Below are 227,521 nucleotides of genomic sequence, written 5' to 3'. Positions count from 1 at the left end.
CCCCATCTAACTTTCAAGCCCAAGGGAGAAGCCAAGGAAAGCAAGGCTGGAAGAGGCTGGGTCCCACAAGGACACACAGCCAGTAAGCAACAGAACCCAGATTCAAACCTGGATCTATCTCAGGTGTTACTGTGGCTTCGGCGAGAGAGCTGGGGTCACAGTGCTTCTTATTTAGGAGGAGGCAGAGTGGAAAAAAAAAATCCAGAAGGCCAGCTCTTTCACTGTTTAGCTATGTGACCTTATACAGCTCCCTCAAGCTCTCTGAACCTCAGTTTCCTCTTCCATATAATGGGAATCGTAACAGTACCTGCTGCTCACATAGCAGTTCTAAGAATGAAATACTGTAGGGATTTTATTTTATTTTTAAATTTTTATTGTTTTGGCTGCACTGCGCAGCACGCAGGATCTTAGTTCCCAACCAGGGATCTAACCCGCACCCCCTGCAGTGGAAGCGCAGAGTCTTAACCACTGGACCGCCAGGGAAGTCCTGTAGTGATTTTAAGTTGTAACTCCCTGGGAATTCCCTGGCAGTCCAGCGGTTAGGACTCTGTGCTTTCACTGCCGACGGCCCGGGTTCAATCCCTGGTCGGGGAACTAAGATCCCACAAGCCTCGCAGCACGACCAAAAAAAAATTGTAACTCACTCAGGCTCCCTTTCTCCCTTCCCTGCTTTATTTTTCTCTGTAGGACTTACTACCACCTGATTGGCTTCATAGTTTACTCGTGTTGCCTGCCTCTCATTGCTAGCGTGCAAGCTCCACCAGGGCAAGGGGGTTTGTCTGTTTTGTTCACCATCGTATTCCCAGAGGTGGGAACTGTGCCTGGCACATCATCGGGAGCCCAGTGACTATCTGCTGAACAAATGTAAAGTGTCTGGCATCGTACCAGACGTATGTTAAGACCTCAGAAAGAGCAAGCGCTGATAAATCAACATCTGTTGAATGAATGCAATGAAGAATTTGAGTGGCCGTGACTTCCCGCTCTGGGGCTGCACCAGTTTGGGACAGCAGAGGCGTCCAACCCTTTCTGTCTCCAGCTCCTCTGCCCTCCGTCAGCCCCTCCCTCCCTAGGGCTGGCTGAAATCACTTAGGGGCTGGTGATGCCACACCTTTCGTAGCTGTAGACTCATCCCTTGGGAGCCAGTTCTACAGCCCAGCCTTGGAGGAAGTGGGCCCACATCCAGATACATCTGGTTCACTGTTTCTCTTCCCCCAAACAGCCCTGACTCCTCATTCTGGTATTTAAGAGTCTGGAGGGCAAGAAAGACACAGGCTCTGCCATCCTGGAGCTTCCAAGGGCAGGAAAGATACTCAGCAAGTCATTACACCTGTCATGGTAAGTGTGAAGAAGAAAGCATACGTGCTGCCATGAGAGTGACCGGCAGGGGCCTAGTTTAGATTGGGGGTAGTGGGTTACTTCCTAAAAGAAGTGACACTTAAGCTGAGAGCTGAACAATGAGGATTCACTCTCCTGACCAAGGGGAAGAAAGAGTGTTCCAGACAGAGGGAACAGAGCCTGAGGCAGCTCTGGGGCGGACAGGAGCTGAGCGTTGGAGGAATGGAAAGAAGTCCCTATGGCCAAAGCTTCATAAGCAAGCGAGTGGTGAGGTCGGCCAGGCTGGCAGAGCCTGGCAGCCATGTGCAGGAGCCTCGTGTTCATCCCACGAGCAATGGGCATCCATTGCCATTGGGCATCACCTCCCAAAGCCGGGAGGGACAGGAACAGCCTTATGCTGAGTGACCAGCTTTGTGGAGAGCAGGCTGAAAAGGGCCCCTTGCTCCTCTGAGGCCCCGCCCCCTGCTTTCTGGACTGGTCACAAGGGGTAGAGCACACTCTGCTTGAGGGGCAGCTGCCCTCCTGTATCCCCCACACCTCTCCCCCAGACTGGAAATGCCCCTGAAAATGCTCCTTCTTACCCATCTCTCTCACCCACAAAGCCAAGTAACAGCACAGTTGCTAAGTGAATGCCGAATGAAATTCTCCCTCACGGTCCAAATCATCCAGCAATTTCTGGTTGTATCTTGCAAACCCCACCCCAATCCCTGACTCCTGTTCATGGCTACCTTGGAGCGGGGGCGGGGTGGGGGGGCGCAATTAGGAGATAAGCAAATGCCAGAAGAAGTGTTCTGTAAACCATAAAGAGCATTCTGAGATCAGAGAGATTAAGAAACTTGCCAGAAGTCACACAGTAAGTGAACAGCAGTGCTGAGATTCAAGTAATAACAGCGATAGCTTCCCTTTATGACGAGTTACTTGTCCCAGACACATGATAAGGGCTTTGTCTAGATTAAGCCTCACGGACACTATGAAGTGTGTTGTAACTTCCCATTTACAAGTGGGGAACTGAGACTCAGAGAGGTGATGCGGCCAAGGTCACACAGCAAGTGAGCTAAGGAGCTGGGGTTCAAGGTCAAGTCTGTCTGCACCAGGGCCTGCTAAGTCACTGATGGCAGACTCATTACATTTCAAAACACCCCAGCGATGAAAACAATCCCTCTAGTGCCCAAGAAAACCAAGGGAGGCCAACAGGTACTGATCTCAGGAACCAAGTGCCCAAGTACCCAGGTCAGGGCCCGGCTCTGGCTTGTTACCATTTCAACTTGAGACATTTGAGACACAAGGAAAGCTGCACACTGCAGTCAGGGAGCCTGGCCTTTCAATTCACTGTGGTTTTTGGAGATCAGAATCCAGGTATTCCTGATACCTGAAACCTCAGGATTTCCAAGGGCCTGGCTGGTAGCCAGAGAGACCAGGTCAGGGAGAGAACAATACACACAGCCCCCCCACTGCTTCTGGAGCCTCCTTGGAGTTGTTTATACATTCGGATTCCACTCCACCTCTGAGGATCACACCTACCACAACCTCTTCCTATAGAAATACCACCCCACGGGAGTAAAGGCAGACATGTGCGCACACATGTACACAGGGGAGTCCACTGTGACACTGTTCACACGAGGAAAATAATAGGGGAAAGCTGAAAATAACTAAATATCCATCATTACATCGTGGTACATCGTGGTACATCGTGATCCCTAAGAGGGATCTCTCGGCTGAATGGAGCAGATGTGTTGGTAAATGGGTATATACAACTAAATATAGTTAAATATAAATTATACCCCAATGAAGTTGATTTTCATTATCAAAAAATAAAAATTCTAAATTAAGAAAAAAACTAAAACAGACACGAAGCTTTAGGTTGTATGAGCTTATTAGACTATCAGGAAACTGCAGATGACCTCATTACTCAACATCAGGGGACAGTGGTGGCCCACTGACTCCATGGAATGTTATAAGGCAGGAAAGATGAAAGCCACTAGACTGATAGCAACACAGGCTATGCTTATGATGCAACGTGAAAGGCCAAGGCAGACTACAAACTGTTCCCACACTCAGATTACAACACCCCCTCCACAGATGCACTCAGGGGAGAGGCAGCAATGGAAAAGCACCAGAAATAAGAGTGGTGGAATCTTAGCACCAGCCAGGTTCTCAGAATGGAGAACTCAGAACTCAGGAGCCCTGGGTCTGAGAGTCTTTACGCTGCGAGGTTCCGTGGCACCCCATAACTGGCTGAGCCACCCTAGCACTAGGCCAAACACAGGAGAGAAGAGGTCAGCCCAAGACTACTCAAAGCATACTTCCCTCCCCCACGCAGTGTGAAGAGGAGAGGGCCCTGTCTTGTCTCTGCCACCAGCTGGCAGTATGACCTTAGACAAGTGGGACTCAGTTTCCTCAGCCATAAAATGGGCCTCTGGGCAGGGCAGTGAGGTGGCTTGGAGCCCATCAGACAGCCCTGAGTTCCACCAGGTTCCCCATTCCTCGAATGCGGTCTCCAGCACCTTACCACTGAGTTTACAGAGCAGCTGCTGCACGCCAGCTTCAAGCTAACTAAGTCCCACTGAACCCTCCTGACACGCTGAGAGGCAGGTGCCGGTGTTCTCTCCACTTTACAGACAAGGAGAGAGGTCCTCAGTCACGCCGCTGAGAAGAGGCCAAGCCAGGACCAAGACCAGTCGGTCTGAGCCAGAGGCCTCTCACGCTCCCTCGACTGTAGAAGGTCCTCCTTAAATATCTGCTGACCGTCCAACTCACCATGTGCTGGCTTGGCTGGTGACTCCCATCCCTAGTGGGCCCATCTCATCTCCTCCCAGCCAGGACTCACCTTCAGCCCAGTCCAAATGCTGACCAAGGGAGCGACTTTTGTCCCCTTCCTGCCTTGACAGATTTGCACCTGACCAAGAGGCAGATGCAAATGCGTCACGGCAGGAGGGACAAAAGTCTTCCCCACCGACCCATGTATGCCAAAATGTTCCCTCTAAAGATGCCTGGCAACCCCCCCTTAGAACTTCACTCCTGTGGGGCAATGTCCATTGAAACAGGTTGTTATTGGTATCCAGTAGTGCCCAACTGTACCACTTAATACTGTGTGACTGTGGGGAAATCATCTTCCCTCTCTGATCCAGCTTCCTCAGCTGTGAAATGGGGATAATATTCACTGCTTCATTGGGGTCGTTGTGAGGATTAAATGAAAGGGTATATACAAAGTGCTCACTACACTGCTGGGCCTGGGCTACCACTGGACAGCTCTGGGCTGGGAGCTCTGGGCCTACAGTAAGCACTCAGTAAATGGCAGCTCTTGTCTGTATCATGATCTGTAAAATAGGATAACTATGTCATGGGGTTGGCAGGTGGGGTGCGTAATGAGATGGCAGGGGTGAAGGGCTCAGCACAGCACCTGGTGTGCAGTAAGTACTCAGTAAATGTCAGAGGTCAGAACGGCAAGGGGAGGCCACTGACCCGAGGGGCAGGTCCCTTGTGGATATTATATACTTCCTAAGCGAACCTCCCGATTCCACTCTGTGCCAACCCTATCCCTCAGCATCCAGGATGTGAAGGGAGGGAAGGTGTGGGCAGAAGCCTAGACCAGGAATCAGATTTTAATCCTGACTGTGCAGTTCCTCCTCCTTTCACTGTGCAACCTTAGGCAAGTCAGCTAACCTCTCTGGGCTGCAGCTTCCTCATCTGTAAACTGGGGGTTGGAGCAGGACTGTCAGGTGCCTTCTGACTCAACATTGTAGGAGTCTGACTCAGAGAACAGCAACTGGCTCCAGACGGAATTCTCCACCCACCTTTTTAAGATGATAATAACAATAGCTCCTATTTGGAGCACTTACTCTAACAGGGCGGGGCACTTTTAAATCTTCCCAACTCGGCATTATGAGGGAGGTAGACAGGGAGACAGAGGCACAGAGAAATGGCAGGTCTCCCTTCAACACTCCCCCCACCCCCACGATAGCCCAGCTTGATGGAATTCTGGTCAACTCCAAGGAAACTCTCCCTCCCCCAACAGGAAGCAAACCCTTTCTGGCCAGAGCCCTAGCCCAAACCTTGGTTTCACTGGGCAGGGAGGGATCTCAGGAACCAGCTCTTGATTCCCCCTCCTGCGGGTGTGCACACAAACACACATACACACACACACACACACACCCTTCACAGATGGGGAAGTAGAGGCCCAGGGAGGACAAGAGTCCAGGAACCCACTATGTAGCCTCTCTGTGCAGATATCATTCTCCAAAAATGGCTGTAAAGTAAATCTCTAGATCCCCCAGCTGTCCGCCCCTACACCCCCATCCTAACACACTCACACAAATCAGGGACAAAGGAAACTGGGATTTCAGCAGCCACCAGACTCCCCCTCCTGCCTCTCCACTCATCTTTTGTGTGGGGCAGAGGGGGAGGGGGCTGCCTGAATGAACCTCAGATTTAGTGAAGGGAAGAGGGAAGGGAGAGGGGGCTGGGAAAGGAGAAAAGAGAAGGGGCCTCTCAGCCGGGGTCTGGCGGACGCTCCTCCCTTCTGCTGGCTGCTCCCCAGGTCCCCCAGCAGACGACCAGGTAATCCCTCCCCCACACACACCCCAACCTCCCTCAGTTCCTGGGTTTTCCCACCCAGAGCTGGGCCGATGGCGGTGGTAACCCGCACCCCTCACTCAAGACCGACTTAGAAAAGCAAAGGAGGCCTCCTCCCCTCCCCCAACTTCGGCTCTGGGGCCCAGAGGGCAAGCGTCTGGGGTTCACTGGGGAGGTGCCCAGGAATTAGCCTGAGCCAGACTGAACGAAGCAGAGACAAGACACAGAGAGACTGATAGACTGAACGGGCAGACAGACCCCGGCGGACAGACACGGAACCGTCTAGACAATGACAGATGGAGAGGCTTCGGACGGACAAAGACAGTCGGACAAACGAACGGACAGATATCAGACACATACAAATGGACAAACTGAGGCAGACGGGTAGGGACAGAAAGACCAACTGACAGATTGCCAGAGAAACAGAGAAGGACACACGGCAGAGAGGGACAGGGACCGGCAGGCCACACAAAGAGAGCGTCCGGGAGGGAGACCAGACGCGCACTGCCAGGACGACTCCAACAGCCGGGGCCGCAGCGCCCACCCCCGCCCCGGGCTCTGGGCCTCAGTCTCCCCAGTTCCCTGGAGAGGCGCCCGCCCAGGACACCCCCTCCCCCGCCCGAGCGCGCCCCACCCCCTCCCCCGCGGTAACCCGATCCCCGGACACCAGCTGTCCCCGGCGCCCGCGGGCCCGGGATGGGGGCGGGGGAAGTAGGTGAGAGGGGGGACCTGAGGGGCGAGGAGGCGGGGTGCGGGCCCAGAAAGCCAAGTTTGGAGGAAGGAAAAAGAAGAAACTATTTGGAGGAAGAAGACAGGACAAAAGTGCGAGGCCGAAGAAGGGGCAGGCGGCGGGGGCGGGCGCCGGGGGCGGGACTCACGCAGCTGAGCAGGGAGCAGGCGCCCAGACAGGCCCCCATGTCGGCGGCGGCGCGGGGCGCAGGGCGCGGGCAGAGGGGCGCGGGATCCGGTCGGGCTCCTGGCGCCGCGGGCTGGCCCCGCCCTCAGCCCCGCCCCGCCCCGGCCCCGCCCCGCCCTACCTGCCGGAACCGCTCGCCGTCTTCCGGCGGCGCTCCGGGCCTCCCGGAACTCACCTGGGCCAGGTGCGGCAGGTGGGACTCTAGGGAAAGTGGAGGTACCGGGGGTTCCAGCGGCCGCGCGAGCCGCGCAACCGGGCTTGTGTCCGGATCCAAAGTGATGGTTTGGAAATAGTGAAACCTGGGTTCGAGTGCCGACGAGGCCGCAATGCGACCTCACAACACTTACCCCGGACTCCCACCGCAGGGGACAGAAGCCAAGAGGTGGTCACCCCTGACTCCTCGGCGCTTGGCACGGAGCCTCTGCCCACTACATAAGCGTTGAATGATGAATGACTGGACAAAGAAATGGGCAAGTCACTTCACCGCTCTGAGCCTCAGTTTCCCCATCTGTAAAGTGAGGATACCTACCTCAGAGGGCTGTTACAACACATAGGAGATGCTTGCCAAGTGTGAGCTCCCTCTGCCTGTTACTCCTAAGACCCCGTCTCGCACTCTTTCGTCTGTCCTCCCCTCCATCCACCTGTTCTTTAAGCTCTACTGACTCCTGTCTTGGGCCACATGCTCCCCAGAGCCACCCAGCTCATCGCTCCCCAGGGATGCCCGAGCCTGGCCCCCAACTAAGGAGGTCAGAAGGGGTGGGTGGGTCACATTCCTGCCAGACCGTCCCCCAGAGGTAGGTGGAAGAGACCCAGAATCAGGGCTCTGTAATCACTCTTAGTTCACCCTCCAGCCCGCCCCTCACTCAGCCGTAGATGGGATAATGTTAGGGAAGGAAATCTGCGTGCCTCAAAGCTGGCCCCAGGGCCAAAGATCCTACCTGACTGAATCCTTGGTGATTCATGGAGCGCCAGGCGTAGCCATTCATTGTGCTAGGACTGTTCCGCAAACATACCCTACACTTTCCCTCCTCCACACTTTAGCACACAGGATACCCTCCCCCTGGAAAGTCCTTCTCTTTATCCCCCTCTCTACCCTTCAAAGCCTTGCTCACAATCTCATATCTTTTTGGTGAAGAGAACCACCCTTCCCCCAAAACAACTACCTGGCCCCATTAGGAATAAATATTCCTAATATAAATATATCCTGCTTCCCTGTGTTTCTACAACACGGGACCCCTTTACAGCCCCACAAATAACTAAAGTTACCACACAGCTCAAGCTTGTACCAAACTCTTTCACCTACATGGTCCCATTCAAGCCCTTTAGTAACCCTGAGAAGTAGATTAACTCCTACTCCATTCCATTTTACAGATGAGGAAACAGGTTCAAAGAAGTAAAGTGATGTGCTAGACATAAACTGAGCACTGAATAAACATCAGCTATGACTACTGTGGTTAGTTATTATTGCTGCTCAAAGCCACACAGCTCAGAAGGGCAGAGCTAGAAGACCACCCAATCTGGCCCTGATCTCAGAACCCAAGGCCTGTCCCCGACATCTCACTGCCTCTGTTTGAAAGTAGAGGTGACTATACCCAGTCAGCCTCTTTTTCTGTCCAATAATGTCTTCAGTCCTAGTCAGAGACCCTCAGGAGACTTTGAGCCGCCCAAGGACTGTCTGACTCACCTCTGGCCGGTCCCTCCCCTGCCCTGGGCACAGCACAGGGCCTGGCACACTAAGACAGTGGATGCTTCCTGAATGAATGAATGCCTGAACATTTACCACAAGGCCAGTGTCCTCATTCTGCCGCCTAGGAGTCTGAAGTGAGCCCTTCTCACGGCCACCCACCCCAGGGTCAGTTCCTCTTGACACTGCTGCCCCAAGAGCCGAATTGTCCACCCTCAACCCGTCCCTTTCCATGAACTGGTCCAGTAGAAAACACCCACGACTTCGCTGAGACTCTTGTTCTGTCACTGCCTCTCCCACCCTCTGCCGCCCTGGAGATCGCTTCTCCTCTCTTACTTCCACCCCTTACCCTGAAATGGGAGTGGTCGTCTTACTTAACCTCACAGAGCAGTTACAAGCATCCAGAAAGCATTCTAAGAAACAGGCAATTATCTGAAAGGAGGGAGGGATTAATATACCTGCAAGTGTAGAGAAGCAGCCCCCTCTGATTTTTTAGATTGAAATTTTCCAGAGCAGGCTGATGTGCTGCCTTGTCCTGGCCTCACCCCGCCCAAGATGGAGGCGAGCTGGGCTCTCACATCCCCACATCGCGCTGCCCAGAGGGGCAGACCCCCTACAGACAACTCACTCTGTAGCCTTCTCCTGGTGCTTCCTCTTTCAGCCTCATGCTTCTCATCTGTAAAATGGAGATAATCGTTTTTGATCCAGCTGTCTCACGGGACTAGTGAGGAGATGAAATGAGGAGGTGGATAAAGAAGCTTCATTCCTTGGTATCCTGACAAGCCCACCCACTTTTCTCCCAGTCTTGAATCTCTTGCAAGGGACTAGAATCATTCTGTCTCTCACACCTCCAAAGGCAAGATAACTGTCAGCAGCTGTGTGATCCTGGCAAGTCACCCATCCTCTTGGAGCCTCAGTGGAGGGTTGGGATTCAGGATCACCACAGCTCTTCCAACCATGTAATGCCGTGTAAACTACACCCATTGAGAGAAACCTACAGGGGTCAATTGGTCCATCCCCCTGTGCCCGTCACCCAACCCAGACAGATGCTCAACTCTCTAGATCCCAAAGGAAGCAGGACCTGGCTTCTTGGGCCACTCAGCCCAAGTGTTCTCTAATCTGATCTCATTGGGCCTCAGTTTTCAAATCTGCAATATGGGGACAATCCCCTGCTCAAACTCCCCCATGGCCCCCAGTATCCCCCATCCATTCTTGCCCATCCCTCTTACTATCCTCCTGTCCATGAGGACTCAGATGCACTCTGGCTTTGAGCCTCCTGTCCCCTGGGCCTCGCTCTCTGCCCTGGCCTCCACTTCCTGCTTCTGATGCATTTACAGAGCAGGGCTGAAGCTACCCCTTATGAATATTCATGTGGGATAATAAGGGCTTGGGGTTGGGGGAGCTTCTGGGGAGAGGCATTCACGAGACACCATCCATCCACTCTCCCCATACACAGCCCCCCACCAAGGCTGCCCTCCCTCCCAAAGGGTGCATGGGAGTTTGAGGCAAAGGCCTGAAGTAACAACAATAGTAATATCCACAGCAACCATTTTTAAGTGCTTACAACACGCCAGGCACCCTGCTAAGAGCATTTCCTGTAAGATGCTTTTAAGTTGGGAACTATGTTCCCATTTAACAGATAAGGAAATCCATGCTCCAAGAAGGAGCACTCACGTAAGTCATATGCGAAACATGTAAAGTGATTACAAGCAGAGCAAGGATGGAACCCAGGTCTTGTCGGACTCCAGAGCTGGTACTCTTTTTTTGGGGGGGCCGTGCCATGCAGTTTGTGGGATCTTAGTTTTCCGACCAGGGATTGAACCAGGGCCCCGGCAGTGGAAGTGTGGAGTCCTAACCACTGGACCACCAGGGAATTCTCAGAGCTGATACTCTTAACCTCTGCCATGCAGGTGCACAGGGCCAAGCTCAGGAGCACATGGTCAGGGGGCCACATCTGGACCTCACACTCCAGCAGATGTGCTCACAGTGGTCTTAGGCAACCAAGGCTTTAGGAATGGACTCAGGTCCTGGAATTGACTCCATCTGGAGAATATGGAGACAGGCAGACAGGTGTGTGCATGAACGCAGATACACACACGATGTACATGTGAGCACAGATGCATGCAGAATGTGTTGTGTGTGCATGGCGGTGAGCATGTGTGGCGTGTATGCCACTGAGGCTGCCCAGGGGATGCAATGCTCTGCTGCTTTGTTCCTTTTTCAACCAACCACAGGACCTGCTGTGTGCCATGTGCTGGGGATGTGGTGTGAACAGGCCAACACCGTCCCTGCCCTCCCGGAGTGGCAGTCTGGTGGGCTTTGTACCCAGATATGGTAACACTCCAGCAGGAACTTTTGTGGGAGGTTTTCTCTGGGGGATGTGGCTGGGAGGTGAGGGGGAAGACTGTGGGAAAAGCGGAAAAGGTGAGACATGTGGGGCGGGGAGCTGCAGGGGAGCCCCTGCCACTTGCCAGAAGCGAGGGCTGGAGGAGTAAACCAGGGCCTGGCATGGACTACCCAAGGGTCATAGGTCTGAGGATTCTAGGTCTCTGGATGCTCCCTTTACAGATATCAAAAGTCTGCCACAGGGCTTCCCTGGTGGCGCAGTGGTTGAGAGTCCGCCTGCCGATGCAGGGGACGTATCTTCATGCCCCGGTCCGGGAAGATCCCACATGCCGCGGAGCGGCTGGGCCCATGAGCCATGGCCGCTGAGCCTGCGCGTCCAGAGCCTGTGCTCCGCAATGGGAGAGGCCACAACAGTGAGAGGCCAGCGTACCGCAAAAAAAAAAAAAAAAAAAAAGTCTGCCACAATTGCACATGTGGGCACTGCGTGTGTGTGTGTATGTCTTTACGTGTGTGTGTGCACAGGTGATTATGTGTGATGTTTGCATATGTGAATTCATGTCAATATGTGTAAGGAGAGGACATGCATGAATTGGAGAACGTGGGTGAATCATGTGAGGTGTGTGCTGATGAGGGTTTTACATGTAGGGGTGTGTGTGTGAGTGAGAGTGTGAGTGCACCAGGCCTGTTACTGTCAGGGAGAAGGAGGAGGGAAAAGAGTGTCATTTGACCAAGTCCTCACATTCATGAGCCTCAAAAATGCATCAAAAAACGGACGGGTGGAGGGATAGTGAGATGAAAGGATGGATTTGGATGGATTTGGATGGATGAATGGAAAAAGGGATGGATATGAGATAAAGCAAATATTGCAAGATGTTCCTTGTAGATTCCAGATGATAAGGATATGGGTGTTCAGTGTACAATTGTTTCAACCTTTCTGGATGCTGGACATTTTTCATAATAAAATGTTAGAAAACAATGTACACTCAAAGGAGGCTGGATGTCTCGTCCCAGGGAATCACGCACAAGATGGAAAGAACAGGACGCTCATCAAACAGTTTTAAACTATATCCCATCACCAGACCACGCGGCACTGTGAACTCATATCATTTATAATTCCTGCAATGATCTTATGAATCTCTCAATTGCATTGGATTTGTGAGTGTCTGTGTGTGCATGTTAAAGATGTTAATTTATTAAATAAAAGTATGTAAAACACACCACTGTTGTGGCCAGACTGTTTCGGCATGTCTTCATTGTTTTGTTATTTTTTTTTTGCGGTACGCGGGCCTCTCACTGTTGTGGCCTCTCCCGTTGCGGAGCACAGGCTCCGGATGCGCAGGCTCAGCGGCCATGGCTCACGGGCCTAGCCGCTCCGCGGCTTGTGAGATCTTCCCGGACCGGGGCACGAACCCGTGTCCCCTGCATCGGCAGGCGGACTCCCAACCACTGCGCCACCAGGGAAGCCCCCATGTCTTCATTTTTAACTTACTGGGAGCCTCAAAAATAAGAACTGGTTTGGGCCTCTCTTGGCCTGTGAGAGTCCCTGCTGTGTGAGGCGTGTATGTGGGTTTGCACATACACGCACTGTAGGGATGCAGGCACATGTGGCTGGGTGAGGCTGATGCCCATGGGAGTGCCCACCCAGGAACTCAGCCTCCTCTAGGTCCCCATGAGGCCAGCACCGTTCTCAGGGCGAGGGAATGTCTTGGGGCTGAAGAAGGGAAGCCACCGGCCCCATGGCAGTCTTGGGGACCAAGAACTCTCTCATCCAAGGCTTGGACACTCTCAGGCCAAGCGGCGTCCCCTAGCCAGCAGTGGAGTGTGGGCGGCGGAACCTGTGGTGTTTCCCCAGGACAGCAGGGCAAGGCAGGGTGTCCTGCGGCCCCATGGCTCCTCTCTTCCTCTTCATACACTCCCTTCCTCTCCTCCCTTCCTCTCCTCCCTTCCTCTCCTCCTGTCTAACCACTCTTCCTCCCCTGCCCAGTGCCTGTTGGTCCAAACTGTCAGCAACCCCCATTGTACAGAAAGGGAAACTGAGGCCTGGAGAGAGCAGAGCTACCCAGGCCACACAGCAAGGTAGCAGCAGGGTCAGAACTGAGCTCCAGCCTGCATGCTATTCTCTGCACCACTGCCGGCCACCTCTGCATCTCCCTCCTTCTGTAAGGAAGGGTGGGGGTCGAGGCCCAGCAGACCCAGCAGGTGAGGCCCCAGAGTGCCCTCCTGCCTGTGTGGGTCACATACAAGATCCAGCAGCCCACGTGGGCACCAAAAACAGAGCATGGCTGGGAGGCTGGACTTGGGTTCTAATCCCAGCTCTGCCATAGACCCTGCTGGAGTGAACCTGGACAGTTCCCTGTCCCTCCCAGGGCCTCAGTTTCTCCACCTGTTAAACAAATGGGGTGAACTACAGCAGTGGCTTTCACATGTTTGGGAGCAGAACCCCGAGCAGCTACAAGAGTTGCTGCCCTTGTCGGTGCAGGGAAGGCAAATAGATCTCCATCCACTCAGCCCCCTCATCTGCCCTCCACCAAGGAACTCGCCAAAGAAATTTCCACCCAATTGCAGAACCAGGGGATAAGAGATCAGGCTTCATCACCGAACAAGGCTGGGCTGCTTACCAGCTGTGTAAGGCTCCCCAGGCCTCAGTTTGCTTCTCTGTAAAATGGGATTAACATTACCAACCTCCTAGGGCTGTGTGAGATTAAATGAAATAATTCATGTCCAGTGCTTGGTACATGATGAACCTATTAAAACTTCAGGCAACAGTGGCTGTTATTACTAGTCACCCCAGATGAGAACCACTGCATAAGCCTGCTGGCTTCACCATGCGTTATATATGTTGTTCTGGCCCCAAAGCCAGTGCATTTTGGCAGCTGCTACCCCAAATTCCTCAGCTGACCTATCTCTGCAGCTGCTCCAGAGCAGCTGGGCCTGCAGAGGCTGCTTCGAGGCCAGGCCTGGCCCCGAGGAGGGGAAGAATAGGGCTCCCTGTAATCAGGCCGGCCTGGGAGCAGGGGCCCAGGAGCAGGGTCAGTTTCATCTGGATGACAAAGCCTCTGGCAGGCCATCATTAGCTCCCCTCCCCTGCCCTGCGCCATGCCCTGACCTGGCTCCTGAAGCTCCAGAAAGAAGGCGGCAGGTATTTAGCCAAAGCCTTTCATTCCCAGGGGCCCTCCCCTGGCTGCCTGATGACGCAAGCAGGAGGGAAAGTCAGCTTGAAGCCAGGGTCCCCAACCCACTAGGCAGCAATCAGCCCCAGGGTGGACAGCCACTTGGAATTGAGAATCCTGCAGTGTTGGAGCTGAAGGAAACTCACAACTACCTAATGTATATATACACAGTGGAATATTATTCAGTCTTAAAAGGGAAGGAGGGACTTCCCTGGTGGTGCAGTGGTTAAGAGTCTGCCTTTCAATGCAGGGGACAGGGGTTTGAGCCCTGGTCCAGGAAGATCCCACATGCCACGGAGCAACTAAGCCGGTGCGCCACAACTACTGAGCCCATGCTCTAGAGCCCACGAGCTACAACTACTGAGCCCGCGTGCCACAACTACTGAGCCCGTGTGCCACAACTACTGAGCCCGCGTGCCACAACTACTGAGCCCGCTTGCCGCAACTACAGAAGCCCACACGCCTAGAGCTCCGCAACAAGAAAAGCCACAGCAATGAGAAGCCTGCGCACCCCAACGAAGTGTAGCCCCTGCTCATCGCAACTAAATAGAAAGCCCGCGTGCAGCAATGAAGACCCAACACAGCCAAAAATAAATAAATAAATTTTTAAAAAACAAGAAACACCTCTAGTGTCTCCTCTTATTTAACAGATGGGGAAACTGAGGCTGAGACAGGGGAAAGGACTTACACCCATGCACACAATGGGTGAGTGTTGAGAGGTGCTCCCTGACTTTCTATTCCTTCCCCAGCAAGCTCCGCTCTCACCCCGGGCTGCACAGCTGCTGCATCCAACTCATAACCCGGACTCCAGATTCCAGCTGGCTCTCTGGCACACCTACCAGTGCAATTTCTTCAATCTTTTAAAAAAATAACGTTACTCCTTTACTCTGGGTTTTGTTTCTCCCAGTTATAAAATATACCTGTTCCATGAGAGCAGGGACCTCATTTGTCTGGTTCACCCCAGGATCCAATCCCCCAGATTTTTGCGTCAGGCAGGGCTTTGGGGAAATACAAGAATGCTTTAAAAAAGTAAAAAGAAATCACCTGTGACTTCCCACCCTCAATGTGCTTTAATATATCTTATTCTTTTTTAAAATTTATTTTATTGAATTATAGTTGATTTACAATGTGTTAATTTCTGCTGTACAGCAGTGATTCAGTTATACATATATATATACATTCTTTTTCATATTCTTTTCCATTATAGTTTATCAAAGGATATTGAATATAGTTCCCTGTGCTATACAGTAGAACCTTGTTGTGTATCTATTCTATATATAATAGTTTGCATCTGCTAATCCCAAACTCCCAGTCCATCCCTCCTCCACCCCCCTCCCCCTTGGCAACCACAAGTCTGTTCTCTACATCTGTGAGTCTGTTTCTGTTTCATAGATAGGTTAATTTGTGTCATATTTTAGATTCCACATATAAGTGATAACATATGGTATTTGTCTTTCTCTTTCTGACCTCCTTTGCTTAGTATGATAATCTCTAGTTGAATCCATGTTGCTGCAAATGGCATTATTTCATACTTCTGTTGGCTGAGTAGTATTCCATTGTATAGATGTACCACATCTTCTTTATTCATTCATCTGTTGATGGACATTTAGGTTGTTTCCATGTCCTGGCTACTGTGAACAGTGCTGCTATGAACATAAGGGTACCATTTCACCATGAACATTTTCCTGGCCATTAAGATGTTTTCCTGAGGAGGGACCACATGGGGGCTGGCGGAGCTGAATCTCTAGCAGGCGTCCAGTTTGGGGCCAGGTTGGAGTTGGAACCATGGAGATTTTGAAGGAAACCCCACCCCCAACTTGTGCCCCTGGCAGCGGGGAGTGGAGCCATCCTCCTAATGTGCCCACCTGTATGGAGCATCAGTTGGAGACGGCGTGGTATCGGGGCATTCCTGCTAACAGTTTCCAGCTTGAGTGGCCTCTGCTGGGCTGGCTCCCTCTGGCTTTTTAGGGACCATTGTGCTGTCCGCAAGGAAGATTTCTGCTCCGCTGGAGTCCAGACAGAGGCTGGAGTGGCTGACCTCACTTGGGTAGGGGACAGAGGTATCCTAATGGCTTCCAATTCAGGTGCTGTTGAATTGTGGGAGCTGGATGAGAATGAGGCACCCATTGACAGCAAGTTCTGCAAGTATGAGCACGATGACATCGTGTCTGCAGTGTCCCAAGCTCTGGCACACAAGCGGTTGGTGGTAGCAAAGACTTCTGCATCAAGGTTTGGGACCTTGCTCAGTAGATGATTCTGAATTCATACCAAGCTCACTCTGGGCAGGTCACCTGTGTTGCTGCCTCTCTACACAAGGACTCCGTGTTTCTTTCATGCAGTGAGGACAGTAGAATTTCACTGTGGGATATCCACTGCCCCAAGCCAGCATCACAGATGGGCTGCAGTGCATCTGGCTACCTTCCTACCTCCCAGCCTTGGCATCCTCAGTGGAGTAAAGTCTCTGTCTTCGGTGTTGAGAATGGACTGTCTCCCTGTGGGCACAAAGAGTGCAAGCTGTGCCCTCAGCTCAGCTGTGCACTCCCAGTGTTTCACTGGGCTGGTGTTCTCCCCACACAGCACTCCCTTCCTGGCCTCTGTCAGTGAAGACGGCTCACTTGCTCTGCTGGACTCAGGCATTGCCGAGGGGTGTAGAAACCGAGCCCACAGAGACTGTGAGAGAAACTACTCTGTCCCTGCTAAATCACTCCCTTCTTACCCTAGTGGACTGGGACCATCAGGTCACCCACCATATCATGCCCACAGAACCTCTCCCAGAGCCTGGACCTCAGAGTGTTGCCAAGTAGGTTGGATTTCAGACAAAAAGCAAATCCCCCATGAGTATCCACTCCCTTTGCCCCTGCCCTCTCAGTTTGTGAGACAACACAGGAGCCTTATACAGTATGTTGATACGTCAGATCTGTGCAGTTAATAGGCACTGTCTCTCAGCCTGGGGCAGGCTGGATTCTGGGGTCCTGTAGTCAGGGAAGAAAAACTTCCTTGAACATGGATATGTATGTGTGTCTGAGTGTGTGTGTAGATGCATAGCTGTTGCTGGCAGGGGGAATAAAAAAGCCATCCCACATCTTTCCCTAGACCCAATCCCCACCCCCCAAAGTTAATAAAAGATTTTTTCTTTAAAGAGAAAGTGTTTTTTCCTTTTTTTTTTTGAATTTTATTTTTTTTAATACAGCAGGTTCTTACTAGTTCTCTTATTTTATGCATATTTGTGCATATACGTCAGTCCCAGTCTCCCAGTTCATCCCACCACCATTACCACCACCACTCCACCCCACCCCACCCCGTTTCCCCCCCTTGGTGTCCATACATTTGTTCTCTACATCTGTGTCTCTATTTCTGCCTTGCAAACTGGTTCATCTGTACGGAAGATTTTTTTTAAAGCAAGATGTTATTTGAGAGATTTTGTTTTGTTTTGTTTTTGGGGGGTTTTGGCCACGCCCTGCAGCATGTGGGATCTTAGCTCCCCATCCAAGGATCAAACCCATGACCCCTGTATTGGAAGTGAGGAGTCTCAACCACTGGACCACCAGGGAAGTCCAACAAAAGGTTTTTATGCTTCCCATGCAGCTGTGCGTGAGGAATTGGCCTTGTCTGGATGAGGTATGGGATGTGGGCATTCCTGGATTCTTGGAAGCAGCTCATAGACTGCTCATAGAGATAGGAGCAACTTAATTTTCTTATAGAGCTTAGTTCACCTTTATCAAGTGCTTCCGTTCACATCCAGCCCAGCTCACCTTGAGGAGGAGCCAGCACACTCACCACAGTTTTGCTCATCTCGTTGCTATTAAACTGAGCCAGAAGTCCAGTTTCTGGCTGAATAAGAAGTTTGGCTGGCACCTGTGTAATGCCCACCCCACACCCCCATGGAGTTATATATATGAGAGATGAGTGTATTTCTGCCATAGACGCCACAGAAAAAAGTTTCAGGATGGAGATCTTAATGGCATTGCAGTTAAAAAGTGGCACAGGCTTGCACAGGAATGTCTGCCATTGTCCCACCTGAAAACAGCCTGGGGCCTGAGCTTTTTTGCCTCTGGGCCCCTGTCTCTGGATATAAGAAGACTGAATGCCTTTTTGGGGGACTCTGAAGATTTGAAATGCAGCATCAGATAGAGAATCAGAAGTACTGGTCAGTGAAATAAGAAGTTGATTCATTGTTTTAAAAAAAGATGTTTTCTTAACACCATTGAGAGTGGCTCTGTCAGTGGGTGTCCCCCTCCTCAGAAGTCACCTTCTTAGCAAGGCTCCTGGGACCACTCAGCCTAAAGTGATCCACTCGATCACTTTATTTTCTTCATGACATATATCACTATCTGAAATTATCTTATTCCCTCATCTGTTCACTAGTGTCTTGTTTGTCTGCTTATTAAACTAGCCACGAGGCAGTTTAAACCCTAGGACAGGAGGAACTAATGCACCACTGGCACCTAGCATACAGCTCTCCTCACCAAACATTCATGGACTGTGTGCCAGGCAGAGTCCTAGGCCCTCAGAGTACAGCAGTGAATAAAACAGACAAAAAACCTTGCCCCTGTGGAGCTTACATTCTAGTGGGGAATGAATGAATGAATGAATGAAAGAATTTAACTACCTCCTGTTGTTGGACATTTAGGTCATTGCTCCTTAAGCTTTCCCCCTGCTTTACCTCTCATATAACCAGGAAATTTCTTTAAATTCTCACATTTGATCATTCAAATAAATGTAAAGTTTGCATTCTATGCAGAGTGACCAACTTGCCCTGTTTTGCCTGGGACTTTTCTGATTTTAGCACTGAAAAGTCTCATGTCCCCGGAAAACCTTTAGTCTTGGGCAAACTGGGGCAGCTGGTCACCCTAATTCTTTGCTTGACTGTATTCATGATTTCTTCTCAAAAAAAAAAAAACAGCTTTATTGAAATATATTCCATATTCCATAAAATCCACTTGTTTTAAAGTGTACATTTCAGTGGGTTTTAGAACAATCACAAGGTTGTGTGATCACCACCACTATCTAATTCCAGAACATTTTCAGCACCCCAAAAAGAAATATTGTACCCGTTAAGCAGTCACTTCCCATTCCTCTCTCCCCACAGCCTCTGACAACTACTTTCTGTCTCTATAAATTTATTTGTTCTGGACATTTCAAATAATGGAATTATGTGGCCTTTTGTAACAGTCTTCTTTCACTTAACATAATGTTTTTAAGGTTCATCCATATCATAGCATGTATCAACACTTCATTCTTTTTTATTGCCAAATAACATTACATTATACGAATAAAGCATTTTAAAAAATTCTATTTGTTCATCAGATGACAGACATTTGTATTGCTTCCACTTCGGGGCTATTACGAATAATGCTGCTATGAACATTGATAAACAAGTTTTTGTGTGGACATATGTTTTTATTTCTCTTCAGTACATACCTAGGAGTTGAATTGCTGGGTCATATGGTAACTCTGTTTAACATTTTGAAAACTGCCAAACTGCCTTCCAAAGTTGCTGCACCCTTTTACATTCCTATCAGCAATGGGTGAGGGTTCCAATTGCTTCACATCCTTGTCAACACTTGTCATTGTCTATATTTTTTATTGTGGCCATGTGGTGTGATTTTCATGTTTGTTTGAACACAAAAATTAGGTTTGAAATTACTTATCATCAAATAAAGTCAACCCCCTTGGAATGTCTCCCATGTCAATCATGTGCCCCGGAGAACCCCAACAGACCTCTCAGGAGCTGTGAGGACAAGGGCACCAGCCTGATCTGGGTGGGTCAAAGTCATTTCCAAAGTTTTGATATTGTAAACACCACTTTTTGATAATAAAAAAAAATTTACTTTTGGGACTTCCCTGGTGGTCCAGTGGTTAAGACTCTGCACTCCCACTGCAGGGGGCACGGGTTTGATCCCTGGTCGGGGAACTAAGATCCCGCATGCTACACAGCGTGGCAAAAAAAAAAAAAAAAGTTAAAAACATTACTTTTGATTTGTTTGATTACTAGTGAAGTGGAAATTTTTTCACATTTATTTTTTTATCATTTATATGTATTATTATTTATATTTTTCATATATTTTTATTTGTATTTCTTATTTGGTCCCAGAATAATCTTTTCAGAAGAAGAATCTGATCACACCCTTGTTTAGAACTTTAGGTGGCTCTGCATGGCCCACGGAATAAAGACCCACTCCCTTACATCGGACCCTGCCTGCTCCTCTGGCCCCTTTTCGCGTTCGGACAATGTGCAGTTTCCAAAAAGAGTCCTTCCATCTCTCTCCTCCTGCTTTTGGCAATTTGTGGACATCCTCTCCCCCTGGGTGACTCCCAGGCTCACCACCACATGTCTGATGGAATCGTTTGTTCACGGCACCAGCTTCCTGGGGACATGAACTCTGCAGAAGGGCTCCCTTGTTAGGAAGCACCCTTCGATTGGTTTAATGCTCTGCTGTCACCGCTTTCAAATTCTTAATGATTTTTTAACAAGGGGTCTCACATTTTTATTCTGCACTGGGACCCGTCCATTATGTATGTAGCCTGTCCTGCTTGTTTACCTTCTGCCTCTCACACAGGTTAATACATTCCTTGACCTCAGAATCTGTCCTACCCCCTCTGTGCCCCCAGTGCCTGGTGGAAGCTGAATAAATGAATGCCCAAAATGTATGAATAAAATGAATGAATGTGGGCTTCCCTGGTGTTGCAGTGGTTGAGAATCTGCCTGCTAATGCAGGGGACACGGGTTCGATCCCTCGTCCTGGAAGATCCCACATGCCGCAGAGCAACTAAGCCCACGAGCCACAACTACTGAGCCTGTGTGCTGCAACTACTGAAGCCCGTGCGCCTAGAGCCCATGCTCCGCAACAAGAGAAACCGCCGCAGTGAGAAGCCCGCGCACCACAATGAAGAGGAGTCCCCACTCGCTGCAACTAGAGAAAGTCCGTGTGCAGCAACAAAGACCCAACGCAGCCAAAAATAAATAAATAAAGTAAAATAAATTTATTTTAAAAAATTAAAAATAAAATGAATGAATGATGGGAAGGAAGGGAGGGAGGGAGGGAGGAAAGGAACACAGGAAGGAAGGAAGGAAGAAATTCACCTGTTATAACTTGAGGAATAAGGTAGGAGGAATTTTCAGTGTAAACAGAAGTTGAAAGAACATTCCCAGTAGAGGGGACATGGGTGAAAATTCCGCGTGGGCAGGAAGGACCAGGAGGCCCTGGGAAATGTGGTTGCACTGGCCTCAGCTGAACCCCCAGGATGTGGGGGAAGGTGCGTGTTGGGGGCAGAGGCAATGGCTGGTCTCTGAAAGGAGCTCTTTCCCTGACTGGGGGCAGGGAGAAAGCCCTGGAATCCAGAAGAGGGGATGCTAATCAGTGCCCCCAGAGGGGCCTCTCCTGTCATTGGGTGGTGGAAGGGGTCAGGCCAGGAAGTCAAGGGGAGCCAATGAGGACAGCTTGGCTCAAGTCCAGGCCATCAAGGCTGAGTGATCTTAATGACTCCAATCAAAATGCCTTTGCCACCATTGGGACAGACCTCAGGTCTCTGACCCAGGGGTCAGCATCTCCTGCCTGGTGGCCCATCAGAAATAAGGCTTCTCTGGACCCCAGGCCCTCCACCCCAGCCCACCCTTGGCCCCCTTCCCCTTGGCAGCTGGATAGTCCTCAGGGTCCCAGGACCAAAGAGAGGTTAGAATAGGCCCCAGCCATGGGTGCCCCTTCTGCCTCCAGGGGCAGGAGATAATGACCTCGGGGTTTATGGGTATAGAGCTTGGCCCTGCCCAGCGCAAGGGAAGCAGCCCAGATGTCTGCAACCTCCCTGTCCCACGGAGTTTAATGTTGCCAATCTGGGTCCGTCTACTCGCCCCTCACCTCCTGCTACTTCCTCTCCTTCACTCCTGACCTCCCAGCCACAGTGGCTTTCCTTCCAGCCCTTGATAAGTCAAGTTCATTCTCATCTCAGAGCCTTTGCACTTGCTCTTCTCTCTGCCTGAAATGTTCATTCCCCAGATCCAGGCACGTCTGCCTCTTATCATCAGGCAGCCCTCAGCTCAAACAGCATCTCCTCACTCAGGAAGGTTAGAAGTGTCCTCCCCAGCTGGATGCACGGCCAGCCCTTCTCTACCCCATGACCTTCTTCAATTTTCAGACTGCCTGGCTCAGAATCCTACACCTATTATCTACTAGCTGGTGCAAGTTACTGAACCTCTCTGTGCCTCTATTTCCTCACCTATAAAATGGGGATAATAGTAATACATGTCATTATGTTGTTGGAAGGAGTAAATGAGATGACACAGGCACATAGTAAGGCTCCATAAAGGGTAGCCATTGTGACCATCACTGTCTGCCCGCCCCAGCTCCCCTTAAGAGAAGAAACTGTCTGCTTGCTCATAGGTGCAACCCCAGGGCCTAGAACAGTGCTTGGTACATAAAAGCCACTCCAGAAATATGTATCGATCTGTTTGTTTTTCTCCTAATATTTTGCCCATTTCCTACTCTCCTGCTTCCCATGCAAGAGAAACTGTTAAGCAGACTAAAGGCCTCCCCAGGTTGCAACAGGAGGAAGGATGGAGGCAGTGGTGAGAGCAGAGACATCACGGGCCCTGAGAGGACCCTGCACGTTGCAGCCAGACCCCAAAGGGGGACCTACCAGAATGACCCCCAAACCACAGTGTGACCTCCCAGCACAGCAGAACGATTCTTATGCCCTCCAGTATGACCCAGAAGAAGTGGAGAGAGATGTTGGCCCCGGAAGGGCCATTCAGAGCAAAAAGGACACACACACACAAAAAACCAAACCCTGAGATTTGAAGGATGAACATAGTTGACCAGTTGGCAGAGCTGATGGAGGGAAGGTGCAATTCTAATCACTGACCCAGAACCAGGGCATAGATGGTATCTTGCTTGAGTCTTAAGACTAAAAAAGAAATGCTTTCTTGTTGGAACCTGAGACAAGACGCTCCTAATGAGACGGGGAGGATGCCCATCTTGCTCACCTGGCACAGAAGAGAAATGAATAAGTGAATGAATGAACATTAAAAAAAAAAAAAGGACAATGGTGTCACCAAGGTGACCCATGCAGTTACATGGCTGGGAAACACATGGACCTACCCAAGCCTTAGCTCTACATACATTCCTCTCCCACCCCAACATAGACACAACCCTGGGCTAAAGAAAAGAAAGTGCTACTTCTCACACCCTTGAGTCATGGCCTGGCAATCATACCTGGCCCTCGACTAGGAAGTTGCATTATTGCTCACTGACCTCTCTGAGCCTCAGTCTGTCATGAACCAAGGCTGGAGGCTCAGTGAGCTGACCGCTATCCTAGCTGGACTCTCTAGTGCCCCCTAGTGGACAAACTGGTGCATGCCTCCATCCGCTCCCAGATGAGGACTCACGGAATCGCCCCTCCTCAGTCTTGATCCCGGACCCTGAGTACGTGGAGGCGGCACCCACAAGTCTCATTGCCAGGCCTCAAAGGAAGGGAAAGGTCCCGAGGAGATCTGGGTGGGCCAGGAGAGTTGCCGGGCCCTGGTTCTGCCCCTCAATTGCTGTGTGAGCTTGTGCCCACCTTCCCCTCTCTAGGCCTGCTCCCCTGTCTCTAAGAAGGGAGTTATAGGATGAAGCCTGATCCGGGAGGCATAGGCTTGGTTTCCACCCTATTAATGAGCTATGTGAGCTCAGGCAAGTCCCTGCCCTTTCCTGGGCCTCAGTTTCCCCATCTGCACAACAAGTTGATGGGACCAAACAGACCCCTCTGGCTCTGAATTTAGGGGTCCAAGTGGGAAATATGTGTTTAGGGAAATTAAGAGGAGGTGCAAGGGGCCTCAAGGAGAGCTTCCTTAAAGGAAGGACTAGCTCAAAATCATCTCCCAGGGCTTATAGGAGGCCCCATGGCATTGAATATATACTCAGGTGTTTTAATTTGACATATTTAGTGAGAAAATTCTCAGTGCCAAATCCTGTACTGGCCACTGGCCACACAACAGCATACAAGACAGACACAGCCCTTGCCCTTGAGGAAAAATTCACAGCCTAGTCAAGGGCACTGATTAGGAAACAAACATTCACACTCTCGTCTGAACAAGTACAATTGGATTATGGACAAGTCATAGCCATAGCAATGCTGGAAAATGAAATATCAGAAGGGAGGTGACATGTGAGTAGGGTTTTGAAAGGTGAGGATGAGTAAAACAGGTACTGAATTCTTCTAAAATTAAACAATTTTTCCTGTCACATTGGCTGCTCCAAGATAGCGATCTTAGTGAAAGTTCTGCTTTTCCCTGGGAAAGAGGGACAAGCAAGTTGTGATGGAGACTGAAAAATCTAACAAACAAAAAGGGCTTCTCCTCTGGGTGCCTGGGCTGAAAACAGGCATCTACAGACTGTGATAAGCGGGGTGAGTCTCAGACACAGAGTCGGAGGCACAGAGGGGCTGAGGTCAAGGGTCAAGGATGTCTGTTGAGCACTTAATAATAAAAAAAGAAATCTCATGTTTTGATATGAAGGAATCAAAATGGCCCTGCCAAACTGGCTGTGTCGATGTGTCCTTGAATTTGACAGAGTCATCGCTTCAAGTTTCTTCCTCTGCTCCAAGGCACAAACCAGGTCAAACTTTCCCACGGCAAACTGCTTCACCACAGACTCTCCAGTCATGGGGCCTCTTCTGTTGACAATGTCCCATAGGGTGCATTTGGATGGAGACAAATCCAGCAGTGCGCCAGAGCTGGCTCACACCAGCTTTCAGGAGCCAGTTGCTAAAGTCTGGGGAATTTTGTGATTTCAGGTTGTTGAACAGTCATTATTAAAAATTAAATTGTATAAATTTACAATTAAGAGATATTAAATCATGGATAAACAACAAGGTCTTACTGTATAGCATAGGGGACTATATTCAATATCCTGGTATAAATCATAATGGAAAAGTATATGAAAAAGAATGTATATATATATGTATAACTGAATCACTTTGCTGTACAGCAGAAATTAACACAACTTTGTAAATCAACTATACTTCAATTAAAAAAGGAAATATTAAAATAAAGATAATACTCAAAACTCACGACTTCCTACTGATTTTACTACATTTTTTTTGCGGTACGCAGGCCTCTCACTGTTGTGGCCTCTCCCGTTGCGGAGCACAGGCTCCAGACACGCAGGCCCAGCGGCCATGGCTCACGGGCCCAGCTGCTCCGCGGCATGTGGGATCTTCCCAGACCGGGGCACGAACCTGTGTCCCTTGCATTGGCAGGCGGACTCTCAACCACTGCGCCACCAGGGAAGCCCCTTTACTACGTTTTATTATTCTCTATTCTCTTGAGGTTATCTGCATCTATTGTAACTGAATAGGAGAACGTTGGCATAATGAATGAGGTGCTTCCACACACCTCTTCCCAACTCTGCTTTGTCATATCACTTTGGTAACTTGAAGTCGGCCAAGGTGGGAATTGGCAAAAGTCACAAATCGGGCCTTGATTTGCTGTTTTGTTGACTTTCTAGGTCAAAGAAAGTGATGGATGAAATATTAACAGTGCAAACTAAAGTGCTGAAGCTGAAAGAGGTTTCAGTTTAAGGAATATATTTATAGGAGAGTGAGTAGTGTAACAGTAGATCACATATCAGATTTAATGACAATAAAGTTATGGGGAAAAGAGTTAGTACAGCAGACTGGAATGCAGCTCCATTTCAAATTTGGATTGAATTGCAACCATAGGTTGACTAGACATACAAGAGTTCAGCAAAAATTAACAAAAGCCTTCTGGAGAATCAATTGACTATATGGAATCTACAAACAAGAGTTCCTACATTGTGCAGTTATTTGTAAATTGTGTTCTACACATCCACTTTATCAGTAAAATTTATAATAAACATATGTGTACATATGTATATAATGTATACATTTGGATTTCTGAGGAACCAGTTGTCAAATATTTGCTGGCACACCATTGGACAGCCCAAGTTTGATAAAGTCCTTTGCAAAGCACATTTCTGAAACCAGGCAAAGGGCTCTTGTGTCAGCAGTGCAGAAAGATAAACTCTGATAGCAGGAGTTGGCAGCAAAGTAAGGGTTTATTGCAGGATGTCAAGCAAGGGAGTGGGAGATAAGCCTCAGATCCACCCCAGCTTGGTCTCTGAGTTACGGGGTTTTTTTTAAAGGCGAAGAACAAAGAGGCTGGGATTAATCATCGCCTAGTGACGGTGCTGTGACATCTCTTAATTAATTATAGTTTCAGAAGTCAGGATGTCTCTGGTTTACGATTATCTGGCCAGGTAGTCCATGGCTGGGGTGGGCGTGGGGTGGGGGTCTGTTAGCTCATCTGGCTAACAACCAGATGTTTCTGGAGAAACCAGGTGTTTCTGGAGAAACAACCTGAATTTGTACATTGATGATGATATCTTACAATAGCAATTTTAGTACATTAATGATGTTATTGACAACAGCAATTTTAGTCATCTGACTCTGGTTGATGCGTGTTCAGTTAGCACAGGATTGAGGTTAGAAGGGACAAGAAAGGGAATAAAGTTTCGGATAGAGAGATTAATCATAAACTTGGTAAGAGAACTCAGTTTCATTTCGTCTTGGGGAAGCCCTCTCCACTGTGGGAAGCATTTTCCAAACAAAGAGACAGATGACCTCGTGCTTCCATTGGGGACACTCCCAGGACACAGATAGCTCTGTGGCTTTGGGATCTGTCATTTTCAACAACGACAATAAAACCAACACGTTCAGGGGCTTTGTGGTACTTTTCTCTGCCATTTTCCAGTTTAAACTTAAATAAGGTTATTGGACTGCAAGGAACAGCAATTTCTCAGGCTAACTGACATGACAGCAGGAGTTGTCCTAGGGATGCATGCCGGGGAGGAAGAGAAATTGTGGCCATCAGCGGGAGGGCCAGCTCCCCTCTTCCCCCACATATCCCTTCGTCACTACTTCATTCTTCCCTTCCCCTGTACACAGCTTCCTTCTTCTTTTCTTTTGTGCAAACAGCAGTGAAGGTGAAGGCAGCTGGTTTACAGTCAATGAGTTTACCTGCTCTTAGGTCAGAGACCAGCCGGAGTGGGTTGACAGGCAGATCCACCATTCCCAGACAAAAGATCTGATTGGCCGGCTTGGAGCAGGTAGTCATTCCTGGACCAATCAGTCATGGCCAGGGGTGTGGAGGAGCGGGACCAAGGATTCAGACCGGGCCTCAAGGATCACATCGAGTGGGGAGGGGCAACTCTGAGAGAAGGAGGGTGGGCATGGGCTGGGCAGACTCTCCCGAAGGTCTAAGTTTTTTTTTTTTTTTTTTAACATTTTAAAAATTTTAGGGCTTCCCTGGTGGCGCAGTGGTTGAGAGTCCGCCTGCCGATGTAGGGGATACGGGTTCGTGCCCCGGTCCGGGAAGATCCCACATGCCGTGGAGCAGCTGGGCCCGTGAGCCATGGCGGCTGAGCCTGCGCTTCCGGAGCCTGTGCTCTGCAATGGGAGAGGCCACAACAGTGAGAGGCCCGCGTACCGCAAAAAAAAAAAAAATATTTATTTATTTATTTATGGCTGCATTGGGTCTTCATTGCGGTGTATGGGCTTCTCGTTGCAGAGTCTTCTCTTGTTGTGGAGCACAGGCTCTAGGTGCGCGGGCTTCAGTAGTTGTGGCACACAGGCTCTGTAGTTGTGGCATGCGGGCTTCAGTAGTTGTGGCATGCGGGCTTCAGTAGTTGTGGCTTGTGGGCTCTAGAGAGCAGGCTCAGTAGTTGTGGCTCGCAGGCTTAGTTGCTCCGTGGCATGTGGGATCTTCCCGGACCAGGGATCGAACCCATGTCCCCTGCATTGTCAGGCAGATTCTTAACCACTGCGCCACCAGGGAAGTCTGGTCTATGATATTAAAGGAGGCAAGTTGGATGAACAGGACTTGCTGGCAGGGCAGGTTTCCCTTCATTCCAGTTCGTGAGAAAGTCTTCTAGGTAACTGGCCACCATGTGGACTGTCCATGATCCAACCATGTACACAGTTGTCAGTGGAAATGCCTTCATTACATATATGACATTTTTGTTTCTGAAAAGATAAAAAACGAATATGTCTCTAGCTCATACATCTTCTAAATATTGAGACTGTAATAAAGACAATCTTCTGTGTTTCTGCAGTCTGGTGACCATCCTGGGGCTCCCGGGGTTGTCCATGGATCCCAGTCAAGGTGATGCTGCATCATAATCATCTTTTTTCTTCATTTCACAAGAGGCCTTGCGAGATCTGGGTCCACAGTGCCTGATACATTCCTGGTCCAGCACCATGGCAACAACCGACAGAGAAGGCTCTCTGGAGCAGACAGCCTGGGTTCAAATCCCAGTTCCCTTACTAGCTGTGTGATCTGACAGGTGACTCAACTTTTCTGTGCCTCAGGTTCCTTATCTGTAAAGTGGCGATAACTTACAATACCTCTCATAAAGTTGTGAGGATTAAATGAGTTAATATTTATAAAGTGTTAGAAGTGCCTAGCACATGGTAAACGTTCAACAAGTGTTAGGTATATTATTATCGGCATTTCACTGTCAGCTGCGTCCCTGCAGGCTGGCACACATAATGGGTGGAGGAGTTGGCATCTCCCTCTCCTCTATCATTCACCCCCAAGCCAGCAGGCAGGGTGGTGTGTGTAAGGGGGCAGTTGTGTTAAGTAAGAGGGAGAGATCTCGCAGCCCAGATGAGGGGCAGCTGGACCTGCCCAGCTGAGAGGGGCTCTGGCTCAGTGTGAGGCTCCAGCAACCCAGGGGCTGGTGTAGTTGTGTGTTTCTGGAGGGAAGGGAGCATGTGCCTCAGTGGTGGTGGGTCTAGGGGTGCGGTCAGCTTCATGGGTGTCAGACCTATGCAGTCGAACAGAGCCCTGCACTCACAAGGGCCTCACTCTTCGTTTAATGCTTGCTGTCATCACCTTGAAATTCTTAATAATTTTTAAACAAGGGGCCCCCTTTGCACTGGGCCCCACCAATTATGTCACCAGTCAAGGGGCGGGGATATGTGAGTAGGTGTCTGGGTGTGTATGTGAGGTCACATGCGGTTGTGTTACTGACCCAGGTTCCTGGACTGTTTCATCAATAGAAATTGATTGATAAGAGGCCAGAGATAAGAGAAATTCAGGCAAGGCTTTACTGGGACTCAGGCTGCAGCAAGAGGGAGCAAAGGGACATCCCTGGTGGCGTAGTGGTTAAGGATCCAACTGCCAACGCAGGGGACACGGGTTTGAGCCCTGGTCCGGGAAGATCCCACATGCCGTGGAGCAACTAAGCCCGTGAGCCACAAGTACTGAAGCCCACGTGCTTAGAGCCCATGCTCCGCAACAAGAGAAGCCACCGCAGTGAGAAGCCCGCGCACTGCAACAAACACCCAATGCAGCCAAAAATTAATTAATTAATTAAAAAAAAAAAAGACGGAGAGAAAACAAGTAACAGGTTCCCTTGTGTGCTCCCTGGGGGCAGGGACTGTGGGGTTGGGGGGGAAGGAGCTGGTCCTTTAAGCGGGGTGAAGGTAGGGGGGAGGTTCATGGGTCAGACCAGAGTGGGGCTTGGGTGGTCTCCCCACCCCCTTGGTGGTGCTGTGCACAGGGATCACGCACAGTGCCCTGCTTTTGCTCCTGACACCTCAGAAGTAGCCATTGAGTTTTTGGTCTTTTTGTATCTTGCTGTTCATAATTTGCCCCCACTGCAAGCATGTACACTGTTATTTGTTTCTTTGTATTTTGTTGCTCCAGGAGACGTTTGTACAAGTGCAAGCACTGCAGCAAAAGGTTCCAGGTCCCAGGTCCCAGCCTGTGCATGCCTGGGATGTCTCTTCCTCTGGACTTGGGGACTAGAATGCTGGTCTTTGCGGGAATTCCAGAAAGTACAAGGCAGTACTCCACCCCACCCCAGACACGGGGAATAGCCTCTGTCTTCAGTTCCTCCCTGCACCCCCCAGCCCAGCCTCACCTCCCTCCCCCCAATCAGGACCCCTCTGTCTCTGCAAAATCCCAATGCCCCACTGCAACCCTCGCCCTGCAGGAAAATAGGAAGGGCAATGGAAACCTCCCAGATCACCAGCCCCAGGGAGAGAGGAGAGGAAGCCATGCTAGCTGGGCTTAACACTGGGCACCACAATGTCCACACGTGTCACCGCTGTCCTCCCTGCCCCCCAGGGATCAGGGAGGAGTCAGTCTCCCCCCCTTCCCGGATTGCTCCTGAACCTCACAATCAGGGCTTCTTGTGAGGAGAAGAGGGGCCGGGCAGTCAGGAGGCCTGGTTCCAGGCCTGGCTCTGCCCCCAACCCATTCTGGGACCTTGGGCAACTGGCTGCCCTTCTGTTGGATGTTATGACCCCTAAGTTCCTTTCGGCACTTGCATCCTACCTGACTCTCAGTTTCCCATGGCTGATGACAGCCCCTCCCAGCTCTGCAAAATGGAACCCTGGCCCTGGCCCTGGGCCTGCTCCAGACCCCTGTCCCAGTCTGACTCCAGAAAGTCACTGAATCCTGGATCTGGGAGCACCTGGTCCCCTCAGACAGATGGGGAAAGCGTGGCCCTGAGAGGGGACAACACACACCAACTTAGTGGCAGAGTCCAGGCTCAAAGTCAGTCTTCCTGCCAGCCCACCTCACCCCCTCCATGCCTCTGATGCCACGCCCACCATCACTGCCTCTGAATTCCAAGCAGGATTCCATCTCTCTTGGGAAACTCAGCGTGACAGCACAATCTCCAACCCCATCCCCATCTTTCCTCCAGTCACAAGTGACAAAGGGTTTGAAGATATCACTGCATTCATCCCTCATTGTACAGACAGGGAAACCGGGACCCAGAGAGGGGCAGTGGCTGCTCCAGACCACTTAACCTGCTGGCACCAAGAGCCTCCTGACACCAAATCTTGCGGTTCCCCTTCATTTCCCCTCTCCTCATCCTCCTACTCAGGACTCCAAACCCTGTTAAGCACCCAGAGGCCCTGGAATCTGAGGGCTCTCTCTGGGGTCCCTCCCTCCAGCCCAGGGACCCCAGAGGGGACTACTGTGGGTGGGCAGGGCCAGTTCCCAGTGACAGAAGGGCAACCCGGGGAGGGGCTCTGCCTGCTCTTCGCCAAAGCTGCTTAGATACCCATCTGCCCACCACCATCCCCGCCCCCACCCCCAAGCTGCAGAAAGAACAGGCAGGCCTGCCAGGCCCAGAGATCCAAGTGTCCATCCTGGCACTCTTTACACTGGCCTTGCTGGCCCCCTGGAGCACACCAGTAGATTCCAGGCCCCTTCCTGGCTTCAGCAGTGCAGCTCCCTTTTGCTTGTTTCATCTCCTGGACTTCCACCTAAGAATTCGTGTGAAGACGGGATTCTCTGGTGTACAATGGCTCTCAAACCACAGTGCCCCCTCGTGCTATTCAGATGGGGAGACTGGTCCAGAGGGCATGTGGTTTGTCCCAGGTCACGGAGCAAGGCAACAAGGGCTCCTTGCCTGGGACCCAGTCTCCTGGCTCCCAGGGCATCTCTTTCCTCCCAGGGCTGCCTTTCAGATCTTCCCCGAAGCAGAGTCTGGTTGGGGGGAAGGGGGCTTCACTAAGGCTTGGGGTGGGGCGTGAGTCAACCAACGAACTCTGATAGCTGACCTGTTTTTGGTGGGGGCCTATGCGGTGTCCTGGAAGGGGACAGAAGGATGAATGAGGCGCAGTGCCTGCCCTCAGCAAGCTCCAAATCTGGGCCTGAATATGGGGAGAAGGGGACCCTCCAAAGCTAACTCTAAACACCTCTCCACTCACGCTAAGCTTCTCATCCCTGCCCACGAGCCCTCCATCTTACCACTCTGCCTTTTTCCTGCAGTTGCTATATCTTCTCCCCACTCCTCCCTCCCACCGCAATCCTTCTAGGCTCTTCTCCTCTCCCTCCCACATCAGCACTTATCTCACCCTGTTTCACAGCCAGTAGCCTGGGAAAGGGAGCACAGGCCAAACGAGGGAGAAGGTCGGTGGCACAGCAGGACGGAGCTGCAATGCTCCGTCTTCCCAGGAGGGGGCGCACTGTCATCCGTAGCAACCCACCCCTCCTGGTGCTCAGCCTTGCAGGTGCAACCAATTCCAGAGCCAGGACTGACTTCTAATCTTCACAGTCACATGGCAGGAAGGCAGGAACAAGTGATCCCCAGCTTCCAAATGGGAAGACCCAGGTCAGGAGAGGGGCAATGATGACTGGAGGCCTGGGGTCACACAGCAGCTATGAGCCTGAGCCCTTGAGCCCTGCTTCAAGGGCCCCTGACTCAAAACTAACCACCTCCTGGTCCTGGGAGATCTGCTCTCCTGAGAGTGGAAGGGGCTCCGGGCTGGGCTGCCTTCGAAGCTCCTGAGTCCAGGGGTATTTTTCCTTGGGCCATGTATTCTCGAATTCCCTCCAAAATTGACCTTTCTTTTCCCATGTCCCCCATGCCCTGCTCCCAGCATTCTCTGCCTCAGTTAAACCATGGGGTTTAAGGGAAGGGGCTAAATAATCCTGGGTGCCCTAGCCATACATCAGCCCCCATGGGTGCCTCCGCTCTGCCAGGGGACTCAGGCAGCACGTGTCCCCAAAACAACCCCTACTCTCAGAAGCCAAAGACAGCTCTGGGCCTCGCTATGTACCAGGCTCCACCCTAAGACGTGGTGTGTTAGCTCACTGTACCCTCAGGTGAGGTGAATGAGGCACAGAGAGGGCAAGTAACCTGCCCACATGGCTGGTAAGTGGTAAGGCAGGACTTGAACTCAGGAAGTCTGATTTCAGAGAGAGACTTTTAACCTCTGTGTCAGAGACCTCTGGTCCCCTGATATCCATTCTCTACTTTTTCTAGACCAACAGGCAGTCCAGAATAATGACCATGTTTCCCAGACTCGCTTGCATGTGGATGTGTGGCCAATTTCTGGCCGAGAGAGGAGACGTGTGCACCTGCCAGGTCATGCCTTTCAGTAGGAGAGGTGTGTCCCCTTCCCTCTCCCCCTTCCTGCTGGCTGCAGGCGTGGGTGAGCAGACTGGGACAGCTGCCATAGCCTCCTAACCAGTCTCCGGTCCAGCCTCCACGAGAGCCAGAAAACTCTTCCCTTAATACAAGTTACATCTGGTGCTGCCCTGCCCCAAACCTTCCGTGGCTCCCCATTCCTTCAGAAGAAAGACCACCTCCTCCATGATGGACAAGACCTTTTCGTGTCTGGCCCTAAACTGTCCTCCCAGTGTCATCACTTGCCACTTCTATCCTCAGCCTTCCTCCCAGATCAATCAGCAGGAAAATCTCATCTTTGCTTAACTATCCCCTCTTCCTCTGCCTTCCCAATTCCTCTCCCCACACGCAGCAGACTCTGATGTATTCTTCAAGGCTCTGCCCAAAGGGTATCTTCTGTGTGAAGCCTTCCCTGACCCTCCTGGCAGAATGAGAAGGTCCCTCCTCTGGTCTCCCACGGTCTGTGTACAGCCCCCTGGGATAGTGATAGCTGTTGTGTATTGTCATCATCTGTAGATGCATCCACTTCTCCCATCTCTCAAACGAGTGAGAGTCAAGTGTGAGATATCTGTTGGTTGTCAGTACCCTGCATAGGGCCAGGCACCAAGTCAGTGGCGGTGAGTGAGAGAGAGAAAAGGACACTGTGTGTATGTGTGTGTGTGAGTGTGTGTGTGTGCGCATGCGCATGTGTGTGTGGGGGGTCTATGTGGGTGACCTGAGCTGGCTGAAGGCCCAGGCAAAGGAGACAAGGAGGACATCTAGAAATAGCCCTATCCCAGGCCCCAGAGCAGGACTGGTGCCCAGATAGATAAAGTGACCCTGAGTGAGGAGATGGGAGCCCAGGGTGGGTGGGTAGGAACGAAGAGGTGTGGCTCCAGCAGGCTGTGGCCCTGCTGCCCTCTGGGCCCTGACTGCCTGTTGTCGGGTGTCCTGGCACTCAGATTTCAGTGACCCCCAGTGACCAGTGAGTATTTCAGGCTGGGGCTAAGCATCACCTGCTCCCTTGGCCCCATAATTGTAGGGCAAAGGGGAGCCTGCCAATCTACCCGCTAAGGAGGGCAGGGTTGGGGCAGAGATGCTGGAAAAATCTGTCCTCTCCTTGCTCTTGCCCCACCTCACCCTCTTCCCCACTTGGAAGTTCCCTTCCAGAACCACCGACTGCCAAAGCTTGAAGGATTAAAGAGTTCATCTGGCCCAACCCCCAACATGGAGTTGGGGACATTGAAGGGAAGAGACTGGCCCAAGGTCGCAGAACAAGACAGTGTGAAGATGGTCACGGGGAAAGGCAATGTAGAATAGTGGTTAAGCCATACAAACCCTAGAGCCAGTCTGCCTGGGTCTGAGTCTTCACTCTCACGTGTAAACGGGTGATGGGGACAGTAGTACCTACATCACTGGGTTATTGTTAGGATTATAAGAGTTGAAAGACAGAAAACTGTTAAGTCCAGCACTTGGCACTTGGTAAGGGCTGCATCGATCTTAGCAATCATTTTCTGCACCACACTTTATAGCATACAAAGCTTCTCAACACCCACAATCTTGTTTGTCCCTTCCAACAACCCCGGAACAGAGATTGACTGGCCAAGTTCACACAGCTGGTATCACCTCTCTCAACTGCCTGCCAGGGGTCTTTCCATATCAAGCTCCCTGCCCCCGACAGCTCATACACTGGTTCATCAAATGGAGAAGGTGACATGGAGAACCAGCCCTTGGTTCCTGATGCCATCCTGGGCTCGTCTTACCCCTGCACTGGACGACCCCATTGCGGGGAAGACAACCTTGCTCCTCCGACGTCGCTGCTGATTCTGTCTGATCCCAGCCTTCTAATTCTTGGTCTTGCCACCACTGACCCTAGAAGGGGAAATCTCTCACCATGGACTCCAGTCCTGGTTGTCCCCCAGCCAACCCAGTCCTTCCTGCAAATGACTCTTTCCTTTTCCTATCCAGTGTTTCTGTTTACTACAGAGCCTGGGGATGCTACCCCCCACTGACACCCAGCCAACCCCAAGATCCCAGGCCCCTAAAAAAGCCCAAGCCAGGCTGACAGCCTTGGCTCTGTGTCTGCTTCCTGGAACACGCCTGGACCCAGACGCTTCAGGCCAACACCAGCTCCGTGCCAGGCCCCTTGCCATGGTTTGCCAGCTCTCCTCACCTAAGGATTCACAAGCAGTCACGTATCCACACCAACAAGGTCCATCGAGCCTCCTGGAGCTACCTGAAACTTTCCAGAATCGTGGGCAAGCTAGTCCTGAATGAAGTGTACTCAAGGGAGTGACCATTAAACCATCTGTTTGGTGCCAGGTCACATGGCACATGAACATGACCCAGAATTCAGGGTGGTATGAGGTGCTGTTTTGTAAGCACAGGTTTACCTTTCTAATTATACCTTACTTAATCCAAAATCATCTGTAATTTTTCAGAGGCAAATTTTTCATTTGATAGAGGAGTAGTTTGGGGAAGGAGCCAGGGGCAGCCCCAAGTCTGGGATCTGGTCTGATTATTTCCTGGGAACTGCCCTGTCCCCAAAGAGACTCAGGCTACACCTACGTGCCCAGAGGGCGATTCTCCCCTAAGAGTACTTGGGTCCCCACTCTACACCGGAAATGGCCCTCAGGGATGGAATGAGAAAGAGGACAGGAGATGGGATACTTTGGCCGGAAGAAAGTTGAGAGCAGTAGACAAGGGCAGGGGTGGGGGAGGGTACTTTTCAAACAGAGAGAACACTGATGAGGACAAGTGGCTTTCTTTGCTCGAGAGAGACTATTTGTCCCCTCTACAAATCCATGCCCAGCCCTGCACCAGGCCCTGTGGGCACAGCGGGGAGCCCTCACAGGGTTTCTGGTGTAATAGGAAGACAGACTCTGAAACTAATAGACCCCACGAAAGCAGGACAAGTGCTATGACAGGGAGAGTCAGGGCTTCCTGTTGGAAGGGAGAGTTAAGCTTGAAAGCTGAAAAGTGAACAGAAGTTAAGTAAAAGAGTAGGGCCAGAGAAGGAAGAATATTCTAGGCAGACAGCAAGCGAGAAACACGGCACCCCTTCAAGGCACAAAAAGGGCAGAGTGGCTGCAGCGTAGAGAGCTTGGAGAGGCAGGTGGGAACCACAGCACGGGGGTCATGAGGCTGTGGTGAAAAGGGTGTGGGTCTTGCACGGAGGGTCAGGGGCAGCCAGGGAAGTAGGCTGAGAAGAGAGACAATTAGCCTTTGTGCTGCATTCCCAAACTCACCCTGCTTCTTTATCTTCCCAGAGTCCTTGGGAGGTTGGCTGGGTGGGGACTGTTTTGTGTTTTTCGCAGATGGAGAAATGGAGACCCAGAGAGATCATGATTTGCCTGAGGTCACACAGCTAGGAGGTAAGTAACGGGGGCAGGACTGGAACCCAAGTGAGTCTCACTCCAGAGCCCCTAAAGCTGGGGAGGTAGATAGATCTACTCACTCACTCACTCATTCACTTGTACATTCAATATGCTCATTCACTCCTTCAATATTCAGTAGTCATTCATTCAAGCCTACTATCTGCCAGGCACTCTTCCCGGAGCAGGATTTCAGTAATAAGTTGGTCTAACGAAACAGATGAGACAAGGCTAAAGAGTTTGGGCTTGATTCCGTCAGCAACAGGGCGCACGGCCAGTTTCTGGGAAGGAGGGTGACTGCCCTTCCCTAGGAGCTGCCCTCACCCACCCCACCCCACACGCCTCCCCGCAAGGAGAGCCACTGTTCTCCTTCCAGGGAGCACTCTGCCACAGGCAGCCGTTTCGCAGAAGCAAACCGGTGTTGAGTAAGCCTCTATCTTTTGCCATCATTTGTTCTCTCAGACCCACAGTATCTAGAACTCTGGGGGAACGAGGAAGCGATTTCCTAGTGACAGAGAGAACACTCCATTCCACCCACTGTGGCTGCAATCCCCGCACACTGTGAGCTCAGGGGGCGCAGGGCTGTCTCTCCTGTTCTCTCAGTGGGTCCCCACTGAGCCCAGCACAGTGCTGGGCATAGGAATGCTCAATTTATTGGAAGAGAAAGGGAGAGATGAGGAAACTTCTCTGCAGCATCCGAAGGCACTCAGTGACGTCAGTGAGGAGGAGATATATTTGGATCCTCTTCTATTGGTTCAGGGTCTCAAAGGGCCTTGGCTCATTCTTGGGCACTGCTGGGTCAACTGCCCTGGGGAGGGGACCCAGAAGGGAGAAGGCAGTCACCATTCATTGAGTGTTAGCGTGTGTTAGGCTTTCCATATGTTATCTCTTTCAATCCTCATGACAATTCGGAGAAGTAGATGGCCTACCTCCATTTGGGAGGAAAGGAGACTCAGAAGGGGGAAGGCACTTGCTCTGGGTCTCTAGCTAGTAAGTGGCAGGCTTGGGATTGATTGATTGATTGATTTTTGGCTGTGTCGGGTCTCAGTTGCGGCATGCGGGATCTTCGTTGAGGCACGCGGGCTCTTCACCGTGGCGCGCGGGCTTCTCTATAGTTGTGGCGCATGAGCTCCAGAGCGTGCGGGCTCTGTAGTTGCAGCACGCAGGCCCTCTAGTTGCTGGGCATGGGCTTAGTTGCCCCACCGCATGTGGGATCCTAGTTCCCCAACCAGGGATGGAACCTGCGTCCCCTGCATTGGAAGGTGGATGGATTCTTAACCACTGGCCACCAGGGAAGTCCGGTTTGGGATTTAGAACCAGGCCTCTTTCCAAAGATACTGCTTCTGAATAGAACATGCACCAAGGGAGGGGGGAGGGTGTGGAGAGAAGGGCTGTCTAAGACTTGATTCCATGGCAGACAGAGACAGAGAGCCCCACCACCATAACTAACCAAAGAGAAAAACTCCCAGTTGCAGGTATTGGGGGTGGGGTGAGGGGGGTCAGCATCCATAGACTTCGGCCCTGAAGGGGTAAAGGGAGGTTTCCAAGTCCCTGGGTCAGCGGACCTCCAAGCTCAGTTTCTTTGGCCGCTACCTCTCCTACCTCCCCTACCTCCCCTGCTCCAGCAGCACAGCCCCTAGTGGAGGCATCCAGATGGCAGGGAGGTCCAGGGAACAGCTGAAGATGCTGAGTAGGCCTCCCTCTCCCTGCCTCCCCATGGCCCCACAGATCATCCGGTGCTGCCAGCCCATCTCATTGGCTCTCTCCTGGTTACTCGTCTCTCCTCTTCTCTATCTTTCCAGCCTGTGGTTGCCGTGGAAACACAGTACAGTGACATCACTATAGGGTGAGGGCTGGGGCGATACTGCTCTTGGCAGGGACTGGTCTTGCTGCTTGCTAGATGTTAAATCCACATCTGGATCTACCAAAGGCAAAAAAGGGGGGCAGGAAAAGGGACAGGGCTCACATTCCTTCCCCTTGCCCCTCTTTCCCCAAATGCAGTGAGCATAAAAGGGCAGGGAGGGTGCAGGTAATCAGAGGGATGAGGAAAAGGCTGCAAATATCTAGAAGGGAGAAGGATAAAAGTCAGGTGGAAAGGAGATAGGGTGTGGCTAGGCGTCAACTTTGGTGAGCCAGGTCTGAGCGCGGTGGGGAGATGGGGTTAGGGCAGCGAGAATAGTGGGTCTGGGGTTTGTCTAGAGTTCCTCAAAGCACCATGCTGCTCAACTTAGGCAGGGCCCAAGAGAGGAAGCAAAAGGACTTTCTGGCAGTGTCCCCCTCAGCCCACCCTGAAGATCTCTATAGCCCCTTCCTCACAGCCACAGCAGTTTCTAATCCTGTCTTAGAAATAAGAAAGCTGATGAGAGAAGCAAAGCAATCTGCCTTGGGTGGCCCAGCAGGTGAGGGGCAGAGGTGATACCAGGTCTTAGGAGTCCTGCACTGTCCATGGAGATAATAACAGCAGCAGCAGCAGCAAACATTTATTCAATCTACCTTGCTCAGCATTAAAAAAATTTTTTTTTAAATTTATTTATTGTATTTATTTTTGGCTGCATTGGGTCTTCATTGCTGCGCGCGGGCTTTCTCTAGTTGCGGCGAGCAGGGGCTACTCTCTTTGTCGCGGTATGCGGCTTCTCACTGCGGTGGCTTCTCTTGTTGCGGAGCACGGGCTCTAGGTGCAGGGGCTTCAGTAGTTGTAGCATGCGGACTCAGTAGTTGTGGCTTGCAGGCTCTAGAGCGCAGGCTCAGCAGTTGTGGCACACGGGCTTAGTTGCCCCGTGGCATGTGGGATCTTCCTGGACCAGGGCTCGAACACTGTGTCCCCTGCATTGGCAGGCGGATTCTTAACCACTGTACAGCATTTTAAATGCATTATCTCATTTGATCTCCCAACACCTCTATACGGTAAATACTGTCATTTCCTCCATTTTCGAGATGAAACTGAGACTCAGAGTGGCTTAAGTGAACTGCCCACAGCCACGGCTAGTAGTACCCACTGGAATCAGAACTGAAACCCACATCTATCTGCCAGCAGCTGTTAGCCCAGCCCCAGCTCTCCAGCACTGCTTTATAAAGACCATGTAGGGAGAGAGCTCTGGTCCCTGACTCTCCAGCCACTCAGTGTTTGAGAGAGGAGGAGGCCCTGTGTCTAAAGGTTGTGCCCTTGAGTTAGAAACTATCCCATCCCCCTCCTCCCCCTGTACCTGCTCCGGCAGTGAGGTCACTAGGGCTCCGTGCCCAGCCCTGAGGCCTGTCCTGCAGCTTTGGCAGAAATAAGCCCCCTTGGTCTTCTGACAAGTGGACCTGTCCAAAAGAACCTTGGGGGAGAGAGGGCTCTTCCTCCCTGGCCTTCTTCCCAGAAAGTTAGGGGAAGGGAGCAGATGTTCTCTACTCCCACATGGAGAAACAGAGGTACAGGGAGGCAGCCCACCACTCTGTATTGATACATGTGTGGCAGAGCTGGCAGGCCCCTCCTGGGCCCCTCTGTGAGGACCTGTGCAGGCCCGAGTTCAGCTGGGCACCACTCCCTTATGTTTTGTGTCTTCCTTCATGAGCGTGTGTCTTATTCGTGGTTGTTTCTCCAGAGCCTAGCCCAGGGCCTGGCACAAAGTAGGTGCTTTAATAACTGCTGGATTAAGAAATGAATGGGTTCCTCTAAGCTTCAAGTATGCTCATCTGTAAAAAGGATAATAATAACACCTGCTCCAGGGACTTTGTTTAAAAAGTTCAATAAGACGATGCACTGAAAGCCCTCAGCATGCAATAAACAGCAATACAAGGTGGATCTGATTGTTATTAAAAGTGCTTTGGAAACTGTAGTGTCAAACAAGGTAGGTGACTACCGGTCTCTGAAAGTGCCGGTTGCCTGCCAGTGTGCAGAGGTCAGAGAAGGGCGGCAGGTGGGGGCCGCAGCAGTCAGGCAGAACGGGGAGCTGTCCTTGAGCCTTGAAGAGCTGGCTGGAAGGGCAGAATTTCTGAAGGCGGGTGAGGAGGGAACGGCCGACCGGAGCAAACGCTCGGAGCTGTGCGTAGAGGTCAGAAAAGCCTGGCGCACTGGCACGGTGGAGGGGTAGCTGGACCGCAGGGCAGAAAGGCTCGCGCGGGAGACATTCCGTAGGCAGGGGCGAGCACGTGAGGAGCAGGCGCGGCGCGACGGGAAGGGTCACGCTTTTGCCCGGAGCAGGCGGAGGGCACTCGCTGCCCCCGGTGACTCTCCCCTCCACCGGGCAGTGGGGAGTGGCGGCAGAGCGCAGGGTCCGGGGCCGGCTAGACCTGGCTCGCCATCTGGACTCCAACTCACTCCTTATTTCCTGCGACCTTGTCACTCCCCCTCTGAGCCCTGGACCCGTCACCTGTAAACTGAAGACCGAGATGCTTGCGCCGCGAAGAGTCGGCCAGTGCTTTCCCGGCGTGGGCATCAGCCCAAAAGTTTCCTTTCTCCTCTAGACTCTCATCTCTGTCCTGACCTCGGGGAGGGACCGGGGGAGGGAAGATGTCCCTGGCGTGCGCCCCAGCTCACGGGCACCGTGTCCCCAACTGTTTTCTTTTTAGATTCTGAAGAGCGCCTTGAGGCCAGGGAAGGGAGTAGGTCCTACCAGCCCGTGGCAGGGACTCGGACCCCCGGGACCCGCGCTGACGTAGGCGAGCCGGGCGCCACCGGGTGCCCCTTCCCCCTCTCCCGGCGGGTTGGGGGATGGGCGGCCAGCCCCAGGCTAGCTAGCGCCTGCCTGGGGCTTCCTATTTCGGGAGCGGGGTGTGGGCCACGCCCCGTCACGTGATGCAAGGGCCTTTTAAAGCCGCAGCGCGGGCTGGGAGCTGCAAGTCGCGGAATCGTTGCACGCGTGCTCTGTCGTCTCTTTCTCAGCCTAGCCCAGCCTCACCATGGTGGACGCCTTCGTGGGCACCTGGAAGTTAGCGGACAGCAAGAATTTCGATGACTACATGAGGTCAATCGGTGAGGGCGGCTCGGGATGCTGGGCTGGGGATGGGCTGGCCGCGTGCCGGGTGGGAGCAGGGCTCCAGCTGTGGCTACCTACCCTGCACGCCTGCTGCGTCCCTCCTGGTAAAAGCTGGGGAACCCGGGGATGCAGAGAAGGTGGCAGCCTGCGCTAGGGCATGCGAGGCCTGTTGGGAGGGGTCTCTCCCAGTTCCGCGCCCGCCACGCGGCACGCGGCGCGCGGCATGCGGAATCTTGGTTCCCCGACCAGGGATGGAACCCCTGCCGCCTGCAGTGGAAGCGCAGAGTCCTAACCACTGGACCGGCAGGGAATTCCGGGGAGGGGGCTTTCATGTTCTGAACTTGGCAAGAGGGATTCCCAGGCAAGGAGGCAGCTGTGTCGGTCGATGTGGGGGCAGGGAGGCGCTTTCGGGGAAGAAAGGCTTCTGATCTGGAGGTAGGGGGCGGGTTTGGATAAAACGGGAGGGGAGGGAGGAAAAGAAGAGGAGCATGGGTGGTCTAGGAACTGGAGACTGAACAGTGAAAGGGAGCAGATTGATGGGAAGTGTCCTATGGCCTTAAATAGGGAATCCCCAGGAGGAAGAAGATGGAAGGGGGAACAGCCCTGAACAGGATATGAGGAGCTGAGACAGGGGCCTGCACAGTTAGCAACAACCCCTCACCCTCTACGTTGGGTTAGTTAGGGTAAAGGATTGTCGCTGGAGGGTGCCCTCTTTCTCACCAACCCAGCCTAGTGGTAGGGTAGGGCAAGAGGCCCCATCACCAGCTGCAACCCAAGGATAACTGCTCATTGGGGAGGTGTCTGGTGGAGGGGTACAGCAAAGGGGTCTGGAGCAAAGCCAAGACCTGGTAAAGGCAGGGAGGGTCTTTGGTCTAGGAGGCTGTGGTGCTGGGATGGGGGAGAATGAAGATTCAAAGAATCTTGCAGAGGAGGACTTTGGAGGTGCCTGTGCCTTGGTTCAACAGATGAAGAAGCCAAGACCCAGAGAGAGTAGAAACTTGTCAAATCAATTCCACAGCAGAGCTGATATGAAAACCTAGATTTCTAGATCGGCAACCCAGAGCAGTTCCCATTATGGACCCAGGGGTGGGAGTGGTAAGAACTGCTTAACTAAGCATTGACCTCAGCCCTTCCCCTTCTAATATGGGCTAGACAAAGAGGGTGATATCCTTTCTCTGGAATCCCCAGCTATGAGATTATCCTAGTCCCCCAGGCTAGGATAGGGAAAACTGGAATGTTGTTCATGATTGAGCTAGGTTCCATGCCTTCCTCCCAGGGAAGGTGGGCTGGATTACCCAAAGAAGGGGTGGGGGGTCCACTCCAGGCACCTCCCACCTGTTCCTGACCCCTGAAATAAGGACCACAACTGTTGGCTTTTAAGGCCAAAGTGCTCAACTGCCCCTACTCTATGCTGAGCATTATGCCCAATGATTCCAGGAAGGTAGTAATTCTTGGAGAAGTAGGGGACCCTGGGCAGCTGTTGGGGAAGGTGGAATTCCCATAGCTAGTTTCTCTCCCAAGTGTCTCCCAGCAGACATTAGAACTGAAGACCTGGGTCCCTGAAGTGAGTCATACCATCCTTACCACCCTTGCTCCCTTATTTTGCCCCAACCTGGGTTAGGGGGCTGAGAATCCAACTAGCCTATTGTACGGATGGAAAAAATGAAATACCCATGGGGGAGAAAAGACCTTCCTTAGCTCTCAGTAAATAGCTTCAGCTTCGTTTCTAAGTAGAACCCATCTCTTCGCTAGACTCCTAATTCTGTAACTTTCTCTTAGCTGAGTCTTCCTTCCTCAAACGCTCCACATCTCTGGGTGGGTCCTAAGTAAACAGAGCTCCTTGTGCAGTGACAAGGCCCTACTCTGTGCTGGGGAGTGGGATTGGCCTGACTCACTCTGATAACAGGGGGCAAGGCCAAGTCCCTCAGTAGCCAGGCAGGGTGGGCCAGCAGCAGCACAGCTGCCTGTGCCCCTCTTGTTTTAAACCAAAAGTTCTCAGAGGACAAAGAGGCCCAGCCTAGTTAGTACCAGTGATCTCAGGCACACTTGGTGGCTGTAGGGCACAGATGAAGTACATGCTGGGAGGCAGAATGGCCCGGAGGAAAAGTGAACAGTTTGAGAGCCTAAATTCAAATCTAGGTCAACCACTTAACCCTTTGACTTGGGGCAAAAGTCACTTCACTCTCCAAGCCTTATTTGTAAATTGGGGATAATAAAACCCACCATTCAGGGCTGTAATAAACATTAAGTAAAACAACCCATGTAGCCAGGCACATCTGGAGACTTTCCACCCACCACCTCACCACAGCCTCTGCCCTTGGAGGACAGCTCAGCAGAGGCTGCTGAGAGCAGAGGGGGAGGTTGGAGGCAAAAGGACAGATCTCAGGAAAGCCACAACCTGCAGGGCTCTTTGTTCCACACTATCTTGCAGCACTCAGGGAAGCCATGCTTGGGTCAGGAGGGGAGTTCCCACAGAGCCTTAGACCAGGAGACCTGGATTGGAGTCCTGACTGCCTACCACTTTAGGCCTCTCCTAAATCTGCACATTGAGACAAACACTCCCTTTTGCCTACCTCCTAGATCATGGTTAAGAGGCTTTGAAAATGTCTTTGTTACTATACATGGGGCACAAGAGCACCATTGCATCTCAGGGTAAAAACTTTCAAAGGTGGAAAATGCTTGTCCATAGGCTCTGGAAGGCAAAGTCCACATTTACTTCTTTCTCCCTCAGCCTGTGCCTTGAAAGCTGCTCAGGTGCCCTGGAAGGGAGCCTTGCGCTCCAGCCTTTATAGATGAGCAGTACAGTGAGCTCTGCAGTTGAACATTCTGGATTTGAATTCCAGATTTGTGACCCTGGGCTTCAACTCATTCTCAGTTTTTGCATCTGTAAAATAGAGATAATAGCATCAATCCTTCGGGGAGACTGGAAGGACTGAATGAGATTACATGTGTAGTTTTTACCACACAGAAAGCACTTAATAGTAGCTTATTCTAATCTCAGCTCTGCCACTGACTTGCTGTGAGACATGCCTGTCCATTAAGTTTCTCATCTGTCTAATGGGATCAGTAATGTCTCTTCACCACACAGAGCGAACAGGAAGACTGAATTAACAGCCATGCAGCCTTTGGAAGTTCTCACCCTTCTTTTCCCCCTTCCCCACATCCAGGCCTAAGAGTTGGTCACTGAGCTCCTTGTACCCTGCCTCTCGCTCCAGCTCATACTCATACCCTTCCCTCTGCCCTCAGGTGTGGGTTTTGCTAACAGGCAGGTGGCCAACATGACCAAGCCTACCACAGTCATCGAAGTGAATGGGGACACAATCACCATAAAAACACAAAGCACCTTTAAGAACACAGAGATCAGCTTCAAGCTGGGAGTGGAGTTCGATGAGACAACAGCAGATGACAGGAAGGTCAAGGTGAGCCGAGGAAGGGTCCATGGGGAATGGAAGGCCCTGAAGGGGAATAGGGTGGCGCCCTATTATTGCACCTTGAGGGGTAGGCTGTCATGGGGGATTGAAGTGGCAAATGAGGTCCATAACGCCTGTGCAGTGCTGGGATGTCCCAAGTGCTAAATGCATGTTAGTCCTATCTTGTTCTCCTCCCTCCCATCTTGGGAAGCATCTACCTGTTGCCTCTGGGTGTGGGCAGCACAGAGCCTGGATAGTCTGACCTCACTGTCTACGCCAGCTCCAGCTGGGTGACCTTGTGCATAGCATGCAACAGCTCTGGCTTTCTTTCCCCTTCCATAGATGGGGGGTTATGTGGACGTGGCTGTGACCTCAGGTGCTTTAGGAACAACGCCCAGAAGTCAAGGTCCTCCAATGAAAGGTCATCCTGGCCTTCAGGAGCCAAGAAGACAGCTGGGGACAAGAGGTTGAGACCTACCCAGATGCTTCCTCTTCTCCAGCCTCCACCTCCAGGGCTTGGCCAGTGACCCTGAGAAACCATTTCCAATGCTGCCAGCCTACAGGCAGGAAAAGCTATATTCTGGATGGAGCATTGTCTTTGGTGTGTTTATAGTGTCTTCTCACCAAGCCTTAGCCCCTCTCCTTCTGGGGAGGGAGAGTACATCTGCCCCCAGTCTTAGGACTTGTCACCCGGTAGTGGCTGTCTTGGCAGCTTGCCTCAGGCCTCCCAGCCACTGAGCCAGGCATGGAAGAGAGAGAACTAAGGGGTTTTGCCCTCAACAGGGTGTACCTACAGCAGTACCTTTCCACCAGACCTTTCCATTCAGCTCCTCAGCTGCTGCTTCTTCCTCACAGCTGCTCCCAAGGATAGGAGAGGGTCTAATCTCCTCCCTGTGGAGGAAGCTGGAGCCCAGCCCAGGATCATACAGGAAGCTGGCTGCAGAGATGGGATGGTACCCAAAGATGGCAGCCTACCTTGGAGAGAGGTGCCTGCCCTACCACATGCCTTTACCTCCTTGAACTAGCCTACCTTCTTGAAGGGCAAGAACCCCAGTTAAACACAACAGTAGTTCTCTGGGATGCCTAGGCTAAGCATAACCTGCTCTGAATGGACAAAAAGCTAGGGGAATGAGAATGAGGAGGAAGGTGGTGGTAAGGTGCGCACACCCACCGACCCACTGGCCCCAAAGCACACACACACAGCCTTTGCAGACTCTTCTACTGAACCCTCGTCAGTCAGGGTACCCTAGCCTGGCTTAGAGCCCCCAAATTTCTAGAGAAGAGAGACCTGGGAGAGTTGCCAAATGAAAGCCAGCTGATGCAGGCTGGCAGCACCCAGAAGATTAAGTGGACATTTGACCAGGGCTGTGGAACACTCCAAGGGCCCGCAGTCCCAGGACCTGGCAGTTGCTGACCACTCGTCAGCTGAAGGGGGTCACTTGATAATGGATCAAGAGGAGTAGGAATACAGGGCAGGGTCCCATTTTCCAATACCTCCCATCCCCAAGGGTCTTTTAGACATTATGTGTGATCACCACTTGGCCGGGGAGTCTCAGGATTACTCCTCACCAGTCTTTCCCAGGGATTAGGCTGGTCCCCCCACTCTGTATCTTAGTGAGACTGGGCTGTGGGCATCACCTAGAGTATGGGATAAGTGCCCATCCTGAAGGCTGGTGGCACTTCTCAGAGCCAGGCTGTTCCTCTCCACTGTACTGTCTGCCTCTCCCTACTCACCCAACAGCTGAAGGCCCCTCCCTCAGCCAAGCAGCAGTGGTGAACTAGACATCCTATGGGGCTAGGCTGGAGGTGGGCTGCCTGATCTCTGATCCTAGCACTGTCAATAGTTTGGGTTAGAGGCTGGGTCCTTTGTGGCCCCAGTGACCAGACCCCTTCCTGCCCCTCAATCCCAGCTCAGATCTCAGCTCAGGCCTCTACCCTCTTTCCACAGTCCGTTGTGACGCTGGATGGAGGCAAACTCGTCCACATGCAGAAGTGGAACGGACAAGAGACAACACTTGTGCGGGAAATAGTTGCTGGGAAACTCATCCTGGTAAGATGGATAACTCTGGAGCCTCACCCAATTGGTTTCTACTGCCCCTTCAGCCAAGCCTATTGTGAAAAGCCAAGGTCATCAGTGGGACCAATGGAAGCTGGAACAATGGAGGGTGGAGGCAGGCCTGGGTGGCATTAGGTAGGAATTTTCTATGTAGTGGCTTTGGACTTGCACAAGCCTCGGTTTAAATCTCAGCTTATAGGGTGCATGACTTTGGACAAGTCACCTTCTCCAAGTCCAACTGTAAAGTGGGTGTTAATAACACCAACCTTGTAGGGCTGCTGGGAAGTCTGAAGGAGACAGTGGATGCAGAGCACAAAGCATCACTGGTGTGCGACCACTGCAGTAGGCGCACTCCATGGCCTTAGTTTCATCCTCTGCATTGCCGCATTGCCTTGCCCCAGGGAGAGGTAGAAAGCATGGCCAACTCTGATTCCAGGCCCATAGGAGAGGCTCCCATCTCCCAAACCTTTGGGCAGGGACAGGCTGGTGATCGGTGGGGCCCCAACTGACAGCACAGTCATTTCTACTTCATTCCAGGCTCACCTTCTCTCAGAGCTTTCCATGCCTGGCCTACTACAAGTACCTAAGGCCTGGGTTGGAAATGACAAACAAGCTGGCAGATCTGTCTGTTTAGGGGCAAACCTGGGGACTTCACTTGAAGAATGTAGCCTTGACTGAATACCCCCAGGGGTGGAGACAGCAGCCGCCCGTGATCTCTGCCTCCTTATTCTGTAGGGCCTCAGGTTTTCGCCTCAGCATCTTCACTGCAGACCTTCTTGGGTCAGTGTAACCTGGTCACTGATTCTTGCACTTACACGGGGCAGGGGGCCCTGCAGAGTTAATAATGAGTTACCTAGCTCTGGTGGGAATGTGATATACAGTACCAAATACTCACTGGGCAATTAAGCTATGGTGAAACCATGGGCCTGGCTCTGTGAAGCCAGGCAGGATGTTGGGGGTTCAGGCCTCTGGCCCTGGCACTACCCTAAGTTCGGGAAAGAATGGACAGTTGGTGGCCTAGTAAAGTCCTTTACCAAGAGGCTCTGGACATTTTTATTCACCTGTTTGTCTACTATGTGCCAGGCACCATCTTAGGCACTAAAGATGAAGGGAGAGGAGTGGTACAAGGGAAAGAGAAACACTCTGGGATCTTGACCAAGTTACTGCCTCCCTGAGAGCTCATTTCCCCAAATCTCTACAAGAGGAATTACAATGCCTAACTTAAAGACTTGGGGGAACTCCCTGGTGGTCCAGTGGTTAGGACTTGGTGCTTTCACTGCTGTGGCCCGGGTTCAATCCCTGGTTGGGGAACTAAGATCCCGCAAACCGCGTGACATGGCCAAAAAAAAAAAAAAAAAGAAGACTTGGTGTAAGCATTAGGAAAAAATACATGTAAAGTACCTGGCACGTAGTAGGTAGGCAGTAAATGAAAATTTTTAGCATGAAGGTAGAGGGCTCTCCCCATCAGAGTGGAGAGTATTCCCAATACCTTCTGTGTCCACACCCCTGCCCTAACCTGACTCTGTCTTTTCTTCCAGACACTCACCCACTGCAGTGCAGTTTGCACTCGCACTTATGAGAAAGGGGCATGACCTGCCCACTCCCTCAACAACTGCTCCTCTGCCAGTTGGCTACTCCTGGACTCAGCACCAGATTGACTCATTTTTTTCCTCTGGCATTTTGTATAAATCCACCTTGACTGGGGAAATTCTCCTGGGGTCAGGTGGCACCAGCCTGGATCCAGTTCTGTTCTCATTGTGTATGTTTGTTTTTTTAACTGCACCCAAAGGGTGCTCTGAGGTCAATAAAGCAGCACCTAGGCCACCCAGTTGCCTTTTTGCTTTTGGTGACATGATTCTGGGAGTCTCAGTGTGTGTCAGAGAGTAGGCAGAAATGACTGCCACTCAGGAAGAAGCACTGGATGAGAGACTGAAATGGACAGTCTCAGGGACAGTGATAGCTGATCACCTTACATGTACAAAAAATACAACAGCTGTACCTACAACTTCCCTTTACACTGCCCCCTCCCTATGGCCAAATGAGCTAGTCCAACCTGGAATAATCACTCATTGGTGGGGCTTCTGAACTGTCACCTCAGGTCCATCCTGCACTGAATGCTTTTGGGTGTGGACAGTTGCTCTTCTCTGTGGAATGCTGTGGTCTCTCTCTTTCCAGAACACAGGCTTAGGACACAGGATCCAAGCTTGTGCCAGTGGTAGTGGGAGAAAATGCCCATGGGCGCAGATGACTGCTGAGCGTCTGCCTATGTGCTAGGCCATTACTCATGGTTCAAATTCTTACTGGTTCTCTAATCAGCCCTGGGGGAGAGGTCATCTGATCATTACAGAAGTGAGGGCTTATAAGTGATCTAAGAAGGCTGTGACTTGCTAGTGCCTCTGGCGCTGTACCTTAGCTGGGCCGCTCTCCAAGTTCTAAGGTAACATGTTAAATGTTTTTCTGTCACCTAATGCAGCCTCAGTGACTTTTAAGTCTGTAAGTTACAGGAAGAGGGATTATACCAATAAGGACTCTCAGTAAGTTTAAAACCAAACACACTTCCATTTAGGGCCAGGAATTTAAGCAGAGACCTGAAATGGAACCAACTGATTCACATTGTGGTAAATACAAAGTAAAGCAATGAACTTGGCTTGAGCTGTCTGGTTCAGTGATCAGGCGGAACGTCACACACAAGCTCAGTCACTGCAAACTGGTTTTCTGGCTGTGACCACTGGCTGTCACTTCTAACATAGTAGAATCATGTTAGGGGGAATGGAAAAAGTGAGCACCACTTCTTACCATGTTCTCCCTAGTACTGCCAGTCTCCCTCTGCCCCTGTGTTGGGTGCAGCAGAGATCACCCACCAGTCAGCCCAAGGCAGGCCAACAGGGAGGGGCCAATCACTCTGTTCTCCAACTACAGCCAGACTCACCTCCACAGCAGTACCTGTGGCTCTAGCCTGGACTCCTGTACAGGAGTCTGGCTCTGGCAGTGGCAGCTGGAAGAGAGTAATAGGACCTTCTGCTGAATGAAGGAAGTTGGGTGAATGAATGGGTCAGCTGCAGGGGTCACTTGCAAAGGGACTGGAGTGATAAGAAAGCAACTCATTCAGGCAGATACTTTTGATATCTCCCAAACCTGCCTGTGGCAGGAGGGGAAGCCATCTCCCATGGGAGAGAAGTCAATGGGGTGGAAGGCCATATTCTCACTACTGAGTCTTTCCAGGAGCCAGCGCTTCAAGGCACAAGGCTCCTGGTTCCTTCTCTCCACCACCCCCTCCACTCTTTCCATTCTCACTCCTTGTGCTTCTTCTTGTGCTTCTTCTTCTTTTTCTTCTTCTTTGCTGCCTTGCTGTCTTTTGACGTGTGCCTTGCCCTCTTGCCTGTATCACTCTCAGAGTCTGAGCTGTCAGAGTCAGATGACTTCCTGTCTCTATGTTTCTTTTTCTTCTTTTCCTAAAAAAAATAAATGAATAAAATAAAAACTCAACATTGTATGTGTATATTTGCTTTAAAAAATCACGGCCTGTAATCATTAGGGGATAACTTAATAGATTAAAAAACATTAATTAAAAAAACAAATTACATCTTTAAGTACTAACAAGAAAAAGTGCTCAAAATAAGCTAAAAAGGATCAAGTCATAACACAGTATGTATTCTAGGTTCCAGGGTATGTAACATAATACATGTGTGTATGTTTATACACACACACATATACATGCATACCATATGTACTATATATATTTACATATATAAATTATAATATTTAGTACATTAAATCAAAATATAATATGTATATTTAACATACCTGTATATATTTAAAGTACACAGAAAACAATGGAAAGGACACAAACAGTCACAAGTGTTACCTCAGGAATGAACTGCATACAGGGAAGCTGAGGTCTTCCGCTGTCCTTTTTCATTTTTTTTAAACAAGCATTTATTACTTTCTTTCTTTCTCTTTTTTCAGCCGTGCCACGCGGATTGCGGGATCTTAGTTCCCCGACCAGGGATTGAACCCGGGCCGTGGCAGTGAAAGCGTTGAGTCCTAACCACTGGACCGCCAGAGAATTCCCTATTACTTTCATTTTTAAAAAGCACAGGATATTAAAGCTGAAAGGAGTCCTTAGAGATCACCTAGTCTGACTAGAGACAGTACTTCACATGCCCAAGAATATGAGAGTAATGGATTTAGGACTCCTGACTCCCAGTCTGGTTTCTATTAGACCCTGCTGCCAGGGAAAATAACTGCCATCAATTAATAAGGCCCCACCTGCTGCCCTTGAATATTTACCATCTCTAACTTTCGCAACCAACCTTACAAGAGTATACTGATAAAGAAAAAAGCTCAGAACTTTCTCAACACTTCCCACCACACTACGCCACCAAATTAACAGCACAAACGCACACAAAGGCTGAGACCCTGATCCCCAGGCTTCTGCAGGGTACTTGGAGCAGTTTGTAAGCACTGAATAAACCTTTTCATTGATTGCAAATGTGTATATTGTCTTGGTAAGGTTTCTAAGAAGGAGAGACTATGGGAGGCGAAAGTGAGAGTAGAAGAGGGCAAGGCTCCTGCTCCTCCTATTAGGCTTCCATCCAGCATTCTGAGAGCTGTAAGTCTGCCTGATAGACTAGGTCTTGGGAGCTGGCTGTGAGAAATGGTGGACAAAACACAGAACCAGGTGTTAGACCCAGACTTGAGTTCTGGCTCTGTCACTTACTATTACTCTTCTGTAACCCTGGGCAAGTCATTTCACCTCACTGAGGCCTAGTCTCCTCAAATGTAAAACAGATAAGAATAGCACCTATGTCACATGGTGGTGAAGAGATAGTATCTGTGGCTGGAGAAGTTGAAAACAACTTGACCCAGATCACACAGGCAGGGTTGGGATCTGCGTGTAGATCATAGGACTGGAAATCTCCTGAGTTTTCCTTGATTGCACATGGCCCCTCTTCCTGTATAGTGATGGGAGGCCTCATGGTATATGGTGGTCAGAACAACAGTTTTGGATTAACATAGAATTAAGTTCAGGGACTTCCCTGGTGGCACAGTGGTTAAGAATCCACCTGCCAATGCAGGGGACATGGGTTCGATCCCTGGTCCAGGAAGATCCCACATGCCGCGGAGCAGCTAAGCCCGTGCGCCGCAACTATTGAGCCTGTGCTCTAGAGCCCGCGAGCCACAACTACTGAGCCCATGCGCCACAACTACTGAAGCCCGTGTGCCTAGAGCCTGTGCTCTGCAACAAGAGAAGCCACCCCAATGAGTAGCCCATGCACCGCAGTGAAGAGTAGCCCCCGCTCGCCGCAACTAGAGAAAGCCCACACGCAGCAACAAAGACCCAATGCAGCCAAAAATAAATTTTAAAAATTAAAAAAAAAAAAAGAATTAAGTTCAATTCCAATTCTGCCACTTACTATGTGATTTAGAACAAAAGACCTAACTTTTTTTTTTTTCTTTTTTGGCCCGCGCCGGGTGGCATGTGGGATCTTACTTGTCCAACCAGGGATCAAACCGGCGTCCCCTGCATTGGAAGCACAGAGTCTTAACCACTGGACCGCCAGGGAAGTCCCAAGACTTAACCTTTTTGAACCTCAGTTTTCTTTTCAGTAAATTACAAATAACAAATACCTACTTCAAAGGATGCTATGAGGACTAAACATGGTAAGTACTAACTGTAGTGCCTGATACATGGTAGGAACTCAGTGGTAGCTAGAAGTATTGTATTATTCTCTTATTTCAGAGAACTCCCAGAATGTTCTGACAATCTGGCCAAGTATCTACAGCAGATGAGTCAAAGTTCTGAGAGAAGATTAATCCAAAATTCTTTCTTGGAGTCTCCAGTGGAGTAGAGAGAGGGGAAGCTTCCCAGGCCCAAGTTATCAAGCTGTAGGAACCATGGCTGGGAGAAGTTGAGAGTCGGCAAATCCATGGTTTGGCTTATGGTGTTGCAATTTCCTAAACGGCAAGATAATGGAAGTCAATCACAGGCTACATGGGCTTGGCAGCCTCACCAGTCTCTGTCCCTTAGGTAGGACAGAGTCCTGGGAAAGTAAACAAACAGATGCAGAGTCTGGCACCAATTCCCCCAAAGACTGGCCAAGCCTGGATACATAAATGAGAAAGGAAAGTAATAATACTTCCTTAAAAACAAATAGCACTTTAGTTTATCAAACTTTCTGCATTTCCTATCTTGTAATAATAATCTGGTAAGGTCAGAAGTCAGGAATTATTATTGCTATTTTACAGAGGTGAAAACTGCAACTCAAAGAAGTGACCAAAGACGAGACAAGAATGTTACACTTTCTAACTCAGAGTTTGGCGTTATTTCCACTTTCTCAATGATACAGGCTCAGAAGGAGGAAAGAGAAAAGCAAATCACTAGAGAACCCTGGCAAGCTAGAACGTTGACTCCAGGTAGCAAGGAGGACTCGGGGAGATGGCTTTCTAGACCTCAATCTTGATGTAAAAGCTCTTTTGCAACCCGAATAAAGAAAATCTAGTTCTCCAGCAGGTGGCATCATTTTCATTTTGTCTCTAACCTTGAGCTAGAGAACAAAAATTACTTCATATGTTGTAGTTCAAGAGGAAAGTTGGGAGTTGGAGTAGAGGTGAAGTTGGAAAGTCAGAGGTGAAGCTAGCTTCTGGTCCCTTGATCAGATCAGGTCCCAGATCACACAGGGGAAGAGGAGCATAAGGTAAAGGGTAATGACCCAGAAGTGTGAGCTCATGGTAGACAGGCCGGAGGGGCAGGGGAAAGAAGCCATTGCTCAAAACCTCTCTCTGAGAAGCACATATCCTGTGCTACAGCAGCTAGCCCATCCACTTTCTCTATAGTTCTAAAAAAAGGTTAGCAGCAGCCCAGCGTGAAAAAAAAACAAAAACTGAGAAAGGGGAGTAACGGCAGTTAACACTTATTGAGTACCTAATTTTCTAGATGCTGGGCTGGGCACTTTGAACTCATACCCCATGACCTTCAAAACAAATCTATTAAGTGGGCATAATAATCTCTGTATTTTCAGGAAAGAAAATTATAACTTCAGAGAGGTTTACTGAGATAAAGTAACTTGCCCAAATGGTAGAACCTGGATTTGACTCAGGCTGGGCCCCAAATTAGATGTTCTTTTTAGCTCTGTGTGTTAAAGCCAGCACCTAACTTAGCATTTTCTAGCCCAAAGGCACTGATCTAGCCAGAAATCAAGCAAGCAAGCAAGCATTTATTCTGTTTTATTTATTCTTAAGAATTATTCTTGAGAACGCACTGGTTATTTATCCTCTTATTCTTGAGAAATGATTGATTCTCAAGAGATAATTTGATTCTCAAACTGATTCTCTAGGGTTAGTTTTTATAAAGTAGGATAGAGGGTGATTCCTGGTTAGAATTTGTACCAGTTTATCATAGCTTGGAAGGGGTAAGACCAGAGGGAGAAGGTTATTAATCAACTCACAAATATTTACTGAACTTTACTACCTATAAAGCATTTTAGAGAGCCATAGTTACATACAGTGTTGCTTAGGAGATAAGAATAGATTTTTAATAGAATTCAGACAAATACAGAGTACCTACCAGTGCAAAGCCATAGTTGCATGCAAAGTAAACACATTCAGTAGCTCAGGAGTGGTGACTGGCACCATTCCTCCAAACCTGAGCCAACCTCATCAAACAAGGGAAAGAATAACTCCCAATAACCATACAGTACATTCATTCAACAAATATTTGTTGAGTACCTTCTAAGAGCCAGTAATATCTATTAACTAATTTGTCTCTTATAGTACTTGAATGACGTTAGAAATCAGGGAACAGAAGCCTTCAAGGGATACACTAATCAAGGAGAAAGTTTAATTAAGATACTAGGCAGTCCATGGAAGTGATGTAAGAAAAGTACAAACAACATGCCATGGACACACAAGGGAAAGAAATCAACTATGTCTGAGGAATTTGAGGATGGCCTCATGAAGGATATGTAATGTGTTGTGCTTTTGAAGGATGAATATGGCTTTGGCAGGTGGAGTAGTGGTAGTAGTGCTGACGGAAGAAGGGAACTGAGGGCCTTCCAGCCAGATGGAAGACAGAATGAAGCAAATGCCTGAAAGATCCTGTGTGGCATACTTACCTTGTACTGGATCCCATCCCTTCTTTCCTACTCAAAGACATTGGTCCAGGAATTGTCCCCTCTCTCCTGCATCAATTTTTCCTTCTTTAATGGCTCATTCCCCAAAATAAACAAATGTGCTATAATAGTTCCCACTCTGAAAAAAAAACAACGCTCCTAAACAATTTTAACCAGGTTGTCAACCCACCACTCTACTGAAACAGCTCTTGTCAAAGTTACCAGTGATCTCCACATGGCCAAATTTATGGTCAGTTCTTAGGCTTCATTTACTTGATCATGTGGATTACTAATACTATCTATTAACTAGCTTGCTACTTCCACTTTTGCCTTCTAACCATCTAATTTCCATACCGTAGCCAGAATAATTCTCTTAAAAGATAAGTCAGATCATGTCATCCCTCTAGTAAAATGCCTGATGACATCCATTTCACTCTAAGTGAAAGATGAAGTCCTCAGATTCTCCTGTAAGGCCCTGGTTTCCTCTAACTCATTCACTTCCTCCAGCTACACTGGCCTCCTTACTGTTCCTTAAACATGCCAAGCTCATTCCCAATATCTAACTATTGTACTTGTTGAAATGTTCTCTCACCACTTACCTGAGTAGTAGCTTGCTTTCTCACTTCCTTCAAAGATCCACTCTAATGATGCTTTATGAGAAAGGTCTGCCCTTACCATCCTGTCTAGAATGGCAAGTCAGCTATCCCCTTACCCCTATTCTAGTACTCCCTAGCTCTCATTACCAAACTGATTTTTCTCCATAGCACTTTTCAGTACTTGAAATATTAGTATTATTTTATATGTATTTACTAGTTCATTGTCTGTGACTCCCATTAGAAAGTAAGTGCCATGAAGACTGGGATTTTCCTGTTTTGTTCACTATTGTTGCTGCAATGACTAGAACAGAACTTGGCACACAATAGAAATTCTTTTAATGAATGAGGTTGGAGTACAGTGTGTGAGGGAAGGCACTGGTGAGAGATGATGCTGGGATGTTGGACAGATTGTGAAGAGTCTTAAAGGAACTCAGACTTTATTCCATAGAAGAAGGAGAATCCTGAAGGCTTCCGAGCAGACTACACTGGACGACTCTCTGTGCTCCAGCAGAGCAGGCCCAGGACTGGCAACATCTCTCTCAGATAGGCACCAGAAGTTCTCTGGAGAACAGAACAGAGCCAGCACTGCAGCCAAGGGGATGACATTCCTATTTCTGTTCTTCTAAATATAGTACAGCAGAGAGTAATTATAGTAGCCATATGAAAGGAAGAAAATTATATTCTGGATCAAATATAGCTAAACTTCATTAAAATAAGTCAGCAGCCTGATCCCCAAAGCAGATGCTTCCTCATAATACAGCCTGATTCAGAAAGACACATGATGGCATATGATAAGTGAAAGAGGCTAGCAAAGCACATACCACAGGTTCATGAAAGATTATCCAGGGCTTCACTACAAAAACCTTTATTCCTATCTTATCAACCTCTTCATAGCCCATTTCCATTTGCAACACACAGCTTCCTCCTGTTCTAATTATGCCCAACAAAAATGACTTATAATTTTCAGACACTGGGATGAAAACCATCATGGTACTGAATAGGTATTGCATAGAACTAAACCAATACATACTAGATTTTTGGACAAGGACATGCGTTCAATTCATGTATGAGGTGGGGGGCTCAGGGCTAGAAAGGTCTCTTACTCCTGCCCCTACTCACCAGCAGCAGCAGGAGTCAGTCCCTATTACTCTCCAAACTGAGGGTAGGCCTCACTGAGTGAAGGAACCTGGGGAGTTACACACGGCACATATGATGGAGTCTATCAATTCAAAGGTGCATGCCTATATGTGCCAGGCACTATTTGAAACAGGTGACACCCTTTCTTTATCCTGGCCATTTCCTGATTTCCCAACATGCCTAGCACCTTCTCCTGTCTTAGAGACTTTACATTAGACATTCTCTTCTACCAGACTGCAGAAAGAAGTGGGACAATGAAGCAGTCTTGTAAAGAAGCAGAGATGAGAACCCAGTAGACTGTTTTTGACTTTCTGGTTCTAATTCTGGATGGCCCAGAGCCAACTAGTGCTGGAACAGGTGTCCAAATCTGCCACTCTTGCACACTCCAAAGTATCCATCTCAGGTAGAAGTTTTTACTGATAAGGAAAGCCAACCTCCTGTTGGAATCAAAGATTTAGATGGGGGAAAGAAACAGGAGGCCTGGAAACTTGGTTTATGGTTGTGAACAAAAACAGATCAATAGAGAGCATATTCCTAGAGCACTTCACTTTATCAGCTTGGTGAAATACATTTAAGGAATATAAATTCACGTAAAGCAAATAAATGAAACACATTCGAAAATTTAAAAAAAAAATCAATAGATAACATCAGATGATTACTAAGGGTAGCTGGTAACAGAGCAAAAACTGGCCCAAAAGTGACCTTATAAGACCTGATAAGTCAATCACCTAACACAATGCACAATAGAAAAGTGTGAGGCACTCAATACATAGTTGTTGAGTAAATAAATAATTGAAGAGCTAAATGAATTAATGGTAGAAGTGTGGTATAGAAAAGAATATTGGGTTAGTAATCTGAAGAACTGGGTTCTTATTTCAGCACTATCTCTTATAGTTGTGTGACTTCAGGTGAGACAATTTCTCTTAATCTCCATTTTCCTAAGGTGTAAAATGGTGGGATAATAATGCCTACTCTGGCTACCACACAGGATTGTGTAAGGATAAAACAAAATAAAAAATGAAGATATTTTGAGGCTTCCCTGGCAGTCCAGTGGTTAAGACTCCACGCTTCCACTGCAGGGGGCATGGGTTCAATCCCTGGTCGGGGAACTAAGATCCTGCATGCTGTGCAGCGTGGCCAAAAAAAAAAAGAAAAAGAAAAAAGATATTTTATGAATTGTAAGTACTAAACAAATATAAGGCATAAAAGATAATAAAGAGATTAACGACAAGGTGAAAAGACAATGACGCTAGAAGATATCTTGGTAGAAACAATGGGCATCAAGGGGGAAGTTTTTACAGTTTCAGCTCCCTGGAGCACTTTTTTTTTTTTTTTTTTTGCTGTATGCGGGCCTCTCACTGTTGTGGCCTCTCCCGTTGTGGAGCACAGGCTCCAGACGCGCAGGCTCAGCGGCCATGACTCACGGGTCTAGCCACTCCGCGGCATGTGGGATCTTTCCGGACCGGGGCACGAACCTGTGTCCCCTGCATCGGCAGGCGGACTCTCAACCACTGCACCACCAGGGAAGCCCCCTGGAGCACTTTTTAATCAAAGAGGACTCATGAGTTAGAAGTTCATATACACAAAGGTACTTTAAAAATAATAAGGTATGATGATTATTACTGCCATTGTTCATCAGACCATTTCTCTACTAAGTGAAGAGGAACAGAGGGTAGGATAATGAGTTGACTAAGCAGGTCATAAAGCGCCTCATACCTAGCAGATCCTTCATAATTATTTTGGTGAACTGAAATACACATCTCAAAGCAGCTTTAGAAGCAAAGCAATAACTAATTGCACCAGGTGTATTAAGCAATACAAAAACAACCAAAGACCCACAGAAGTGAGATATCTGCAGAACCACTTCAGGAACCTGACAAATACCATTTAACCCCTAAAAGGTTAAAAGAGAATGAAAAACTCCTGGAACATACAAATAGAATCACAGTTAAAAATCTAGCTCTACTATACAAGTAAAATTGCCTGTTTGTAGACATGATCTTACATGTAGAAAATCTTAAAGATTCCACAAAAAAACTGTTAGAACTAATCAGTGAATTCAGAAAAATTGCAGGATACAAAATCAACACACAAGAATCAGTTGTATTTCTCTATACTGACAATTAGCAATCCGAAAAGAAAATTAAGAAAACAATTCCATAGCATCAAAACAATTCCATAGCATCAAAGAGAATAAAATATTTAGGAATAAACTTAACCAAGGAGGCAAAAATACTTGTACACTGAAAACTACAAAACAATGTTGAAAGAAATTAAAGACAACACAAATATATGGAAAAACATTAATGTTCATGGATTGGGAGACTTAATATGGTTAAGACGTCAATACTACACAAAGTAATCTACAGATTTGATGCAACCCTTCCAAAATCCCAATGACATTTTTTGCAAAATTAGAAAATTTCATCCTAAAATTCATATGGAATCTCAAGGGACCCCCAAAGAGCCAAAATAACTTGAAAAAGAACAATGTTGGAGGACTCACATTTCTTGATTTCAAAACTTACTATGAAGTTAGAGCATTCAAAACAGTGTGGCTCTAGCAAAAAGACAAACATATGGACCAATGGAATGGAATGAAGAGTCAGAAATAAACCCTCATGTGTACAGTCAAATGACTTTTGAAAAGGATGCCAAGACCATTCAATGGGGAAAGGACAGTCTTTTCAACAAATGGTGCTGGGGATGACAGTCTTTTCAACAAATGGTGCCGGGGATACTGGATATCTGCATGCAAAAATATGAGGTTGGAACCTTACTTTACACCATGTTAAAACAAACAAACAAACAGCAACAACAAAAAACCCTCAAAAAGTGGATCAAAGATCTAAATGTAAGAGTTAAAGCTATAAAACTTTTAGAAGAAAACAGAAGGAAAAAGCTTCATGACGTTAGATTTGGCAATGATTTCTTGAACATAACACCAAAAGTACAGGAAACAAAAGAAAAAAATATATAAGCTGGACTTCATCATGATGGAAAATGTTTGTACATTAAAAGACACTATCATATACTTAGTATGTGAACATACTTAACACTCCTGAACTGTACTTAAAGATGGTTAAGACGATATAAGTTTTACGGGTTTGTTCACCACAATTTTTTTAATGTAAATCTGAAAAATAAAAATAGAACACTACCAAGAGTGAAAAGGCAATCCAAAAAATGGGAGAAAATATTTGCAAGTCATATATCTGATAAGAGACTGACATCTAGAATATATAAAGAACTTTTTGAACCCAGTGTCTGTACTTAAACCCAGTCTCTGACCACAAAGCCTCTTTTTTCTTTTTTTTAATATCTTTATTGCAGTATAATTGCTTTACAATGGTGTGTTAGTTTCTGCTTTACAACAAAGTGAATCAGCTATACATATACATATATCCCCATATCTCCTCCCTCTTGTGTCTCCCTCCCATCCTCCCGATCCCACCCCTCTAGGTGGGCACAAAGCACGGAGCTGATCTCCCTGTGCTATGCGGCTGCTTCCCACTAGCTATCTATTTTACATTTGGTAGTGTATATATGTCTGTGCCACTCTCTCACTTCGTCCCAATTTACCCTTCCCCCTCCCCGTGTCCTCAAGTCCATTCTCTATGTCTGTGTCTTTATTCCTGTCCTGCCCCTAAGGTTCTTCAGAAGCTATTTTTTTTTTTTTTTTTTTTTAGATTCCATATATATGTGTTAGCATATGGTATTTGTTTTTCTCTTTCTGACTTACTTCACTCTGTATGACAGTCTCTAGGTCCATCCACCTCGCTACAAAGAACTCAATTTCATTTCTTTTTATGGCTGAGTAATATTCCATTGTATATACGTACCACATATCTTCTTTATCCATTAATCTGTCGATGGACACTTAGTTGCTTCCATGTCCTGGCTATTGTAAATAGAGCTGCAATGAACATTGTGGTACATGACTCTTTTTGACTTTTGGTTTTCTCAGGGTATATGCCCAGCAGTGGGATTGCTGGGTCGTATGGTAGTTCTATTTTTAGTATTTTAAGGAACCTCCAAACTGTTCTCCATAGTGACTGTATCAATTTACATTCCCACCAACAGTGCAAGAGGTGCACTCTGCACCTCTTGCATAGTGATGATAAAGCCTCTGTTTTTAAGCAACAGCTACTAGTAGCTGACACGCACTGGGCTTTGCTGTATGCAGGCACTGTGCTCAGAGTTTTACGTGCATCTCTGCATCCTAACAACCTTATGAAGTAGATGCTTATTGTTCCCATTTTATAAAGGCAACAGATTCAGAGAAGTTTAGTAATTAGCCTAAGTTCCACAGTGAGGAGGTGACCCAACTGAGATTAGAAGCCAGGCAGTCTGTCTCCACAGCCCAGGTTCTTAAGTACATCCTCTACTGCCTTCAGAAAAGCAATTCCTCAGCATCCACCTAATGTAATATTGCATAGCCACTGCAAATGAGCATTTTAAGACTATGTGGTGGGCTTCCCTGGTGGCACAGTGGTTAAGAATCCTCCTGCTAATGCAGGGGACATGGGTTCGAGCCCTGGTCCAGGAAGATCTCACATGCTGCAGAGCAACTAAGCCCGTGCGCCACAACTACCGAGCCTGCACTCTACAGCCTGTGCGCCACAACTACTGAAGCCTGCATGCCTAGAGCCCGTGCTCTACAACAAGAGAAGCCACCGCAATGAGAAGCCCGCGCGCCACAACGAAGAGTAGCCCTCACTTGCCGCAACTAGAGAAAGCCTGTGTGCAGCAGTGAAGACCCAACACAGCCAAAAATAATAAATTTATTTTTAAAAAAAACTGTGGCAAAAATGGAAAGATGATATGACAAAGTAAAAAACAGGAAACAAAATTATACATACATTTTAATTACATCTAGGTAAAACATGCATTTGAAAACAGCTAGAAGAAAATATGTGCCACAATAATATAGATTCTGGTAAAGTAGTAAGATTATGGGTTGCCCTTCTTTTGTTTTATATTTAAATAATGAGGAAATATGGTGGAAGCTTCCCATTTCCCTCTTTAAATCAAGTCCTCAGACCTCTATGAGGAAGGCTAGCATCAAGAATAAAGATATGTAAAGCCAAACCCTGTGTTCAAAAATAAGCAATACTCAAACTATTATGCATAAAATAAGCTACAATGATACACCGTACCACAGCGGTCCCCCAACCTTTTTGGCACCAGGGACTGGTTTTGTGGAAGACAATTTTTCCATGGGGGATGGGAGGGATGGTTCAGTTTGTAATGCGAGTGATGGGGAGCGGCAGATGAAGCTTCCCTCCCTCACTTCCTGCTGTGCGGCTCCGAGGGGCAGACGGGGAGGACGGTTGGGGACCCCTGCTGTACAACACGAGGAAGAGAGCCAATATTTTATAATAACTATAAATGGAATACAACCTTAAAAATTGTAAATTGCTATATTGCACATCTGTAATTTATATAATATTGTATATCAACCATGCTTCAATTAAAAAAAATTTTTTTTTAAAAGCAATACTGGGCTTCCCTGGTTGCGCAGTGGTTGAGAGTCTGCCTGCCGAGGCAGGGGACGCGGGTTCGTGCCCCGGTCTGGGAAGATCCCACATGCCGCGGAGCGGCTGGGCCCGTGAGCCATGGCCGCTGAACCTGCGCGTCCGGAGCCTGTGCTCAGCAACGGGAGGGGCCACAACAGTGAGAGGCCCGCATACCACACACACAAAAAAAGCAATACTGCTTGCAGGGTTGGGGACAGTTGCCTCTGTGAGGGAGTTAGGCTAAACATGGAAATGCTGAAGGTTTGCAGAAGGCTTCTGGAGGGCAGCGCTTGAAGTAGGGGCCTTTGTTAATTTCTATTTCTTTGGTTCACAGGAGAATAGTACCAAATTAAAATAATATCCCCACTGCTCTAAATCAGTGTCTTCCATGTGCCATTCATTCATATAATAGTGCCACAATTTTCATTCCGTGTGTTTATAAACTGCTATTTTTTTACTTAAATTTTTTCTTAATATCTGAATTTTTGCTTTAAAAAGTCCTACTTAAAAGGGAAACTTTATAACAGCACTGTAAACAGAAAACTTGCAGCCCTTGTCTTAAGCAGAAGATAACTGTAAAAATAAATACATAAAAAAGACACAACAGGGACTTCCCTGGTGGTGCAGCAGTTAACACTCCACGCTCCCAATGCAGGGGGCCTGGGTTTGATCCCTGGTTGGGGAACTAGATCCCACATGCATGCCGCAACTAAGAGTTCGCATGCCACAACTAAGGAGCCCACGTGCTGCAAATAAGACCCGGTGCAACCAAATAAATAAATTAATTAAAAAAAAAAGACACATCAATGTTTTAGCTAGATATAATTTACTGCCTGCTAAAGGCAGTACTTGAAGAGGACTAGGGTTAGACAGTTTGTTTTCACAGGAAGCAGTCTGGATTTTTTTTAAAGTACAACGGGAAATCACTGAAGGATTTTAAACAGGAAGAGACATGTTCTGATTGGATATGTTAACAACCCTTTCCTGGGAATTAAAAAGAAATTTAAAAAAAAAAGAAAAAATGAGAAAAGACAGAAGAATTGAACAACTGAACAACAACATCATCCATTTTTACCTAATTGACAATAATAAAACACTATGCTCTGAAGAACCCAGGGGTAAAACGGGAATAAAGACACAGACCTACTTGAGAATGGACTTGAGGATATGGGGAAGGGGAAGGGTAAGCTGTGACAAAGGGAAAGAGAGGCATGGACATATATACACTACCAAACGTAAGGTAGATAGATAGTGGGAAGCAGCCGCAGAGCACAGGGAGATCAGCTCGGTGCTTTGTGACCGCCTGGAGGGGTGGGATGGGGAGGGTGGGAGGGAGGGAGATGCATGAGGGAGGGGATGTGGGAACAGATGTATATGTATGACTGATTCACTTTGTTATAAAGCAGAAACTAATAAAAAAAAAACAAAAAAAAACACTATGCTCTGTTGGAACCCTTGGGCACTGCTGGTAGGAATGTGAAATGGTGCAGCTGCTGTGAAAAACAGTATGGTGGTTCCACAAAAAAAATAAAAATAGAATTACCATATGGGACTTCCCTGTGGCGCAGTGGTTAAAGAATCCGCCTGCCAATGCAGGGGACACGGGTTTGAGCCCTGGTCTGGGAAGATCCCACATGCCACGGAGCAACTAAGTCCATGCGCCACAACTACTGAGCCTGCACTCTACAGCCCACGAGCCACAACTACTGAGCCCACGCGCCTAGAGCCCGCGCTCTGCAACAAGAGAAGCCACTGCCATGAGAAGCCCGCACACTACAACGAAGAGTAGCCCCCACTTGCCACAACTAGAGAAAGCCCATGCACAGCAATGGAGACCCAACACAGCCAAAAAATAAATAAATAAACTAAATGAATAAATTTAAAAAAAAAGAAAAGAATTACCATATGATCCAGCAACTCCACTTCTGGGTATATACCCCCCAAAATTGAAAGCAAGATCTCAAAGAAATATTTGTACAACTATGTTCACAGCAGCATTATTCACAAAAGCCAAAAGGTGGAAACAATCCTAGTATCAACAACGAATGAATGAATAAGCAAAATATGGTATATGCATACAATGGAATATTTTCAGTCTTAAAAAGGAAGGAAATTCTGACACATGTTATAACATGGATGAACCTTGAGGACATTATGCTAACTCAAGTAAGTCAGTCACAGAAAAACAAATACTATATAATTCCACTTTATAAGATACCTAGAGTAGTCTAAATCATACAGACAGAAAGTAGAATGGTGGTTATCAGGTGCTGGGAGGAAAGGAGAATGAGGAGTTATTGTTTAATAGGTATAGAGTTTCAGTTTTACAAAATGAAAAGGGTACTAGAGGGACTTCCCTGGTGACACAGTAGTTAAGAATCCACCTGCCAATGCAGGAGATACGGGTTCGATCCCTGGTCTGGGAAGATCCCACATGCTGCGGAGCAACTAAGCCCGTGAGCCACAACTACTGAAGCCCGCGTGCCCAGAGCTCGTGCTCCCCAACAAGAGAAGCCACCGCAATGAGAAGCCCGCGCACCACAACGAAGACCCAATGCAGCAAAAAAAAAAAAAAAGGAAAAGAGTATTAGAGATGGATGGTGGTGATGATTGCACAATAATATGAATTTACTTAATGCCAAAGAACTGTACACTTAAAAACAGTTAAGACGGGGTAATTCCCTGGTGGTCCAGTGGTTAGGACTCCGCACTCTCACTGCCGAGGGGGCGAGTTCAATCCCTGGTTGGTGAACTAAAATCCACAAGCTGTGCAGCACGGCCTCCCGCCAAAAAAAAAAAAAAAAAAAAAAAAAAAAAAAAAGATTAAGACAGTAAAATTTACGTTACGTATCTTTTACTACAATTAGAACAACAACAACACTATACCCAAAGGCTGCAGATTTTGGTTTCAGCAACTGGTGACCCATTCATTGAGATAAGGAGGAATATGAAGGGAGCAGCCTTGGGTAGGAGAAACATTGAAGAGTTTTGGAGTGTGCTAAGCTTGATGTCAACTCGACAATCAGATGGAGATGTCAAATAGGCAGTTGAATATCTAAATTTGAAGTTCCAGAGAAAAAGTTAGAGATAGAATTACAGACTTGGAGAATTACAGACTTGGATTTAAAAAAGGATACATATACTTAATTGGGGGATTATTAGCACATAAATGGTATTCAAAACCACTGGACAGGATGAGATCACTTAGGGAGAAGGTAGTTACAGAAGAGAAGGGAGTAATAAAAACAGCCACAGCCTCGAGCAGTCCACATTCAGAATTAAAGCAGAGGGCAAAAAATCATATTAATGAACAGAATTGAGCAGTGAGATAAAGAAGGTGCTTTTTCAAAACAATCAGATGCCCAGACCCAGGCCCTGTAAACTTGGTACTCAAGAGGTAGAAGGCAAATATGTAGTTTTAAAATCTCCCTAGGCTAGTTCAATAGTCTGAATATAAGTGAGAGAGGGAAGCAGGTGAAATGCACAGTAGTAGTGGGAGTGGGAGGAAGGAACAGAATTGGGATATTATAAGGTACCATGGACAGGACTTGGTGACTGACTAGGCATGGGATAGTAAGGAGAAGAAAATGAATTACATATTGTTTCTTTCTCGGGAGACTGGGAGGTTACTGCTGTCATTAAAACTAGTAATACAAGGTAGAAGGATAGAAACAAGGGTTTTGGTTGTTCAAGGAGCACAACGATCCTATTTTGCCAGTTAAGGAACTGAAGTTAAAGAGCCCAAAGTTATATAGCTGGTAAGTAGCACAGAAGGGCCTCAGCCTACATCTGATTGACTCCAAGCCAATGTCTGAAGTACCAGTGGGATATTACTTAGTGATGTGAAAGTGGTCAGGGCAGCTGAAGTCTTAGGAGGGATGTGATCACCCAGGGAAAGAATATACAGATCGATATATTATTATCCATATACTTGGGGTAATTCTTTTTTTTTTTTTTGCCGTACGCGGGCCTCTCACTGTTGTGGCCTCTCCCATTGCAGAGCACAGGCTCCGGACACGCAGGCTCAGCAGCCACGGCTCACAGGCCCAGCTGCTCCGCGGCATGTGGGATCTTCCTGGACTGGGGCACGAACCCGTGTCCCCTGCATTGGCAGGCGGACTCTCAACCACTGCGCCACCAGGGAAGCCCTTGGGGTAATTCTTTTTTTTTTTTTTTTTTGCGGTACGCGGGCCTCTCACTGTTGTGGCCTCTCCCGTTGTGGAGCACAGGCTCCGGACGCACAGGCTCAGCAGCTATGGCTCATGGGCCTAGCTGCTCCGTGGCATGTGGGATCTTCCCAGACCGGGGCACGAACCCGTGTCCCCTGCATCGGCAGGTGGATTCTCAACCACTGCGCCACCAGGGAAGCCCGGGGTAATTCTTAATAATGGTACAATGGACCTTCCTCCTCATCTAAAAAATGAAGATAATACTGAATTTGTAGATAATGCCCACTGAGGGCAAGGACCTTATCGTAGTTTTTATATTCCTAGGTTTGCAATGCCTGGAATAAAATGACCACTCAATAAAAGTTTGCCAAAGCTTTGAAAAAACAAAACAAAACCAAAAAAAAACCCCAAAAGTTAATAACCAGCCACAATTAGAAAACCGCTACACTAGGGACTTCCCCAGCAGTCCAGTGGTTAAGACTCTGCCTTCCAATGCAGGGTGAGCAGGTTCGATCCCTGGTCGGGGAACTAAGGTCCCACATGCTGTGGTGTGTGGCCAAAAAAAAAAAAGAAAAAAAAAGAAAAACACTATACTACATGAGAACAACTATTTCTGACCAAACTATAGCATAGCTTTTTTTCATTTCCTCTCTATGCTGTATGCTACAAATGCACTGTTTTTTTCCTGCACCACAATAATGTCTGTTTTATGAATTGTTTTGCTAGAAGTAGTAGATGGAAGATACAACTCAGTAAGACAGGCACTCTTATCCTCTGCTGGGTGTAAAATAAGTACTTTCTGGAAAGACAATTTGATAAGATGTATCAAGAGTCTTAAAGCCCTAACTCAGTAATCTTACTTAGGAATTTATCCAAAGAAAGAAATAAGAGATATGGCCAAAGATTTAGGTTGGAAGTAATCAGAAATATCCCACAATAGAAAAATTATTAAATAAACCATCATATAGCCATAGGGTAGAATATCATATGGTGCTCTTAAAGCAAGTTTTTGAAGAACACTTAAGGATACTAGAAAATGCTTTTGATAAATATAAATGTATATATTTTATTTTATTCTTTTGGCTGCGTTGGGTCTTCGTTGCTGCACGCAGGTTTTCTCCAGTTGCGGCGAGTGGGGGCTACTCTTCGTTGCAGTGCACGGGCTTCTCATTGCAGTGGTTTCTCTTGTTGTGGAGCACAGGCTCTAGGTGCACGGGCTTCAGTAGTTGCGGCATGCGGGCTCAGTAGTTGTGGCACACGGGCTTAGTTGCTCCGCAGCATGTGGGATCTTCCCAGGCCAGGGCTCGAACCCGTGTCCCCTGCATTGGCAGGTGGATTCTTAACCACTGCGCTACCAGGGAAGCCCCGCTTTTGATAAATATAATGAAAAAAGTAGAATATAAACTATACCTAGTATGACCATGATTGTGTGTTTATATGTAAACACATACATATATGAAAATTATATATACTTTCCTAGAAAATTATATATATATTTATATGTATGTATATATTTACCTAGAAAAAATATTAGAATATACCAAAACTACTATAAGAGTCTCACTGGGTGGAAAGATTACAAGAGATCCTAATGTTCTTTATGTTTTTCAGTATTTCTAAAATTTCTGCAGAAAGTATACTTTTATTTTAAAACTCAATACGATGGGCTTCCCTGGTGGCGCAGTGGTTGAGAGTCCGCCTGCCGATGCAGGGGACACGGGTTCGTGCCCCGGTCTGGGAAGATCCCACATGCCGCGGAGCGGCTAGGCCCGTGAGCCATGGCTGCTGGGCCTGCGCGTCCAGAGCCTGTGCTCCGCAACGGGAGAGGCCACAGCAGTGAGAAGCCCACGTAATGCAAAAAAAAAAAAAAAAAAAAAAAAAACTCAATACGATAAATAAAATAAAGACAGCACTCACCTTCTTTCTTTTTCTAGAAGAATTTCTCGTGGGGTCAGGCTTTTCAAACTCTGCTGACTTTGCCTCTTCCTTCTCCTCTTCCTCATCAGGTATCAGAGAGTACTTGGTCCCACCTGGTTGCATGAAACAATCCTTTGCAAAGTGGCCTGCAGAAGAGAAGTAGAAAAGGTAGGGGGAGAAGAGGCAGTCTCTCACCACCTTAGCAGGTGGATCTTCCCTAGAAGTTCCTGAAGGGCTGGCTCGTTCAGGAGGTGCTAATGAGTTCATTCAGAGCAGCTGTTGGCTTCAGAGCAGATTTTCTGTCACCTCAAGATGGCATTGCTCACTTAACCAGAGCCAGACAAGCATCTGGTCCTAGAGCTGTGGGAAACACTGGCACCGCTTTGGAAATGGCATAGGACGTGAGGATACAGGCTTGTGCTGCCCTCCATTAGCAACTGGGCTCAGGAATTTTTAAAGGTCTATTTGGAACTTATTCCTGACAATGAAAGGCTGCTCCAGAGAGCGGAATACTTAGCAGAGGGAGCCGAGTGGCAGGCCAAGCCCTAAAGGAAGACAGTTCTTAGGCAGCAAGCAGGAAGGCAGCACTCAGATTCAAGCTAACACACAGAAAGACAGCAGTCACCTAGGGGCACTCAACATTCACAGACTGTCAGGTCTGGCAAGGGCCTGAGAGATCATCAAATCCAACACTACATTTGCAGAGGACATGAAGGCCCAGAGTAGAGAAGTACCTCAAGGTCACACAGACAGCAGCAGAGCTAAAACTTACCCCAGGTCTCATACCTCCCTGCCCTGTGCTCTTTCTGCTGCACCAAAACCAACCACCTTTGGCCTGCCTGGGCCAAATTCCATCTCTCATTATTCTTCTCTGCCTCATGTAACACCTGGTGGACACAAGTTGAAGGTAAGAGAACCCCACCCTCCCTGAGCCTACACTGCTATTAAGGGGCCCTTTAACAGATGCTACACAGCTGGTTTTGTCTGAGTTTTTTGTAGACCCTCTCTCAGGGGCACAAAGAATTTGATGAAGTCATCAAAAAGCTATGTGTAAACTACTTTGCAACTCGGAGTCCAGAAGTGGGATGGTGCCTGGAAGGAGAATACAGCATAGAGTTTTCCAAATATCTATGCTGGAAATAGTCCCACAATACTCATGAGGAAGTATTCTTTCTATTTTATTTTTCCCTTCCTCCCTCTACATTAATGATAAATTGGGGCTTAAACCCCACGACTTCAACCAGGGCACAAATCTGCTACCACTCATTGTAGAAAAATCAAGAGAGCTGGGTAGGTGAAAGGCTAGGGAGAAGGGGTGACAAATTGAGGTCACTCTGAAAACGAGAAGCTGGCAATACCTCTCACTATAGCTCCAACAAGGGAAGTCAGGCTGAAAGAGCTCTTTAATATTTGAGTAGGACTGGAGGAAACTTGAAGAAACAAAGCTAAAAGGAAGTGACTAGCCTGTATTCTTTATTACTAAAAAGGTACTGTATTCAGAACTCTGAAGTTATAGAGATAAAGGTAATAAGCAAGAAAGAGCTTGACTTGGATCCTTAAGGAATATATTTCCAAGTCACTTAATTCTGCAGCAGAACAATAATCATCCTTAGAGATAAAAATTTGGAGTGTTAATCATAATCCAACACTCTATTCCTCCTGGCATAGTACATGGGGACCTTGCCCAGGCAGGGCATCACCCGTAGAGAGAGGGGAGTAGTGGTGGTGGTGTAGTACCTGGCAGGGCCAGCATTCAGAAAAGGAAACAGAAAAAGCAACAAGCCATGAACTCTAATGTGAGTCTAGTAGGAACAGCAGATGAGCAGGTGAGGCCAGCATTTGGCTAAAAAACACAGTGAGCTAACTCACACCAGGGGGCCTCCCTCATCCCATAAAGGGTCCATTCACAAGGAGAGAAAAACTGAAATGGTAAAGACTTCGCCTTACCTTTACAGCCACACTTCTTGCAGGTAGTGTTCAGGACAGCCTCGAGGGTGATCTTCTGCCCAGTGTAATCCTGGAAGGACCGCCTCCGCCTCTCTTCTTGCCTGTAATGAAATGATACTGACTGTTGGCCCTTTTAAGAGATGTGGGCAGAGATACTACAAGTTAATACTCTATGTTGTTTTTCTGTTTTGTTTTGTCAGGTAGAAGGGAGAAAGGAAAAGCACTGGGCACAAGGAAACAGGCAGTGAAAGAAATGACATGAAATGACAATTTTTTTCATTCAGGACAAGGCTCTGAATTAATAATTATGAATGAGACTAGATTCCATCTCACTGATGCACAGGGGATGAAGATATAATTACTCACCTTGCTAAGCCCCCTGCAATCCTTACAAGGTCACTCCTGGGTTTAAAAGACCTTCAAAAACTTCTCAGAAAATCAAGTCCAAGCTCCTTGGTAGTCCAGGCCTTTCACAGTCTGTCTCTAACTTACTTTCCCAGCCTCGTCTTGTACAATATGCTCAAGGCAAACCAGACTATTTTACCTTCCCCAGATGGTTCACTGCTTTTGCTCAGGCAGCTCCCTCTTTCTGAAATGCTCTGCTTCCCCTCTTTACTCCCACTTCACCACCTAACTACACCCAAACATTTCAGGGCTCAGCTCAGTTCCTGCCCCTCCTTCTAACCAGTTATCTTCCCTGAGCCCCTCAGCCAGAATTCATCTCTGTTCACATTCCCATAACACTTTTTAAAAATTCTAAACATTTGACCAAAGTATAAAATACATACAGAAAAGTGTTCACAAGTATACAGCTTCACTGATTTTTACAATTTGAAATATCCCAGTAACCAGTACTCAGATAAAGATGCAGAATATCACCAGCACCTCCGAAACCCCTCTAGTCACCGTGCTTCCCCCAAGGGTAGCTACTATTCTAGTTTCTAACAGCATAGATTAGTTTTACCTATTTTTGTAAATTATATCAACAGAATCAGAGAATGGGCCCTTCTGTGTCTGGCTACTTTCGCTACTTTGTGAGATCCAACCAACTGCTGTGTGTAGTTGTGGATCAACTATTCTCATTGCTGCAAAGTACTTTGCTGTTGATGGGTATTTGAGTAATTTCCATTATGAAAGTGTTTCTGTGAACTTTCTAGCACACATCTTTTTTTTTTTTTTTTTGGCGGTACGCGGGCCTCTCACTGCTGTGGCCTCAGCGGCCATGGCTCACGGGCCCAGCCGCTCTGCGGCATGTGGGATCTTCCCGGACCGGGGCACGAACCCGTGTCCCCTGCATCGGCAGGCGGACTCTCAACCACTGCGCCACCAGGGAAGCCCTAGCACACGTCTTTGGTGAACATATATATGTATGTGCATTCCTTTGGGAAATGCCTAGTTCCACGTAGGAGGGGAACTACTGGGTTGTAGGGCATCTGCCTTAGTAGACACTGCCAGACAGTGTGTTTACCAATTACACTCCTACCAGAAGAGCCAAAGTACCCTAGTTGTCATAGCTCTTATTTTTTACCTTTACTATAACACACAGTACCTGCACAGAGTACTCTTAGAAAATGTTTAACTGAAGAGTATCACTCCTGATCATTCTTTCTTTCAAACTCTAACTGTATCCTATACATATGTCAATCCTAGCACATATCACACCACAGAGTTATGTTTCTTCTCTAGATCGTGGGCCCGTTTAAAAAATATCTTACTTGTGTTTGTTTCCCTGGCACCTCGGCCCAAGGCTTGGCAAGCAACAGCATCAATAAATGCTTGTTGGGGCTTCCCTGGTGGTATAGTGGTTAAGAATCTGCCTGCCAATGCTGGGGACATGAGTTCGATCCCTGATCTGGGAAGATCCCACATGCTGCAGAGCAGCTAAGCCCGAGCACCACAACTACTGAGCCTGTGCTCTAGAGCCCGTGAGCCACAACTACTGAAGCCCACATGCCTAGATCCCGTGCTCTGCAACAAGAGAAGCCATGACAATGAGAAGCCCACACACCGCAATGAAGAGTAGCCCCCGCTCGCCGCAACTAGAGAAAGCCCACGCGCAGCAACCAAGACCCAACGCAGCCAAAAATAAATAAATAAATAAAATATATTTTAAAAAATTAAAAAAAAAAGATTGTTGAAATTTCTTTGTTCTTCATCCAAAATATTTTTCTTTACCTGAACGTCTTTAATTTGACCTCTGACTTCACCTAAGATTTTCCAACCAGGTCTCTGTAGAGTCCAGCAAAAACAGATAAATATTCTGCCAAAAGAGCCACATTACCCAGAGAAATGCAGAATAACAATATCAAAGTAAAACAGAGCTACTCACTTCACAAATTTCAGCCAACAGTTTCATGGGATATGTGGGCTCAAGAGAAAAAACAGAGAGGATAAAGATATTCCATATTCTGTCCCATTCATTCTTTAAAGTTCAGCTCAAATATCGTATCTTCTATAAACTCTACCACAAGCAGAGTTAAATACTCACTGTATTTTACTGATTTGTTTACATTTTGCCTCACCCTCTGTACCACAACCAGGACTTGAATAGTAAAGTCTATGTCATGTTCTTCTCTATATCTGAGCAGAGAGCGCACCATCTAGCATACTGTTGTCCAAAAGAATGCAAAGATGGACAGTGCTATAAATTTATGTCTGTACTGCTGACTATTTATGTCTGACTTTATGTCTATGGCTAATGAGCACTTCAAATGTGGTTAGTGATTGAGGAATTCGATACCAAATTTTATTTACTTTTAAAAAAAATAAATTTATTTATTTTATTTATTTTGTCTGCCACTGTCATTGTCATTGGCAGGCGGATTCTTTTTTTTTTTTTTTTTTTGCATTACACGGGACTCTCACTGCTGTGGCCTCTCCTGTTGCGGAGCACAGGCTCCAGACGAACAGGCTCAGCAGCCATGGCTCACGGGCCCAGCTGCTCCGCGGTATGTGGGATCCTCCCGGACCGGGACACGAACCCGTGTCCCCTGCATCGGCAGGCGGACTCTCAACCACTGCGCCACCAGGGAAGCCCGGCAGGCGGATTCTTAACCACTGCGTCACCAGGGAAGCCCCTAAATTTTATTTACTTTTAATTACTTTACATTTAAATAGCCTATATGACTAGTGGCTTCCCAGTTGGGACAGACCAGAAAAGCATATGGTTTAAGTTCTGAAAATGTCTGTTCAAATCCCTAGCTTTTGCCGTAGAAGAATCTTAGTCAAATGATAGGAGGTCTACTGACTGGTATGGGTCATGTGAGAGGGTCAGTTCAAAGGGTGAAGCTTGAATAACAAAAACCAAGGCGAGGAGAGTGGAGAAGTAAATGTGAGTGAGTTACTTAACAACAGGCATAAAGTTTTAGTTAAGAAAGATGAGTGAGTTCTGGAGATCTAATGTACAACATTGTATGTATAGTCAACAATACTATTATACACTTAAATATTTCTTAAGAGGGTGGATCTCATGTTAAATGTTCTCACCACAATAAAATAAAATTAAACAAACAAACAAACAGAAAACCCCACCAAGGCAGGATCTTGGGGACATAACTTGAACAGTCATGAAAACTCCATTGTTTTCGGATGTCCTTATTTGTAGAGCTGAGTTTCAAGTGACTATGAGTTGCAGCTTAATCAAACCCTCATTATAATGAATTCCAATACACCGCAGATTCAAACATACTATAAGCCGAATCATACCTCCCACCTAACGCCCAATTCAACAAATGTGTCACTCACCACCTGTCTCCCTTTCTGTCCTTATTGCCATCATGCTAGTTTAGGCTTCATTACATTTCACCTAAACAGTAATAATTCATTTACTGGTCTCCCTGCCTCTAATCCATCCAGCACACATAGTTGGATTAATCTTTCTTTTTTTTAAAGTTTAATAAGTGGCAAGCACCAGTGCTAGTACAATGATATGAGTAAGTACATTAAAATGATAGGACATGGGGCTTCCCTGGTGGCACAGTGGTTGAGAGTCCGCCTGCCAGTGCAGGGGACACGGGTTCATGCCCCGGTCCGGGAGGATCCCACATGCCGTGGAGCGGCTGGGCCCATGAGCCATGGCCACTGAGCCTGCGCGTCCAGAGCCTGTGCTCCACAACGGGAGAGGCCACAGCAGTGAGAGGCCCGCGTACCGCAAAAAAAAAAAAAAAAAAAAAAAAAAAAAAGATAGGACATGGTAGATAGTTAGATAGTCTACCAGTGGAAAGAGATATATAAATGGATAATTACAGTGTGGCGATACACAAATGCTCTTTCTAAAGACTATACAATGCCGTCTAAACCTAACTGGACACTACATTTAACCCCTTTCCATTTGCAGATTCACTTATTAGATGACCTCGTTAATACTTTGGGGCCTGAGGGGATGAAATATAAGACAGCTAGATTTTAATGAAAAATGAAAGGTAGTTGACAAACTGTGTGTAGCTGGAGACAGCATGAAGATACTGAGCCTAACAGGGTGAGGTCAGAGAATGGGGTACCTGGAGAGAATAATCTGCTCAGGAGTCTCTCCCACTCAAAGACTTTAAAAAACATTCATATTCTTTGACTGCTATTCAAAGCTGTTCACAATCTGACCCCAACGTATCTTTCAAGCCCTACATTCTAGTACCTGACCATACCCTCTTCTTTCCTTAAACAAGACGCCTGAATTGCCATGTGCTTTCCTGCCTCATGCCTTTCCTCCAACTATTTCTTCTGCCTGGAATACTATTCTTTCCCCTGCTGCCTGACAAAATCTTATCCATTCTTCAAGACCTAGCTCAATTGCCACCTCTTCTCTGACCATCAGGGCCTAATATCAACTCTTCCTCTTCAAGCTAGTTCCTAGAATCCCTCCTTTTAAACACTCTTTTAACATTTATTACATGTTGCCTTAAAATTAAAGTTATTTGCATAATTATCTCATTACACTAGGCAGTAAGGTCCTTAGGCAGAAACCTTGGTATTGCCATTATACCTCAAATAGAATATGAGTCCAGTAAATATTTGTTGAATAATGAGTAAATGGATGCACTAACTTAACGACTACTGTACATTAGGCACTATGGGAGATAAGATGTGGCCTCTGCCTCATGGGTTTTCTATATTCTTTCAAAAGAAAGGGTATGATAATCTCAGATATTAGAGGAAAAACAAAGAAACATTTTAAAACAATAACTACAAGTAGCCGCTATATGTTAAGTTTCTACTATAGATTAGACAATTAGGCTCTTTATAAACAAGATTTTATCTAAATCATATCATCATTTCTAAGATGTAGGTGTCACTACCTCCATTTTGAAGAAGCTGAGGTTCAAAGAGGCTAGCTAATCTGCTCAGGGTGGTATACTAGCTTGTGGCAGAACTAGGACTCTTTCTGATTCAAGTCTAACTCTAAAACCTGTCATCATTCCACTATGCCTTGCTTCTTTCCTAGATGCAGTCTAGAAATAGTTTACAACAAAAGTTACTGTTCGGTCACTTAGTCATTACTAGAAGTAGTCCATACATAAAGACACATTCATCATAAAACCAGGGGGTCCTTTCCCTTCCCCTCCCTTGTTGTGAGAAAGAGAAGTAGCTCTTTTATCTTACTTGTTTTATATTTTATCCTTATAAGGGTGGCTTTGGGAAATTTCACTGCTTTTAATGAGTCTGTATAGACAGGATTCTTTGGAGCAGAAGTAATTTACTACAATGCAATCAGTAAATGCCAGACTTAAATAACATTTCTGAGCTCAGAGTTATAAAAGATTTCTAATGTAAATGGAAAGTGTTATATAACCACAGGCAAGTTATCACCAAGCGTCAAGCTAAAACTAAGAAAATAAAGTAAAATGGAGATAACACCCACTTTGCAGGTTGTTATGAGAATTAGATGCATTGATGTATACAAACCACCTGGCATAATGCCTGGCACATAGTGTGTATTCAATAAATATAATTTCCCTTCCTTTTAGGTAAATTTCCTTCATATCCAAAATGTTTTTGCTCAGAACTATAAACCTAAGGGTTTCCAAACATTGTGCCGCCAAGATCCCACTCAAACAACATTTATTATTTTCTTATTTTTAAAAAAATAATCAATAACATGATGGCCATTAAGAGCACCCAATTAGCATGAGACAAAGAATGTGATATTTTATCATCAGAAGCAGTGAAATAATGTCATGGTTAACCTGAGGATAAATGTATGATTTTTTAGTTGGCTTTCTGAAATACTTGAAACAGTTCATAAAGCCCCAAGACTACTTCAAGGGATATTAGCGACCTAGGAACCCCTGGTTAGAAACCACTGGCATATACAGGTATACCCTCGTTTTATTGAGCTTCACAGATATTGCATTTTCTACAATTTGAAGGTCTGTGGCAACCCTGAGTTGAGCAAGTCTACTGGCACTATTTTCCCAACAGTATTTGCTCACTTTATGTCTCTGTATCAAATTTGGTAATTTTGCAATATTTCACACTTTTTCATTATTATTATTATTATATTTGTTATGGTGATCTCTGATCAGAGATCTTTGATGTTACTGCTGTCATTGTTTGAGCATTTTTTAAGCAATAAAGTATTTTTTAATTAAGGTACATACATTGTTTTTTAGACATTATGCTATTGCACACTTATAGACTACAATATAGTGTAAACATTACTTTTATATGCACTGGGAAACCAAAATATTCATGTGATTCACTTTATTAAGATATTTGCTTTATTGTGATGGTCCAGAACCGAATCCACAATATCTCCAAAGTATGCCTGTATTCAAGAAAGATTTTTTTTTTTTTTTTTTTGCGGTACGCGGGCCTCTCACTGCTGTGGCCTCTCCTGTTGCGGAGCACAGGCTCCGGACGCGCAGGCTCAGCAGCCATGGCTCACGGGCGCAGCCGCTCCGCGGCATGTGGCATCTTCCCGGACCGGGGCACGAACCCGCGTCCCCTGCATCGGCAGGCGGACTCTTAACCACTGCGCCACCAGGGAAGCCCCAAGAAAGATTTTGAGACAGCAAATTCCCTGTATCACCAGACAGTATCCTACAGAGAAAATTTTCCATTCATAAATGAAAGGTCAGAAGAGCCAGTGAAAGTAAGGTGCTGTGTTCAGAACACAGCATATCTCAAGATGCAGGAGTCTAAAACCCCATTGGAGTTATTCCTCCTACATGGTCTGTGCCTTTTTTCAGTCCCAGAGCTAGGAGAAAGACAAATAACAAATATCTCATGATGAATGCTTGTTGGCTAACTGGTTAAAGGGCAGAAGCAGAAAAAGAATAAGGGGAAGGAAATGAAACCATTGACAGTGCACTTCTATGCTAGGAGGTGCATGTTAGCATTTCATCTTAGAACTCTATGCAGTAATGTGTTATCTATAACACTTTATACCTCTAAAAACCAAAGCTCACAAAGGTCACATAACTCATCAATATCATAGTCTACAAATAGTAGAGTTCCCAGATGGGCCTGATTCACTACAGCATTCTGTGGTTTGAGAAGTAGGAGGATCTCAGCCTTTCCAAACATTTTACCTACTCAATGATAACGTTGTTGGGGTCAAGGTCCTTCCCAGTCCCTTGGTTGACAACCTTCATGGAGAGGGATACTTTTATCCTATCATTTTTCATCTGAAAAAAACAAAAGCAAAGTCAGCAAAAGCTCAAAGTACATCATTTAGACTGCTGATCTAAAAATCTAAGAATTGAAGTTTTTATCATGTAACAAACACTGAGTTCCTCTTATGGCCAAGGTCCTGTGCTAGGAACACTGCGGGTACTAATAAGCATAACAGGCAGATCCTATGGCAAAAGCATTTTAGGAAATGGTTTTCTTATCATTCTTGACCCTCCTGGGGGGAAAGACAAAAACGGTTGCTCAGAAATCTGGGGCCTGTGGAAATAACCAGGCAGAAGATAAAAGCTGTTTCTTTTAGATAGTTCAGCATAATAATCTGTCCAGAGATCCACGAGCACAGAATAGGTTTCAGAACATTCCAGTGGACTAGATCTCCTTTTGGACTTATGTCTAAAAGCTTCTTAAACATGTAAACAATTAAGAGCATCTTTAAATGTGAAGACAGTTGTTAGCCACATTGGTCTTCTTTTGCTTCCTCCAGCATTTGAAGGCCCTCTTCACTTTGGGGTCTTTGTATCAGCTATTCTCTTTGCCTGGAATATTCTTTTCCTAACATTTCACATGACTAGTTCCTTTTCCTTTGGGTCTCAGCTCATATACCACCCCCGCAGAAAGCCCGTTCCTGACCACTTTATCTAAATCTACCTCCACATTGTTTGAACCTATTAGAGCACTTACTATAACTTGTAATTATTTTAAATTATTTTAGCTTGCTTACTTTTTATTTGTCTCCTCCAGTTATAATCTATATAAGTTCCATAACCACTGGAGTCATTTACATCTGATTCTTGTATCCCTCAGACCTAGTACATAATAAGGACTCAAATACTGTTGAATAATATCTCTTTCAGGCCTGTATCCCCTGCCATTCTCTGGTAGAAGAGCAGGTCTCAGTGTATGTGCACATCTCTCCTGTGGTTTGTCCACACCCACAGACCCTCAAGTGAGTTGCTGTTAACAGGATCCTCCAGTGCTTTCTCATTTCCCTCACATTGCATGGTGCCAGGTATGAGGAAAAAATGACTGTAAACTCTATGCCCCTTTTTGCTTTGGTCCAAATTGAAGTGCATCTGGAAGATTTCTACTAAAAGATAGTCTCATAGATTAAGTTTTCTTCTCTCTTTTTGGTTCTTTACTTTTTTGGTATTTTCTCCACACCCACCATGTGGGTGAACTTCAGGGAAGGAAGTTTATAAACATGTACTTATTGCACCACACTTATTACATACAGTTCACACCATTCCTTCTGAGTTTGCATGACAGACAGCCCAAAGGTTTAAATTCAAGTCAGATTATAGTGGCAGGATTCAAAAATAAGATTATCAGCCACGGTTAACAAGGCATACACACTCATGAAATATCATCATGAAATACTAAGAAAATCCCAGCTTTTCCTAATCCTTTCTAACGAGTTAAAGTTGCACAGAACTTTACCTCTCGTCCAATAAGCTTCACCCACACTTTGTCTCCGACATCTACTATCTCAGAGGGCTTATCCACACGACAGGATGACATGTGAGTTCGATGGACCAGACCTGAGCACAAGAAGAAGAAATAAAATAAGGCACAGGGCATGTCTGGTATTCATACTCTAAATAACACAGTAAGGAGAAGAGTTGGAGATTCACTGAAAAAGGTTTCGTTAATTTAAAACCGCAAATTAAAACAATTTGAGGACTTCCCTGGTGGCGCAGTGGTTAAGAATCCGCCTGCCACTGCAGGGATCGAACACAGTTTCGATCCCCGGTCTGGGAAGATCCCACATGCCACGGAGCAAATAAGCCCTCGTGTCACAACTACTGAAGCCCACGCGTCTAGAGCCCAGGCTCCACAACAAGAGTAGCCCCTGCTCACTGCAACTAGAGAAAGCCCACGTGCAGCAACAAAGACCCAACATAGCCAAAAATAAATATATTTTAAAAAACAAAAAAACAATTTGAGATCACTTTTTATACCTAATCAACTAACAAATATTCTTTAAAATAGTGTTTAATGTTAGTAGAGATGTAATACAACAACTACATTTATACAATACTGGTAAAAATACAAGTTGGTAAAATTCTTTGAAAAGAAAGGGCATAGAGATGTTTATACCTTTGATGCAAGAATATCACCATTGGAATTTTTCCAGAAGAAAAACTCAGTAGAGGCAAAAATCTATGGCATATAAAAATACTTGCAGTATTATCACCTACCAAGGTTAAAAATAAAAATTACGAAACAATCTAAACGACGAATAATTGGAAAACAGCTTGGTAAATTATGATAAATCTTTCAAAAAAGAGTCAACAGGGACTTCCCTGGTGGCGCAGTGGTTAAGAATCTGCCTGCCAATGCAGGGGACATGGGTTCGAGCCCTGGTCCAGGAAGCTCCCACATGCCGCAGAGCAACTAAGCCCGTGCGCCACAACTACTGAGCCTGTGCTCAAGAGCCCGTGAACAACAACTACTGAAGCCCGCGCGCCTACAGCCCGTGCTCTGCAACAAGAGAAGCCACCGCAATGAGAAGCCCACGCACTGCAATGAAGAGTAGCCCCTGCTCACCCCAACTAGAGAAAGCCTGCGTGCAGCAACGAAGACTCAACGCAGCCAAAGAAAAAAAGAAAGGAGTAAGCAGCCATTTAAATTAGTTACAGAAAATAATTATGATAAGTGAAAAAAGTAAATATAAACAAGGTGACATTTTTAATCTATTAAATTAGCAAAATATTTAGAAGATAATATCCAATGTTGATATGAGTATAGTAAAATAAGAAATATTTCTGAGGCTAATATAAATCTTTAGAAACCATTTAGCAATGGCTATCAAGAGTGATAAAAATATTTAATAAAATTAAATCCTTTTCCTTGTCTGTCCAAGGTCCTTTTCTGGGAGAACCACCTTCCCTACATTCTAAAATAATCTGGTCAGTCCTTGTAATTTGGTTGGAGCTGATCTGACCCCCAGCTCTGGGCACATGACACAGGCATAGTCAATCAAGTTACTTCATTCCCCGGGCCACAATAATTGATTGGTTCAGGGACAGACACAAGATGCTAGCTAAATCAAATCAACTTTCTCAAGCCTTTTGTCAGGATTATAAACTACAAAAAGTTACCAATGCTCATCTTTACCGCCAGGCGGCAAGAGTAAGCCAGAGGGAAGCAAAAGAAGAGCCTGCATAAACAAGTGACCAAAGCCCTGAAGGCATAAACTGAGCACCTGATCCAGCCCTGGTGGAAGCTAAATTTACTCCCCAGCTAAATTAGCCGAAACGTTTCTCCTGTATTTTTGTCCCTTGTGACCAAGAGTTCTAATAATTAACTTGACCCATAATCACTTCTGAGACTAAAAAAATAATCTTATACACAGAAAAATCTATATGCACCTAGAAAAGTGATCTATATAAAAATATTCAATGTATTTTTAAGAGAAAAAAATTAGAAACAACCTAATATCTAGCAATAGGGTAATGGTTAAGTCAGCTATGGTACAGCTACTTGGCCCATTAAAAACAATGTTCAAAAGATTATGTAAAAATACATCAATAATTCATTCTTTTGCAAATATTTATTGAGTGCCTACTACGTGCCAAGCATTGTAGGCAACTAACATTTTCTCATTTAAATAATAAAAATGCTTAACACAGGTTCTAAAAATTAGAAAGAAATAATCTAAACTGCTACGGATCACAGGTTAATGTTTTATTTTCAGATGTTTTAATAATAGAGAAAACTATATTGAGGGAAATGAATATAATAAATAATTATTTTGAATGAAAATAAACAGGAATCTAAAGAAAAAACTTGACAAGTCAAAGATTTATGTCCAAAAAACCTGCCCTACCTGAAGTTTCCTGAGAGAATTACTAACCTTTATTCTCAGTCTCTCTCTCACACACATGCATACGCAAAGTTGTCAGCACATGCCTGTAACTCAAAATATCTACCCTCTGTGTTTGGAGCTCCTGTGGGAAGCCACTGCTTTCTCTGATGATGGTTATTGGGTCTCTTAGAACTACTTCAGCTGATTCTGGAGGTTGATAGCCTATCGTTCAATACCCCAGGAACCAAAATATTCTATATACATTATATAACCCATGTTTAAAATTTTAGACCATCACATAATCTCTAAATTGGATAAAATTCATGGAGCTGGGCTTTTCTCTTTTTCATGATCATGTAATGAGCAGAGTAACCTAAATGGAAAATCCGGAGAGGAAATTCAGATGCGCTAAAGGAATGGGAAATGTTTCATTTTGACATTTTTCTGCTACAACTGTCCTCTAATTCTAAAATTCACTTCTTTCCTGAACTGCTAATGGAAGTTGGGGAAGAAATTACTGTTGAACCTAATATAGTTGAGAGAACTTTTTTTTTTTTTTCTCGAACAGGTCTATTTATTGGAGTACCACAAAGAAAGAATGAGTTAACCATTTGTCCTTCTCCCATGTGACCCCAAAGCAGGATATTTTCTGGCCCAGTCATCTCTCTTAGTTAAATATGGCACTTTTGTAAAGCATTAATAATGAAAAACTACAAACAACCTAAAATGATTATGTGGTACATCTGAATGATAGAATAATGCTTTTAAATGTTTACAGAAAGTATTTTAGGGCTTCCCTGGTGGTGCAGTGGTTGAGAGTCCGCCTGCCGATGCAGGGGACATGGGTTCGTGCCCCGGTCCGGGAGGGTCCCGCATGCCGCGGAGCGGCTGGGCCCGGGAGCCATGGCCGCTGAGCCTGCTCATCCGGAGCCTGTGCTCCGCAACAGGAGAGGCCACAACAGTGAGAGGCCCGCGTACCGCAAAAACAAAAACAAAAAAAACAACAAAAAAAGTATTTTAAAAGACAAAGAAATGTTTTTCATTAAGTGTAAAAGCTGCAAAATGTATATATAGAATATAATCTTAATCTCAATTTTAATTTTTATGCACATATGTGACTATAAAGAAATACACTGGGCTTCCCTGGTGGCGCAGTGGTTGAGAATCTACCTGCCGATGCAGGGGACATGGGTTAGGGCCCTGGTCTGGGAAGATCCCACATGCCACGGAGCAACTAGGCCCGTGAGCCACAACTACTGAGCCTGCACGTCTGGAGCCTGTGCTCCACAAGAGAGGCTGCGACAGTGAGAGGCCCGCGCACCGCGATGAAGAGTGGGCCCAGCTCACCACAACTAGAGAAAAGCCCTCGCACAGAAACGAAGACCAAACACAGCCAAAAATAAATAAATAAATAAAAATTAAAAAAAAAAAAGAAATACACTGAAATGTTAACAGTGCCTATCTCTGTGTGGTAGTAATATCACACAACGATCATTTGCTTTGGTAGTTTTTTCCCTTATTTTTCTATAAGCATGCAATAGTTTTAACCATAAAAATTTTAACCATAAAAACATATATATATGCAAAATGTAAAAATGATATGTACACTATGATTGAAATTATGTAAAATTATGTCTCATATACACACAGATGAAAAGGGAACATAAAAATTGTTATGCTGGGGTGTAGGATTTTTATAGTTGAAACATTAATGGCTTATCTCCTTAGTTTATTGGGTGAATTAAACAAGAGAAATGGTCTAGCCCACAGTCTTGAATGCAAATGTCAGGTAGGCGGTTGGATATGTAAGTCTGTAGCTCAGAGAAGGGGTGTAAACTGAAGATACAAATGTAGGAGTCTTCAGCATGCAGATGCTTACATGCCAAAATACATTAATCAGACTGTCAATTTAGTGATTGGTTCGGTGATAGACACAATTCACCAATTTATTAATTTACAACAGAGGATATACTTTTCTTATACTTGGAAGGTTCTAAGTCCTTATCTAGGTAAACTACTCACTGACCCCCGTATCAAATACCTAAAAATTAGATTAGTGATCAAAAATTGCTTCAACACGGAATCAGAACAAAAGGGAGACAAACGTTTTGAGAGATGTTTCCAGTCCATGAAGGTTTAACGGACCCCCTCATAAAAGAATCCATCTCTAGTTCCTACCATCAGATTCATTTTTTCCTTATTAAGGCAAAATAAACACTGCCAACTTCAGGCTCTCAGGCTTTCTTTTACTATGTTCCAGAGATTGATATCTGCTCATATAATCTCTCCCTAGTAGAATGATACAATCAATTAGACTTCAGCCTACTAAACTGCAATTTCATTCCAATCCCTTTTTCCCTAGAATTAAACCCATATTATCTTGTTGAAGTCTTGAATGCTCCCAACTCCTCAGTCACAGATTTATAGGCAATTACCTGGTATATTTCTGTCTATGGTTAATCCTATACTGTGTAGGATTCATTAGTTTCATTCTCAGAAGACAGCCTGAATTCTTGGGAGGTACTTCATTGTTACCCACATACACCACCAACAGTTGGATTAAATGCATATGATAGAAGGCACCAAATAAAACATGAGGCTCCCTCCTTGGTACTGGGTATCTCACTAGATACAGAACATCCACGCATTCATTTAAACCTTACATCGGCCCTGTGACATAGGTTCACATGAGGAAATAGTCTAGAAGTTAAGTAAATTGTCCAAGGTCACAAAGCTGATAAAGAAAGAAGTGCAATTCAAATATGAGTCTGTCAGGTCTTCTACAACACAGTAGATATTTCTCCATTTTTTTCTATATTATCGATCTGTTATCTTTTCAATTAAAAAGAGAAAGATCTCATCTACAACAATAGAAACACATCTAATTCTGTTCTAGCAAATGCTCCAGAACAGAAACCAACAAAAATGCTTTGCTCATCATGTCACATGGAAGGGGGGAGTGTGTGTCTGGATCTCTGAGATTAAGTCATAAATGCCCAAAGGGCATATCAAATCCATCATCATTCAGTAAACCTAACATAACACTTAAACAGAATGAGTCCCATCTGAGTGTATGCTGGTAAAAGAAAGAAAAAAAAAATTCTGACAACTTGGAAAGAGTTAACATCTAAATCGCCATATGAGAAAAACAGACTTAGCCTATTATAGTTCCCTTAAAAATATTCTCCCAACTGTGTTAGGTTCACCATTAATGTCACAAATTCCATTGACAATAAAGGAAAGAGGTTAAAACTTACAAACTGTTAGGGGACAGCTGCAGCCCAAAAATGTCAAAATAAAAGGTCTCCTTTATCTTTGGGGCATCTGAATTCCCTCTCTAGACTTGTCAAATAAGTTATCTCCAATCAGCAGTATATGACAATAATGTAAGTACATAAATTAAAGTGCTTGCACATCCTTTACCTTGTTGAGATTATGGATTCATTCAAACATTTACTAAATATCCACTATATTATAAGCAAAAATGGATCCAAGGATGAGTAAGACATGACCCTGCTGGTCAAAAAACTAAAGTATACACATCATCCCATTTCACAGATAAGGAAACTAAGGCTCAAGGACTAAGCAACCTGCTGTAGTCAAGAAGCTAGTAAATGGGGGAGCTGGGACTAGGATTCATGTATTCATTTAATAAAATTCAATGAACACCCACTATATCTCAGGCACTGTAGTAGGCCCTGACTCATCCCAACAGCCTAACTATTCCACAGTTCAGTGGATTAACGGCAACTTCACTTATTTTATTACACTACATTGTAATTTGTTTACATCTCTAGACTGTGAACAATCTGAGAGCAGCAGGGACTATGTTTTCTTATCTCTGTGTTCCCACATAACATACTGACCAGAAAATAGAACTCAATACTTATTTGTTAAACCTGAATTCTTTGCTAAAAATATTTGTGCTACTACCACAAGCAAGGCATTTTAAAATTGTTTAACACTGAACAATCTCTACTCTCAAAATTTCATAGTTTAGTGCTGGTGGGCAGAGGACAGTAGAGAAAAAAAGAACTTCATAAACATATAGGGCTGCATTGTCCACTATGATAGTCATGAGCTACAGATGTTTTACACTGAAGTTTAAATTAATCAAAATAAACAAAATTTAAAAGTTGGTGGGCTACTGTATTAGACAGCACAGATGTGGTATAATTCAAAAATATATTCAGTCTTTGTCCCTGGTCCCTGCGCAGAACGCTTAAAACTCTTGGAATCTCCCCAGTGATAGGGGTGTCTTTGTAATTCATAGTAAGCCCCTTTTGATCATACTAGAGTTTATGCTAATGAGGTGACTTAGTTGTGGGGCCCCTTGATAGTTTCTGGATGGAGCTGTCACCAGAAAGACCAAGTGATTAAAGGATTGGAACTTTCAGCTCCACTGACGTCCGGGGGGAGGGGCTGGAGATGGAGCTCTATAAAAACTCCTGAACAATGAGAGTCAGAGAGCTTCTGGGTTGGTGAACACCTCAGCTTGCTGGAGGGTGGTATGCCAGAGGACATGGAAGCTCTGTGTACCCCTCCTCCCGTATCTTAACCTATACATCTCTTCCATTAGGCTGTTCCTGTTTGTATCCCTTATAATAAACCAGCAAACAAAAAGAAAGTGTTTTCCTGAGTTCTGTGAGCCATTTTAGCAAATTATCAAATTTGTGGAGGGGGTCAATGGAACTCCTGATTCATAGTGGGTCAGCTAGAAATAAGGGTGGCTCAGGACTTGCGACTAGCATCTCAAGTGGGGGCATTCTTGTGGGAATGAGCCCCGTTAACTTATGGGACCTGACACTAACTCCCAGGAGTGTCAAAATTGAATTGAATTGTTAGACACCCCGTTGGTACGCGGAGAACTGGAGAACTGGTGGGTGTTAGAAAACACATCAGAACAAATATAGAACATTTCCATCACTGTAGAAAGTTCTATTGGACAACACCATGAGAGAGGAAGGAAAATCTAGTTTAGACCTCAATACTAGGAAGGGGTCTTTAACTCAGTAGTGATTGAAAAATTCTGAAAATAGAAATCTGAGAAAAATGACTCAAATTAGAGTCTACCTTCCTGAATGACAGATGTTAAAATCTAGAGACCAGTTATTTCATAACTCAGTCCTTTCAGGGTGGGACTTAATAATCTTCCTCCATTCAAGGGTGGAGAAGCTAAAATACACTGTAACTGCTCCAGTTACCCGATGAACCTACAGAAGTGCCCTGGATTAGAACCCACAGAGTTTCCACCTAATTATTTGGCTCCCTGAGCTCCCCTTCCAAGGCTTGTCTTAGCACAGCTGTCAGACTGACAGATTGACTTGTAAACTGGCAGTCACAATCAGAGGCATCACCTGATGCCAGGCTATGGACACAAGTGAGTTGAAGACTAACTGCTGGAAGATGGCAGGCCTTTTATTGCCACACAGTCCCCAAAGTGTCACATAAATATTCAAGTAAGGATGGGACTTTCAGGTACTGACAGCTATGGCAAGTACACTGACAAGAAAAGCTGTCCTCGGATCAAAAGAGGCGCATACCCTATAGGGATGAGGATGAGTTACACCTCATTACATCCCAGTGAACGTAAAACGAGAAACTTTATTACAGATTGCTTATTGTGAGCTTGGAAACTACTGGTGAGCCATTTCTGATTCACCAAGATGCAATTTGCAGCAGAGTACATAGTCTCCAAGGCTAGAGGTATGGCTTTATTAGCAAAATCAGCTGTTGGACTTCTGTAAAAGAAAAATTTTGTTTTAAAGAATTGCAAATAGTGAAAGTCCCTTTTCCATGTACATCTCTCCCTTAGCAAACCAAGCTCCCCAGAGGTGACCACTGTTAATAATTTGTTGCCTATTCTTCCAGACTTTCTTCTAAATATACACAATAATGTTTAAAATACTAGGCATATGTAAACATGCTTTAAAAGGGGGAAGGGTCATGCTATACAAATTCTTGTGCAACATGCTTTTTCATTTTTTTAGCTTAGACACCTTTCCATTTCAGTAAATTGAGACTTACCCTGTTTTACTGATGCACTTTCCCCCCCTCACTTTAACATCTCTGAAATTGGAATGCTTCTTATAACCAATGGTGTCTTACAACTGCTATCAGTCAGGTATCAGTGTGGTGGAATTGTATAAAAACTTTCCATTGACCCTTATGGTAAAAGGAAGACAGTACCAGCACCAAAGTATCTTAGAAATACGGTTATCATTCTTTTTATCATCTGCATAGTTCACTGCATAGATGTACATAATTTATCTAATTCTATACTGCAAAATATATTCCCTAAAGAACTGCTGGATCAAAAGAGTAAGCACATTAAAAACATTAACAGGTATTACCAAAGTATGTAACAATTTACGTTCTCAGTAGTAAATGGAACTATTGTTGGACATAGCCAACACTTTAAAAAATATTTTAAAAATAATTTTAGATTCACATGTAATTGAAAGAAACACAGAAAGATCTTACGAACCCTTTACCCAGTTTCCTCCAATGATAACATTTGGCAAAACTAGGATATCACGAAACTATCACAACTAGGATATCGGCACTGATACTGTGGTATAATAAGAAATATGTATTTGGTCTTTGTCCCTGGTTCCTGGCACAGAGCTCCTAAACTCTCGGAATTTCCTGAGTGATAGGAGCATCTAGTGATTTATAACAAGATCCTTTCAATCTTACCCAAGTTTATGCTAATGAGGTGACTATTGGTCAGCCCCTAGAGAGCTTCAAGATGGGAGATGGTAACGACCAGAGGAATCATTGTGTGATTAGAAGGTTGGAAGTTTCAGCCCCATTCCAACTTTCAGGGAGGGAAGAGGGGCTGGAGATGGAGTTAAATCATCAATGGCCAATGAATTAATCAATTATGGCCACGTAATGGGGTCTCCACAAAAACCCTTAAATGATAAGGTTTGGAGAGCTTCTGAGTTGGCAAGTATATCCACGCACCATGAAGGTGATGAACTTCAACTCTACAGAGACAGAAGTTCTTGCGCTCAGGGTCCTTTTGGACCCTACCCTATGTACCTCCTCACCTGGCTGTTCATTTTTATCTTTTATAATGAACTGTAACTGTTAAGTATGGCATTTTCCTGAGTTCTGTGAGTTGTTCTAACAAGTTATCCAATCTTGGGAAGGTGGTGTGGGAACCTTCAAATTCATAGCCAGGTCAGACAGAAGTGTGTGTAACACAGGGACAGGATACTTGCAAGTGGTGTCTGAAGTGAGGGCAGTCTTGTGAGACTGAGACCTTAAACCTGTAGAGTCTGACAGTACCTCTGGGTAGTTAGTGTCAGAATTAACTGAATTGTCGGACGCCCACTTGATATCAAAGAATCAGAGAACTGGAGAACTGGCTGTTGATTCCACACATTTTGGAATGGCAATAAAAGGAATGAAGTACTGATACATGCTACAAAACAGGTAAACCTTGAAAACATGCTAAGTGAATGAAAGACGCCCATCACAAAAGACCACATGTTATATGATTCCATTTATAAGAAATGTCCAGAATAAGCAAATACATAAAGACAAAAAGTAGATAGCTGGTTGTCTAAGGCTGGGGGCAGAGGAGAGAGGGAGACAGGGAATTTGGAGTGACTGCTAATAGGTACAGTCTCTTTTTTCTGACGAAAATGTTCTCAAACTGTGGTGATAGTTGCAAAATTCTGTGAATATGTTAGAATATATTAGAGACTACTGAATTGTACACTTTGGATGAAATGTAGGTATGTGAATTATGTCTCAAAAAAGCTGTTAAAAAATGTTACATAAATGGAATCATAACATATGTAAACTTTTGGGATTAGCTTTTTTCACTCAGCAAAATTTTCTGGAAATGGATCCAGGTTGTCACATGTATCAATACTTCATTCTCATTCCTTTGTACTGACGAGCAGTATTCCATTGTATGGATATATCACAGTTTATATTTATATTATATTTTTAATCAATATTGAGAATGAGCATCTTTTAAGATATTTACTGCTCAACTGCTATTTTTTTCTCCTATGAATTATCCTTTCATATCCTTGGCCCCTTTTCCTACTTTCCTCTTTTTTATTAGTCCTGTGTGATATGGACTGAAAATTCTTTTTCCTAACTTAACTTTGCTTATGATGATTTTTGCAATTATGTTTTTGACTTTTACGTAGTCAAATATACTTCTATATTGACTTTTTAAAAAAATTTATTTATTTTTGGCTGCGTTGGGTCTTCATTGCTGTGCGTGGGCTTCTCATTGCAGTGGCTTCTCTTGTCGCAAAGCATGGGCTCTAAGTGCGCGGGCTTCAGTAGCTGTGGCTCGAAGGCTCTAGAGCACAGGCTCAGTAGTTGTGGCGCACAGGCTTAGTTGCTCCACGGCATGTAGAATCTTCCCGGACCAGGGCTCGAACCCGTGTCTCCTGCATTGGCAGGTGGATTCTTAACCACTGAGCCACCAGGGAAGCCCTATACTGACTTATATAGTCAAATATTCTTCTTTATTTTCTTCTAATAAAACACTTATGGTTACATCTTTTACATTAAAATCTTTAATAAATCTTTCATTTATTTTAGCACAAGGAATTAGCAAGTTGAGTCTTTTAGCAGTGTAACAGAGCAGAAAGCCCACTGGGCTAGACATCAGGAGGCCTGGGTTCTAGTCCTGGCCATGCCACAACCTAGCTCAATCATTCCGAGCAGGCCACCAGTCTGTGGAACCTACTTTTTCTACTTAACACAATTGTTTTGAGAAACAAGTAAGATTACAGATGTGAAAAGGATACTCCAAAAATGTTCAATAGATACCTATCGATTGTGAAGAAAAGTAAAGCATTATATATATTTGTATTGGTTACAATACTATTTCCTTTCCACATGCCATACACGAGAAAACTCACAATGTTGGCCTCAGAGAATAAGTAGCTTGCCCTCCCCAAAACCCTAAGCCAAAAGAGGTCAAGTGACTCGCCCTAGGATCACAGGTGAAATTTAGGGAAGAGTCAGTTCTAGAAGTGAACACAAGTGGTTATGCCCCAGCCCTCCCCCCAAGTCAGAGAGCACCATTCTTCTGAGTTAAGACTTGCTAAAAACGAACTGTCATCAACTGTCCGTATTCGTATCTTTACACTAAAAACACAAACTACTCTCTGAAAAAAGTAGAGCCTATAATTAAACTGTGGTGGGGGTGACAGTAGAGAGAGTGAAATGAGAGCACTGAATTTCAAGTTATAGTTTCCCACCTTGCTTCCGACAGCCTGGGATTTTGATAAAGGCTCCATAGTCTGTCACCATAGCAACCTATAAAGACAAAAAAACAAGAATCTTTGTCACACAAATAAGGATCTCTCTCCCATAGCATTTAACCTTGTCTCCCTGAATTTCTACTTGGTACTGACTGCCTCTGTCTGCTGCAAAACTGCCTAAAAGTGATGTTCTGTCAAACATTATGTTCTTTTTGAAGTTTTTTTTTTTGGTCGTACCGCACAGCTTGTGGGATCTTAGTTTCCTGACCAGGGATTGAATCTGGGCCCTCAGCAGTAAGAGTGCAGAGTCCTAACCACTGGACTGTCAGGGAATTCCCCAATTTTTTAATTTTTTTTTTTTTTTTTTTTTTGGCGGTACGCGGGCCTCTCACTGTTGTGGCCTCTCCCGTTGCGGAGCACAGGCTCCAGATGCACAGGCTCAGTGGCCATGGCTCATGGGCCTAGCCGCTCCGCGGCATGTGGGATCTTCCCAGACCGGGGCACGAACCCGTGTCCCCTGCATCGGCAGGCGGACTCTCAACCACTGCGCCACCAGGGAAGCCCTAAATTTTTTTAATTTTTATTCTGGTATAGTTGATTTACAATGTTGTGTCAGTTTCAGGTGTACAGCAAAGTGAATCTGTTATACATATACATATATCCACTCTTGTTTAGATTCTTTTCCCATATAGGCCATTACAGAGTATTGAGTAGAGTTCCCTGTGCTACACAGTAAGTCTTTATTATCTACTTTATATATAGTAGTGTGTATGCATCAGTCCCAATCTTCCAATTTAGCCCCCACCCCGGTAACCATAAGTTTATTTTCTATATCTGTAACTCTATTTCTGTTTTATAGATAAGTTCATTTGTAGCTTTTTTTTTAGATTCCACATGTAAGTGATATCATATGGTATTTGTCTTTCTTTGACTTACTTCACTCAGTATGACAATCTCTAGGTCCATCCATATTGCTGCAAATGGCATTATTTCATTCTTTTTTATGGCTGAGTAATATTCCATTGTATATATGTAACACATCTTCTTCATCCATTCCTCTGTTTACGGACATTTAGGTTGCTTCCATGACCTGGCTATTGTAAATAGTACTGCAATGCTTTTTTTTTTGGTTTTTTGAAGTTTAGACTGACAGGTATGTGTGATCATATTAAAAACATTGGTGAGACTGGTGTGTTTGTCAGATGGTATGACAGTACTTAGGAATGCCCAAATCCCACATGTACTGAAATCCCTCAAAAAGATATAGGAACAAACAGCAGAAAATTAGGTAATAAAGTTACACTTTATATTATCTGGAACTGAGGCCTCCAATCCAAATGGAGAAGTTTAATAATTTGAAATGGATCATGTAGGACACCTCTTTTTCCTAAACTTCAAACCAACCAGACCACACAGCTTGCTCCACTTCACTCCAAACCAGAGTCTTGGGCTTTATCAAGACAATTAGAGAAAAAGCCAATATACAGACATCTGACAGAACCTGAAAAGGTGTAATCAGAGAGAAAAAGAGTTGTCTTTTGCAGAGTTGACCTAAAATGGAGAAGTTAGAGGCTTGATGGATCTATGTAATATGCAATATGTAATAGAAACAAAAGGCCCAAAAGCCTTGCCAGATAAATCATTATCCCAGCCTCTACCTCAATTGCTCTCCTCCTGTCTATCCTCCAGCCCACCCCACTCCCCAATTGTGGATTGGGATTAAAGTTGTCACTATATACTATATTTATCACTAAATTCATTATTACTTATAAAATATTCAATACAAACTTACACATATAAATTTTGAAATTAGTTATCTCATATTGGGCAATCACTGTTTTGGCTTAAACATAACTAAAACAAGGGGAAGGAAGAAGGAGAAGGGGGGGCTTCCCTGGTGGCGCAGTGGTTAAGAATCCACCTGCCAATGCGGGGGACATGGGTTCGAGCCCTGGTCCAGGAAGATCCCACATGCCGCGGAGCAACTAAGCCCGTGCGTCATAACTACTGAGCCTGCACTCTAGAGCCCGTGAGCCACAACTACTGAGCCCACGTGCCACAACTAGTGAAGCCCGCGCGCCTAGAGCCCATGCTCCGCAACAAGAGGAGCCACCGCAATGAGAAGCCTGTGCACTGCAACGAAGAGTAGCCCCCACTCGCCTCAACCAGAGAAAGCCCGCGCGCAGCAATGAAGACCCAACACCGCCAAAAATAAATAAATAAAATAAATAAATTTATTAAAAAAAAAAAAAGAATGGGTTAAGAACCAAAATTTCTAAATTCTTGTTTTACAATGATGAATATGTTATGCTGGGTTAGGGACCAGATATTCCCAAAGAAACGGTACAACCAGGCAGATACTAGTACTTAAAATCAAGGCTAAGTGGACTTTAGAGATTAGCTGATCTAATCCTGTCATTTTTCAAATGAGGAAAGTGAAGACCAGAGACATGAAGTACTTATCCAAGTTCACAAAGCGAGTTGTTCTCTGTAAAACAGGGCCACATGGATAAAGAAGACTTAATATTTTTAACTGCAATAAAAGAAAATCCCTTCTTTCTGGACCAACTAAAGGTACTTTGGCTTTTGCTCCAGGGTTCTAGAAAGAGGGCTGAAATGCTTCATACTGTCTAACGTCATTATTTAAGGGCATAATTATCTAAACAACTTAAAAGCAGCATCTGGAAGTTGGAGCCCAAATCACCTTGCTGCTATAAATTAAAACAATCTCACTTTTCAATACTGAAGCTCCAGTGTCACATTATTATCTTTTGAGGAAATATCATAATAGACCTAAATTTGGCCTCTTCCCAAAGGAAAGGTTAATGCACTCAACTGTTCAGTTGGTAAAACACATTCTTGCCTATTTCTAGCAGCAGGTGTTTCCATCACTGTGTCTCCTAGGGAGCAGTCAGACTTGAAATTAACAGAATGGCACCTGCCTTAGATGATCACACAGTCTGCCTGGTGTCCCAGGAACAATTAATCAAATAGCTCAGGGGAGAAAATTCAGTAATTATCTCAACTGAACTCAGGGCTTGGGCAAAATGAATTTACCATCTTCAGATTAGAGGTTGCACTGGCCTTGAAACTTGTTATCCCCATAATGTAAATGAGGAATTTGAGGCTCAGAGATATAAGTTACTTGTCTAAAGTCACAAAGTTGAAAAGTATCAAGACCAAGTACAGAAAAGAAGTTTTCTGACTTCTAGACCAATGCTATTTCCAACTTACCAACACCAATCTCGCCTCAGCATTTCTTTGGCTATGGCTGGGCTAAGCCAAATCCCAAATCTCAATGCTATGCTTGTGTTCCCTACCATGCTTAATGGACTCTGGCACCAAGATGTCTCTTAGAGTACAAGAGAAGGATGAATACTAGCTTCTCGGCTATTCTGTCACTGGGCCCCCCAACCCTGCTGAGCCTGCTAAGAGAAGAGCTGCTAGGATATGGGCTGCACCACCAGTTTCTTCAAAGGCAACTGGTCCTAAGGGGCTTAGATTCAATTTAATTCAAACATTTACTGAGCACCTGCATGCAAGATACCATGTCAAGCACTGTGAAATAAAAACAACGTATAAAAAGAGATGCCCACGGATTCTCCTGACATCCAGTGGTTAAGACTGCATGCTTCCACTGCAGGGGGCACAGGTTCAACCCCTGGTCAGGGAACTAAGATCCTTCATGCCACTCGGTGCAGCCAAAACAAAAAACAAAAAAAAAGAGAGAGAGAGATGCCCAGTCTGTTTTTAAATGAATTTGAATTAGTTACCAAGATACATGAGATAAACATGGCCTCTGCTCTCTAGTAACACCCAATCTAATGGAGGAGAAAGACACGTATACAAGTAACAATAGTACAAGACAGACTATAAATGTCGTGATAGAGGTACAAACAAATGACTGTGGAACAACCAGATTTACCATCTACCTTCCTCCTACACTACCTCAATTCAGTCAAAAGAGTTCTCTTATGGGTCTTTTGGTTCCTCCATGCATTTATGAACAGTTGAACAACCCAAGCTTCAGACTTGGAGAACCTGATTTAGAACTTGCCATTTATTAATCATTTGGGCAATTACTTAACTTCTAAAAAGTTTCCTTATCCATAAAATGGGGTTAACAATTTCTTTGGAGAAAGTCAATGACACATAACGTGTCAAAGTGCTAACATACATTAGGCTTACAAAATTTCTTTTGAATTTTAATGTAAATTCTTCTTTTTAAATATTAGGCACTCAATGTTTGTTGGATGAATATTCTGAAAAATAGTTTCCTGTTTCCAATTTACCATGAAATTTCTCTTTCCCTAATTCCAGTCACTCCTAGGCATTTTTCAAAATGTGTTCCTGAAATAGTAAAACTATAGTTCTAGTATTAGAACTATAAACTTCTTTCTGAACATTACCCTAGCCCATCCATCCTTGACGGTAAAATATAAAACCTACACTAGTTCAAGCCCCATCTCATGTAAGAAAAAGACATAGATCAGGAGCTACTTTACTAGAAATCTGAGTCAGTTTGTGGAGGGCAGAGAGCTCTTCCTTCTTTTGTGCAACACCTGACAAGTGAGGGCTTCATGATCAGAAAAATCAATTTCATCTCCAGAGCTACCATTTCCTTTTCCTAAGCCCTGGTACCTCACTGATCTCTGGGGATACTATGGGCCCTAAAGAATGAGGACAGAGGCTCTGAAGAGCAGAGTTGTTCGCTATTTGTTAGAATGTTATCATCCTTTGTATCTTGTCTATTACATTACAAGTTGGGATACACTTAACAGAAGTCTAGAGCCACATTTATCTATAACCAACCAACAGTCACAAAGTCTGTCTTCAGAGGCCTCATGTTATTAGGTGGTAAAACTTTTGTCAACCATAAAGCAAGTATGAATGCCATAAGAATGATATAGTTAAAATACTACAGGCACTCATAAGACACTGAAAACAATTTTTTGGCTTTACTTTTGCTTCAAGAGAAGGGTGATTGGGGACTTCCCTGGTGGCACAGTGGTTAAGAATCCGCCTGGCAATGCAGGGGCATGGGTTCGATCCCTGGTCTCAGAAGATCCCACATGCCATGGAGCAACTAAGCCCGTGCGCCACAACTACTGAGCCTGTGCTCTAGAGCCTGCGAGCCACAACTACTGAGCCCAAGTGCCACAACTACTGAAGCCCGCGTGCCTAGAGCCCATGCTCCGCAACAAGAGAAGCCACTACAATGAGAAGCCTGCGCACCGCAACAAAGAGTAGCTCCCACTGGCTGCAACTAGAGAAAGCCTGCACACAGCAACAAAGACCCAACACAGCCAAAAATAAATAAATAAATAAATAAATAAATTTTTTAAAGGGCGATAACGTTAATGAATTCCTACTATGTCTCAGGCATTGTGTTTTTATAGATGATAGTTTAACCATCATCACAATCCTATGAAAGTTGTTTTTATCTCCATCTAACAAAAGAGAAAACTGAGGCTTAAAGAAATTAAGTGATGATCTCAAGGATCACACAGTTAGTAAGTAAAAGAGCTAGGATGGAATCCAGGTTTTGCCTGGTTCCAAAGCCTCTGCTCTCTAAACAAATACTATGTCTCCTCCCTCAAAGATTGATCATTCGCTCAGTTATGAAGGTGTATTGAGCACCTACTATTTTCTACCCACCTACCTGGGACTGAGATATACAACAGTAAACAAAACAGACAGGGCTCTGTCTTCATGGAGCTTAGTGTACTCTGAGAAAGAAAGATTTTAAACAAGTACAAAATAAATATAACATGAGCCTATTTATTTATGGTGGGAAAAAGATCTGAGGAGATGACATTAGGGCTGAGACCTAAAAGATGAAAAGAAGTTGGTGAGAAAATGGGACAGTTAGAAATAACAGCATGTGTAAAAGTCCTGAGAAGGACGCAGGCTTAGATGTTTGGAGCTATAAGGAGGCCAGAGTGGCTACAGCATGAGTAGAGTGGAAGTGGAACTAAACAACACTACCAGAGTAAGCAGAAGCCAAGTCAGGTAAGGGTCATGAAAACAAGTTTGGATACATTCAAGTATAATGAGAAGCCTAGAAGAACTTCAAGGAAGCAATTTGGTCCAATCTGTTTTTAAAATGTTATTCTGGGGAATTCCCTGGCAGTCCAATGGTTAGGACTCTGGGCTTTCACTGCCAAGGGCCTGGGTTCAATCCCTGGTCAGAGAACTAAGATCCCACAAGCTGTGCAGCGAGCCAAATCAATCAATCAATCAATCAATCAATTGTTATTCTGGCTGCAATGTGGAAAAACAGATTGGAAGTGTACTACAAAAGGAGGAGGGAGCCCAGGAGGGCCAGGCAAGAGATGAAAACTTCAACTAATGGGGTGCCAAAGGGATAAAGAAGTATAGACACCAGAGACATATTTGGGAGGCAGAAAGACAGTACTTGATAATGGACTGGAGAGGGAGGGAAACAAGATCAAATCAAGGGAAGAAATCAAAGATGATGCCCAGATTTCTAGCGTGGGTACCAGAATGAATAATGGGTTCGTTTGCTGAGATGGGAAAGACCGGAAGAACAGATTTGGTGAGAAAACCAAAAATACAGTTTAAAACATAAATTAGAGGGAGTTCCCTGATGGCCTTGTGGTTAGGATTATGGGCTTTCACTACTGTGGCCCGGGTTCAATCCCTGGTCGAGGAACTGAGATTCCTGCAAGCCATGCAGCACAGCCGAAAAAAGAGAGAAAAGCATAAATTAGAGATGCTGTGAGGTATCCAAATGAAGATGCCAAGTATGTAGTTAGAAGTCTGGAGCTCAGAGGAGGTACATGTGGGAGCCAGATGTTCTGCTAGCCCTTCCTGTTTAAACTGTAATGTTCAAGACATTCTCAAGTGGACAGAAGCTCCAAACCCAGCTGCTTTCCACCTTCAATCAACGCTTAATATAAATGGGAAGTTTTCAAAGCCAAAAGAATATACCTCTCCTTGGAAAATAGTGTAGAGAGCAGGCAAGTTCTCCATGGTCTCGGGTCTTCCTGAATTCATCCTTAATGTTCTATGGTTCCTCCATTTCTCTTCTGCTAAAGCTAATTCAAGTGTCCTGTCACAAAGAAACAGAACAGGTAACAGAGAGACATTTGCAATAAAAAAAAAAAATGTGCCGCCGATCCACAGGTTGTCCCTACAGGATAATACCGTTAGATTTAATACCATGTACTTTTAAATTTACTTATTTACTTATTTATTTTTGGTTGCGTTGGGTCTTCGTTGCTGTGTGCGGGCTTTCTCTAGTTGCAGCGACCAGGGGCTACTCTTCCTCCCGGTGCAGGGGCTTCTCATTGCGGTGGCTTCTCTTGTTGTGGAGCATGGGCTCTAGGCGCATGGGCTTCAGTAGTTGTGGCACACGGGCTCAGTAGTTGTGGCGCGCGGACTTAGTTGCTCCGCAGCATGTGGGTTCTTCCCAGACCAGGTCTCGAACCCGTGTCCCCTGCATTGGCAGGTGGACTATTCTTAACCACTGTGCCACCAGGGAAGTCCCCACCATGTACTTTTATCCAAACCTCTTTTGTCCACCATATCTGTGGGGAGTTTTGGAAACCTTGATCTTATTTCTTTTCAATTTGATACTTTACCAAGGCCATTAGCCTACTGTTTTGTTTTTATTGTTATTATTGCTATTCTTTTGCCAAGGGAAGGCTTGTGGTGGGGGAGGGTGTGAACGGATCTGTAAAAAAGGAATAATAATAGTAATAACAGCTAACATTTATCAAGCACTTACTATGTCCAGGCACTGTGCTAAGCATCCAATATCTCATTTAATCCTCAAAACTCTCAAGATGTAGGTTCTATTAATTATCATATTATGTAGATAAGAAAACCAAGACTTCCAGAGGCCAACTTATTAGGCCTATGTCAAAAAGCCAGAAAATGGTAGAGTCAAACTCTGGCTGACATCAGAGTCCACGCTTTTAACCACTATTCTAGGCATTAAATCTGAAGTGACTTCAAAAAGAGAGCACAGGGAATTCCCTGGTGGTCTGGTGGTTAGGATTCTGCACTCTCATGGCCAAGGGCGCAGGTTCGATCCCTGTTCGGGGAACTAAATCCCACAAGCCGTGCATGGTGTAGCCAAAAAAAACCAGAAAGAAAGCATAGCTTACGTTTTTCTCCAATGAAATTAAAATCACACATGCTCATTTTAAAAGTTCAGATAACAAATTAATTTGAAGAAAAGAAAAGCATCTATAATTCAATTTGGTTTATATCCTTTCAGACTTTTTTACATGTACAAGTAGGTTTTTTAATGGAATCATGAAACCATTAATTAATATTAATAGCCATTTTATATTATTTTTTAGCAATTCATACACCAACACACACACCTTTTTTTAATGCCTATATAATAATCCATTGCTGGATGCATCAAACTTATTTAACTATTTATGAATCATATTAAAATGCAGACTGCAACTCAGTAGGTCTAGGGTGGTGCCTGAGAGTGGGCATTTCTTTCTTTCAAAAAAAATTAATTTATTTATTTATTTTAATTTATTTATTTCACCACATGGGATCTTTCGTTGAGGCGAGCGGGCTTTTCTCTAGTTGTGGTGCGTGGGCTCAGTAGTTCTGGCACATGGGCTTAGTTGTCCCAAGGCATGTGGGATCTTAGCTCCCCTACCAGGGATCGAACCCGAGTCCCCTGCATTGGAAGGCAGATTCTTAACCACTGGACCACTAGGGAATTCCGGGGGCATTTCTAACAAGCTCCCAGGTGATGCTGATGCTGCCAGAGTACCAAGTCTTAGAGCTTTGAAGTTGGAAGGGATCTTAGAGGTACTCTTGCTCAGCCTTCTGGTTTTAAACAGGGAAGAAACCAGCAATCTAGTGGCTCTTAACCATGCCCCTTTACTTGCTGCATAAATCACTGCTACATAAAGATAAAGTCAATGGTACAGTCCTCAGTTCTCTTTTTCCTCCTAATTACTTGACATCAATAAGACCTGAAACTCTATTTTCCTTGGGTTTTCGTGTGCAAATACCTCCTTCTCTCCTCAACCCTGAGCACACCCCTACACTTTCAGATGATTACTTCAGGTCTTACTTTTGGAAAGTCTTCCTGATTTACAATAACCATCCATTAACTGAACTGCCTCACTTAAAACAGAAATGAAAGAAAATTCTGTCAGGTTCCAAATCCTAGTTCTAGTATCATCCCAAAGCCCAGGAACATCCCTGTCCTTGAGTTCCATAAGACAACCTGTATCCGTTATAATAAACTTGCCCTTTTCTGTTTACGTCAGCCAGAAGTGGGTTTTATTACTTTATTAAAAGCACACAGATAGAATGAAGGCAGATTTGTCAGTTCTTGAGAAATGGCTGACAAACAGCTTAAATCCAAGTACCACAGCCTGGGTGGATCCTGCCTCTTCCACTCCCAGCTATGCAGTCTCACCTCTTGTCCTTCCCTTCCCTCTGCCCAGAATCCTCACCTCATATCCTAGAACAAAGGTTATTAACCTGAGGCCAATAACTCTATCAAGAAACCTTAATTATCCCTCCAATTCTAGGAGCACTCGTGAGGTACAGAATCCACAGAGGCATCAGCAGCTAGGACATCGAAATTAAGCTCAACTTAGTCTATCAACTGTTCTTCTTTAAACAAAGGTCACAGAAAGAGCAATACAATCAAGTTATTTCGTACAGATTTTTGCTGTGATAAGAGTATGAACAGCTAAGTTTAAAGCTCCCCTATTTGCTCCTTTTGTAGAACTGTAGCCTGAGAAACCCTATGCAATTCTTCAAGCAGGAAATTGGCATGCATTTTTGAGAGAAATCCTGTTATACAACAGTAACAGGCTTATGATTTCAGAATTGTAAAGCGTTGCCAGGGACACAGTTATTTATTAGCCACCTCCTTCCCAAATGGTATTTTAAATTTTTTTAAAATTATATTCTGTAGAAACCTAGGGTTGTTCTAGGGTGGGTATTCAAAAGGAATCCCAATTGGAAAGGAAGAAGTAGAACTGTCTCTATTTGCAGATCACATGATACTATACATAGAAAATCCTAAAGATGCCACCAAAAAACTGCTAGAGCTCATCAATGAATTTGGTAAAGTTGAAGGATACAAAATTAATATAAATACAAAATAATATACAAAAATCTGCTGCATTTCTATATACTAACAACGAACTATCAGAAAGGGAAATTAAGGAAACAATTCCATTTACAATCGCATCAAAAATAATAAAATACCTAGGAAAAAACCTACCTAAGGAGGTACAGTGGTTATCCAGAAGCTTCTCAGTTAACTCAAGTTTATTTTAAAAAGTCAGTTTTGAAGTATCTAGGGAAAACAGGATCAGGAAGGCCAAAGAAGGGCCCTAGGTCAACCAACCAGAGGACAGCCTCCATACCAAAGGTGGGGGACAACAACCCCAAATAAATCTGAGTTATGGGAAGTCCCACACAGAGCAGTTGCAAAGCTAGGAGCCTCTCCTCAGTCATTAGGCAGAGGGTGATTATTGCTGATTCCCACTTGCCCTCTCAGCTTTGGGGTGGGTCATGGTAGCAAGGGGGAAGGGAGGTTACATGAGGAAGGCCTACTTTTAACAGGCCTACTTTTAATATTCTGCTTTGATCTGGTGTACCTATTAAGCTTCTATGTAACATTTCATTTGGAAAAAATAGTCCCGCTGCTTTTAAAAAGTTTATAAAACATTGAGACAGATATAGTGTAGTTCAATAGGACCACATCTATAGACTTAAAAGAGCAAGTAAATTGACAAGGATTGAGGTACACCATTTGAAGTTGCCTTGCAATAGTTCTAGAAACAAAAAATTCCTTACGCATTTCATTTTACTTGAATGTTTTAAACAATTGTGATATGGAGGGAAGCAATAAGGACCCAGTTATTTATTAGCCACCTCCTTCCCAAAACAAAGGGCAGAGCAAGGAAAGTATAGCGTGGGAATGGGAATGGGAGCTGTGGCAGGGGAATGGTAGCCCAGAGTGAGGTCAGAGCTTATGTTGGGCGAGGAGGAAATCTACAAAGAGCAACCCAGTGTGGGGAGAAGCAGGATTATAAGGGTGTCTGCACACTGGGGCAATCCAGAATGGGGAGTCGGTGCCCAAACATGGAAGAGCGGGACCTGAGGATTAGAGGTAATTATGCAATGTTAATTTCCGGATTATAGAAGTTATATTATGGTTATATAGAAGAATGTCCATGATTATAGGAAAACTGAAGTATTCATGGGTGATGGGGCATCAAGTCAGCAACTTAACTCTCAAATGAGTCATTAAGAAGTGTTACTTGTACTGTACCTCCATAATTTTGTGTTGTCAGCTTTTTTTTTAATGTGCCTGCAATTAGGAAAAAAAATAACCACGTCCTCTCCTCCTTCCCCTCAAGCAATGAGCAATTCATAGAATAATATTAAATTGGAAAGATAATATGTAGCCCCTTTGAAACTCATTTCATGTGTCACCTCACTGATCTGGCCAAGATTTTTGTCGTTGTTTTTAAGTTTAAGATTTAGATTTACTGTTTTTACTTAACAGTACCAATTAGAGAGACCTCTGAGAGTTAAAGTGATTTTAATTTATTTTTAAGTTATGTATAAGAATTGAGGCGAATCAATTGATAAGTCAAAATACTGGGACACATCAAAGACAGAATAATGACAGAGCCTTCATTCTCAACCACTATTCCACACTGCCTCAGAAAGAATTCACAGTCCACATCTAAATTTTGAAGAGTATGTAGCTCTTTTTTTTTTTTTTTTTTTTTTTTTTTAATTTATTTGGCTGCACCGGGTCTTAGTTGCGGCACACAGAATCTTCGCTGCAGCATGTGGGCTCTTCGTTACAGCATGCGGGATCTAGTTCCCTGACCAGGGATTGAACCCAGGCCCCCTGCATTGGCAGCACAGAGTCCTAACCCCTGGACCACCAGGGAAGTCCCCATAAACCTCCTTTCAATCCTTAAAACAACTCTACAAAATAGATATCTCTGTTTTAAAGGAATGAAGTAACTTGTCGAAAATTCATAGCTAGAAAGAGATAAATCTTAGGCCATTCCAAGAGCCACACACACTTGCCACTAAACCATTCTTTTCAACACAGTCCCTGTCATCAAAGGCTTCCTAGTCGTGTAAGGATAATGGTGACCAATTACAATGCAGTATGATCAGTGCTAGTGATTAGGTTCAAAGTATTAAGAAAACAAGAAAGAGAAGAAGGGCCTGGGGGAAGCAAGGAAGTTTAAAAGGTGACAACTGAGTAGGTCTTTAAGGATAAACGGGGGCTTCCCTGGTGGCGCAGTTGTTGAGAGTCCGCCTGCCAATGCAGGGGACACGGGTTCGTGCCCCAGTCTGGGAAGATCCCACATGCTGCGGAGCAGCTGGGCCCGTGAGCCATGGCCATTGAGCCTGCGCGTCCGGAGCCTGTGCTCCGCAATGGGAGAGGCCACAACAGTGAGAGGCCCACATACCGCAAAAAAAAAAAAAAAAAAAAAAAAAAAAAAAAGGATAAACGGAAGTCCTCTAGCAGAGAATACTGTTCATTGACCTCATCAGAATCCTGATCTACTGACCTCTATTTTCTTCCAATCTATCAGCCCTCTTTTTTTCTTCACTTTCCTCCCTATCCAGCTTAGATTCCAGAGTCCATCATTCAAACAATAGCTTAACTTCCCTTTAACTCTGTATTTATAGCTCATCTAACTGGCAGTACCCCTACCCTGATGAAGTACAGTTGCACATATTGGAACACATTCTAGCTAGGTTAAACAGAAAGGGATTTATTGCCAGGTATTATGTGACTTACAAAATTACTGCAAGGGCTGTAGGAAGTACTGGTAGAACTTCCCAGGAACACCTCCTAACCCACAAAACAACAGTCTTTGCCATGATCAAGAAAGTCATGGCTATCATTGCAGAAAGTCATGAAACCAAAAGGCTGATGACTAAGAAACTCACGGCCTCTGCTATGGTATCTGCCAGCAACATGGCATGCCTCTCACTCTCCTCCTCCTCTCACTTCCAAATTCAATTCTCATCTTAGGTGCAGAGGAGTCTAGGAAATATCTAGCTCTCAGTTCCACCAATACCCCAGTCTTCACTGCCAACAACTCTCACCAAAGTGGTCTATCTGCATCCATCTCCCCTCCAATCTGTTCATACTACTAAGGCCTGAGGGATCAAGCTGCCTCCCCCACCCCACCACCTGCAAAAAAAACCCTCAGTGATTTCCCATCAGTCTTAAAGGAAAAGCTACAAAGTCTGGCCTCTGCCCGCCTCCAGCTTCATCTTGTACCACATTCCCCTCTGTTCCCTTTGTCCTGGCCACACTGGCCTCTTTGTGCCTGTTAGTCACTTTCCTCACATTTGCCACAGGACCTCTGCACATGCTGTTCTGTATGGCATATGCTGCCTTCCTCTCTTCACCCAACTAATTAGAACTGTTCCTTCAGGTATCAGTTCAGGCATCTTTTCCTTAGAGAAGCCTTCCTGCTTATTCCAGGCACTCATAACACCAGCTTCCTCTCGTAGGCAGCACTTACTTTGCATTTCTTAGTGAGATCATTGGTGAGCATCTGTTTCCCCCACCGGACTAACAGCCCTGAAGTCAGGGACCATGTTTGGTTCACAATGTCTCCCCAGTGCTTTGCACAATAAATATCAGTTGCACGATTAAGGAGAAGGCCTAGTTCACAGGTATGAATCCGAATTTCTCAACAAGGCTGTGCTCTGGAAGCCGAGAGTCGGACATTTCTTTCATCTCCGTCTCTCTCAGGAGTACTGAGCAGGCGCTAAAAAAGAAAAAGGCTGCAGAATCATGGCAGAAACAAGTCGGCCTCCTCAGTCAGAGGACCCTAGTGGAGGCTGGGAGACAGGCCTTTTCTCCCTGGAAGCGCCTGGCACAGGGCTCGACAAGGAAGGCTCTTGTTGAAGAAGTCAGTCGTCGAGGGCCCCAGGCAGGCGCAGAGACCCCAAAGCTCTGCTCCAGCCCTAGAAAGGGAACCCAGGCTACTACACACCAGAGCTAGGAACTCGGGGCCCCTCCTCTGCCCCTTGCCATCAAACCTGCAGCTGAGAAGGGCCAGCCTCAGACCACATAACGGAGGCACCGCCTCTAGATTCCACTGCCCTCACCCCCGACCTTCCTTACACTTACTCTGTGTCAGCGTCCGGTCTCCACGCCGCAGCATTGCGCGCAACACCGAAACCCAGTCAGCGAGCTTCCACCCACAGGACACAGCGCGCCTAGGTGGGACTCCAGCTCTATTCACCAATCCTGGAATAGTACTCTCATAAGGGCAGAAAGAACTGACCAATAACAGGAGACTCCCTAGGGGGCGGTGCAGAGGGGAGTATTGGAAGCTGATTGGTTTCTCTAAGCCGGAAGTTCCGGGGGAAGACTAAGTTGGAGCCAATCGTGTGGTGCCTGAGGGTGTCAGCGCGGTCAGTGGCGGCTTGAGGAGAGCGGCTACCGCCATGATAGAACAGCAGAAGCGAAAGGCCCCGGAGTTGCCGCTGGTCCCAGTCAAGCGGCCGCGGCATGAATTGCTATTGGGAGCGGCGGGGTCGGGCCCCGGAGCCGGGCAGCAGCAGGCGGCGCCGGGAGCTCTGCTGCAAGCGGTGAGTAAGGGAGCAGGCGGCCTTCGGCCCTCAGCTCTTCCTCTCTCCTCAGCGCTGCACCTGGTGATCCCGCACCGGCCCTTTCCCCACACTGCGGGGTCGGAACGGGACTCTCTCACCCTGGAGTTAAAGCAGAAAAGCACTGTAAGAGCGGCCAACACTCTGCGATGCTCCATATGTTTCCCCGTTTGACGCCCGTTTTCGGCATCTCGACCGCCCTGTGAGGAGGCGTTAGAATTAGGCTTAAGGACCTTGAGCTCAAAACCGGGACCGGGGCTTTGGAATCTTAAATGTTCCAGGGATCCGGCATAGAATAAACGTTCAGGAAAGTTGGAAGAGTGGATGGATGAATGAATGAATGAGGGAAGGAAAGAAGGAAATGAAAGATACTGGCTCGCTTTGGGACTTGGGGCAACTTGCTTTTCCCTCTGTTTCTCTGCACTAGTATTAGTAACAACCGTGGAATAGTTACCATCCATTGAGCTCTTGTACTAAGTGCTTTCTTTGTATATGAAAACTCCATTAATCTTGGTAACTGCCTGAGAGTTAGGAATTGTTATTATCCCATTTTGTAGATGGGGAAACAAACTTATCTAGTAACTGATAGGAACAGATTTTAAATTCAGAATCCATGCTCTTATCTACATTTCTTGTCCGATAGAGGTGGTGATCACACCTCTCCCTCGGTCCTGTTAGGCTCAGCTGAAGAAATATATGTACCCCCCTCCCCAACTCCTCAACCAGCTGGTCAGTAACCTGCTGGCACTGTCCTCAAAATATATCCAGACTTGCTACGACTTCTGCCAGCTCCATCACTAGCTCCTGGTCTAAACCATCATTATCTCATCTGGCATTATCGCTGTAGGATCCTAATGGTATTCCTGTTTCTGTTCACGGATGCTTGGTCTGTTCTCAATCCAGCAGCCAGAGGAATCCTTCTAAACATCAGATCGTATTACCCCCTGCTGAAACCTTTCCCTAGCTTTTCATTTCATTCAGAGTAAAACTGAAATCCTGACAATCTTTTGCCCTCTTTCCCTTGACCTCTCTGAACTACCGATTTCCCATTGCTCACCCTGCTCCAGGCACACTGGCTTCCACGCTCCTGCCACAAAGCCTTTGCATTTGCTGCCCCCACTAGGATTTACTTTTCTTCCAAATGTCCACATGGTTTACACACTCAACTCCTCCCAACCTCTGCTGAAGTATCACTTTTTCCGTGAAGGCTTTCCTGACGAGCCTATTTTAAACTGCACTACCCTGTGCTCACTAACCCACATTGCTGCTTTGTTTTTCTCCATAGCACGTACCACCACCTTTATGTTTTACTTGTTTCTGCCTTCCCTCCCTCCTTTCTGCCCCTCCTTCCCACTAGAACACAAGCTCCATTGTTTATTTTGTTCAATCCTGTTTTATCAGTGCGTAGAACAGTGCCTGACACATAGTATTTTTTGAGTAAATGAGTAAGCTGGAAAACTGAAGAGATTTGGGGATTATTAATAGTGTACTTGTTCTTCTGTCTGACAAGTAAGAATATCAGCCCAGGTTTCTTTGAATTGCCCAAGCCTAGACTTAATGTCCAAGACCATAATCAAAACTACTTTGCTTAATAACTGTACCCTGCAGGATTTTGGGAAAGCTTAGTTCAGTCATTCATTCATCAAACTAGAAACTGGGAAAACAGTGTAGAATTACACTGGTAGGGTTCCAGCACTCACAGAGCTTCTCTAGTGGCAGGGCAGGGGAAACAAAATGTAAACAAACACATAAGGAAGGTAATTTCAGTTAGTGATAGGTGCTGTGAGAGAATACAGTAGGGTTGATAGAATGCAGAGGGGAGGTAGGGTGCTGCTTGAGCTTGAGTGTTCCAGGAAAGACTTTCTGAAGAGGAAACATTTGAAAGGAGCCACACATAGGAAGATCTAGGGGAAGGGGGTTCCTGTCAGGGGCAACAACAAGTGTAAAAGATCCTGAGGCAGAAAGTTTAATGTGTTTGAGCAGTTAAAAGTTGGGTATAGGGCTTCCCTGGTGGTGCAGTGGTTGAGAATCCACCTGCCAATGCAGGGGACACGGGTTCGAGCCCTGGTCCAGGAAGATCCCATATGCTGCGGAGCAACTAAGTGCACACGCCACAACTGCGGAGCCTGCGCTCTAGAGCCCATGAGCCACAACTACTGAGCCCACATGCCACAAGTACTAAAGCCCGCGCGCCTAGAGCCCATGCTCCACAACAGGAAAAGCCACTGCAATGAGAAGCTGCATACCGCAACAAAAAGTAGCCCCTGTTCACAGCAACTAGAGAAAGCCCGTGCGCAGCAACGAAGACCCAACGCAGCCAAAAATAAATAATTTAATTAATTAATTAATTTTTATAAAATGATGTAGGACAATGATAAGACAAAAATATGGGCACTCAAGGGCCTCCCTGGTGGCGCAGTGGTTGAGAGTCCGCCTGCCGATGCAGGGGATACGAGTTCATGCCCCGGTTTGGGAGGATCCCATATGCCGCGGAGCGGCTGGGCCCGTGAGCCATGGCTGCTGAGCCTGCGCATCCGGAGCCTGTGCTCCGCAACGGGAGAGGCCACAGCAGTGAGAGGCCCGTGTACCACAAAAAAAAAAAAAAAAAAAAAAAAAAAAAAAATATGGGCACTCAGCCTAAGAAATGAGGTCAAACTTGAAAAGAGGCAAGCAGGCAACTGAGCGCTTGAATTTAATAAATAAGTAAGTAAATAAATAAATAAATAAAGGTTGGGTATGGCATGGGAGCACAGTGAGGGAGGAAGAGAGTTAGTATAACAGATAGACACTGGAAACTTCAGCAGGAGAGTATCAAATTGGAGACATAAGTTATGTGCGAAGAGTTGCCATTCTCTAAATCAGCAGAAATATACTCAATCAGTTTCCCTTGTCTTTTCCTTATACTCCCCATTCCCTGACCTTTCAGTATCCTTTGCCTGTATGTAGTGACTACTCTGTAATTCTCTCTTTTGTTTAGGGGCCTCCAAGATGTTCCTCCCTTCAAGCCCCAATCATGCTTCTCTCTGGACATGAAGGGGAGGTGTATTGCTGCAAGTTTCACCCCAATGGATCCACCTTAGCATCTGCAGGATTTGACCGACTGATATGTAAGGCATAGTTTTTGAATCTGGAGTAATTGCTCTCTGCCAAATAGTGATTACTTTTTTAAACCTTCAGTGCCATAGAGAGTATAAGTCTAAGTTGGTCACATAACAAACTATGTGGCTAATATGCTAAAATAGGGTCATGAAAATGCTGAATGATTTGGGGTGTAGAACTCAGGGTCCATGTGGTAAATACAGAAGGAATTATGTTACCAGTTGGAAAGTGAGTCGCTCTAGTTTGAGAACATCGTCCTCATGCAGGCAAATCTCGAGCTGATTTAGCAAGACTGGAGATCTAGGCTTAACAGGCTAATGGGAGTAAAGAGGAGAGAGAGAACTTTTTCCCAAAGATATTGAGGCTCTCCTCTTGATCCATTCCCTCAGAATCTTAGCATTTGAAACGGAAGGAGGGAATCCTGACGTGGCAACTCACTTGGATAATCTACCTGTCCATCAATAGGATCTGCTACCCGATTCTCAGCTACTGGTCAAGAGGAGTCTTTTGGCTCTTTGCTTATAACTGTGCCTCAGGGTGGATGATGTCTGTTTTGATTTTGGTGTTCTGGTTCTGTGTTCCTTAAACTTAGTAGTGGCCAAGTCTCTGGAAGGCTTAAGGATCTTTGCAGAACATACTTGAACTACTGATTTGCTTAATTTCATTGAACAAACTAGAAACAGTTTTATCAGCAGGAAAATAACTCTAAATACCTTATTGTGTATAGAGTGTTCCTTAATAACACTCATCGAACTTCACTCTGTTCTGGACCAGGCTCCCTAAGGATTGGAACTGTGTCTATTCATTTACCTTATTTTACCCCAGCACCTGGCATAGGTATTTAGTACATTTGCAATGAGTGAATGTAGTATAAAGTCATTCTCCTGTGACCTTCAAGTCAGTTACAGTTTCCAGAGTTTCCCATAAGTACCATCATTTTGCAGTCTGCTTCTACTCATAGCAGACAGTAGCTGTGAGTGCCAACTTCTTAAAAGTACAGGAAAAACACTTAAGATTTAAAAAATTATAGCCATTAACTAAAATGTTTTTATTTTATGAAATGTGAAAATATTGCATTATTTTTGTTTTAATGTGAGGAAAATTGATCTAGCTAATAGAACTAATAGTGTTCCAAAGGAGTATAATTTCAGAATTGTTGTTCTAGTGAATTCATAAGTACCCTTTCCATGGCCAATAATGAGTTTTCTTTTGCCTAGTAATGCTCACAGAACCCCTGTCCCCCTAACAGTGTTGTGGAATGTCTATGGTGACTGCGATAACTATGCTACATTGAAGGGACACAGTGGAGCAGTGATGGAACTGCATTATAACACAGACGGCAGGTGAGTATTCTGCGTAGTGGATGACAACTGCTTCTTATAGTAATTCTTCTTGGCATCCTTTCACATTTCATCCCTGAGTTTTCTCTCAGGAGACTGTGCTGTCAAAAACTACTGCGTTTTATGGACTTGAAGACACGGGGAAGAGGAAGGGTAAGCTGGGATGAAGTGAGAGAGTGGCATGGACATATATACGCTACCAAATGTAAAATAGATAGCTAGTGGGAAGCAGCCACATAGCACAGGGAGATCAGCTCGATGCTTTGTGTCCACCTAGAGGGGTGGGATAGGGAGGGTGGGAGGGAGACGCAAGAGGGAGGAGATATGGGGGTATATGTTTATGTATAGCTTATTCACTTTGTTATACAGCAGAAATTAACACACCATTGTAAAGCAATTATACTCCAATAAAGATGTTTAAAAAAAAAAATGCGTTTTGGACAACCACTTTATTATCCTATCACTGTAACCCAAGTAAGGTGTTTATTGTTCCATGTATGCATTTATAGACACATCACCTCTATCTAACATATCAACATCGCAGAAAAAAAAATTTTAAGACATAAAATGTAATTTACATGTATAGAAATTAGCAACTTTTATTATAAAAGTAATAATAAAATAATCTATTTCAAGAAAACTCAAAAACAGGAAAATGACCAAATAGCCCACATTTTTACCACTCCAAAGATAATCACTGTTAATATTATGATATGTTTTTCTAAAGCCTTTTTCCTATTCAAAAAAGTTTGTTTTTTTTATATATATTAGAACTCCTTGTGGGAGTTCCCTGGCAGTCCAGTGGTTAGGACTCAGCACTTTCACTGCCGTGGCCTGGGTTCAGTCCTGCTCGGGGAACTAAGATCCCACGAGCCACGCAGCACAGTCAAATTTAAAAAAGGAACTACTTGTACAATCTTGTCAGCTGCTTTTTACCCTTAACATTATTCACCTGTCATATCTGTTTACTATAACATACTATTTATTATAAATATTTTAACAATTGCATAACTTTAGAATAACTACAGATAATATAAAAATGTGGTTATACAAAGTTAATTAATCCCATTCGGTATTTCAGTAAACATTTATTGTTTTACAGCTCTGACCTAAAAATTTTAGGGTTCCCTGAACAACTGGGTGCATAGCCTTGTATACATTTTTCCTGTTTGAGTAAAGAAAGCATTGTAAATTCAATCATAACTTAGAAATCATCCTCAGAGACAAAAGCTTTTGAGTTTTAGAGAAAGAGAGTTACCAAGCCATTGGGTCAGGAATTGCTACAGTGTGTCTCACCTCTGCAGCAGGGAGTGATTAAACATTTCCAAGTGGGAGGATGTGTAAAGTGTTGTATATCAAAAAAGGAGGGAAAGATTGAGAAGACTGCTGTATTAGATGTATAATGTGGGGACTGACAGAGGGAAATTTGTTTTACATTTCGTAGGGTAGACCTTATAACTGGGTCTAGAGCATGATTAGGGTTTTGTTCAGTAAGGTGAGGCATTCCAGCATCAGGTGCCAAGCTGTCAGAGCACAACATGTTAGTGATCTTGAAAACTTTGGCACGTTTTGGCAAGTGGGGAAGATAGATCGCTATTCCTTGTCTTCACTTATTTTTTTCTTCTTCCTCTCACCTTCTAGTATGCTCTTCTCAGCATCCACGGATAAAACTGTGGCGGTGTGGGATAGTGAAACAGGCGAGAGGGTTAAAAGACTGAAGGGGCACACTTCCTTTGTGAATTCCTGTTATCCGGCCAGGAGGGGTCCCCAGCTTGTCTGCACTGGCAGTGACGACGGTACAGTTAAGGTGGGTGGTGGTGTCTGTCTGTGTGTTGAGGGTTTCTGAGGTGACATAATGTGAATCTTATCTTGTCTTCCCACCTGTGCTTTACCCTCCTCTCCACAACTTTGTTTCATCAGACATTTCCCAAAACAGACACGATTTAAAATATGTTTAAAATAATAAGCAGTTGAGGTTTTTTTTCTTTTTTTAGGTATCCTACAGAATAATATTATAACTGTTGAACCATTGTGACTTGGAATAAAATGGACCACCATCCAAGAATAATTGGATTCTGTCCAATTAGCTGTTTACTTAATTGTGTGACCATAGGCAGTTCACTTTTCTGATCCTCAGCTTATCAGTGTTTAGAACGCTGACAATAATATACATGTCTTACAAGACTGTTGTGTAATTATAGTCAGTATAATAAAAAGGTTTTATATACTGACTATATAGTATGTGGTTTTAGTAACAGGATGGGGTATTAAAAGTCATTTAGTCCAATGATTTCCGACCTGTATGCATATCAGAATTACGTGAAGAACGTGCTAAAAATACCCAGATTGTGGTTTAGTAGGTCTGGAATGGGATTTTTTTTTGTTTTGTTATTGGGTATTTGTTGCTGCGGGTGGGCTTTCTCTAGTTGCGGGGAGCAGGGGCTACTGTTCATTGCAGTGCATGGGCTTCTCATTGCGGTGGCTTCTCTTGTTGTGGAGCACGGGTTCTAGGTGTGTGGGCTTCAGTAGTTGTGGTTCGTGGGCTCTAGAGCTCAGCCTCAGTAGTTGTGGCGCACGGGCTTAGTTGCTCTGCGGCATGTGGGATCCTCCCGGACCAGGGCTTGAACCCATGTCCCCTGCATTGACAGGCAGATTCTTAGCCACTGCGCCACCAGGGAAGTCCCAAGACTTTATTTTTTTTAGAGTAGTTTTAGGTTCACTGCAAAATTATGGGGAAGGTACAGAGATTTCCCGTATAACCACTGCCCCCACCATGGATAGCTTCCCCCACCAGAGTGGTACCTTTGTTACAATTGATGAACCTACGTTGACATGTCATTATCACCCAAAGTCCATAGTTTACATTAGGGTTCACTTTTAGTGGTGTACATTCTATGGGTTTGGACAGATGTGTAATGACATGTATCTGGCACTATGGTATCATACAGAGTATTTAAACTGTCCTAAAAATCCTTTATGTTCCACCTATTCGTTCCTCTCAACCCCAGGGAACCACTGATCTTTTTGCTGTCTCCTTAGTTTTGCCTTTTCCAGAATGTCATATATAGGTAGACTCATAAAGTGTATAGCCTTTTCAGATTGGCTTCTTTCACCTAGTAATATACATTTAAGATTCCTCCATGTTTTTTCATGGCTTAATAGTTCATTTCTTTTCGGTGCTGAATAATATTCCATTGTTAGATGTACCACAGTTTATTTATCCATTCACCTACTGAAGGACATCTTGGTTGCTTCCAAGTTTTGGCAATTATGAATAAAGCTGCTCTAAACATCTGTGTGTAGGTTTTTGTGTGGACCTAAGGTTTTAACTCTTTGGGTAAATACTGAGGAGCACAATTGCTGGATTGTGCACTAAGGGTTTTGTAAGAAACTGCCAAACTGTCTTCCAAGGTGGCTGCACCATTTTGTCTTCCTACCAGCAATGAATGAGCGTTCCTTTGTTCCCCATCCTTGTCGGCATTTGGTGTTGTCAGTGTTTCAGATTTTGGCCTTTCTAATAGGTGTGTAGTAGTATCTTACTTTCGTTTTACTTTGCATTTTCCCAATGATATATGATATAGAACATCTTCTTTTTTCCAGTTTTATTGAGAATAATTGACATACATCACTGTACAAATTTAAGGCATGCAGCAAGATGGTTCGATTTACATATATTGTGAAATGATTATCAGTAGATTTGACCAACATCCATCTTCTCATATAGATACAACAAAAAGGAAAAAAAAGGGAAAATTTTTTTCTTGTGATGAGAACTCTTAAGATATACTGTCTTAACTTTTCTATATATCATATAGCAGTGTTAGCTATAGTCATCATATTGTGCATTACATCCCTAGTACTTATGTATCTTCTAACTAGAAATTTGTACTTTTTGACCACCTTCCTCCAATTCCCACTTCCTCTACCCTCCTCCTTTGGTAACACAATGTTGAGCATCTTTGCATATGCTTATTTGCCATCTGTGTACTTCTTTGGTGAGGTATCTGTTAAGTTCTTTAGCTCAATTTTTGATCTGGTTGTTTGTTATTGTTTTATTTTTTAAAATAAATTTACTTATTTATTTATTTATTTTTGGCTGCGTTGGGTCTTCATTGCTGCGTGCGGGCCTTCTCTAGTTACGGCGAGTGGGGGCTCCTCTTTGTTGTGGTGCGTGGGCTTCTCATTGCGGTGGCTTCTCCTGTTACAGAGCATAGGCTCTAGGCACGCAGGCTTCGGTAGTTGTGATATGCAGGCTCAGTAGTTGTGGCTCATGGGTTCTAGAGCGCAGGCTCAGTAGTTGTGGCGCATGGGCTTAGTTGCTTCGCGGCATGTGGGATCTTCCCAGACCAGGGCTCAAACCTGTGTCCCCGGCATTGGCAGGCGGATTCTTAACCACTGCACCACCAGGGAAGTCCGTGTTTGTTATTGTTGAATTTAAGAGTTCTTTACTGTGTTTTGGATAATAGTCCTTTAACAGATGTGTCTCTTGCAAATATTTTCTCAACAGTCTGTAGCTTGTCCTCTAATTTTCTTGACATTTTCTTTCACAGAGAAGTTTTTAATGTTAATGAAGTTCAGCTTATCAATGATTTCTTTCATGGATTGTGCATTTGGTGTTATATCTAAAAGTCATCACCATACCCTAGGTCACCTAAGTTTTCTTCTGTGTTACTTTCTAGGAGTTTAATATTTTACATTTAGGTCTGTGATCCATTTTGAGTTAACTTTTGTCAAAGGTGCAAAAAAATATTCATTTTTTTTTAACATGTGGACATACAGTTGTTCCAGCACCATTTGTTGAAGAAACTATCTTTGCTCCATTGTATTGCCTTTGCTCCTTTGTCAAAGATCAATTGACTGTATTTATGGGGGTCTATTTCTAGGCCTTTTATTCTCTTCCATTTATCTATTTGTCAGTTCTTTTGCCAATATCACGCTGTCTTGATTACAGGCTTTATAGTTAATCCTGAAGTTGGGTAGTGTCAGTCCTCCAGCTTTGTTGTCCAATATTGTATTGGCAAGTTGGGGTCTTTTGCCTTTCCAGATAAACTCCAATTTGTTGATTTCCATGAAGTAACTTACTGGAATTTTGGTTGACATTGCATTGATCAGTATGATTGATCTATAGGTCAAATTGGGAAGAACTGACATCTTGACAATGCTGAGTCTTCCTACCCGTGAACATGGAATACCTCTCCATTTATTTCGTTCTACTTTGATTTCATTCATTAGAGTTTTTAGGTTTTCCGCATAGAGATAGTGTACAGATTTTGTTACATTTACACCAAAGTATTTCTCTTTTTTTGAATGTTAATGTCAACAGTATTGTGTTTTTTAGAATCAGAATGTTAAATGTGTTCCTCAAGTGATTTGATGTAGCAGGTATGACATTTTGGGAGCCACTGATCTCCTCCAGCATCCTCACTTTACAAATGAGGAAAATGAGGCCTAGAAATAGTAACCTATTTCAGGGGCACACGGGACACGCTGCTTTGTAGTACCATTTTATTCTTTCTTTGGCACTAGTTTTTGACTCTGGATTTTTTTTTTTTATGATTAAACAGGGAGGGATTTCAAAGGAGTACATCTGAGAAATCACACTGAACTTGTGATTGTTTGTTGCTTTTTTAAGTGAATTTGGGTTTTTTTCATAATTAAAGGTGGTAACACTGACCTACTGGATTATCTGCTTTGAGATGTTTTCTACTAAATGGTTTTGTAATGAACAATCACTTGGGCCCCTTGATGCTTGGCTGAGAGACTGTGGCTTAGGAATAACTCCCAAAGGTCGTTTTGTTTTGTTTTGTTTTTGTTTTTTAATAGGTTGATTTTCCTTTTTGTTGAGAGAATTATAGATTCTCATGCTGTTCTAAGAGATAATACAGAGATCCCATTTACTCTTCACCCAGTTTCCAGCAATGTTAACTTGTCTCATAACTATAAAAGGTGACATTGCTATGATCCCTCGATCTTGTTCAGATTTCACAAGTTTTGCACGAAATTCCCAGAGGTCTTAACGTAGGTGTACTATAGTTGGAGAGGCCTAACAGCTGATTTGCTAATTGGCATTTCAAAAGGCAGAGACAAGAGTGCCCTAATGAACTTTGTTAACAAACATTTATTGAGGGCTTGCTATGGTAACCATCTAGGAACTTATTCTTTTTTTTTTTGGCTGTGGTGGGTCTTAGTTGCAGCACATGGGATCTTTGTTGTGGCATGCAGCATTTTTTAGTTGCAGCATGCAGGATCTAGTTCCCTGACCAGGGATCAAATGTGGGCCCCCTGCATTGGGAGTGTGAAGTCTTAACCACTGGACCACCAGGGAAGTCCTTAGGAACTTACTCTTGTTTAGTTTCACCTTTTCTTCTTTTTTTTTTTTTTTTTTTTTTGTGGTACGCGGGCCTCTCACTGCTGTGGCCTCTCCCGTTGCGGAGCACAGGCTCCGGATGCACAGGCTCAGCAGCCATGGCTCACGGGCCCAGCCGCTCCGCGGCATATGGGATCCTCCCAGACCGGGGCACGAACCCGCATCCCCTGCATCGGCAGGCGGACTCTCAACCACTGCGCCACCAGGGAGGCCCTCACCTTTTCTTCTTTTACCTTTTCTCTGACTTTGTTTCATTTTGTCTTTGTGCTCATATTTATCTTTCCATCTCTCCTTAGCTTTTGCTTTTTCTACTACCTTCCATTGTATACGTCTTTTCTTTTCTACTCTTTCCTTCTTTCAGTTTCTTGCTTCTCTTCTCCCTTAATTAAACATGGTTTGAAATAATCATACTCAAGGCGGTATTTATTTTCAAGGCAGTATTTTTTAAATGTGTAATATATCACATTACTTAAAGTGACTTTTTTAACCAGTTCTTTATTTTTAATTTCAATATATTATTTATATAATTACTGCTTCATTGAACAGCCTTTTACATATGCCTTTTAGTTACTTGCCAAGTTGGAATGCTTTATTGTTGCTTTCTGTTGCTAGGTTTATAAGTATAGGAGTTTAATAACTTGTGCTTATCTAAGAAGGAATATGTCATGTTTCTTATTTGTCAGAGTTCTCAACAGAAAGCAGAGGTTTCAATAACTCTTGTATTTTTCAGTCTAGAAGTGGTATCCTCAGCATTGTCCATACCAGTCTTTTCAAACCATTTTCAGCAATCCATTCTTTCTTCTAATGAAGCAATTAAGTGAAATCATATATGTTATTCCCTTTTACAAACAATTCAAGTCCTGGTACCATTACATAGACTAAAGCAGGAAAGGTGTTTGGGTTAGAGGTGGGGATAGGCCAAAGTGTCCCAGAGTGGCATGTCAGAACCCAAGTGAGATGAAAGGAGAGCATCCACACCGGATGCGGGAGTATCCGCATCCCGTGTAGGGAGATGGAAACTGCGTAGGGTAAGGAGGGCATCCACACAGCACAAGGTAGATGGCCCAGTGTGGGGAACCGGAGGGAGGAGCCCAGCATGGAGAGTCAGTGCCGTAGCAGGGTCAAAGAGTCATCTACACATTAGTGTAGGGGAGACAGTGTGGGTGTCAGAGCCTGAGTTAAGGGTGCCCACACAGGGTGGGAGCAGTTCAGGTAGGGAGTCTGAGGCTGAGCAGACTCAGACAAGGATGGAGTCCCTGAGGAAGGGCAGCCTGAAAAGTGGTATTAGAGCCAGAGCAGAGTGAAGAGAGCGTTCACACAGAGGGGTCACCCAAATGGGATGAGGAGGAGTTTCACATAGAATCAGCCCAGAATGGGAATCATATTCAAACAGGGAAAGAGGACATCCATGCAGGAGACAGCTAGAAGAGGATGTAGGAGATTGGTTACATACAGGAAGCCTGATCAAATAAGTAAATATAATAAGTATAATGGGGGGCAGATTTCTCACTGTTAGAGAAAGGATTTACCAATACAGAAAGAGAAAACTAAAATGCATCTTGTGTTGTCAGTATCGAATTCAGAGTATCAGTGTGAGCTCATGACATTCAATATATAAACAGATAAATGTAGGAAAAAAAATTAGATGTAAATGTGTGTTTGTAGATGTATGTGTGTGCACCTGTGTATGCATATATTGCTTAACTGTCCACTTAGAGGGTCTAGGAACAACAACACCCCAAAACCAATGAGCACGTCTACTGTATAGGTCTTGGCCTTTAAATACCATTTTCCACTAAAAGGGCTCCTTATTTCAGGTCTGGGCAGGGAAAGTACACGGTGGACCTAGAATGTCTTATGCAAAAAAGCTTGCCAGAGGAATCTCTTAAATGATCAAATTGAATGTTATGGGAGTTCCCTGGTAGTCTAGTGGTTAGGATTCAGCACTTTCACTGCCATGGCCTGGGTTCAATCCCTGGTCGGGGAACTGAAATACTGCAAGCCATGTGGTGCAGCCAAAATTTAAAAGAAAAAAAAATTGTTTTGAATGTTTTTAGTAATGGGACAAATGAAAATTGTGAGTCACTCGATAGGATACAATGAAAATGCAACATCACTTCAGTATAGTCCTGCCAAATAACTTGAATCTAATCATGAGAAAACATCAGACACACAAATTGAGGAACATTACTGTCCTATAATTTTGCGAAGCGTCAAGGTTATGAAACTCCAGGAAAGTCTAAGAAACTCTTCCAGGCTGAAGGAGACTAAAGAAACATGACAGCTAAATTTAACATATGGGGACTTCCCTGGTGGTCCAGTGGCTAAGACTCTGCGCTCCCAATGCAGGGGGCCCGGGTTCAATCCCTGGTCAGGGAACTAGATCCCACATTCTGCAACTACAAGTTAGCATGCTGCAACTAAAAATCCTGCATGCCACAACTAAGACCCGGCGCAGCCAAATAAATACATAAATATTTACAAATAAATAAATTCAACATATGATTCTGAACTGAATCCTTTTGCAATAAAAGACCCTATTGGGACAAGTGGAGAAACTTGAATGAGATCTGAGGATGGTAGTAATGTATGGGTGTTAGTTTCTTGATTCTGATGTTTGTGTTGAGATTACGTAGGAGGACATCTTGTGGGACAAGCTCACTAAATATACTAAAGTATTTAGGAGTGTCAGGGCGTTAGGTCAGCAACTCAAATGATTTAGGTAAAAAAAATGTTCTCGTTTACAATTTTTTTTGGTAAGCGAATATTTCAGAATAAAATAATCTTTTAAAAATTTTGGTTGTCTGGAACTAAAATTCTGAAATATTTGAATCAAGCTTTAAGTGGCTACCATAGCTTTTACGATAAAGACAAAGATTGATTTGACCTGAGTAGAGAATACGTGTTAAGACAGAGATTGTAGTAAGTCTGGTAAGATGTGGGAGCTAGATTATCAAGACCTTGAATTCCAAGCTAAGAGGTTTGGACTTCATTCTATAGCCAGAGAGTTTGATGGGCAAGGGTTGGCTGTTGGGTCTCTAGAAGAGGAGTGAAGCACCATTGATCTGAGTAACACTAAGCCTTTTTAGTTCATGTTTCCATCAATGAAGTAGAAACTACCTTTTCATCCTAAATCATGAGAATTGGAAAGAAGAGGTATCTTGGCACAGAGACAACTCATATTCTACTTGTTTACCACAGGATTGAATTTAACCCCCTGGCCTTTACTATGATTCCATGGTTGATTTCTTTTTTTTATGACAACCCTTTAAAACCTAGAACATAGTCACCCCAAAGTCTTTCTCTTCTGAATGAAATGACCCATACCCTTAAGACATTTCCTCATGGTTCTTCTCAAGTCTGGTCATTTACTGAACCATCTTTAGGACCTACTATCCACACTTTAAAAATGTAGACCCATGTTGTATTGTAAATTTATTATTTAAAAAAAAAATAGAAACAAATTGGTTAGTTGGAGTATGAGGATCTAGAGTTGTTATACCTAATCTTCACCTTTCTTCCTCTTCTATTATTAATGAATCAAGCCACCATTAAAAGTAAGTGTTGGGCTTCCCTGGTGGCTCAGGGGTTGAGAGTCCGCCTGCCGATGCAGGGGACATGGGTTCATGCCCCGGTCTGGGAAGATCCCACATGCCGCGGAGCGGCTAGGCCCATGAGCCATGGCCGCTGAGCCTGCGCGTCCGGAGCCTGTGCTCCACAACGAGAGAGGCTACAACAGTGAGAGGCCCGCGTACAGCAAAAAAAAAAAAAGTAAGTGTTGCGAATTCCCTCATGGTCCAGTGGTTAGGACTCCGCGCTGTCACTGCCGAGGGCCCGGGTGCAATCCCTGGTCAGGGAACTAAGTTCCCACAAGCTGCGAGGGATGGCCCAGAAAAAACAGAACTAAAAAAAAAATGTTAATTTTTTTAAACAAGCATATATTACTTTAGTTATTATAAGGAATGAGCACACGTTTTGGTACTTTTAAATTAATGCAGTGTTAACGTAATACAATCAAACGGTACTAAAATCTAGTCCTCATTTTGCTGTTGACTTCCTAGGTATTCTTCATCAAGTCATTTCCTTCTTTGAGCTTTAGTTTCCTCATCTAGATAGTTTATGCACAGTAACTTTTAAATATTTTTATCACAACCCACATTAAGGAATACATTTTATACTATGATCTAGTATATATTCCCTTCAGTATGTCTTATATATGAATGAACCAACCCATTCTATATGTGACATTCTCTCATATCTCCCATAATTTTTTTATTTGAGGTAAAATTCACATGAAATCCACTGTTTCAACCTTTTTAAAAAGTGTTCAATTCAGTGGCTTTTAGTACATTCACAGTGTTGTGTGACCATCACCACAATCCCATACCAGAACATTTCCATCATCCCCCAAAAGAATCCCCATACCTATTAATCAAGTCACTACTTTTCCTCTACCTTCCAGCTCCTGGCAACTACTAATCTATTTGTCTCTATGGATTTGCCTATTCTGGACATTTCATATAAATAGAATCATACAGTATGCGGCCTTTTGTGTCTGGTTTCTTTCACTCAGCGTATGGTTTCACGGTTCATCCATGTTGTATCGTTATCAGTACTTCATTCCTTTTTATGGCTAAATAATATTCCACTGTATAGCTATACCATCTTTTGCTTATCCATTCCTCGGTTGATGGATATTGAGTTGTTTCTATTTTTTTTTACCTATCATGAACAATGCTGCTACAAACATTCATGTACAAGTTTTTGTTTGAACACCTGTTTTCGTTTCTCTTGGGTATATATCTAGGAGTGGGACTGCTGAGTCATATGGTAACTCTTTGTTTAATAAGGAACGTCCAGACTTTTCCATAGCAGCCACATCATTTTATATTCCCAACAGCAATGTGTAAGGGTTCTAATTTCTCCACATCGTCACCAATACTTGTTATTTTCTGTGTTTGTGTGTGTTTTAATTATAACCATCCTAGTGAGTGTGAAGTGATACCTAATTATTGTTTTGACTTGCATTCCCAAATAATTTGTGATATTGAGCATCTTTCTATGTGCTTATATCATCTAAAGAGAAATGTTTACTCGGGTCCTTTTGCCCATTTATTAATTGGGCTCTTTGTGGTTTTGATGCTAAATTATAAGATTATTTATATTTATTTATAAATCTTATAAATTATAAGATTTATTTATTCTGGATACTAGACCTTTATCAGATAAATGTTTTGCAAATATTTTCTCCCACTGTTGTCATCTCATTTTCTTGATAAATATCCTTTAATGTACAAAAGTCTTTAATTTTTATGAAGTCTTAATTTATCTGTTTTCTTTTCTCACTTGTGTTTTTGGTGTCATATCTAATAATTCATTGCCAAATTCAGGGTCATGAAGATTTACCCCTATGTTTCCCTCTAAGAATTTTATGATTTTAGCTTTTACATTTAGGTCTTTGATCCATGTCAAGTTAATTTTTGCATGTGTGAGGTAAGGGTCTACTTCATTCTTTTGCATGTAGTTATCCACTTATCCCAGCACCATTTGTTGAAAGACTATTTTTTTTCTTCTGTATGGGCCATACTTTTTTGCTTCTTTTCATGCCTCATAATTTTTTGTTGAAAACTGAACGTTTGAATATTATAGTGTGGCAACTCTGGAAATTAGACGCTCTCCAGAGTTTGTTGTTGCTCTTTTTTTTTTTTTTTTTTAATAAATTTATTTTTGGCTGCGTTGGGTCTTCGTTGCGGTGCGCGGGCTTCTCGTTGCGGCGGCTTCTCTTGTGCAGAGCACAGGCTCTAGGTGCGTGGGCTCAGTAGTTGTGGCGCACAGGCTTAGTTGCTCCGCAGCATGTGAGATCTTCCCGGGACATGGATTGAACCCATTTCCCTGCATTGGCAGGTGGATTCTTAACCACTGTACCACCAGGGAAGTCCCTGTGGTTGCTCCTTTCTTTTTTTTTAATAAATTTATTTATTTTATTTTATTTATTTTATTTTTGGCTGCATTGGGTCTTTGCTGCTGCACGCAGGCTTTTCTCTAGTTGCGGCGAGCGGGGGCTAATCTTTGTTGCGATGTGCGGGCTTCTCATTGTGGTGGCTTCTCTTGTTGCGGAGCACAGGCTCTAGGCGTGCGGGCTTCAGTAGTTGCAGCACATGGGCTCAGTAGTTGTGGCTCGCGGGCTCTAGAGTGCAGGCTCAGTAGATGTGGCACACGGGTTTAGTTGCTCCGTGGCATGTGGGATCTTCCCAGACCAGGGCTCAAACCCATGTCCCCTGCATTGGCAGGCAGATTCTTAACCACTGTGCCACCAGGGAAGCCCTGTTTCTCCTTTTGAAACTGTTGTTTATTTAGTGAATTTTCTGAACTAATTTTGTAAACTCTGTATTCTTTGTCATGTGTAAACACTGAAATCTGTTTCATCAGTTTAGTGGTTCACTGACGATTCAGCAGAGATTTCCCTAAACACCTGGGGGGGCAGGGAGGACTCTTCCAGTCTTTGTAGATTGGCTCTGTGGGTGTGTTGGGGCCTGCTATCACCTCTCAGCCAGGCAGTTTACAACTCTGTATTAGCCTTCACTTCCTGCTTGTGGTCAGCAAGAGGTTGAGAGCTTAGGGCCTTCTCAGGTCTTTCCTAAGCATGTGCCCAGCCATGGGCATGCAAGTGGCCTTCTAGAGTCACAAAAATATGTCAAAGCTTTTCAAAGCCCTTATTCTCCAAACTGTCTCATTCCCCAGCCTTTCCTGTTTGCTGTTATCCCTTGCCCCATCCATCAGAGGCTCATGCATTTGTCTTTAAATGTTTTGGACAATTGCTTCTGCCCTGGGAGAGTTACAAGTTAGGCAAAATAAAGTCAAACCCTTTGAGCTCAGCTGTCAGGGAGCCACCAAACAGGTGCAAAAAAAAAAAAAATTTTTTTTTTTTTAATATTTAAACCTACAATTCTTTGAAAATGAGAAATAAGGTCCATTCTTCCTTGGGTACTTAGGAACCTATACTAGGCATGTAGGCTGTTTTCTTCAAAACTATTGCCGAGTAGGGATGGAGCCAGGATAAGTTAAAATGCTACAGAACTCTCTTACTAGGACCCAGGTGGTTTTTGTCCTAAATAAGTATTCACCTAGTTGCTGTAAACTTTAGTTTCTAGAGTTCTGATAAAGTTGGTTCTGACAGTTTTTTTGCTGGGTATTTCTCTGCTTTTGTAGAGGGATAATCTTTGAGCGTTCCCTACTCTGCCATTTTCACTGATGTAACCTTTCCGTATATATATTTTTAAACGTAAGTTGTAGCCCACTAATGAATTAAGATCTGCAGTTTGAAAACACTGGTCTAATATCCTTGGTGTACTAAGAACGTATGAAATAATAAGCGAGATGAAGATTTCCACTCTGAGGGCATGTTAATTAACTATGTTTATTCAAACTTTAACAAAGGAGACTGAAGATATAACCAAAGTGATTTGTTCACCAACCTTCAGATATGTTGGCAAAATTATAGTCACTTCTCACCATATTAATGGGATATTCAGACAAGTTTCTGAACAGGGTCCCCATTACAGATGTTTTCATCTCCACAGTCCTTGGATTTAGGGATGTACTGTGCAATTGCTGTTACTATAGACTCTCTTGTCCTCTTTTTCAGCTTTGGGACATCCGTAAGAAAGCAGCGATCCAGACATTTCAGAACACTTACCAAGTGTTAGCTGTGACCTTCAATGACACAAGTGATCAGATTATTTCTGGTGGAATAGACAACGATATCAAGGTATGTTAGATGTTTATCTTATATTTACCTTTCACCCATCTCCACTCACAGAGGTAAGTCTTTCCAAACTTCTTAGCTTTGCACTTTATGCCAACTAAATGGAAGGTAAATTAGAACTTGTTTTCCTTCTGTCCTACCTTCATTGACTTCCTAAGTCAGGGTTGCATTACAGCTCATATAAATGCCATTAGGGAATAGGCAGTTAATGTGAAGTGGGAAGTCCCTGTGTGGGAACTCTGAAAAATGAAGGGTGCATTCCCTGCCTAGAGGCATTTGAAACTTTTTTTTTTTTTTTTGCGGTACGCAGGCCTCTCACTGTTGTGGCCTCTCCTGTTGCGGAGCACAGGCTCTGGACGTGCAGGCTCAGCGGCCATGGCTCACGGGCCCAACCGCTCCGCGGCATGTGGGATCTTCCCGGACCGGGGCATGAACCCGTGTCCCCTGCATCGGCAGGCGGACTCTCAACCACTGCGCCACCAGGGAAGCCCTGAAACTTCTTTTTTTAACATGCATTGGCTTCATGAGATAGCAGTACATCAATTTGTGATTCTGTACCCTAATCTCTCAGTGTGTCTTTCTTTTTGAGACTATGGAAAGGAAGTTTTGGGGGATCCATAGCTAAGAATGTGAGATGGTAATGATGTTGGAGAAAGAGGCAATAGACTACAGTGTCTAGAGGCAGTACAGTGTAGCTCAGGCTTTCAAGTAATTGACTTGGAGTCTGTTCTCAGTTCCACTATTTTCTAGTTTTTTGTGACTTCACACTAGTTCTTTCACTTCTTTAAACCTCTGTTTTATCATGTGTGCACCAGGGGTAATAATAATATCTGTCTCATAGGGTTGTCATGGGGATTGAATGAGCCAAATTCATTAGAGCACCTCGCAGAGTTTTTGGACATAGCAAGTGCCAGTAAATATGAAATGTGTGGGGGTGGGGGGAGGCCACTCAGTTTATGTCTGCTTTTAACTTATTGGCTTCCTTAGGTATTTCAAAGACTTTGACTTACCTTCTGCTTTGTCATGAGACTAGTAACTGTTGGGTAAATACTCAACTTATGTTGTCTCTACCTAGAAATTGTACTGTATTCCCATCTCTTCTTGCCTCCTTTGCTGTTACTATGGATGGAATGTCCTTTTGTCTAAAGGTAGTCCCTTAAATGGAAGGATTTCAACCTTTTTTTCCTGTCTCTGGGATCTCATGCCATCAATTTTCCCAGATCCTATATATATATATATTTTTTTTAATATTTATTTATTTATTTGGCTGTGCCAGGTCTTAGTTGCAGCACTCAGGATCTTCCTTGCAGCACTCAGGATCTTTAGTTGCGGCACGCAAACTCTTAGTTGCGGCATGTGGAATCTAGTACCCTGACCAGGCATCAGACCCGGGCCCCCTGCATTGGGAGCGCAGAGTCTTAGCCACTGGACCACCAGGGAAGTCCCCCAGATCCTATATTTTTAAACAACTGTATTGCTTCTCATTAGCATTTCATTATGCTCAGGTCTTCTCTTGGTGGGGTAAGGAGTCTTCCTTAAATTCCACATTGTCTTGTTATTGCCCTGTCAATCTTCCCCTTTACACGAAACTTCTTGAAAGATGGTGATAGTGGTAATGATAATAATAGTGTTATCATTATCCTCTAATGGAGAGTCCTCACACTTAACTGTGTCGGACATTGTTCTTGGAGCTTTACATTATTAATTCATTTAAGCCTCACAACAATCCTATGAAATAAGTACTATTAATGCCGTTTTACCAGCGAAGAAACTGAGCTAAGAGAGGCACAATATCTTAACCCAAGGCTATACAGCTAATAAGCGATGAGACCTCAGTTCAAAACGCAGAGTTTGGTTCCAGAGTCCTGCTCTTATTTAATACCTGTGAGAAATCCCCTGAAGATTTCCCACACTCACTGTCTTTAATGCCTTATCTTTCATTCCTCAGTTCCTTATCTCCTGACCACTCCTCAGCAGTCTGGCTTCTGCCTCCACTGTTTTATTGACACTGTTCTCTTCAAGGCCACCAGTAATCTCTCTGTTACTAAACCCAGTAGATCCTTTTAGTCTTTTTTTGTTTGTTTTTTAAAACTGGCTCTAACAATATGCTTTCCTACCAGGCTTTCCATCAGGCGTATCCTTCCTCAGATACCTCTACAAGCTATTCTCTCTATGCATTCTTTAAATGTCATTATTCCCCCAGGTTCTTTCCTAGGTGCTCTTCTTATATATACCTTTCCCTGGACAAGTCTCATCTAATTCTGTGGCTTTAATTGTCATTTCTGTTCAGATGAGTCTGTTCTCAACCCAGATCTTCAGCTCCAGCTACTCAGCATCCCCCACTTGGATGTCTCATAAGTACTTTAAAATTCACCATTTCCAAAATTCAACTTCACATCCCTTTTCCACCCTATAACTATTTGGAGAATGTACAGTCAGAACGTGGGGGCTTAATTAGATCATCTTAATAGCTAATGCATTATTTCCCTGAGTGAAGTTTGGGGGCCCACTATCATTAGAATCACTAGAGGGCTCTAATACACATAAAAGTGGATTAGTGTCATCTAGCTATGATAATTTTCATACTTTTAAGTTATTGTTAAATTTACATACTATGAAATTAACCTTTTTTCAGTGTACAGTTCTATGAATTTTAATGCTTGTGCAGATTCTTGTAACTACCACAAACAGTACAGAACAATTTCCATCACCCCAAAAATCTTCATAATACTCCTCTGTGTCAAACCCTCTGCCCATCCCTAACCCTTACCAACCATTGATAATGTTCCTTGTCCTATAGTTCCTATTCTAGAGTTTCATGTGAATGGAATCATACAATATGTAACCTTTTGAGACTGGCTTTTTAAATTTAAACTATGAGAATTTGATCTTTTCATATCTACTGTGGGGATAGACTAGCCTAATACTCTTGTGCCAGTAATGTCTTCTTACCACAAGTTGTGTGGCTTATTCCGTGCTCTTTGTGTAGACTGTTCCAGGGCGTCTTATAAACAAATATATTCAGTTGTACTATAGTCCTGAAGGGACTGAGTCTCTTTTTAGGTTTTGAAGGTTTTCCATGTCTTCTCAGACACGTTATATGTTATACCTTCTCTTAGGATCAGCTTTTTTTCAGATAGCTAATCTCAGTCTTTGTCTGTTGATATATACCAATTTTGTTCTGAAATCCAAATTTATCTCAAATATGAGTAATATATAAATATAGTCCCATGAGTACAGCAGTTAATAACTCTACATCATAGCCTTGTAACCTTTTTTTTTTTTTTAATTGAAATACAGTTGATGTACAGTGTTTTGCTAGTTTCTGGTGTACAGCAAAGTAATTCAGTTATATATTCTTTCTCATATTCTTTTACATTATGGTTTATTACAGGATATTGAGTATAGTTCCCTGTGCTGTACAGTAGGACCTTTGTTGTTTATTTTATATATAGTAGTTTATATCTGCTAATCCTAAAACTAATTTATCCCTCCCCAACTCCCTTTCCCCTTTGGTAACCATAAATTTGTTTTCTATGTCTGTGAGTCTGTTTTGTAAATAAGGTCATTTGTGTCATATTTTAGATTCCACATGTAAGTGATGTATCATATGATATTTGTCTTTCTATTTCTGACTTACTTCACTTAGTATGATAATATCTAGGTCCATCCATGTTACTGCAAATGGCATTATTTCATTCTTTTTATGGCTGAGTAATATTACATTATATAATATACCACATTTTCTTTATCCATTCATCTGTTGATGGACATTTAGGTTGCTTCCATGTCTTAGCTATTGTAAATGGTGCTGCTGTGAACATTGGGTGCATGTGTCTTTTCAAATTAGAGTTTTCTCCTGATGTATGCCCAGGAGTGGGGTTGTTGGATCATATCATAGCCTTGTAGTCTTTATCTTTCTAAACTAAAAAGTCATTATTCTGTCCACAAACATTCAAGTTTTTCTGCCAGTGCTCATTTTCAGGGACTTTCTTTTATTAGAAATGCACACAGTATTCTAAAAACTCGAGCATTCTTATCATGTACCTGCTCTGGATCATTACATTCTCTTGTCAGCATTGGGAACTCTGTGTTTGTGCACTGTTTACAGTATATCTTATTTTCCAAGCTAAAAATCAGGGTAGGCTTTCCTGATTTGCCTACTTATTTACCTTAAAAGTTTTGCAGAGATGTAAAAATTGCATTTAAATGTATGGTTAATAAATCAACTTTATTGGGAATAAAATTATTAAAAATTGAGATAAAATTATTTATTACAATTTAAATGTTTTTAGTAGTAAAAATGATCATTTGTTCATTGAAGAAAGTTTAGAAAAAATAAAAATAGAAAAAAAGTCACTCGTCTCATCATTCAGATTTAGTCACTCTTGATATTTCAGTTTATTTCCTCTCAGTCTATTCCTGTGCCATAGTGTTTTGTATGTAAATGTCTTAATGTTCAGATAAAATTTTATATGATGCTCTTTTCACTTAGTAACATATAGCTACTACTTTGTCTGGAACCCCCAGCACTAGATATTGCCATGGCTGGCTTAGTCGTGTCTTCAAATGTCAGCTCAGACATATCTGTAGAGAGGATTTCTTAGATGAAACTAGGCCCTCCTTCTAGTTGCTCTCCATCACATCACTCTTATCTTATTTTCTTCTTAGCGTTGTAGTTTGGATCATTTTTCTGTTTCTTTTTTTCTCTAGTTTTATTGAGATATAATTGATGTATAACACTGTATTCGTTTTCAGTATACAGCATAATGACTTATATAACACAAAATGATTAACTTTAGAAGTCTAGTTAACATCCATCACTTCACATTGTTAGAATATTTTTTCTTGTGATAAGAACTTTTAAGATCTATTTTCTTAGCAACTTTCAAATATACAATACAGTATTGTTAACTTTAGTCACCATGATGAACATAACATCCCCAGAACTTAGGATCATTTTTCTGATTCTGCCATTTAATTCCTAGCTATGTGATCTTAAGAAAGTTATTTAACCTCTCTGAGTTTCCATTTCTTATCTCTAAATGGGAATAATCAGCCTACCTCATACAGTTGTTACATGGATTAAATGAGGTAAAAAACATATAATATTCTTAGCAACATGGCAGTTACATAGTAAGTGATCAGCATGTCAGCTACCATCATCTAGAATATTAGAATATTCTAGATATTTTATTATTAGAATATTCCATAATGTAGTAAGCAGCAATCAATATACTGAACATTTAGTCTGTTTCATATGTATCACTATCACAAATTATGCTGCTGTATCCAACATATTTGTGTGTGAAACATTTTCCATATTTAGTTACTTCCTCAGAATAGATTTCTAGATGAAAATTAATGTGTTAACAAATATAAGGATGTTTCACATTTTGGATACAGGTTGCCAGATTGTTTATTGGTGACAGCAGTTAATAATTTGAAATCAGGTTGCTATAGCTATTTGGCTTCATTTTGCTCATGTATAACTAGGGGGTGTGCTTGAGAGATGTGAGACCATAGAATTTCAGTCTTCTCCCTATTTAACAACACCCTGTTCTGACATGCTTAGGAGTGAGTAACTGCCCTTGGACCCAGAAAGAAAATATATATATATATTTATTTATTTATTTATTGTTTATTTATTTATTTATTTTTGGCTGCATTGGGTCTTTGCTGCTCCGTGCGGGCTTTCTCTAGTTGTGGCGAGCGGGGGCTACTCTTTGTTGTGGTGCACAGGCTTCTCATTGTGGTGGCTTCTCATTGCAGAGTGCAGGCTTCAGTAGCTATGGCCCGGGCTTGAACCCTGTCCCCTGCAAATTGCCTCTATCAAATTGCCTCTAGTCAATTAACAAGTACCCTTTAAGCAATCAGGGGCTTACCAGCCTTGAGCATTTGCTTGACAAATCCCTACACTGCCTTACTACATTAGGAAGTACTCCTGAAGAATCTGGTTTTTGTTTGCTTCTGTCTCTCAGATAGCACTGCCTATTCTGAGAAAGAGGGGGAGCAAACAGGAAATGGAAGGCCCTTTTAAAATCTGGAGTGAGCAAATTCTCTATATGTTTGTGAGCAAATATACTGTTCCTGCCAGCCTCTTGGGATTTTCTTCCTGGGCATGGAATTGTGGAGTCAGAGGAAAATGAATAAAAGAAGAAAATGTGCTGCTTCTTAAGGACTTGAAGATCTGATTGGCAATTCTTTGGCATTGCTTGTAATCCTGAGCTCTAGTCAGAATGGGAGTTTAGTTGATGATTTTTTTTAATGTAGTGGGTAAAGAGATAGATTTTCCCACCTCTGCTCTCATCCTTTCTGATTATCTGGGCCAGAAGGATCTTTCTGGAATCTGGCCAACTCATTCCACTACTCTGAACCCTTCTGTGGCTCCCCAGTGAGGGAGATCAAGTCCAAGCCAGTCATTCAAAACCTTTCATGAGCTGCCCTTTGCCTGCCTATCACTCAAGCATTGTCTGCTGCCTCTCTTTGCCCAGTTCCCTACAACCCAGTAATTTTTTCATGCCTCTCTGCTTTCATGCATTATCTTTGCCTGGGAATACCCTTCTATCTTGTCTAAATAAAAAATATCTCTTAGGGGCTTCCCTGGTGGTGCAGTGGTTGAGGAATCCACCTGCCAATGCAGGGGACACGGGTTCGATCCCTGGTCCAGGAAGATCCCACATGCCGCGGAGCACCTAAGCCTGTGCACCACAACTACTGAGCCTGCGCTCTAGCGCCCGTGCTCCGCAACAAGAGAAGCCACCGCAATGAAAAGCCCATGCACCGTACGAAGAGTGGCCCCAGCTCACCGCAACTAGAGCGAGCCCATGCGCAACGAGGACCCAACACAGCCAAAAATAAATAAATTAAATAAATAAATTTAAAAAAAAAAAAAAACCAACAACCTCTTGGGAATTCTCTGGCGGTCCAGTGGTTAGGACTCTGCACTCACTGCCAGGCGCCCAGGTTCCAACCCTGACTAGGGAACTAAGATCCCACAAGCTGCGTGGTGCAGCAAACAAATAAACAAACAAAAATCTCCTTCTTTTTCCATATCCTGCTCAAGTGCTTTATTCTCTGTGAAACCTTCCCTTTCTCCCTCCCATCCATGTACCATGGGAACATTAATCCCTCTGCTGTCTTGGCTATTGCCCCCTGTCCAGGCCTCTCATCACTTTTTTAGCTCCTTGAGAACAGGGACAACATCTCTTTTATCTCCAGCAGCGCCTGCCACTAATCAGATGCCCAAACATTCACTGAACAGCTGATTAGGACACCTGCAAAATATTTTGCTTAAATTAGTGCCCTACTCACTCTTCTTTGGCAAATCCCAGATACATTTTGGCTCTGCAAAACAACCTGTGCACGCCTCAGAGGAAAGTCTGGAAGGAGCACCCAAGTGTTGTGAGGGATGATGAATTATATTCTTTCCTAAAAAGCTGAAGATTTCAAAAATGCCTTCTCTGAAGAGGAGGAACTAGCTTGAACAAAAAAATGTCAGCCACTTCAAGCTTCCCTGATTATTGAGGCAACAAACATCCTGACACAAAAATGATTGTATATGAAGTGTGTTGGGTTCCACACACGAATTATTGATGGGGAAAGTGGAGTTGTCTGCCTTATGTATTGCTTTGACATACAACGTCAAACTAATTTCTAGATGAGGAAGGTGCCTTGCTTAAAGGGACAGCAGAAAATTGTTTCATTTAGAAAAACTATGTGTCAGTACTGAATCAAATTTGGATGCAACTTTATATAATAACAATGACCTTAACAAAATTGCTGTTCTTTTTCCATATGACATTCCAGACCATTTCTATTGCCTTTAATATATTTTTACATAGTTTCAGTCTATGTAAATATAGACTGTTTTGTATTTTCCTTCTTTGCTTAACAATAGATTATTTTATAAACATTTTTACATTTGATCTTCAGAGTATTTTTAGGAGTTGTTTAATAATAGCTACCAATTATTATTGGGCCTGCTGTGTACTTGGCATTCTATTTGTAATCCTCACAACAGCCATAAGAAGTAAATGTTATCACCATCTTACAGATCAGAAACAGGCTCAGAGAGGGTTAGTGGCCCAGTGATACATAACTCTTAAGTTGCAAAGACTGGTTCGGTCTGACCCTAAATGCTCACTCTTTCCACTCTGCTCTTCGAATGCTAGCATGAGAGCTCGTAGTGTTACAGTGTGTTTATGAGCCATAACTTAATGAACAATTTATTTTTTCTGTCTGACACTAGGTTATTTTCAGCTGAACTGTTTCTCTTACCTTTCCTACCCAGGGAACAGTGAACCTACAGTTTAGTTTTCCTTTTAATAAGTATGCTTTTCCATTGTATACATGTTATAACGTTAAATGAAAAATTTTAAGCCTCTGTATTTTTGCATATTACCTTGTTATATACATTTTACATGCAATCATAATGCCTTTTTCAAATGACTTGTTTACTTGTTTTTATATAGTTATAATAGTTTATTTTTAGTTGCTAAGAATCATAGTTTAAGTGTTTTAAATGCTACTTTGTTTTTTAATTCCTAATATATTTTGTTATGAATTGAAAATAACCTCTTTAAATTCTGTTATTTTTTGTTAAACTTTATCTTAATATTTGACATTCATTAGTTCATATTTTTCTAGTCAAACTTAGTAACTTTGACTCTGTTTTAGAAAGGCAAGAGTTTTTTCTTCTTTGGTAGAAATCCTATATTTTGTGGTAAAGTAGTGCTTGGCCCAGAGGCAGATTAAGAAGGGATACCAGCTAGGCTTCCAGATCGAAGTCATCACGCTCCTCATTGTACTCCAGCACGTGCCACTTGATCTTGGACGAGTCAACCCAGGTGACGAAGTCCTCCATGCTGCGCGTGACAAGGAAGGCGGGGTCGGTGACCACGTCGGGGCCCATGCGCACGTGACCCTGCTCCACGAATGCCACGGCGGCCTGCAGGTGCTGCGCCATGCGCAGCTTAAGGAGCACAGTGGGCGGGCGGCGGCGGCAGAATGACGAGGCCGTGACGAAATCGCAGAGCTCCAGAGACATGCGCGTGGGGATTAGGCCGAGAGCGTACAGTTTGTCCAGCAGCACGGCTGAGGAGCGCACGCGAAACGGGTCGCGCTCCGGCAGGTCCCGCAGGCGCCGCGCCAGCTCGCGCACAGCACGGCTCAGCTGGTTGTAGCGCGTGTAGTCCTCACGCCATTGCAGCCGATAACGGCGTAACACGCGCAGCTCGTAAAAAAAGGGGGTGGGGATACCAATTTTCCCAGGCAGTTGACTCTTTAATAACTATTTCTTTGCTGTTCACAGTTTGATTTTCTGAGAGTGCTGCCTTGATTTGTTTTGCAGGTCTGGGACCTGCGCCAAAATAAGCTGACCTACACGATGAGAGGCCATGCAGATTCAGTGACTGGCCTGAGTTTAAGCTCTGAAGGCTCTTATCTCTTGTCCAATGCAATGGACAATACAGGTAACTTTGGAAAGGAAAGCTCTCCCAGTGCCCAGTCACTGTAGACCCTAAAGAAAGTGGGCATTAGGAACTAGAAATGTGTGCTGGATAAATGAGGGTCCAAGGAAAGAGTCCAGAATGGCTTGCAGGTGTCCACCAGGACAATTAGGAAAACAGGTTGTAATAGAAAAAACTTTAGGCCCAGAGGGCTGGGTGCGCGGGAAGGCAGCCTGGCCTCCACGCCACGTGCCGCCATGTTGATGCTTTGCTGCCTCGGCGTTGTGAGGCATATGTCTCTTCTTTGCCTGTGACAAATAGGTTTTGGGAAAAGTTGCCTATGATGACCCTGAACTTGCACCTTTATGAGACTCAGCAAGAAGAGAAGTCCAAACCCATCAGCCGTTGCCCCATTCACTACAAAGAAGACCTGCCTTTTGATATTGTAGAGCTCATGGAGGAGATAGAAAAGAAGACAGGATTTTTAACAAATGTATTTAAGTGTTGTATCACCGCCCATTGGAATTCAGAGCCTTCTTTGCTTACTACAGTGCCATCTGTAACAAGGAAACAGGCCAGCTCAGCAAAGCTGACAAGGAACTCATCATTGTGGTAACCAGCCTGGCCGACAGGTGCTCTTATAGCGTGGTTGTCCACAGTGCCCGGTACAGGGTCTTCTCAAAGAACCCAGTGCTCTCTGACCAGGTCTGTGTGGACTGGAGGAAGTCTGACCTCCCTGCCCAGGAAAAGGCAATGCTGGAATTTGCACTTACTATTTTCCTGAGCTGATGACATAACAGATGACCATTTCAAAAAGCTCGAGGTGCATATCTTCAACCAAGAAGATGCCTGGGATATAGCTGCAATTTCAGCTTTTTATGCCATGTCCAGCCACCTTGCTCATTTTGTCAGTCTTGTTCCCAACAAAGAATTCTATCTGATGGGCAGAACCAATGATGTTAAAGACATCAGGAGTGAACCTGCTGTTCCCAAAGTATAAAAGCCTGAACAGAAAGGCCAGTGTTCACATGTCCAGCACACTGCATTATAAGGCACCAGTTGCGAAGTAATTTTTTTAAATGTTTAGTCAGTGGATAGGGAAGAAAGTAAATAAATTTGTTCCCTGCCTGCTTGGTGAGATAGATCCTAAGGGACATGTGATATCTGGGCCTAGGGGAAACCTTTTACTTTTTTACTTCTGTTGTGATCAGGGACAAAGGAGTCCAGAGGATGCTTTAGGCATCTGATGAACTGATGTCTGTGAATTTCAGCAGTTGAAGTTGAACATTTTTTAGCTTTTAAAAATAGTGTTGGGGCTTCCCTGGTGGCGCAGTGGTTGAGAGTCCGCCTGCCGATGCAGGGGACACGGGTTCGTGCCCCGGTCCGGGAAGATCCCACATGCTGCGGAGCGGCTGGGCCCGTGAGCCATGGCTGCTGGGCCTGCGCGTCCGGAGTCTGTGCTCCGCAACGGGAGAGGCCACAACAATGAGAGGCCCATGTACCACCAAAAAAAAAAAAAAAAAAAATAGTGTTACATAGAAATTGGTCTGTATAGACTGTGGTTTGAAATCAGTTCCTTGTTAACACGGTGGTATATAAAGGCTCTGAAAGGCAGTGGGTAAATAGAAGCAGGCACCAAGTTAAGTTGTTCTTTCTTTAGTGCCTTCCCCATTAACCTCCAGTGATTTTTGTTTAAATCATGGTTATCTCAGTAGAATTTTAGTCCTTATGTAGTTTATTCTTATTTTAGGTTTTAGTAAAAATTATTTGGAACAAGAGGGTGCTCATATTTTAAGCAGAAGTGTAAGAAAAAACCGACCCTGACATTACTAAGCGACTCGTTCTGCGTGTCACAACCACCACTGCGTTATGTGTGCGACTGTCTTAACTTTGCAGGAGTCATTTTCATTATCTAACTGATAGAGGTACATGCAAACCTACAAAATGCTTTTGTTTCCATATGACTTCTTTAGATTCTCTAAATTGCCGGTGAACAGTTCTTAATCAGTTTGGGGGCAATAGTGAGTTAATTTTGAATTGCCTGAACTGTGAAACTTGATTATCTTGAGACAGCACAACTCTTGCTGCAGAGCTTATGTTTTTCTGTTGGAACTATATCTTAAATACCTTGGAATATGTAACCTTTTAAAATTGACTTTTGAGGCGAGGAGACAGGGGTATAAAAAAGAAAAGAAAAGAAAAAAGGAAGAAAAAGAAAAAACTTTAGAAGAGATGGTCAAGAAGCCAGGATTCTAGTCCCAGATCTGCCATCTAATCCCTGAGCAACTTTGCACATAGCATTTGTCCTCTCTGGGCATCAGTTGCTATACTGATAATATAAGAGACCTGGACTTTACTTTTAAGGCTCATTTCAGCTCTGGTATGTTATGAATCCAAGGCTATGGATTCAAGTGGGGTACAAAAAACTCATAGTGATTAGTTTACTGAGGAAGATGAGTCTGGAGATCCATCCAAGGCAGTTCTCAAGCATTTTCAAAGAGTACCAAGCTCAGATGATCAATAGACCTATTGATATCTCAGTTGCGCTCTTTCTGCCAGTCTATCTTCCCTCCCCACTCCAAAAGCATTGATGTGACAAGAGATCCTCATTAAAACACCTCAATATTCTGGATTTACACACACACTTGTCCTTTCTTTGCTTATTTTTGAATTGTTGGATGGGAGGGTGGGTTTACTATAGCAAAAAAGAAAGATGACCTGTTGGATTATATGCTTAATATTGGGAGAGTTTGGAACTGCCCCTCTGATATACTAAAATGTTTTCACTGACATTTTGTAATGAAAACTGTGCCTAGCACTCAATGGGTGCTCAATTAATACCTGTTGAGTGAATGAACATCCTTACCTTCTGACTGTATTCTCAGCTGAATAGCAAACTTTCATGCATAGCTTCACCTTTTTATACCTGTTTGACTTCAAGGATTGTTGGTTTTTTCACACTCAAATAAAATGACATCACTCAAATTCCACTGCAGGTTTAGCTTTAGTTAACAATGGCTGTGGCCACTGCTTACTGTGGGTGTTTATATCCTATTTCAGTAGATTTGCCATTGTCTAATTCTAGTTTTGCTCATAGTAAGGAAAGATGAGATTCCCTAAATGGTTATTAAAATAAAAATAAGAATCTCTTGTTATAGCTGTACAATAAAATAACAAATTTTTTTGTTTATTTTTATTGTTTAGTTTATTGCTGCCAATCTTTTAGAGCCCTTTCACGTGTATCATTTTATTTGACCCTTAAAATATTCTTATTTTTAAAAAAAAGAGCAAGTGGTATTCTCGCTTTATAAAGGCGACCAAAACACAACCTCTCTATTTTCCTGATATCCCCCATATATACAGCAGAGCTAGAACTGGAATCAAAGTTCACTTTTTCTAATTCTTGGTAGTTTGGTAGTTGTCAGTTTCCCCTATGAGCAAAATTAGAAAAGGTTAGTCCTGAGTTTGATTTTTATAGATTGACTGTCACAGTAGTCAGTGGTATTTAGATTGTCATATTGAAACTTTGCTAGGTGTGACTCTTGGGGTTGGCAGACGAATCATTTGCAGAATGTTTTGTTGAAATCAGTATCACACCCAACTACTTTCTGTTGCAGAACTCCAGCAATGTGTTCAACATTTTCCCTTCCTACCTTCTCAGTTTTCCTCTGTGTCCTTAGTCCCTGTTAATAGAACTTGGATGCATTTCGTTCCCATTAGAAAAATAAAAAAGCCTTGTCAGGTAGCAGTGTACCATGTTGGTCTTTCTCCACCCAGGAAACAGCATCTGTCATTGACATGATACTGATTTCAGCTGGGTTCTCAGGAGGCCCCTGGCTGATAGCTGTTTTGCTTTGTTTGTTTGAATTTGCAGTGCGGGTCTGGGATGTCCGGCCGTTTGCTCCCAAAGAAAGGTGTGTGAAGATATTTCAAGGAAATGTGCACAACTTTGAAAAGGTGAGTTCTGCATGGCAGAGGAATTTTACTGTCCATTTGATTCAAAGAAACATTTAAGATGGTGCTAAGGATAAGGAACAACAGCTCTACTGAGAAGGGGCTGCATTCTAGTAACACTGTTCTCCATCAAAACTGTTCTTGCCAGAAATAAAACTAATAGAAGCATAGGCAAGAAGGCAATCACATAGGTAGATAGTGATGGGGCCCCCCTCAAATTTAGGACTTCGGACTTCAACAAGACACTCCTATCTTTTTAATTCCTTGGGAACTTTGACCCTCATAGGTCAGTGTTCCATATGGGACTCAGATTCCCATGGCTATTACCCAGATGGCCTCCCTCACCCTCCCAGTGACCAGCTATTAGAGCTCTGAGAATACATCCCTTCCCTCAGCACCACAGGCCAAGTTCTGAGAGACAGAAATTTTTTCTAAACTCTCAAATCCCAAGTCAGCTCTTCCAAGCAGCTTTTCCTCTAGAGAGTTTGTTAATATGGACTAATGTTTTTCTTTTGAGAACCCATTAAAATTCAATTTCACTTTATAAATCAAATTTTATCTTTTGTTAGAATTGGTTTTATTTTTATTTTCCTATAATATAAACAAAAAATTTAATGAGGATCAAGATAAAGGAGCAAGGGGAGCCTCCGTTTGTAGGCAGAATAAAATTTTGTTGCCAGGTCCACTCTTAATTTACTGTAAATTAAGCAGTTTCTACAGTTGGTTTTTATATGGTTTGAAATATATCAAATTAGGCTGTCTTGGGCTTCCCTGGTGGCACAGTGGTTGAGAGTCAGCCTGCCGATGCAGGGGACACGGGTTCGTGCCCCGGTCCAGGAGGATCCCACATGCCGCGGAGTGACTGGTCCTGTGAGCTATGGCCACTGAGCCTGCACGTCTGGAGCCTGTGCTCCGCAATGGGAGAGGCCACAACAGTGAGAGGCCCGCGTACCGCAAAAAAAAAAAAAAAAATTAGGCTGTCTTGGGCCACAGAATATAAGATAATTATTGATTATATGCTGGGGAGAATAATTAAAACTCTATTTAAGAGGGGGAATTCCCTGGCGGTCTAGTGGTTAGGACTCCATGCCTCCACTGTAGGGGGCACAGGTTCGATCCCTGGTCGGGGAACTAAGATCCCACAAGCTGTGTGGCATGGCCAAGAAGAAACTCAAGAAATTTAAAGTCTCTTAGTGATGCTATAGTCTAATAAAGAGGGGTTTGGTGCATTATTATATTCATTGGATTCCTGCTTATTCATCATTATAGAATCTTCTGAGATGTTCTTGGTCACCTGATGGAAGCAAGATAGCAGCTGGCTCAGCCGACAGGTAAGGATTACTGGGCATGAGGTAAAGAATGCTGTAGGCATGCAGGTATCTTCTCATGTTTAATACATTAAGTGCAGACACTGAGCTATAGCAGACAGAGAGTTATAGCTGTACTCAGAGATGAAGTCATGTGTGGTCTGAAGGGTTTAAGGATCATGTGAACAAACACATCATTTCTGCCCTCTCTGGATACATTTTACACCTGGAGGGTAAACAGTTTCTTTGGTTATTGGATTCCCTTTGCCATCAAAGTAACATTCAAACTCCTAATCTGGCTCCAGTTTCCCTCATGAGATTCTTCTGCCATGCTTCAGTTCATTCCGATACATATTGTGTACTTCTCTCCCACCATCACCACAATGCTTCACTCACATGGAACTTTCCCTGTTCTTACATCCCTTATGCCTCCAGGCTTCTCTCTTATATCTCCTCTTCTCCATTATCCAAACTCCTATATCTCTCTAGTAATCACCTCTGTTATATCTATAAACTCTCCTGGCTCTCTCTCTCCCTTACCTCTCAGGCATTACTAATTGCTCTTTGTTCTGGCTTGTAGTCACACTGTATACATCTAACCTTTATTAACGTTTATTACATCTTACAGTAAGACAAACATAGTGGGGCACCCCTACTAAATTATATGCTCCTAGAGGTCAGGGAATGAGTCTTACTCATCTCTGAATGAGTAAGCAGCTAGTGAATATTACATGAATAAATTCCTAGCTCAAGGATGGTAGTCAAATTTTGCCCTGCATATCAGCTCATCTATTGGTAATGGCTGCCTATGTTGGGGATGATTCAGAGCTGGGTCTGGGTTCAATGGGAAAAGTGTCAAGATTGCTAGATGAGGGCTTCGCTGGTGGCACAGTGGTTGAGAGTCCACCTGCCGATGCAGGGGACACGGGTTTGTGCCCCGGTCCAGGAAGATCCCACATGCCGCGGAGCGGCTGGGCCCGTGAGCCATGGCCGCTGAGCCTGCGCGTCCGGAGCCTGTGCTCCGCAACGGGGGAGGCCACAACAGTGAGAGGCCCGCGTACCACAAAAAAAAAAAAAAGATTGCTAGGTGAGGGGTATGGCAGCATGTGGGTTAGGTATTTTCCAACCCTGAGCTGAATTAAAAGACTGTGAAGCTTTAACTATCACTTTAAACTGCCTGAGGAATTAGGTGATGAATGAGAAACAGAAAGGAGAGAATTCTTCATTCAGATGCTGTTGTATTTGACATGTCTGTGGTGACCTATAATTGGGAGTCAGAGGTTGAGTAGGGGTGTTCAAGTGCCCAGGGCTGCAAATGTGGAATGGTAAAGAATGATGAGGCCCTCTGATGGCAGACTCTAGGTTTAGCTCCCAGTGGGAGATGTCTTAACCCTTTTTAGCTTAACCCCATCTTTCTCCCCCCTTAGGGATTTTCCTGCTACCTGACTAAAACAGGCACCATCCTATAAGCATGAAGCCTTTCCTAGGCTAGCTTGGGCTTTCAGCATGTGCCAGAGTTTTCTCCTATTTGGGGCTCTAGCACAACCATAAAGAAGCCTCATTTTGGTCTGTCCCACCCTTCCTGACTTGTGAACAATGCTGAACATACCTGAGGATTCCAGAGTCCACTTTTTTTCCCTGGCATGTTTAATGCCAGGAAAAATGGACAAGTATTTGAGTATTTTATGGGGGGAAAAGGGCCCAGGTAAAACCGTGTCACATTGCTGCTTTGAGTCCTGGTGGTTTTGCAAGCTGCCCTGAAGAGGGAATCTAAAGGATTTTCAGTTGCCAGGTTTCTAAAGAAGACCTTGAAAAAACAGGCCCACAGCCTAAGATGTCTTACATTCTGACAGAGTAAGAACCATTCTAAGTATTTTTACATGATTTTCAGCAGAGTTGTATCTTTCCTATGTAATTAAGCTTTTAAATGATATCTGCCTAGCTTTTCTTCTGAGCAATTTGTTTCTGACATTGGTCCTTTCTAACTTTCAGTGTCCTCTCTTCCCTCTTTCCCTCCCCACTGTTCCTTTAAACCTTACATGTGGAAGCATGGCTCTGGTCTAGGAAGAGCCTGTATGTCTACCTGCTGAAGGTTGGCCACACTTCACCAGCCACCTCACCAATTAGCCCCAAGTCAACAAGCAGTGCTGTTGGGTAAGGAGCCTGGTTCCTGCCAAATGTTGCCATGCCAGAGTAAGGAGAGGATAAGGAACCCCTCTAAATTTAGCGTCTAATTGGCAGCCATGGAGAGTGAGGCCTCAAAGTAAACCCTTGGAGATCTTGGGTTCTGCCGGCTTTTATGTGCCTGGAAAATGTATTGTTCCTTCTCAGAAAACTGCTTTTCAGCTTGGCCTGAATTTGGCAAATTTCTCCTCCCTACTTGCAATTCACCTACCTCCTCATGTTCAGATTTGAAACCCTTCAACAGTTCCTATCAAGGACTACGAGAAGACTGGTCAGTCTCTCTGCTGTGAGTGATTTATTCATATTCAGCCTATTGATTTCATGTGATTCTGTTTTGCTCATTTATTTATTCATCATAACAATAGCTATCATTAATTCTGTGTGCCAGGCACTTTGCCTACATTATTTCATTATTTCTCTCAACAAAGCTGTGAGATCAACATTGTCTCCATCATTACTCCATCATTTGACTAAGGAAAGAGAAGCTCAGAGAAGTTAAATGAATGTCTGAGGTTATTTAACTATTAAATAGTTGCATTGAGACTTGAACCCAGAACTTACACACTTTTTCAGTAGGCCACATAGCCTTAGATTGATTAATGAGGACAGTTATTGCGCATGGCAAGAAAGAAGACACTGAGGAAAATATGAGCATTAGAGCCAGGGAGTCTGTAGACAGATGGTGTTCCTTCTCTTCCACCTTGCGTGGAACTTCTATTTAGTTCCTACGGAGCCTAGCCCTTGTGAGCTAAACAGTGTAATTAATAAGCTCTTGTTTGTTTGCATTTTAGACCAAAAGTGTAATGTTCTGAACTAGGTATTTTATAATCAAGTGCTGATGAGTGTACCCTTTTAGGTGTTGATTGAACAAAACAAATATGTAAATAATTGGTATAACCCGTTTGAAAACCACCAGCCTTTTAAATTTACCAACAGATTGTCTTTGCATGGTCATATGAAGATAATATCTATTTATTTTACCTTCAGCTTAAAATGACCCAAGCAAGGCTGAGGGTCAAAGGAACTTCTTTTGGCAGGGGTGGGGGAGAGTGGAGGACGGCAAGCGACACAAGGTATTTGAGGGTGGTAAGAGAAAGAAGAATACCGGAATATATTAAGAGTTCTAATTTTAATTCTGCCACTGAGCCACTAATGAACTGTGTAACCTTGGAAAAGTCACTGTACCTTAGGTTTCTTTTCTGTAAAATGAGTTTAGACTAGTTGGTTTCTGTTGGCCCCTTCCCATGAATTCAGTATTCATTTTGTCCATGAATTCAATGCAAGATTTGGATCAAGTGTATGGTTGGGTTTTGTTTATATAGCAGAAATGTCCTGTCCCGTCTGTGGGCTCTGTGATTTGAATACAGTACTAAGAAGTTCAGGTGGATCTACAGCCTAGTCTCCCAACGTGCCATGAGTTGGGTTACCTTTAAGACATTCCTAGGTGCATATGAAGTTAACTACACCCTAATTATATTGGGTACTCTTTAAAGAAGATTTCTGTGTGGGATCTGTAGGAAAAACCGTTTGTCTTTCTTCTCCATGATCTTTCCTATTTCAGAAGCTTGTGTTTGAAAATACCAGTAATGCTGATATTTTTAGCTATTCCTGTTTCTCCACTCAGTTGCTCAAGAGCAGGATCCATGCCTTATTTAAAATCTATATTCCTAGTTTCTAAATGTCAGAGCACAGTTCAGTAAATACGGATTGAATAAATAAAGGGTTGTTGCCATTTCTCTTAAAAAGCCATGCTTCTCCCCTATCCTCAGTTCTGGGAGGCCTTAGCCTTGCTCTTCATGATACCTTGCAGGTTTGTGTACGTGTGGGATACCACAAGCAGGAGGATTTTGTATAAGCTACCCGGCCACGCTGGCTCCATCAATGAAGTGGCTTTCCACCCCGACGAACCCATCAGTAAGTCTGTCCTGACTGTGGGGAAAGGGAAAGTGAGGGGATCTCCCTAAAGAGCCCTAAGAATACAGAGGCAGAGGTGCACATCTGTTTTATGTGAATTTCCATGCAAACAGTCTTTATGGGTATCGTTGACAGTCTCACCATTGTTCTAAGTGGTGAGGGTAAGAGCAATGATCCATTTTCTTAACCTCAAAGGGGGGTTGGTTAGTCTGTTTATTTCTAGTTCTTTTGAGTTTACTTGCTTCAGGTCTGTGATTCAGTGATGTAGTTGGATAAAAGAATGATGTTTCTTAATGTTCAGATATAAATTTCAACTTAACATTTTATTGGCTAGCTAAACTAGATAATGAGCTTTGAATTTAAGGAGAAAATGTAACTTTCTCCAAGCGGACGCACGTTTACAAAATGACTGACAAAGACACTGATTCTTCTCTTCTAGAATGACTGAGAAGGTCTTTTTCTTAAGGTTTGAGTGACAAGGGACATCAGGATTTAGACCCTGATAATGTATTTCCCATAGCACAGTCCGACCTCATGGTTTTGAGAGGACTTGTATTGAAAAGTCAGACTATACTGTAGTTTCCTGTGAATGGTGTTTAAGAGGAGAGGAATTTAAGCTAAATCTAATTGCTCTTTTATACCAAAATTGCCTCTTAACATAAGAGCCCTTGAGCACCAGGTCTCCTTGAGCCTTCATTATTTCCAGTTATCTTTGTTCTTTTCACCTCAGTTCTCTCAGCATCCAGTGACAAGAGACTATATATGGGAGAGATTCAGTGAAGATACGGAATGGAAGACTCCACAAGGCTGCTTGACCCTGAGACCTCAGACAGCATAAGTGGCATCAAATGATGCCCAAGCTAGCATCCTCCCTTCAGATGAAGATCATTACTAGCAAGAAACAAGGAGGAGGTGGCCATATTCCAGCAACCACAAGTATCCCAGTATCCTATTTCATCAGGATGATTAAGGCAACCTTACAGGGGCCTCTTAAAACCACCTGCCAGATTTCAGGGATTGATTTTTTTTTTCCTCTTTTTTTTTTTTTTTAAGTAAGGTTTCTTCAAAGGGACACACATTGGTTGGTGCATAGTCTCCTGTTTCCTAATTTAGGCTGAAGACAGGGAATGTGACCAAAATTTATTCGTTGGGGATTTTTTTTTTTAACCCAATAACTTGTATGATATTTTCTTTCTTTGTTTCTCTGACTCATTTTGTATTAAAAGCCAAATAGATGCCTTTTTACAAGAGCCATGTGGATTGGATTTATTGCTGTCTTTTCTTTGAGGCTTGACCACTGTAAATCTTAGCAGAGCCTGACATGGCCAGGGGATACATACAGTTCATTTAAACTTCCGAGAAGCTGAACATAGTCTGTGTCTACTCTGCCTCCTGCCAAAAGCACTTTTCTGAGCAGCAGTCCCTACCCTCCGGTTTCCTGAAGTGGGCAGATTTGGGGCATTCTCAGCTGGTAACAATAGCATTGGCTGGAATGCTGTATCAAACTCAACTCAAAAGGAATATGAGAAAGTTTTGGTGCTGCTGGGCCATGACATTGTCTAAGACTTTTTTTTATCATTTTGCTTGTCTGTCTTAAACTGACAGGCATTAAGAAATGCTATTGGGCTTCCCTGGTGGTGCAGTGGTTGAGAGCCCGCCTGCTGATGCAGGGGACGTGGGTTCGTGCCCCGGTCCGGGAAGATCCCACATGCTGCGGAGCAGCTGGGCCCGTGAGCCATGGCCGCTGAGCCTGCGCGTCCGGAGCCTGTGCTCCGCAACGGGAGAGGCCACAACAGTGAGAGGCCCGCGTACCGCGACAAAAAAAAAAAAAGAAATGCTATTAGTTGCCTTCTACCCCCACGACAGGTACTGTCTCTGGCTCACGGGGTGACTCTGCCCGGCACACAGATCAGCACTGATGAATCCCATCTGGCACTGGGGAGCGCAGTGTGTCTTTTCTGAATCTCCTACCTCAACACAAAGGTCTTCACACCTCCAACCTGTTCTGAATGTGTTTGGTTTTATACTTCTAGCTCACAAACTGAATCATCTACTTAAGTTATAAAAGAAAGAGGGGGCTTCCCTGGTGGCGCAGTGGTTGGGAGTCTGCCTGCTGGTGCAGGGGACACAGGTTCGGGCCCTGGTCTGGGGGGATCCCACATGCCGCGGAGCAACTAGACCCGTGGGCCACGACTGCTGAGCCTGCGCGTCTGGAGCCTGTGCTCCGCGACGGGAGAGGCCGCGACGGTGAGAGACCTGCGCACTGCGATGAAGAGTGGCCCCCGCTTGCCACAACTAGGGAAGCCCCTCGCACAGAAACGAAGATGCAACACAGCCAAAATAAAGAAAGAAAGAAAAAAAGAGGATAGTTTTGTTTTTGTTTTTGTTTTTTTGCGGTACGCGGGCCTCTCACTGTTGTGGCCTCTCCCGTTGCAGAGCACAGGCTCCGGATGCACAGGCTCAGCGGCCATGGCTTACGGGCCCAGCCTCTCCGCGGCATGTGGGATCTTCCTGGACCAGGGCACGAACCTGTGTCCCCTGCATTGGCAGGTGGACTCTCAACCACTGCGCCACCAGGGAAGCCCAAGAGGATAGTTTTAAGTGAGCACATGTCCAAGACTTAACTCATTAATGAAGGAACCAGCAGGGTGATAAACCTGTCAAACCAATTACTTTTAGTACAGTGAATAAAGTATAAAGTTTATTCACTTTACACTGGAAATGGAAAGCACTTTATTGTTCCTGGGAGTTAAGGAAGTTTCACAGATTCTTTATCCTTAGATTGGGACTTAGAGAATGAGTAGGACTGAAGGGCAAAAAAACGTGCATTCTAAGAAACAGCAGGCACAAGCTTGAAAGCTTGGTGTGTTTTCATGAACCAAAAGAACTTCAGCATGGTTAGTGATGGGGCTAAATTAAGTAGGAGCCAAATGCTGGAGAGCTTGTACTATGATTTATCTTATAGGTTGAGGTTTCCTAAAGTGTATTCCACAGAACACTGTTTCCCAGGTATCTTAGGTACTTTGGGCATAAAGATCCCATGCTCACATAAGTTCAGGAAAGACTGGGTTAAATAAAGTGAAATAGCATTCCTTTACTGCAGGAATGCTTAGAACCTTATACTATGTAGAGTGAGATCTTCAAAAGGAATGGTGACTCAGCTTTCAGACCTAAGCAATAATTATAGATATGGTTATACCTTTAACCAGAAGAGACTTGGCCAAAGATAGTTTGCAAGCCACTTTTCACGCCTCTACCACAATCACAGTTTACTCCCTAATCCCTTATAAATACCCGGTCTGCATACCTCACAATTAGTCCGGTCCCCCACACACACCCTCATCTTTCTTGGCTTGGGGTAAAACAAGGCTTGAACTTTGACGCTGCACTTCTAAAAGCCTATCAGTCCCTTGAGAACTTGGCAGTGATTGGGAAGAACCAAGGCCCTGGAGGCTGCAAGGGCTTTCCTCTAACCTCAACCTCTTCACTCCTCCCAAGTGCCTTCTTCAAAGGCTGGGTAGAAACCCATTAGCAGGAAATAGCAACACCACTTAGAATTTGTAGGGAATAGAGGCCCTAGCCTGGGGAATAAAGATTTAAGTATAAAACATCCCTAGAGGGTGCAAATTGTATTCTCACTTTGGGAGAGATAGATTGCTCCCGAATGAGTAATGCCATCTCTGGTTTTCAGTTAATTTCCCTTTATGACTTCCAGTCTCTAGCACTTAATACCATTGGCACTTAAAGAGCCAAATCTTTTTTTCACTGGGTGGTTAAGTTTTGTGAGCTGAATTGTCAGGGAGGTGGATTTGGACAGGTCAGGGCTCTTAACAGAGTTGCTTCTTCACAGCAAAACTACAGAGTTATTTGTTTCTCCTGATAGACCTGAAGTCTGCTGCTTGTTAACATCTCAAGGTGTGGATGGAGGTAAGAGAGAGAGCTCTGAGCAATTTGGGGCTGCAGGCAGTTGAGCCTTAGGGGAAGGCCATTTGCGTTAGGACAGGATTTCTTCCAAGAGATTTTAGAGCTTGACAGCTGTGTCCCAGGACAGATGGAGGGGCCAGACTTAAAAGACAGCCACTAATCCTGTGGAACCAAATAAAGCCAAGTCTGACCTCTGAGCCTGCCCTCTGCCCTCTGGTCAATTGTCTCTATACCCCAGACGCATAATGATCCTTTGAAAAACCCGGGCCCCCACCCTTTCCACATCAAGCCCTGAGCTATCCCAAATTCCTCCTTTCTTCTAGGTTTCAACTTCTTTTCCTCACTTGCCTCTGCAACTCACCTACACTCTTAGATTCTTCTTTAATTTATATCCTCTAGAGCAGTAGTTCTCAACTCTGCACAATTTTGCTGCCTAAGGGACATTTGACGATGTCTGGAGACATTTTCAATGGTCACAACTCGAGGGATGCTATGCACATCTAGTGAGTAGAGGCCAGGGATGCTCAAAGAAGTAGGTGCTCCAAAATGTCACTAGTGTTGCTGTTGAGAAACTCTGCTCTAGAGCAGTGATTCTCAAAGTGTGGTCTCTCGAACTGCAGCATCATCAACATCTCCTGAGAACATGCTAGAAATGCAAACTCAAGTGCTCTGCCTGAGACCTACTGAATCAGAAACTTTGGGGGAAAGAGTGTTCAGCACTCCGGTGTAACAAGTCCTCCATGTGATTCTGATGCAAGTTTGAGAACCACTGCTCTATAGACTCAAAGCTTTCATCTTTCCTGGGAGAGCCACAGAGGCTTCTCCTGTTTATTCAGTGATAGTTGTCCTTAACTATTTAACTGTTCTTTTTGGCTTACATGCTTTATCTCACTTGTCACATTTGGGGCAACATGTCCAAAGAGATGTAACATCTAAGATCAACCAGCTAGTAAGTGGCAAAGCCAGGACATAAAACCCAGCTAGAGATCTTACCCCATCACCACAGTGTAGGCCTTCGTGACTTTTAACCTTGAATGCACATTAGAAGCACCTGAGGAGCCCTTAAAAATCCAGATGCTTAGATCATACCCCAGACCAATTAAATCAGAATCTCCAGGGTAAACATCAGTATTTTTTAAAGCTTTCTCTGGTGATTGCAATGTGCAGTTAAAGTTGAGGACACTAGTGTTAGCCATGGCTATAACTATAGACAGGAGGGTAGCATAAAGCCAAGTTGACTTCTCCTGGCACCCCTTGGATCTCAAGGAAATCACTGCTCTGACATGTGGTCTGTGTGAACTTAAGAACACTTCTCCCAGTGCCCACGGCTGAGCTGAAACTTAGGAGTTTGCCCAGGAAGCAGAGGTTGATCTACTGTGGTCATCTCTGCCTGACTGACTGTGGGGCTTTGTGCAGAAAAATGACCTCTGATCTTCCTTCAAAGTATAGCATCCAAAGATACTAGAGCCAGAAAGGACCTTACAGGTAGTTAGGTCATCTAGTCCAACCTCATTTTACAGAAGGGGAAACTGAAAAGAGATACTGTTTAACCAAGGTCACATGCATATTAAGTTAGAGGTTTTGCTCATCCAGGAAACATTAATTCAACAGGTCTCTGTGGTGGGCCCTGTGCTGTGCTCCGAGAATACAGAAATGACTGAGTCATAGCCTCATCTTTGAAGGCTCACAGGGCAGAATAGTGGGGAGGGAAACAAAAATCAGGGCTTCTCAAACTTTTCCCCGTAAGTGCCTTAATGGCAGAGGAGAATGAACTGGAGCAGGAAGGACTCCTGAAATTAATAACTTTGAAATCTCACCTTGAATCTATAAAATGTATGATTCCCCCCTCTCAACTTTTTGAAAAGTTTCAAACATAAAAATTGAAAGATTAACATAGCGAATATCTGTATATGTTCCATCTAGATTCAATAATCTCTCCTCTGTCTCTCTCACACACACATTGTATATGTACAGCTTTCAATGACTATTGAAAGTAAGATGCAGACATCATAATTCCTTACTCCCAAATATTCCTAAATACTCCAGCAGGTATCTATCTCCTAAGAACATTCTCTTTCATAGCCACAATCCATTACTGCCTCTAAGAAAATTAACAGCAATTCCATAATACCATCTAATGATCATATTAAAATTTCCCCAGTATTAAAAATGTCTTTTATAGCTAATTTTTCAATCTAGAATCAAGTTTTATGCTTTGGGGTATTCTCTCTAGTGTCTCTTAATCTAGAACATTCCCCCATACCTTCTTCCCTAGTGAAATTGACTACTTAAATGTATGTGGTTTTGTATGCTGCTTCGTAATATAGCTGTGCTTGTTTTACATTAATAATTGTTTTAAATGACTGAGCACCAAGTAAAACTGACACTCCAGGAAGATGTACCATATTTATCTGTGCTCTGTGTCTTCTCATGTCCTTGTTTTAGAAACATGAATAAGCAATTCAAATTCAATCTAATACATACTGTCGGAGGTATACCTACAAACTAGGAGGAAGTGCCTCAGGAGAAATTAGAAAAAGTTTTACCGAGGAAATGACACTTTAAGTGAATCTTAAAGGAAGATTGGAAATTGGGGAGAAGAGGGAGCTGGGAGGGGAGTAAGTGCAGTCTGAATAGTGGACAACTTCACAGATCACCAGAACTCCTGGTGCGATCAAAAATGACACACAGCACATGGTGGTGGTAACAGCATGTTGGGGGAGTGACAGATGAGTAGGAACCTTGGAAAGTGTCGGAGCCAGATTGCAGAGTCTAAAAGCCAGGTGGGGCAGCTCTGGGCTTTGTTCCATGGGAAGGAAGTCAGCAAAGTTCTCAGTACTCTGCCCAGGAGCTCAACCACACCTGAGGATGCTTTTGATTCTGGGTACCCTCTCAGAAAATCATTATAGGGAACTGTTGTAGGAACCAGGGGAGATAGATGAGATCAGTATCTTCAAACATCAAAAGACTACCAAAAAAAAAAAAGACTACCCTGGAAAAGAGAAAACGCTCTTATTCTGGGAGGCCTCAAAGTGCAAAGCCAAGACAAGTGGATTATAAGAAGACAGACTTACACTCAACAAAGAAAGCAGCTGAGTCAGAGCTGTCCAAACACAGAATGGTCAAGAGGTGCTCCTCTCTGGAATGTACAAGCAGAAGCTGGGTGACCATTTGACAGGAATGCCTGCGTTATAATTGATTTAGAGGGTCAGAGCTGCTCAGCAGAATCCCTGGGGAGTATATTTTTTAAATACCTGTAGCCAGGTCCCACCTCCAGAGATTTTGCTGGAGTTGAACTGGTGTGGGGCCCTGATTCAGATGCAAGTGGTCTGCACACTAATATCTGGGAGCCACTCAATTAGAGGACCTCTGTGGTCTTTTCCAACACCATTGTTCTATGATTTTACATGCCATTTACCTCAGACTCTTAAGATGGTAATTTTAGGATTCAGTGAATTGTTGGCCGTGAAAGGATGTCTGGGTCAGTCAGGGCTTATGGAAAATGATAAGGGGGTGGGGAGCCAGCAGGGGGTTGAGAATCCTATCAGGGCATTTGGGACCTGCTGGAGTGGCCAGGCCTGAGCTGACCCCATCTGTCTTCCTATCCCCAGCTGGCCCTTGGGCAAGCCCAGTGCAGCATAATAAAGGCCCAGCGAAGTATGGGGCCGATTGGAGAGGGCCTCCTGCCATCTCAAAGTCCCCAGCTCAGCTGGCCTGAGGGCCGACTTTAACTGAAAGCCCAGGCAGCTGCTAAGGGCTAGTGAAAAGGGAGATTTGTCTTGGCTGTCAGCAGATTCTGTGCTAGGGATTCTGGAAAGAGACAAGGAAAGTCAACTTTCTACAAGCTTTACTGCCTGCCATCAGAGCTGTTTAGGGTTTCCTGACCTAGACCCTGCCCATTCATATACACCCTGTTCTTCGTATTCCTTTATTCTCAACCATTTTTTTAAAAGATTTATTTATTATTTATTTATTTCATTTATTTTTGGCTGCATCGGGTCTTAATTGCAGCACGTGGGATCTTTGTTGAGGGATCTTTGTTGAGGCATGCAGGATCTTTCGTTGCGGCGCGTGGGCTTCTCTCTAGTTGTGGTGCGCAGGCTCCAGGGTGCGTGGGCTCTGTAGTTTGCGGCACTCAGGCTCTCTAGTTGAGGCGCGCGAGCTCGGTAGTTGTGGCGTGTGGGCTTGGTTGCCCCACGGCATGTGGGATCTTAGTTCCCTGTCCAGGGATCGAACCCGTGTCCCCTGCATTGTAAGGAGGATTCTTTACCACTGGACCACCAGGGAAGTCCCTCAACCATTCTTTCTTAGAAATATTTTTCCTTTTAAGATTTGAAGGAAGTTGGTTGGACAGGGGTGGTGGCAGGAAGGAGGTGACAAGCAGTAAAAAGTATGCGCAGAAATTAAAGAGAAGGGGTCATAGCTCCTGAACACAGCTTGCTGTTAAATACTTCTGTGTCTGCACTTCTTTTTCTTTTATTTATTTAATTTTTCTTGCACTTCTTTTTCTGTCTGGCAGCCTACGTTTCAGGCATCATCCTTTCTCTGAAGTGTTCCATCACTGCCTATTCCCAAGCAGAGTTAGCCATTCTTTCCACCATTTGATTTCTGTACCTCATAGGCACTATGCCCTTCTATGTATCACTCATAACTGTCTGTTTATATGTCTGCCTCTCCCACAGGCTCAAGAGTCACAAACTCAGATGCCATCAGGGCCCAGAGAGGAAAAGCAAATGGGTGAAGTTGCTGGGTTTAGGGAAACAAGCAGTGGACGATGTCATGCTGCTGGCCAGTATGCTAACCCTCAGGCTTTTAGCCCAAGGATTGTCAGGGGCACCTATCCTTTTCATCTTTGGTTCCAAATCTCCTAACTCAGTGCCTGACACAGTAATGGAACTTACCCGGAGGTCTTGAGAACCAGCTCTGCCCTAACATGCTGTGTGACATTACAGAACTCACTCAACCTCTCTGCCATTCAGGTTCTCCCTTTCTTTATCTCTCGCCTCTTCAGAAAAGGCACTTTGCAGATCATCTAGGCCAGTGGCTTTTTCACTTTTTCCTGAGGGACTTTGGCTTGAGGGGCTGATCTTCACAGGATGCAGGGGCAGGCTGAGACAGCAGGTTCCCAGTCCTCTCTCTCCACAAAACCAGAGTGGTCCAACATTTTTTCAGTTTTAGAAATGTATGATTTCTTTTGAAGAGAAGCGTTTGCTGCTAAAAAAAAATTAAAGTTCAAAATCCGTAAGGAATGCAGTAGGAATGGTATAGGTAGTTCTGCCTGGATCAAATCCTGATTCTGCTACTTCCTTGTTGTATGACCCCAGGCACGTGATCTAACCTCTCTGAGCCTCAGTTCCCTCTCCTAGAAACTGCCGGTGGTGATAATAGTACCCACGTCAGAGGGCTCCTGTGAGATTTAATGCGTTAATGCGTAGAAGTTGCTCAGAACAGTGCCTGGCACAGAATGCTTAAGAGGTGTTAGCTACTGTGATATAATGAGGTCTTTGTCCCTAGTCTTGGCACAGAGCTCCTAAAACTCTGGGAGTGTCCTCAGTGATAGGCGTGTCTCTTGTTATTCATGAGTCCCTTTTGATCACACCTGAGTTTATTCTAATGAGATGACTTAGGACGAGACCCCTCAACAGACTCAGGATGGGACTGGTCACCAGAAAGACCAAGTGATTAGAGATGAACCTTTTAGCCCCTCCTACTGAGCTCCAGGAAGGAGGGGTGGTAGCTGGTGACCAAGCTCTTTAACTGCTCTAGAACAATGAGATCCAGAGCAGCTTCCAGGTAGGTGAACCAGCTGGGAGGGTTGTGCACCCATACTCCACAGAGACAGAAGTGCCCAGGACCCTTCCAGACCTCACCCTATAGACCTCTTTGGCTATTCATTTGTATCCTTTATAATAAGCCAGTAAATGTAAGTAAACTACCTTCCTGAGTTCTGTGAGCTGTTCACAAACAAATTATCCAACCTGAGGAGGAGGTCATGGGGACCCCTGATTTATAGCTGGTTGGTCAAAAGTAGGGCTGGCTGGAGATTTGCAACTAGCATGTGAAGTAGAGGCAGTCTTGTGGAACTGAATCTTTAAGCTGTGGGTCTGCGCCAACTCTGGGTAGTGTCCGCATTGAATTGAATTGACTTGTTGGACAACCAGCTGGTGTTGGAGAATTGGTTGGTGTCAGAAAACACCCCACAAAGTATAATTAGGGAGCACGTTCAGTCCGCTAACTTGGAAGGAGAAATTAATAGGTTTAATTTAATTTCTGCTATCTTATGAGTGAACTTTCTCAGCTTTTAGTGTTTTAACCCAGAGAGGGACTAATGGTGGAAGATTCAGACATGGTGACTTGGCTTGGTTTAGGGCAAGGGAAGGACGTAACAGCTCAGAAATTTCCTCGCTTCATCAGCTCCTAATGTGCCTCTCTCTAGGGCTGACCATGATCCTGCCTTCTTACTCAGGAAGCGTGGGAATGTTCTGAATCATCTCTGTCCTTTATTTCTAAATCCTGCTTCATTTCCCCCACATTCTTTCCCTAGTCCAAGGGTTAGTCATCTTTTGTGTTGACTACTACAAGCCCCTCCTGACATCATCCTCAGCTCCTAACATCCCCAGTTTCTTGACAAAGATGTTTCTCTCTCTTCCTGTAGTTAGATTGCCTTCCCCCTTAGCATCCTGGACTTCCCCGTGGTAAAGAGAGCACAAGGTATGCTAGGGCCCAAGGCAGGAAGATCATTCATTCACCACGTATTTGTTGACTCCTGACGTGATCCAAGTCCTGTGGGATATAGAGATAATTTATGACACAGTCACTGTCTTCATAGAGCTCAGTCTATTGGGGGAACAAAATCAGACAAGGACAGTAAATCCCAGTAAAATCTCTCACGGAGATAACACAGACCACATGTGATCCCAAAGGAGGGTGCCTCCTTGAGGTCACAGAGTGTTAAGGAAGGTCTGGGTTGGGTGGGGGAAGTGACAGGTGAGCTGAGATTTGAAATTTGAATAGGAGGCCTCCAGGCTGAAAATTTGGATGGGAGATGCATTCTAGACAGAAGTACGCGTGCAAATCATGGAAGTGAGAGATGGCATGCTGTGTGTGTGTGGTGTGGGCAAGACTACGACTAAACGGAATGACCCAGGGGCAGAGTCTAGTTCTGCTGATGTCAGGCCATCATCCCTGGTCCCATAGGACAAACTTAAGAGTGAGTCAGCCTGGCTCTGGAACAGGGTGTCACAGGCACGATGTGGTACAGCCAAGAGCCTGGCAAAGGCAGGTCACAGCCCCAGTGGAATCCACTGTTTTTAGGATTAAATGAGATAGTGTATGCCAAGTACCTGGCTCAGAGTAAGCACTCAATAAATGGGAGCTATGATGGTTATTATTACTGAATTGCATTGTTAGTGTCACAGAGGGAACTGGCAGACGCTCTGTGTGGAAGAGGCCCTAAAGAGGATCTCCTAGAGAACTGTTACATCTGGGCTGAGACTTTGCGGGGCTGGTTCTTATTCTTTTGTGGGAAATACACTCTTTGGAGAATCTGATGAAACCTGTGGACCCTCTCCCCGGAAAATGACACATCTGCTCAGATGAAGATCTGCATATTATTTCAGGGACTTCACAGACTCCTGGAGGCCTGTCTAGTCATGGAAACTGGTTGGACACAGCTGTTACTCGCCAAGCATGGCTGAGAAAAGTTCCCACTGTTATCTCAGCTTATTATTCCAGGTGAAAACCTCAGCTCATATAATCTCCTTTTTTAAATTTTTTAAATTAATTTTTATTGGGGTATAGTTGCTTTACAATGTTGTGTTAGTTTCTGCTGTGCAGCAAAGTGAATCAGTTATACGTATATATATCTCCACTCTTTTTTAGATTTCCTCCCCACTTAGGTTACTACAGAGCACTGAGTAGAGTTCCCTGTGCTATACAGCAGGTTCTCATTAGTTATCTATTTTATACATAGTAGTGTATATATGTCAATCCCAATCTCCCAATTCATCCCACCCCCCATAATTTCAACTCTGCGAATATTCTGTGTGTTTTAAAATACTAAGTGGTTGGGACTTCCCTGGCGGTCCAGTGGTTAAGACTCAGAGCTTCAAATGTGGGGGGCACGGGTTTGATCCCTGGTTGGGGAACTAGGATCCCACATGCCGCACGACGCAGTTAAAGAAGAAAAAAAAAAAGCACAACTAAGTGGCAAAAAATAAAATAAATAAAAGTGGCGGCTGACAAGTGGGTGGAGGAAGGAGACCAGTGAAGAGACCATTCTGACAGTCCAGGGAGAAAACACGACTGGCTTCAGGGGCATGTGTCCTCTGCAGTCACACAGGGCCCTCCCTGTGCTTGGTTTTATGGTCTGCTGTGTCTTCCTTCCTAATGAGCCTTAAGGAGTCTTGCATTTTCATTTTGCACTGGCCCCCACAAATTATGTCACCAGTCCTAGGAGAAATCATGCATTTGAGTGCTTACTCTGTAAACAGCGCATAAGTGGCAGTGCTGGAACTGGAACCCAAGCTGCTTGGGTCCAGAACCATGGGTCTTAATCTGTGTCATACTGTTTTCTGAGTCCAGAGGGCCACTGAGAGCTGAGAGGAAGGAAAATAAAAGAAACATTGTTTCTTCTGCCAGAACACTATTCTCCAGGCCTTGGCCTCTCCTTCCCTCCTACTGTCTTCTCAGTATCAATGACACGTCCTCAAGGAGGTCTTTCCTGGTCTCCGGACCTGAGTTATGGCCCCCTTATTCTTTCACTTTTTGTTATCCTTTAAGGTACTCATCAGAATTTGTCATTATTTATTTGCATGTTTTCTGGTTTTAATAATTCCTCACTAGACTATTCTCTCAGTGAGCGCAGGACTGGTTCATCCCCTTAGCCCCAGTGGAGAGCCTGGTAGGTAGTAGATATTTCATAGATAACAGCTGGAAGGTAAGTTCACAGAATGTAATGACAGATCAGATGGGATAGAGGAGCTGGGAGGATGCCGCAGGGATTCCCACCTGAGTGATGCTAATCCCTATATAAGAAGTTAGGAGGGGGGCTGGGATGATTCAGTGGACTGGGGATGTGTTTGAGAGCTTGAATGCTTTTGGAGGGGGCGCCTTGAAGAAGGCAGTCTTCTACTGGCAAGCCCTTCCTGACTCCCTCCCCACTGCAGCCTGGGTGAGGGGCTGGCCACAGCCCCCTGGGCAGACCGCTGCCATCAGGCATCTCCTGCTTATGCCCCTGGGGGTTGCCTGTTCCCTGGCCTGGGAAGCTCAGTGGGTTCTGGAACAGTGCTGCAGGGCTCACCTCTGGATCATAGGGCTCCCAGGGGCGTGTATGTAGTCACTCGGGCTCAATAAATGCCAGTAGAAGAAAAGAGGGAAGGAAGAACTCAGGAGGGAGGCTGGGATGGGGAGCAGATCTGGGAAGTGGAGTGGAAATAGAGGGCCAAGGTTGGAGCCGCCGGGCCCTAGAGACAAGGTGGACAGAGGAATGCTCCAGCACCCTCGGGAGGCCAGGCACAGAGCTAAGTGCTTTATTCACCTAACTGCATTTCATCTTTGTGGCAACACTGAAGCAGTCATTATTATTCCTATTTTGTTAGGAAAACGGAGGCCCAGAGAGGTGACGTGATTTGCCCAAGGTCACACAGCGAGTGAGCAGTGAAGCTGGGTTTGACCCAGGGCCATCAGTCCCCAAGCCTGCACTCTTCCCACTTCACTCCTGCCTCTCGCCCCTGCTCTCCGCTTCCCTCCCCCTTCTCCCCTCCCTCCGCTTCCTCGGCCGCCCCGCCCCACCCCTCTCCTCCCCTCCTCTTCCCTCCTCTCTTTCCCTCCCCTCTTTCCCTCCTTCTCTACCTCTTGGCGGCGGCGGCGGAGCCACGTGGTGGGGCCGGGAAGCCGCGGCCGCCGAGCGCCCGGGCGGCTGCCCCTGCTGGGCAGTGCTGCTCTGCGCTGCGCCGCGCTCGGTGCCTGCGCTCCCCGCTCCGCGCTCCCCGCCAGCCGCCCCGGGGCGGGAGGCGCGCCTGGCGGCCGGCCGGCCAGACAAAGGAGGCGCGGCAGAACCGGCGCGCGTGCGGACGGACCATGGACTCCGAGCGTGAGCGGCCGGCCGCAGCCCTGAGGACCTGGCGCTCCCGGGCCCGGCCCTAGGCGCCCGGTCCCGCCGCCCGGGGCGCCCAGCTGGGAGGACGCGGAGCCCGCGCGGCGCGGAGGAGGCGGCGGCCGCCGAGCTAGAGGGGCGCCGCGGCGAACGGCGCGCGCGGCCCCCGGAGCCATGGGCAAGTGCAGCGGGCGCTGCACGCTGGTCGCCTTCTGCTGCCTGCAGCTGGTGAGCGCCGCGCGCCCGGGCGGCCGGGCCGGGTGGGGCGCGGCGGGGCGGGGTTCCGGGCCGTGCGGGTGGGGTGTGTGTCTCTGTGTGTGGGTCTGGGGCGAGCGCCCGGGTTGGGGGGTGGTCTGGAGCCACGAAGCGGACGGGCGGAGCCTGCTTGGGCTGGCCCGGCTGTCTCTTTGTGTGCGCTTCTTGCCCGGCGCTCCCCGGTCCCCGAGTGCGTCCTGTGCGCGAGTCCCCGGCCCGCTCCGCGCCTGGGGCTCGGCGCGTCTCGCCCGCACTGTACGAGCGGCCTTCTGTTGGGGAGATGCGCTGTGGGACTGTGGCTCGCCGGGGTTTTGGGGGTGTTTCCGAGGCTGGTGTGTGGATCCGTTGAGGTCACTGCCGTGTGTTTTCCTCTAGATCACTCGTTTGCGTGGGTCTCAGCCTCTGGTCTCCGCCCCAGTGTTTCTCACAAAGTCTCTGCTCCTGTGTGTGTCTCTCTCCTGGTTTCTCCTTGGTATGTCTCTAGATCTATGACCATTTCTGGTCCATGTTCATTTGTGTGTGTCGGGATCATAGACTCCGGGAACCGTTCACTCCTTTGTGCTCTTCCTGCCTCCCTCTATGCTCCTGACTGGGCAGGCCTGGGAATGGAGAGCCCCTCCCTGAAGAGGGTCACAAGGAGCTACCAGGTCCTGGGCCAGTCTGACCAACCAGGTGCGGGATCGCCCTCCCTGCTTTGGCTGAGGCCACAGGCTTTCTGTCAGTCACCATTGCCACCAGAGTGGGGGTGGGGGGGAGGCAGGCTCCTCTGCCTGGGCTGGCACTGATAGGGGTGGGATACTTGGGTGCCCTGGGGAGGATGGGAGCATCTGGGGACACTATTCCTAATCCCAGCCCAGGGAACTCAGGTTCTTGTCTCAGGGAGGCCAGTGGAGTGGATTTGGGGGCTGAAAGGGACCAGCTCTGCCCTTCAATTCAGACTCTGGCAGGTGAATTTGGGAAGGCGTTTAAGGAGAGGCCAGGATCTCCTGCCTACCCTAGAGCTGAGGCCCAACAACTGGGGGCTTTGGGGGCAGAGGTGCATGGGGACCTCCATGGATGGAACTCAGGTCTGAGTCTGAGTTGGGGGAACCTGAGCCTCACTGATGCCTGACTCCATGATCTGGGTCTCCACTTTAGCCTGCATCCATTGCCCTTCCTCCACCACAGGTGTGTACAGTAACGCAGAATGAAGCTTTGAGTGTGGCTATACAGACCTCCTCGTTCATCTTTTTTCTCTCCTCTTGTGGACCTCAGCCCCAAACTTGCATCCACAGACCTGCCCTCTTGGGCAGCGGTCGAAACAGCTGGGCCCTGAAGATTGTAGCCCTGCTTCCAGCTGTGGGCTGCAGGGCAAGTGACTTCCCCTGGCTGGGCCATCTTGGTTGGCCTCTCGGTGAATTCCTCATCCTTGAGTGTGGCAGAGGGGATTAATTAAGATCAGGTAGAATGGAAACTCCAGAAGGGCAGAGATTATCTTTCTTGTTCCCCCTAAATCCTCAGCAGCTGGAACAGTGCCTGGCACTCCATTAATATTTGTAAAATAAATGAGTGAATCAGTTATTTGGCAACTCCAGGCTCCCAGTTCCTCTTTATCTCCTTTGAGGAACATAAAATGCCAAGAAGTGCTGAAACTTTCCGAGGAATGTTTTTTTCTGTGTTAATTTTAAAATTTTAAACTAGGACTTTTTTTTTTTAATTAGAAAAGTAACACACACATATTATGAAATGATTAAATCAATAAATAACCAAACAGAGCAGAAGTTAAAGACGTTTCCTTCTATGCCCAGTCCCATACCCCAAAGGTAAGCACTATTAACAGTGTGGCCCACGGTCATTCTCTGTTGATGATAATAACAGTGGTTAGCTTTGGGGAGCACTTACTAGGTGCTAGGTACCCTGTAAGCGCTTTTCCATGTATTAACTCATTTAATCCTCCTAACAACCCTATGAAGTAGCTTGCCCAAAGTTCTACAGTTAGGGGCCAGGCTGTGAAGCCAGACAGCTGACCAGCATCCTCTGTTGCCTTCTTAACTGTAAAAGTAGTTTTGGCTCTGGCGAGTCAGGGGTCCCTGGGGAGGTGCTTCCTACTCTAGAGAGATGAAGGTGGCGAGGCAGTATCCCTGCCTCTCACTTACCTGCCTCCATAGCTCTCCCCAGCTCAGCTAAAGCCACCCTTCCACTTAGAGGGCTCACCAGCACAAGGGGCTCTGGAATTAGACAAGACCTGGGTGGGATTCTGATCCTTCTACGTCTTGGCTGGGTGCCTTTGGGCAGCTTGTGCGGGTTACATGACGTAATTTGGGGAGGTGCTCTGAGGAGGGACTGGAAAATTGGTCTCTTGGGTCTGTTGCTCTGTCTGGTCCGATTGCAGAGTGGGTCCCTTCAGCTGTCACTAACCCCCAGGAGCCTTTGCTGCCTGGCAGCTTTGGTAATATGCTCCCGGCTGCTGGAATTCACCAGCCTGACATCATCCCAGGGAGAAGGGAGCCTGTTTTCTCATCCAGTGGACAGGGGCAGAGAGGAAGAGACTGTTAAATGTTTCTCAGCTGAAAACTTTAGAAGAGGAACTATGTCATTTTTCTTTCTTGTGTGGGGCTTGATGATTACAAGAGAACAGCCCAGTTCTAAACACTGTTCTATAGTTGGGGTAGACTTGCTTTGGGTGAGGAAGTAGGATGTGAGGGTGCACTGGAGGGTGGGAGAAGCAGGTGGGGGCTGGACCGTTCAGGTGGACAAGTAAAGGGGACAAGGCTCTGGAGTTTGACAGGACAGACGTGGGTTTGAGTCCTGGCTCTGTCACTTCCTAGCTGTGTGATCTTAAGCAAGTTGCTTAGCCTCTCTGAGCCACAGTTTTGTCATCTGTTAAATAGAGATGATAGAAACAGTTCCCAAGTCTTAGGGTTGTTGTGAGGATTAAATGCATATAGCTTAATGCAGATGAGCTTAGCACTGTGCCAGGCACAGAGTGAGCATTCAATAAACTATAGTTTTTTATTGTTATTATCTTAATGATGTATACCCTGGTATGCTTCTCTGGAATTGTGACCCAGACATACCCAAATGCCCTCCTGCACTCTTCCTTTGTGGGAAGCAGCAGGTAGTTGGGCATGGAGCTAAGAGTCAGGAGGCCTGGATTCAAGCCTGCCTCTGCCACTGACATCCTGTGAACTTGGACAAGTCTTTTCCCTACTGCAAGCCTTGGTTTTTCCCCATCTGTAAAATGGGAAGAACCATTGGTCTGTGTCTCTAGGGTCCTGCCAGTTCTGCCCATCTGGGACCCTGGGAGGATGTCTGGACTGGCCTGGAGGTTTCCGTGTGTCTCAGTCTAGTTCCACTCTGTAGAGTGTCTTGGGTCCCTTGCTTTCTCCCTACTTGGTATATCATCTTAACATTACTAATGCTATTCACACCCTGATTTTTATGTTTCCCTTTTCCCTCCCCTGTCCAAACCCTGCTCTTCTTTCCTGGTCCACCTCCTTCCTGAAAGCTTACAGGCTGCTCTATTCTTCCAGTAAGAGGATGAACCAGGGAGATTTGCCCAAGGGAATCATCATCAATTTCTTCATCATCACCATGATCACTCCCATTTCTGGAGTTCTGTGCTAAGCAGTTTATCTGCATAACCTCATTTAACCCAGTGAGCTTACATATGTAAAGTGCTTGGCAAAGTTGCCTGGTACATGTTCAGCGATCGATAAACGTTAGCTATTTTACGGTTTTTATCCTTCTTTCTTTTATCCTACAAAATGGGATAGATGTTTTTATTAGCCCCTTTTTCTGATGAGGAAACTGAGGCTCAGAGAGGTCTCTAAGCTAGTCAGTGACAGCACCAAGATTCATGCGCTCTTTTGCTGGAGCAGAGAGCCACCCTTTCCGCCCTGTGTCACTCTGCTGCTCACGTTTAAGCAGCCCGTGACCTCAGACAGGTCTCTTCACTGCTTCAGGCCTCAGTCTCCTTATCTGAAAACGCAAATGATACTGTTTCAATAGGATCATGCACATGCCTGGCACCATGAGCCAATGAGTGGTCAGTAATATATCACTGCCATGATTGTTCTTGTCCCGGCTGTGTGTGACCTTGGACATATGCATTTGCTCCTCTGGGCCCCAGTGTTTTTCCCTGTCAAAGAAAAAGAGTCATCCTTACCTCTCAGAGTTAGTAAAAGGGCTTAGGCAGCTGCCATGCACGCAGTAGGTACTCAGAAAACACATCGGTTTCATTCTTTTTCCCTCTGGAAAGCTCTTTGCTTTCTGGAAGATGGTGGATGAGGGGGGAAATATGTTGCTTCCTGCCGAGCTGCGAGTAATGGTGTGAAACGTGGTCAACCTGATTGATGTCGTTATTAGCAGCAGCGGATGGTGAAGACGTGAAGACCGGAGGGAGCTAGGCTCTGCAGGGGCCTGCGCTCAGAAGCAGCTGCATCTGCAAGCTCACGGCTTCCTGGGGAGGGGCTGGCTCTGCTCTGGGTGCTTCAGGCCCTTGGGCCGGGCTTCAGAGTCAGAGCACGAAGTCATCCAGGCCACTGACCCTCTTTGTTCTTTATACCCCTTTGACAGGGTAGGGGCTGGGGTGATCAAGTCCCTTTTGCAGATGGACAGACTGAGGCCAAACTGCCCTCAAAACCCTTATGAGGTGGGCAAGGTGGAATGGAGCAGGGCCCCCCCACCCGGGGGGGAGGTGCGGTGGATGGCCCTGGTTCTGCGCCTTTGCAGGGGTGGTGGCTGGGGGATTTTGACATAAGTACCCCATAAATGGCAGCTGCTCTGACATCTGGCACAGAGGGGTGAAGGACCTCTGGGATCAGGCAGACATTGCTCCCTTGCTTTGTGACTTCCAGAAAGTCCCTTACCTTCTCTGAGCCTCTGCCTCTTTCCTGTAAAGTAGTCAGGACGACAGCTCCTACCCCATGGTAGTTTGGGAGGGTTCCCCGAGATGGTGCACAGACAACACTGGCCCAGGCAGTGCTCCCTGCGGCTGCCTGTTATTTGCCTTGCAGTTTGGATAAGTCACTTCAGCCCCCATCTCTGCCTGGATTAGAGATTTTAGTGACCAGACTCATACCCATAAACTCTTCAAGTCTTAGTTTCTTTATATGGAAAACGAATGGTTCTGTGGGAAACAATAACAACTTCCTTTTATTTGGTGTCTGTTATGAACCAGGCCCTGTGCTTAAGTGCTCTATATACCTTGTGCCTTGTCCCTATCTGGCTTATCCATGGCCACATAAATAGTAGGCACAGAATGAGCATTCACACATCAGGACTCCACAGCTTCTACCTCGCGTGCCCTATTGCTCCCCTGTAGGATTGTAGCGATGCTGGATGTGGAAACCGATGGAGAAATCTAAATCTTTCTTCATCCATAAAGGGTTGTTACTAGATGCCAGACCTTCTGAGCTGCTTATTCAAATGCTAACCCCATCCCCTGTCCCCATTTCTCCTCACCCCAAGACCCGTGTTGGGTTTAAGGGAACTGTGACGCAGGTGAAGAACAAGTTATGCAGGAAAGAAATTAACCTCTGTTGAAGAGTTATCAGCCCTCATAACAACTCTATGAGATAGGGATGGTCTTTATACCCATTTACTGATGGGCATACTGAGGTCAGAAGAATGAAGTGACTTGTTACCAAGGAAACAAAAGATACAGTCTAGGCTTCACATAAATGATCACAGGGAAAGGATTTGAGAACAATTGCAAAACCAAGACCAAGTGGAGATGGTCAGCTCTAATGGTTGAAGTCTCTTTTCTCATCTAGTTTCAGGGAGGAGTAGGTGATAGGAGAGCAAGATGAGACCAGAGATGTGTTTTTAAAAGCTAACTCCTGGCCACAGCAGATGGAGCTGGCTTTGGTCTGGGGAACCCCAGTCCCAATGCTCTTGGTCTCCCTGCTGGTCCTGGAGAGGGAGAGGGATGGTGATTCGGAGACTGAGGGAGAGCCTCAGGCAGCAAAGCAAGCCTCTCTGGGACATGTGCTCCTGCCAGCAAGTACCAGGGTTTTGGAAGAGCAGTTACTGTGGTTGCAGGTTTTAATGGGTTACTCTGGCCTCCTGGCCCCTGCCTTTCAGAGCAGCTGGTACATCCAGAGGCAGGGGAGTTCAACTGGGAAGAGCTTGAGCTGTGCAGTCAGGCTGGGGTTTGAGTTCCATCTCTGCCTCTTTATAGCTGAGTGACCTTGGGCAAGACACTTAACCTCTCTGAGCTTCCACCTGCATTTCTCTAAATCAGGATACTAGTAATTGTCCTCAGAGAATTGTCCTTCCCGGAGGTAAGATATGCTCAGTAGGAGCTCACAAAGGGTTCACACTCTTCAAGGCCCCGGAAGTGAGACAGCAGGTTCTATGAACATGAATATCGTGGGATGGGAAATGGACATGTCCTTTTTTTCAACCAGTTGAAGGCCCAAGTTGAAGCAGAGGTTCTGCTAAACCTTTGTGGCCTTGGCCTTACTGTCCCTCTGTCTTCTCTTCTGTAAAATGGGAATAATAATTGCACATCCTCATGGGACTATAGTAAGGGTGACCTGAGATAAGGCAGGGAGAGCTCTGGGCACAGAGTCCAGCGCTCATTCAGAGGAAATCAGAGAGGAAGCTTGGCTCTCTGTGTCCCCCTCTGTAAAGGGAGAAGGTTGGACTCACCATCTCAAAGGACTCCTCCAGCTCCGACTCATCAGTGAGTTCCATCCTTTCCCAGGTGGAGATCAGAGCTGCTGCCACATCAGCCCACCTTGCTGCAGGCAGCGATGACAGATAGGAGTATCAGGTTCTGGGGAGAGGAGGAGACTCCTGCCTCCAATGGTGTGCCTGAGGCTTGACACCTGGGTGTCAGGCTGTCAGGGATTCAGGTGACCTGTTCTTTCCTCTGTTTGAATGAGTGTCAGTACTATCCCCATCCCAAATGCCTCCATGGCATATTTGGTTGTAAGATCAAGTCTCAGACCCCAGAGGTTCAGAGCAGGAGGTTCTAACCCATCATTAACCCCTGACCCACTACAGGGGAACTTCATGACCCCTAGAAGGACAAAATATTGTTGGGTAAGAGAGTAAGCTTTGCCATCAACTAACCCTACCCTGAGTTGCATTCAGCAAATATTTATGAAGCACCTACAAAGTGCTGGGCATGATTCTTGGTGCTGAGTCACTTTAGGGTACAAAATATACCCTGAGCTGCAAGTCAGAATCCCAGGGTTCTGGTACTCACTTCCTGTGCAACTTTGAGCTGACCCTGCCCCTCTCTGGGTCTCATTTTCTCCAGTCTGTGAAACCAGGGGATGGAGGAGAGAGTGTTGAACTCCATCAGTGGTCTTCAGACTATCTACAGAGGCTCTGTAGTGGTGGACTGACAATCAGGTGGTGAGTTCCCTGTCTCTGGCAGTGATTAAGAATTTATATGTAGGTTGGATGACTTGGATGTGTAATGGATCTAGTGATGATCCAAGTCCCTTGGAACCACCAGAGGCTGATTCTGGGTCCTGAGAGGACAGTGGCAATAGTACAAAATGGTATATATTATGAATAATGAAAATTGTGAGCATTTTTGTGCTTTTACCATGTCCCTTTGCCTTAAGCATGTTCCCCCCTACCCCAAATCACAGAGCGTGGCAGAGTTGCTGGCACAGGAAGTGGGGGAAATGGGAGTCTGTAGGTGCTTTACTTCCGTGCCCACTCTGGCTACCCCTTGCCCTAGAAGGAGAGGCAGCCCTGGGATTATTAGGGTAGGGGTGGCTCCTATGCCTCTTTCTTTTGAGGTTGGGGGGTAGGTTCTGCAGCCCCAGCCTGAACCAGAGATGTGGGTTTTCAATTACAGAATTAAATGCACAATTAGGCATAATTACCAGTGCTCAGAGCCTGAGACTGCTCATAATAGGCGTGTAATCTACTGCAGCCTCTGTTTATACTACTCAGAGCTCTCCCTAATGATGCTAGGATGCCTTCACACTGCACTGTTGCCATGGAGATGAGCCTGCCACTACCATGCAGGACTGACAAACGGTGTTCTGGTCCTGGACCCCTGGCTTGTTTCTGAGGCCTCTGCAGCCAGTCCTGGAGTGGAGGGGCCGGCCAGGTGGGCCAGGAAGGCAGGTCAGCCCTCCCTGCCCTCTGACATACCCCACTGGTTTGAGCCAGCCTCAGAGGCACCGGGGAGGACAGGAAGGGGGGGGTTCAGTCCCCCAGAGTCCTCCAGGCTGGAGCAGGATGGCCCAGGTACTGTGAAAGGTCTGTGGTTACCCATTCAAGCTGTGGTCTGGACAAGGGGCCCTGCAAACAGCCAGCTCCCACATAGGACTGGCTGTGCTATGAACTGGATCTGTGACTTTGGACAAGTCCTTGCCCGCTCAGGGGCTCGGTTTCCCCATATGTGAAACGTCCAATAAAGAAGATTTACTGAGCATTTCAAAGCACTGCCAACTGTCGCAACCGCTCTACCTGTGGTAGCTGATTCACCCTCACTGCACCCTTTTGTGGTAGACAGTTATGATCCCTGTTTTGCAGAAGCAGAATCTGAGGCTGCAGGTGGTTACGTCAGGCAGTAGAGGAGCTGGGATACCAACACAGGCAGCTGGACTCCAGGCCCTACTCTTTTTTTTTTTTTTTTTTTGGTGGTACGCGGGCCTCTCACTGTTGTGGCCTCTCCTGTTGCGGAGCACAGGCTCCGGACGCGCAGGCTCAGTGGCCGTGGCTCTCGGGCCCAGCCGCTCCGTGGCATGTGGGATCTTCCTGGACAGGGGCACGAACCCGTGTCCCCTGCATCGGCAGGTGGACTCTCAACCACTGAGCCCCCAGGGAAGCCCCCAGGCCCTACTCTTAACCTCTAGCATATGGCCTCACATGTGTCATCCCTTATCACCCTCCCAGCAGCCCCAGGGCTGGACCCCTGTTATCCCCATTTCCTAGATGAGGGCTCTGAGGCTCAGAGAGCTACAGCTGATTGCCCAGTGTCACACAGCAAGGCAGTGACACAACAGGTTCTGGCTGATGCCAAAAGCCAGGGTTGCTAGCTTTGGCTTCTTAGTGGAAATCATAAAGAGTGAAGAGATTTACTTCCTCAAGCACATACCAAGGACCCCCTTGATCCCCACCTGGACCGGCCCCAGCCACGAGGCAGGGAGGCCTGGGGTCCGCCCAGACCCAACGCTTCGATTTGATCTTGGAGGGAGTCTTGGTCTAGTTCTTCTCTCATCTGTCTACCCCCACCTTGGTCACTGGAAACAGAGTGTATTTTTATGCTCTTTTTTTCTTTTCCACATTTCTCTGTCATTCAGCATATTATGGATACCTACTGTGTGCCAGTTCCTGGGGACCAGATGGATCAGACACAGTGGGGAAACAAGACTGGAACACAGAAGTTTCGGGGTCAGATGGGCTTGGGTTAAAATCCTGCCACTCAATGCATGATCTGGGGCAAGTTGCTTGACCATTCTGTGCCTTAGTTTCTTCATCTGTTATGAGGCACCAATCTATACCTTGCAGGGTGTTGACAGTATAAGCAATAACAACTACCACTTACTAGATGCTTACTGTATGCCAGGCACTCGACTGAGGCCACTGTATGCCCTGGGTGAACCTTCATAACACAGAGTCTCTCATTCCCGTTTAACAGACAAAGCAACTGAAATTCAAGAAGTTCAAGTGCTTTGCCCAGGGCCCCCACAGCCCCGAGTCCAGAGCCCCTACTCATCTTTACTAAGTGTCCCACCAGGATGGAGATGTGTGTGTTCCTCCTGCCACTTCCCTGAAGCCCCCGGCTGCTTGGCCAGTTCTTCTTAGGGAATGAGGCATCCAGGTGAAAGGGCAATCTGAGGGCGACAGTGCCCAACTGGCACTGCCCAGGGTTCTGTCTAACTGGATGATACCCCATTGAAATCCTAAAGGCTGGGTTTTCTGAGAGGAGGGTATCAGACATCACTTCACCTCCATACTCTACAGCTGGGAAAACTAGGATTTTCCCAAGACCACAGTGCAAGTCAGTGGCAGAGTTGAGACTGGGCCCCAAAGCCAGTTTAGGACACTTCTTGTTACCTTCCTTTTACCCCCCACCAGTCCTTTGGAGAGAGGCGTCTGGGGGGCTGTGGTGTGTATATTTGTGTGTTTGTATGTATGTATGCATGCAAAATTGCACACAGCTGCATGCCCAAGCATTTGTGGGGCAGACATTGGCACGTGGAGATTTGTGGATCAATAAACATCCCCTCCCGCTTCCTCCCTCTTCATTTATTCATGAACTCTGAACTCCTTGGCTCCAGAGAAACTGCCTGGAAGCAAGCAATTAAAGCATAATTAGAACCATTCCTATTATCAACTCTCAGCGGGAGAGGAAGGGGGGCTGCTAGGGTGTAGGGGTGGCCCTAGGAGTTCCCATCGCCCCAACTCCTGCAGCTGCCCATTCAGCTCCTGTCACCCCGCAGGGCTCAGCCTCCCTGGAGTCCCAGGCACTAGTCCATCTTCAGCAGAGAATAAGGACTTCATCCCTGGAGACATCCAAGCACTTGATAAAGCCAGGGAGGAGAGCTTTCTGCCTTGCATACTAAGTTAGAGTAGGTGATTTCCAGGTCCTTTCCACACTGAGCTGCTTGGGTACTCCCTGCCAGGGTGGGGGGCCAGGCACTGCAGGATAACTAAGAAGCACAACATGGCTCCTGCTTTCTAGAAAACATCCCTGTATCAGATTGCATTGAGTGAAGACTACAATGACAATAGGAAATGTAAATTACCTGGAGGAAGCAATTTACCAGGCCGGGCTCCATTCATTGTCCATGATTAATAGTGATCATAAGGGTACCAACAGTGGATGTTTATGGATTGTTTCTAACCCCAGAGCCACTGCTCTTCCTCACCAGGTGTCCCACCAGCAGAGAGAGGTCACCCGGGAACAGGCATTCCTCCCCCTCTCTGAGGAACAGAAGGTAAGATGCAGTGAGGTGCCAGGTACTATGTTATTCACTTCAGATGCACCTTCTTACTTAATCTTGCAGAGACCCTAGGGGGTAGATATTAATATTATCTCCAATATACAGGTGAGGAAACTGAGGCTCGGGAAGTACCAAAGCCTGCCCAAGATAACACAGGGTTGGTGCAGACTCAAACCCAGGCCTTTCGGACTCTAGAACCCTCCCTTCTCATGCTTTGTACTTGACTAGGCTTGAGGGTGCAGTTTGCTCTCTCTTGAACTTCAAGTTGGACCTTGTAAAGCTATTTGATGCCCCCGCTGTGTCCGTGTCCTGGTCGAAGGTAACGTGTTGAATCCTCTTGTTCGTCTTTTTCTCACTATGTGCCAGCTGAAGAGAGAGTGGGAGAGCCCTGCTACTGATCTGGGTCACGGCCCCTAGAACCAGCCTTGGCAAAGGAAAGTGAAGGCCTAGCAGATGAGGGTGTGGGGCCTCTTGAGAGAGGGTCACCATGGATAAAGGAGCCCAGGCTGTAACCAAGGAGACAGCCCCACAGCCCTTAGGCTGTGACAGGAGGGTGTGGCTTCATGATGGGGAGGGGAGGAAGTTGCCATCTGGGGCCCAAATGGACAGAGAAGGGGATGGTGGGCTAGATTCAGTCAGAAGAGGAGCATAGGGCTGTGATGCTCCCACCTGGGGATGGGGGTGGATACCTGGGACCACAGGCTCCCTTCTTCCCTTACCCTGTCCCACCTGAGGGGAGGTAGCCGTGATAACAATCTCCCTTTCGTTGACCCTCTGTAGGGTGCTGCCCCCTTTCTCCGAGTGACAGGTGGTCACCCTGGTAATGGGCCCTGTGCCCACCAGGGGTCTCTGACTTCCCAGGGGCCCCCTCCCTCACAGGTGAAGATAGATTATTCTGCCACACACAGCTGTCCCGCTGGAGGTGAGGGCTCATGTGAGGCCAACTTTCAGAAGTGGGCAGCTTTATAACATGGCTCCTTGTTGCCTTCAGGAGGAAGTCCAGTGGTTCTCAAACTTTAGCGTGCATCACAAACACCTTGAGAGCTTGTTCAGATACAGATTTCTGCATCCTGCCCCGAGTTTCCGATTTAGTAGGTCTGAGGTGGGGCCTGAGAATTTGCATTTCTGACAAGTTCCAAGGTGCTGCTAATGCTGCTATTCACACATTGAGAATTACTGGGCTAGCTACTGGGACACTCGGTGGCCCTGGCGGCCCCGCCAACCCTGACGCTCGCCACTTCCATGTCCTTGAGCTCTGGCCACGTTGAGGTAAGCACACCAGCTGTACCTCACACCTCTGTGCCTTTGCACCTGCTGTTCCTGTCTCTGGAAGTCCCCTCCGCTCTTAATCTCCTTAAGGCCAGCTCACCCATCCCTTCCTCTTTGGAGCATCACTGTACTCCTGCACCTGTCTTCCTCTGGCCTCTGGGAACACCTTGCCCCTACTGCCTGCATTACGACAGGCATCCCTCTGTGTCACCTGTTCTCATTCCCACATCAGATCGCTCTCTCTAGACTGCGAGCTCCGTGTGGCCTGGAGAGGTGCCTGAGCCATCTGGTCCTCAGAGCCTGGTGGTGAGTCTGGCCCTCAGAAGGCCCTCAGTGATGGCGATGCTTGGGTGAACCCCATAAGCAGGTGGAAAGGCTGGGTGAATAATCACAGAGCTTCTGCTTACTCTGTGTCTGGCCCTGTGCTAGGTGCCGGGGATTCTGTGGTGTGGGAGGCACCCTGCCCGTGTGGGCTCAGATGCTGTCAGTGTTCATGTTGTGGTGTGGCCAGGGACATACGGAAAAGCAGACGGTAAAGGAGTCCAGTGTTAAGGGAAGGGTTTCTTAGAGACAGTCTTCAGTGGAGTTGAACAGTCTGAAAGCAAGGCAGGAACATTTTCATGGACTTACTGCATTTACTCCTGACTACGGCCCCACCAGGCAGGAACTGTCGTCCCTGTTTTACAGATGAGCAAATGGGACCCAGGAGGGGCATTCACCGGCCACAGGTCACAGCACGCACGTGGCGGAACTGGTGTCTGCCTGGATTTCCCGATGCTCAATCCTAAGCTCTCTCTCTCCCCCTGGGCTGCCCAGAGTCCAGGCACCTGTGTGGTCCGAGACTCTTTCTTCGGAACGTGTCTCCAAGTGAAGGTTTACCAGTTTGCTCACGACAGACCCCAGGGTCCCCTGTTAGGTCAGCCCCAAGCCCACTTTCAGGACCTGCCAGGGCATCTCCAGAGGGAGCCTGTGCAGCTGGTGTGTGCGCCCCCCGAGCCCCCAGGACAGACAAAGGGTGTCCCAGGGTGTCCAGACCTGTGTATGAGGCCCCTGCACAGAAGGAACCCAGAAGGCACTGCTGTCTTCTGGCACGGAACTCTGGGGAGTCTGAGAAATTTCAGCGCACAGGCTGGCCTTCCAGACCATTATGTCTGGGTGGGAAGATATAACATATTTTATTTAAGAGTTTGTCAGCTTGGTTTGTAACTTAAATATTTGGACACATGGTGCGCTGTTGGTACTCTTGCCTCAGTCCTGAAGGCCCCTAAATGTTAGCGAAGGGTCTGGACTTGGGGGTGGGTGCCATAAGAGGCTCCCAGGTGCCTCACCTGCCTCCGGCGATGCCAGCTGCTCCAGCCTGGCACTGTCTGTCTGCTGGTCAGCAGCCCCATGAGCCATCTGAGTGGGCTGCTGTCCCCAAGCTGCCACTAGCTGTCATTCTCATGATAGGCTGCCAGGGACACAGGGATCCTCCACTGAAGTGAGAGGCTGTCTGGGACCCCGTCTGGGAATCACACCATGCTTGTCAGCTGTGACAGGCTGGGCTGGTGGGCCCCCAGGCCTGATGGGGCAGGATGGAGGGTGTGGGGATGTGGTTTATCAAGGCCTGTGACCAAATCCTTGACATACGCGATCGGCTCTCCCCCTCGCAGCTGCGTGAGGCAACAGTGAGATGTCCTGCTTCCTGGGAGTGTGCACGCGGGCGAGGTGCTCAGCCTCCCTGAGCCGAGTTTCTTCATCTGTAAAGTGGAGATCACTGGACCTGCCTCTTAGGACTGTCCAGCAAATTCAGTGAGAGAATCCATGAAAGGCACTCGGCACAGCACCTGGCACTTAGTCAACACTTAGGAAGTGGGAGCTGCTGTAATTACAGCCAATGGGAATGGCAGTGAGGCTCTGGGAGGTGGTGCGTCTGTAAGGCACACAGTTATGACTGTTTGCTGAGTGGGAAGCTCCTGGCAGAGAATCCTGGAATGCAGGAGCCTGAAGGTCCCCAGAGACATCGTGCCAACCCTTTGTATGGATGGGTCCACAGGGGCCCAGGGAGGCGGTAGGGCCCGAGGGGTTTAATCCCTGTCTCCTTCCCTTGCCGCCCCAAAGAAAGTCAGGGAGCCTGGCATCGGGGCCCTTTGTGGACTGTTCCAGGAAGCAAGCTGACGCCATTTCTGGGAAGGATGTCTGGTGTGATTCCAGACAAAGAAACCCTGAACAAAAATAAGCTTTCCAGGTGGGTGGAAGGGGGCTGCTCTTTGCTCAGTTCTGGGCAGCCATGGGCCAGCGGCTGCAGCTAGAGCCATTCCTGTGGTCTCAGTGTTTCTGGGCAGGAGTTGGTGGGGAGCAGGGGCAAGGTGCCACGAAGTCAAAATGCCACAGACATTCCCAGGAGACGGAGCTCAAACCCCACTCCGACACCTGGTGACCTCAAGAAAGGGCCTCACTCTCCCGCTGTGGACAATGGGGACGGCACTCCCCTAGCAGGATACAAAGTGTGTTACTCATAGACTCTAGGGCCAGAGGACCTGGATCAAAGCTTTACCAGCCGTGTGACCTTGGGCAAGATACTTTTCTTCTTCATGGTTCAGTTTTCCCATGTGCAGAGGGTCTGTACCTGGCATGTTTCTGTGGGGATTAAATGAATCGAAGCATGGTGAGCATCCGAGATGCTTGACATATCATAAGCGTTAGTTGTTAGTCTCTCTTAGTGTCATTCTGGGGGTAAAGTGAAATGCCACCTGTAAAGGGCGATGCTCAGCATATGCACATAGTAGGCACTTGAGAACTATGCGTTTGCTTTCCTTCCTCCTGTAAACCAGGCCTGAAGATCAGGCAGGGCCTGGTCCTCGGGAGGGGCCCTCCCTCCACTCTTGCAGCCACACAGACAGCGCATCTCTTCTGCAACAGGCCCACCAGCAGCCTTCTGGCCTGGGGCCAGGAGATGATTGCAGGAGGCTGCTCCACTCTCACTCCTCAGCTCCTTTGCCCTCCCTTTTCATCTTCCCAGCCAGCCCCTGGGATGGGGGATGGGGAGGTGAGGATGAGATGGTCTCCTCGGGGCTGCAGGTATCTGGTTAAGAGCCAGGCTCTGGCTCCAGAACCACCTGGTTTGCCACGGCTCTGCCGCCTCTCCAGCTCAGATCTCAGGCTGCACTCCCCTCCATGGAGCAGGGGTGATAACCCCTCCCTCACTCAAATGAGAGGGCGCGTGCAGAGCACTTGCCACAAAGCCTGGTGCACAGTAAGTGCACCCAAAATATTAGCCATCGATATTAATGCTCGTGTCAAAGTTCCGAGCCAGGCATTTTGAAGGGAAACGCTTCAGCCCTGTCCCCTGGCGGGGGGGTGGAGGGGTACCCGCTCCCATGCAGGCCCTCTCCTGCCATCCCTCCTTACCGTCCTGGCTCTCACAGGCCCCACATAACCCTCTCCCCTGGCCAGAACAGAATACTGGGGTTGGGGTCCCCTGGAACTCGTAGATCACCAAGAAAGGAAGAGGGTGACAGGAGAGTGGGGGAGGTGACACTCACTCCACTCACTTATTCCTTCATGCCACAGATGAATCAGAGCAGGAGACCTGCACAGATAAACAGACCTTTACCATATGGGGGAGTAAAGGCAGCAGAGAGGGAAGGATGCTGGAAGCACCCTTCACCTCTCTGAGCCTCAGTGTCTGCATCTGTCCAGTGGGGCTAACGATTCCACATTACAGGGTGGTGGCATAAATCACACCCTGACCTGGGAAGGGCTGCTCAGATGTTGGCAGCTGCTGTGATTCTCCATTGGAAGGAGAAGCTGGGACCTGAGCAAGGCCTGGATGGTGATGGGAGGGGATCCTGACGCCCCTGGGAGGGGCTTCTGTCGCCTACCACTGCTGCTAGGCAGACTTCCCACCTGGCCTTTCATCAGGATGGAAAGTGAGAAGTGGTTGCTGTTGCCATAGCAGTGAGGCTGGTTTTCATCAGTATTTCCTCCCTGGGAGCATCAGTACAGGAGGTGCCACTAAATAAGTCAGGGAATTGGATTTTTTCCTCCTTCCATCAGGTCACATGAAGAGTGACTCAGTTGGGAGAAATGACCTCCCAACTCATTCCAGATGTTGACAGGGAGCACTTGACCCCTGCAGTAGGTGCATATTCCTCCCTCCCGCCCCCGCCCCATGAATCTTGACCCAAAGAGTACTCAGAGGGCTTGGGGCCCCTCCCCAGCCACAGTGGGCCTCCCAGCCCTTCTCTCTCTCTTCCCTCTCATTCCCCCTACTCTAGACACAGGGGTCTCTTCTGGACCCTTCTACTTGCCGAGCTCCCTCCCATACAGGATCCTTGCACTTCCCTCCCTTCCTCTCGTTGCTAATCCCTCTTCCTTCAGATCACTTCCTCCCGGAAGTCTTCCTCAACTACTTCCATCATAGCTGTCATTCTTTTTCTTTTTTTAATTTATTCATATTTGGCCGCGTTGGGTCTTTGTTGCTGCTCACGGGCTTTCTCTAGTTGCGGTGAGCAGGGGCTACTCTTCAGTGCGGTGCGCCGGCTTCTCACTGCGGTGGCTTCTCTTGTTGCGGAGCCCGGGCTCTAGGCGCGCGGTCTTCGGTAGTTGCGGCACGTGGGCTCTAGAGCGCAGGTTCAGTAGTTGTGGCGCACGGGCTTAGTTGCTTGCGGCATGTGGGATCTTCCCGGGCCAGGGCTCGAACCCGTGTCCCCTGCATTGGCAGGCGGAGTCTTCTGCCTTTTTTTTTTTTTTTTTTTTGCGGTACGCGGGCCTCTCACTGTTGTAGCCTCTCCCGTTGCGGAACACAGGCTCCGGACATGCAGGCTCAGTGGCCATGGCTCACGGGCCCAGCTGCTCCGCGGCATGTGGGATCTTCCCGGACCGGGGCACGAATCCGTGTCCCCTGCATCGTCAGGCAGACTCTCAACCACTGCGCCACCAGGGAAGCCCTAGCTGTCATTCTTGAGAGCACTTAGCACAATAGTAATTTCCGTGTCTCTGTGCACACGTGTGTGTGTGGTGTGGGGAGGTGGGAGGGGTTCCCTCTCCCACTACCCGCCACTGAATGGAACCTCCATAAGGACAAGGAGGGCAAAAATGTCTGGAGTTTTTTTTTTCCTCCTTTTTTTATTGAGATAAAACTCACATACCATAAAATTCACCATTTAAACAATTCAGTGGTTTTTAATATGTTCACAGAGTTCTGCAGCCATGGCCACTATCTAACTCCAGAACATTTTTCATTGCCCCAAAAAAGCAACCTCAAACTCATTCTCCCCTCCCTCTGGCCCCTGGCTACCTACCGCTAATCTAGTTTCTGTCTCTCTGGATTTGCCTATTCTGGATATTTGGTATAATAGGATCATACAGTACGTGGTCCTTTGTGACTGTCTTCTTTCACGTAATGTTTTTAAGGTTCGTGCATGTTGTGGCATGGGTCAGTACTTCATTCCTTTCTGTGGCTTAATAATATTCCATTGAATGGACGTATCACATTTTGTTTATCCATTAATCAGTTGATGAATATTTGGGTTGTTTCTACTTTTTGGCTGCTATGAATAATGCTCCTGTGAAGATTCCTATACAAGTTTTGTGTGAACTTTGTTTTAATTTTCAGGTATATGCCTTGGCATGGAATTGCTGGGCTATGTGATAACTATATAATTTTTTGAGGAGCTGTCAAACTGTTTTCCCTAGTGGCTGCACCATTTTACATTCCCACTAGCAATGCATGAGGGTTCCAGTTTCTCTACATCCTCACCACACCAACACTTATTATTATCTGTATTTTTTATTATAGCTATCCCTGTGGGTGTAAAGTAGCATCTCATTGTGGTTTTGATTTGCATTTCATTAATGACTAACGATGTTGAGCATCTTTTCATGTGCTTATTGGCCAGTTGTGTATCTTCTTTGGGAAAATTTCTGTTCAAATCCTTTGCCCATTTTTTTTTTTTTTGCGGTACACGGGCCTCTCACTGTTGTGGCCTCTCCCGCTGCGGAGCACAGGCTCCGGACGCACAGGCTCAGCAGCCATGGCTCACAGGCCCAGCCGCTCCACGACATGTGGGATCTTCCCGGACCGGGGCATGAACCCGTGTCCCCTGCATCGGCAGGCGGACTCTCAACCACTGTGCCACCAGGAAAGCCCCTCCTTTGCCCATTTTTTATTGGGTTATTTATCGTTTTATTGTTGATTGGTAAGAGTTCTCTGTATATTCTGGATTCTAGACGCTTATCACATCTATGATTTACCAATATTTTCTCTTATTCTGTGGGTTGACTTTTCACTTTTTTGATAATGTGCTTTGATGTTCAAAAGTTTTTTATTTTGATGATGTGCAATTTATCTAGTTTTCCTATGGCTGCTTGTGCTTTTGGTGTCATATCTAAGAACTGTTGCCTATTCTAACGTCACTCAGATTGATACCTGTGGTTTCTTCTAAGAGTTTTATAGTTTTAGCTCCTACATTTAGGTCTGTGATTCATTTTGAGTTAGTTTTTATATATGGTGTGAGGTAGGAGTCCAACTTCATTCTTTTGCATATGGATATCTATTTGTCCCAGCACCGTTTGTTGAAAACACTATGCTTTCTCCATTCAATAGTCTTGGCACCCTTGTTGGAAATCAGTTTATCGTAAATATATGGGTTTATTTTCAGACTCGCGATTCTATTCCATTGGTCTATATGTCTAACCTTATCTCACTACCACGCTGTCTTGATTACTGTAGTGTGTTGGTAAGTTTTGAAATCAACAAGTGTAAGTCCTTCAACTTTGTTCTTTTTCAAGATTATTTTGGCTATTCTGGGTCCCTTGCATTTCCATATGAATATTAGGACCAGCTTATCCATTTCTGCAAAAATAGTACGTGGAATTTTGATAGAGATTGCATCGAATCTGTAGATCAAGTTGGAAGTATTGCAGTCTTAACAACATTAAGTCTTCCAGTCTATGAACACTGGATGTCTTCTCATTTATTTAGCTCTTTAATTTCTTTCAGTAATATTTTGTAGTTTTCAGTGTATGAGTCTTGCACCTCCTTGGTTAAATTTACTTCATTCTTTTCAATACTATTGTGAATGGAATTTTCTTAATTTAAGTTTGGGTTGTTCATTGCTAGTGTATAGAAAAGCAACTGAGGGACTTCCCTGGCAGCCTAGTGGTTAAGACTCTGTGCTTCCACTGCAGGGGGCGTGGGTTCTATCCCTGATTGGGGAACTAAGCTCCCACATGCCGCGTGGCACGGCCAAAAATAAATAAATAAATAATTGAATTAAAATTTTTAAATTTTTAAGAAAGAAAGACAACTGATTTTTGTATGTTGATCTTGGATCTTGCAATTTTGCTGATCTGATTTAGTAGCTCTAAGTTTTTTGTGGATTCTTTAGGGCTTTCTGTATACAACATCATGTCATCTGCCTCACAGATATAGAGAACAAACTAGTGGTTACAGTAGGGAGAGGGAAGGGGGAGGGGCAATATAGGGATGGGAAAAAAAGGGTTATTATATGAAATTAGTTGTGTGAAACTTTTTTAAAAATTGGAGTATAATTGATTTACAGTGTTGTGTTAGTTTCTGGTGTACAGCAAAGTGATTCAGTTATACATATATTTACATATTCTTCTTCATATTCTTTTCCATTATGGTAAAACTTTTGAAAATTGTAAAGCACTATAGAATTTAAAGAATCTTTCATTCAATTAAAAAAAAAAAAGATCATGCCATCTGGAAATAGAGATAGTTTTACTTCTTTCTTTGCAATCCAGATGCCTTTGCTTTCTTTTTCTTGCCTAATTGTCCTGGCTAGAACCTCCAATACAATGTTGAATAGAAGTGAGGAGAGTCGACATCCTTGTCTTGTCCCTGATCTTTGGGGAAACACGTTCAGTGTCTCACCATTAAGTATGATATTAGCTGTGGGGCTTTTCATAGATGCCTTTTACCAGGCTGAGGGAGTTCCCTTCTGCTCCCATTTAGTTGAGTGTTTGGTTGAGTCAGCGGCCGTGTCTATTTTTGCTTTTGTTCACCACTGTATCTCCAGTGTCTAGTATTGGGACTGACAATAAGTAAAGATGTAATGGTTGAGCAAATGAAATGAAAGGAGAATGAAAAGGTCTCATAATGGCCTAAAGAGCCCAATCTTCTCAAACCCTTCCTACAATGACTCAGCTTCCATGTCCCTGACCTCAGGTTTGGACCCTTTCTCTTCACTAATTCCCCTCAGCCTTACCCTGGCCTGACCCACAGACGTGGGCTCTGGGATCAGTTATCCCCATTTCAGATGAGGAGACAGCTTCAGCCATGCTGAATGGCTTACCAGCTGTGTGGCCTGTGGGTAAGTGTGGAGGCAGGATTTGCACCTGGTCTGGCTGGCTTCTTAGATTGCAGTTCCTGTACCTGCCTGGTTGGGGGCAGGAGGAGGCTGAGCCACAGGATAAAGATCTGCATCTTTGCAGAGCATCCATTCTATCCTGATCTGGCGGGAAATGATCGAAGGAGAAGGCTCTATGTCAGAGCAGAATATTAGGTGCATATTCTTTTAAGATAAAGCAGACTTCCAGGAGATTACTTTCTTGCACCAGACTCCTTGGAGGTCCATTCTGCTGTTGGGGATGCTCAGGTGGGAAGGAGGAGCCTGGGCTTTACTGCACTGCTTCTCTTGACCCAGTTGGAACAGAAAGTGCGAGCCCTGGAGGTCTCCCCAGCAAGGGGGGGAGCTTGATGGTTCCCAGGTGTCAGTTATCCCGTTGAATCCACCCCTCAGCCTGGGAGGCAAGAAGGATAGGGGTTACAAGTCCCATTTTACAGATGAGAAAACTGAGGCCCTGAAAGGTCAAATGATTTGCCCAAGGTCTCAGCATCATCATTTTCTGACTCAGACAGGATGTCATAGACTCACACCAGAGTCCAGGAAGGAAAAGGCAGAGTCGGGAGGAGACACGGAAATTCGGGAGGTTTTTGGACAGAGGCCTCTTGTCTGGTGTTTGTCGGAGCGCCTCTGTTCCAGGCAAGGGCTGACCGCTCTCAAAGGCTGGCTCAGCTAGGCTGGCTCAGAGGGAGTGCCAGGTCAGCTTCAAGGGAGCTTTCTGAGGGAGCCCTGGGGCCCAGAGAACAGCACACTTAACACTGGAGGTTTGCAGGGGTGCTGTGAAGGCAGGCAGGCCGCCCTGCTTGAGGTGATAGCAGAATGGCTGCAGGAAGGCCTTGCTCTGCTTTGTCTTATTAGCAAGGAAGAAAGGCCTCCAGAAGGAATGAAAGAAACCTTCACTGAAGGAATGAGAAAACTTCAGAACACCACCTACAAAAGTGGGGATGGGGGTGGGCGGAAGGATTGGACGCAGAGGGACCAAAGAATGGCATCTGTTGGGGGCGCCTTCTGTGCCAGGTACCCTGCTTTACGTCCTTTAATGTCAACTCCGAAAGGTAGATTTAATTCTTTTCCTGTTTATAGACGAGGAAACCGAGGCTTAGGACGTTTAGACTTGCTGGACTTCACACTGCTCGCAAATGATGGGCTTTTTGTTTTTTTATAAATTTATTTACTTATTTTTGGCTGCATTGAGTCTTCATTGCTACATGCGGGCTTTCTCTAGTTGTGGCGAGCAGGAGCTACTCTTGGTTGTGGTGCACGGGCTCTAGGCGCGGGCTCAGAAGTTGTGGCACACGGGCTTAGTTGCTCCGCGGCATGTGAGATCTTCGCGGACCAGGGCTCGAACCCGTGTCCCCTGCATTGGCAGGTGGATTCTTAACCACTGCCTCACCAGGGAGGTCCCCAAATGATGGGCTTGAACAGAACACATCTCAGCATTCTCCGTGGCTGTCACAGATCCTTTGAGAGGGCACCGGTTTCAGCAGTGGCGGCGGGGTGGAGGTGGTCAGGCCACGGTGGCAGCGATGCTGTGCATGGACCAGAGGAGCTAATAGGGAAACGTGGGGCGGTGTGCAGGCTCTGGAGCCCACAGCTGTGTGTCTGAATCCTGCTCTGTGACCTGGGGTCTGTGACTTTACACCCTGCTCCACAGTTTCCACATGTGTAAAATGACACTTCTCAAGAGTGAAAGGAGTCAGTGAAATGGACATGAAGCCACGTGTACAGGGCAGGTGCCCAGAGTGGAGGCCTGGCTCTCTTCTCTGGGCTCTCACTACGCAGACACTTGGAGTTGGTCGTCTGTGCAGCCAGTGCAGGCCTGGCGCAGTCAGTGTCCACGAACGCTCGGTGGGTGAGTGAGAAGAACAAGGGTGGAGCGTGGGGCCAGGCTGGGCCAGGCAACGGCTGGACTGGATGGAGAGAGGTGGGGGTTTGGGCGGGGGGAGAGTAATACCTGGCCCCAAAGGGGCCTGCATACCAGGACGACTGTGGTCTCGTCTCCTTCAGAACAGGAGTCCTCTGAACCTGTGAGGGACTCAGGCCCGGAGTCTACACGATGGGTAACAATCATCGCAGTTAACCTGGCTTTACCTATAGCCCTCGGCCAGGAAATGTTCTGAATGCTTTACACATCTTCCATCAGTTAGGCCTCAGGACACCCCCATGAGGTAGGTACTGTTATCATCATCCTCATTTTACAGATGGAGACATTAAAGCACAGAGAGGTTAAGTGACTTGCTGATGGTCACACAGCTAGTAAGCGTTAAAGGTCAAATTCAAACCCAGACAAGTCTGGCTTCTGGGCGACACTTTTTTTTTTTTTTTTTTTTTTTTTTTTTTGCGTTATGTGGGCCTCTCACTGTTGTGGCCTCTCCCGTTGCGGAGCACAGGCTCCAGACGCTCAGGCTCAGTGGCCATGGCTCACGGGCCCAGCCGCTCCGCGGCACGTGGGATCCTCCCAGACCGGGGCACGAACCCGTGTCCCCTGCATTGGCAGGCGGACTCTCAACCACTGCGCCACCAGGGAAGCCCTGGGCGACACTTTTAACCACTACACTGTATAGCTTCTCTGGGAAGAAGCAGCAAGAATCTGGCCTTGGGATGAAACCAAGGACTTAATAATTATCCTAGTAATGACAGATGTGGGTAGAGTACTTCACAGTTTAAAAAGCGTATTATAGTATAGCAGTTGCTTTCACGGTTGTGGTCTTATTTCATCCTCCAGTTTCTCTGGGAAGAAGATAGGACATTATCCTCTTTTTGTCAGTGAGAAATTAAGATCCCAAGAGGGAAAGTGACTTGTCCAATTAATGATAATTTACTGAGCACTTACTATATGCAAAGTCCTTTACTCATATTACCTCATTGAATTCTCACAACCCCAGGAAGTGGGTATTAGTAATAGTAGTATTCCCATTTTGCAGGTAAGGAAACTGAGGCTCCAAGAAATGACTTTCCCACGTCCCGCAGCTTGTAAGTGAGAGCTGGGACTCCATCCCAGGTCTGCCTGACTCCAGAGCCTGGGCTGATAACTCCTGGGCTCTGTTCTCAGTCCCATTCTGGACAGATGTTAACTCCCGATTGTTTTTGTCAACCTTCTGGTCTTTGCCACCTGCCTCCATCCTCATAGCCACTCTTGAAATTCTCCACACCTCCTTAATGAATTCTCCCTGCCTAAGTGCCTGCTCCATTAAGGTGCTTTCTGCCATGAGTTTTTGACTTAATTATGTGGTGTCATTCATTATACTTAATGGGGAGATCTGGTTAATCACCTTTATATTTATCCAAATGTCCATTTGTCTGCAGCTGGCGTCTCCTGGGAGAGCCTGGTTTTTGGTGGGTTTTCTCCATCTGGGTTGTCTTCCCCTCCACCCTGTCTGAAGTGCTTCTCTCTGGAGGGCGCCCTCCTCCCAGCGCTTCACTGCCCGCTCTGGAGCCTGTTGGAGGATTGGCACTGGGGATGTGCCAACAGTTTGGACACGGGGACAGGGGCAGAGGTAGAGAGGGCATCTCCAAGAAGGTGGGATTTCTAGGAGAGTGGAACCACGAGCATGGAGAGGGATTCTGGGTCCTGCCCTCAGCCGTCCAAGGACGGCCTCTGCATCTCCACCTGATCGCCCACCTCCAGCCTCCTCCCCAGTCAGAGAGCCCCGTGGTTGAAGCATCCAGCTTCCATGTCCCTCTCCTCAAACCATCCCTGGCTCCTGGGGCCAGCGGGATAAAGCTCTAAGTCTGAGGCCCAGCCGCAGGTGTTCCCACCCTGCCACCCCTCATTTCATCCATCCAGAGCTGTCCCCAAGCCCATAAGTGGTCCATACCCTTCCACATCTGGGGTGACCAGCTTGTCCCAGTTTGCCTGGGACTTTGGGGTTTATCCGCTCAAGTGCTGCACCTCAAGAAACTCCACAGCCCCAGGCCAACCAGAACGGTTGGTCACCCAGCCCACACCTCAGGGGTTTTGCCCATGCTCATTCATCCCCTAGTAATTTCTTCTTTATTTTGTTTTCTTATAAAAGTATTACTCATCAATGTAACAACCTTACAGAAATATCTCTAGTTGACTCTCAAAAACCCCTTCCAATTCCACTCTCCAGAGTTAACAGTTTGATGATTCTTTTGTTTCTTTTACACAAAAATAAGATCACACATCTCAAGTGGCCCTGCAGCCTTTTCACACCACGTGGGTTGGCCCTCTTTCCACACCACTGTAATGGCTGTATTGGTTTCATCACAGGGAGATGCCATAATTTACTGTGTGTCCTTCTGATGGACATCCAGAGTGTTTGCAGTGTTGTTGGTTTTTTTTTTTTATAGTCAGTTCAAGGCCAAATTTAAATATCACCTCCTCTGTAAACCCTTCTTTGGCCCTCCAGGTAGTCTCAGGTTTCTTTCTTATTACTATCATTATTTTAATAATAACAGTTAACATTTATGGAGGGCTTACTATGTCAGGCACTTGACATACATTATCTCATTTAATTTTCATGACTCCAAGAAGTGTGGCTTGTTATCCCCATTTTACAGATGGAGACACTGAGGCTCATTTGGAAGATAAACCCAAGCAGTGTGACTTCAGAGCGTGCCCTAAACTGCCTCACATGGTTTTCCAAAGGGTGCACTGGAGTGGGTGGTGCTGGGGGCCAGGGCGAGGCCAGATGCCCTCTGTTCCCCTGCTTCTCAGCTGTGCACCAACCAGGTCAAAGCCCAGAGGTGTTGATGAAAGGCCAAAGCTGGTAGCCTGCAGCTTCTAATCCACTTCCAGCTAGGACCCAGAAATTAAGGTTGAGGGAGGGCCTGGTGGGAGGAGCCTCCTGGGGGAGAGCAGGTTCCTGCAGGCTTTTATGGGCCTGTAAGAAGGGCCTGCCCCACAGGCAGGAAGCAGAGCGCTCCAGGAGTGGAGATTGGGGGTTGGAGGAGTGGGGTGAGGCCTGGACTTGGGAATGAATCTAGAAGACCCCTTGATCTTTTTTTTTTTTTTTAATTTTATTTATTTATTTGGCTGCACCAGGTCTTAGTTGCGGCACGCAGGATCTTTTAGTTGCGGCATGCAGGATCTAGTTCCCTGACCAGGGATGGAACCCGGGCCCCCTGCATTGGGAGCTCGGAGTCTTAACCACCGGACCACCAGGGAAGTCCCGGTGTTGATCTTCTCAACAGCGCTGTGAAGTAGGCACCTTGTGCCCATTCTACAGAGCAGGAGACTGAGTCACAGAGCGTCACTGGCCTGAAGGCCCCTCTCTGCACTGCCCACACCACCTGCCAGTCTGGCGCCTGTGAGTTTGGACCAGATGGTTGATGAGGAGCTAGGCACCCCGTGAGATTAGAGGGACCCTTTGATTTTAGACTGACCTTGATATCACACTGGGCTGCTAGGCCCAGGAGTTATGCAAATTAATGTAGATGTATGCTAATTAGACCTCTGCCAGACCTGTTGTTCTAATGGAGCTGCCAGCTCAGAGGTATAGTGGGATAGGTCTGCCCAGAAGGGGCCTGAGGAGCCCTCCAGCTGTGGACGGGTCAGTAATCACTGGGATGAGGGGATGGGGTCGCCATGGAGACAGGCCAAGCCCCAGCCGCTGCCTCCTGTCAGGTTCAGGGCTGGCCAGACCAGCCCATTGAGACAGTCCTGGGCCTCTCTAACAGCTCAAGGCATGGTCTCCGAGGGCTAATTACGTGGAAGGTAGTGACCAGCTGCTCCCTGGCTCCCCCAGGCCCAGCTGAGGTAGGGGGCTGGGCCATAGTGGGAGGGTGTGAGGACAGACAGATGGCAGTCTGAGGACTTGGGGGCTGGGGAGCTGTCCGAGGAGGAGGGCGCAGCACTGAGGGGAGGAAGGTTACCCATGAGAGCAGAAGGTGCTATGGAGCAGGGCTGTAGGGGTGAGAGTAGCCTCGTCTCAGAGAACCACGTGGTGGGGAAGCAAGGGCTCTGCCCCAACAGACCGGTTGCAGAGTCAGCTCTCCGTGTGCCCGTGGGCGAGCCCCTTGACTTCCCTGAGCCTCAGTTTCCTCATATATCAGTAGGGGGAAGATTAAGAGATGTGACCCAGGAATTCCCTGGTGGTCCAGTGGTTAGGACTCTGCGCTTCCACTGCTGGGGGCCTGGGCCTGCAAGCCACTCAGCACGGGCCAAAAAAAAAAAGAGAAATGTGACCCGAGTGTGAGGGGTAGTATACAGTAGGTACTCAATAAATGACTCTACAATTCTAAGACCTTCTAAGACCCATTGGGAGAGGTTAGTTTAGTTTTGTTGTTGTTTGGCCACATCGCGCGGCTTGCAGGATCTTAGCCAGTTCAACCAGCGATTGAACCCAGGCCCTCAGCAGTGCAAGCACGGAGTCCTAACTACTGGACTGCCAGGGAATTCCCTAGGTTTCTAGTGGGAAAGAGCTTCCTCTCTTCTTGCCCCTCTCCCACGTCCCCTGCTCTCTGGCCTGGGGCAGGTGTTCTGATGTCTGCACTGAGGAGGCTATGGGCAGGACTGTCATCCCGTGAGGACAGGAACTGGGCCCTCTGTATTCACCACTGAGTTCTCAGCACTAAGCCTGCAAAAGATGCTCAAGAACTGTTGGTAGGGCTTCCCTGGTGGTGCAGTGGTTGAGGGTCTGCCTGCCGATGCGGGGGACGCGGGTTCGTGCCCCGGTCCGGGAAGATCCCACGTGCCATGGAGCGGCTGGGCCCGTGAGCCATGGCCACTGAGCCTGCGTGTCCGGAGCCTGTGCTCCGCGGCGGGAGAGGCCACGGCGCTGGGAGGCCCGCGTACCGCAAAAAAAAAAAAAAAAGAACTGTTGGTAGAATGAATGAATGAACAGGTGTGAAGTACTCAGAACAGTGCCTGGCACTAATAGGTTAATAAACATTAGCTGTTACTTCACTGCCCATGGGAGGCTGGGCTGGGTGGCTCATGAGAGGCCCTTTGATGCAGAGCAGGTTCTGCCCCCGCCTCCACTCTGTCCCTTCGTATGCCCGTGACTGTCTCTGGAGAGATGTCTGGTGAGTGGGAAGAGCAGTGGGTGTAGAGACAGGGCTCAGATCTTAGCTCTGCCACATCCTGTCTGAGTGACTTCAGGAGACTCAAGTGACCACGCTGAGCCTCCTCATATCAAGGTGGCCACACTCGGGCTGTGGGGAGAGGGCTGATGGCACCTGGAGGAGGGGTGATGGTGGATCTGTGTGTAGTCAGGGAGAGGCAGGGCTCTGATGACCCAGGCAGAACCTAGAGGCAGGCTGTACCAGGAACTGGCAGAACCACCTTCTGGTGAAGACGGGCCATTAGGCTCTCAGCAGAGGTCACAGGACCCCAAGGGCAGTCCCCCTGAAGGCAGGCGGGCTGCAGCAACACCAGGCCTAGATAGCGACTTGGAGCGGCAGAGGCCCCCATTGTACATATGAGAACACTGAGGCCCAGAGGAGTCTTGCCCTGGGTCCCAAAGCACATTCACATCATAGAAGGAGACCTCAGATCCTCTGAGCCACCCAAGTGCTCTTTCACACAGTCTAACAATGAGTCAACAACATCTTACAACATTTCTCTTTTTAAAAATTATAGCTTTGTTTTAAAACATCTTAGAAATACCAAAGTGTATGTATTTAAAAGTAAAAGTTTCCCCCTTCCTGCTCCCTAGAGAGAAGTTCTCATAACCATTTGTTGTGTGTTTCCCAGGCTCTTGATTCTGCATTTACAATCACACACATTTCATATGTCTTTTTTTTTTTTTTTTTTTGCTTTTGTTTTTTTGTTTTTTTGTTTTTTGTGGTACGCAGGCCTCTCACTGTCGTGGCCTCTCCCGTTGCAGAGCGCAGGCTCAGCGGCCATGGCTCACGGGCCCAGCCGCTCCGTGGCATGTGGGATCTTCCGGGACTGGGGCACGAACCCGTGTCCCCTGCATTGGCAGGCATACTCTCAACCACCGTGCCACCAGGGAGGCCCTGCTTTTGTTTTTTTTACATAAATGGAATCATATTGTTCTGCAGCTTGTTTTTTTTTTTTTTTCACTTAACAGTGATAGCCTTGGCCATTTTCCAGCAGGATCCAGGCAGGGACAGGGAGAGGCAGAAGGGCTGTGGGAGCCCTGGAAAAGAAAGAGAGAGAGAGAATGTGTGCGTGTGTTGGGGGTAGAAAGAACTCCCCACAGGTCAATGCACAGTGGGTGGGAAACCAGGCAGAGAAGCCCCCATCATCAGCTCCCAGAGGACTGTGGTATCTGTCTTTAGACTAGAGCTCTATGGAGCTGAAACCACGCCAGCTTGCTCATTGCTGTATACCCTGACCTGGCACATAGTAGGTGCTCAAGAAATATTTGTTCGCTGAATTGAGTCCCTTTTAGGCCCATCTTCCCTGACCTTGCCAGAGACTACCTGGTCTCCATGACTGTACTCCTTTTAATCTCTTGCTGGGTGTTTATTTCAACTCATACTCAAATGGCATGGACACCAGATGGACCCTGGAGATGGGGACAGAGCTCAGAGAAAGAGAGAAGACCCTCTCCTTAGACGAGTCACTGCCGCTCTCTGCTGTCAGTTTGCTCACCTCTCTAATGAGGGGGTTGGACCAACAGATCTCCAGGGGTCCTTCCAGTTCTGCCATCTGCAGCTTCAATCCCACTACCTCATTTCACGGATGAGGGGCTGAGTCGAGTTCAATTTTGTCAGCTGCCTCAGAAATCCATTGGGAAAAGGGGGGCTTGAGTTTGGGGATGCAGCAAAGGCTGCAGTCATATCCTGAGCACCAACTGTGTACCAAGTACCGGGATGAGAGCTTTACATGCACTGTCCAAATCCTCAGGACGTTTTCCCAGTGAGGAAACAGCTGGCTCAGAAAGGGGGAGTAACTTGCCTGAGGTCCCACAGTGAGTCAGGGACTGAGCTGGGAATGGAACTCAGGTGTGCCTGACCCCCAATGGCGGGTTCTTCCCACCTCAGCATCTCTGTGAACTAAAGTCAGTAGAGGAGACCAGGCGCGACCAAACTATTCTCCAGAAACTTCAGGAGCCCATTCCTCATCGTTCCCCAGACAGCCTGACTTCTGTATCTAAGTCCCCTGGTGATATGGCTGGAATTTTGGACAGGAAAGTAGTTGACTTGCAGAACTGGCTGGCAAGGGCTTGGACACAAGAGGCTTCTGATAGGTTTTGTGGCCCCAAGCCCAGCCCTCTGCCCGCCCTCTCCCCCAGCCGGCTTCCTGGGGGCCGGGGTGGGCCCATCTGCATTATTCATTTCTCACTCCCCACCCCCAACCCCCCACCTGGTGTTGGGCTCCTGGGGTTGGCGTCTAGACAGACAAGAGCATCCTACTGAGAGCAGAGGCAGCCCTGACTCGGGGCTGAAAGTTCCCATGGCAACTGCATCCCCCTCAGCTGGCAGCTACCCAATAAATAAATAATCAGGGATGGGGGTGGGGAGCTAAGGGCAGGGGGAGGGGCAGCAGGGGAGCCTCGTGGAAGCTTCACTCCGGAAAGAGGGGTGGGTTAGGCTTGAAGTAGACTGGGGGCTGGTATTGCAGGTGGCCAGGTGAGAGAAGGTAGAGGGAGGAAGGTGGCCAGATGTGAGAGAGATTCAGAAGAGCAGAGAGCCAGTTGATGACAGACTGGGAACGCAGGTGAGCAGCAGGAAGACCAGGGCCTACAGCTTACCTTTCTAGGTCATGCAGCTGGACACATCATGGGGCCCACATCACTGCAAATGGACCAGGTTTGGACGTATTAAGTTCATGATGAACCATCCAATGGGTACTTGGTTATAAAGGGGCTGGAGGCTGAAGGAACTGAAGCTGGGGGGGACACGCATTTGCTGGGACACGTGGAGTGTGAAGAGGGGCCGGGCTGTGGCCCTGAGGTGCTCTGATACTTAGGGGCCTGACTGCGCAGGAGGATGGGCTGCACCGGAATCAGGCCAAGGAGGTGGAGAATGCGTGCGCCAGGCACGGCTCTCGCCGCTGGAAATGCAGCAGTGAACATCCCCACTCTCGAGTTTGCCTTCTAATGCAGAAGACAGTGAATAAGGCGTGAATAGTATGTTAGGCAATGATAAGTGCCGTGGAGAAAATAAAGCAAGGGGGGAGGCAGGGAGCTCTGCAGCGGAATATAATTTTAAATAATGCTGACTCTCCTCACGACCAGATGAAGGAAGTACTATGAATCATACCCATTTTGTTGGTGAGAAAACTGAGGCACAGAGAGGTTAAGTGACTTGTCCAGAGTTGTAGAAAAACCAGCGGCAACAGGATTCCAACCCAGCTCTGCTCCTAACCCCTGGACCAAATTGTAGCAAGTGGGTGGAGGGGTGAGTAGCAGGGAGGGCGTGGAGACCTTTAAACAGTTTTGGATGTGGGAGCATTGGGCTAGATAAGGCATTAGTTGGAGGGGGAAAAGGGGACTTTCTATTTTTTTTTTTTTTTTTTTCAGTAGAAGAGGCTTAAGCATGTTTAGGAGCCAGTAGGAAGGATTCTGGGCAGGGAAGAGGTTGGGTTTACAAGAGAAGAGATCGTGGATGATGTGGGCTCCCGAGGAGGTAGAAGATGGGGTTCAGAATGCAGGAGGAGGCATTGGCCTTTAGTGCGGGGAGGGGGTGGGGGGAGACCAGGTCTTTACCGGCGTGAGGGCGAAGGGGACCCAGGAGGGTTGAGGACAGCAAGAAGATCTGAAGTATTAGGAGGAGTGAGTTCCTCAGGGAAGCCTAGTTGGGTTGTGGGACAGCATCGGGGAGCTTCTTGGAGTCAATGATTCCAGATCTCCAGTGGCCCCAGTCTGCCCCGTGGAGTGACTTTCTCTGGAAGTGCTTGGCTGCTTTGTGAGAACTGAGAAAACTATTAATTGGGTTTATCCAGGTGTGGGCTTTTCCTCACAGACGTGATGAAAAGGCAGAGGAGTATGACAGTTTGGGTTACAGGCAAAGCTGATGGTGAAGTGAAGGGTCATGTGATCCCAGTAAGCTGATGGGCCCATCATCGTGAAGGGTGTTGGAAGAAGCTGGGGTGTCTGAGAGGGGCTCTCAAATTGGCGACTTTCGAGGCAGGGCAGTTATGGGTGATGACACATTCCAAGAAGTGGCCATGGACAAGGAAGAATGGAAGCAAAGGTCATGGGAGAGGACTTGAGAGGTTAGGGTGCTGGAGGGGGTGGCCCCCAGATGTCAGAGTTGACCAGGATGATGCAGAGGTCATGGGATCGTTTTCAAGGAAGGGACAAGACCTGGAGGCCAGTGGATGATGAGTCCAGCAGTGGATGAGGGTGGTATAGCCACTGGGTCGCACAGTTCTGCAGGCAGTTTGGAGACCCCAGAGGATACCAACCCCACCTTTGGGCCTGAGGAGCATGGGATGAGAGAAGAGAAACAGAGTCACTGAGAAGACTACAGGGAAAACAACGTCCTTGGGTGCAACGTTTAAGGGGTGGGGGGACCCCTTAGGGAAGGCGCCAAGGCCGTAGAGACACTTGCTGGTATGGAAGGAGTCATGAAAGGGGGCCGGGGGCCAGGGGAGGGCTGGGTCAGAGGAAGCGGCACAGAGCGTTGTGGAGATCAAGGGCAGAGAGGACCAATGGGCAGGAAAGTGGGACTTACTCTGTGGGCATTGACAGATCCGGACAGGGCTGTGAGGCTGGGGGGACTGGATCGCACCTGTCTTTCTGGGACTACAGTCAGGGGACTCATCCCGCTTATCTGGGGTCCTTGTGACCGGGGGATTGGCTGGCCCAGAGGCCATAGGGATCACCCCAGGCTCTCTGGGCTGCATTGATGGCAGAGTGATTCGACCAGATTTGTGCTTTAGAAAAAACATTCGGTAGGTTGGTAGGCAACCTCCTTCTGCCAGGAGATCAGGCAGGAGGCTACAGCAGTTGCCCACAGAAGCTTCTGTGCTGGCCCACTTAGGAGAGAGACCCAAGAAGCCAGCCTCACCTGACTTGTAGGCTGACCAGGAAAAAATATCCCTGAAGTCAGGGAAAAAATATCCCTGAATTATTATTTTTTAAATAATTAATTAATTAATTTGGCTGCGTTGGGTCTTTGTTGCTGTGTGTGGGCTTTCTCTAGTTGCGGCGAGCAGGAGCTACTCTTTGTTGCAGTGCGTGGGCTTCTCATTGTGGTGGTTTGTCTTGTTGGGGAGCACAGGCTCTAGGCGCGCAGGCTTCAGTAGTTGTGGCTCGTGGGCTCTAAAGCACAGGCTCAGTAGTTGTGGAGCACGGGCTTAGTTGCTCTGTGGCATGTGGAATCTTCCCGGACCAGGGCTCGAACCTGTGTCCCCTGCATTGGCCGGCAGATTCTTAACCACTGCACCACCAGGGAAGCCCCCCGAAGTCACTTTTTCCCCCTCAATGCACGTGTACTTGAACTTTTTGCAAAGGAGTAGGTTGCTATTGTCTCCACACAAGTCCTCCCATCAAAGTAAAAAAGACACTCTAGGCACTTCCCTGATGGTCCAGTGGTTAAGACTCTGCACTTCCAGTGCAAGGGGCACAGGTTTGATCCCTGGTTGGGGAAGTAAGATCCCACATGCAGAGCAGTACGGCCAAAAGGAAGAAGAAAAAAAGAGACACTCCAAGGCCAGTTATGATTTACAACCACTGCAGCCCTGAGATTATTGTTTCTAAGCCATTGCAACCAGATGGGGAAGATATTCCTCCTATTTTTTGTTCTTATCTTTATTTGTTAATTACCTGCATGTCACTGCTGCAGAAGCAGGAGTTCTGGAATATTTGACTTGGTTTTTGAATAAAAGATAACAACTTTAGAATTGGGGTTATTTATAAGACACTGAATCTCAATTAAACTATTTATTTATTTACATCAATTTCTGCACTCACCATTGGAGGGAGAGGCATCGTTCAGGCCTGGGTTATCCCGCTGATCACAGTGGTTTTTTTTTTTTTCCGGTACGCGGGCCTCTCACTGTTGTGGCCTCTCCCGTTGCGGAGCACGGGCTCCGGACGCGCAGGCTCAGCGGCCATGGCTCACGGGCCCAGCTGCTCCGCGGCATGTGGGATCTTCCCGGACTGGGGCATGAACCCGCGTCCCCTGCATCGGCAGGCGGACTCCCAACCACCGCGCCACCAGGGAAGCCCTCACAGTGGTTTTTAACTGTCCAATTTTCCATCCGTCTTCCCTCCTAGGCTCTGAGTTCCCAAAGGGCAGGGACTGCAACGTATTCATTTCAGCATCCCAGCGCCAGCACAGGGCCTGACACAGACTAAACGTTCTGTGAATAAATAAATGATGTACCCTGGATGGATGAGGGCATGTCAGATGTCAGATGGAGGAGTAAATGGATGTGGATGGTGTTTTGATGAATGAGTGGGCAGTTGTTGGATGGGAGGTTGGAGGGAGGCTGGGAGTATGGCTCAGAGTGACAAGAACAGCCAGTGTTCCATATTCAGTGGAAAGAGAGATCCCTTTGGGCCAGTCGGGAGGTCTTCCTAGGAACGGAGAAAATTGTGCTATGTTTTGAAAACCAAGGAGGACTTGGATATAAGGAAAGGGAAATGACGGTGGATCCTCAACTGTTATTTCAGCTGCTTGGGGGCAGGAACTGGCTGGGAATAAAGGATTGAGCCAGATCCTAGCAGCCTTCAAAGCCCAACTAAGAAGCTTTGACTGTTAGGTCCCCTACTAATTAACCACCATATATTAAGTCTAATTATTAGTTTATGTGATGTCTCCATATCCTCACAACAACTTCTCAGGGGAGGGATTATCTTCCCCATTTATAGTTAAAGAAATAGGCTCAGAGAGGGAAAGTAATTTGCCCTAAGTCACACAGCAGAACTGCAGTTTGAACTTGAGTTTTAGTGACTCCAGTGCTGCTCACTCTATCAATGAGGTCCCTGAGAACACAGGGATTTTGAGCTAGGGCCAGAGTGGGGGTAAGGGTGATGTCAGGTTTAGGTAGTTGTATCCAGGCAGGGTGTCTCCCCAACTACACTATGAGCCTGGGCAACTCTGTCTCACCCTCCTTGCCAGGACCCTGTGCCAGCTGAGTCGAGAGTATCCAGCTGGACCCCAAACCACCAGGACCCCCTAAGGCCTAGCAGAGTCAGGGTAGAAAGGAGAAGAGAAGTGGGGCAGGAGCTTTTGGGAGGGGAAGCAGCCTGGGGAGTTTCTCCCCCAAGGTTGGCAGGCCGCTGGATTCAAAACCAGAAGGGCCCTTAGAGGTCATTTAGTCTGGCAGCCTCTATGTAAGAGGATCTCAAGACCCACAGAGAAGGTAGCCTGCCCAAGTAAGCCAGGAATCAGTGTCAGACTCTCAACCAGAAACCACATGTCTTAACTCCCGAGCCAGTGCCAACTGGGAAAGGTGGTGTGTTGGTGCCAAGGTGGGACAGGAGGCAGACAAAGGCAGAATGGCTGTCTGGCTCTGCCACCTACCTGCTGTGTGACCTTGGGCAAGTCACTTCCCCTCTCTGAGCCTCATGGTTTCTTTCTTCTGAGTTAATGATCTCAGCAGTGCCTTTCTGCCAAGAAGTATCCAGTGAGAGATGAACTTGGAAGGCTCTTTACAATCTACAGAGCTCTGGGAGGGGAGTCACCAGCAAGAGGCAGGCTGGTGCCAGGTGGGTGGGTGCCAGAGTTGGGCCTGCAGCTTCCTGGGTTTCTGCCCAAGCTTTGCCATCTGTGTGGTACCATTAGCTCCATCTCCTCTTGCCTCCCTGCCAGGAAAAAGGCTTCTGGGATCTTCTTACTTTATCAGGATCTTCTTTCTTCCTCCCTAGGCAGACCCTCTTCTCTCTCCTTCTATGTAGTCAGGACTCTTGGGTGCAAGTAACAGAATCAGAAGTACAAGGAGGGAGAATTTGATTAGGCATGGCTAGATCCTCAGACCTAAAACGATGTCTCCGAGACACTCCCCTTGCTTGTTCACTCTTCCTCCCTCACTCTCTTTCCTTTAGCTTTGGCTTCCTCCTCAAGCAAGCTGTCCCCCAAGTGGTGGCAAAGACAGCCACCAACAGTTCTCAGCTGACACTACGCCCATCCAGGTATCTTGGCAGGTGGCATCTCTGTCCTGATGCCCCAGCAAGTATCCAGGATAACTCTCAGAGTGCAGGCTGAGTGCCCATCCCTGGACAGATCACTGTGTGTTGCCTATTTGCTTAGAATTGGGTCAGTAGCCCACTGCAGAAATTAGAAGTGGGGAGACTTCCCTGGTGGCGCAGTGGTTAGGAATCCGCCTGCCAATGCAGGGGACACGGGTTCAAGCCCTGGTCCGGGAAGATCCCACATGCCGCAGAGCAACCAAGCCCATGCGCCACAACTACCAAGCCTGCGCTCTAGAGCCCATGAGCCACAACAACTGAGCCCGCATGCCACAACTACTGAAGCTCACGTGCCTAGAGCCCGTGCTCTGCAACAAGCGAAACCACTGCAATGAGAAGCCCGTGCACCGGAACGAAGAGTAGCCCCCACTTGCCGCAACTAGAGAAAGCCAGCACGCAGGATCGAAGACCCAACACAGCCAAAAATAAATAAATAAAATAAACTTATTTTTTAAAAAAAAGAAGAAAAAAAGAAATTAGAAGTGGGCTCAGCCCCACCCAAGCCACATGGACTGGGGGTCTGGGACGCAGTTTCCAAAAGAAAGAGATAAGTTCTGTCAACAGAAGAAGGAATATGGGACAGTCAATAACAACTGGTATCCTTGGTACCTTTGTTCCTAAATGTATCAGCTGAAAGGTTGAACCAGGGGCTTCTGGAAAGGGAGTGTTGACTGAGTCCTGTATCAGTTACCTTTTGCTGTGTAACAAATCCCTCCAAAATGTAGTGGTTTAAAACAGCCATTTTAGGGAATTCCCTGGTGGTCCAGTGGTTAGGACTCAGCACTTTCACTGCCATGGGCCTGGGTTCGATCCCTGGTCAGGGAACTAAGATCTTGAAAGCCGCGTGGCACAGCCAAAAATTGAAGAAAAATAATAATAAAAAATAAAACAACCATTTTATTTAGCTCACGATTCTGTGGGCCAGCTGGGAGAATTTTTGGTCTGGCGACCTGTCTTTGGTCAGTTGGTGGGTTGGCTAGCATCTGAATGATCTAGGATGGCCTCACTCCTGTGTGTTGATGGTTGACTGGCTATTAGCTGGGGTGCCTTGGTTCTTTTCCCTGTGGACTCTCTTCCTCCAGCAGGTCGGCTTGAGCTCTTTCACAAGGTGTTCTCTGTGTTACAAGTGTAACAAGTGGGCAAGCTCCAATGCACCGGCGTTTTTCAAGCCTTCACTTGCTTCCTCTTTGCTAAAGTCCCCTTAGACAAAGCAAGTCACATGACCAAGCACAAAATTAGTGTGCGAGGGCACTGCTAAAGAGCATGGAAATAGGAAGAGAAAGAATTTTAGGCCAATTGTGCAACCTACTACAGCTCCCTCAGGGACAGGGAGTGAAAAAAAATCTTTTCTCTGTAGCCCATGGATCCCATGGACCAGGGCAACCTCCAGATAGGGGTCCTTGGAAGAACGTGACTGAGCCCCCGGGCTTCCCTGGGGTCTCCAAGGCCCTGGCTCAGCCCTAGGCCAGAGCTAGGGGGAGGCAGTCTGGATCCTGACTACACGGGCAGAGACCCGCCCCCCAGGGAAAGTATAGGTGCCAATGGTGAGGCTTCTTGGCAGGGAGGAAGGCGTTCTGAACCCTGGCTCCCATTTCCCTTTAGCCCACCCGAAAGTGATGCACAGGGCTCTGTCCCGCTCATCCTCACAGACCTGTCCTCACCTCCCAGCATCCCTTTGGTACTGCAGGGCTGGGATGGCTCTGAGACTTGTGTATAATCAGGTCATGGTTCCTCATCACCATGGTAACTGGTGTCACCTGCTCCACAGGGTTGAAAAGGAGTACCTGTCCTCCTTTTTTTAGGTGGTGACTGTGGCCTCAGCCTGCTCTTTCCCACAGGTGGCTGCGTTGGAGCGGCAGATCTTTGACTTCCTGGGCTACCAGTGGGCTCCTATCCTAGCCAACTTCCTGCACATCATGGCAGTTATCCTGGGCATCTTTGGTACCGTGCAGTACCGCTCCCGGTACCTCATTCTGGTATGGCTCACTTGGCCTCTGCACAAGCCAACCCCCTCTTCTCATCCCCATCTGTTCCCACCTCGTCCTCCAGCCAAAGCTGCCCTCCACCCTGGGCACCTAGACCCCAGCCTCTGTCTTGGCTCCAGCCCAGCTGGTGATGTGGATGTTCAAATCCCAATGCTTCTTTGCTCAGTGGAGACAAAATTAGTATTTTTCCTAAAGAATTTTCTACAGAAAATTCCAAATATTAACAAGGTATATCATTTAGTGAGTGCCTACCATATGCCAGGCACGTGTTAAGAGTTTCACCTGCTTTACTTATCTTTACGACAGCCCTGCGAAGTATATCTTATCTCCATTTTCCAGATGAGGAAATGAGGCTCAGAAAGGTGACAAGGCTTCCTAAAGTCACACAGCTAATAAGTGGCAGGGTTAGAGCATCCTGTCCAGAGCGAAGGCTCCTGCCGCATCACCACGCTGCCCAGTAAGCCCGTGCGAGGGATGGGCTTTGTCTTGTTTGGTTTCTCAAGTTGCTTCAGGAAGGCTTGGCTTCTGTCCCTTGATGTTCATCAAAAATGCGGTCTAGTGTGGCTAGTGTGGCCTTGAGGCCAGTGCCTCCTGTGCCCTGATCCCAGGAGTGCATTATGTCCCTGGCTCCCTCCTCCTACTTCCTCTTTCCAAACTCTGGTCCTTGATTATCAAACTCCTGTTTTCAACTAGTCTCATCCTTGTCCCTTGCTCTTCCTCAGTGACTCATTTATACACCTCTCTTGAGGGAAAAGGCTTTACTACAGAAATGCTTGACACCCAAAGTAACAATGCCATGTAATGTTATGCGCCCCCCCCACCCAGAGCCCACTCGCGCTCATTCTAGGGCTTCTCCACACCTCCCACAGGCTCAGTTCCAGAAGCCAGGTGAACAGGGCCCTTCCAAAGCTCTCCCTCACCTGAGATAAGAAGACCCTTCTCTCCAGTTCTCAGGAAAGCCCCCAGCACCACTGTAAATGGCACTGTCTGCCAGACGGCTGCCACTGGCTTAGGCACAGGATTTGGGTGGAAATACCCAGCTCCTCTCTAGTTCTTTGCCATGGGTAGGATGTCACCCGGTGTCTGTGGTTCTCTGCAGAGTGGATAGGATTAGCTACCGGAGGACTTAGGTTTGCATGCCAGCCCTACCTCTTCCTAGCTGTGTGATCTTGGAAAATGTAAACCTCTCTGAGCCTTAACTTAGTTACCTTTAAAGAGAAAGACAGCGCCTTCCCTGCAGGGCTCTGATAAGGACTGGATGGATGGAAAATGATCTGTAAACTATATTGCTCTCTGAGTGAGGCATTGTCATAGTTTCCCCTGCAAAGGTCTCCTCAGTCCATTGACCCGCCCCGTCCCCACTCCTCCAGGCCCCACCCTGATCCCACCTCTGCTTTCCCCAGTATGCAGCCTGGCTGGTGCTTTGGGTTGGCTGGAATGCGTTTATCATCTGCTTCTACTTGGAGGTTGGACAGCTGTCCCAGGTAAGCCTCAGGCCTGGCAGTACCAGAGGGCAGAGCCTGACCTTTCCCCTCCCCTGCCCCAAGGGCTCCTGTGGGGTGGGTCTCAGGGGCATCATCTCTTGAAGAGACTGCCCTTTTACACATTCGAGTCACCTGTGCTCCCCATCCCCCATCCCTACGTTTTCATTTCTGGCATCCTCCGTACTTCTTATAAACAAATGATGGGGAATTCCCTCGCAGTCCAGAGGGTGGCTTACCCTCTCTGAGCTTCAGTTTCCTCATCTAGTAAGTATAGTTAATAGAAACCCCAATTTCATATGGTTGCTGAGGGGATGAAAGGAGATCGAACATCTCAGTGCTTGGCACCAAGTCAGCATGCGGTGAATATTTGTTAATGGACTGACTGAGTGAATGGACTGAGGAAAACATAGATGCACACGTGGGTAAGAACTTCTGATGTAGGCCAGCCTTCTCCATTTCAAAAGGGGAGACCAAGGTCTAAAGAGGAGAGGTTTGCCCAGGGTCACACACAGGGAGCAGTGGAGAGGCTGAATGGGCTGTGAAGGGGCCTGTATTGAGGATTTCACCAACAGCTGGATAATTGGACCCGGTCCCCATTAATGTCCCTTCCAGCCCTGAAATTCTGAGACTCCTGTGGGTTTGAACCAGCCCCTTCCATCTCTGATAGAGGAGTGAGGCCTGCATGGTCATCAAGCGCCACCTACTGGCCAAATGTAGAATTGCAGATACAGACTTCCTCCATACCTTTCACAAATCAAGCCAGAAAAGGAAGCTGTTACAACAACCCAGGTGTGAAGCAGACCTTATATAAAGTCTTCTGGAGGGAATTCCCTGGCGGTCCAGTGGTTAGGACTTGGCACTTTCACTGCTGGCGCCTGGGTTCGATCCCTGGTCAGGGAACTAGGATCCCACAAGAAGTGCGGTGCTGCCAAAAAAAAAAAAAAAAAAAAAAGTCTCCTGGAGCCTGGGGAGGATTTCCTCCCCTCCCAACCCCCCACCGCCTCCGGCCCAAGCTCAGTATCCTAGGCCCCTCTGCCCCTAGGACCGGGACTTCATCATGACCTTCAACACATCCCTGCACCGCTCCTGGTGGATGGAGAACGGGCCAGGCTGCCTGGTGACACCTGTCCTGAACTCCCGCCTGGCCCTGGAGGACCACCATGTCATCTCGGTCACCGGCTGCCTGCTTGACTATCCCTACATTGAAGCACTCAGCAGTGCCCTGCAGATCTTCCTGGCTGTGAGTTCTCCTGTCCCCCTGCCTGTCCCAGCCCTGCCCTAGGCACTTTACACACACAGTTACATAATCCTGTTTCCTCTTAACAAGCCAGTAAGGTATTGCCCAGATCCAACTGGGGAAACTGAGGCTCAAAGAGGTAAAATAATTACTTGTCCAAAATCACACTCCCAGAACGGAGAATAGAACCAGGTATATTAAGTTTAAGGCGCAGTCATTTGACTTGGAGTTGTTATCGGTTTGCCTTCCTCTTAGCACACACGCCCCCCCCCCCCGCGGGGGTGGGCAGGGCCAGGCAGGGGGTGAAGGAAGAGCTTCCCTCTCCTCCCTCCCTCCCTCTCTGACGCGCTGTGTCCTCCCCCAGCTGTTCGGCTTCGTGTTCGCCTGCTACGTGAGCAAAGTATTCCTGGAGGAGGAGGACAGCTGTGAGTGCGGAGCCCCTAGGGACCTGGGGAAACCTGGCCGCGGGCCACCCCACGCAGTCAGCACCCTGGACAGGGGCCAGAGCAGGAGGGAGCCCTGGGTTATTTAAGGCAGCGGTCCCCAACCTTTTTGGCACCAGGGACCGGTTTCATGGAAGACAGTTTTTCCATGGATGGCGGGTCGGGGGGTGCTTTCGGGACGATTCAAGTGCATTGATTGATTATGGCCTCTGTGCAGTCAAACCTCTCTGCTAATGATAATCTGTATTTGCAGCCGCTCCCCATCACTAGCATCACGGCCTCAGCTCCCCCTCAGATCATCAGGCATTAGATTCTCATAAGAAGCGTGCAACCTAGATCCCTTGCGTGCGCAGTTCACAGTAGGGTTATTGCTCCTATGAGAATCTAATGCCACCGCTGATCTGACAGGAGGCGGAGCTCAGGCGGTAATGTGAGCAATGGGGAGCGGATGTAAATACAGATGAAGCTTCGCTCGCTTGCCTGCCGCTCACTTGCCTGCCGCTCACCTGCTGTGCGGCCCAGTTCCTAAGGGCTGGGGGTTGGGGACCCCTGATTTAAGGGGCCCCTCTGGGGGCTGGGGAAGAAGAGGCAGCAGGGTGAGTGGGGATCTGCATAGCCAGCCCATTCTGGGCCTCAGCCCAGACGTCCAGGTGCCCAATCCAAGGCTCCAGCACTGCCCCCCTACCTGCCCCTCTTAGGCCCCTTCCTGTCGCTCTGAGGGGCTCCACAGCCCCACTCCTGTCAAGCACCGCCCATTCCCAGTTGGTCCCACTCCCACCCCCAACAGGTCTTGCCTCCCCGCAGCTTTCTCCCTTAAAGGGCCACCCTCCCCATCCCCCCCCCCAGCTCTCTATCCTCTTGGGCCTTGGCCCATCCATCAGGACACTGGAGCAAAGCCCAACCCCTAAGGCCGTGTACAGGGTCCGGCCTCAGATTCCTCCCTTTCAGGACCCAGCCTCCCATAACTTGCCCCCTTCACAGGCCCATCTCTAACCACGTGGCATCTGCCCTTCCGCAGTTGATTTCATCGGCGGTTTTGACTCCTATGGATACCAGGCGCCCCAGAAGACGTCGCATTTACAACTGCAGCCTCTGTACACGTGGGTCATGGCGCGGAGCAGGGTGGGGTGGAGGGACCCGGGCGCGGGCGTTAGTGTAGGAGAAAGAAGGGGAGGGAGGAGCGGAGAGGGCAGCCGGATCTCTCCGCCTCTCTACTTAGGGGTCCACTTCCCTAACCTGCCTTTGTTTCCTGCAGGGCGGGGTAGTAGCTTCTGCCCTACGACCACCCCTGCGGCTAGACTGACCGCCGCAGCCGCGAGCTCCGGCCAAGATGGCAGGCGTGCCCCCTGGCGGCTCGCTGACCGGACTGCAGCCTGGGTCGGCTTGATATGGGTCCGAAGCGGACTTGGACTTGGCGCTTAGCAGCCTGGACTTAAGGGGTGGGGCGGGGGTGGGGCGGGGGAGGGGGTTCGCGGGGTTTGTATTTTTTTATCTCCACCTTGGCGTGTGCTGGAGCCTCCCGCCCTTCTCCAGCCTCTTCCTTTCACCTTTCTTCACCCAGTATCCTGTCCCCTGTCCAGAGAGAAAGACAGGACAGACAGACTCACCCCCGTTTCACCACAGTCATTCACCAGCCCTGGGGAAAGTTACCCTGAACTAGAAGCAGGAGTTCTGGGTTCTAATCGCAGCTCCATCACTAACTCTCTATGTGACATCTGGCAAAGCCCTTGCCCTCTCTGGGCCTCAGTTTCCCACCTCAAATAATTAAAATAATCCCTTCGTAAATGGAGCTCTTTCTAGCCTTTTCATTTGACTCTCAATTCCCTGGGCTATACTGGGATTTTATATAATCCCCATTTTGCAGATATGGAAACTGAGGCCCAGAGGTGTAAAGCAATTTGCTTGAGGCCACACAGCTGGGCTTTTGGTGGCGGCAGGCCTTGAATATGATCTGTAGTTTCAGACTCCAAAACCCATTTCCAAGCCCCCTTCCAGCTTGGACACTCTAGAACCCATGTGATATACACCACACTCACATACCACCACCACCACTTGCTAACTCCTCTCTTGAAGCAATATATTCGTTCTCTTGTTGGGGACAGGATGGACGGATCCCAGAGCCCTGAATTCAGCCTGACCCACAGGGAAGCCTTCTTAGACTCGGCCTCTGTCCACCCTTGGCAAAGCTTTCAAGCTCTCTCTAGCAAAGGGGGGACACGACTCAGTCACCCCACCCCCTTCCACGTCCCTGAGCCTGCTGCACCCATTATCCCCCACCCCTTCAGCAACTCTGCCAACCCCTGGTGGCAGATGGATGCCAACTCCATCCACCTCACCAGCTGGAAGACCTGTGTTCCAGAGTGGAAAAGGGCTCATCTGTGCTGCCTGGTCAACAGTGTTCAAAGATCACCAGTGTTCATGATCATGCCGGTGTCCAGAAGCAACCTCTAAGAAATCCAGAAGTTGTTCTGAAGAGGCAGAATGGGGGTGTGGGTCATAGTGGGGGGTCTGGAGGGCCAGCACCCTTCCTTAAGAGCAAGTAGAGATGAGGGCTCATTCTCCTCACCTCCCTCCACAGACCCCTCTGAGGACCCTTCATCCTGTGTGCTGGCTGGTGACTCTGAGGGCAGGAGGATCAGGCCTCAGCTTCCAGTTTGTGAAATAGGAGTGGTCCTGGCTTAGGAAGGAGGGTGGGAGGCACGGGGGAACCAGATGGAAATACAGACGGTTGCACACCTGAGCCCATCCATGGTGACAATTCCTTGCTCCCCACCCTCTGATCTAGCATTCCCTCCCATCTAAGGCCAAAATATCCTGAACTTGGACCCCACCCCACCATCCCATCTGCAGGTCTGTGCCAAAGAGCCAAACCCAGGAGTCCCTCTGGTCACTACAGGGCCCAAGGGCCCAAATGGTGAGCCTGGTTAGCTGTGGGTACAGCTCAGGAGGGCAACAGTTCCCTTCAGGCCTGGCTGCTGCTCTGCTCCTGGACCAAGTCCTGCCTCCAGCCCTCTCTTCTCAGAGCCACCCCCAGCCAGCTGTCATCTCACCCCCGACCCCCAACCCCCTTTCTACTCAACAACTTGAGCCACTGGTGCTTTGAAGCCTTTTGTTTTTGTAAGATGGTTTTTTCAAGGAGACTGAGTTTTCTTCTCACTGGGACCTTGCAAGGCAGGGAGTGTTGCCCTGGTTTCTGTGCAGGTGGGTTGATTAAAGATGGTGTTTTCCGACTTCCCTGGTGGTGCAGTGGTTAAGAACCCGCCTGCCAATGGTCCGGGAAGATCCCATGTGCCACGAGCCCTGGTCCGGGAAGATCCCACGTGCCATGGAGCAACTAAGCCCGTGTGCCACAACTACTGAGCCTGCACTCTAGAGCCCGTGAGCCACAGCTCCGGAGCCCGCGTGCCACAACTACTGCAGCCCTCGTGCCTAGAGCCTGTGCTCTGCAACAAAGAGAAGCTACCACAATGAGAAGCCCATGCACCGCAACAAAGAGTAGCCCTCGCTTGCCGCAACTAGAGAAAGCCCGCGCGCAGCAACGAAGACCCAACACAGCCAAAAAATAAATAAATAAATAAAAAATTTTAAAAAGATGGTGTTTTCTTCTCTGTCTTCCTGTCCTCCTGCCCTGTGAGTCGGCAGGGTCTTCTGAGGGAGAAGTCTTTGCATGGAGGGTGGGCAGAGGTTGGGAATCTTATGTCATTGTCATTATCAGACATTGCTGGGGCACTGGCCTGTCCCTCTGGCTGGCTGTGTAGCTTTGGGCAAGTCACACTCCCTCTCTTTCCTCATCCATAAAATTCAGAGAAGGGATTAAATCAGTGGGTTCCCAAACCTGGCTTTGCAATCCCTTGGAGAGGTTTCTATTTTTCTGGTTAAGTGCATTGTAAGGTTATGCTTTCAAATATCCTTTGCATCCTGGCTCTGTCCTCTTCCTAAAAATTCAGTTCCTGACTTGGAAGAAGCTGGCAGACAGTGCTTTAGACACAGATTCCTCCTCCCAACTGGGACATCCTGGCTCCTTTTCTGACCGTAGAAGAAGAATCAGTATTTTGAATTTAAAAATTTTACTTTTGTGTGTGAATAGGTAATAAGTATATGTGGTACAGGATTCAGAAAGTTCCAGGGGGCTATGTACTCTTACTTATTTTTCATATCTTTCCGAAGATAGTCAAATTTTAAATTATATAATTTTTTTTTTCCTTTTTCACACAAGTGGTAACATATTTTACTCACTCTTCAACTCCCTGCTTCTTTCACCTAACTCTGAATCTTGGAAATCTTCTCTCAATAACACATGTGGAGTTACCTCCCATTCTTCCACAATGATTTGGTAGAATTGAGAGTTTTAAGATCCCCACGTGACCTTGATGCAGTTAGGGGCCAAGAACCAGAGGTTCTACATAAGGATGCCCAGGTCCACTATTCAAACCTCTGTGGACCATTCCTGGTCGTGGAGTCAGAGGAAAATAAGGAGTTTATGGTCTAGTGGGGAGCCCACGGGGTGAGCAAGCAGAAGTTGATGCTGATAGCAGATGGTCGATGCTGAGGACAGTTTAGCGTGAAAGGTGGTTGTTAATAGGAGCTCAGGAGAGAGGTGATCTGAACATCCTGGATGGGCCAACAGCATGAGCAGAGGTGTGGAGGGAGGAAAACCCGTAGTGTCTGGGGTAAAAATGGCCAGAGACGAACTAGCTGGAGGGAGCCTCAGTGGGGAATGTATTAGTTTTCTATCGCTGTCATAAGTTATCACAACTTTAGTCTCTTAAAGCAGTATACATGTGTTATCTTACAGTTCAGTAGAAGTCCAACATGGGTCTCACTGGGGTAAAGTCAAGATGTCTGGAGGGTTGCGTTTCTTTCTGGAGTCTCTAGGGGAGAATCCATTTCCTTCTAGAAGCACATAGCTTCTAGAGGCTATGTGCATTTCTTGGCTCGTGGCCCCCTTCCTCCATCTTCAAAGTCAGCAACATCACAGCCCTCTGACCTTTTTGTTTTTTCCCTGGCCGTGCAGCATGTGGGATCCTAGTTCCCTGACCAGGGATCAAACCCGCGCCCCCTTGCAGTGGAAGCGTGGAGTCTTAACCATTGGGCCACTAGGGAAGTCCCAATCTCTGACCCTTTTTCCATCATCACATCTCTCTAACCACAGCCAGGAAAGGTTCTCCACTTATAAGGATTCGTGTCATTGGATTGGGCCCACTCGAATAATCCAAGATAATTTCTTCCTCTCAAAGTCCTTAATTCCATCTGCAAAGTCCCTTTTGCCATGTAATGCATTCACAGGTTCCAGGAATTAGAATGTGAACCTCTTTGCGGGGCCATGATTCTGCCTTCCCAGGGAAGGAGTCGTATCCAGAAGCCCTGAATGTCAAACCAGAGTGCATCGGCCTGGTGTGATGGCAGGGGGAATTACTGAAGGATTTTGAGCAGAAGCTACTCAATTAGAACTGTCCTGTAGAGAGAACTGGCAGGGCTGGAAGGGTGGGTTGGAGGAAGGAAGCAGGAAGCAGTGTTTTGTCTGGAAGAGGCCTAGGGTTTCTTACTTCCCTGTGTAAATGTGTGTTCTTGTGGGTATGTGTGTAAACTTGGGAGGTAAAGATCAGCGTGAACTTCAGGTGTCAGACATCCCTGGGTCCCCGTTCATCACTCTGGAACCAGTCAAGCTGGCCTTCCCACAAAGCCCCGTGCAGCTCCTGCCATCCTGGGGCCATCTCCCGGCAACCTCTGCACATTCGAATAATCCAGGTAGGACATACCTTATACCTTCCAATAACTGCTGGGTCATAACGGTGCCCAAGCCATTCTTTTTTTTTTTTTGATGTGGACCATTTTAAAAGTCTTTATTGAATTTGTTACAATATTGGCCTGTTATATGTTTTTGTTTTTTTGGCCCCGAGGCATGTGGGATCTTAGCTCCTGACTAGGGATCGAACCCACACCCCCTGCATTGGAAGGCGAAGTCTTAACCACTGGACCACCAAGGAAGTCCCCCCAAGCCATTCTTTGAAGCACTAGAATACAAATTCCCCAAGGTGCATTTGACAAGCATAAGAGTCTCCTGGGATTTGTAGACAGACTAGTGTTTGCTTGAATGCATTGGAATTGGGTCTTGCTGTTTCTAAACAGACTAGGCATGGGGGAGGGCCTGACACCAAGACCTTATTGCCTTATAAGATTCAGTACTCCACAGGCATGGCCCTGGACAGGGTTTCTCAAACTTGCAGAGCATAAGCATCCCTTAAAAATCCAAATTCCTGAGCCTGATCTGAGCCACACTGAACCCAACATCTGGGCAGTGGAAGGAACTTGTGTTTTTCACTAGTGCCCCAGGTGATCCAGGTTTGGGAAATCCTAGACCCAGGTAAAGAGGCATTCAAACATTTTTGAAACTTCCCCTCCTCCAGTGTCATGGAAGGCCTACCAAATTATGCCTGCCAGCTCCTTCATATCAGAACTCCACTCTAAGACTCTCTCCCCCAAGTTTAATTGCATTTGTTAATAATTGTTACAGTCTTAAATTTTTAAAAAATGGGTTAATAATTTCAAAGTCTAGGATCAACTCTTGAACTTAAACATTGACAACTTGACCACTCGGTTAGTTTAAGCAAAGGCAGGTCTGAGTTTGCCTGCCACCACCTGTGCTGGGGACCACACCCCACCCTGAGCCTTGCTTTCAGGGATTCAGCGATTCAACCAGACTGATCAGGCCCAGGCCGACTGGGGCTGCAGAGAGAGCCCTGTGCTGGGCATCCAATACTGAAATACTCCAAAACTGAAGTTTGAGTTCTTCCTCTGCCCCTTTCTCATCCTGGGACCTGGGGCCACTCCTCCCACCTCCGGTCTTGGTGACTTCATCAGTGAAATGAGAGGGCTGGACTTTGCAGAATATTCCTGGGCTTCTTTACTGCTGAACTGGAACAGGGCTTCTCCATCCTAACTGTACTTGGTTTTTTTTTTTTTTTTTTTGCTGTACGCAGGCCTCTCACTGTTGTGGCCTCTCCCGTTGCGGAGCACAGGCTCTGGAAGCACAGGCTCAGCGGCCATGGCTCACCAGCCCAGCCGCTCCACGGCATGTGGGATCTTCCCGGACCAGGGCACGAACCCGTGTCCCCTGCATCGGCAGGCGGACTCTCAACCGCTGCGCCACCAGGGAAGCCCCCTAACTGTACTTGGGATGTCTTATTAAAATACAGATTTCTGGGCTCCACTCATGTACCAGATTCTAATTCATTGGACCCAAAGCATCTGAATTCATCCTTCAAATATTTATTAAGAACTTACTATGTGCCAGGCACTGAGGTTACAGCAGTGAACAAAACAGAACGTAATCCCTGCTCTCGTAGGGGATATCTATGGAAGGAGACATACATAGGTAAACCAGTAAAAATATATGGTGTGTCAGATAAGTGTCATGGAGCAAAACAGGGCAGGGGAGGGAACACAGGATAGGGATTGATTCTGGTTTTACATTGGACGTCAAGTTAGTCAGGAAGGTCTCACTGAGAAAAAGTTTTGATAAAATACCTGAAGAAGAAGACGAAGGGAACAGCAAGTGCAAAGGTTCTGAGTCAAAGCCTGAATACTGGAGGGAAGCAAGGAGGCCAGGGTGGTTCAAAGCAAGGAAACGAGAGAGTGGTAGGAGATGAAGTCAGAGAGATAAAGGGGTGGGGGGAGTGTCAGATGCTGTATTGGCTTGAAGAACACCATAAGGGCTTCAGTTTTTAATCTGAGATGGGAATACACAGAGCTGGGAAGAATCCCTTTGGATACTGTGTGGAGAACACACTGTAAGGGGTCAAGGGCTGAAACACAGAGACCAGGTCAGATACTATCAAGATAATCCAGGTAGGGGATGGTGGTGCTCGGTCAGAGTGGCAGCAGTGGAGGAGATGAGACATGGCTGGATTCCAATATATTTTGAATGTAGGACCAAGAAGATTTGCTGGGGGGTTGGCTGTGGGATGTGAATGAAAGAGCAGAGTCACACAGGACCCCAAGGTTTTCAGCCTGAGTGAGCAGAAGGATGGAGTTGCCCTTGCTATGGGATGACATCAGGAGGAGAAAGTGTGGGGACAGTCTCCCGTGTTCTGGTTTTGGACACCTAAAGTTTGAGATGCCTGTTAGGCATTCAAGTGGAGGTGTCAAGGAGGCAGTTGGGTATAAAATAGGAGAGTTCTGGGCTGAAGATAGGAAGTTTGGAATCATTGATGTTGAGATGGTGTTTCAAGTCGACAATAGATAAAATCACCAAGAGAGTGAATGTTGACAGGGAAGAGGGTTGAAGACAGTCCTGGGGCACTTGTACATTTGGAGCTGGAGAACATTACAAGGAACCAGCAGAGAAGGCTGAGGTAGGCAAATTGTTGGCCAACCCAATATTTTTAAGAAACCAAACAGGTGTGTAGAAGAAATGGACTGTTGGTCTCCTTTCCTCCACTCTTCCCTGTGACCTTCTGGATTCAAAAACTCAAAACTTTGAGCACTAGGGAAAAGGGGATCTGATCTGTTCATTGGTGGAGAGTGCATGGTGCCTGGGACATGGTAGACACTTGATATTTATGGAAGACACCTGCTGGAGGACCTCCTATAATCAGACATATGGGTTCATTCCGTGGGTTTATGAACCCATGGGTTCATAAACTGCCTCCACATGTCTGTTCTGGTGCTAAGGTGCAAAGATAGATCTGACCTAGTCCCTGTCCCCAGAGAGAGCCCTCAGACTGGAGGGGGGGAAATTTAATACAAAAAACAAAAAGCAAAATAGATGCTATAAGTGGCAGTATGATCTGGGGATGCAGTGGAGAATCATGGTGGAAGCACAGAAGAAGAGGGCAATCGAGGGAGGCTTCATAGAAGAGGTGGCACTTTAAACTGAGACTTGAAGAATGAGGAGGAGTGTGTTTGGAAGACTTGTGTGGAGAGAAATGGCATTTCAGGCCAAAAGAACAGCTTGTTCAAATACGTAGAGGTGTGAGAGAACTAGCATGTTTGGGGAGTTTCAGAGTTAGAAGGAACCTTGGTATTATTTAGTGGAAACCCCAGGGCTGCTTGCCTCTCCTCATAATAGTAATAGCCAACATTCTCAGATGACTGCCACCTGCCAGGCACTGTGCTAAGCACTGTGGACGGACTGTCTGATTTGAACCTCACAACAACCCTATAAGGTGCCTATTATGATTATCTCCAGTTCATAAATGAGGAAACCGAGACTCAGAGAGGTTAAGTACCATGGCCAGGGCTGCACAGTGGGTAAGTTGCAGAGCTGGGGCTTGAATCAGGATCTTTCTGACATACAAGCCTGTGTTTTTAACCTCTGCATTGCACTACATCTGCATTGTTAAGTGGTCTTGTAGCCTCAACTTGCACACTTGGAGTGACGGGAAGCTCACCATCTCTCTGGCCAGGACAAAGAGGCCGTGGAGGTCTTTCATTCCAGTCCTGAAATGCTAGGAATCACCAGCCTAATTGAAGCAAGGGCTTAATAGAAAGACAGGCACTGGCTTCCCTGGTGGCGCAGTGGTTAAGAATCCACCTGCCAATGCAGGTGACATGGGTTTGAGCCCTGGTCCAGGAAGATCCCACATGCCGCGGAGCAACTAAGCCCGTGCACCACAACAACTGAGCCTGCGCTCTAGAGCCCGCGAGCCACAACTATTGAGCCCGCGTGCCATAACTACTGATGCCCACACACCTAGAGCCCGTGCTCCACAACAAGAGAAGCCACCGCAATGAGAAGCCCGCACACCTCAACGAAGAGGAGCCCCCACTCGCCGCAACTAGAGAAAAGCCCGTGCGCAGCAACAAAGACCCAAGGCAGCCAAAAATAAATAAATTAAATAAATAAATTTTTTTAAAAAAAGAAAAGATAGACAGGCACTACCTTGTGTGTCAAGGCAGCAAGCATTTACTGATTATCAATCCAATTCCATTTACCCAAAGATCTCTGGTTCGAGGCAGCATGATCAGCACCTATTAGGGGAGGTGATGGCTGCAGGGGCTACAAGGAGGCGCAACCTCTCCCAGGGGCTCAGGGAGGGCCTCCTGGAGTGACCCAGAGGGAAGGGCATGGATTTCTCTAGATCAGAGTTTCTCCAACTCAACGTTATTCCAATCTGGGGCCATATAATTCCTTGCTGCGGGAAGCTGTCCCGTACACTGGAGGATGGTTAGCAGCACCCCTGTGCTCTGCCCACAAGATGTAACCCCACCCTCAGCAGTGACAACCAAGAGTGTCTCCGGACACTGCCAAATAACCCTGAGGGACAATATTGCCCCTGCTGGAGAATTACCTCTCTAGACAGAGGAAATAAAGTGAGTTAAGTCATCAAGGAGGGGTGAGTGAGACTTCGGGTAAAACACTGAAATTGAGCCTCCTTTTTCTCATCTGTAAAATGGCACAATATTTGAAAGGTTATTGTGATAACTAATGAGAATACCTGTAAAGCACTTGACACATAGAAGGCCCCCAATAAATGTTAGTTCCTTTCCATTGTAAGACAAAAATGACAACCCCTGACCCCAGTCTCGTCAAACCACGGGCTGCTTTTGAGACTGTGATCCTTAGGCTCCAAACTAGGGCCTCGGTGTCTCTGCCCACACAATGGCACTGGGGTGAAGAGAGGAATGAAGCTAGATCAATGACTCCCAACTTTTTAAATTACCACCCTCATCCTGGTCCCATTTTTAAAAAGAGAGCATTGATTAATAATTAATTTATTTCCCAATTGCCCAAGGCAGCTATCCCAGCTCTGTGGGACAGGACTCACCACATGACTTCCTGGAGACTTGGTGATCCCAGCCCAGAACAGATTCCCCTCTTGGCTTGACAACCTCTTCCCACATCAATATGAGATGATTCTCTGGATTCAGAAATACCACGAGGGCTTCCCTGGTGGCGCAGCGGTTGAGAGTCCGCCTGCTGATGCAGGGGACACGGGTTCATGCCCCGGTCCGGGAAGATGCCACATGCTGCGGAGCGGCTGGGCCCGTGACCCATGGCCGCTGAGCCTGCACGTCCGGAGCCTGTGCTCCGCAACGGGAGAGGCCACAACAGTGAGAGGTCCACGTACAGCAAAAAAAAAAAAAAAAAAAAAGAAATACCACGAGAGCACAAGGACCCCATTCTGTCACCAGAGGCTCCCGAATAGCAGATTAAGAGTCACAAATCGGTTGGTGATTATATGAGAGCAGGGATTCCCAAGCCCCCGGCGCCAACACCAAGTCCTGCAGCTACTGTGCCAGGCACGGGGCTTGGGGTTTCACTTGTGCCACTGCCTCATTCAGTGATATCGTGTCCATTTCATAGATTAGGACACTGATAAGAATTGCATTAAATTGGTAGATTGCTTTGGGTACTAGGGCCATTTTAACAACATTAATTCTACCAGTTTAAGAACATGGGATATCTTTCCATTTCTTTGAATCCTTGTCAGTTTCCTTTATCAATGTCCTATAGTTCTCAGCATATAAGTCTTTCACCTCCTTGGTCAGGTTTATTCTGAAGTTTTTTTTTTTAAATGTGATTTTAAAAGGGATTTTTTTTTTACTTTCCCTTTTTGATATTTCATTTTTATTGTAAAGAAATGCAACAATTTTTTGTATGTTAATCTTGTATCCTGCTACCTTGCTGAACTAGAGCCTGTGCTCCACAACAAGAGAAGCCACCGCAATGAGAAACATTGTGCTCTTGTGTCTAGGGAAGGTCCTCAGTGCTCTTGTGTCTAGGGAGGGTCCTCAGTGTGACTGGTGGGGTTTGTGAGGGTGGTGGGAACTAAAGGCCTGGGACCCAACAGGGTAGGATGCTACTGACAGGAGGAAAATACTCAATATTAAATACTCACCGAGTCCTTTTAACGTTCCAGACTTACATTAACTCCCTTAATCCTCACAGAGACCCTGTGAAGCAGCTGCTGTAATTCCCATTTTATGGATGAGGAAACTGAGGCATAGAGAAATTAAGATTTCACAGGTGGTGAAGGGGGAAGACGCCTGTTTGTTGAGCGCCTGGCTGGGCACTCTTCATAAATGATATCGTTCATCCTCCCCACCATCTCCAGCAGAGGTACAGCCCCTGCTTCACCCTTGCTGTCTCTTGCTTGTTTTCACAATCTTAATCTTGCTCTCACATTATCTCCCTCTGCCACCTTCCATAAGAAAACTGGGGAGCACGGCTGTCACAGCGACATCTGCTGGCTGGCACTGCATCTGTGCTGCCTCGAGACATCTGGACTGGGAGGGGACCACCTAGCCCACCCTTGAGTCCATGTCCTCCTGAATGCCTGGCCATCCTGCGGCCTAGCCAGTGTCCTCCTTCTCCCTCTCCTTTCTTGTTCTCAGCTTCAGAAAGATAATGGGCCCTGGAGTTTGACCAGGGCTTGTGTCCTGGCTCTGGCACTTACTAACTGGGTAATCTTGGCCAAGTCTTGTCATTTCTCAGGAGCTCATTGTGTCACTTGTAAAATCCCTCACTGGGCAGAGTTCTCTGAGGATCACAGGTGGCACTGAATGTAAAATATGAAGTGTGAGTTCCCTTCCCTTGGCCTCCAGGCACAGAAGGTGTCCTCTCTGCCTGCCTGGAGTGAGTGTGATGCAGTAGGATTCCACTCCAGTCTGTGCCCTCTGGATCCCTGCCCTTCCCTGGCATCTCCCCTCTTCCTGAAAGATAACATCTCATGAATTACCATGGATGGGGACAGGGAGGTTTCAGGGCCCCAAGGAGAAGGTAGATGGGGAGCTGGGGTCAATGGGACCCCATTGGGGGAAGGTCAGTGGGGAGATGGGAGGAGTCACGGTGACATGGAGCACTGGGAGTGACCAGGAAGGTGAGTTCTTGTCTCAGTTTAATGGGTCACTTCAGACAAGTCAGCTGCTGTTCTGAGCCTCAAGATTCCCATCTGTAAAATGACCCTAATAATTTATATCTTCAGGCTCTATAGGGTAAGGGCTTTGGAAATTGTAAAAGCTGTACACAGGGAAAGAGCTCATTATATTTTGGAGTGGCCTGAGGCCTCCTTGCCAGACCACCCTCTGGAGCAGTCTGGTGGGACCTGAGTCTCAGCTCTGACCCCCTCGTGGGGCTCGCAGAGGCCTCCTCCATCTGGCAGACCCAGCCTCCCTCCATCTGCCTCTGCAGCCCCAGTCTGCCCTCCTGGGATGGCAATGGGCAAAGGACCCATCTCACTGTCACAGGCCTTGGCCCTGAGAACCAGCCACCATCTCCTTCTGCCTTCTCTCCACCCCATGATCTGTTCACCTCCCTGCAGCCTTTGTCCAGAGGCCCCAGGAAGTGTCTCTGAGCCTTCACTGTGATAAGCACTCCCATAGCCCAGAAGTGAAAACAGAGCCCCTGGAAGGGAAAGGAACTGTTCCAGGTCTGGGGACCATCATGTCTCCCCACTCCATGCCTGCAAGGACTGGCCGGGGGTCTGGACGTCACAGGCCAGCTGCTGCTGGGGCCGCACCTTAGGTGTCCAGCCTGGTCGTGTCTGTGCTCAGTAGGTGTTTGTTGAGTAAGTAAGAGAATGAATGAATGACTAAACGAATGTGTGAAAGAACAGCAGGGCGGCTAGTATGGTTATTCCCTTTTACAAATGAGGAAACTGAGGCTTAGTGAGGCAAAGGGCCCTTTCCCTCGCCTGGCCACGCAGCCGTGACCCGACTCCTGGTCTCCGCCTCTAAACCCATTGTTCTCCTCCGGGTGGAGATTCTGCCTCTTTGCCTGGGTCCTGCAGCATTTCCTGCTCTCCGAGGGCTTGGTAAGAACAACTGACCTAATTCCCTGGGTTTTAGGGTACCTGGACTCCCCCACATTCCCTACCTTCTTCTCCATGGGAAAAATATAAAAGACCTCATCCTAGCAGCCCCTCCTCCGGGGTGAATGCACTGGTCGGCCCCACTGGGATCTGCGGTCACCACCACCACCACCATGAAGTCTTCAAGGCCCTCTGACCCCTCTGATGTGGCCAGGCCACTGTTCCAGAGCTGGAGCTTTGGAAAAGGCAGCACAGGCTCCAATCCCAGCTCTGCCCCAGGGCAAATCACTTTCCCTCCGCAAGCCTCTGTTTTACTTATACAGACCTGTTATTTGCACACCTCTCTCTCTCTTTGTCTCTGGGATGTACTGGGTTTGTAAGGAGCCATGCATCACAGTGCCTGGCACACAGTAGGAACTCAATATACATGTGTCTTTTCTGTCCCATGTCATCAGTACAAGGTACATCAACACCTCCACTGTGAAGCCAATGCCATGGACCCCCAAGGAGTCTTTCAGCTTAGGCCAGCCAGGGAGAGATGGGGTGGCCCGTGACTGCCTGTGCCTCCAGCCACAGCCCTATCAGGGTGCAAATGAAGCTCTCTTTGCTTCCCTTTTCCCACCAGAGTGTCACTCACCTGCCCGTCTGAGTCCTGGCATTGGCCCAGCCAGCATCTTCGGTCTGGCTCCCCAAAGGGCTTGCTTCCTCTGTTTCAATGATCTATTGCTGCCTAACAAATCAACACAAAATGTAGTGGCTTAAAACATTTTAATATATCTCACAACCTGGGGGGTCAGGACTTGGGAAGGTTTCGGCTGGGCTATTCTGCTCCATGGCATCAACCCAGGCCACTGGGCAATATTTAGTGAGTGGTTAGGTTAGTCTGGTCTTAGGATCCAAGGCACCCATGAGGCTGCCCTTACATGCCTGGCATCTTGGTGGCAACAGCAATAAGACTGAGCTCAACTGGGCCCCTCTCCGTGTTGTCTCAGGGTCTTCCCACGTGGTCTCCCCAGCAGAATGGTTGGAGTTTCACATGGCGATTCAGAGCTCCAAGAAACCGAGGTGGCAACTGCCAGTCCTCAGAAAAGCTAGGTTTGGAACTGGCACAGTATCACTCCCCCCATAGTCCATTGGTCAAAGCAGCCACCGGCCAGCCCAGATTCAAGAGAGGGAACCACTGACCCTACCTCTTTTTTTTTTTTTTTGGCTGCGCCGCGCGGCTGGTGAGATCTCAGTTCTCTGACCAGGGATTGAACCTAGGCTCTTGGCAGTGAGATTGCGGCGTCCTAACCACTGGGCCACCAGGGAATTCCTGACCCTATCTCTTAATGAGAGGGTTGGCAAAGAATCTGTGGTCACCTTTAATCTGTCACACCATCTAAAGTCTCTCCATTCCCCTGAATTTAATACAACATAGGTAGTCTCAGCTCCGACTGTGCCAATGTACAGGGTACTAAAGATGAAATGGTAATGGCGGAGGAGAGGGGACATTTAAAGCTACGGCTGTGTCCTAAGGAGTGAAGATTCTCTTGTACAGAAGGTGTCTTGTTTCTTCTGAATTCCTAAGGGGGCTGGATTTGCAGGGGAGTAGGGGCTAGAGAGAATGGAACATCTTCCACGTACAGGGAGAGAGGAAAGTTGGAGGCCCTGTGGAACAAACTGGGAAGAAGGGGAGAAAGGGGAAAAGGCCTGGGAAACCTGCAGGGGGTGAGCTGGATGAAAATCTTCCGATAGAAGAAGAACTTTTCAGACAGATGTCTAATATTCTCATCCATTCATTCAGCTGACGTCTATCTCCTGTCCACCAGTGCCGAGCATTGTGACCATGATGATGAGCAAGATCAGTCCCTACTTACAGTCTCCTGGAGGATGCAAACAAACAAACAAAAAGTAAAAAGACAGATAAGCATAAGCATTACAGGACTTCCCTGGTGGTCTAGCAGTAAAGCATCCACCTTACAACGCAGGGGACGCTGGTCCAATCCCTGATCAGGGAACTAAGATCCCACATGCCTCAGGGCAACTAAGTCCGTGTGCCTCAACTAGAGAGAGAAAATACGCATGCCACAACTAGAGAGAAGCCCCCATGCCACAACAAAGAGCCCGTGCCACAATGAAAGATCCCGTGTGCCGCAACTAAGACCCAATGCAGGGCTTCCCTGGTGGCGCAGTGGTTAAGAATCTGCCTGCCAGTGCAGGGGACACGGGTTTGAGCCCTGGCCCGGGAAGATCCCACAGGCTGTGGAGCAACTAAGCCCATGCGTCAGAGCTACTAAGCCTGCACTCTAGAGGCTGTGAGCCACAACTACTGAGCCTGTGTGCCACAACTACTGAAGCCCCTGTGCCTAGAGCCCGTGCTCCACAACAAGAGAGGCCACCGCAAGGAGAAGCCCACGCACTGCAATGAAGAGTAGCCCCCGCTTTCTGCAACTAGAGAAAGCCCGCGTGCAGTAATGAAGACCCAAGGCAGCCAAAAATATAATAAATAAATAAACAAACAAATAAATAAATAAAAAGCCCTGATGCAGCCTAAATAAATAAATATTTTTTAAAACACATAATAATTACAAATTGCAGGACTTCCCTGGTGGCGTAGTGGTTAAGAATCCACCTGCCAATGCAGGGGACATGGATTCGAGCTCTGGTCTGGGAAGATCCCACATGCCGCGGAGCAACAAAGCTCATGCACCACAACTACTGAGCCTGCACTCTAGAGCCCATGTGGCACAACTACTTCAGGAGTCTGTCACCCACACAAAGGCCTGTGTGAGGCGGATTTGTGGGAATCAGAGAAAAAGGCTGAGTTCTAGACCTGGTTTAAAAAATTAGTACCAGAGACAGGAGAACAGGATGGAGATGCTTCCATGAGCTGAACTAATTAAGCAAGAACAGGGGCTCAAATTCCTAGCTCCATCCCCACACTGCATTTCCAGGATTTTGCAGACATCTTGCAAGTGTAGGGACCTCCGCAGAGTATATGAATGGAGGAATCAAATGATCCATCACAATCTGGGTTCACGATTCCTGCCCTTGGTAGGGGAGTGTATCACAATCCAACAGGGGAAGCACCCTCTACAAAACTGGAGCACATCAGAATCAGATGTGGCTGGTGACGGAGGCCTGAAGGAGGGACTTAGGAGCACAACCTTGAAACACAGAGCAGGGAGAACTGTTTATTCCTCTGGGTGAGTTCAGAGAAGACTTCCTGGAGAAGGGGACATTTGAGCTGTGCCTCAAAGGATGAGAAGGAGCTTGCTGGGCAACAGGGAGAATGAATTAGTTTGTGTCAAGCCAGAATGAATTAGTTTGTTAATCGCCCAAGTGGGTGGCCAGCTCTGTTCCTTGCAGTTACTCAAGGACCCAGGCCATTCTCTACAAAATTGTCATCATCAAGGTCTCTGCAGTTGTCTCAGCTCACACACCTCCACTGCTTGCTCCTCTCCTGCTGCTCACTCTGCACTGGGAACTCTTGTCTCCACCATGTTCCTGTGCTGTGGGTCAAAAAGACATAACATGGGGCTGATTTGTCTCCTCATTGAAGTCAGGTTGGACCCACATCCAGGCTCTTCCTAGACTGGTTTCACCAACTTTTTAACCTCAGGAGCCAAGTGACAGAAAGCCTAATGCCCACCAGGGGAAGCACAAAGTTATTGGTCCCACAGCTGAACAGCCCAGGTATAGGCCTGGCTGCAGGCTCTCGAATGATGTCCCCAAAGACTGGTTTCTCCCTCTTCATCTCTTGGTGGCAAGGCTTCTGGATTGGCCCAACTCTCAGACAGGCCCTCATGGTAGGGAGATGCTCCAGCCCCCATCCTCACCAGGCCATTTCCTGAAACCCATTCTGATTGGACCTGTGTAGGTCATGTGCCCACACATGAGCCAATCACCACAGCCAAGAAAATGGATATAAAGATTGGCCAAGGGCTTCCCTGGTGGCGCAGTGGTTGAGAGTCCACCTGCCGATGCAGGGGACACGGATTCGTGCCCGTCTGGAAAGATCCCACATGCCGCGGAGCGGCTGGGCCCGTGAGCCATGGCCGCTGAGCCTGCGCATCCGGAGCCTGTGCTCCGCAACGGGAGCGGCCACAACAGTGAGAGGTCCGCGTACCGCAAAAAAAAAAAAAAAAAAAAAAAAAAGATTGGCCAAGCCATCTCATGTGCTCTGAAGCTAAGGATGTAGCTCCATCCTTACCACATTGTCTAAGTGCAGGGGAACTGGTAGATCTCCAAATAAAAATCAGAGGGGGACTTCCCTGGTCACACAGTGGTTAAGAATCTGCCTGCCAATGCAGGGGACACGGGTTCAAGCCCTGGTTCGGGAAGATCCCACAGGCTGCAGAGCAACTAAGCCTGCACTTAGCAACTAAGCACCACACTACTGAGCCTGCACTGTAGAGCCCGCGAGCCATAGCTACTGAAGCCTGCGTGCCTACAGCCCGTGCTCCGCAACAAAGAGAAGCCACCGCAATGAGATGCCTGCGCACCGCAACGAAAAGTAGCCCCCACTCACCGCAACTAGAGAAAGACCGCACGCAGCAACAAAGACCCAACGCAGCTAAAACAATAAAATAAATAAATTTATATTAAAAAAATAATCAGAGGGAATGGTTGCTTGGGAGGCAATTCACCAATGACCATTATGGTACAAACCTCCTCCACTTTCCACCAGCCTCAAAGTCTCTTCCCCCTTCCCCAAACCAACAAAGTCTATTCCTGCCTCCAGGCCATGGCCTATACCCTCCCCTGGCCAGAAGTGTTCTTTCTTTTCCTCGTTTTTTGAGACAGATTAAATGCCACCCTTTCCAGCTTGGTTCACAAATATTTGCTGAGTCTTCTCCCTCCATAGAGGGCCTGTAGACACAGAGAAGAAATGGATTGGATACAACCCCTGACCTCTAGGAATTCACAGTTCAGTGGAACAATATTAGAAGCTACCATTTATTGTTTGAATGCCAGGCACTGTTATGCCTTTTCACACATTACCTCATTTGATTTACACACACACAAAAAAATGGTAGCCACTATCCTTACTAGCCTCTGTGCACAGCCCCTGTCTCCTCAGACTGTAAGCTTTGAGAAAATCCACCAGCTTCTGACCACCTCTTCCTCTTCATCTCATGCCAGTCCTCATTCTTGTTTGCATGCACCATGCTGATCTTCCTTCAAGTCCTTGACATTACCATGCTCCCTTCTACTCCAGGACCTTTGCACATGCAGGTTCCTCTGTCTAAAATGTTTTTTCTCCTATTTTGCCTAATTAACCTATCAATCCTTCAGATGTCACATCAAACATTCCTCTGGGGGCATGGGGGTGTCTTCCCTGACCTTTCAGACCAGGCCAGTGTCCCCACTTAGAAGCTTTTAGAGCATCCTACCCTTCTTCCTAGCACTACTCACAAGTATAGTTAATATACTCATTTGTGTTTAGTGTCTGTTATCAGTCTCGCCACCAGACAATAAATTCCCATGAGGGCAAGATTGGGCTCTGTTCTCCTCACCAGATGATTTTTACATCATCTAGCACATAACAAAAGCTCAGCAAATATTTGCTGAATGAATAAACTGTACATCCATGTGCCTATCCCCCATCACACAAGGGGAAGGAGCTGAATCAAAACCTGTTAATGTGGTCGTAATCCAGAATGTGACAAAACAATGCTTAATTTAAAGCCAAATGGTACAGGCATTAAGTTCAATATTTGTTATAAAAGAAAAACAGTTAATGCTCTAACCTTAGATAGGAGACAGTGACGAGCTCAGACAGACCTGGCTTTGGGATTCAGGTTTTGCAAGGTTTTAGGACAACTTCAGGGAGTTTAGGGGAAACAGTTCCAAGACTTCTTTTCTTATGCTGAAGCTGGGCGGAAGTAGGCTCTCTCTTCTGGGACTGAGAGCTGTAAACTCAATGAAAGCCTAGGGCTGTTTGTAATCATCTTGCTTGGCTGCATGGAAAAGAGAATTGAGGGATGATGAGAGAGATGGAGCCATACCTCAAACTAGTATACTTGTAGAGCTTGTCAGTAATTCCCCGCCCACCACCAAACTTTTTTGGCTTTAGCTTCTGGTAGGTTTCTGCCACTTGCAACTACTAGAATCCTGGTTACCACAATGTTCAAACAAGTCTAATCTAGATCTTAAGTGGGCAGGAGACCCAAGTGAAATTATAAAAGGTTTAGCATGAACCTGGCACATAAAAGGCACGCATCACCCAGAAAACACCATTTTTATAGTTCCCTATACTTTTCCACCAAAGTACATATCACGATTTTAATTGAGTAATTATTCTTGTCATTAATTTTTCACTGTCTTCCAATTAGACTGTAAGCCTTATTTGTGTAGAAAGTCTTCACTACATACCTTCCACCCATTATATGACCAAGCACAGAGTAGGTGATCAATAAATATTTTTTAAATGAATGAATCAGTGAATAAATAATTAGGCAGTAATTACATGGTGGTTAAGAGCATGGGCTTTAGGGTAAGAAAGACTCCAAAAATGCTAAGTCAGACCCCAGGTTTAAGTGCTTCTGCCACCTACTAGCTGTGTTAACGTGGGCATTCCATATAAACGCTCCTGAGCCTCAGTTTTCTCAGTGTAAAACAGGATGATAATATTATCTATTCTACGGATTGTTGTGTGGGAAAAATGGAAATTGTGTGAAGTATTAGTACAGCTATTAATACAATTCTTCCTATCAAGTATATAAAATGCATGTTGGTTACGGGGCTGACAACAAGGTTTCTTCTTCACTTCCATTCTCCCAACCCAACGACCCTGCGAAACAAGACAGGTCGTGGTCACTGCACCTGTGACCACGAGAAGAGGAGCAGGACCCACGCAGGGGGAGGACTTGCTCCAGGACTTAGCAGAGAATTGGACCTGCTGGTCCTCAGGACGGGCGGGTCTGGCCGGGACCAGCAGGTGGAGCTGCGGAGCGAGCTGCTTCCTGGAAACGTCTGGGGCCCCCCCAACCAGGCGCTCAGACTCGGCGTCCGGCCCTCGGGCCCCGCCCACTGCGCCCCCTCCAACCTCACGCCTTCCCCCACTACTGTCCTTCCCGGCCCGCAGCTCCCGAAGCTCGGACCCCGCCTCCAACCCCACCCCCGTGGAGCGCGTCTCCCAGGCTCCGGGTCCCTCCGAGCCCCGCCCATCTCCCCCAGGTCGGGTCCCGCCCACTCCGCACTTTACCCCGCCGCTCTCCGCCCCCTCTCCCCAGAGTTGAGCCCCGCCCCGGCCTCCACCCACTCCTCCCCTGGCTGGGGCCCCGCCCCTCAGACCCATGGACTCCTTTGTTCCAGAGCCAAGGCTCCCGGGTGTTGGGAGCTGCTGACTCAGCGGAATGAAACCAGACCTTGGCGCCCCACCCCTACCCCACTCTCCCAAGAGAACTGGAGGTTGGCGCCTGGGGAGGTGGGAGGTGCGACCGCGCCGGCCCCGCCCTTCTTTTGTTCAGAGAACATTCCTTTGCTCCAGCCTTCCCAACCTGGAGTCTGTGGTTACTGTTTCAGGTTACGTTTCGGGACAGTGACACCAAATATGCAGCCCTAAAACCTGGCTCCTGCCACGTCCTAGTTGTTGAGCAAGTCTTTTGACCTTCCTGAACCTCAGTTTGCTCACTTGTAAAATGGGAACCAAAATGCTGCTACCGAAAGGTCACCTGGGAGATTAACTGCGAAAACACAGCTATGAAAGCTGCAGGCACGAAGTGAACGCTAGATACCTGGCTTTCGAAGGTCGACACTGATAAAAAGCTAACACTTATGTGTTGAGTTCACCTCCTTCCTTTCATCCCATTTTGCACGGACAATTCTTGGCCTTCCTCAAGATTTTGAAATCGCACTTTCTCAGTAAGGGCTTTCCCTGATCTCCCCGGCACCTATAGGCTCCTGGAGTTATTCTGTCACACATTTCCTAGTAGGCAGTAACTTCCCCGATTCAAATACTTGCAACTACTTTTTTTTGTTTTAATTGAGGTATAATTTACGTTCAATGAAATGCACAAACAGAACTTAAACATGCAGTTCCACGAGTTTTGAGAAATTGAAAACATCCCTGGACTTGCCTGGCTGTCCAGTGGTTAAGACTCTGTGCTTCCACTGCAGGGGACACGGGTTAGATCCCTGGTGGGGGAAGTAAGATTCCTGCACGCTGCATGGCCAAACAACAACAGCAACAAACCGAAAACCAAAAAAGGAAAATATCCCTGTAACTTAAACCTCTATCAAAACAGAGAACATTGCCAGCCCCACAGAAAGTTCCCTTCCCAATGAAACCCACCTCCGACCCCAGGCAACCACTGTTCCCATTTCTATCACCCTGGATAAGTTTTGCCAGTTCTAGAACTTCATATAAATTAAAGCATACAGTATGACTTTTCTGAGTCTGGTTTCTTTCATTCAGCATATTCTTCTTGAGATTTCATACATATCGTATGATTAGTAATTTGTTTCTTTTCATTGATGAGTAGTATTTCATTATATAGCCACACCATAATTTCTTTATTCATTTTTCTGTTGATGGACATTTAGGTTGTTTTCAGTTTGGGGATAGTATTAAGCTATGAACGTCTCAATTTTTTTTGTGGACCTGAGTTTTTATTTCTCTTAGGTAAAGGAGTGGAATTCTGGGTTATAGGGTTGTTGTAGGTTTATTTATTATTATTATTTTTTTTGCTGTACGTGGGCCTCTCACCGTTGCGGCCTCTCCCGTTGCGGAGCACAGGCTCTGGACGCGCAGGCTCAGCGGCCATGGCTCACGGGCCCAGCCACTCCGCGGAATGTGGGGTCCTCCCAGACTGGGGCACGAACCCGTGTTCCCTGCATCGGCAGGCGGACTCTCAACCACTGCGCCACCAGGGAAGCCCTAGGTTTAATTTGATAAGAAACTGCCAAATAGTTCTCTACAGTGGTTGTACCATTTTACATTCTCATCAGCAATGTAAGAGAGTTCCAGTTCTTCCACGTGCTCCTGAGCATTTGGCATTGCCAATCTTTTCACTTTAGCCATTCTAGTGGGTGCAATGTATCTCCTTATGGCATTACTTTTTTTTTTTTTTTTTTGCGGTACATGGGCCTCTCACGGTTGTGGCCTCTCCCGTTGTGGAGCACAGGCTCTGAACGCGCAGGCTCAGCGGCCATGGCTCACGGGCCCAGCCGCTCCGCGGCATGTGGGATCTTCCCAGACTGGGGCATGAACCCGTGTCCCCTGCATAGGCAGGTGGACTCTCAACCACTGCGCCACCAGGGAAGCCCGGCATTACTTTTTAAAATAATGAATCAATATTTTTTAAATGATTAATACGAGTACACAATTCCAAAGGTTCAAAAGGCTCATCAGTAAAGAAGAGGCCCAGGGACTTCCCTGGTGGTACAGTGGTTAGGAATCCGCCTGCCAGTGCTGGGGACACAGGTTCGAGCCCTGGTCCGGGAAGATCCCACATGCCACGGAGCAACTAAGCCCGTGCGCCACAACTACTGAGCCTGTGCTCTAGAGCCCTTGAGCCACAACTACTGAAGCCCATATGCCTAGAGCCTGTGCTCCACAACAAGAGAAACCACTGCAGTGAGAGGCCAGCGCACCGCAACGGAGAGTAGCCCCCGCTCAATGCAACTAGAGAAAGCCCGCACGCAGCAACGAAGACCCATGCAGCCAAAAAATAAATAAATAAGTAAATTAATTAAAAAAAAAAAAAAAAAGAGGGCTTCCCTGGTGGCGCAGTGGTTGGGAGTCCGCCTGCCGATGCAGGGGACACGGATTCGTGCCCAGGTCCGGGAGGATCCCACGTGCCGTGGAACGGCTGGGCCCGTGAGCCATGGCTGCTGGGCCTGCGCGTCCGGAGCCTGTGCTCGGCGGCGGGAGGGGCCACAACAGTGAGAGGCTCGCGTACCGCAGGGAAAGAAAAAGAAAATTTAAAAAAAAAAAAAAAAAAGAAGAGGCCAGGCCACTCCTTTTTTCTCCCTAGAAAGTATCAGACTTAAGAATGTCCTGGGGCTTCCCTGGGGCTTCCCTGGTGGCGCAGTGGTTGAGGGTCTGCCTGCCGATGCAGGGGACGCGGGTTCGTGCCCCGGTCTGGGAAGATCCCACATGCCGTGAAGCGGCTGGGGCCGTGAGCCATGGCCGCTGAGCCTGCGCGTCCGGAGCCTGTGCTCCGCAACGGGAGAGGCCACAGCAGTGAGAGGCCCGCGTACCGCAAAAAAAAAAAAAAAAAGAATGTCGTGTGCTTCCTTTAAGATTAAATGTTCTTTTTGGCTATCTGTCTTTTTTTCACTAGAATATAAGCCTCAGGAGGAGAGGGACCACCTATGGTGTTCACCGCTGTGATCTGAGCTCCTCCCCGATGCTAATAAAAGCCCAATAAATATTGTTGAATGAATGCCCGGCACTGTCCTAGACAAGTCATATAATCTATTATATTATCACATTTTGATTTAAGAGAGTAGCAGAGTCCCTTAGGACAGAGCCTGGAATTGAGTGATTCAATAAAAATTTGTTAAATGAATGAATGTTGATGAAGATCCCAGGGGACGTTTGCAGACAATGCCTGCTAGCTTTTTTCTTCCCCCCCCCCCTTTTTTTTTCCTTTCTTTTTCCCCAAACACTTATTTGTCAAGCACTTATGAAAACACAGAAAATAGACATCTGTTATTTCGGCTGCCTAGCATTACTTCACCCTTCTGGTAACATGGCCTCAAATTTTCTCTGGGGAATTGCCTTCCTCCATGGGCAGGCCACACTTGCATTAGGTCCAGGTGGCCATGTGACTCGAGCCTAACCAATCAGGTCATCTCAGTCCCTTGGCAACAGTGATTGGTTCAGGGATGTGCCCAGAGTGCAATTTGGGCCAATGAAAGCTAGCCCCGGACTTGTGTATAAACTGTTGGGCAAGAGAGCTCTCTTTTTCTTACCGGACTTGGAATTGTGAGGAAAGAAGACTGGAGAGATGAGATCAAGGAAACTGAGTTTTGAATTAAGTTAGGGAACGAGGTACAGGGGTAAGTTCCTGGCAGAGGGAACACCCCCAGCATGAGCAAAAATGGGAAGAAGGCCAGTGCAGTAGAGTGAGAGAGAAGGGAAGCAGGAGATGAGGTCAGGGGGTCAGGCAGAGGCCAGTCTTGAAGGACCGGGTGGGCCTTAGAGAGGGATATGGATTTTACTCCAAGGATCTTTGGAAGGTTTTGGGCAGGGGAGTCATGTAATGACTCATGCTCTTTAAAGAGCACTCTGTGGAGTTGAGACTGGGAGTGAGGGGTAGGGGTGTAGGAAGAAGGGTGACCAGTTGGGAGGCTGTTATAGTCATCAGGGTAGAAACAATGGTGCTTTGGACTAGGGTAGTAGCTGTGGTGAAAAATAGAGTGATTTGGCATGGCTCATTTTGGAATGGAGCCGAGCAAAAGAAAGCAGAGAGACTTCCCTGGTGGTCCAGTGGTTAAGACTTTGCCCTTCCAATGCAGGGGGTGTGGGTTCAATCCCTGGTGAGGGAACTAAGATCCCACATGCTGTGTGGCATGGCCAAATAAATAAAATAAAATACAAGAAAGAAAGCAGAGACTAGAGAGTTGCTTTTGATGACATCATTTGAGCCCCTAGATCCAGCTATGCCTGATGCTGTCCCTCCTGGACTTTTCAGTTATATGAGCCAATGAATTCTTTTCTATGATTAAAGAGAGTTTGATTTGGGGTTCTATCACTTGGAAATGAAGTGTGTCTTAGCTTATGTGCATTATTTCATTAATCCTTAAAACAAATCTATGGGATTGCCACTATAATTAGCCCAATTTTGCAGTTGAGAAAACTGAGGTTTAGAGAGGGAAAGTGAACTGCCCAGGGCCATACAGAGATTAAGAGGTAGAGATGGGATTCAGACAGAGTCACTAACCCTGAAGCTTGTGCAATTAACCCTACAGGACACTGATTGTAAACTATGCCCTTCCCCCCTCCCTTCTGCCTAATATCACCTTCCTGGCTGGCACTCAGTTCTTTTTGCTCTACCATAAAGGAGGATCCAAGACCTTTTTAGTTCCATGGTTCAGGGTGAGGCCTTATACTCCAAAGGAACCTTCAAGGGGACAGAATCCCATCCACCTATTTACATGATCCCCAAAAGTTACCTATGCAAAATGAATGGCATCCAAATGTTCTCAAGCAAGTTCTTAGTATTGACCCTGAGTTACACGTAAAAATCTCTTCATATATTTGAGAGACTCAAGGAGCACATGTGTCAGTATTGGAGGTTGTGATGTATGATAGGACTAATTCTCTTGAAAGGAGCAGAAACTTAGATCAAATAAGTTGAAGAAAAATGAGATTAGAATGCTAGAAATATGACACTATTGGCTTCAGGTATGGCTGGATCCAGGAGCTCAAATGATACCTTCCATTCCTCTTGTCTTACAGGATGTCTAAGTGGGAAGTATGACGGCCTCCAGCAGTCCAAGATTTAGCTTAGCAACTTCAAGGAAAAGAGGTAATTTTCTCCAAAAGTTCTGGGAGAGGGTGGGATAGGGAGGGTGGGAGGGAGGGAGACTGCAAGAGGGAGGAGATATGGGAACATACGTATATGTATAGCTGATTCACTTTGTTATAAAGCAGAAACTAACACACCATTGTAAAGCAATTATACTCCAATAAAGATGTAAAAAAAAAAAGTAAGTGACAACTTAAATGATATATGGAGTATTTTGCTGACTTACAAGAGCATGCAGAATTAAATATGACACAGTTCAAATGTTAAAAAAAAAAAAAAAAGTTTTGGGAGAAAATCTCTCAGGAACACTCATTTGACTCACCTAGAGGCAAGAGCCCATTCCTTCCCTGATCCAATCACTGAGGTTAGGCCAATAGGATACTCTTGTTGGGCAAGGCATGGTCATGTGCCCACCCCTATCATGAAGGAATAGGTGAGTGAGAATCAGTCAAACCACATAGAAAAGATCCTTATAAAAAACGTTTTTATCCCCAGAAGGATAGGGAAGGAGTATTGGGCAGGCCAGTGCAACAAGTCTTCTTCAAAAAACTCTGGCCATTCCATTATGATTTTATGTAGCTGAACCTGGAAAGTTGTGCCCACAGTTTGTACTGGAAAGAGGTAAGATTTTGGAGGCAAACGGGTCTGAGGTCAAGCCCAGGGTCTGACACTGAGCTCTTTGAGCCTCTATTGCTAACTCACAGCATTGTTATATAGCAGTGGTTCAGTCTTGACCTTTTTATGTTTATTTCACATTTTAAAAAAATTTATTTTATTTATTTATTTTTGGCTGCGTTGGGTCTTCGTTGCTGCGCGCGGGCTTTCTCTAGTGGCGGCAAGTGGGGGCTACTCTTCTTTGGGGTGCGTGGGCTTCTCATTGTGGTGGCTTCTCTTGTTGCGGAGCACGGGCTCTAGGCGCGCGGGCTTCAGTAGTTGTGGCACGTGGGCTCAGTAGTTGTGGCTCGTGGGCTCCAGAGCGCAGGCTCAGTATTTGTGGTGCATGGGCTTAGTTGCTCTGTGGCATGTGGGATCTTCCCAGCCCAGGGCTCAAACCCGTGTCTCCTGCATCGGCAGGTGGATTCTTAACCACTACACCACCAGGGAAGTCCCTTCACATTTTAAATTTAAAGAATTTTTGGTAGGAACCTTAAAAGAATGAAAAGACTGATGATCACACCATGCAAATTAGAAGTAATTAAAGTGCAATATGACCACAGAACCTTGACATTGCATGATGTCTACAAAACACTCACAGGTATCATGCTGGGTCAGGTGCCTTTAGAACTGTTTTACTGTTGGAGAAGAACAATTCCCGCTTTCACTGTGTTCTCTCATACTCAGAAGGCTAATGTCTTGCATGTTACAGTCCAGACAGGATCTCTCCTGGGCGTCAGCTGAAGTTGTTACACCTCTCAGCCATCTATCTGCCAGACATCATGGTAACAGTATGTATCCTCAGGTAAAGCATAGTAAAAGCATTTTAAGTTTTGATCCAAATTCAGCAGCCTACCTGTGAAGACTGTGTGATGAAGGGCTGTTGACAATATCAGTATGAATCAGTTGCAATGCATTCTGTTGCACAGAACAGATAACCCAACTCAAACTGGCTTAAAGGATAAGGATGTTTATTACTTCACATTAAACAAGGCCCAGAGTTGGGAGGGCTTCCAGGTTGGCTGATGACGCCACAATGCCATCCAGGTCCCAAGTTCTGGCCATCTCTCTGATCTGCCAATCTTAGTGTTGGCTTCATCCTCAGGCCAGTGGAAAGACAGAGCTACAGTTCCAGCTCTTACGTCTAAGCACCACAGTGCTCAGGGGGAGAGGGGATCCATACCATCCTGTGAGTCTCTCTTAAGGGAAAACATTACCCAGAAGCCCACCAGCAGAGCCCTGTCAGGACAGAATTGGGCCCCATTACAATTCTTGAGCCATCATGGTCAAGGGGGGTAGAATTATCATGACCAGCTCGGCTGCATCACCTGGATGTGGAATGGATGTAGGAGGTGGGGAGTAACCACGACACCATGGACCAATTTAGATAATAGATGTCAAGGGCCTAATAGGTGCTCAACCACAAATAGTTCCCTTCCTTTCCTGTCTGGGAAAGATACCATGATGAGATGATGTGTCAAAAGTCAATGTCAGCCTGGAAGAAATGGACAAATTCTTAGAAATGCAGAAGCTTCTGAGACTGAACAAGGAAGAAATAGAAAATATGAACAGACCAATCTCAAGCACTGAAATTGAAACTGTGATTAAAAATCTTCCAGGGCTTCCTTGGTGGCGCAGTGGTTGAGAGTCCGCCTGCCGATGCAGGGGACATGGGTTCGTGCCCTGGTCTGGGAAGATCCCACATGCCGCGGAGCGGCAGGGCCTGTGAGCCATGGCTGTTGAACCTGTGCGTCCGGAGCCTGTCCTCCGCAATGGGAGAGGCCACAACAGTGAGAGGCCCACATACTGAAAAAAAAAAAAAAAAAAAAAAGAAAAGAGTCATGTACCAAAATGTTCATTGCAGCTCTATTTACAATAGCCAGGACATGGAAGTAACCTAAGTGTCCATCAACAGATGAATGGATAAAGAAGATGTGGCACACATACACAATGGAATATTACTCAGCCACAAAAAGAAATGAAATTGAGTTATTTGTAGCAAGGTGGATGGACCTAGAGTCTGTCATACAAAGTGAAGTAAGTCAGAAAAAGAAAAAGAAATACTGTATGCTAACACATATATATGGAATCTCAAAAAAAAAAAAAAAAAAAGGTCATGAAGAACCTAGGGGCAAGAGGGGAATAAAGACACAGACCTACTAGAGAATGGACTTGAGGATATGGGGAGGGGGAAGGGTAAGCTGTGACAAAGCGAGAGAGTGGCATGGACATATATACACTACCAAATGTAAAATAGATAGCTAGTGGGAAGCAGCCGCAAAGCACAGAGAGATCAACTGGGTGCTCTGTGACCACCTAGAGGGGTGGGATAGGGAGGGTGGGAGGGTGGGAGGGAGACGCAAGAGGGAAGAGATATGGGGACATATGTATATGTATAACTGATTCACTTTGTTATAAAGCAGAAACTAACACACCATTGTAAAGCAATTATACTCCAATAAAGATGTTTAAAAAAAAAAGTCATACCTATCAAACTTACTTTTATTGAAAAAAAAAAAACTCAGTGTCAGGTAGCCTTCTGCTCCAGCCATAACAAAGTCTTTGATAGGGGCCTGGTGAAGACTCTTGGGTTGAGAGACACTGAACTCCATTCAACCTAAATCAAATAGAAAGGGGGATAGTGGAAAGATTCAGAGAAACTGCAGGAAGAAGCCCTGGTCTTCACAGGAATCGCTCTGCTTCTCTTCAAACAATCGCTGCCACCCACCACCTTCTCCTGCCTAGACCATGCCAGCCACTTCCTAACTCAACCCCCCAGCCCCCAGTGGTTCCTCTCTGTATCCACTCACCACGCTGGTCTCATTCTTAAAAACAAACATGTTACCTCAAGT

The 227,521-nt window shown here is 46.5% G+C and overlaps 5 protein-coding genes and 1 pseudogene across 6 annotated transcripts; 4 read left to right on the top strand and 2 right to left on the bottom strand.

Moving 5' to 3' along the window:
- Window positions 1–15,808: 15,808 nt before the first annotated feature.
- Window positions 15,809–40,751, top strand: LOC307063975 (methylosome protein WDR77-like; annotated as a pseudogene). The gene is made up of 4 exons: window positions 15,809–16,475; window positions 16,893–16,921; window positions 40,178–40,339; window positions 40,536–40,751. The product of its transcript is annotated as a methylosome protein WDR77-like (transcript).
- Window positions 40,752–41,186: 435 nt separating this feature from the next.
- On the top strand, window positions 41,187–48,321 carry FABP3 (fatty acid binding protein 3; the record flags this gene model as incomplete). Its single annotated transcript, XM_079698728.1, has 4 exons — window positions 41,187–41,259; window positions 44,510–44,682; window positions 46,622–46,723; window positions 48,268–48,321. 4 exons carry the CDS (start codon window positions 41,187–41,189, stop codon window positions 48,319–48,321), a joined length of 402 nt encoding a protein of 133 aa, XP_079554854.1.
- A 969-nt stretch (window positions 48,322–49,290) lies between these two features.
- ZCCHC17 (zinc finger CCHC-type containing 17) lies at window positions 49,291–98,285 on the bottom strand. The gene is made up of 8 exons (XM_079697461.1): window positions 98,017–98,285; window positions 97,759–97,879; window positions 90,802–90,859; window positions 79,189–79,289; window positions 77,656–77,747; window positions 70,126–70,226; window positions 68,179–68,324; window positions 49,291–50,181 (listed from the first exon to the last, which is right to left on the bottom strand). The coding sequence occupies exons 2-8, from the start codon at window positions 97,822–97,824 to the stop codon at window positions 50,020–50,022; spliced, it is 726 nt and encodes a 241-aa protein (XP_079553587.1). The 5' UTR covers window positions 97,825–97,879; window positions 98,017–98,285; the 3' UTR covers window positions 49,291–50,019.
- Window positions 98,286–105,279: 6,994 nt separating this feature from the next.
- SNRNP40 (small nuclear ribonucleoprotein U5 subunit 40) lies at window positions 105,280–144,070 on the top strand (the record flags this gene model as incomplete). The annotated part of the gene is made up of 10 exons (XM_079728481.1): window positions 105,280–105,423; window positions 108,419–108,548; window positions 109,790–109,883; window positions 111,522–111,687; window positions 123,893–124,015; window positions 133,365–133,485; window positions 137,336–137,418; window positions 138,685–138,746; window positions 142,717–142,820; window positions 143,551–144,070. The coding sequence occupies 10 exons, from the start codon at window positions 105,280–105,282 to the stop codon at window positions 143,598–143,600; spliced, it is 1,077 nt and encodes a 358-aa protein (XP_079584607.1). The 3' UTR covers window positions 143,601–144,070.
- Window positions 132,783–133,253, bottom strand: LOC307048366 (U3 small nucleolar ribonucleoprotein IMP3-like; the record flags this gene model as incomplete). Its single annotated transcript, XM_079697440.1, has 1 exon — window positions 132,783–133,253. A coding segment is annotated over one exon (471 nt), but the record flags the coding sequence as incomplete, so codon positions are not given.
- A 12,944-nt stretch (window positions 144,071–157,014) lies between the features above and the next one.
- Window positions 157,015–199,155, top strand: NKAIN1 (sodium/potassium transporting ATPase interacting 1; the record flags this gene model as incomplete). The annotated part of the gene is given in 9 exon segments (XM_079720379.1): window positions 157,015–157,068; window positions 157,471–157,514; window positions 157,516–157,567; window positions 194,484–194,621; window positions 196,034–196,114; window positions 197,157–197,354; window positions 197,716–197,776; window positions 198,813–198,916; window positions 199,093–199,155. Coding segments are annotated over 9 exon segments (795 nt in total).
- Between the last annotated feature and the right edge of the window lie 28,366 nt (window positions 199,156–227,521).

The sequence above is a fragment of the Hyperoodon ampullatus genome (assembly GCF_949752795.1).
Source record: "Hyperoodon ampullatus genome assembly, chromosome: 2".
In the NCBI taxonomy this organism is placed as follows: domain Eukaryota; kingdom Metazoa; phylum Chordata; class Mammalia; order Artiodactyla; family Ziphiidae; genus Hyperoodon; species Hyperoodon ampullatus.
This window is presented reverse-complemented; position numbering and strand designations above follow the sequence as displayed.

Coding starts and splice junctions, on each gene's coding strand:
- ZCCHC17 (XM_079697461.1), bottom strand. CDS start 97,824: ATGAATTCAGGAAGACCCGAGACCATGGAGAACTTGCCTGCTCTCTAC. Junction 70,227..77,655: donor CCCAACAACGTTATCATTGA/GTAGGTAAAATG, acceptor ATTTCATTACAG/GCAAGAAGAGAGGCGGAGGC. Junction 50,182..68,178: donor CTTCTAGAAAAAGAAAGAAG/GTGAGTGCTGTC, acceptor TATTTTTTTTAG/GAAAAGAAGAAAAAGAAACA.